Source organism: Pseudonaja textilis, chromosome 2, assembly GCF_049901715.1.
Source record: "Pseudonaja textilis isolate UNSWEBS1 chromosome 2, rPseTex1.2, whole genome shotgun sequence".
Taxonomy (NCBI): Eukaryota; Metazoa; Chordata; class Lepidosauria; order Squamata; family Elapidae; genus Pseudonaja; species Pseudonaja textilis.
This window is the reverse complement of record NC_141991.1, coordinates 123,389,519-123,626,928: the sequence shown is the minus strand read 5'-3', so window position 1 is coordinate 123,626,928 and position 237,410 is coordinate 123,389,519. Positions and strand designations below refer to the sequence as shown.

Below are 237,410 nucleotides of genomic sequence, written 5' to 3'. Positions count from 1 at the left end.
ATAAAATTCAACCATCTCGGCCCACCTCAGAAGAAGTGGTATTTGAATCGGTAAAAAATCACCTCAATCACCTCTGGTTGCTATTACTATTATACCAAGCCATGCCCATAGCCACCCCCTGTTTAGCTGGCTGTGTCTTATAGTTTTAAAAATGGTTTTATAGATTTTTTGTTTTAATCTTTCTTTGGGGTTGCCCAGAGTTGGCTGAAAGATGGATAGCTATATTAATGTTTCCAATGAATAAATATGTAAATCTCTATGTATTGATTTTTTTAAAAGGCAACAAATAGCTCCTTCTGTGGTTGGAAATGATAAATGTTGAAATGGAATCCTCGAGTGATTTTTTTTTCACCTAACGTTTTGAATTATTTCTCAATGATTGCATACCCTGGAGGTATGAACATAGCCAGACAAGTTTGACTGGCTTTCTCGGATCCCTTTCCCAGGAAATGGGCTTGGCTTGACTGCATTGTGAGTTAAAACAGATTTGTAGACTGAGCTGCACAAGTATTTCAGAACAAACTAGACAGTGACAAATGCAGTGCTTGGAGGGCCATTCCTAAGTGGCCAAGATGGGATGCTTGTTTGCGAAAATGGATGGGTGAAGGACCAGGCGTATTCTGTTCCTTTGGTTCGGTCTTATAGAAACATTCTCTTTTCAGTTTTAGCTGGAGTGTCTCGCTGATTGTTTTTTCAGCACCATGGATTTTTTCTCAATGGGCAAGGTAGAGTAATTACAACACAAGTTGCTTTATTTACCTTGAACATAAGCAAGATGATAGCTATCTTAACTCTTGTTGACAATTGCTGTAAGGTTTGCCAGGCAATTTCAGATTCTATTAATGCTTTTTTTTTCCCTTTATGCCCTTTGGCAATGATATTATTTTGCTTTATCTTGTATTACATCTCACAGATAAATACCCGGTTGTGTATTTGCATTTCAGCACTGGATTTCTGTTGTTTTCAATAGTTCATTTGGTGCTGCGCATGTAATTTGGTATGAATAAAACATTTTATTCATTAAAATATATCATTTGTATTTTCACATTTGCTTTTTTATCTACTCAGACCTACTGAAATTTAGAAAGCAACTGCTGGTGCCAACGTGTAGCATAGTTTTATGATGTAATAAATAAATGCGATAGGTTTCTGCTTTTTTTAAAAAAAAAAATTAAACCATGACAATAATTTTGGGATTCTAAGAGAATCAGAACTCTAAGGAACCTGTAATTAAAACTTTCCATCCAAAATATATATGTAATCTATTTCTAATTTATTAAACTGTTTCTAAAAGATCAAAAATATCCCCTCCCCCAAAGCCTGGATTTTCAAACTAGGTACAGTAGCATGATTAAAAAACTGAATAGACAACGGTGAATGGTGTGAAGCGTACAAACCAGTGTCTGAGGAGAACACATCTTTCTCCTTCTGTCCTGGCCACTTTTTACAGAGGCACGACTGAGAATGTTTTAACAAATTGCATCACTGTTTGGTTTGGGGGCAGCAGTGCCTCAGATAGAAAGTCCATACAGAGAGTGGTAAGGACAGCCAAGAAGATTATAGGAAGTTCACTTCCTGTTATTCAGGATACTGCTTACAAGTGCTATGTGCTTGGAATTCAAAGCATTGTTAGAGACCCTGTACATCCTTTTAATGGTCTGTTTCTGTTACTCCAGTGGTGGGATTCATTTTTTGTTTACCACTGGTTCTGAGGGTGTGGCTTGGTGGTCGTGGCAGGGTAAGGATAATGTAAAATCTCCAGTCAGAGCTGGTATTTGCCAATTCTCTGAACTACTCAAAATTTCCGCTACCGATTCTCCAGAACTGGTCAGAACCTGTTGAATACCACCTCTGTGTTGTTCCCATCTGGGAAGAAATTTCAAAGTATTTCTAGCAGGACTACCAGATTCTTAACAGCTTTGTCCCCTAAGCTATCTGTCTGGTAAACTCGTTTTTCTTGCCATAAACATGTATACTAGACTGTGTTGTCTCTGTGTCATACAATATATGTGGGTATACACATAATTTTGTATTTATTTATTTATCTACCTTGTCATGTTTATGTAGTGTAAAATTGGAGGTGGTAGCCCTTGAAGAGCTGTATGCAACAAAATTTCATTTTTATGTATGCCAATTAGTATACATTCAAAGTGACAGTAAAGTTATTCTATTCTAGAAGAGAAGAAGCCAGGAAATGAATAGATTGAGAGAAAAAAAGGAAAGGTGGTGTGTGTGTGTGTGTGTGTGTGTGTGTGTGTGTTTGTATGAAAAATATAGGAAATGAAAAGACATTTCCAAGCATGGTAGCAAGTGGGATCATTTCTATGCAGGCAGTTCTCATTTACCAACTGCAATTGAGACTGGTAACTCTGTTGCTAAGCAACTTGGTTGTAAAGTGAAATATATGATCACGATGGAAGTTGTCTGTTTGGGCTATGTTCGCTAAGCGAATCCCCCATAAACACAACATCATAACTGCAACTTGCAACCTCTTGCCGGCTTCCCCATTCACTTTGCTGGTTGGACGCTGGCTGTGGAGGATGCAGGTAGTGATCCCATGACCCTGGGACACTGCAGTGGCCAAAACTTTGAGGATGGGTCTGGTCTACCTAACGCAGCATTGTCATGACTTTGAATGGTCAATAAGTGAGGTCTACTTGCATTTCTTTTTCAGTTTGGACATTAAACAATCAGAAACGAAACAGTTCCCAAAACAACGCGCTTTCAATTTTAGTGCTGCAGGGGGGAAAATGCTTTCACTGTTGAAATTTCCCCAGGTTAGATTGAGTATTTTCTGCTCTTCCACAAAAAGACAATAGGTCTATATTGTTAACAGAAGGTAAAACACAATGGGTTTGTTTGATTACCCTGAAGCACTGGCTTTGTTTGCTTCTTGTGAAAAACCTGCAATCCCCATCCATTAACATACATTAAACTATGAGCAAGTTAGAGTTTCAAGCCTTAGTCTTTAGTCTCAAGCCCTTTTATAGCATGGCTCCAGAGTATCTGAGGAGCCCTCTCACCCTGATGGCAGTAGCCTGCCTCCAGTCCACCCATCCCCTTGGTTTTTAGCTTTTCTATTTAACTCGCCTAATTTTACCTGCCTTGTATTACCCTTTTTTTCTTTTTATTATATTGTAAGCTATCCAGAGCTACTTTAGCAGAGTTGTGGCATAAAAATTTGATAGATAGATAGACAGACAGACACAGACAGACCGACAGGCAGATAGTCAATCTAGAAGGGTAATTCAATTTTATATAGGCTGCTGGGATTCTTCTCAAACTTTTTAGACATAAGGAAGAAAGAAACTGAATGTTTGTCTTTCTATATCCTGAGTCTCTCTATTTAGTTCCATTATTTATTATTAACTGCTCCATGCTGCCGTTTCATCATCCGGAACCCAATTCTATAGCTACTTCTCATGTTCTCAACTGAAGAAGAGAGACAATGGATCATTGGCCCCATAAATCATCAGTGTATGGGAATAGAGACTTGGGGTGAGACTTCCTTTGTTTACTTTAACTGATCATTCCAGTTTGTTAGAACTATGATTCAACACAAGGACCAAATCCAGAGATAAAGCCACCTTCTAAAGCCTGATTATCTGCATAGACGCAAAGGCCAATGGTGCCTATGTCCAAGCATAGGACAGATAGATTTCAGTCATTTTTAGACATAAGGAAGAAAGAAACTGAATGGTTAAAGATCATTAGAAACTGAATTTTTAAAAATAATTAGAGGTTTAAACTTGCAAGCCAAATGGCCTTGATGACCTCCCTTGAGATTATGCCCAGAATCTCAACCTGTATGAAAAAGATATACCAGACAGATAGATTTTTGAGATTTTGGTATTTGTGCCCACCCAACCTTTACCAGCTGCCCAAATCACATACCTGGGTCTAATCTTTTTCTTCCAAGTCATTATACTCATAAGTGTCAAATATTCAGAGCCAACCTTGCAATTCAAAAGTGAAGCAGCAAATTCTCGGAGTGGGAATACCAAAGATGTTAACAATGTGGGGTGCACAGTGTTATTTGCCACCTCTACCAGGGCAGTAGATAAATTGTGTCTTACTAGAATAAAGTGGCAATCTAGCTCACCCATTGCTCTCATGAATGAGGATGTACGTGCATGTCAATGCACTCTCCCACCGCTTCTGCAGCCCGGTTCCAAAATGCTCAAGGCCCAGTAGTGTACTGCAGCATGGGGTTAGGACCCCATGGCTACAAAAATATTTCATAGCCATGATACTTAAATGGGAGAGGGGGGTAAATTGAACCTGTAATATCAGGTAATACTAAGTCAGAGTGGGCTTCAAGATCACCATATCAGTTCTGAAGCTGACCTGGCTGAAGCCATTTTTTTCCTGCCCTCATAGTTGCCACAAACTTTGAAAGGGGGAAGGGAGAGGAGAAGCAGATAGACCGGCTACCGGTCAAAACAAAACGGGAACCAAGGTCATTCCAACAGATGGCAGAGGAATGACCAAGCAGCCTCCCAGCTACCTTCATTGGACAATGTGATCAGTGACACCTGGAGAGAGAATATTTGCTCTTTTCATTAGGGAAAAACTGCGGGAACCTTTAGAGTTGGTTTTCACTAGCTGTGCCAATATGATGTGTCCATATTTGACACATGTTATTTGAGGAATCTACCTACCTCAGAATTCTGCTTTTGGTGGATGTGTTACTCAGAACCCTGACACACCATGTGTCTGACAGTGCAGAAAGACAGGAGGAGGAAGCCACAAATTTAAATCCCAAGGCTATAAAAGTTATTTGCATCTTCTCACTGTCAGGGGTCAATCAACTCTTCTATTTGGTTTCATCCTTGTCTACTGAAAAAAAAGGAAGCATCTGTCAATCTTCTGTCAAGTCAAATTGAAAAGCTAACAAAGTATTAAGTGTCAGGAGATCTGTGATTCATTGCCAAGCCTTGGATTGGTGTAGTAGGTTATCCTGAACAATATAAAGGCATATGAATAATACTGAATTTTTTTTAAAAAAAAAAACAAAGCACTGATTTTTGAGGTATCTTTTGTTCTTTGTTTTTTTTTCCTGGATTTTTCTTGAAAAAGAAAGACTTTTTAAAATTATAGATAGGTTATCATGGAATAGGCTATCATATAATAATAAAGCAATGGTTTCTCTAATAAGTTAGTATCATTTCATGCATAACTGATACTGAATAACTGTTTCATTATAATTGCTTTCACACCTTAGTGCCTTTTGTATTGTATTATCAGTTTAATTTTCATATCACTTCAGTCAGTGCACACCTTTCCAATTATATCAGTGGAATTGTCCTGTGCTGCAAAATGCTACATAATAATTAAAAGCAATCATTTATAGGAAATAATATAGCAAATTATTTCTCAGATAAGGCTTAGCAAGTTTCTATTATTTTCAAGTATGCAGGAGTTAAGCCCTGCCGTATCCTCTTAAAATATGGAATAGTATAACAAGTTTCTCAAAAATAACATCACCAAAGACCATACCATGGAAAGAAGAGATGAAATATAAACAAAACAGCCTGGAGTCCTATTAATCTACTTGGCTTTAGCTCACATTATCTCATAAGTGGTCTGCAGATGCCTCCTGTGGCAGTTGTCAGTAAGGGAGTTAGAAAGAATTCCAGTCTGCTTTTTCCTATCTTGAAATTGTTATTCAGTGGTAAATTGCTACTACTGCTTCCTTTGACTTAAAAGAGAAAATAAGAGAGCAGCGGTCTCATATACTTCTGTACCAACGGGGAGAATAAAGAATAGCGAAATCCACTTTCCAAAACAAAACTTGAACAAATTACTTTGCCATGGGGTGTAGGCTCAGTACAAAGCAGCATTTGATTTTGCTCCATTTATTCAAATTGCTATTGATGAAGCAGACTAAGGAGAACAACAGCAAACTGGGCTTTTCGGTCTCAAACATAGCCAATTGCATGGCATGGCATTGCCATGCTTTTCTCCCTCCTTCCCTCTTTGCCTGAGCCGAGGAGAAAGTAAAAATGTGTGTTCGAGATACAAAAAGAGCAGGGTTTTTCTTTTGCTTTTTTGGACTCAGTCAATACACATGGATCTGTGTCTGCAGCTGGATTATGCGACTAGCTGCAGACATACATGGATGCAACCCGGGGGGTGGGATTCAAAAATTTTAACAACCAGTTCTGTGGGTGTGGCTTAGTTGGTGGGCATGGCTTGGTGGTCATGTGACTGGGTGGACATGGCTTGGTGGTCATGTGACTGGGTGGGTGTGGCCAACTCAATATCACTCACATCGAGGCACGCATCTCCTCGCCTGGCCTCTCATGACTATGGGGATGCTGCAACAGTCATAAGTGTGAAAAATGGTCATAAGTCACTTTTTTCAGTGCCATTGTAACTTTGAATGGTCACTCCACACAAGCAAAGTACCAGAAAAGGAGGGGGAAAAAACTCCAGAGGCATTCCTGAGACAGGAAACTTAGTTCTGCCAAGAATGTAATAAGGGTTAACGGAGAGACAGTTTGTGTAAGCAACACCAGAATGTTTCCTTCCTGCCTTCCTTACAGGATTAGGCCAGTAATTTCTTCTAACAACCGGTTCTCCGAACTGCTTAGAATGTTAACAACCAGTTCTAGCGAACAGGTGTGAACTGGTAAAATCCCACCCCTGGATGCAACTCCTGTTTTTAACAGTGCTTTGTGTCCTAATTATAAAGTTAAGGACGGCCTTTACAGAGGCTGATAGTGAAGTTTTTCTTTCTATCTCAAACATTTGGGCCATTAGCCTTTTCCTGGCTGGTAGTGGGCCTTGGTCTTCTTCTCTTTCAGGCATGCCAGCATGCCCTCTCTGTTGATTAATGGTGGTCCCTTAGTGCTTTTCATTGCCTCCAGTGGTTGCCATGCATTTTTAGTACAGGTAGCCCTCAAACCATCCCTAAAGTGCTTTTTCAGGAGGTAACTGGGCTTTCTTGCTTTTCTTTGAAGACGTTTCATTTCTCATCCAAGAAAGTGCAGGAATTGACTTTTGTGGGTCAAATCAAATATTATACTAATGAAGTCACCCTACTTATGGGGTAGGGCTCTGACATCAGAAGTTTTAAAACTTCTCCCATGAGACCCTTTTTGGGGGAGACAGGGTGTCCTTTTCCAATGATAGTGGGCCAGTTGGAACCCATTCTCTTCCTGGTACAGTATTCTGACACAACAGAGGAGAAACCTTACATCTCAAAGCCCAGACATAAAAATTAAAGCAGGATCCATGCAAATGGGTGCAGGTTTAAAAGCCTAAACTGACATATTCCAGCTGGAACTGGAATTGGAAAATTCAGTAAGGATGTACAAGAAATAAGAGCCATATATGTTTGTTTCATTTTGCCAGCATTTCCTTGGAACAAATCAGATCAATTATTTTAGGAATAATAATTGGGAAAAATTATTAAAGCATACCCACACTGGTTTATAATACTTAAATTCAAATGTTTTGCACACATCTAAAAACAGGTGTAATATCTTCTTACTGCTTGGCCTCAATAATATTGCACAACACTGATATTTTCAAAGCCAGAACCCATTATCACAGAGTACATTGTGGATACTACTAGAGTACAGTATGAATGGCTGGACCAGATGCTTGCACAGATCAGGTCCCAAGTATCCAAAATGTTTAAGCTGAGAGAAGACACTCCTAGTCTCAACCTCCACATGTCTTTCTGGGAACAATACAACCCCTGCTCAAAAAAACCCTCAGATAGTGAACCCTATTGTCTCTCCAGAACTATCTGTATTCTCGTACTTCCATATCCATATCCATTATCTGTTTCATCTTCAGCTACTGCTATTCCATCAATTACAAAAACAAGTCCAGATTACCTCTTAAAGTAATCCATGACTTCAATGGGAGTTGCAGGGGAAAAACAGAGAGAATTAGATGTCATCAGCTTTTCTGTCAACACAATTACTTGCCTGGTGATTCTTCCCAAAATTTCAGTGTAGTAGTTGAGAATCATTCACATGCCACAAGGTAAAAAGTCCCTCATCCTCAGAGACAGCTTTTTTCAAAAACTACAGGAGTTTTGCTGTAGAGTAGGGGTGTCAAACTCAAGGTCCATGGGCCAGATTTGGCCCACAGGGTGCTTAGATCTGGCCACAGGGCCAACCTGGAAACAGCAAAGGGCCAGCCCATGGTTCCTCTGCCAGCAAAAATGGAGCTTCACCTCCTGAGCTCCATTTTTGCTGGCAGAGGGTTGCAGGAAGGCATCGCAGCGAAAAACGGAGCTTGGAATCCCGTTTTTGCTGGCAGAGTGCTCAGGCCACCACAGGTGCCCCTGACATGAATGACACTGAGCTTGCCACACCCACCCTGGCCACACCCACCCCGCTCCCTCGAGGTCAAACACAACCCTGATGCGGCCCTCAGTGAAATTGAGTTTGACACCCCTGCTCTAGAGTCTGATTCTAGAAAAATGCCACGGTACTAAAAAGACACTGAGAAGTCAAAGAGAATTAAGAGGGTTGCTTTCTCTGCTCCTGAACTAAATATGTATTTTTCTTATTTCATTTTAATATATGTATTAAATTTATATGCCACCCATCTTAGGTGACGCTTCCTCTTCCAGTATGTTTTTCATACTGTAATAATTGGATACTGTTAGGAATGTAAGTCACCTAACAATTAGGTTGGAAAATATATAAACCAGGATAGACATTTTAATACTGTCTCTTTAAGGGAATGCTAAAATTGTAATTGGGTGTGGTTCCTCAAATGGCCATAAGATGGAGCCAGAAACCTGGGTTGTTCTGTCCTGTTGTTGAGAGTGTTGCCTTCCTGCATTTTCCTATTGACTGGTGCTGATCATAGTTATCCTTGGATTTGATGTGAGTCTATTTACTGAACTGTTTTTGATATTGGACTTTGATATTTGGATTATCCCTAGACTGAAAACTGACTGCTTTAACCGTGAATGACTTGGACTGTTTTGTTGAACTTTGCTTAACTGTTTTACTGGAAGTAAAAACCTACATTTTACTATACAGTGTATCTGTGTGCTGGTTGTGTGTTATTCTTTACTACTCTCACTACGTCTCCCTGTGTGCGCTCATTCTCCTAACGGGAAATTACCTCAACAGATACTAACCTGTAAGGTTAATTACCCCTCCCTCTTGAAAATAAATTACCTCCAGCACACTTCAATAACCAGGACGGGCAGAATGTTCATAGGCTTAGGTTGCACAAAATCTGTAAGAGAAATTTGTAACTTTGTAGTTGCTTTCATCTCTGATTCTGTTAGAAATGTGAAGTTCAAAGTGCTACAGTACAACACTGCAATTTTATGTGCAAAAAAATGTACTACAGATTTGTCTCAATGGGTCTTCAAGGGCTTGCTTTGTTTTGTATTAATCGTCAGCATTGGGTGATTATTCAAACTGGAGAAAATGAAGCCCGAAGATCTTCATGTTGGGAATGAAATACATATGAATACAATGAAATGTGCTGCGTTGTTCCAGGTTTTCTACAAAATCTCAGATTTTTACCCATTTCTTTCCTAGGGTGTTCAAATTATTCCATGTACAAAGAAATGTAATTGGGGGAGATTTTTAAAATATGCTGCAACAAGAAATGGACCTACACTCAGGTCATGCCGACATATTGACTTCCAATAAATCCTTTGACATTTCGGGAGTTTGGCTCAAGACTCATGATTTAACTGTGGGTAACTGCCGGAATCCTGACAATGTTTTTTCAATTTTTTTTCCTCAGTAGAATTCCTTTCTTTAAATATTTTAAGAATGCAAAGGAATTAGAGCTCCTCTAATAATTACACAGCTAATCATTTGATAGCATGAACATGAACTGATGCAGCTGCTATTAATCAACAACTTCAGGTTCTTCCCTTTTGCTGAATACACTTTGCTTTCTGAAGGGAAATGGCACACAAGCCGCAATTCACCAGGCATAAACCCCCATGTGCCTGTTGTGGTTTTCCCCTTTTGAAAAGGATTTCCTTACAACGTTGATGTAAATCAGAATGAGGCATGCATTTCTCTAAATCCTTTGGTGAATCCTCTTTCCTTCTGCTGTGAGCAGTGCTAGCTGGTGCATGAGACGACGTCCCCGATGTTTGAGGTAAATTGTTAATAGACTGCATGTTTAAGGAGTGGGAAATTCTCCTGGAGACTTCTAAAGCTCCATAGCAGCGATGATGTTCAGATGCAGTCTATGTCCCCTAGAAGGATAGGAGATAAAATGCCTTGAAAAACCAGACAGTTTTTCTTTGATAGCTTAAACCAGGAGCAGGACATGCTTTTATTTCTTTGAAGACCATACGTTCCCAGTGAAAATCCTTAGGGTGGAATGGGGATTTATTTTTTTAGCAAGCATAATATGCCACCAACCACTAAAGTTTCTCCACTGAGAATTTAAAAAAAAGAACGCCATTAAAACAAGGGCTGTAACAATTCTTCAAATAAAAATTGAAACAAATACAATTAATTAAAATGAGCAATTGATCCAGATAAAACCGTATTCAAATTAAGGGCCCTTTTAAAAGCTGATAAAGATGCATCAGCAAAAGAGATAAAAAAGCTACTTATTAAGAGAAAAAAGAAAACACAGGTTGAGGTCATCTTCCTAGCAGCTTGAGGATGGGTTGAGAACAATATATGTTCTTGCCCTCTTGAAATAGTGCATGGCCTATCCTCCTTCAGGAAACCTCCTTAGATGGTCTCTGTAAATGGGAGGTTCACCTAGAAAGAAACGTGTGGTCAAATAGCCTACACTTAAGGCATGCAGTGCTAATGCTGGACTGAGGCATAAGCTAAACAGGCTACAACTTAGGGCAGGGCTGTCAAACTCACGTCATCACGGCTTTGTCACATGACATATCAGGACTTTTTCCCCTTCGCTAAACTGGTTGGGGACATGGCCAGCATGTGACACATCCAGCCCACAGTCTGCAAGTTTGACAGCCCTGTCTTAGGGCCACGCAAACCTACAGGGCCTCACAACATTTGAGAATATTTGGTTCTGCAAATTAGTTCATTTACTGATTACTGTTCCTAATTACTTATTGTATAAACATGTACCTTAAAATTATTGTTGAATATTTACTAATCCATAAATGCATTAATTGGCAAATAATTTGTATTATTCGCTTTAAATAACCAGCCATTAAATAATTTAAAGACATATACATACATTCAATGTTTTGGTGGTAGGAGATTATTGTTAATAATTCTTAAGGTGATAATTAAAAAGTTAAATGATTACTGGGATTTAAAGAGGAACTAACTAAATGATATATAAGGTATAGGTGTGGCACATTCTAATTGGTAATTGTGAGGGAAACTTTTTTGAAATCTTTGAATTGAGATAGAATTCTTGAAATGATGAAATAAGTATACGTGATGAAATTGCAAACCTGACAGATAAAAGTATAAAGCACAATGAATATAAAGATATGAGAACTATTTAAAGTTAAAAGAAATAGGTTAAGAAATGAATTGAAAATATATAAAATAAGTTTGAGAAAAGTATTTGAGAAAATTAATAGAAAATATGTAAAGTAATGATAAGATATGAAATTAAATGTAAAAGCTGAATATGTAATCAAGGTCATGTTTGTATGGACATGTGAAAACCTGGAATCATGCTGTTCACTAAAAGAAAGATGTTATTGAAATGTGGAAATATAAAATAAAACTTTATTTTAAAAAATGTTTTGGTGGTGACCCTATGTCCTGTTTTGGACTGAACCTTAGACCTAATCTAGGGTAGCTTTTTAACAACATACCTCCAAGCTTCACCTGAAGTTTCTAAGCTATAAAGAAAGTCCCCACACAAGTGTATCTTCATTGTCACATTTGTAATTTATTGCCAGGCTTCCCTTCCACTAGACTGGAAGCAGATTATATACAAGCACAAGTTTTTCAGAACTCTGATTTGTAATATTTATTAGAAAGAGGGTTACAATTATGACCCAAAAAGTCCCTCAAGCATTCTACTTTCAAATTAAAAATGTGTGTGTGTGTGTGTGTGTATACACATACATACATATACATGTACATGTACATGTACATGTACATATACATATACATATACATATACATATACATATACATATACATATACATATACATACATATTTACATACACATTTACAACTTCTGGAGGCAAGTTGCAATGGAGTTGTACTGAAGGCAAGGTAGTCTGCAACTATAGATTGTTTGGGAAATGGCTCCCGGACCTTCTTATTCGTGTGAGAGCCAGCTCTCACGGTTACCAGTGAAACTCATTCTCATATACCCCACAGTGAAACTGATTCTCTTTTGGAAACAAACTGCAGTTGGCCTATTGACCAAAGCTTACTAGGACCAAAGTGCTGCTGGCTATAGTTGCAGTTTGGTAAACAAGATATATGTGTGTCCAGAGCTGCCCCCACATTGCAAAAAGTAAATAAATTGTAATGTAGAACAGGTAGATCTACCTCCTATCTGGAATTTTCAATCCTCACCATAACCACCTGCATCTTTGATTCAATTGCAATTTCTTTTAACATGTTCATTCCATTTCTTGTTGCATCAGCGAAACTGAAAAAGATCCTCAACTATCTTACTCATACCCGAATAGATTAGGAAAGACATGTAAGGATTCTGGGAGGTCTGAGCAGGTGCAAGTTTAAGCAGGTGCCATTTTTCTTTCTTTTTTTTTTTACATGGTAAAATCACCAATAGGTTGAAATGCTGGCCTAATACAGACAACAAAGCAGGATGGACCTAAAAACTACCCGAATTTGCCTTTTCTCAGTTGGCATAAAGATGCTTGAAATATCTTTGCTCATATTTCCTGAGGTTTTGAAAGTTATATAAGACCTGTTCATGATATACAATTATTATGAAAGCACTGTTGGCAATATACATACCATTTTTCAGAGAAGGGAAAACTGAGACATTCAGATCTCTTTTTCCCTGTAGTTTGGGTAAAAAGAGTCTGTAAAACAATATATTTGTGTTTGCCTACATGCCCAATCATATCCTATAATACATGGATATCTTTTCTCTGTGTTTTATTATGCTATTTTTGTATATAGAAGATAAGCAAATATTTTAGGGAAAAGTGGGTGGCTTTGTACTTCACTTTGGGTTGTTTTTTTCGGTAGCATTTAATCCATTTTCTCAAACTATATTTAAGTACAGAAAATTGTACAGAGAGCTGAGTAAAAGCTGTTCAGAGAGCTGAGTAAAAGCTGAAAACCCCACCAAAGCTTGACTCAGGAGGAAATTAATTCTTAACAGAGGAATGGTCATTACGAGTATGCCATGTTTCATATCAGTTTGTGCAGATTTTAGCTCAGCATTAAGACCAGCCTTCCTTATATAATGTTCTCCAGAAGACTTGAAACTCCAACCTCAGAATTTTCAACTAGAATAGAAATACAGAGGAGGGTATGGGAGAGGTGGATCTGTTTGTTGTGATAGTGGTAGAGGTGGTTGTTAATCAGTCTTTCAGCACAAGTGAAATAACTCATGTGCAGAAATTGCATAAATAAAAGCCGAGGAATTTAATCAAGGTATAGTATCCAGCATCTAGTTGGTTTTCTTGAAATGCAATGTGTCAGGCGCTGGGTAATTCATGCAGTTCGAATGAGTATAAAGATTTATTGCAAGCTTAAGTTCTGAACTACAGGTAGTCCTCGATGTACAACCCCAGTTAAGCCCAACATTTCTGTTGTCAAGCGAGACATTTGTTAAGTGAATTTTGCTCCATTTTACGATTTTTCTTGCCACGGCTGTTAAGTGAATCTGGCTTCCTCAATGACTTTCCCTGCCAGGAGGTCACAGAAGGTGATCGCATGACCCCAGGACACTGCAACGGTCATAAATATGAACCAGTTGCCAAGTGTGTGAATTTTGATCACATGACCACGGGGGAATGCTTCAGCATTTGCAAAGTGTTAAAAAGCAGCCATAAGTCACTTTTTTCAATCCCGTTGGAACTTCAAACGGTCATTAAATGAACTGTTGTAAATCGAGGAGTGCCTGTCCTAACAATCAAAGGAAACTAGCAGCAGTTAAGAAGGAATTCAAGATGGGCTGGACTTAGATCTCTTGTGGGCATGCAGGGACTCATGACTAATGATGCATTTTGACCCTTCCCTTGAGCTCAGCCTGGTCATCTCCTACACATAGTTTTAGGCACTTGAGAGAGGACCCTGTAACAGGAAAGAAACTGGGGGCAATATGGAGTATCAGCATGGTCTTCATTAGAAAGCAGTGAGGAATTTGCTCCTGTGCTTTGTTCTGAGAAATTATACTGTTGATGACTAAAAAAAAAAGTGAATATAATAGTTGTTACTGATACCAAAAGAGAAGCAGCTGGGGAAATGAGAATGGTCTGAGCATCTCAGAACCATTGGTATGCTTCTTTTTTTTGGCCTTTATTTTAATTTAGAAACTTGACTATATTCCATTAAAAAATGTTAGAAATCTTTACAAACGAATAATTTCAGTGAGCTGATTATAATAGACCACTAGAAAGAGACAACACCATTTCCCTAACAAAAAGCCCAAGTGGAAAAGTGTGCCTTAAGCTGTGCCAAAGCTGATGGTTGAAAATGAAGATAACTGAAGGGGTGGCTTGATTGTGGCTTTTAGGACACACTCTATGGAAGCGAACATTGGATTTCAAAGAAGCAGGCTAGCAACAGCTTTGATGCTTTTGGATTTTAGTGTTGGAGAAGTAGAATAGAATAGAATAATTGGAAGGGACCTTGGAGGTCTTCTAGTCCAACCCCGTGTTTAGGCAGGAAGCCCTATACCATTTCAGATAAATGGTTGTCCTATCTCTTCTTAAAAACATCCAGCGTTGGAACATCTACAACTTCTGGAGGCAAGTTGTTCAACTGTCAGTAAATTTCTTCTTAGCTCTAGGTTGCTTCTCTCCTTAATTCGTTTCTACCCATTGCTTCTTCTCCTACCCTCAGGTGCTCTGGAGAATAGCTTGACTCCCTCTTCTTTGGGGCAACCTTGAGATATTGGAACGCTACTGTCATATCACCCCTAGTCTTTCTTTTAATTAAACTAAAGGTAAAGGTTCCCCTCGCGCATATGTACTAGTTGTTTCCGGCTCTAGGGGGTGGTGCTCATCTCCACTACAAAGCCGAAGAGCCAGCACTGTCCGAAGACGTCTCTGTGGTCATGTGGCCAGCATGACTAAATGCCAAAAGCGCACAGAATGCTGTTACCTTCCCACCAAAGTGGTCCCTATTTTTCTACTTGCATTTTTACATGCTTTCGAACTGCTAGGTTGGCAGAAGCTGAGACAAATAACGGGAGCTCACTCCTTTACACGGTGCTAGGAATTCGACCTGCCAAACTGATCGACAAGCTTTCTGATCGACAAGCTCAGTGTCTTATCCACTGAGCCACTGCATCCCTTTTCTAATAATTCATACCTAATTCCAGCAACAGTTCTTCATATGTTTTAGCCTCCAGTCCCCTAATCTTCTTGGTTGCTCTTCTCTTCCCTCTTTCTAGAGTCTCAACATCTTTTTTACATCATGGTGACCAAAACTGGATACAGTATTCCAAGTGTGGCCTTATAAAGTGGTATTAACCCTTTATGTGATCTTGATTCTATCTTTATGTGATCTTTATGTGATCATGATTCTTGATTAATGCATCCTAGAACTGTGTTGGCTTTTTTGGCAGCTGCACCACAAGAAGACTCCTGAGAATAAAATGGATAGCCAAGAAAAGAAACAAATCGGTCACAGAAGAAATCAATCCAAAGTTCTCACTCAAGACACAAATCACGAGGCTTCATATTATGTGACAGCCTAGATCTCTTGGGATAAGACGCTGTGAAAGGTAGAAGGAAAGAAAAGGAGAAGACCCCCCTAACCCTAACCAGCAGCGAAATAGATGGAATCAATGACAGGACAATGGGTGCACTATTGGAAGACCTGAAGAACCAGTTGGGCATGGACCCTCTGGAGAAAAATTTATGTGGTTGTTAAAATCAACACTCACTTGATGGCACATGATCTATCAATCAATCAAATTCACGGATGCTTATGTTGTAAACTGACAAAGCACATGTGAGTCCTAAACTATAAAGGTCTTTATACATCATGATACTTTGTGACACGATAAGATCTTCAACTTTGCTTGATAGGAAACTGGTGGCTACTGCAGAACTTTCATAATTTCTATGTGCCCAGTAGAGTCCTTGACTTACACCAATTCATTTAGTGACAGTTCAAAGTTACAACGGCACTGAAAAAAAGTGACTTATGACTGTTTTTCACAGTTACAACCTTTGCAGCATCCCCATGTGATCAAAATTCAAGTGCTTGGCAACCGGTTCATATTTATGACTGTTGCTGTGTCCCAAGGTCATGGGATCCCCTTTTGCAACCTTCTGACAAGCAAAGTCAATGGGGAAGCCAGATTCACTTAACAACAACCAGGTTATTAACTTATCAATGCAGTGATTCACTTTACAACTGTGGCGAGAAAGGTCATAAAATGGGGCAAAATTCACTTAACAAATGTCTCACTTAACAACACAAATTTTTGACTCAATTGTGGTCGTAAGTTGAGGACTATCTGTACTTTGTGGAACAACCAGATCTCATATCAAGTGCATTGAAAAAAGAGCAAAGGTAAAGGTTTCCCCTGTTCTGTCCAGTCATGCTGGGCTCACCTCCGTTTCTTACCCAAGGAAGCCAGCGCTGTCCAAAGATGCTTGTGTGCTCATGCGGCCATCATTTTACTCATTAAAAAAATAAGTTAAAAAGAGGATATATTTTATGTTATTATGCTAAACTAATCCACAAACAAAAGCACAAATACTACAATAGCATTAAACGATTAACGTAGCGCATTAAAGGAGCCACAGTGGCGCAGTGAATGCAGCACTGCAGGCTACTTCTGCTGAGTGACGGTTGCCTGCAATTTGGCAGATCGAATCTCACCAGGCTCAAGATTGACTCAGCCTTCCATCCTTCTGAAGTGGGTAAAATGAGGACTCAGATTGTTGGGGGCAATAGGCTGACGCTGTCAACTGCTTAGAGAGGGCTGTAAAGCACTGTGAAGTCTAAGTGCTATTGCTATTAACATAACTTCAAAATGATAATCATATACATTATGCACATACATATACATTGAAAGAAAAGTAAAGAGAACTCCCAAAATTCTACATTGTTCACGGTTTTTTTTGTCAAATGTAAACAAAAATGTCAAATGTAAACATTGTACATATATCAACAACCCATTGCTGTAAATCAGGAATAAACTTTGCCTGCCATAAGAATTATTCTTATCAATTCCCATACACCCCAAATTCCACATTATTTTTAGTTGTTTTCCAAATCCTTAGGGTTTAGCCAAGAACATATACATCAGTAAAATGCAACGGTTGATCTAAACTCCAGAGTCATGTTAACAAGCCTATAGATATCAGCCCAAATTCAACAATAATAAGAGAAGACTACACCGTGTGGTTTAATGTTCCAGCTCCTGATTTAGATCTCCAGCAGCAGGATGATCATAGCCAACTTTTATTAAATAGTCTAAGTATACCTAAAACAAAATGATCGTTGTTTTAACCTCATCTTAAGATCATAAGAAATTGATTTGATGTTGTTAAATGTAACCTACCATTGATTTACCATGACAGGCTATTTAAACTCATTATTCCAAGGTCAGATAAATCATATCAATTTCATCAGGGTTTTTCCCCCCCAAATTCTTAATAAGAATGGTTACTGGCATAGGAACATCACATAATTCTTCGAGAATTTTTCACCAGCGCTGAGCTTCAGAAGCAAGAATCACATCTGGGTCAAATAAACTAAATGACGGATTCCAAATATTTGGAAGCTAATCTAGAGCCCCTCCCCAATCTCATTCCCTTATTAGAGCGTCTGGCCTGTGGAGTTTCCTTATTTAGCCTGCTTAGCATTTTCAGCAGTCTTAAACTCCACCAGAGGACAGGTCAGGAAAAGAGTTTTGATTCTCCTTTCTTTCAGATCAGGGGGAAAAAATTCACCTCTGAAAAAAAATGGGATCTTCCTCAGCCCCGGGAAAAGAAAACGCCTTTACTGTATTGATCAGGAAGGGATTGGAGTTGAGAGAGATGTATGTATGCATACCTGAGGTGATATTCAGCAGGTTCTGACCCATTCTGGAGAACCAGTAGCGGAAATTTTGAGTAATTGGGAGAACCGGCAAATCCCACCTCTGACTTTCCTTGCCTCCATCTATTCTCTGCCTCCTGAGTCCCAGCTGAATGGGCTGGGTCTTCTTTTGTTGCCCTGCACAGGAGAACCAAGCTGGAAAGCAGGTTAGTAGGGTGGAGAGGGAATGGGACTTTACAGAAACCTTCCCTCAGGAGTGGGGAGGGAATGGAGATTTTACAGTATCCTTCCCCTGCCATGCCCACCAAGCCATGCCACACTCACCAAGCCACATCCACAGAACTGGTAGTGAAAAAATTTGAATCCCACAACTGCTAAAGACATGTGTGCATGTGTGGATATATGACATCCACGCGAATATATAGGGACCTATGCCAGTAGTGGTGTTAGGTTGAAAATCTTTCTCTAGCCTTGTGCTAAATGGTACATCAAATGGTTGAGGGTTACATCACAGTTTCATTCATGCAAATTAGTAACTTTTGACTTATCCTACCCAAGCCATCCATATTTGTAGATCAGAAAGAGTCCTTGTCACAGAAATTAATGTATCATTCTGAATCAGGTTTGACAACCTTTTGGACCTCAGAGACTACCAAATTCATAATTTTAAATCCTGGGGACCACTAATATGAATTTTGACTGACGGTAGCTTACTGACATTGGTGGGAGAGAGAGAGAAAGATCTGATCTAACCTCTCTCTCCCCTCCCCCCCCCTCTCATACACACACACACAAACACACAGAGGCAGGGGTAGGATTCAAATTTCTTAACAACCAGTTCTTGGGGTGTGGCTTGCTGGTCATGTGACTGGCTGAGCATGGCTTGTATGTAAATATTAAAAATATTTACATAAATATTGATTTTTTTTTATTAAAAAAAGAGCAACTTTTACCCTAAATCAGGCAAAGCAGACAGGCAGATTGAGTTGCTTACAGAATCACAGATTCACTTAGAGATCTGTGTTTCTGCCATTGGCTGTCTGAGTCTGTCACATAAAATTTGCTTGCAAGCAAACTCACAAAATTAACTCACAACACACCATGTATGTAAATATTGAATTTTTTATAATAAAAAAAGAGCAACTTTTACCCAAAACCAGGCAAAGCAGGCAGGCAGATTGAGTTGCTCACAGAATCACAGATTCACTTAGAGATCTGTGTTTCTGCCATCAACTATCTGAGTTTGCAACTGAATAATAGAACCTTCAGTCCTAAGGAAGGTTTGGCTCTGCTTAAAAGCAGAGCCGAAGATCTAAAGATTAGCTAGAAAGCAAGAAATCCAACGATTTCCTGATTTCTAGCTAATCTAAGGGCACAGCAGAATGGCTGATGGTCGGGGGAAAAAAAGGAAAAATAGCAACTTAGCAGGCAAGTTTGCCAGGTGAGTGAGTGAGTGAGTAGGCGGGGAGGGTTCCTGCAGGCCATGTGGGCGGTGCAGCCTTGTATGCAGCCTGGATTAATTGCTTTGGGGGGGTGACGTTCCTCTGCGGACCACCAAAATTTTCTCACAGACCACCAGTGGACTGCAGCCCACTGGTTGGTGACCGCTGTTCTGAATCACGCCTTTCCAATAGGGCAGCCTTGTCATGTGATCTTTACGCTAGGGGAAATTGGGGGGAAAAGGTATGTCAATACAAAGTACAAAAGTGTAGGAATGTGCATGACACAGGTTGTCATGATTTCCTGTGGGTTTAGAAAATAGCTAAGTTCTTGGGAGATTAAACTGATCTCAGTTTGAGGAAAAACTGTTGACAAAATTTTGAACAGTTGTCATTGTCTAAAAGTAGTCCACAACTTACAACCAAATTTGAGCCCAGACATTCTATTGCTAAGTGAGGCAATGGTTAAGTGAGTTTTGCCTCATTTTACAACTTTTCTTGCCACGGTAGTTAAGTAAATCACCATAGTTGTTATGTTAGTAGCTTGATTTTTAAATGAATCTTCCCCATTGATTTGGCTTGTCAGCAAGTCGCAAAGGGTGATCACATGACCCTTCAACCTTCATAAACATGAGTCATTTGCCAAGCACCTAAATTTTGATCACGTGACTATAGGGATGTTGTAATGTTCACAAGTGTAAAAAACAGTCCTAAGTCATTTTTTTCAGAGCCATTGTAACTTTGAACAGTCACTAAACCAACTGTTGTAAATCAAGAACTACTTGTATTTGCATTGTTCAACCTAATTTGTGATGTCAATAAGGCACATATGCTATCTCCTTACCAATTTGAAGTTGATTTTAAAAGCTGGCATGGGTTTCACATATTATTTCCACCTCCTTCCCTCTCAATCTCTCCCCGCTCCTTTTGCGCACCCCCCTCAAGAAATAATACCCAGAATGAAAGCCAATTCAGACTTTGTTTCCGAATCTGCTGAGTTGATTTCAGTAATGCAGCCAACTTCAGGGAAAGAGAAAACCTGTTTATACAAGTGGTCTACTTACTTCTATTGCCAAAGTAAGTGGGAGCCCCAGACTCATTCATGCACATTCAACACACCACAGCTCCACTTCCATTTTTAAAAAAATAACAACTATTGGTGTTTTTTCTCTCTCCAAAGGAGTTATGTAGATTTTATGTGACTATATTAGCCACCTTGGATGAGATTGTCATTTGTGTGTGAATCAATTTTCCTTACCTAGCTGTTCCCAGAATATGGGTAAAAAGCATTTTGAAAATATATAAATTCTTCATGTTCACCTAATAGCAATAATTCTTTTCAATCTTTCTAAGTGCCCTTAGCTCAAGTGGTTGGCAAATCATCTGGAATTTTATTTTATTTTATCTTTGGCATCGCAGTTCTATTCAGCACTAACCAGCAAGGTCAAAGGGTTGGGTTTCTGGCCACTGGAATACAAAATACCATGAAGGCATCAGGCCATACTTTCAAAACGAGAGTTAATTTTATTAAATGAAGAGGAACCAAGGTCTTAATCCCCAATCCTATCCTAAATGCTTTCTAATAAATTCTGTTGCCAAGAAACAGTAACCAACCTACTGTCTCTAGGTTTGAGCTTCTGTTCACGCTGACCCATCCAAAACAAAGGAAAGTGTAGTGTGATTCCTATGCCCAGCAAAGTACAGAGAGTGTTCCGGTATTGCAGTAGCCAAGGCACAAATTATCTGTTTCAATTCTCAGGGTGAAGTGATGAAGAATAGCTTGAGAATCAATTGGCTGTTTCTACTCCTCAGTTGGTTTTGACTATGTTGACAGATCAATCCAACCAGATTGAGGCACAGTTATAAACTTAATTTCCCCTTTTTCTTGACCTATGTCGATGGTATTTGTTTTCTCCATGCATAAATATATTAACATCTAGTCATCTAATATGTAAAATGGCAGCAATATCAGTCTCAATAAATTGCACAAATAAGAATCAGGAGCCCTGCATTAGTGAGAGAGTAGAAGGAAGAAACAGAATGATAAAAAGGGTAAATTATTTTGTGTAGGGATAGATTCAGGAGTTCTGTGTATGGTTGTTTGGAGCTCAAAGAAGTCACATTAGATTTTCTAGCTCAGGAAATTTCAAGTGCATCGCTGTAAATAGATTAGATTCCTATAAAGAAATTGTCTCTCATAAGTGAATCATCTTGAGACTGCATGCTGACATCCCCACACACAAAAGGGGAAGAGACTAAAGGTGAAGATGGTAAGTATCAAATGAAGACCCTCACCCAAGAGTTTCATTTCTAAAACCTGCAAATGCCAGGAAGAAATTCCTGCCTCAAGGGCAATGATTTTTTGCTTGACTTTGAGAAAGAAAAATATCCTTCATTCTTCATTTTCTTGGCCTCCAATACAATTTGTGCCTTCTGCACTAGCGGGTCACATGATAGCAGTGTTCCATCTTTGAGAGGCTCTTACAAAGACAAGGGAGTCAAGCTCATTTCCAAAGCTCCAGAAGGCCAGACAAGAAACAATGGTTGGAAACTAACCAAGGAGAGAAGCAACCTAGAACTTAGGGGAAATTTCCTAATGGTGAGCACAATCAACCAATGGAATAGTTTGCCTTCAGAAGTTGTGGGTGCTCAATTATTGGAGGCTTTCAAGAAGAGACTGGGCAGCCATTTGCCTGAAATAGTATAGAGTCTCTTAATCTAGCAGGGGGCTCGACTAAAAGACCTCCAAGGTCCCATCCAACTCTATTATTCTATGTTCTATACAGCAGGGGTGGGCTGATACCAGTTTGCACTGGTTTGCGTGAACAGGTTGTTAATTTTATGGCCAGTTCGGCGAACCAGCAAATCCCACCCCTGGTTGCCCACCACCTGCCCCACCCTTCCTAGGAGTCCCCTCACAGCCCATTTTGGATCGCAGGTAAGTTCAGGCCCCACACAGAGGCTCGGTGGGGGGGTGAAAAATGGGCCATTTTCATCCTCTCGGAGACTTGAGGAAAGCTCTGGAGCCTGGGGAGGGTGAAAACGCCCCCCTCCCCGCAATCCGTTTTTGCAACCAGGATGGTGCAAGAGGCCAACTAGGCCATTCCCACCATGGCCACACCCACCCAACAATCAGGCAGAGAATCAGTTGTTAAATTGTTTGAAGCCAACCCCTGTATACAAATAATGTAAACACAACAATTCCCTCATTATGACTTCAAATCCTGATGACTTCATTGACTCTCCGTATAGTTTTCTCGTTAGTAATGTTTAAGTGGTTTGCTAGTAATATCTTCTGTGATGTTTTTTAATCTCACAGCCTAGCTTATAGCTCTGGAATATCCATATATTTTTTAGAAGCAACTCAGTTAACTAGGTGCTACCACTTGCTGTGTAGGAAGAGGCAAATATGGTTATTGCTCCCATTTATCCTGATTTGTCGGTGTTGGGAAAGTTGTGTAGGAACTCTTTGCAGAAGAAATCATTAGCAAATAGAGTTAGGGTAAGGACAGGATAAGGTAGACATGAAATAGAGAAGGTAAACCTTGTTCAGGTAGTCAGTTTTTATTTCTAATTAAGATATGATAGGAAAATCATTAGAACAAACCAGTTAGTTCACTCTCCAAATTCCTTTATGTTCCTAAGCTGGGGAAACACATAGGTTCTTGCAAAATCAGAATTTTGCATTGCAGCAAGAACTTAAACAAGTACTTAAACTCCCCCAAACCAGATTCCCTTATTTCATTAAGTATGGTAGGTAGACCTCCCTTAACAACAATAAGTGGGGCCAGCAACTCTATTGCTAAACAGAATGGCCATAAACCACAGTATCAAAGCCTATACCGACTTATAATGGCCCTTTGTGACTTCTACAGTTGTTGCAGTTGTGATAGTTGCAGCAGTTTCAGTTGTGATAGTTAAATGAGGCCTGTGCAAGTTGTTAAGCACAACGTTATGTGATCACCATTTGTGACCTCTGCTGGCTTCCCATTGACTTTGCTTGTCACCAGCAATAAAGGCAACAAATGGAATTCATGGCAACAGGATGCTGTGACCATTGTAATTGTAATTGCCAGTTGTCAAGCACTCAAATTGTAATCATTCCACCATAAGGAGCAACAGTGCAACTTTGAGAATGGTTGTAAGTTTATTTGGTGCCATCATAACTTCAAACAGTTATTGAATGAATGGTTATTAACCAAGAAATATCTGTATAGGGTTCTGTCTCCTTCAAGGGTTGATAGAAGACAACTTGCAAACATCTCAGTGGTAAATAATTGAGCTAGCTTTTATTCTCACCAGAACAGGTTTCAGGATGCTCAAAATTTGGAGAGTTCACATATGGTATTCTCATCCATTCCAATCAGATTTCATAATGATTGGCTAGATCATCACTAACGACAAATGGAAGGATTGAAATGTACCTTGTAGTCTTAAAGTGAATTTTTATGAAATTATGTACTGTTGGTATTTGTCACCAGAGAGATTGTCTAGAATGTATAAAAGTACTTTGAATTTATGCTGGAAACATGCACAACGTGAGAGAACATTTTATTATGGTGGATGTGTAAACCCCCCCCCCCCAAAAAAAATGTTTAGATACAGATATATATATACACTAATTCAGAAATTCTTTAAAGATTAATATACCATTAGAGCCAAGGCTTTTCTCTGGAGATTGATGGATAATCAATTAGAAAAAAATGCTGATTTTATATAAGATAACCGTGATGAGAATACTGCATGCACAACAGCGGAAAAGTTCAATCCTAGCCACAATAGAGGAAAGATTAGTGAAGATGATAGAACTTACTGAGATGGCTAAATTGGCTTCCTTGATAAAAGAAAAGACAGTATCTATATTTATAACTAACTGGAAAACCCTTATAGCAGGGGTGGGATTCTACCAGTTCTGTCCGGCTCTGTAGAACCGGTAGCTCTGAAGAGCAGCAGACATAGAACTGGTTTGGCCTACCCACCCACCCTGGCTCTTACCTGACCTTTATTTCCTGCTTTTTCAACCTCAGCTGCTTTGTGTGGCACAGCTCTGGTTGAAAAAGCAGGAAAAAAGTGCTTTTTCAAATGCTATGCACCCCCACACAGCACTGCTCAGCTGTCCAGGTAGCATGCTGATGACGATTCACATGCGCACGCAGCAAATTGTAAATCATTGAATCGGTAGTTACACCGGTCGGATCCCACCCCTGCCTTATAGACATTTTACATGAAATAGGAAAAAAAATACACCAATGACTTGTGTTTTTTATAATTAGGGAAAAAACTAAATAATAGAAAAAGGAAGGGTTTTTTATAACCATAGAGTAAGAGTTAACTTTATAATCATATCTGTATTTGCTGAAAGGAAATTGGAAGTGCCTCTATCTCTTTTTATCTTTTCGTTCTGTAGTTTTTCTTTCTCTGTATTTTCATTATTCTTTGTTTTCTTTATTCTCGATTATTTTCTGTTAGTTTTTATCCTTTCTTTAATCCCTTTAGCAAAATCTATATTAATAAAACCAACTATAAATGACTTCATTGAGTTAAATCTCATATAAATTATTCTTGAATGCTTTCATGATCCTTAGTTCTGTGGACAGTAATCTAATAATTTCTACTTTTGCTTGACAAGCTAACTCCATTTAAATTAGGTTAAAAGGAATAGAATGCTTTCTTGACTATCAGATCACCAGCCTAATCAAGCAAATTGTGAAGCTACTTTTAATTGGATATTTAATAGACTTGGCTAAAATTGTGGTCTAATCCTAGAGTGCTCTCACTTCCATAGATAAAGCACCACTTGGGCACCCCTTGTGACACCGTTATTAGAAATCCTGCAACTTAAGTGATATTCAAAGCATGTTATTTGTCATGTTTAGACTATTAAATAAAACAGCAAAGAATTCAAAGGAGTTGGATTTTCGGTAAGTCTCTCCTGAATTCATCAAAAGCCCTTTTGCCTGCACTCCTACCTGAAGTGGGTTTCCACTCTTGAGACCATCTTCACAGCTTTTTAATTCTCTCCAGCCTAACAGAATGTTGGAAAGAAGTTATATAAAGGGATTCTAAAGTCTGTCCATCCCTCTGTCTGTCAACAAGAGAACCCTAAAAGCAAAGCAGAACTGGACCAAATTTCATGTGGAATGATGGAAGACATTCAGAAATGGATCAGAAATATAGAGAAGAAAAATCTCCATATATCCACCCCTCCAAATAAATTCTCTTATGCATCCAGTGGGGAGGGTAGTTGGACAGTGGATCAGAATGTTGTAGGTCCTCCTATCTAGGCCACTCCCATCCTTCCTCATCATGTGACCCACACTTGACCTATAAAAGGTTAGAAAGGGTTCCTGAAACCATAATGTGAATGCATTTTGTACTCTCTCCTGAATTATGGTGGCCAGAGCACTCTTTCATTGAGGTCTGTCCATATTTCCCTTTTTTGTACATGATCCTTTTTAGTATAGCAGTCTCTTCTCCACTTCTGATGGTATAGACATGACATTTAAATGGATTCACAGCTTAGCTTGAATATCATATCCATCAAAGGTTTCTGATCAAACTGAAATACAGAGTGAGATGCTATAGAATTCCATCCTGACCTTGTAGAATTCGATATTTTTATTGTTCTGGATGAAGAGATAGAGGGCTATGTTTATCAAGTATGCAAGCGGCACAAAAACAGGGTGAACAGAGAACAGAAATAAATCCATTAAAGAAAATGAGCAGAAAATATCAGGATGCAGTTGAAATGAGACAAATGCAAAATTACTGGGGAACCATAAATCTAATAACCAGGTATGGAATGGCAGATATCTGGATTGGGAGCACATATGGAACACTCTGAATATGGGTTAGCATTGTAAAAAATACAAATGCAACATTAGACTAAAACGTGAGAAATAGCAGTTTTATGCTGTGCTGCTCAGAACTCACCTTAAATATTGTATCTACTATAGTTCTGGGCACCACCCTTTATTTAGAACAGGCATGTCCAATCCATGGCCCTTGGGCCACATGTGGCCCTGCGCAACTTGTAATGTGGCCTCACAAGATTGTAAGCTTTGAACGTTACTATGTGGTTTATACACATTAACTATACCTTATATTTTATATCCAGTCGATGACAATTCCTCTTCACTCAATGCAGCCTAGGCAGGCCAAAAGGTTGGGTACCTGCGCTTTAGAAGATGTGGAATACATTAAGATAAGAGCAGTGAAGAGGCTCAAGAAACTAAAAACTATTATGAAATATTAAAGGAATTGGGAAAGCTTAGCCTTGAGGTGGGGGCGGGGAACCTTGAGAAAAAAATGACCAAGGACAGATATTGTAGCCCTTTTCAAATGGTTGAAATAATATCACACCAAAGAATAGCATGACCTGCTCCTTGTGTTCCTGAAGCCCAGGATGAAGGATGATTTTAAATTACAGATTCTCATTTTATAGCGGGGGGGGAGTGGACATCCCAACAATAAATGTAGTTCAACAGAAGAACCAATTATTCAGTGAGATGGTGGTGCTTCTCCTTCATTGTATATATTCAAATGGAGGCTAGATCTTTTGGGGGATGATTTAAGGTAGATTTTTGCACTGAGCAAGGAGTTACAATCAGTGACCCTAAAATGGCTTTTTCCAGCTCTATGATTCTGTGATCAAAGGGTTCCCCTTGCAGTTTTGTATGCTCGAATGAACCTGCTGCCTTGCATGCTGTCGACCCCCTGGGTCCCACCCATTGTAGCATGTTAGACAGCTTCATTTCAGTCTTCCTTTCAACTCGAGGCCCTTTCACATGGAGCTTTGGTGATGTTCTGAGATTGGTACCTTGTTCCTTTGATCCCATGCTATCAATACTGACCAGCTCAGGTGCTTTTCCTTCCGCTCACCTGTAATGTAACTCTAATTGCAGTTGCTGGACCTTCAGAGTTTGGTTTCCCATTGATAAAAAAAAAAGAAACTCCAACTCCTTTCCTCCCCTTCATTTATTCCCCGACCGCTAAGCTGCTACATCGTCTGAGCATCGTGCACTGAGCTTTGTTAGGTAGTTTTTGGGGAGTGGCAAAAAAGATCTGCCTGCGATGCTTAAGGAAGTATTTTGAGCAAGTATCCGAACCTTGGACCGGTAACTTATTATATATTATAATAAGATATGTTAGTGCTGGGGCCTGGTGGCGAAAATGATACCAAAGGTATGAAATGATGGTTTTAAGCACGTATTTCTGTAGGCAAGCAGAAAGCCTAGGACAATGATATAAAAAGTGTGACCAAGATCCTAGCATCCCTATATTGTCCATGATGGTAGGATAATATATATTTGGGCTTTATTATGTTTGTGGGTTTCAAAGAGCAGCATGGAAGCTCAAAGCTTTTCAGTTACTTAATGGGGGAGGGGGCATTCTAACTTTTAAACCCTCCCAATGCTGAAGAAACCCAGGCTTTGGACTTGGCCCTTAAGATGATGGATGTTTTGCAACCCTATCCTAGGGCATTGTGATAAGGAAGACTTCCTTGGCTCAGGAAATGCGTATGTATGGAATGATGGGAATTGTAGTCAAACACACCCAAGGGCTACAGATGGGAATAGATCACTACTGCAGAGTCTTAAACCAAGCACAACCAAATGTGTGCACATTTGGCAAATTTTCCTTCTTGTCTTTTTCTCCTAAGTTCCTTTGCCTCTTGCCGTCATTTTTTTTTTTCTGTTGCCTGACTGGGCCATCTTTTACCTCTGAAACTCAGAGAAATGTTGTAGTGTTTAGCTTTGTGAGGCTTGTTCTTTTAAATGACCATCTCCTCTTTTTATTTAGGAGATCGTAAAGGTGCTTTTTCAAAAGGCAACTGGACTTTGTTTCTCCTTGAAGATGTTTCACTTCTCATCCAAGAAGTTTCTTCAGTTCTGACTGAATGGTGGAGGATAGAAGGATTTATATTCCTTGCAGCTACCTGGTCATTAGCGCTTTTTCTGGGAGTTGCTGAGACCACTTAGAGATTTACCTGTGCCCTTGGGGATCACCTGAATAGTGAAAATGGGTGTGGAAGCTTCTTGGGATTTCTGAAAGGACTGTGTTATAGTGATAGTGACCAGATGGAATGTAAATCCTTCCATCCTCCACCATTCAGCTCAGAACTGAAGAAGCTTCGTGGATGAGAAGCAAAATATCTTCAGGGAAAAACAAAGTCCAGTTGCCTTTTGAAAAAGCACCTTTGGGACAACCATGACCTGGATGATTGAGAATCTCCAAAGGTATTTATGAGATCCAGTGGTGGGATTCAAATGTTTTTACTATCAGTTCTGTGGGCATGGCTTGGTGGGCGTGGCTTGGTGGGCATGGCAGGGGAAGAATACTGTAAAATCCCCATTCCATTCCCACCCCACTAACCTGCTTTCCAGCTTCATTCTCCTGTGCAGGGCAACAAAAGAACACCCAGCCAAACAGCTGGGACTCGGGAGGCAGAGAATAGATGGGGGTGGAGCCAGTCAGAGGTGGGATTTGCCGGTTCTCCGAACTACTCAGAATTTCCACTATCGGTTTTCCAGAACTGGTCAGAACCTGCTGAATACCACTTCTGGTGAGATCCCATGCTTTTAATATTCTCTCAAAATAGTTAGGAATACTCTGCTTTTTACTGAAGTGCTGGGATTCTAATCAATTCATTTTGTTCCATAGAACAAAATAGAGCTTCTGTGTGTCAGTGGCCTATATCCTGCAGTTAATTTCCCCATTTTTGTTAAAGTACAATGTAAAGTCTTCCTTGGAGAAACCCAGCTCCTGTAATGATTATTAAATGATGGCGGCGGGGTGGGATTCTTTAGGTGCCAATTCAGTATCAAAGTACTTGATTAATAAGAATAAGTATCTCTGCAATCCTCGTTTACAAATTCACAATTGCCTCTGCAGATTAAGATTCAAACTGCACCCCTAAAGAGTAATTGAAATCTTATTTCTTATCTCTTCAAGTAACCTGATTTGGGAATCTGATAGAACACATTTATAGGATAAATCCATTTTAGGAAAGGCTGAACATGTGTCATCAAACGTTTCAGAAAATACTGACAATTGTTAGGGTAGAATTGTTTCCTGTTTCATAGGGTCTCGGTCTGTCCCCAATGATTCCCCACAATTGTCATTGTGTATTACGTCTTGAATAACTAAGCTACAAAAAAAAAAGAACAAAAACATGTGAACTTTATAAATTAATGTGGCAGACAATTGAAAATGGCAGGATTGGAAACAAATGTCCTAAAGGCTTTAAATTTTGTTCTGTTGCTAGGTGCTTAAAAGGACTCTTATGGTTGGTTGCAATGAACCAAGAACATATAGCATACCTTATTTCATCACATTTATTTTAGATGTTATAAAACACAAAACAAAAAGGGGTTGCTGCATTTGTAACGTTCTGCACTCTTACAATCCTATTTCGCCTAGAATTATTGTTTTCCCCAAATCTATCATTTTACTCAAGCTCTTCTTTTCTTAATCATATAGTTTTAAGGCAGTGTGGCAGGCACGGTTTGGGGTTTGCGCTACAGCTACAGCGTGAGAGTACCGACACTGATTTCATAACCTTTCCAAAGCTTAATTTAATTAATGCTGACTGGAGGATCTGACTGTCGGGTGATTCTGCAGATGTCCCGGTATGATGGATCCAATGCCTTGTTTTTTGTGGCTGGATTGCAGCCAGCTTTATCAGAACCTTGGCAAATGAGAGATGGGCTTGTGAACTGCTCGACCCACATCCAGGACCCGGACTGGTTTCACTCTTATGGATTTCACATAAAACTAAGTGTTTTTAAATGGCAACTCTAAAGCGTATTTGATCTGTCTGGGTGGCAGTCACTTACAATCCTGTTTTCTCTCTTTTTTTATTCCCTTTCCTTTACTCTGGACAATGATTACTTTTTCTTCTTCTTTCCTACTCGCTTGCTGGGCTGATCAGTTGTGAAAGACAGAGAGTGAGAGAGAAGCAAGAGGATAATTGCATATAGCATCATATAGCCAGGGCTTCCTTGACAACACAAATAAGACTCTTTGATAGCAGGTCTTGGCTACAGTGCTAGGGGAGCACCAACTGTTCAAGAATCCAGTAGTGTTTATTTGGATATTGTCTTGTGTTGCTGCAAAGGGTTTTTTTTCTTCTTCTTCTTCTTTTTCTTTTTCCTTGCTTTGTGTTTTGGAAAAGCTTTCATGCTGGCAGGCTTCAATTCCAGAAATTGCTCATAGCCAATATGCATGTATGCTTGTTTTTAATTAGTCACTCATTGTGGGGAAGAGATCCGGAGTCTCTCTGTCCAGAAGCTTAATCACACTAGAGAAATCAATGTGATCTTACTGAATGAACATCGTGGACTATTAATTTACTTCACTTCAGCTTCATAATACAAAACACTGGTGAGTGATCTTTTATTCTTTCTCATGCATGTCTTCTCATTTACAGCAAGCATAGCTGGGGGAACATGTGGAGGGGGAGAGCAGAGACAAATGGGGCAAATTGATGGAGCTTATAGTAGTAGTATTATATAATGTCCTTCTACCTGTTGTGCATGTATCTTTCAGAGTACCTTGTTCAACCACCACTGATACCCGGTGCTTTCCTGAGTTGCATAGGCTTGGCACATAGCCCTGTGGATTGATGCACGCATCAAATTTAGGAAATTTCCTCCTCTGGGCTGAGTTAGAAAACTATGTAGAAATTACTTGGCATGAGGGAGACAGACTACTTTGCCAACAGTTAGCATTCAGGTTATACTTATCCGGCATATGCCACATCTATGCATTATAAGAAACCTATCCCGACTTCCAAAGGATGTCTGATCAGCATGATGCTTCCAGCATATCTTTTGTGCTGTGGATCATGAGAGTTGATTTGTGCTTAATTGTAGCGAGGGTGAGAAATGCAGCCTGCAGAGAGGGTTGCCTTCTCCTCCTCCTCCTGCCCCCACTTCAGCAGCGTACGTTTCCTGCAATAGTTAAGCTACTGGAATATTTACTACGGTTATCATTCCTTTATTGCCCTAATGTTCCTCATTCTCAAAGGAAGGGACAGGCACCAAAAGAGAGATGGCTAAATGCAGTGAGCATGTCAGCCAACTGAGATGCATGTTTCCCCTGCTGCGTTCCACAGATGTCCCAGCTATCTGACAGTTCCCCCAGCTCTGATTACAGCACTGAATAGCCTGGAAGAGAAGCCCAAGGCATCATTTGGGAGGGTGCCTGCCATCCAGATTGCCAGGTCTCACCTGGGACCCACTCCTGATAGAGCGGATGTCTCCAGAGACGAAAGCCCTCCAGTGCATTGACTCATTGCTCCATCTAGCGTTGACTGTGGTTAGTTTGTGCAGTGAAGTCGTGCCAGGTTTTTTCTTTCCACCAAGCAAGCAGTGAGATCAGGGAAGAAGGTATGTTGCAGGACGAGGTGCTCAGGACACAACCGTATCTGCCGCCGTGAATGTCTTCAGTGTTCCTCGTACCAAAAAAGTCGGGCTCGTGCAGCTAGCAAGCCTGAGAAACGGGAGAAAAATAAAGCAGTCCCATTCCTGCTGGTTGAAATGGTGGGCGGGGGGGAAAGGGATTAGGATGTTCTAAGGAAGGCGAGCGAGGGGAATGTGAGAGAAGGTTGGGAAGCGATCGATGGAGAGGAGATAGAGCAACAAGTAATCCACCGCAAAATGTATCTCAGCATTGGGTTGAGATGCATCTCCTTCTCGAGTTTAAGAGCCGAGCTACACCCAGATGAAAAAGGAAGCATGGACTCCATACCAGACATATGAGTTCCATCACCCCCATGCAGTTGGTTGGATTTTGCTTTGTATACCAGTGATTAGGAAGCATCATTGGCTTCAAAACCACTGTGGAATCATTAGATTTTAGAACGACATTAGATTTTGCATGTCTTTGGAAATTCTCAGTCATGCAGGCCATGGTTGTCCCAAAGGTGCTTTTCCAAAAAAGGCAACTGGACTTTCTTGAGTTTTTTTTTTCCCTTGAAAATATTTAATCCAGCTTCTCATCCAGATGACTGCAAATATAAATTTAGAGGGAGCGCATAAGCACACCAGCGTGCCTACCATCCCTGTCCTACTGTTCCCATTTATTCACACTCAGTTATTATTTATATACTTATACCTGTTTATACTTACATGCTTATATGTTATGTTCATACTTATACTTGTTTTCTCATACATGCTTGACAAACCAAACAAATAAATTCTTTCATTCTCCACCATTCACCCAGAACTAAAGAAGCTTCTTGGATGAGAAGTGAAAGGTTTTCAAGGGGGAAAAAAAACCCAGTTGCCTTTTGGAAAAGCACTTTTGGAATTAGGTTTTACAATGACTACTGTTATACAATTGTGTGTTAAGTGGGCGCCAAATAAATCAGTTAAATACACCCATATCCTCATGCATACCATATTGTTCACTATATAATGGATCCTCTATTACTAAGGTTACCACAAAACTTGGAGGAGCTAGATAGGCACAGCTGACGGCATGGAGATAGAGTGGATGAGAAACTTTCCTTCTTTGAAGTTCTTTAGCAATAGCATTTAGACTTCTATACCGCTTCATAGTGTTTTGCAGCCCCTTCTAAGTGGTTTACAGAGTCAGCCTATGGCCCCCAACAATCTGGGCCCTCATTTTACTGACCTCAGAAGGAGGGAGGGCTGAGTCAACCTTGAGCTGATCAGGATTGAACTGCTGGCAGTGGGAAAAATTAGCCTGCAATACTGCATTCTGACTACTGCACCACCACAACTTTAAGCTTACTTACACTAAGGTCCAAACCTGTATCTGTTTAACTGGTAAAATATCATTTTAAAAAAATCATACCAGTTCCAAAGATTTGCAGAAGATGTTGATGTGCTAAATATTATTTATTTACAGAAATATATATGCCATTTTTGTTTCAAGTGTTGTGATCCAATGAGTCTCATAATAACCTTGCAGCTTCCCAGTATAAGCTTGTGGCTGCTGATTTTCCATGAAGCAAAATATCAGGGAGGGGACAATTCTTACAAATTAGATGTTATTTTTTTCTAGGCAAACCCTACATGACTACACCTCAAAGGCAAGGAAAATCTCTGTCCTATTGCTCTAGGTCAATGTTCACATTTGGAACAGCTTCCATCCAGGAAGTTCAGCTAACTCTGAATGACTCTCATCCATTAGAAAATCTCTTTTTTGGGACAACAGTAGCAAATATCTAGTGAACTCAGATTTCTGTATTTACCGGTAATAAGGGCAACCCATATAATAAACCTCAGCCACCATACAAAGAATGTGATAAGATGTTGAGACAGAGAAAGAGAAAGAGAGATAACCAGATGGTTTCACACCTCTCCATAATATCCTAATATTTCTTTCTTTTGGTTCTTCTACTTTCCTTTGGCTTTCTGTTTTTTTTTTTTTCTCTGATTGTCATAGTCATACCTTTCTACTATTATTCTTTAAATATAAAAAGTGTCGCACATCCTTTGAGACCTTGGCAAATAATCCTGTTTACAGTCAAGAGTGAGGCTACCAAATTAGCTGCTCAAGCATGCATGTTCTCAACGTGATCTTGGGTACTTTCTGCACCCTGCAGATTAAGATGTAACTCAAAGCACTATAACAATCCCATTCAGTCTGACTGATTGTATGAAAGTTAAGCGTATGCACACAGCACCCTTATGTCTTGTATCTCTTGATGAGCGGACACAAAGATCTGAAAAATGTTTTTAAGTATACTTCACCTGAATTCCCCACTTCTGACGTGATTCAGAATCCTGCCTTATATTGTGGTTCTAAAGAAGAATTGGACACATTGAGAAACATTTAAGTGCAGCCATCTATTAACTCACAAGAAACAGTAGAGATTGGGTTGATTTACTGTAAATTGAATGTTTACCTCAACTTATGACCCCAATAGGCACCAGAAAATTGATCATTCAAGCAGTCCAATTGTTGAGTGTGGCATTGCATGACTGTTCCCAATTTTATGAATGGTTGGCGCACTTATTAAGCAAATCACTGCGGTCATTAAGCAAGACATCATGTAAGTGCAAGAATCCCTGCTGGCTTCCCCATTGATTCTGCTTCATTTGCTGGAAAATTTGCAAATGACAATCATGCGACCATGGGATGCTGCAACCATCATAAGTGTGCAGCAGTTGCCAAGCACTCAGTTTTATGATCATGTAATCACAGGGACACGGAGATGTCCACGAGGGCCAATTGTAAGTCATATTTTTCGCATTGTTGTAGCTTTGAACAGTTGCTACGCTAAGCAAGAGCTGTGGGCCTGGGAAGAGCCCTAATTTGTGCACAAGCCTTGAATTGGGGAGTGGACAAGATCAGGAGTTGGACTATCCCCCAACCTGGAGGGTCCAAACACCCAAAGCCACTCAGCTTTGATAGGATTGTTTAGAATCAGTTTGACAGGCTCCATCATCTCAGGTAATTCAGGTACAGCTACGAAATCAATTCCATATACAACCTTAAAAGGGGTATGTCCTGTGCTGCTATGGGTTAGGCGTGGCCAGATTTAGAACTGCGTATAGGCCTAGGTGTGGTGTGGTGTGTCTCATGATAATGGTAATAAAAAGAAAGGGAGCAAACTCAAACCCAACTCTAACCTTGCCTCGCTTTTAGCCTTTCTTGTCAGAGAAGAGTATTTGTTGTTTGCTAAGCTAATCAATAAACCACCATTGCATGACAAAGGAGCTGGAGTTTGTATTCATTTCAGGACAAATCTTCAGTACTCAAGGACTGGCTGAGACAGTTCCTCCTCCCCATCTAAACCATCAGGAGCAAGGAACCCAGAATGGCATGAGTAATTTCTTCATCACTACTCATCTATAGACAGGAATCTTGCCAGACTAAAGCACAATCTGTATAACTATTAGATACAGTTCCTGCCTGCCAAGGATTCCAGGCTGATTTGCCTCTTAGGTCCTTGGGAAAAACTCTCTCCCTCTGGTGACTCTGCACCAGATTCCATCACATAAACCCACATAGCCTCTAGGCACTGGGACAGAATCTCAACAGCTTTACTTGGCTGTCCTGGAGTCAAAAGATAGACTTGGGTATGTTTAGCATACTGACAATCCCAAAGCCCAAATTGGTAGATGACCTCACCCAGCAGTTTCATTGTAATTGTTGAAAAGGAGGGGAGACAGAATAGAATCCTGCAGCATCCGGGCAGGAGTAGTGAGGAAACAATATCTCCCCACCCCACAACACACATACACATTGAAGCTTACTGAAACCAGCTCTTGAGAAAGGAAGAGAACCTTCATAAAACGGTGCCCCCAATTCCTAACCCACAGAATCATCTCAAAAAATGCCGTGGTTGATACTATCAAAACCCACTGAGAGATACAGGAGAACAAGATGGATGCACCACTGCCATCCCAGTTCTGTCATAGGTGATTGGCAAGCATGAATAAAGCTGTCTCAGTACTAAAGTCCAACCTGAAACCTGCCTGAAATGAGGATGATCTGTTTCCTCCAGGATTCTCATTTGGCCTCTTGAGGAGGCAGGGGGTGGACAGCATTGCCTCTTTCAAGGCAGGGGGCACCATCCCCTCTGTCAAGAGAGGTTTGTACCTCAGCATGGACCCAATCATTGGTGATGACCTCCCTGGCCACTTCATGACCCAGAAGAGTCCCAGATCCGATAAATGGGGCCAAGCAGACAACAAAATGAGTCCTGCTGCCCACTTCCTCAAGAGTCACCAGCTCAAACTCATCCCAGAAAATGGGAGCTCTGCCACTGGGCAACAGCCCTTCTTCTAGTCACTTCTGGGTGAGGAATGCCTATAAACTGCCATACTCTAGATATAATTGGAATTAGATAGAGGTGAAAGAATAACATTAAATGTAAATAATGTTACAATTTTCAAACCTCTGAAACCTTCCTTAGGAATTCATTGGACACAGTTGTTAATTCCACATAATGTATGTATTCTAAGTTTCCTTTGCAGGGTGACTGGCTCCAGATGCTCAAGATCATAAAACAGGCTTTCTGTGTTTTAGCAAGAATGTAAACACCGAAGAAAATGCATCTGTTTTCTTTTTTCAGTTAGTCTCCCACTCACCTGTATGGGCATGTTGAACACTTCTGGGTCTTATCAAGCTTGAGCCTAAGATTAACTATTATTATTATTATTATTATTATTATTATTATTATTATTATTATTGTTGTTGTTGTTGTTGTTGTTGTTGTTGTTGTTATTTCCCTATCCACACACAACTTACCTTTTAAGTAGCATTGGAAGTTTTTTTCAGATCTTATTGTAGCTTTATGTGATTTCCATATGTTTTTATGTGATTCAGTAAATAAGTTGTGGGTTAAGAGTTTGATTCCATGATCGGAGGCAACTATCTAGAAAGATAACCATTTATTTGGCAATCTACAGGCAGGTTGCATAAATTAGCTTTCCTAATAAAATATTTTTATCTACAGATGAAACTCGAAAAATTAGAATATCATGCAAAAGTTCATTTATTTCAATAATGCAACTTAAAAGGTGAAACTAATATATGAGATAGACTCATTACATGCAAAGCAAGATAGTTCAAGCAGTGATGTGTCATAATTGAGATGATTGTGGCTTACAGCTCATGAAAACCCCAAATCCACAATCTCAGAAAATTAGAAAATTAGAATATTGTGAAAAGGTTCAATGTTCTAGGCTCAAAGTGTCCCACTCTAATCAGCTAATTAAGCCATAACACCTACAAAGGGTTCCTGAGCCTTTAAATGGTCTCTCAGTCAGGTTCAATAGGAATCACAATCATGGGAAAGACTGCTGACCTGACAGTTGTGTAGAAAACCATTATTGACATTCTCCATAAGGAGGGAAAGCCTCAAAACGTAATTGCAAATGAAAATGGATGTTCCCAAAGTGCTGTATCAAAGCACATTAATAAAAAGTTATGTGGAAGGGGAAAGTGTGGAAGAAAAAGGTGCACAAGCAGCAGAGATGACTGCAGCCGAGAGGATTGTCAGGAAAAGGCCATTCAAAAGTGTTGGGGACTTTCACAAGGAGTGGACTGAGCTGAAGTCAGTGCATCAAGAGCCACCACACACAGACAGATCCTGGATATGGGCTTCAAATGTCATATTCCTCTTGTCAAGCCACTCCTGAACAACAAACAATGTCAGAAGCGTCTTACCTGGGCCAAAGAAAAACAGAACTGGTCTGTTGCTCAGTGGTCCAAAGTCCTCTTTTCTGATGAGAGCAACTTTTGCAACTCATTTGGAAACCAAGGACCCAGAGTCTGGAGGAAGAATGGAGAGGCACACACTGCAAGATGCTTGAAGTCCAGAGTGAAGTTTCCACAGTCTATGTTGATTTGGGGAGCCATGTCATCTGTTGGTGTTGATCCACTGTGCTTCATTAAGTCCAGGGTCAGCACAGCTGTCTACCAGGAGATTTTGGAGCACTTCATGCTTCCTTCCACAGACGAGCTTTATGGGGATGCTGACTTCATTTTCCAGCAGGACTTGGCACCTGCCCACACTGCCAAAAGGACCAAAATCTGGTTCAATGACCATGGGATTACTGTGTTTGAGTGACTAGCAAACTCGCCTGGCCTGAACCCGATAGAGAATTTATGGGGCATTGCCAAGAGAAAGATGAGAGATATGAGACCGAACAATGCAGAAGAGCTGAAGGCCGCTATTGAAGCATCCTGGTCTTCCATAACACCTCAGCAGTGCCACAGGCTGATAGCTTCCATGCCACGTCGCATAGAGGCAGTAATTGCTGCAAAAGGAGCCCAAACCAAGTACTGAGTACATATGCATGCTTATCCTTTTCAGAGGTCCAATATTGTTCTATGTACAATTCTTGTTTTATTGATTGCATGTAATATTCTAATTTTCTGAGATTGTGGATTTGGGGTTTTCATGAGCTGTAAGCCATAATCGTCACAATTATGACAAATCATGGCTTGAACTATCTTGCTTTGCATGTAATGAGTCTATCTCATATATTAGTTTCATCTTTTAAGTTGCATTACTGAAATAAATGATATTCTAATATATTTGCACGATATTCTAATTTTTCGAGTTTCACCTGTAATATAACCACAGGGAGCACATCAATCAAACTTGGTACTCTGGGTGCTATATTTTTCCTCATAATGGATCTCTCCAAGGATGCATGTCTTACACATATTTTTTTTAAACATCAGATCCCCTGTTAGTCATAATCGGGTAGCTGTAATTAGAGGTGCCATAAACGATAATTTATTTCTCCTCGTTATATTGTATTAGTGAAGTAAATGAACTCAGATGACTGAGTATGACTTGAACCCAGTCAGAGCTACCTAACATAAGGTATTTCCTCATATTCAGGCGATACCCTAAGCAGGTGTGAATGTTAAGAAAACACCAAATTGTTTTATAGAAAGCAATGACTATCTAGAGCACAGGTGTCAAACTCGCCACATCATGTTGCCATCACATGACATTTTGTAATGTTTTTCCCATTTGTTGGGGTGGGTGGGTGTGGCCTGTGCATGACACATCTGGCTCACAGGCCGCCAGTTTGACACCCCTGGTCTAGAGTATTGGTAGGAGATGACTCTAAGACAGAAAGAGTGTGGGGACACCTGTTGAAAACAGTTGCCCACAAAAAAAATTAAAAGGTAGAAAAAGAAAAGGAACCTTAAAGTTCATAGAATTGTTAAATGTAAAGAATAGAAGGTATTTGGGAGACCATCAAGGCCAGTGGTTCTCAACCTATGGTCTACCGGGGCGATGCCATCACAGGGGATCCACAAAGGCTTGAAGAAATGTTACAATTTAAATCTTGAGTTACTGTAAGTTTTGGGGATCCGTGGTAACAAAAGGGAGTCTGTGGTGAAGAAAAGGCTGAGAACCACTGATCTAAGCCAGGGGTCTCCAACCTTGGCAACTTTAAGACTTGTGGACTTTAACTCCCAGAATTCCTCAGCCAGCTTTGCTGTCTTAAAGTCGCCAAGATTGGACACCTCTGGCCTAGGCCATCCCCTGTCCAGGACAAGACAGTATGGGTTCCCCAGAAAAGGATCAGTTTTGATTAAATGCCTGTTTTGCAATTTACAAAAAACAAAAAGGAAATGAATTATTTGCCTATCCCAAAGTTATTGCTAAAACTGGAGGCCAACCCAGTGAGACCTGCCAGAAAGAAACATGCTCAGGCTAGAGAACCGAAGCCTTCCTAATCTAACCTAGAGCAATAATGCAGACGGGCTCTTCTACCATGCGGAGTCTGTCTCCAGGTATGTAACATCAAGAAGGCTTTCTGTTCTAATTGGTTCTCACTCTGCTTTATAAGCTGCCAATATCATAATATTGGATCCAAGATCCAGGCTAGTTTCAAAATCACTCTAGTTCTGGAATGTGTACACATCCTGGTCTTCATTTCAGTAAGCCTGACAAAACATTTCCATTCTTTTAGTTCTCATTTGAAAGCTCACTTTCCCTCAATTTTCTTCCTATCAAAAATGCTCAGCCAGCTTTCTGTCACTTGAAACAGACACTCTCACAGAGACCCCCAAAGTCACCTTCAGAATAAAAATAGGAAATGGCAGCAAGCCAGGTTTCTTCTGACTTACGTTCATTTGCCTAGGAAAATTTGTTTACAAATACAAAATTAGGTGACAGAAAACATAATAAGAAGCTAGAGGGGTTAGTGAGAAGCAACCTTGCCTCTAAGTAAAGAATGAGGTGTTTTAACTGGATAGGGCTACTTTGTGGGAATGTCTGTAACATGCCATCTCCAAAAGGAACCCTGCATAAGAACTACATAGTATAGCAGTGGAAAGCCTGATATTTTTTTAAAGGGTGGGTGTGTATTTAATAATACCCTTTGTCAATTATCTACTGCTGATGTTAATGAGGGCTGAATACAACAAGGTTCCATTCTAAGCTTCAAGGTAGATATTATGAAAATTAATATCTATTTTCAAATATGGAAGGATAAGGATTTCTATAGTCTGTCTATCTATCCATCTATCATCTATCAATCATCTATTCTTCTAGCTATCATCTAGCTATCTATTCCTCTGTCTGTCTATCTAACTATCCATCATCTATCTATCCCTCTACCTACCTATTTATCTATCCCTATCAACCTATCTACCTATCTACCCTTTTAATTTATTTAATAAATTTGTAAGGCCACTCATGTCATGCAAAGGGACTCTGGACAGCATCTCTATCTCATGAAGAAAAGATCAGGCAGCTCTTTAAAAGCCAAGAGATAATTGGGGTATTTGGAGACATAACCAAGAGATTTGCCTCTGCTTCTCCTATGTGTTAAGTTGCTGCATCTTAAAAAGTCAAGATAAATTTCCACCTACCTTTTTGTTCTCGCTCCTCCTATCTTTTTCATGTGCCAGGAAGCACTTCTCAGGTTTCTTTCCATTTATAGAAACTGTCACTTGAGTTTAATGAAGCACGTTCTTCAATGAACATACCAATTATTAGCTTGTCTCCTGGCATATGTTAGCCATTTAGAGAATTCTTCTGTTTACAATAGTCCGCTAGCCTCAGAAGCATGCAAGGCTTTAAGCCAATTTAGGCTTCAGACATCTGCCACCACCACTTTTAACAGGTAGAAAGTTGAGAGAGATACCAGACCTTGGGCCTCTGCTGAATTGTATGATCAGTTAGTGAGAAGGGTTCAGTGGGAAGAAAAATGCGATGTCTGGTTATCAAGGCAAGGCTGGGACTTCATTATGGACTGCATCAAAGGCAGGATTAACATTATTCTAAGCGAGCAGTTCATCCTGCACATCCCATTGTTGAATTTCTGAATTAAGTTACACAAAAAACACTCACTGTTACAAAGCGAGCATTGAAATCTGTGTGACTCTTAAGATGCCAATTATACATCAAATGGGTGGATAGTATAGCACAGTGCTTTCTTCAGAGTGATAGAGAACCACGGAGATAAATTTGGAAAAACTGTAACAGCAGTTTTATATGATTTAAGTCCAGATCAGGAAGAATACGGGATTCAAATTAGCTCTGCCTTAGCACTCTGGAACATAAGAGGGAAGGAAGGAAAAATGATAGCAGAAGATTTTATTATGATTTTATTATGATAGTCTGTATTAATAAAGCATAGGTGTACTAGTACTTGTGAAGTCTCTTTCTTGACCTCTTCCCCTTTGAAGAACTGGCCAGGTGTACGCAGGTAACAACCAAATTGCTGTTACACAGGGGAGCTAGAATTTTTATGGTTGTTTCCTAAATATCAACTCCTTATTTTGTGAGTCCCACCACTATCGCTCCTGGTATCATTTTATTAGACTGCCCCCAAGCTGTCAACTTTACAAAAGTGTCCCTACTGCACCAAAAGGTTGCCTGCCTCTAGAGCACAAGACAAATGTGTTCCTTATGTGCAAGCAACAGAAAATATGTGTGTTTATTTTAAAGGTTGAAAAACTTGGTTTTCTTTTTCTGCAAAAATCATTTATGGTGGATTGCTCCTACCTTTTCAAAGAAGCACACTCAGATCAAAGCCAAAGGAAAACTAGAGGGGACAGGCAGTGTCGAGACTAGAAAGAAGCAGGGCACCCTTTAACAGGGTCATGAAAGAAACATTGAAAAAGTCCTAATGCAAGGCTGGCCAATTGCTCTTTCTAGCCCAGGGGTGTCAGACTAGATTCCTTCGAGGACTGGATCAGTATTGTAGTTCTCCTCCACAGTCCAGCCAGGGACAGTGGGGGAGAGATTCCTCCTGCAGCCCACTGATGGCCAAAATGGGGCACGCAGGGACTGTGTGGGCCCTCCCCTGTGCCCCATTTTGGCTGTCAGAGGCACCCTGGGCTAGTCCTTCGTATTTCCAGGCCAGCCCCATGGGCCAGATTTAAGCACCCCGCAGGTCGGATGAGTATGTTTTAGTCAAGGCCCCCAGTGTAAACCAGTTAAAACAGAGTGCCAAAAATGCTTTTGGCACTTCAGATTTTTCTTCCCACTCTCAAGATTAGGCTACTAGCTTTAATAAATAAAAAATAATGGAAAATGAAATTACAGTAACAGAGAAAGCAAAAATATGAATATGGGATGAGATGGTGCTCAGATAAACACGGTACTCCCAAGTTTTAAAAAGACCCCAATCAGCATTAAAAAGAACAAGTGCATCAATCAAGACAAGGAATTTCAAAATTATTTCCATTCCAGAGAAACTGAAAAAAATAATTTGATTTGGGACCGTGAAGGCAGGCTGAAACAGGCAAAAGATTCACCACTGGCATATTTTTTTCTTTTGTTTGCAAAAACAGCTGTTTTCATGTAGAAACTTAGATTTCTAAGATTCTAATATAGGCTATTTCCCATGAACTCACTTGCCAGGTTCAAGAGTGTCCTTGTTCTAACAGCAAAGTTGTCCTGCCTCTTTTGTAGGAACTGCCCTGTGAAAGATGACCCAGCAAATGCAGAGCTTACAACTTTCCCAGACCAAAAAGAATAACCCTCCCTCTTCTCCCAATGCCGCCAAGCGTCTCTACCGGAACCTCTCCGAGAAGCTGAAGGGAAGCCACTCATCCTTTGATGAAGTATATTTCAGAGCCCGAACAGATCGTCTCAGTCTCCGGAAGTCTTCAGTGGTAAGTCTTTGGTATCTCCTGCATACCATTTAATGTCATATCTGTTCTCAGTTCATTCCCGTAGTTCTTACAATTCTCTCCCCAGGGGATGCCATTTAAACAGCTATTGTACAATACAGCTTAAAATTTTAAAATTTATGGGTGAGGATGTTTTAATTAAGATAGATGTATTAAACCTGGCAGAAGTTTACCATATGCACTTATTTTTCTATTTTGTTAAAAGCAAGCAACCCATCAAAATATATAGCTCTGAATTTCTTTGGCATAATCTAATATGACTCAGCCTTTATTGGTCTGGGATCATAAATAAAGAAATAGAGTCTGCTAGCCTCAAAACTGGTCACAGGTTACCTGCTTTTCTTACATATGCTTGGCCCAGTTCAGAAAACCACCCAAATAACCCAATAGAGCAAACATTACCTGCTCCCTCAAGTCCATATGCCAAAGTATAGGAGTGAAGACAACCCCCGCCTCCAAATATGAATTGCAGTAATTCATTAACTGATGAAGATACACCCAGCACAGTTCCCATCTCACAGCACCTACAATGCACAAATGTTTATACCACACTGGTTACTTTGCATCAGCCACAGGAGCATTGTCAGTAGTCTAGCTGGAAATTCAAATCCAGAGGCATCCTTTTAGGCAAAGTTTTGAACTCACCTCTCTCACACACAAATAGCCATTTTTGAACTCATCACCTGAGGAATGGAAGGAGATTCCCAATATCAGCGTCCACCTCTTCCCTAGGCAGGACACTAGCAGAGATTACTTATGGACCCTCTTGAGAAAAAGCTTCAAGGTTCCCCCCAGAGTTTCTGAATTGATTTGGGGGGGTGTGTTGTGTGTAAAGAAGGGATCAATCACTACAATAACAGACTTGATTACAGGATATTGTGGGGCAATTGTCCCTGGCCTACCACATCCATTCTATTTAAATCACATTGTTTGCATAACTTTGCCATACATTATATCATATGGCTTCTGCCTAATGCAGAACTCCTTAGCTAATAATGTACCAGGTTTCTTTATTTATGCCTCATGCTATACTGTCATTTCTTAATGTTATGGCTCTTCCGAGTGACCGTGACTCTGAGACACCCCATTCCCCCTTATTATATAGCCTTTCTCTCAAACACAACTCTTGGTGAAAGCGGCCAAAATTAGCTTCTTTCAGTTTCAAGTAGTGCTTCTATCCCACCCATCACAATAAACCTTGCTGTGTGATTGATCTATAATGCTTTACTCATACTTTTGATAATTGAACGTAGAATAACAGAGCTGAAGGGAATTTGGAGGTCAACTGTGTGTCGTCAGAGACTGATACCTGCTGAGCATATGTTGGCCAGTTGATTTAATTCTGCTGCAGATATGCTGCTTTCCTGTGATCTCTAGGCACTGCCCTTTGGGGCTCTTTTGGCTTGTTTTGCAAAGAGAACAAGATCCTTGGTTTTCACAAAGGCATCTTGTTTGACCTTTGCAAAATGCCATTCAGGCAAAACAGGTCTAACAATCTTCTGAAAATTCAGGGTGATTGGTTATTAAACAGACATTCAGTGGTCTTTTTGTGGAATGTTTCCTTACAAACTATTGAAATAACTGCGCGAAGAGTCACTTTTTCAAGGCGGTATTATATTCTAATACACTTCAGATGAGACACTACCTTGGAAGGTGAGAAAAAAAATTAACTCAATAAGGGTAAAGATACTTCATCCTATTCTGCCATGCATAGAAGGATGGTCATGTCGTTGTAACCCTAACCTGAAGATCACATTAGGGATAGATTATCCTGGAGAAAAATAATCAACCAATCAATGGAATTGTGTACATTGTTCATTTTGTAATCAAAAATTCCAGCTCAACCCTCAACATATTAGATGCAATTAAAAGATATATGTAGACATGCATATATTTGATTTTTATACACAATTTGCTTGCAGAATGTTATTCATATATCTGTTTTCTAAGAATCTGAAGAAAGTAAACCCACTGATTGCACTGAATTTTAATCAGATCCACAAAATATTTTCTCAGCAGCTTCTGCTAATCAATTACATGGATAAAACCGTGCCCTAATTAAAGGTGATAGTAAAGCTGTGGAACAGTGAAATAATCCTTAAATGAAGATCAGAAATGAGATGGGATGTGGGACCACATCAAGAATGCTCTCTCCAACATTCCTTGACCTCCATGCCATCTGTTCCAACCTGAATATCTTGGCAAAGATCTGAAAATCCCTTGGTTCAATGTTCCCAGGAGATTCCTGTGCAACCAGGAACCCAGATGGAATCCACTGTGTAATAGACGGACTACAGAAATGGCAGCAAGGTCTATTCCAGAAGTTCTTCCAACAGATTTGACAGTAGCATATGATGCTCTTGAACCTCAGAGTCTGAGTTGCCCAGGAAGCCAGAGGGCTTGGATGCAACTCTTACTCATGTTGTTGTAGATTAGGGGTGTCAAACTCAATTTCATTCACATCAGTGTTGTGTTTGACTTCAGGAGGCTGGGGTGGGTGTGGCCAGGGTGGGCATAGCCAGCTCGACATCACTTATGTTGGCAGTGCCTGTGGTAGGCGGAGCATTCTGCCAGCAAAAATGGGCTCCGGAGCTCCATTTTCGGCTGCAACAGCCTCCTGTAATGCTCTGCCAGCTTAAATAGATCTCGCACGCAGCCCTGCCAAACTTCATTTTTGCTGGCAGAGGCACCATGGGCCAGTCCTTTGGTGTTTCCAGGGCGGCCCTGTGGGGCAGATCTAAGCACCCTATGGGCTGGATCTGGCCCCTGCATCTTGACTTTGACACCCCTTTTGTAGATACTGAAGCAGCATCCAACTTATATTGTCTAACATTGATTGGTGCCATTATGGGCCGTATTACATAAGACATTCAGCACGTATCATGCAGCAGCATTTGTAATTTTAACTAACATGTGGAAGTAACACAGTGTTTTCCCCTGCTCTGTTACTGCAAAGGAAATGATTCCATTTAATTTGCCCCCATTTTTATCAAAATTCCCCTTTTCCCTTGTGATAGAATTCCAAGTTGTATTGAAAACTGCACTTCAAGACCACATTTCTATCATTTCCAATTAACGCCACATACTTTTGATAAGAACATCATTTTTAAAAACAGAGTGGCATACACAATATACACATTGGGCTTATAATGCTTTATAAGACAAACCGGTCAATGTTCACATTAATTTGAATGCAGCCAAAGTTAATTAAAAGAGAGCATGTTGCTGTATAATTTCAGTATAATAGTGCAGGCAAATATTTGCTGACTAAGTGCCCATTTCTTTTCCTGTGAATTTATAGGCTTTGTGGATATATTTGTGCCTGTTCTGAATTCAGACAATAAAATTAATCCTAAAACTTATCATAAAAGGGATTCACGGAGAAAGCATATGCTTGCCTTATTTATTTATAAGTCTGTTTAATATCCTGCCTCCATTATTTTTACAAATAACTCAGAGCAGCAAACCCCTCAAACACACCCTTTTCCTCCCATTTTCCCCACAACAACAACCCTGTGAGGTGGGTTGGGCTGAGGGAGAGTGATTGGCCCCAAGTCAGCCAGACGGCTATCGTATCTGAGGCAGGACTTGAACTCGCAGCCTCCCACTTTCTAGCTTAGTGCCTTAGCCACTAGACCGAACTGGCTGTCTTTTTAGAAAATTAACTTCTTTGGATCCATTCACACACTCTGTAAACAGTGATAAAATTGTTTTGTACCACATAAGATGGCAGGTGTGAGGGACTCAGAGGAAGGAGGGGGTTCTATTAGAATTCTCTGTGGTGCGTAGTAGTTCGTGCTGGCTTTGAAGTGAGAGGGAGGAAGAGGATTTATTGGATTGCTCATCCGCAGCCTCTAACTAGGTCAGTTCTGCTTTTATCTGCCTTGTTTCAAGTGGAGGGTTTTTTCCCCTCCCCTTAAATAGTTGCTTTTGTGTCAGTTAATTTCTCCAGAGATGCACGTTCTGTGAACTTCACAAACACACCCAACCGGAAGGCTCAAATGTGGCTCTTCGTCACAGTTCTCCAGGCAGCTCTTCCAAGCATTGTGGGAAAGCATATAAATTTGTGGAATAATTTCTTCCTGCCACAAGAACATCTCATGCGGTTTAGTTCTCACCACAGAATAAAGACGAACCATCTTCTTTCCACCCAGGAAAACCCATTGGATATAAGTAATGGCTTTTGGCCACTCTAACCCACATAGGGCATAAAACAAGGGAAAGCCCCTGCAGGGAGCAGAGCCTTTGTGTTCCCCTCTCCTTTAATGAGCCAACCTCAGTTCCCAAAGGGAAAAGTTGCTGTGGGGGTCTAAATCCAACATGAAACAAGCTTGCTCTTGCTTCTGCAATGGGGATTCTCTCTCTGTCTCTCTCTCTCTCTGTGTGTCTCTGTCTCTGTCTCTCTTTCTCTCTCTCTCTCTCTCTCCCCCACCCCTTTGATCTCCCTGCCTTTTCCAGAGGTTGCTCCAATTCTCAGGATCCAGTGCTGTAAATGGGAAAAGGGCTAGGGGGAAGCTGCGCAGTTGCTGGGTCCTATGGCCAGAAGTGTTTCTCCACTTCTCCTTGCCAGAAGCCTTTTGCTCTTTGTAAAATGTTTGTCAAAGCTCAGTGTCATCTCTAGACGAGGTGGGAGATGCACAAATTTGAATGAATTAATGAAGGCAGAAAGGCCAGACATTTATTCTTTGGGCTGAGTAAAGGCGCAGTCACGGTTCTGAGCAAAATGGGCTCTCAGAAAATAGTGCCTCCAGAACTTGCACACCCACAACAAAGAGAAGGGGCGAGCAATTAATGTTCCCAAGGGACCACGTGAGAAACCAGAATTGTTTTGAAGGGCTGAACCAACAACGCTGTGAAGGTGCCTAGGCATACATGCACACACATATGCAAATTGGAAGTTATTTAGGATAGAATAAGCTGGAAGGGACCTTGGAGGTCTTCTAGTCCAGACCCCTGCTCAAGCAGGAGAACCTATACTAATTTAGATAAGTGACTGTCTACCTTAAAAACATCCAGTGATGAAGCACCCACAACTTCTGGTGGCAAGCTGTTCCACTGCTTAATTGTCTTCACTGTTTGGAAGTTTCTCCTTAATCCTAGGTTGCTTCTCTCTTGATTAGTTTCCAAGCAATGTTTCTTGTCCTGCCCTCTGGTGCTTTGGAGAATAATTTGACTGCCTCTTCTTTTTTTTAAAAAAAAAAAGTAATAAAAAGCTTATTAAAAAGTAATAGCAGTTGCCTTCAAAATAAAAGCAACCCACATGGGCTGAACAGGGATAGCCAAAGGCCAGATGTGGCCTGGGAACTGTAAAACAGCCAGATCCAATAAAGAACATGCTAGCGATTTATAACTTATGATAACTTACTTCTCATTACAATTTCTAGCGAACTTCTAATGAAAATCACCGAGGTAAAGAATCAGGTTTTAAGGGGGTAAAGAAGGAGATAATGCCAAGGAAGATAGATCTAGGGTTAAATTTTTCATTTCTGGATGTCATACAAATTTTTCAGTTTCTGGGATCCCATCTCCAAGGCAATGGCAGCATCAATGGTGAAGTGCGAACAAGGGTGAATGCAGCCTGGATGCATTGGTGAGAACTCACCGGTGTGTTATGTGACAGACAAATGGCAACCCGTCTTAAATCTAAGATTTACAAGACAATTATCTGCTCCATTACACTGTATGGCACTGAATGCTGGGCAGCAAGAACAGGGACCAAAAGCTATCTCTATGCCATGGAAATGTGAAAGCTCCATTGGATATTGGGCATCTCCCTTCTTGACCACCTCACAAATTGACACCATTCGATAACATTTTGGTGTGGCACCAATTATAGAGAAGTTTGGAGAAGGCCAACTCCGCTGGTTATGGACATGTCCATAGACCACCATGGCCAAGACTGCCTACCAATTAGAAGTCAATGGCCAGCAACCTCGCGAGCATCCAAAACAGAGATGGCAACACTTCATCTACAAAGATATGCAACCCACGGGCCTGCACCCTGGAGGCACAATTGACCATGCAAAGTGGCATTCAATGATCCAAAAAGCAGACCTTGCACCTGCAGGAAGTCGCTAGGAAGAACAAGAAGATACAAATGCAGTGGTGTCTCTGTACTCTGTGTGCAATTTTTTTTGTTTTTTTACAGATCCTTACTATGAATATGGATAGATGTTCTTTCCTAATTGAATGCTGCCAGGTGGAGAAGTGCATTTGGGGCTGGGTGTTGGGGTTTAATTTCTTTGGATGAATGGGAAAAATATAAATGTGAAGAAGGTACATTGGAAGGTACATCTTGGAAGGTACATTGCAAATGTGCCTATTTATACTAAGTGAAATTTTAAAAAAAGAAACAAGTTGCCATGAAACTAAAAAAAAAGTCTCTAGCAGTGCCCCTCTATACTCTGCATTTAAGGCATTGTTACCTTAAATACAGAGTATTCACTTCCTCCAGATTCTTAGAAAACTGATATATGAATAATATTCTGTATAAGACATCATGTTTTGATCTGCTGCTATCCACTGTTTAGAGATGAAGAACTGTCAAAAAACAGAGGCTCTTGAAACTCCCACTGTCTGGATAACAGAGGAGAAGATATGCTGGTCACCTGATCCAACTTGCAGGGCTCCCTGGTTCTAAAGATGGATACAAAATTTTGGACCATGGGGGTGCTGCAATGGTCAGAATTTTCGGAGGGAGTCATATGTCCCTTTGTTCAGCACTCTTGTAATTTCAGTCACTGAACAAATGTTTGTAAGACCACCTGTAACAGAAAAACACTGATCTTGTTAGATTGGGTAGATCGGTTCCCACAGAGACGCGAGACCAAGTGTACATTCAGCTCTTTATTTCAGTGTTAAGACCTGTACCAGATCTTGGAGCCGCGGCAGCCCTTCATATAGGGATTGCTCGCAGCTTGGTGGCCAATGACAGCACTTTGAATCTCCCGTGATCGGCTCAGCCAATCGCGGTTGATTCTTAGCGCACCAATCACAGCTGTTCAGTCAGTTGCGGTCCGTGTGGACCAATCAGAACTCAGTGTTTGGAGAATGCTAATATAGAACAGATCTCCTGGCTCCAGTTCCTGGAATCTCACCAAAGTAAGGGACCACCAGTAATTTCTTGTAGTACATATGTATCAGACAATCCAATTCTGATTGGAGAAGGCAATCTTGTAAGTATCTCAGCTCCAAGCCATATAGGGCTTTAGAGGCCCAAATCTGAACTTCAACTGCACCCAGAATGAGTACCTGAGACCTGCTTACGATGTATGAAGCTACTTAGCACATGGGCTGCAACATTTTGACTGACATGTCTTTAAAGGCAGGAGGATAATACCACTGTTCCTAATCATGTAGCAACAACTGAAGAAAGAAGCAGGCATCTCACAATATCATTGCAACCTTTTTCAGACCTCCCAATATGCTCAGCTGGATCTTGCTGTTTGCATAATATAGCTCTTGCCCATTTTGTTTTAATAAGAAGAATGCTGCAGGCTAATTATCCCAAAAGGATATCAAAAAGGGAATTTTGTAGGACCCGCCAATTCACCACTTTTGAGCAGTGTTACTGAGATAGATGCCTTTGTAAGCAGAAATCTTATGGGTGATAATATGATTCTATACCTGCTTCTTTCAAGCACTATTGCAAGAAGGTATGTTGATTTACTTCCTGTGGTTGTTGTTTCCCATCTGAGTAAGCTGTCTTTTAAAAAAAGGTCTACTGATTTCTTCTTCTTTTTTTCTGGGCTTAAATACCAAGCTATGTGACATTGGGCTGTGTCAGTCCTTTCCTTCTTCACATATAGTTGTGTTCTGGGTGATATGGAAATATCAGGTCACAGGGACAATTAGTGTGACATAAACGATGTGATGGGTGATGACATCTTTGGATCCCTGATATGGCACTTATTTCTGCATAGTGAGATTTACTGGAAATGGCATATCATGAAATGTATGTTTTTATTCATTGGAATGTGAACTTCAGTTGCAGTGAATCTGTCCAAGGAGATATGGATTTAATTCTCATAACAAAGTATCAGATAATGACAGGAGATTTCTGGACCTGACTTCCTTTCTTGGGATCATCACAATCCTGATTTATCTTTTTAGTTAATGTCATTCTTTTTATTGATGTTTATTTTCGCCAACTAGGATATTAGAAGAAACCTATTAGCGTATATTTTTTATTCAACATTGTTGATTATAAACTCAAATTTTCTGAGATAAAATGTTTTAATGAGTGCTACATATAATTTAATTTCTTTGGATTTTTCCCCCTCCAGTGTAAATTATATTCTTTAATTTATGCTACCACTTTCCTGGGATTAGCTCAGGAATGGAATTGCAGAGAGAGAAACCCTCTTCTGAAAGCCAGTATTTGCTTTAGGGTAAATCCCTGAACTCAGGTAATTTGCATTTCAAAAGCAAAAACAAACAATTCTACATACAAACAAACAACTCTACAGGCAAAGTAGCAGGTAGACTCATATGGAATTGGATTTTAAGTTCCTTTCTCCATTCCCTTCAGTTGAAATCCATTCAACAACAAAATCTCTTAATTAAAAATAAAGCATCATCATCACCAAAAAGGCATTAAGAGTTGTTAACCTAATCCTTTTTCTCCGGTAATATCACACTACTAACTAGAGCATACAAAACATTTGCTAGACCAATATTTGAATACAGCTCATCAGTCTGGAATCTGCATTACATAACGGATATTAATACAGTCGAGAAAGTCCAGAAATATTTCATGAGAAGAGTTCTCCACTCATCTACTCGTAGCAGAAAACCTTATGCCACCAGACTTGAAATTTTAGACCTAGACAACCTAGAACTACGCCACCTTGGGTCCGATCTAAGTATAGTACATAAAATTATCTACTGCAATGTCCTACCTGTCAATGAATATTTCAGCTTCAACCACAAGAATACAAGAGCACACAATAGATACAAACTCAAGGTAAACCGCACCAAACTTGATTGCAGGAAATGCGACTTTAGCAACAGAGTGGTCAATCTCTGGAATACTCTACCTGACTCTGTGGTTTCTTCCCCAAACCCCAAAAACTTTAACTTAGACTGTCTACTATTGACCTCACCCCCTTCCTAAGAGTTCTGTAGGGGCCGTGCATAAGTGCACCAATGTGCCTACTGTCCCTGTCCTATTGTTTCTTTTTTATTCGTATCCATTTCATGTATTCATAACCATGCTTATACTTACACCTCTTATCTAATACTGGCTTGATAAATAAATAGTTAAATAAATAAATAAATAAATAAATAAATAAATAAATAAATAAATAAAATCATTTTTTTAACTGAAAGACTGCCACAATCTGAATCTCAGTCCTAAATTCTCTTCCAATGAAATCTATTCCAAAGTTATTCTACACCAACTTTCCCATTCGAGTAATCTTTCAGATATGTGGGGACCACAACATCCCAAAGGCAATTTGACTTGAAATTCAGAACTGGAGACCCACCACAGCTGAAAGATGTCAGGCTGAAAAAGGGAGAGGGCTGTTCAATTAATTAATTAATACTAACAGGGGTAAATAAATTATGCATATTTTCTTTCATTTGAAATATTTATTTACAGCGATTTTTGGTATTTTTCAAAAACTAGTCAAAATTTAAAATCTCAATAATATGTAAAAAGTATGATACATGATACAAATTGATAGCCATTAATTCAGAATTCACCAAAAGAACATAGGAACTAAACACCTGTTGCTTTTGAAAGTCACTTGAAAATAAAGATGGTCATTTGGAAGCGCTTGGAAGAAAGGCATTGAGGGCGGGCTCTGAAGAGCCCTCAGCAAAATTGGCTGGTTTCCATATCTGTGGTCCTCTGGTGTTCACTTCCAATGAATGTTGTTCTGGGCATTATGGGAACCTTCTAAATGTCACCCTCTCACAGTTGAGGTGCAACTGACCAAACATATAGCACTGTCAGATTCACTCTCTGAAATAAACTATGACTCTGCTGTAATTGGCCCTTACTGTGGCTTTAGAACATGGTGAGAAAGGGAGGGAAGTGAGTGAGTGAGAGAGAGAGTGGCAGGTGTCCATTTCAATCAATCTCAAGTTTCAGAACAGAATTGTGAACAAGGCCTGAGACAACAATTGTCTTAATATTGCCCATGGATAAAGCTGGATTTACTCTTACATCCTCCATTCCCTCTCCCCCCATCCATCAGAAAAAGAGCTTCAAGCATCTTGTTTTGACACATTTCAAGATCTACCTTACACAAAATAGCTAGTTGTCTACTGTGGGAAGAAATATCCATCTGGTTCAGTTCAGTGGTGGGATTCAAAAAGTTTTACCACCAGTTCGGTGGGTGTGGCTTGGTGGGTGCGCTTTGCGTGAACACACATGCCAAGTGCGCACTTTGCGCAGGCACAGAGGCATTTGCGCAGGTGCAGAGGCATTCCAACTCACCTTCTGCAAGCCTGCACTCTCCTGGTTGCTTCAGCAAAGCAGCTGCGCTTCAAAAGCAGAGGATAAAAGTGAGCATGGGAGCCCGGGCAGGCAGGCAGGCCCAACAGCAAAGCGGCAGAGAGAACCGGTTCGGTCTCCATTGCTCATCACCACTGCCGGCTCAGGAGATTACCACCACTGGTTCAGTTCAAACTGAGAGGAAAGCTCTGGAAATAAAATGGAGGCTGGAGGCTGATTAGAAAGAGGGTCATGAAGAGAGGGTCATGAAGAGAGGGCGGGGTTATACCTTCTCTTGGGCTTTGCACTTGAGGTTCCTGTTCCTGTGCAAGAACATGTATTCTATTTGCTGTTGTCAGACTCCCATGGACCATGTAAGGGTCATGTAGGGGTCATAGCTGGCTCTATAGGCAAAGTACAAATCCTAGGTGTTTGTCTGAGCTAAGTTTGGTTGAAGTTTGGACTGGTCTGAGGGTGATGCAATAATTCCTATTGCGGCTTAATGGCTTTTTCCTGTGTTGGATCTTGGGTGATGGCTGCTTCTAATTCTACCATTCTGCCTTTGTTTCAAAATATCCTGTCTTGAATGGATTACCAAATCTGTATTTCTAAAAGCTGGCCTCAGCATCTGCTGGGGCTATTAAGACAATTTTGGAGGTTGCTTTCTGTCTCCAAGAGCATATTTCTCATTTTCTCCTTTAAGGAAATATAATATTCTGCCTTTTTAATATTTCCCAAAAATATTTCATTCTTCTAGGAGGGTTTTTTTTTTGCTAACTTTCAACAATAGTTACTGAAATGTCCATAATCAGGTTTTGCACAATGTTTTTTGTGTAACGTTTTTACAAAATTGATGTAAAAATCCATAAGGCACACCCAGTTATTTCACCAACAGAATTTCCAGTGCTGCGAAGCCATGTTCGAGGCTGTGGAGCAACAGGACCTGGATGCTGTCCAGGTTCTTCTCTACCAATACACACCAGAGGAGCTGGATCTCAACACACCTAACAGTGATGGATTAACAGCTCTGGACATTGCCATCCTGACGAATAATGTTCCCATTGCCAAGATCCTCATGAAAGTTGGTGCAAAGGAGAGCCCACACTGTAAGTATTGCAGAATACTGTACAAACAAAGCTGTACCATACTAAAAAGATTGAATAAATCAAAGGGGAACAGGCACACAGTTCTTTAAAACCACTTGTATTTTCGCTTGTATGTGATCAATCAGCAGAAAGAAGAATCATATTCTTATCTGGATCACAGAGAACTGGTAGATATTCCATTGTTGCCAACTCAAAGGCTAAAGTGTTCAACCCAAATCATTATTCTTAAATGTACTTTCCCAGGACTTCTATGTGCCTATCCCATACATTCTAGTTTGACGGGGTCAGGATTCTTCTTTTTATTCCAGAAATGGTTTTGGAACCATTTTCAATCATGATTCTATTATTGATTTTTTTTTAAATTGAACTATGTTTACAACTACTGTAGCTTTAAATAATTGCTAAAGGAATGGCTTTAAGTCAAGGACTACTTGTATGCCCCTTCATTGTATTCTAACATGTTTTTTGCTTTCATATCCAAAAGCCGTGTATAACTTTACATGCCGTATAATAATTGAGCCTAATGCATATATGCCATAGTGGTATGCAAATCATGGCAAACCAGAGTTAAAAGCAACTGTAGCCTAATATAATTTATAGAGCTGGCCAGTGGGATTTTGTTTTGAACAAATATGAATGGAATACAGTGCTAGTCATAAAATACCTTTTCCCCAATTCTGTAAGAAGAAAGCATATAGACCCTGCTGTTGCGGTTGCAGCCAGCTTTTGGGCTGACAGGAGGACAGAATGGAACAATGGAATAACAAACATAGAAATCATTCATTCATTCCAATGTGACTAGTAAACAAAGACCCCCATGGATATGCCTAGAAAGTTTTTATCTCATTTAGATATCAAGCTTAATACTCTTTTTGTTTTGTTTTTTGTTTTTTTGTCCCCCTGGACATCTTAAGGACATTCATTCAAATCAAAATTTGAATCTGGGATTAATGATTTGAAGGAAGTGATGCTGTGAGATGCTGCAAAGCAGCATCTCCCTACATATTTCAGCTATTTAAAATGCTTGACCTGTAAAAAATTTAATTCACATTGCTCTTTTTTTGTCACACCTCTTCAGACAAAGTATCTTCATGTATGTACTTGATTGGAGAAAGCATTTGATGAACTAAATTATTTTAAGCCACAACTACAGTTATAAAAAAAACAGTTGCAAATCAGCATTCTTGAATAGTAGTTTGTATCACAAGCCAGACTTTCATGTGGCATATGATCATACCAAAAGGTGTTGCTGGGAAAATTTTGATGGATACACGAGCTCTTATATTAATGTGTAAGTTTCACTATCATACTAATGGTGAATAAATCATAGAGATATAGAAACTTTGCAAAGATGGTTTTTGACATACTGCATTAAAAAAAAATAGTAATACATAAGAATTCAAAGATTAGGCAAAAATCCGTTTCAGCAGAATCTTGCTTGGGTGAGGTACACTAACTAAGTGAAGCAATTATTAAATGAGACGTGTCCCATTTTAATCATGCGGTTGTTAAGCAAATCTAGCTTCCTGCATTGGCTTTGCTTATCGGAAGCCAGCTGGGAAGGTCCACAAATAGTGATCACATGATCTTGAGACAGTGCAACTATCATAATAAACATACCAGTTGCCAAGCACCCAAATTCTGATCACATGACCATGGAGATGCTGCAACAGTTGTAAGTTGTCACTTTTTCAGTGTTGTTGTAAGTTGTAAGTTAAGGGGTATCTGTATAGTTGTAATAGTTGAGGGCTATCTGTATGTGAATCTCTACCTACCTACTGTATGTGTCTGTATGGGTATGTGTTTATAGGGGGGGGGTGTCTATACATATATGGTAGGTGTAGGTGTGGCTGTATATATATGTGTGTTTGTATATCTCAGAATATACACTTTTATATATTCCACTTTTATACTTTATTTTATTTATGTATGTATCAAATTTTTGCAACAGCCCATCTCCCATCAATTCAGAGACAGGGAATCCGGGGCACTCTAAATGTGACCAAACTAAAGCTCTCCACTTTGCTTCCAATCTGGCCCTGTTGGGTCAGAGCTGTCTGGGGTTCAGTCGTCACTGGTTTCAGCAAACCTCCTTCCCAGGCAGAAGGAAATCAACAACTAGCAGATGACCTGAATGTGTTTCACTGCAGGTTTGAAAGGAAACTACAGCCACCTATCTCCACAACCCCCATCTCAAACACACCAGCAACAGCCAAGCCTCCTACAACTGGCCCCAATCCATTGGGTTCACAACCTCTGGTGATCACAGAAAAAGAAGTGCAAGATCTATTTCACAAACAAAAGCCAGGAAAAGCACCAGAGCCAGACAAGGTAATTTCTTGCTTAAAACTCTGTGCTGACCAATTGGCCCCCATCTTCACCCAAATCTTCAATAGATCACTAGAGATGTGCTATGTTCCTTCCTGCTTCAAATGCTCTACTATCATCCCAGTGCCAAAGAAGCTCTTCTTTAAGGAACTGAATGACTACAGACCAGTTGTTCTAACATCTGTAGTTATGAAAATCTTTGAAATGCTTGTGCTGTCCCACCTGAAAACCATCACGAATCCGCTGTTAGATCCCATGCAGTTTGCATACCAAGCAAATAGATTGACAGATGATGCTGTTAATATGGCTCTGCACTACATCTTACAACACCTTGAATTTCCAAATACCTACGCAAGGGTCCTCTTTGTAGACTTCAGTTCAACTTTCAATACCATCATTCCAGGCATTCTTCTAAGTAAATTAAACCAACTAGTGGTACCTGAACACACTTGTAAGTGGATAATAAGCTTCCTAACAGACAGGAAGCAGCAGGTGAAGCTAGGCAGAATCACATCTGATACCTGTACAATTAGCACACACACACACCCCAAGGCTGTGTGCTTTCTCCACTTCTCTTCTCCCTATATACCAATGACTGCATCTCAAACGACCCATCTATTAAAATACTGAAATTTGCTGATGACACAACAATGATTGGCCTCATTCAAGACAACAACGAATCTGCATACAGACAGGAAGTTGTACAACTTGCATCGTGGTGTAACCGGAACAATCTGGTACTGAACACACTCAAAACTGTAGAAATGGTGGTAGACTTTAGAAGAAACCCTCCCATACTACCACCTCTTACAATACTAGACAACACAGTATCAACAGTGGAGGCTTTCAAATTTCTAGGTTCTACTATATCACATGACCTAAAATGGACACCTAACATCAAAAACATCATCAAAAAAGCACAACAAAGAATGTTCTTTTTGCACCAACTCAGAAAGCTCAAACTGGCCAAGGAGCTGCTGATACAGTTCTACAGAAGAATTATTGAGTCTGTCATCTGCACCTCTATAACTGTCTGGTTTGGTTCTGCAACCCAACAGGACAGACACAGACTTCAGAGGATAATTAGGACTGGAGAAAAAACAATTACTACCATCCTGCCTTCCATCAAGGACCTGTATACTGCATGAGTCAAAAAGAGGGCTGTGAAAATATTTACAGACCCCTCACGTCCCGGACATAAACTGTTTCAACTCCTACCCTCAAAACGACACTATAGAGCAGTGCACACCAGAATAACTAGACACAAGAACAGTTTTTCCCCGAACGCCATCACTCTGCTAAATAATAAATTCCCTCAACACTGTCCAACTATTTACAAAGTCTGCATTACTATTACTATTAATCTTCTCATCACTCCTTATCACCCATCCCCTCCCACTTGTAACTGTATGACTGTAACTGTGTCGCTTGTATCCTTACGATTTATATTGACGGTTTCCTAGTATGATTTGATTGCTTATTGTACCCTATGACTATTATTAAGTGTTGTACCTTATGATTCTTGATTCTTGACGAATGTATCTTTTCTTTTATATACACTGGGAGCATTTGCACCAAGACAAATTCCTTGTGTGTCCAACCATACTTGGCCAATAAAGAGTTCTATTCTATTCTATATCAGAAGGGGTGCCCCATTGATTCACCACCACCAGATTAATCTGAGATTAGACTTCATTGGCATCTAGAACAGAAGACAGTCCCCAATAAGTTCAATCGCCCATAGGATGCATTTATTTTCAATAGCAACAACACCCCCCCACCCCCGCAAAATACGCAATGACAATTGTAAATAAGCAGATAATCTAGAGCCAAGAAAAGGTTTGAGGCTCATCAGACCAGTGGTGGTATACTACTGGTTTGGCCCAGTTCAGCTGAATCGGTAGTAAAAATAAAAAAAGCCTCTGATCAGCTGAGAGGAGGGGGGAAAAGCCTCCAACAATCAGCTGAGAGGATAAAAGACTGAAAAGTACATGAGAGGATAGGAAAATCACTCCTAGCTTTTAGTTTCTACATCCTCTCAGCTGATTGGCTTGTTGTTGGCTTGGCGTGCATTAGAGGTGTGCATGCACGATCACCCACCAAACCGGTAGCGACTAAGGTAGGATCCCACTACTGCATCAGACCCTAGAGAAGATACCTGAGCTCTTGCTGGAAGATAAGATGGCCATCAACCACATGACTCCTTAGAACCTGCCTTTGGTGCTACACAGATTGCTCTTGATTGACCCTTGTCTAAAACATACCCGAGGAACACCTCACCTGCTTGATGACACCGTCCACTGTTCCCATTCAGGGAACTGTCCCATTCCATTTTTCCCCCTTGTCTGTGTGTTTGCAAAGGGAGAGCAAGTGACTTGGGGAGTCAGTCAACCATGGTTTAAATTGTGGCTCAAATTCTGACATCTTATGTAGAACATAAAACATACAATAATAAAATTGGAAGGGACCTTGGAGATCTTCTAGTCCAGCCCCCTGCTCAAGTAGGATACCCTATACCATTTCAGATAAATGGTGGTCCAGTCTCTTTCTGGAAGCCTCCAGTGATGGACCATCCACAACTTCCAAACGCAAGCTCTTCCATTGGTCGATTGCTCTCACCGTTAGGAAACTTGTGGCTAAGAATACTGTGATGCCAATGGATTTTGCTTGCATCTTGGCAAGTCACATAATGAAACTGTGTCTTCAGGAGCTCCAATTTAGCAAACTCTGCTGTTAATTTAAAGATAGTTAAATTAATAACATTTAGTATGGATCTGCCAGTCTCCATGCTTCAGGAAATCGAAACTTGAGGCTATAATTCCCTGGCATTTTTTTTTCTCAACTGTGCTATGCCTGTATATTCTAGCCTCCTTTCTGTTTTCACCAAGTCTGTAGAATTGGTGCAACTTTTATGGCTCTGTGTCGTGTCCACAACACTTATATTATCATTTAAACTGGCCTCCTTTAACTTTCCAGGGAGATTTTTTTTTACTTTCTCTCTCCTTGGTTACTGTAGCTGTTCAGTCAAGAGTTGTGTCATTTAATATTTATTTGTTTATTTTTCTGTCATGGTTCGTGACTGGAGGAGAAAAAAAAGAATCAGGGGGGACAGGGATTAAAGCACGTGATTGACGGCTAAAGTAACATTCATTAGGCATGACAAATCTGCAGGAAAACACAGCCTTGAGTGTTCTAAGCAGCAGTTTAAAAAAACCGACTGCGCTGATTTTTCATTGACCGTCTGTAAATAAATGCAGACTGATGGCACTGAGGGGCAATCGTAAATTAGTATTCATTTCCTGCCTTTAATGCAAACATGTCTATGAGTGCAGGCTAGACACCCATAGCCACTTCATTTCCATGGCTAAATAATACACTGTGCTGATCACCATTTGCATTTGCTATCTCCATCCATTGGAAATCTGAATAGTATAGAATTCTTTATTGGGCAAGTGTGATTAGACACACAAGGAATTTGTCTTGGTGCATATGCTCTCAATGTACATAAGAAGAAAAGATACATTCATCAAGAATCATAAGGTACAGCACTTAATGATAGTCATAGGGTACAAATAAGCAATCAAATCATACTAGGAAACAGTCAATAGAAACCGTTAGGATACAAACGACACAGTTACAGTCATATAATCATAAGTGGGAGGAGATGGGTGATAGGAAGGATGAGAAGATTAATAGTAATAGTAATGCAGACTTAGTAAATAGTTGAACAGTGTTGAGGGAATTGTTTGTTTAGCACAGTGATGGTGTTCGGGAAAAAACTGTTTTTGGAGAATTTTATAAATGGATCACTGCTGCAAGTGGAGTCCTTCTTCCAAAGCTGATAGCTAAGATGGAATGCAAATAGCTGCACATAAGCTCTTCAAATTAGCATCCACTAGATCAAGGATCTCCAACCTGTGACCCGTGGCCCACTAGTGGGCCATGAGGGGATTGCAATTGAGCCGTAAAAATGGCCGGCATGTGCGCATGCACGTGCTCAAGCAGAACCATTCCCTCTGTCCCCATCACCACCACGCTGGTCCCCAAAGTGGGAAAAGTTGGGGAAATCTGAGCTAGATGCAGAGAGCTAATCCATTATGTGACCATTTGATTTGATTTGATTTGATTTGATTTGATTTGATTTGATTTGATTTGATTTGGTTTGGTTTGGTTTGGTTTGGTTTGGTTTGATTTGATTTGATTTGATTTGATTTGATTTGATTTGATTTTCAGCCAGTGCCAGCAGTTCTCGATATACAATCACATTTCTGTTGCTAGGCAAGGCAGTTGCAAAGTGAGTTGTGCCCCCCCTTATCACTTTTTGCCATAGTTGTTAATTGAATCACTGCAGTTCTTAAGTGAATCATGCAGTCCTTAAGTGACTCTGACTTCTCCCATTGACTTTGCTTGTCGAAAGCCGGCTGGGAAAGTTACAAATGGTGATTCCATGGACCCCAGGACACTGCAACCGTCATAAATACATGCTAGTTGCTAAGCACCACAATTCTGATCATGGGGATGCTGCAACAGAAGGAAATGTGAAAATCGCTCATAAGTCACCTTTTTTTGGTGCTGTTGTAACTTCAAACAGTCACTAAACGAATGGTTGTACCTGTATGGTTAATTTACTGTGTTTTGTGGCTTCACATCTAATGTGAGCCCATTTATTAGGCATATTCAACAGACTACAGTTAAAATAGACCATGGTTTAACATGCTCTGTAAACCTTGCAATTATACAATTAAATGTTTAAGAAGTTGTCTAAGTATTTAAAGTACATTTCTATAAGAAATGAAAGGGTATTTGCATTTACCATAAACTGTTGGTGACAGTGGGGTGCAGTTATAGCTTAAATAACTGCCAAGTGATTCTGCATATACTGTATCTTTTCAAAAGTTTGGTTAATAACTAAATGTCCAGCTTTTGGTGGTTTTGCACAACATAGTAAGTCAAAAATACTGGTTTATAAACACAGTGACTGGTTTCAAGCCAGAACCAAATACTGTAAAACATTGTTTTGCACTGATTGATAACATAGATTCAATCATAAAATCCAGATACATTTATATTAACATAAACAAAGAGGTTGATCATATCATATCACTATTTTGTCAAAACTTTTATACAGCTAAATGAGGAAGAGAAAGAATCTTTGAAAAATTCATACAATTCATTAAAATGCATTTATGACATCAATGTAGTCTTAAAAACCAGTGAAGCTTCAGTGTTACAATTTTACGAAGTAATATATACAGTATATTATATTGTAAAATGTAGAAAATTTAAAATTCTGAATCTAATAAATCTTTAGGGAGATTATATTCAGGTCAAATATATTATAGTAGTCTCTAAATCAGTAATTTGAACAAAGAAGGGTAAGGAAAGGAATTATCTTCATAAAGGTGCTTTCAATGTATTTAATGTGTGAGGTCAATATCTTACAGATGAAATGTATCAACTCAAATAAAGAAAAAAATGGCTTAATATATACTTGGAACAATTTCCACATGAAATTTATGTGCTGTAATCTTGCATATGAACTCAACTATATTTTAATATTTTCCTTAAAACAGTGTGGTTTTTGTTTGTTTTTAAAAATCATTCTATTCAGAAAGCTAAAACGTAGGTGAAATAGTTTGTGCTAAAATGATCACGTGGCTGCTTTTTTTGGTGCAATATTAAAAACAGCCAAGTCCCAAGGAATTGCAGGTAAGCTGTTTAGGGGTGCTGCAGCAACATTGCAGTTTCCTATAAGTCACAACTGCACAATATATCAACATAACAAATGACCAGCCCTTCAAAGGAGGCCAAATCATGAAACAAACACCACAGATTCCAGGAACATTATTAATGTAAGTATAATCACAGAATCTTGAAAGTCTGTCCAAATTTCTCTCTGTCCCATCTAGGCCAAACAAACAAACAAACCAGGCACAGTTATTTTGAGTTTCCTTCTCACACTTGGTCCCAGACTGTACTATACAATCATTACTTCAAGTCTCTTCTTAATGGTTCTTTCATACTTTTCCCAACATCATTTCAAAACTCCTCTAATCAAATTTACTACAGAAACCATATTACTGATGGGTACCAGAACCAAAAAAGAATTGCAGCCAAAGGTCCAGAGATTCATCTCTGAGAAGATGCTCTTATTTGTAGATGCTAAAAGAACCCTTACCAACATAAAAAAAAAAACCCAACTAGTACTTACTGCAAAGTGTTAAAGGTCAACCATATATCTAGAAGACACAAATCCCAATCTTATGTGTCCTACTTTCATCCATATGCAGGTTGTCCTCACCAGTGGTGGGATTCAAACATTTTTACTACCGGTTTTGTGAGCGTGGCTTGGGTTGGTGGCTGTGGCAGGGGAAGGATACTGTAAAATCTCCATTGCCTCCACATCCCACTAACCTGCTTTCCAGCTCCGTTCTGTGCAGGGCAACAAAAGAAGACCCGGCCGATCAGCTGGGACTCAGGAGGCAGAGAACAGATGGGGTTGGTGGGGCCAATCAGAGGTGGTATTTGCCGGTTCTCTGAACTACTCAAAATTTCTGCTACCGGTTTCTCCAGAACTGGCCAGAACCTACTGAATGCCACCTCTGGTCCTCACTTCACGAGTGCCCTGTTTGAAGTTACAGCCATTTTGGAAAAAGTAATTTTACAGCTTGTTCTCACAATGACAATTGTTACAGTGTCTCTGGTAGTCACATGAGTGAGAGTCAGATATGATACAACTATCAGGTGTTTACCACTGTTACAGCATACCATGGTCACAGCAGATGGTCATTTGTGTGCTTTACCCTCAGCTTCCAACAAGCAGAATCAATGGAGAAGCTGGCACTAAAACAGTATTACAAATTGTGGTCCCATGATATTTCACTTAACAACTGTGTTGCACGTAGTCCTGAAACAAAATCTACCCATATTTGAACTGACTGAGAGCCACTTGATTCTCTCTGGAATAGTAGATGGTATCTTTACAGGTTATTGCAAACAGACTGGTTTCCGTCCCTGGGCTTATCCACAGGCTAATACTCTTTAAAGGACCCATATTTCTCATACCCTATATCAGGGGTGTCAAACTCAATTTCATTGAGAGCCACATCAGGGTTGTGTTTGACCTTGGGGAGAGAGGCAGAGTGGACATGGCCAGCTTGATGTCATTCATGTTGGGGGCGCCTGTGGTAGCCCAAGCACTCTGCCAGTAAAAATGGGCTCCCAAGCCCCGTTTTCAGCCGCGACAGCCTTCGTCTGCCAGTGAAAATGGCTGAAAATGGAAGCTGGGAAGCCTGCACGTAGCCCTCCCGAGCTTTGTCTTCCCTGGCAGAGGCAATGTGGGTTGGTCCTTCACTGTTTCTGGGGTGGCCCAACAGGCCAGATCTCAGCACCCCACAAGTCTTGAGTTTGACACGCCTGCCCTACGTACTCTCAAATGTGATTTCATATGTACTCTTCTGTCCTCAAAACTGATTAACTTCCATATTTCCCTTTGAAAAGTTCCAGAACTTAACCCAGTTCCTCTTCCTAGCAGTTGTCAGCATGGAAGACAGATCCGTCCATCTGAGCAGCTTAGTCCAAGAAGCTCAGCAACGGGTGAATGACCTGTCCGCGCAAGTCATGAGTGAAAGTCTTGGCGCAGACAGCTCTGAGAAGGAGAAGCAGCTGAAAGCCTGGGAATGGAGATACCGGCTTTACAAACGCATGAAGTCCACCTTTGAACATTCCAGTAAGAAAGAGCCAAGCGACAAATGCCTGGATGAGTGAAATGGGTGGAACAGAAATAATTCATAAAACAGATTGTGTTTCCAGGGATTCCTCCTCAGTATTTCAGCTGAGCAACTAACCTGTTTGACAAATGGGTTACAGGTAGAACAGCAACCTGCCTGTTCCTAAAATAAGACAAGCGCAGCAGTGGTGGGATTCCAAAAAAATTACTACCAGTTCTGTGGGCGTGGTTTGGTAGGTGTAGCAGGGGAAGGTTACTGCAAAATCCCCATTCCCTCCCCACCCCACTAACCTGCTTTCCAGCTCTGTTCTCCTGTGCAGGGCAACCAAAGAAGACCCAGCCAATCAGCTGGGACTCAGGAGGCAGAGAATAGATGGAAGCGGGGCAAGTCAGAGGTGGTATTTGCCGGTTCTCCGAACTACCCAAAATTTCCAGTTCTCCGGAATTGGTCAGAATCTGCTGAATAGCACCTCTGAGGCTCAGGATGAGAGAAGAATTATTCAGTTGTCTATTCACGGAGATGGACATTTATCATAAAGAAGGTTGACAACTGTTAGACCTTCTTAAGGAACTTGCTTGAAACTGTAGAAGGACGCCTTGCTTTGCAATGTAATAAAATCACTTACAATGCTAATGTCAGAAAATATGAAATCTTTTAACAAATAGTCTGTGTTTTCCATGCAGGAAAGTTTAAACTGCTAAGCCAGTCTAACAAATTCATAAACCTGCATTTAAAACAGCTTATATTTGTTTTTAAAATTTAAAAAATAAATGATATCTAAACATACAGTACAATCAGTCCCTAAATAATTCTAAATATGAATATAAATTAATTAGCGCTTCTATTATTCTATCCCCTTGGCAGAACTGTGTGATTGAGGAAATGTGATGTTCTAAATGATGATATTCTAAATCTTCTACTACACTTATATAAGTACACACCATTAGAAATACTTACACTATATTCTCCCAAATAAACAAAGAGAGCAAGAGAATTCAATGGTGTCAAACAGTCTCATTAGCATAGATGCCTTGTTTTCATTATAAACACAAGCGACTTCAGTAGAAAGCTCACCCTTGTTGCATGGCTTCAACTCATTTCTTCAATGACCCAAAGCAGTGTTTGAAAAGTATTTGTTCCGCATGAAGTATAGTGTTTTTCCTCTGTTCGCAGGAGCCCCTGAGGCACCAACCAACATCTGCCTTATGGTAACAAGCAGCACATCACTCACTGTCACTTTCCAAGAGCCTCATAGCATCAATTCAGCAGTGGTGACAAAATACAAAGGTAATAGATTTGTCTCAATTTCACAAGCTTTCATGAATGTGTGTTAAACGAAATGGGGGCTTTATATCTTTGTTGTAGTTGAAAGTAGTTCCCCAATCTGACTTGGATTAGAGATGAACTATGTTTGATTTATTTTAGTAATGGGAGGACAATCTGACATCTTAAAGCCATGTATGCCTCAAACTTACTTCCTGCCTGCCTCCCTCCCTCCTTCTTCTGTATCTCTCTTCAATGACAGCATCTTTAAGCTCTAACAATGGCCTTGACAATAGTTAAGAAAAGCTAGAAATGACACAGAACCTTCCCTGCCCAATCCTAGGAAAGAGAGGGGAGGGAAGGGAAGGGAAGGAAAGGAAAGGAAAGGAAAGGAAAGGTCATAGCTCTCAGTTTCTCAACAAAACTTAAATGTATTATCAGTCACATTTACCCGAGATAGAACATCTCAATATGATATTGAAATGCAGACACTCACTCCTCAGTTGATGTTTTTCAGGATTCACCACTGAACATTTGTAACACTAAATGCTAGCCCTCCTTTCTATCAGCATGTACAGCTCACAAGTTTTACTTCCCAACATTATTTGGGGAAAATAGTATTTGGACTAAGTATATTTTGTCTTCATTTTGCTCCTGCCATAATTCCCTTTATTCTTCACAAGTCCTTAAAGATTGGCTTCCATTAATTCTCCTTTCAGTTGATACTATCCCAGATGAGGAAAATATTTTAAAAAGCTGAAAGTGGGGCCTATTGCTTAATGAAAGGCACAAGGTGTTGTTATGGGAAAAAGCGGGAGGAAGGATTGCTGTCTATATATTGCTCTGAATTCCTGTATGAAAGGCAGGATATAAATGAACAAATAAATAAGAGCAGGAATATTTGTTTCAGTAGTAACTAAGGATTAGTAGTAACTAAGTAGTTACTTATCTGCTACTTCCTGGTGGTGTTTAGTTTGGGGCTATTGTCCAATTTCACTGAAATCTAGGTTTTTCAGTTTCTAGAGCCATATTCAGTTGTAACCACAAGAGACCCCTAGCCTAAAACTTGAATTTGTTAAATTGTGTGATTGCATGTACAAATTAACTTCCCCCAATCCAGTGCCTTTTAAATGTGTTGCATGGCTTCCTTGCCATTATCTCTCAGTTTCTATTGGCCATGGTGATTGTGAACGGTGGAATCTGGAATCTCTCTATGCAGTATGTGAGGCATTAGCTTGGATGTAGCTGTCACAAATCTTTCTCCAGATGTTATTTTATTTATGTTTTCTTGCTCAAGCTTAGGAATAAACTATACCCACATTTACAGCCTCAAACCCTCACAGCTTCAACCTCAAACTGTGTACCATGGACCTCACCCCATTCCTAAGAGGTTCTTAAAGGGGGCGTGCATAAGCGCATCAGCATGCCTACCGTCCCTTTCTCACTGTCTCAATTTATCTGTATTTATTTCCTTTGTTCATGTTTATATCCACACCTATACTTGTTATCATGTACATGTCTGACAAACAAACAAAACAAAACAAATAAATAAAGTGTACAGATTGCAAACCTCTCCTTCCTTGGGAAGACTCGCTCAAGAAACAGTTTGACAGAGAAGGAATCCATCTCTCAACTGTTGCTTTTCATAGGAATTTTTCTTACAGAAAACTAATAGACCTTGAAGTAATCCAACCTCAGAATAGCTCTTTGAAGTGTTCTAAGCCTGAAACAAAATATATACACTCCAAGGTCTTTGTTTTGAGGTCAGACCAAAATAAGCTATTTTGCTTCAAGCTCGGGATTGGAATGCTTGATTTAGGAACTTGCAGCAGCAGCGAAGGCTCATCCAATCCCTGGTGCTGTGGATTTAAACTGGATGAGGTAACATGTGAAATCTTGACAGGAAGGCAACACTGAAGCTGATGGTGAAGCAGAAAGAGAAGGCTGCATCCAAGAGCAAGACATTGCATATATATATATTTATATTTATATTTATATTTATATTTATAAATTTATATTTATATTTATATATTTATTTAAGGGTAACTTAAGGCTCACTTGGGAAACACTGTCTGGAATGCAGGTAGTGAAAGGGATACAGGTGTCTGTGGAAACATCTCTGCTTCATAGTTTTGGAAATGTTATTGATATTGAAAAATGGAAAGACTACCAATCAGTGGTGGGTTTCAAAAAAATTTCCTACTGGTTCCGTGCGAGTGTGTGCTTTACATGTGTGCAACGTCTGCTGCAAGCCCTGTCTGTAAAACAGCTGACGTGCGGCAATTGTCTGTGCCGCGCGAAGCAGCTAAAGTTGAAAAGCAGAAAATCAAAGTCAGTATAGGGCCAGGGTGGGTGGGAGGGCACAGCAGCTGATCATCGGAGCAAACCAGTTCACTCACAGATGATCCTCGGAGCTACTGGTTCAGTTGAATCGGTCTGAACCGATAGAATACCACCACTGCTACCAATAGAGGGTTGGTTCAATTGGCACTGGTGTGTATGTATATGTGCACATGCTGTGAATATTTCTTTGGTTCTATTGATGTTGACCTTCTAGATGCATTTGAAAATCAAAAAAGCTGCCTTGTTCATGTACGGTGCATGCCCTACATGAGTGCTCTTGGGTTTTGTAGCTTCTCTATTAATGCCATTCATGTGATTCAGAAACAACCATAACCGTTGGTTGCTTTCACTGGGGTTGTGCTTGACAGATGGATGGCAAAATGGTAGCGTGCTAAACTGTAGCTTAATCTTGTTAAATAAGTGGAGTAGCAGTGCCTGCAGAAGAATTGGCTAAGAGGATTTCAAACAGAAAAGAAAACATTAAGAAAATTTCATTGGAATAAGCGTGATGTACAATTTCTGCCTTTCTGGCTGTGTTTGTTTATCTTCAGGCAGTAATGGTACCACTGCATTGGAAAGTTAAAACAATTATCTGTTTTATCTTGTCAAGGTGTTGGCTCAGAATCTCAGGATCTGAAGAGAAAGAAGGAAGAAGTGCTTGATAATAGATTTTAAATTAAACTCAGGGGTTTTGTAAGGATGGAGATGTTCCTGCAAGGATTTGTTTTCATTTTTTTAAAAGTGTTTTTTTTTCTCAATTACTATATTCTTCAAGTTGACTGGCTGCTGGCAAGTATATATCATAAATCACAGAATGTTGAATCATAGGGCTGGAAGGGGCTTCAGAAATCTTCTAGTCCAACTCCCTGTTCAAGGCAGGAGACTTTATATCATCCTGGTCAAATAGTTGTCCAGTCTACTCTTAAAAATATCCAGTGATGGCGCACCCACAACTTAGGGAGGCTAGTTGTCCCATTGATTAATTGTTCTCAATGTCGGGAAATTTATCCTTAGTTCTAGGCTGGGTCACCAACAAGCTTCTACCCATTGCGTTCCCTGGTGTTTGGGAGAATAAGTGAATCCCCTCTTCTCTATGACATCCCGTCAAGTACTGGAAAACAGCTATCATGTCACTCATAATTCTTCTTGTCGACAGGCTAGAACAGGGTTGTCAAACTCAAGGCCTGTACGGCCACCCTGGAAATAGTGAAAGACTGCCCTGCAGTGCCTCTGTCCATGAAAACGGAGCTCGGAAAGCTGTTTGTGGCCCTCCTGAGCTCCCTTTTTGCTAGGGTTTCATTTTGCTAGGGTTGCAGGAGTTCATTTTCGCTGGCAGAGTGCTTGGGCCACCATAGGCACTCCCGATAAGAGTGATAGCCCCTCCCACCCTGGCCACACCTCCACCCACTCCCACCATGGCCAAGCCCACCCCGGCCCCCTGAGGGGGCCTCAACACAACCCTAATGCAGCCCTCAATGAAATTGAGTTTGACATTCTTGGGCTAGAATATATATCTCCCTTAATTGTTCATCGTAGGGTTTAATCTTCAGGTTCCTGATCATCTTCGTTGCTCTGTTCTGCAGGCTTTCTAGGCTCCCAGCATCTTTTCTGAATTGTGGTGACCTGAACTGGATGCAATATTCCAAGTTAAGCTTCACTAGTGCAGTATAAAGTGATACTATCGCTTCTTGTGATCTTGATGCTATCCCTCTGTTGATGCAGCCTAGAATTGCATTGTCTGTTTTGGCCGCTGCACAAATAATAAGTCCACTAAGACACTTATGTCCTTCTCATAGTTACTACTGTTTAGCCAAGTACCAGCCTACTCTAAACCTACACATTTGGTTTTTCCTGCTAAGTGAAGACCTTACATATCTCACCAAAGAACTGCATCTTATTGGATAGGGCCCATTACTCTAGTGTGTCAAGATTCTTCTGAATTGTGAGTCTATATTCTAAAGTCTATTCCCTTCCCCCAGCTTGGTGTTGACTGCAAATTTGAAGAGTTCCCCTTCTACCCCATTTAGACCATTTATGAAGATGTTGAAGAGTACGGGGTCCAAGACAGAACTTTGAAATTGGGAGTCAATTCTGAAACAGCGCATTGTGGCAAATTTGAAGGACGCGCTGTCTCAGATGTTGACACCTTACTGAAGTCCACATTTACTATGGCATGTCCACAACATGTCTCTGATCTTTATCAAAGTAGACAATACAATTGTCTGCCATGATATGCTTTTAACAAACCTTTACTCAGAGGTGGTATTCAACAGGTTCTGACCAGTTCTATAGAACTGGTAGCAGAAATTTTGAGTCATTCGGAGAACCGGCAAATCCCACCTCTCACTGGAGATTTTACAGTATCCTTCCCCTGCCACACCCACCAAGCCACACCCACAGAACCGGTAGTAAAAAAATTTGAATCCCACCACTGCCCTTACTGATGTCTAGTAAAAAGCTTGTTCATTTCTAGGTGCTCACAAATCCACTGCTTGATTATCTTTTCCAAGATTTTCCCAGATATTGATGTCAAGCTAATTGGCCTAAAATTTCCTGGATCTATTTCCCCTCCCCTTTTTTTGTAGAGTAGAACCACTTCAGCTCTTTTCCAGACTTTCCTATTATGCTACAGGAACTTTACATTCAGTGGCTCCAAGATTACTTCTGAATCTGCCAGCGCTTTCAGAATCTTGGGATGTAAATCATCTGGTCCATGTGATTTGTACGTGATTTGAAGGTGGATAGGTATTCTCTTACTAATTCCTTGCCTATTTTGACTTGTCTACCTGTTTATCTCCCTTAGTGCTGCTTTTGATAGGTTGGGCTATTTCTTCCTTTTGCATAAAAACAAATGCAAAGAAAGAACTAAGCAATTCTGCTTTCTCCCTGCTGCCTGTCTCCTTCTTGCCATCTGTTCCCATTAGTGGATCTGTTATTTCCTTCACTTTCTTTCTTGTTCCTTACATATTGAAAGAAAACCCTTTTTAAATAATTTTTGGCATAAGTTGCCAGTCTTAGTTCATTCTGGGCCTTAACTTTCCTGACTCCCTCCTTGCAGATTCAGACTCGCTGGTATTCAGTTTTAGTGTGTACCCCTCTTTCTGTTTTCTTTTTTTTTTTCATTTGACCTTTTAGTCCCTCAGTTCATGAGAGAGCTCTTTTTGCAGCCCTACCAGTCTCCTCAGGTATCTCTGGTATTGTTTTTGCGTGGGCCTTCATTATCTCATTGTTCAGGGCTTGCCAAGCAGGAGTCCTTCTTAATCTCTCTCTCTTGGTTTGTTGAAATCAGCTCTCTTAAAGACTAAGACAGTAGTCTGACTTGGTTCTCTTACTTTATTTTATACTTCATTGGCCAAGTGTGATTGAACACACAAGGAATTTGTCTTGGTGCAAATGCTCTCAGTGTACATAAAAGAAAAGATCCATTCGTCAAGAGTCAAGAATCATAAGGTACAACACTTAATAATAGTCATAGGGTACAATAAACAGTCAAATCATACTAGGAAACAGTCAATAAAATCATTAATAATAATAATACTTTATTGTCATTGTACGAATATACACAGTATACACATACAACGAAGTTCACATAACACCTAGAGACCAGACCCAACACGCACACAAACATGACAATCCCCAAACACACCCCCACCCGCCAAAATTTCCCACCCCCTTAAAAACACACAAGCATCCACACAACAGATCAAGTAACACTGTCCAACAGCTCAATGATGGTGGTCCTTAAGGTCATTGTTAAGTACAATTATAGCTCTGGGATAAAAACTGTTCAGAAAATGTGTGGTCTGAGTTTTAATTGTTCTGTATCTTCTGCCAGAAGGCAAGAGTTCAAAAAGATTGTAAGCAGGATGGGAAGAGTCTCTGAAAATGTTGTACGACTTCGTCAAACAGCGAGATGCAAAGATGTCATCCAGGGCTGGTAGCTGGAGCCTGATGATATAGTGGGCAGTTTTAATAATTCTCTGTAGAGCTTTTTTCCGCTACAGAGCTGTTCCCATACCATGCAAGAATGCCATATGTCAAGACATTCTTAATGGTGTTGTGGTAGTAGGACAGAAGTAGATGCTGAGGTAGATTTATCTTCCTGAACATTCTCAGGAAGTACAGTCTCTTCTGTGCTTTCTTCACAAGCATGTTAGCATTCATAGTCCATGAGAGGTCCTCCGAGATATAAGTTCCCAGAAATTTAAAACCACCAAGTTTTAAGGATACTAGGATACAAGCAGCAAGGTTACAGTCATACAGACAGAAGTGGGAGGAGATGGGTGAAAGGAAGGATGGGAGGATTAATAGTAATGCAGACTTAGTGAATAGTTTGACAGTGTTGAGGGAATTATTTGTTTAGCAGAGTGATGGAGTTCAGGAAAAAATTGTTCTTGTTTCTAGTTCAGAGGTGGTATTCAACAGGTTCTGACCAGTTCTGGAGAACCGGTAGTGGAAATTTTGAGTAGTTCAGAGAACCGGCAAATACCACCTCTGACTGGAGATTTTACATTATCCTTTCTCTGCCATGCCCACCAAGCCACACCCACAGAATTGGTAATAAAAAAATTTAAATCCCACCACTGGTTTAGTTGTTCTGGTGTGCAGTGATGTATAGCATCATTTTCAGGATAAGAGCTGAAACAGTTTATGTCCAGGATGTGAGGGGTCTGTAAATATTTTTACAGCACTCTTTTTGACTCGTGCAGTGTACAGGTCCTCAATGGAAGGCAGGTTGGTAGCAATTGTTTTTTTCTGCAGTCCTGTAGTAACTGCATTATGGTGAATTCAAGTATGACATGATCAATTTCTGCCAAAGTTCCTATAACTTCTACTTCCTCAACATTTCATCTCTATTAGTGAGAATTAAGTCCCATATAGCTGTCCCTCCAGTTCCCTCCTCTACCTTTTATATGATAAAATTGTCAGCTAGGCACATCAAGAACCTGGTTGATCTCCCACTCACTGTAGAGTTTGTTTTATTCCACCTATTCACTTAGTCATGGAGTGAAAGAAAAACACTACTGATTATACAGTTATATAGAATCAACATAAACAGGAGCCATGGTGGCACATTCACAGGAGCCATGGTGGTTAGAATGCAGTATTGCAGTATAATTCAGCTCAGTGGTAGGAGTTTGATCCTCACTGTCTCAAAATGGACTTAACCTTCCATCCTTCAGAAGTCAATAAAATGAGGACCCATTGCTGGGGGCAATGTGCTGATGACATAAACTGCTTAGAGTGGGCTGTAAAGCACTGTAAAGCAGTACATAAGCCTAAGCGCTATTGCTATTGCTATAATACAAAAAATAGGGGGGGGGGGGGAAATAGTATGCACACAAAATCTTATGCCCCACTAGTAATAAGCCAAGTCATGGCTATGTGTCATGGCACACCAGTTAAGAACTACTACTCTAAGGCATGTTTGTGTTTGCACAATATAACTTAAAACCTAAATAAAACCATGCATCTTATTTAAACTCATTGAGAGTGGTAGTATCTATTTTTTTTTCCAAGTCTGGCCTCTAGGCTATGCTGATTAAGGCATTCTGAGATTTAACTCATTCAGAGGGTAGCAGGTTAGGGAAGGCTCTTCTAAATTGCCCAAAAGAAAGATACACAAAGGCCACAATTTAGAGTGTCTAGTTGCCACCTTTAAAGCCAAAACAACCTGCTCATGATTCTTCTTCACTTCATGCAATCCAACTGACTGACATGATTCTGCTGATTTTATAGGCTGGAAGTGATCTGGGAGAGAAGAGCTCTGGTACCATAAGGGTTGGATTACAGAATTAATCTGTCATGCCTTTGTTTTCAGATGATGCCCTCTGATCCACCTCCAATGCAAAAGCTTTCACCACACGAATGCCTATGTAATTTGTGAAAACTGCTAGCAATCACTCTGCAATGATGTTTAGTTCAAAAGTGGCATACAGGTAGTCCTTGACCTAAAATAATTTGTTTAGTGACCATTCAAAGTTACAACTGAAAAAAAAAAGTGACTCATGACCGTTTTTCACACAGTTGCAGCATTCCCGTGTTCATGTGTTCAGAATTTGGATGCCTGGCAACTGGGTCATAGTTATAATGGTTGCAGGCTCCCAGGGGTCACGTGATCCCCTTTTGCAACTTACTGTCAAGCAAAATCAATGGGGAAGCCAGATTCACTTAATAACTGTGTTGTTAACCAGTGGTGGGATTCAATTTTTTTTACTACCAGTTCTGTGGCCATGGCATGGTGGGCATGGCTTGGTGGGTGTGGCAGGGGAAGGATACTGTAAAATCCCCATTCCTTCCCCACCCCACTAACCCGCTTTCCAGCTCTGTTCTCCTGTTTAGAGCAACAAAAGAAGATCCACCCAATCAGCTGGGACTTGGGGGCGGGGCCAGGGGTGGTATTTGCTGGTTCTCTGAACTACTCAAAATTTCCGCTACCGGTTCTCCAGATCTGGTCAGAACCTGCTGAATACCACCTCTGTTGTTAACCGAACACCTTTGGTGATTCTCACAATTGTAGCAATAAAAGTTTTTAAATGGGGCAAAACTCACTTGACAACTGTCTTGCTTAGCAATGGAAATGTTGGGCTCAATTGTGGTCATAAGTCAAGGACTACCTGTACCATATATTCATTTATAAAAGATTGTTTATTATCATATACACATCCCTACAAGTCCCACTATTTTGGACCTGAAAATAAAATATGCATTTATAAAGGAACCATAAATACAAGCCAGAGTGTAATAGACAAATATTCATATAAAATATATAGATTATAATAATTAATAATTTTTTTCACCAATGTACTGAACTTTTAATAGAATGTAGCATCCTAATACTGAATGGATTTAGACTGATTTGCCCATTCCTTGTATTATCCTATTTATTCAGATAGATCATGCCATAAAAGAATAGCCTGATTCTGAGTAAAGTTGCTCCCTTGTGCCATTACATAATAATCATTGATATTAAAAAGGTTTATATTGGTGTTTATTCTTGCTTTCCCCACCCTGACCTCTTTCTTTAGTCTCGGGGGCTTCTGGTTTTCATTCTTCATCTCAAAGTCAGTGTTTTGTCAGGGAAAGTAAGATTTCACAGCTTAAAAGACCCCATGCTGAGGAGAGAATTTCTTTGATCCCCAAGCACCATCTTCAGTAGCTGTGTTTTAACAAGTATATAAGGATTTTCTTAGGCAGGAAAAAATAGCAGGAATACTCAGTGTATTCCTATCAAGAAAGACCTCCATTTTGGAGCATGTTGTTTGAAGTACCTCTGAAAAAGATTTAAAAAATGTTTCATTGCATGGGAAGTTTATACCTACACTGTTATTTGGCAGAGAAGGGGATTTGGTGAAGAAAATATTCTCATTTTGCAGAGGAGGATAGATAGAAGAAATTTAGGTGTAAACATGCAGTTTTCTAAAACCTATAACCATGGAAATCCTAGGCAAAGTTGGTTTTTGTGGGTCTGTTCATCCACCTACTCTATGTATGAACTAACATTAGTATTACACAGTAAGTTATAAGTGCTTCAGATACATTGTCAGTTTGATATATGCTTCCTTTAACTTGAAATGGAGAAAGATGATGTGTTTCCAAGAGAAATAGGCCAATTTTTTTTCTTTACCCAGAAAATAAGTCTCTCAGAATAGGAAAAAAATTAAATGCTTTACACCATTGTTGTTCAACCTTTGGGCTTTCTGAGTTATATTGAGTAAAAAGGAATTGTGTTGGACACATATACAATATATAATATAGTTAATGTATATAAATAATAGGAAGGTACAATAGCTCAGTGGTTAAAGATGCTGAACTTATCAGCTGGAGCTGATAACCTGGGTTTAAGATCTGAGCAGCATGCAATGGGGTGAGCTCCCATTCCTGCCTCAGCTCCTGCCCAACTAACAATTCAAAAACAGGCAAAAGCAAGTAGACTAATAGGTGCCACTTGGTTGAGAAGGTAACAGTGTTCCATGCACCCTTTGACATATAGCCATGCTGGCCACATGACCATGGAAAATGTTTTTGGACAACTCTTCTGAGGCTGCCCTATTAGCTGTCTAGGGCTGCATGTGTCCCATGGTTCATGGGTTGGACACATCTGCTTTATACAGTCATCAGCTTTTGCACAGATTCTATAAAGAAAAATAACTCTAACCCAGTTTAGTTTCAATATTTCTGTTCTGCAAAACTTATTAGGCTTATCCAGATTTACCATTGAAATGATTGTGGAATCTTTGCTTGGTCAGTATCTCATCTCATCATAATTTACAGTGTCTTAAGAAGTTACTCACAGTATCAGCAAGTTTGTCATGGTCTGGCCAATTCATTCTAAGAGAGGGAGGGAGGGAGGAACGGACAGACGGAGGGACAGAGAGAGAGAGAGAATGAGAGAGAGAGAGAGCATAATAGTACTGGATGAGTATGTATGTTGTAGTTGAGAAATGGGAGTGGAACATACAATTTTGGCATACAAACGTTCTGGGAGACCGAGATCATTAAAAGTGCTCTTATTTAAAGATTTTCTTTAGATGATGCAGTTCTTCTCCCCAACCTAATTCTTAAAATTAGATTTGAAGCCTGGAGAAGTTATAAACTTATGAATTTTTTTCCCCAAATGGAATGGTGGGTGAAATTGTACAGAGCTATTTGTCTTAATTTATTAAACCTCACTGGGCCATGTCTTTTTTAAAATTCAGCCTATGTTTCTTGAACTGTGACATAGTGAGGTGATAAGTCAAGCCAATACCCACACTTGGTGCTTATTTTCTATTGGCAAATAAGCTAGAGTTAGCTAAGAGAATGGAATTCCTCCCAAAAGCTTTTCTCCAGAAAATGTTCAATGAGTTGGCAAAGCATAGGATTTTTATACTGTTGACAAGATTCATACTGCACAGATCAACACGGCAGAACAAACCAGAGACTAATCAGAGCGTGCCAGAGAGTATGTTTTATCAGGAGTGCTGAAGAAAAAAACCTATATATTAAGACCTTGTTATTTTCTTTCTGGACACCTTCAAGAGTCTACTACAGGGGTGTCAAACTTGTGTCATCACTTTCCCCCCGCCTTTGCTAAACTGGGCGGGGGCAGGGCCAGCACATGACACAGCCAACCCGCGGGCCATGAGTTTGACATCCCTGGTCTACTAGACCATGCCTTATCATTAGTCCAGAAGTTGTTCAGTTGACATGCATGACAGTGACTTTCCAGTTAGCACTATATATTTTGTTTCTTGAATATTTTGATGATATCCTTTACAAATATATGGCCTGAGAATAGTTTCCTACCCATCCATCTTTCTCTGAGTCACCCTATAATTTTTAATCTGTGAGAACGAGGGAATTTTCAATGTATTTGCATCACTTGTATTGGTTAATTGAAATTAATTTAAATCTCAAATCAGTATACATAGAACCTCTGGTCACGAACGCTTCTGACCACAACCAAATCGGGTTCCAACCAAAAAGTTCACATTTCTTTTTTTGTGGCCGATTTCCCCTTCTGTGCCATTTTCTTTGTAAGTGCCAAATTTTCAAAATTAGGTTTGGTCATGACCAAATTGTGTCATGACCAAAGTTATGGAATGAATTATGGTCATGAAGAGAGGCTCTACTGTATTATTATTGTTGTTGTTTTGCTTTCATCTGTCTGGGCCCTTGTCAGATAGCCATTTATAGATAGAGAGCTGCCCTTATTTTCAGTTTTGCTGCTATTCACATTTAGAGGTAGTTCCTGATTAGTGATTTCTCTGTTTATGCATTCACATCAGCCATAGGGTCTACAGTTGAATGATCTCCATTTGAGAGCTTCACATCTGGCTTCCAACAAGCAAAGTCAGTAGAGATGCTGACAGTAAATTGTAAGTTGTGATGTTAATTGTAAGAGTACAATTAATAATCACGGGTGATTTGCTTAATGACCACAGTGGAACATATGTTGTAAGTCTGGTGTAATCACATGATGTTCCACTTAATGATCACTTCAATAAGTGAGGGAGTGTCTAGTCCATATATATTCCTGTACATTATATATAATTTATCACTTATACCTTTTATGTAGACTGAGAGCTTTTGCACTCAAGACAGATACCGTGTGTATCCAATCGCGCTTGGCCAATAAAGTATTCTAATTCTAATTTTTTATTCAGTTTCACTTATAACATTTTTAAAAAGAAAAACATAGCAAGCCACGATATTGAGAATTAGGCTGCATTTCTTTATAGGCCAGTGTCATTTGCAGGTTTTTCCTGTTGTATGCTATCTGGAGGTGCATTGAATCTTTGTACATGAAAAGCAATTTTCCCCAGTTCAACTATGTCCACTCTCTGTTTGGGAGGAAGTGAGATTGTGCATGTTAGCCCATCTCTTGACATTTCTTTCACAAGCTAGCAATTATCTCTCCATCTATATCTATCTATCTATCTATCTATCTATCTATCTATCTATCTATCTATCTATCTATCTATCTATCTATCTTATTGTCAATTACATTTAGAGCCCACCGCATTTGTACACAGAAAATGTCACCATCAGTCAATGTAAACAATTCAAACCTTGATAGAACTAGATAAGTCTTGGCTTTCATGTAGGGTTTAATGCCATTTATTCCCTGTTGTGTTCTTTCTCAAAAAGTGAAACAGGGAAAGAACAGAACAAGAAACAAATGGCCTACATCTCCCCCCATCAATCTGGCTTCGCTATGTTGGCTAGGGGTAAAAGGAGACATAGTATTAATATATTTGAAGAGAATCAGAGTGGAAGGCTTCTTTAACATACATCTTCATCAAAACTCCTGTACTGTCCTCTACCTCTCAGTCAAGGTCATTGATATAGATAGACTTAAAACAGAAGCTCAACACTGAAATAAAGCATAATAAATGGCTAATCTAAACACACACATCCCAGCAACAAGATCTCTAGAGCTTAATGACAGGGGGGAAACGAGAGCAGCCACTGACTTTTTTGGATTATTAATAAGAGGCTCTGTGTATGAACAATAAACCTGAAGCCCTATTTTAGCTAGAGAACTAAACAAAGTACCTTATGAAATACTGCAAAGGCATAAAAAATAATCAGTCATTGCTCCTGACAAATTTGTTTGTTTTCAGATAAGGAGAAAAGTTCAGCTTTTCTCTAGTGCTTACAGATAGATAAGTCCCCAATTGGGAAACTAATATCTTTGCAACATGGTATATGGAGTTTTAGGAGATGTGCATCTTGAATCTCTGAAATTCAAAGTATACTTTAATACATAGCATTCCCACTGATTTTCCTGTGTAGCAACCCTATGAGAAAGGCTGGTCTAAGTGAGCATGGCTAGTCCAAAGTCACTCAGTAAGTGTCTATGATTGACCATATTGACCATAACTCCCTCCCTAAGCTAATACTTTAATATGGCACCACGTTGGCCTTTAATGGGAGACTATCCCTATTTCTTTTGTAGGAGGCTGGAAGTCTTAATTAAACCAATTTCTTCTTAACATGTAATGAACAACATGTGAAGTCAAAAAATAGGCTAGAATTAGACAAACTGTGGTCCATTGGGTCACTGTTTCAGAAACATCAAATCCCTCAGTGCCTTCAATAATAGCAGAGTTTCTAATATACTTGAAAAGTTCTTAAAATTCAGGATACATTCAGAGATCTATTTGCCTTGAAAATGGGTCTAGGACAACTTTACGTGACCGACTCACTGTGGATGTCTGGGGTGAGATGGACGTGGCAAGTTGTCCCATTCCATTGAAAACAGCCCATGTTGAACTGTGTAGCACAGTCAACCGTCAGCACAGGATGTGTTTTATGACATTTTGTATGTTGTCATATTTTATAAAACTTGCTGAATTTTAATTTCACGGTAATCATGGGTTTTGGACATTGGTTGCATTCTGTAAGTTTTGGAGTATTTGGTTCAAAAACTATAGCCCCATGATACTCTGTTTTGCCAATTTAAAGATTATTGTAATTAGAGGAATGGAATGGAATACCACGAAGAAGAAAGCAAAGCAGATTTCATCCATTTAGACCAAGAGTTTGGAATGTTCTGCATTTCAATTCATGTGCATTCATATAATAAATGTTGTACTAAATTATTGTACAATTTCCAACAGATAGAACTGACAGAAGTGTTTATTCTTTGCCTAGCTACCTATCTTTGTTATCAGTTCTTGCTATATCCAGGCTTCGAGGGGTATCAGATTGGTTTTTATTTGGATATAAGACAGCTATTCTTATGAACAGAATTAAAAATTAGCACTAATTCACAGAGCATTCTTGAAGAGCTACTATAATGACAGCTACTTTTTAATAATGATTTCTGAGGTCTGCTTACAATATTTAAATTCCTGCCATGAGATAATGTAATTTTAAAAAGTCATGACACAATGAAAAAATACACAGACTATTATTTAAGAATAAGATGCAATGTGCAATAATCATCTCTGGTCATCCCAATTATTCTTTGCATTCTTTCATTGTTGCTTTGCTCCTTATGACAGTATTTGTGTGGATTACCCCATCAGATACTCAAGACAAAATTCCATATGGACTAGAGCTGTATAATTTTAGCACCAAATTGTCATTCAGTTGTTATTATGAAAAAACTCATGAATTTATTACAAATGAAGATGAATATAGATACATGTTGCAGGATCCGATCAAGATCAGCCAGTGAGACCAGAGGTTTTGTCTTCTGAGCTTTTGAACTCATGCTGGAGCCCATCCTCAGGGAACTTTTTCCTAGCAAAGTGTGTGCTGTATTTATATGGTGCCTGTTTTATGTGGCTTTTTAGATGTTGATCAGGAGTGCTGATGGTTGGTTTTTAAGTTGTTAACTGTTTGCTTGTGCTGCACAGCCCTCACCTTCTAAATACTTGATAGGCTGGTGTTAAATCAGCACTTGTGTTGATTTGCTAGGGGCGTGTTTCCCAGGCTTCATTCACTCCCCTGGCTGTTTTTGTCCCTGCTCATTCAACAATCTTAGTAGCTACAAAATTGAATGTGTGTGAATTTATCTCTGTTCTCAAGCTGTTTGTGTAATGAAAGTCACTGTCCAGGAGCCCTGTTCTTTATCTGACTAATGAAATCTTCAGTAGCAACAAAGAACTGGTTTTCTTTCTTTTTTTTAATAAAGTTTTATTTGGGTTTTCACACAGACAAGTAAAACATCTTTTTTGAAAATAGCATGGTCCCGGGTTACACTTCTTTATACAGACACAAACTCAATTTCATGCTCATTTTTGTGTTCTGTTCCATATCTTATTACTATTCTGCATTTTCCATATAGTTTTTCCCCTCTTTTAATTTTCTCAATTTTATTTTGATTATCTCATCTCAATTCAAATCATTATATTTATACTTTTGTCTGTTCTATTTCAATTTCATATTATCTTTTCTCATTAGACAAATTTTCTCCTGTAGTTACTAATTGGAGTATGACACCTTTATATCTTTTAATTTTATCCATTCAACTCTTATTTAAACTTTGATATATACCTTAAGGTTATGACATTCAATATAATACATAATGCAGAACTTCCAATCGAATTCTGCTTGGTACATTCTTATAATACACACTATACTCTTTTTAAAAAAGGATTGTAAATATATGTAATTAAAACCCTCATTCCATTCCAATTCAGTTCTGTCATGAATATTCATTAAAGTCTTAACATCTTTAACATTTCTTTTCAATTAAATACCGTATTTCCCCATGTATAAGCACCCCCTTTGTATAAGCCACCCCCCCAATTTTTGGACTGTGAAGTTTTGAAAAAAATATTTTATTAGAGAAACAAGTTATGAAGAAAGAAAATTTACAAAGAAACAAAATTCGACGTCTAGATCTACAACTTCGGTCATGACGCCGAAAGCGGTGCGGGCGTCGCTAGCAATCTACGCATCGGAACGAGAGTAGGAACGAAGCATTCAGGCCGATGCCTAGCGTATGCATTTCTATCGCGTACTCGCACTCGTATCGTCACTTACAATTTTTACAAAAAAGTATAGCATACTGCTGGAAAACTAGTTTATTCCTACTTTATTATTTTATGCATTTTTCACGTATAAAAAGTGTACCTGCTTTGTATATGCCACCCCTCTACTTTTTGGGCTTGAAAATTTTGGAAAAAAGGGGTGGCTTATACATGGGGAAATACGGTATCATACTTCCTTAAAGACATGTATAATCTCCATACTTAATTTTTCCCTTATTTCTCTTCACATATGTTTTATATTCATTTTGTTACATTTATTTATTGACAAGCATTCCACTAAGTTACAATAACTATTTTATCAAACATTTTAATCATACATTGTTTCATATTTTCTGAAATTATTTCTATTTCTAATATAACAATACTGTCTTATGTACCTTTGCAGAATCCCTTTTTCAATTAGATTTTCACCCATTATCTCTAAATAGGCCCTGTTTCTCTATATTTTGTTTCTGTCCTTTATAACTTCTTTTCCTTTCTTTCTTCCCTTCTTCTCCCTCCCCTTTTTACCCCCTTGTCTCTCTACTTCTAATTCTCTCTTCTGCATTTCCCTCTTCTGTTGCTTTCTGATTTTATATTTATTTTTCACTCTATTCTTTTTCTGGGTTGTTTTTCCCAATCTTAAACTTTCCATTCTCTTTCCCCCGCTTTCCTTTTTTCCCCCCCATGGGAGATTACTTGTTCATTAAAGATGGCTTCTTCTTTGTCTCAATCTTCTTGTTCTGCAGGCATTTCTTGTTGTTTTTCATAGTTCCAAATCTCCATTTCCAAGAACTGAAATACGAAGCCAAAAGAACTTCCCCCTTTTTGTGCATCTTCTTTGTACTTTTTAAGTTCCATTTTCAATTCTTCTAAAAGAGGAGCCATTTTAAACACTTTTAAACAACCACCCAATTGATTTTAGTCATTCAAATGCAGTAACCAAGAATCCAGAGATCACCAAATAATCCAAATAGTCCCAAGCTGTTTCTTCTTATTTCTTTTTTCACTTTCTCTTCCTGGGGTTTTACTATTTTGTTGCGATGTTTCAGTTAAGAAGTATCTTTTGAAAGTCTTGTTGAGATTTTGCTGTAAGTTCTTTTTAATTCCAAGCAGTCTCCTCCCTTCCAGATCCTGCCTTTTATTCTTTTTCTCTCCTTTCCTGTTTTCAAAAACTTTTAATTATCCAGAAATTTGTATTATCCCTATGACTTTTTATTTTCAGCATTAAATGCCTATTAATGTCAAAGTGGATTTTTTTTCCAATTCCTTGCTTTAGTCTCTTAGCTGTCAGTATAGGAAGAGGAGAAAAAAAAACCCCAAATCCTTTCCCTTTTCTCTCTCCTTTGCTGTTTAAAATCTTCTTTGGGAACAGTGTTGTTGTTGTTTTTAATAGCTTAAATTCCAGGGTACCTTATTTGTTGCTTTTGCTGTTTGACCTGGTTAACCAAAACTTTCTCTTCTTATCTTCCTCCTGCACATTCTTTTCTGGTCGAGTTCTTCTTTGTGGTGGCCATTTCTGACCACCACTGCAACCGCCTTTGGGAAAGGGAGTAATGGCCAGCTGAGGAGGAGAGATGCAGCTCTCCTCAACCCTGCAGGCAGTCTCCCCCTTCTTCATCATCTCTATGGGGTGGCTTAGCCCCGAAACCAGCTGGCTCGGGGCGCTCCAGTGGCGAGCACAGATTGAAACCGTCCAGAGTCACGGTTTCGGTCTGTCACCGAAGAAGCTCAAACTGGAAGTCCCAAAGAACTGGTTTTCAAGACAGCTGTAGTTGGTTGGGAGAAGAACATTGCTGCTTTAGTATGAGCAAAATCAAGCTCTAAATAAACATAGTGATTTTCTTTTCTACTTCTGATAAGCAAGAGAAGCCGACATAGTGAGGTCATCCCTTTGAGGAGGGCCACCTATCAATCATAAAACAGGATATAGTTTTCATAAGAGATAATTAATATAGCTTAAAAAGAAATACTGTATATCTGACAGACAATCTTATCGACATCTCTAATCCCAAGAAAGTTTTGTGAAAAAGAAAAAAATTGTGAGCACACTACATACAGGCAAAAGATTTTCTTTATTTTAAATACATTATTTTTTTCTTTATCTTTCCTTTGCAAAATTCATCAGCCCGTTCCTTTAAAAATCACACTTGAAAGAGGCTTCTTTTGATATTCTTAGCCTGTAGTCGATATTCTCTTGCACCACTGCATTCATATTACTTTAATTCAAGCTCATTGATTATTGACCCATTGTTGTTTTCAATGAGATTTGACTTAGGGTGGATTCTGAAACACATAGGCATGCCATCATTATTCTTTAAGATTATAATAGAAATAGATTATAATTTTAAAATTATAACATTTTATATTCTTTTACTTCCCTTTTTTTCTCCTCTCCTCTTTGATTTCTAGTCACTTGGCCCAAATTTATTAAAATATATCTAATCCTGATTATTCTTGATGTATTGCTTCCTTTCCTTTCTATCAGATACCTACACTGCACATTTCTATCATGTGCAATGAAATACAAAGAATGGCCTCAAATTGTAGGCTTCCTCCCCCCGCCCCACTCCTCCTCTCCCTAGTACAGGTCTTCCGACAATTCCTTTTGTTTGACATTAAACAACTAGGATGGTCTTCTCCAATTTATGCTGGGACTGTAATGGAGCCTGTCTGTTTTGGCAGTTTGTATATCCAGCTTTGCTTTTAGGTGATTTAATGCAGCAAACATTATAAAGCTCAGAAATATTGTGGTTTACAATGGGAAATGTGAAAGACCATCAAATATAATGACACTTACTGGCACGTTATAATGAATGGCAGCTATGCATAGGGAAAGAGAACCCCTACAAGATGTTTGAATAACGGCCTTTCTTGATGAATGTTTTTCTTTTCCTTTATGTACACTGAGAGCATATGCACCAAAGTCAAATTCCTTGTGTGTCCAACCACACTTGGCCAATAAAGAATTCTATTCTATTCTTTTCTTTCATATTGCTGGCTGGAGATAGTGCTGTAGCTCTTAGTAAGGTCACTGATACTCATGTTGTTAAAGCCCTTCGGGAATGCAAGGTTAAGAGAGAAAAGCTAACATTTATTGAACTTGGATGTATTACTTGTCACAATAGGTTTGAAGAGGGCCAATTCTTGGAACAAGAACTTAGATCTAAATGCCTATAGGAAGCATAATAGAGAACAATTAACCAATGGAACAACTTACCCCCTGAAGTTGTGGTTGCTTCAACACTTGAGATTTTTTCAGAAGAGATTAGACAGTCATTTCACTGAAATGATGTAGGGCAGGGGTCTCAAACTCGCAGCCCGCAGACCCATTGCGGCCCACAGGACGATATCCTGTGGCCCCCACCATGATATGAAAGTATAATATTAGTGCGGCCTGCAGGGGGAATGGACCTCTGAAGGAAGTCCCGCCTGCCGTTCCTCATCGTGGCTTCTTCTCCACCCTGAACTTTAACAAGTCCAAGTACAGGTCCAGACTTACTGATGATCATCTTCAAGCCATACTGAGGGTCTCAAGTGCCTCCTCTCTCAGGCCAAATGTGGCTCAGATATGTGAGAGGAAGCATTGTCATGTCTCTGGCAGCAAAGAGTAAGCTGGAGAAGCCATGTTCTGAGAAACTGTTCATGATCTTCATTCAATGTTTCATTCATGTGTTCAGGACAGTTCATGTATTGGAGAAATCATTAACTGTTGATGACATTTGAGGATATTTTTTTAACAACGTTTTTTGTGGAATCCCTTATGCGGCCCAGCCTCACCCAGACTCTGCCTCCAGCGGCCCCCAGGTAAATTGAGTTTGAGACCCCTGATGTAGGGTTTTCTGCTTGAACAGAGCGTTGGAGAAGAAGACCTCAAGGTCCCTTCCAACTCCATTATTCCGTTAGAAGAAATGTATCACTGCTCTTGGCAAGGATGCAAGAGAAGGTTGAACTTGCTTTACATGAAGGATCTCTCAGAGAAGAGGCCTTCTCAGTGATAATGCTTTATGGAGTTCCTTTCCCATTCCCATTTACGTTTAACTTATGTTTTTTTTTTTAGATGTGGTACCAGGTTTGGGCAGTAGAAATTTGGAGGTTACTAGATGATGGCAGAGAAAACTTGAACCCTGTGCTGATATCTAGTGGTTGTCTGAATTTTTGCAGCCCAAATCTGATAACCCTACATTAGGTATCAAGCAAACATTTTCCAGTCTTTAAATGTTTTGGATTCTACTTCCATCTTTTCCCACTTCCCAGTATCGCTAGCTGAAATGGTAACTATAATTATAAGAGCGGAAGTCCAGCAAATATAATCTATTTTCTTATATTTTACCTGTTAGGTATTGGTTTAATAATTTGATGTGTCAGCTGCAGTTTGTATTCCTGTTTTTACTTGCTAGGCTTACAGTATAATCTCATACGTATCTTAAATATAAATCCCACTGACTGCAACTAGGCTTGTGCGCGGGCCATTGGAGGTTGCATAAGATTGCGTACTTTTTAAAATTAAAAATAGTAAAAAGACTAAGAAAATTGGAAGGCAAAAAATTGCCTTGAAGTGCTTTAACATTTACTCCTAAAGCAATCCAAGCCAATCTGACCTTCCCCTGTTTTGGTTTGTTTTCTAGTGGAATGGAGCTGTTCTGAAGACTTTTCTCCTTTGGCTGGAGAAATCATAATGGAAAACCTTCAGTTTCTGAGATGCACTATTACCGGCCTCACGATGGTAAATGAAAAGTTGCTAATTCAATTTTTTTTTTCCCCAAAATGCTGGGAGAAATCTCTGCTGGAGAAAAGCAGCTGAAAGCCATTTCTCTGGCAAGTCATTGACCCCATTCTGTTTGGCATCCAGCATCCCCAAATCACCAAAGAGTAGGAAAGCCGCATTGCTTTTTGTGTGAGTTGCTATATTAGTGAGGGGAGATCAGAAAAGACTGGATTGAAAGCCGGCAGTGCCATGGATCAGGGGCTAATCTTAGGGCAGATCAAAGGCTTTGAGAGATTCAATCCTGACTCCATGTCTGATGGCTAAAATAACAATTCTGTCTTCACTGCTTCACTGGGGAAACAAAAGTCACTGGATGCACTAACTTGAAAGGGGAGAAGTATGTTTTTATAAAGATTAAAAGTGGGTGGAAGATGGGCAATCCAATGATCTCCTGACAGACAATCTGGTGAGAGTGAACACATTTACCTCCACGGTTGGTCCTTCATCAGCAGCTGAGTATAGATTTGGTTGGTAGTAAAAGAAAGCAAATAGAACAGCATCAATATCAGCAGCAGAAATGAATTTATCAAAAAATAAATCAAGTACATTCTCTGTTTACAAAATGGCTAAATAAACACATGTTTATAATCCCCAAGCCCATATTGTTTACAAATACTTCCAATCAGCATTACATTTAATTTATAACGGGTTTAAACTAGGAAAAATCCCCGGGAGTCAGAATTAGGAGATGAACATTACTGATTTTAAAACTGCTCACAAACTACGAATTTAGATTATATTGATGCTGACTGTACTAAATTTTATTCTGGCATTAATCTTCCAAGTTTGAATCTCTTGTTTTTAAGATGTTCTCAAACATTGGGTTTGTGCCAAATTAGGCTTCTATTTATGCTTTTTGACCAATATTTAATAGAGTAATTGAATAATTCATTAGGACCATTTTTAAGAGATTCAGGTGAACCTTAGAGCAGAGATAACAATGCCCCCCAAGTAGGCTCAATGGCTCTCGGAGAGAGTGCCAACGACCAGATGAGTGCAAAGAAATATGATTCTTCCATTCCCCCACCCCTATCACCATCCAGTCAGAACTGATGGAGCTTCTTGGATGAGAAGCAAAACATCTTCTTCCTCAAGGGAAAAACATAGTCCAATTATCTTTTGAAAAAAGCACCTTTGAGGCAACCATGAACTGGAATGGCTGAGAATCTCCATAGACATTCTGAGAAAAAAGTTTTCAGCTTCAAATCAACAGTTGGACAGCTGCCATATTGTCCTCTTCAAGTAGTCCTCTTCAGATTATTTAGTAACCCAGTCAAATCATTGAGCTTCTTCCTTAGGCCTCAGAGATAACATGAACTTTTGTGAGAGAACTGTGGTAAAGCAGTATCCAAGATGAGTGTTAAATCTTTGAGGGTTCAGTCATTTATATCTCCAAAGTGAGATGCATCGGCAGCTGAGTTTTCAAAACACGCCCCTTGGTTCCAAATCTCTGATGGCCTCTTTCTGGCAATCAGAGATACCAGAGAATCTCATCATATCCTGGTGCCGATTAAGAGAGAAAAATCTAGTTAAAACAAAGTTTGGCAGGTGTTCATCATTCTCTCAAAGAAATGTCTATTTTTCTTTTGAAAATCTACAAGGTGGTTAGGGATCTAGCCTTTATTTTTCTTTTAGCAGTAGAAACGCCTCATCTTGTCATAGCAATCTGGAGTTTTTCACAGAGGCTGCTTCTCCTTTGCAGGACTTTGTGGACTGACTTTTTGTTGTTAAAAGAAAGAGAAAACACAAAGTCCCAGCCATTCTGTACATTTTAAAAAATAAGTCCAATAATTTCCCTGTCTCTAAATGGACCTTGGATGGGTTGAATCATTCATTTATTTAAAGCAGCTGGAATATAACATCAGTCCTGCATAAACAAGATTGGATTTATTCAAAATGATATATCCCTGGTTTGGGTATGAGTCTTGGGGATTTATGATGCTACCCTCTAAATAAGAAAAAAAAGCGCCATTCCCTAATTGTCTTTTTGGCTTAGATTTTAAAATATCAATCAGGAGAATTTTCAAGATTTATTTCTACATTTCTCAATTTCCAAAATATTTTCCCTCTTCAGCTGATCTACTGGTGTTCCCAATGCCCAGCAGTTAAGTATTTAAACAAAGAAAGAACAGTTGATGAGAGAGGTTGTTTTGGGGATGAAAGAAATTTTGACAGGGATAAAGGGCAGGGTGAGTAAATTTCAATTTTTTCTAGACTGACTAGAAAAAAAGAGAGAGATTTGTGAATGGAGAAGGTTTGCTCCAAATCATTACCAAACTTACACATTTTAAATGGAGTAAGAATGGAAGTAAATGCTAATTGCTTTGTTTTTTTAATATGAGGTTTTTCAATTTGCACTTCCCCCAAATTATTACTCCCGACAAACTGAAAAACTTTTTAAAAATTATGTGTTATGTATCATAAGTCCCAAAATGCTTGAGGACAAGGGGACCCAAAAATAAGTATACTTAAGGGAAAATTATATATAGTATATTAGTACTTGCAAATGTGTGTGCTTGTATAAGGAAAAATATATATATTCAAGAATCTGTGAAAATTACAAACTTTTTTTGCTGAGTTTGTATGATAGTAAAAAAAAATATAGAAATAAACTTGTGAAAGGGAAAGTGCAAAATTGAACAATATTAAAATTGAGGTGGTTAATTTTTAGGAATAGGTGAATGTTCTGGCCTAAAGTGCATTGTATGAAATGCATTTTGCATCTAATGTATCCCAAGATGAAAAACCAATACTTAACAGAATCAGAGCAGACAGAAGTGAGATTTTAATCTTTCCTTTTGCTCTTGTGGTTTATAGGCTAAATTCGCTTTCAAAATTGTATTTACCTTAGAAGATGCTCACAGTTTATTTTCCCCCAAAGCCAGTACTGTACTGTTTCTTTCATTTTCCTCAGTAACAGAGCAGAGGAGGAAAAGGTTAAATGTCTTCTCCACAGCTACTTAGAACTCCTCTATTTTTGAATTGCTCTGGTAAGAGGCAAAGGAGGCTGAGGCCAGTAAAAGCAGAGAAAAAAGAAAGCAATATCTCTGTCTTTTCTCAGATTTTTATTCTGGCGTGATCCTCTTCCTCCTCCTTCTCTTTCTTCTTTTCCTCACATTATCCTAGGCCTCATTTGCCAACATGCTAAGTAATCCCAATTGGAGTAGAGATCTGCTCGAGTTGATATCAGGGCACTAATATCTGACATGAAATTGCCCTAAATAACAACAATAAGATGCCTCAAATGCAATGTGTTCCTGTTGAATAATATGAGCTGAAGCTCTGACCAAAATGGCACATCCCAGTATAAATAGCTTTGGGAGGAAAAATGTGTTTTCGTCACTACATTCACCTTTGCCACTGCATAATGATGTGACTTTGGAAAATGTACCTTGGCCATTTATATAAACTTGAAGTTTTGTCTTTTATTTTTCATTTACAGGGACAAAGGTATTATGTCCAAGTGTACGCCTATAACATGAAAGGCTGGGGACAGCCTCAGACTTCCTCACCTTGCTGTGCTTCTCCTTCTAGTAGGTTCAGAGCTTTCAGTGTTGATGTTACACTTATATAACCAGTGTTTGTTCTGTGTGTGTGCATGTGTGTCTTTCTCTCTTTCTCTCCCTTTCTCACTCATTCATTCACTCACTCTCTAGCTCGTAAAAAAATCACCTTGGAAAAAAATAGTAGCAAGGGGGGAAAGTTTAAGGCTACATCTCTACAGGGTTAAATGTCTGATTAAATGCTTTTAGTTAACTCTCTCTGTCTCTCTCTCTCTCTCTCACTCACTCTCACTCTCACTCTCTCTCCCCCCCCCCCCTTCCCTTTCTCTCAAATTAAGGGAAGAACTAGACAGAGAAGCAAGAGGGAATAGAAATGAATGAATATACATATCTGGCAGTTGAATCATGGCAACTGGATTTTTCTTCTTCTTTGGTTTGAAACATTTCACTGCTTATTCAAGTATAATCAATTGCCATGACTCAATTTCCAGGCAACTCTACCTAGATGGCTGAGAACTTTCATCAAGAAATGTATGCAATGTTAAACCAATCCATAATTTTCAGTTCTTCAGAAATGGGTGATCATATTTGGTAGTTGAGAGAAACAAACATAATATTGGCATTAGAAGATGTTTCTCATTCCATTAGGGCCCATGCAAAAGGTGGTGCAAAGGGATTACTGGACAGAGAAGGATTGTTTTCGCTCTGTTGATTAATCTGGGATAGTTTGGGCAGCAAACTTGATATCGTGACAGAGTGAGCAGAAGAGGTGAAGTTTTAATGTGATCCTACAATACCCAGAAAAATACACATTCTGGTGACTCTTATGTATTACCAATCCATTCTTTAAACAGTAATTAGATTCCAATTGTCATTTGAAGAAAAAAAATCAGAATATTACAAAAATGCCTGGAGATATATTTTTGTGCAGTATGTATTTCCTTCCTGACATGCTGCTGTTTATAAATCACAATTCTGATTGTGCCCACCATCTTTTAATCAGGCATTAGAATAATTTCTTATGCCTGAAACTCTAATAAATTGTAGTTGGGAACTGTTGATTCATGATCAATGAGAACAATTTATTTTTGTCATGGATATTCTCTCCAGCATTGCTGCTCACAGTTCCAATTTGTCTGCAAGTACTTTAGTTCAGGACTCTCTAGAGTAGAATCCTGAAGTGATTTCTCTCCACTTCCCATATTGTTTTTCTGGTTTCATATGGTTGGTAGATCATAGTGTATTCTTCATATGTATCTTTTATCAAAGAAAGTCCTGCTTTAGTTTACTTCTCAGTGCCCTATGTGGCATCCTGTAGCTTCAGTGTCCCCACAGACTCTTTCTGGCAATTCAAGAGTGTTTTGATTTTTCTTTCTTGGTTTTTGCTCAGCTGACAAGAAAGTCACATTGCACAAAGAGCAATAAAAGGAGGGAAATTGTGGGAGCGATACATCTTATTACTGAGATAAAAGATATAAATATCTTGCATGTGGGAAGCTACAAATTTTCAGAAGAATAGAAAGCATGATTCTTAGACTTTGGAAAGGATGGTTTATTTTCCCTTCATCTCTTTCTTAGCTTCAACAGAGACACACACACACAGAGCTGAAGGTTTATTATTATTGTTTAACTGGCACCAGAATTGTGCAAAGATGGGAATGCAGAGAATCTAGTAGCTAAAATGGAAGGGCCTGAATGTCTTCTTGTTTTTATAGACAAGCATCCAGTACTGTAATTGTCTAGGTTTTAGAGATGCCAGCAAAATAATCAACAAAACCTGCTGAACTCTAGCATGGCTCATCATTCAGCAACTCTCATCCCAAAGCTTTGTGATGCGAAAATCAGCCTAAAATTTAGCTATTTCTAGATTACCAGATAACCCACTCCCTCCAGGGCTCTTTGGATTTGCAAGCAGATCACTTTCTCAACCACTTCCTTAAAAAGGGAAGTTTGGAGACTGAACAGAAATTGTCCAATTCCAATGAGTTAAGTGATGGTCTCTTGAGGAGAGGGCAGATATCTGACTCTCCAGAGCAGCCAGATGCACTTCCACTTACAAGGAAACACTGAGCAGATTGAGCCAACTACAGGGGTGAGATTCTACCAGTTCGCACCTATTCACTAGAACCGGTTGTTAACATTCTAAGCAGTTTGGAGAACCGGTTGTTAGAAGAAATTACTGGCCTAATCCTGTAAGGAAGGCAGGAAGGAAACATTCTGGTGTTGCTTACAGAAACTGCCTCTCCATTAAACCTTATTACATTCTTGGCAGGACTAGACTTCCTGTCTCAGGAACTTCCCTGGAGTTTTTTTTCCCTCTTTTGCTGGAACTTTGCTTGTGTGAAGTGACCATTCAAAATTACAATGGCACTGAAAAAAGTGACTTATAACCATTTTTCACACTTACGACTGTTGCAGCATCCCCACTGTCTTGAGAGGCCAGGCGAGGAGATGCATGCCTCGATGTGAGTGATATTGAGTTGGCCACACCCAGCCAATAACATGAGCACGAAGCCATGTCCACCCAGTCACATGACCACCAAGCCATGTCCACTACCTAAGCCACGCCCAGAACCGGTTGTTAAAAATTTGAATCCCACCTCTGGCCAACTACATGCCTTGCCCAGTGAGTGTGGGGAAGGGGAAAGCATGTACTGAGATACAGGTAGTCAGAATCACAACTACGGGGATTACATCCGTTGCATCAGGACTAACAGGGTCAAACTCTGTCTGAATCACATTGCTCTGCAAGATGTCTGAATGGAAGCAAACTTCCCCTGAAGCAGAGAAAACCAGAAATTGAATCTTTCTTAAGGTTTGTTCTGGAAAAAAAAAAGATTTATAGAGATATCAGTGTTACAATATTTCTATAAAAAAAGTGTCACATGTTAATTGCCAACTTTGTGATTACAGTACATCCAGGGATGGGCTTCAAAATTTTAGCAAAAGTTCTCTGCCCGGTTGCTGAGTGGGTGGGTGCCTTTTCTGTCACAACTTCTGCCCTATGGCTTCCCCGCAGAGATCCAGATGGCCCCAATGCTATTGGCTTTATGCAATGCATTCTGGCTATTCCCTCAGGTTTTTTCGGGGGGGGGGGGTGTCAACCTCCTGACCCCAAAGATTGAAAGAACAGCTAGATCAAATGAGCTCTATTAGTTAATTTGTTTAGTTTTGATCTCAGAATTAGAATTATCTATAGACCTCATACCTATGTTATGTGACTTGGTTTGGGGGTATTATCTTTAATATTATGCTGCTCATTTGGATTTTAATTCTCTAGTTACTGCCTTGACAGAAGCTATAAATTGTTCAAATAAATAAATGAATAATTAAATAAACAAACAAACAAACAAACAAGCTCAGGCTTCAGTGGAATCAAAAATGTACTGCTGCTAATAACTGTATCAGCTTTTCTGGGCTGGAAAAATTACATTATTGCAATAAAGTGCATGATATGTTAACCAGAGTTGGCAGGGTACATACCATTCAAGTGGGTGTAGAGAAAAAATGTTAATATTGAGATCAAGAGGCAGTGATTTCTTTTTGTAATAAAGATTTTAAGCATGCAATATAATATATGAAAACCACAACTATTCACAGAGCACTGTTGATGAGAAAACAAATATCTTGACACTGCTATGTTAATTAATGTGTCACAAACACTTAACCTTCACTTGATCTGCTAATATATACGAATTCCCTAATGATTTTATATCCTCTGTTAAATGTTCTGATACAAATAAAATGAATGTTCTGATACAGATGCACAAATCAGCCAAATAAAACTTATTAACTCAGTCCAACTCAAAGAAAATGGGTTTCACTTGGTTTGTAAATTATTGCTTGTAAGAGTTATATTTCAATTTTTCCATTGATTTTGAAAGGTTTTATTTGGCCTTAGTTGTTGGTGTGTATGTGGCTATTATATTACAGAAAGGTGATTACACTGAATGTATCTGGCCTGTTAGATGAATTGTTTTGGAACTGGAGCTTGGAAATAGTTGTGTTTGTCAAAGGGTGATGGATTCTGCTCTCAAACTCATACACTAATGTTGGGGAATCCTTTTTATAACAGAGCTGATTTTGGCTTAAAGCTATAATCTAAGTTTAGAAATCTCCATACATGTAAAACTTCCATAATAATCTAGTTGTCATGTATAAAGTCCACGCAGGCATAGGGCTGGGTTATTTGAGAGACAGCCTCTCCATAATTGTCTTTATCCTGCTCCGTTCAGTCTGTTGAGAGAGGCGTACTGTGGTTCCCATCAGTTTAAGGACTATCATTTTCTGGACCTAAAAAGTGTCCTTTGAATTGCAGCTCCTGCCCATTTCCTATCCCCCAAGATTGGATTGGCCCCAAAGCTGGCAGTTTCTCTCTCTCAAATCTTTGAAGCCTTAGTTATATTGCCAAGCATCGGGGTTGGAAAGTTAGTGAGACTCAGTGAGCCTACTGACTTCTGGCAAATTTGCTTTTCTCTTGGTTGCTGTTACGTGCCCAGCATCATCAAAGTGAGAAGGGTGGCCATATAAATTGAATAAATAAAATAAACTGAAAATTGGTGATGTGACTTGGGCAAGTTTTTGGATTCCTACCTTCGGGTTCAAAAGGGCCAAATTCATTACTGAATGCTTACAACAAAGATGCGATTTGAAGCCGGATATGTTTTACATTGAATGCCCAATTGAAATTTATGTCATCTTGGTTAGTAGTTTTGATGGTAATTCAAAAGTCCAGACTAAGTTTACACCTCAAGCTAACAAGACCTCTGCTACAATATTTAGTATTTGGGAACTGGCAAACTAAAGAGGAGCTTCATATGTAACAATGAAGAAGAAGAAAAAGAAAGCAACATTAATCCGTGGAATCAATAATGTGATTCTGGAACAATGGATATTGCCTCATTTAGACTAAATGATCTGTTGCCTAATACATGTTTTCCAACTTGCTGCTTTCCTGATCTATTAGTACTGCAAATTTCAAAATTCTCTAGGCATTTTAATGGATGCTAGCAATGGGGAATTGATGTTCGGTTGGCTCAATTTACAGACTCAAATTGAACAGGGATGTTCAGTTTAGGGCCAAGGATCACTTGCAACCTTCCCAGCCCTTGGAAAAGTTGACAACGATATTTAATTTTTAATATGGAAAAAGGGCTGAAATATTAAAGACGTGGAGAATAAATATATTTAAGTCAAATTCATTTTAGATTTTTTTTTATAGACAAATTTTATTAATTTTCAAAGAGGGTACACAAACAAAACATAAGACATAAGAACATAAAACATCTTTTCTAACAACTACTTAACAAAACAAATAAGACATCTCATTTAAGTACAATATAGTTCTAAATTATCACGTTTCCACACACAATTTAAATGCATCTTATATATTCAACTTCATATCTTATTACTGTTTTCCATCTTCTCACTGTTTCTTCCTTTATTTCTGTTCAATTTTATTCATTAAACTTATACTTTCATGTATTTCATATTACTATATTTCATATTATTACTATTTCATATGTTCTTATCCAACATCATTACTCCTCAATAAACAAACATAGACTAACAAAACACATAACATAAAACATAAAACTTCTTTTTAGAAAGCGGCTTAACCCCGGGTTATAACTTTTTGTACAGACATAAATCAAATTCATGCTCAGCTTATCTACTATTTCATATCTTATTTAAAATTCTATATTTTGCATATATCTTCTCCCCTCTTTTCACTCTCTTAATTCTATTTTATTTATTTAATCTCAATTTAAATCATTACACTTGTATCTTTTGTCTGTTCTTTTTCAATTATCCATTTATCTTTCTCTTTAACACAAACTTTTTCCTGTAGTGACTGGTTGAAGTATGACACCTTTCTATTTTCCCCCCAAATTTAACACTTAAAATAATACATAGTTTCTATTCTGATTCTGCTTAGTACATTCTACATAACATTTTAAAATATAAAACATAATGATCTTATAGTATATTAAAAATAGTGTTCCATAACAAATTAGTTAATTAAACTAATTACACATTAATTACACAATCCCTACAGTATTCTATTAACACATATTTCAAATACAAATACTAAAATACAATCTTGTGTAATTTTGCAGAATCTCTTTTTAGATTATGTTTTACCCTTTATCTCTGAAAAAAAATTGTTTATTAACATCTTGTTTTAAGCCTTTATAACTTCCCTTCACTTTATCCCTTCCTTCCTTGTCAAATCTAACCTTTTTACCCCCCCTCTCAATCTCCAGCTTTTTAGTCTCCCCTCTCTGTTGTATTCCTCTTTTCTGTTGCTTTCTATCATTATATCGATTTTTCACCTTACTTTTCCCTTTCTTGGTTGTTTTTTTAGAACTTAAATTCTTCATTTTCTTCTCCTTTTTACCCTTTTTAAAAATCATATGTCCATTAAAGATGGCTTCTTCTTCATCATCCCAGCCTTTTTCTTGTTGCATTTCCTGGTAAGCAGAAATCGCCATTTCTAAAAAGCAAAGGATAGATCCAAAAGAACCCTTGCCTTCCTCTTCCTCTTCTCTTAGTCTTTCAAATTGCATTTTCAGTTCTTCAACAGATACCATTGTGAAAGAATTTTTTTTTTTAGACAATCCAAATGTTTTCTTAGTCTTTCAAAAGATAGTTAAGGTCCCAAAGTCATCAAGCAATCAAAATCAGCACAATCAGCACAGTCTGTTTCACTTTCTTCTACTTTCTCTTCCTGGGGCAAAATTCAATTACACAATTCCAAGGCATTTTTTGGAAGTTTTATTGTGATTTAATCTCTAATCTTATAAAACTCCAAGCAGTCTCCTTCAACAAACATTAGTATAAATCATTTACCTCTCTTCCTTCCCACTTAAAGCAAAAAGATTTAAAATTTTAAATATCAGTGTTTAGAAATCTAATGTCCCCTTGGCTTCAATTTTGAAAGTTAGTACTTTCTGCTGCCAAAGCGGGTATTTCTGATTTCCATCTGCTGTCTCCGTGGGAAGGAAAGTGAGGAGAGAAAAAACTTTCCCTTTACTTTCCACCGCAGGTTAATGATCTTCTGGGAAACAATATATCACTTAAAAAGCCAAAGTTCCAGGGTATTCAGATGTTAATTGTCGTCCCGGTTCAGCCAAAAGCTTTCTCTGTCTTCACTTCCTCCAGCACATAACTTGTCCGGTTGAGAGGTTCTTTGTGACGGCCATTGCTGACCGTCGCTCCACCACCTTTGGAAAAGGGAGTTAAGCCAGCTGGGAAGGGGGGGTGCGATATCCCCCGACCCCTGCCCGGATCTCCCCTCTCTTCAGCTATCCCTACAGGATAACTATAGCCTCCTAACCTAAGTGGATCGAAGGCACTCCAGCAGCGAGCGCAGCAGGGATCGTGCACAAATGCAAATTCCTGCTGCCTCCGAAGCCTGTCAAACCGGAAGGCCTAAATTCATTTTAGATTTAATGAAATCAATTTTAGTTTGGTCTATTTCAGAGATGCCCAAACTTTTCAGCTCATCGATCCTTTCATGAAGTTTCAGATTGTTCATCCATCCCCCAAACATTTATTATGTGATTAACAATTAAATTAATACTACTTTAACTAATAGTACTATGAATAACGGCAACAACATTGACCTTTTGGATAGCCTCAATAACCCACTTGGGTGGATTCTGGTGACGATGCTCAACAGAACACTCAGAGCTCAAGTATAGGCATACCTCAGAGATATTGGGCATATGATTCCAGACCACCACAATTTATTTATTTATTTGTTTGTTTATTATTACAATAAAATTTGTTTGCCACCCATCTTGCTGCAAGGCAATCCTGCAGAAAATATCATATAATATGAGTCACGTGAATTGTTTGGTTTCCCAGTGCATATAAAAATTATGTTTATAACATGATGCTCTATTAAATGTGCAATAGCATTATAGCTAAAAACAATATACACATCTTAATTAAAAAATACTCTACTGCTAATTTTTTTTTACTAATTATCATCTGAGCCTGCAGCAAGTTGTAATCTTTTTGCCTGTGGAGAATCTTGTAAAAATTGCAATATCTACAAAGCAAAGCTAAACCAAACGCACAGTATATGCCTCTACATACCTTGTTCTGAAGAGGAGCACTTTGAAGGAATCCAGATGATTGGATAACTTATAATTTCAACAACAAATTGAAGTCCCCCACTCACATGGTATTTATAAGCCGTTTCCCAATTTCTCCAAAAATATTATCTGAGTGACAAGCCTATAAAAGATTGTCCTTTTTAGTATTCTGTATGTTTCTTAATTAAATTACTATGTCACTTTTTCACCGGGAGTTCGATACTTAACATTCCTTTCAGCCAATTTATCTTTAAAACCATCTTGACAAATAATTCTGGCTAAGATTGGGATAACTAGTTTCTTCTAAATTAGGAGCTGCCACTTGGCCTCCTGAACTGTTGATTGGCCAGAAAAGGCGCAGAAGCAACATAGTGATGTCATCAAAAAGGGAAGGATGAAAAAAATGGATCTACATTAAATCTGTTTGGGGTTGGACTACTAGGGCAAGAGTATGAGAATGGAAGTGTTTCTTGCATAGACTTCTGCTCTTTCTCCCACTCCTAAAATCTCCCTCAAACATCAAGACGAAGTAAAAATTACACTACTAAAATTGGCCATTTTCTCACTGCATTCCAACAGTATAACCTCTGGGTGATTCAGAGACAATGGAATGACCTGTAACTCACAGGCAATGGGTTGGTCACCTCTTGATGCAGAGGTTGGTTCAAAGTCAATCTGAATACTTCCAGAGCTGAATGTGTGAACTCGAACCTGGCCTCCCCAGTACTAATTTAACACCTTAAACTAGTGTACATCAGATGGGCTTTGTGCTGTCCAGACAGTTTAGAGTTAATGGGATTTGGGATAGTTAGTTAGGATTTGAGAGCTGTCCCCTTAAGGGAATGTGTTCCATACTAGCAGGCTTGTAGACCTGCATTCCTATTGGTCCGGAAGAGCCGGGCCGTGATTAGACGATATAAGCATTCCTGATTGGTTCGTATGGGGTTTGCCGCGATTGGGTAAAACCAAGTGCAGCAAGCCCAAAAGACTGTCATAGGCTGCCTAGCCGCAGCCAGCTCTATAAAAAGGGTTGCCGCGGCTAGGCTTTTTGTCTCAGAATCTGCCTCCTTAATAAAGAGCTTTTGTTCACTACTTGAGCCTCGTCTCTCAATGGGACCCGCCGACCATACTTAACAGAATGCATCATGGTAAATGTAGTTAAGGTATCCTGGGAAATGTAGTCCATGTCATGTGGCCACATCTGTAATCCTGATTGGTCACTAAATTGACCCTTGTTGGGTTGGAGGAGGCTCCCTCACTCTTGCCTGAACACAGCCTCATGGTAGCAGCTCTACCCCCTGCTTCTGTGACTCTGGGGTAGAAAGATTAATATCATTTACACTATGATTTCAACTATGCAAAGAATTGGACATTAGATGCATCTCAACTGTGAGTCACCTTGAGGATACCTAATATAATCCAATAAAAGAAACTTTGTATGGAAGAATTTGTAGAGTTATTCTATCTGTCTTTATATTCAGCAAGTGAATTATAAGGCAGAATAGGCTTTATCCTTGGCAGCTTATTTTTGCCCTCTGACCATGGCAGAGAAAGAGAGGTTTATCTAAAGCAACACACTTCCTTTGTGACTGGGTAGAAAAATTGGGAATTTCCCTGTTCTCAGCTCGTGCTAAAGGGATGCCCCCAAAATATAATTCCAGGAGAGGAAACCCTCTTCTTTAAAGAGAGAGAAAGAAATTTCTTTCAACTTAGAAAGGGACAACAAAGAAAGCTGGCAGGTAGCCATTTGTATTTTATGCCTAGGAATCTGATCAAGGGCAGACATTAAAAACAAGCGCACTGGGCCCTGAGCTCATGTTCTCTCGGGTGCCAGCAGACACGGAATCAGGGCCACCGCTCTTCCCTTTGCTCGACTTTCATTCTCTTTGTTTCTTTTGTTCACCAGACTGGAAAGACTGTGATGGCAGAGAGCCTAAGCACCGGGGACAGATTGAAGCCCTGGAACGTTTGCTGCAGCAGGTTAGAGCGTCTCGTCCAAGCTACAGTTGCCGAGGTAAGAGTAAAATATCTATTGGGCAGGGGCACCAGGCGAGGCCTCTGTGGCGCCTGTAATTTTAGCAGCCTTCTATCTGGGTTATATACCTTCCCATTCATCAGGAAAGGAGAGATATTAATATTGGCCCATCTGGAATCACTTTAGCAGACTATCTCGCTCTGGCTTCTCCAAATTGGCAATATAGCAAACATTTGGGGGGAGGTAAAGCTCAACAGTACAACAAAGTGCTCTCCTCCCTCCTTCTCTAACCCACCCAGCCTCACCTCATCACACCCTATTTTTGCTCTCTCACTCCCTCCCATCTCCCTCTCTCTCTCTGTCTCTCTCTGTTTCTCTCTGTCTCTCTGTGTGTCTCTCTGTGTGTTTCTGTCTCTGTGTGTGTGTGTGTGTGTGTGTCTGTGACTCTCTCTCTCTCTCTCTCTGTGGGTGTCCCTGTGTGTGTGTGTGTCTGTGTCTGTGTCTGTCTGTGTTTGTGTCTGTGTCTGTGTCTGTCTCTCTCTCTCTCTCCCTCTCTCTCTTTCCCTCCCTCCCTCCCTCCCTCATAAATGAAAACCATTCAACGTGTTGAAAGCCTTGCTTGCATGTTTGCAAGAATGGATAACAGAAAATGTTGGAAATGATGCTTTGCTTTAGCCATTTCCTGGACAAATGACAAAATCGCTGCATTTGGCAATCCAGAAAAAACAGTGGTTTTTGTGAATCAGTAAGCACCAAAGTTCATAATCTACACTAGGATTTCTCAACCCTGATATAGATTAAGATGTGTGGACTTCAACTCCCAGAATTCTGCAAGCCAACTGGGGAATTCTGGGAGTTCAATCCACACATCTTAGAGTTGCCAAGATTTGAAACACTGGCCTACACACACAAGCTAACAGGAATTAGTGGGATACAAATACTTCATAGGACTTCTATGATAGGGTTGTGCAGATGTTCAAAAATCCTAGTCATTCAAACACCTACATTGTTAGGACAGTTTTCAGGGAAGGAATAGAAAGGAACTGTGCAAACTTTTACAAAAAAATGTAAAAGGAATGCCTTCCACATTGACTGAAACTTTTCAAAGTTTAACCTGTTTATAGCAGCAGTAAGCCTTTTACAAAAAAAAAAAAGTTTCTTCACTTCTGCAGCAGTTTCTGGAGTTGACCACATGACTACACAGTTTTGCTTCTATATGTCATGGGCATCAGAAGCTTAAATAAAGCTTTGGTCCTCTTGCAGTCCTTTCACAACTTTTGGTGAGGGAAATCTCAATCAGGTGATTATGGGGATGCTATGGCAGTCGTAAATATAAGGTCATAAAAACACCTTTTCAGCACTGTCGTCAGTTTGAGACAAGACAAGAAGCAACAGATGGAAAGTTATCACAGAGAGAACCCACCTAGAACTAAGAAAAATATTTTGTGACAGTAAGAGCAATTAATCAGTGGAACAGCTTGCTTTCAAAAGTTGTGAGTGGTCTTGAGGTTTCTAAGAAGAGATTGGACATCCATTTGTTCAGAATGGTATGGAGTCTTCTCCTTGGGCAGGGGGTTGGACTAGAAGACCTCCAAGGTCTCTTCCAACTTTGTTATTCTGTCCTCTCTAAATAGCATCGTTGCTAACTGAAGGTTATCTCTAAAGAATCAACACAATACAGCTTGTCAAAAGGATGTCAGGCCTTCAGGGTAGGCAGATCATGAAACATTGGAAGAATTGAATTATACCTTAGTAAGATAGGATGCAGGAGCAGAGTTTTGCAAGCTTCCTTGTGCTTTTCCCCCCTCCCTCTTAAATCCCAATAATGTTCTACTTTTCTGTTCCATCTGTTGTGTTCAAGTAGGCTTCACTTATTTTTCTGCCTAATCAATGGTCTGATCAATGAAACAATTTTGTAGATGCTGCCTCCTAGAGCTTATTTGGATTATTACTGATTGGAAACTGAACAATCTCAATATGAATTGTCCCTCTGCGCCATCATAATCTGCAGGTGAATCAAAATTCTTGCAAATTATTGACGCACTATAAATAAATTCCTAGGTTAAGGTCACAGGATAGAAACTTGATTCTTTTGTATGCTGCTATGCAACAGTTCTGACTATCAAAAGTCTGATGTTCCCATTTTTGTAACTATGGTAACATCCATATGAGAAGAACATGCCTTTTGAAAAGGACTGGCAACATTGCCTAAATAAGTGGGTTCTTACCATCATCATCATCGCGTCATCAATAAACAAAATTATTTTTGCTGTCTTGGGAGAAAAGTGCAATATAAATTGACTAAACATTAAATAATAAGGAGAAAATGGTCTGGAAAATGCATTTGGAATGTAGAACAGTGCAGTGTCCAGCTGAGTTATGGCTATTCAAAGTTATGATGGCCACAGAATGGGTGCTTTAGATCCATAAAGCATGGGCCTTTGTAGATGGTTGTGTTCCCCCTTATGGGCATGTGACCACGTGTTGGGCAGGTTAGCTTTACAACTTATCACTGATTTCTGTGATCATCTGTTTGTGATTCACCTTGGTTTTTTGCTGATTTAAGAGCCGTGGTGGCGCAGTGGTTAGAGCGCAGTACCGCAGGCTACTTCTGCTGCTGGCTGCTTGCAATTTGTCAGTTTGAATCTCTCCAGGCTCAAGGTTGACTCAGCCTTCCATCCTTCCAAAGTCAGTAAAATGGGGGCCCAGATTGTTGGGGGCAATATGCTAACTCTGTAAACCACTTAGAGAGGGCTGTAAAGCATTGTGAAGTAGTATATAAGTCTAAGTGCTATTGCTGTTGCTTTTTCCAGCATTTTCTGCCAATTTCCAGTAAAAATACATATTCTACGAAAAATAAATTCCCTGAGGATGGGCTCAAGCATGAGTCCAAAAGCTCAGAAGATTAAACCTCTGGTTTCGGTGACCGACCCAGATTGGATCCCAAAAAAAACCACCCAGTTAAATGAATGGTTTTGCTTAATGATTGCTGCCTTTACTTAATGGCCACATTATTCACTTAATGACCACCATAAAAAAAGCCAGATATTTACTTCCGGTCTTGTGGGTGCCCCAACTTACAACTGTAATTCCAGGGTTAAGTTGAGGATTACCTGTAGCTCCTACGGGTGGATATATGTGGGATAATATACTGTAGACACAGAGTCTGATTTCTGAAACAAAATATAACACCTGGAAGACATGATCTCTCTCACATACAACACAGCACATACACACACACACACATTAAACAAATAGCAGTAGGGCTTGAGAGAGTAATACCTAATAATGGGTCCTTGTTTACTGGTCATCTGTTCATTGACCATTCAAAATTACAACAGCAGCTTACAACCAGTCCTCAAAGATCCAGTTGTTGCAACGCTCCCACAGTCACATTTTCACAATTCAGGTGCTCGCACTTACAATTGCAGGGTTGCAGGGTCCTCCCATGACACCGTTTATAATCTTCTCTGCTGGTTTCCCATGAAGTCAATGGGGAAGCCAGCAGGGAAGGTTTCACATTGCTTTGGTATGTCCCTTATGCCTTCCTATACTTGCACCGTGCCACACCATCCATTCCCTCTCCTTCCTACACTTGTACCACACCGTACACACACACACATGGCCTTCCTGCACTCACACACAGCCTGCATCAGGCCTTCCAAGCCCTCACTCTACACATACAGAGACTCTGCCAGCCCTCCCAGTGCCTTCTCCAGTTTTTCCCAGACCCCTGCAGCAACTCTGTGGCACCCCATGCTCCTTACCTGGGAGTCCTACCACTTCCTAATTAATGACCCATATATCTTGGGGTTAATGATGGCAACTGGGACTGCTGGAATTGTCATCATTAAGTGATGCGGTGATTTGTCATTGCAGTTTACAATCATATTGCTTAAGCATGGCAGTCCTGGTCCCAATTGCAGTTGAAACCTGAGATCTACTAGGTATAGTTTTTTTTTTCCTTCCAGGAGCAGAGGTGCTGTAACCATGAGATGCCACTTGAAAGGGTAATACATGAATCGCCTAAAGGAAGCTTCAAAGATCTTGTAGTATAGGGCAAGCTATTTTTTAAACGCTGCTTAACCCTGTCCTTCCCAGAGTAGAATAAGTGTTCCACACAGAAATGGAAATCCTACACCAGCTTCTTCGCAAGCAGAGAGTGGGGCTCCCTATGTGCCTTAATACTTCTGGGGTGACCAAAGATGGGAGCAGCCCTACCAGCCACCTGCAGAAGGAGCCCTGCATGTTAATTTTTAATAGGACAAAAGGAGGACATTAAAGGGATGGAAAAATAGGATACATTCTGATTTTAATTATTCAAATCAAATTTAGTTTTAATTCTGGTGTTATTTGCTTCCTTGTTTTGGCTCCTCCAGTTTTGTGTGTTTGTGGGTGGGTAGGTGTGTATGTGGGTGAGAGACAGAGAGAGAGAAAGAGCGAGAGAGAGGGCATTTGTGAAAGAGAGAGAAAGAAACAGAGAGAAAGAGGGAGAGAGAAAGAGATCATCAGTACAGGATTCAAAGATACACCTCTGCTCTAATAATATAGATTTGTAGCTGGAGAACATATGCAGGAGAAAATTGTCAACAGAAAGAGATGCTTCATTTAGAGGCTTCCAACTGGAAGTGAATATGCATCCCTCCCTCTTCCTGTCAGATTCTATAGTGGTCTCCAAAGCAAGCTGTGGGGGGAAAATGTTTTAAAATAACCTTGGCATATTTGCAAGAGAGAATTGGTTGATGACAGAAGGCTTAAACATCTCTGTCTCCAGTCACTTTTCTCCAGCAAGCGGCCTTTCATCTCCTGCCTTAAAATAACTTAGATAAAAACTCTGTAGTTCTTCGTCAGTTCTTATGAGCAGGCTTATTTAATTTTAGTAAAATTTAGTAAATAAAATGTAAATATTTAAAATAAATAAATAAATGGGGAGGTGAAAGGATGGATAGATAGAGCTGGGGGGGAGGATTTTCTTATGTAGTTCTGCAGTTAGTGATGGTAGAGCTTTCACTATGGGTTTCTAAGGATTGTTTGTCCTCGGGGGCGGGGGGGGGGGGAATGCTGTATATAGGAATTGTAGTTTTCACCTACACTACAGACAAGGAAGAACCAGAAATCACTAATAGAGAAAGACGCTTCTTTGCCAACATATAATTTCTAAATACAGACAGAAAGTCAAAAGAATAAATCGGATTTAAAGACGGATTTAAATTGGATTTAAATCCAATTCCAGGAATTGGAAAGTTGCAGCTTTCCACCTCCTGGACCGTCCATCTTGCTTGCACTTTGAACTCTTTAAATGCCTTGCTGTAGATGCTTACCATAAGATGTGGCCCCCTGGATATAAGTTATTTTGATGCTATGTCCAACTGAGAAAGTCAAGAACTGCCAAGAGGCAGTTTCCATGCCAGTCAAGTTCTCTTCTACATTTGAAACTAACTTTGAATCTTTTCTCGTTTAAAAGTAGCCAATGGTTAGGGATTTTTGCTTTGGACTATAAGTTACAGACTTACCCATTATCTTCTATATTTAAGCAAAAAGCAATCTTAACAATTTTTCTAGAAACTTCCATTTTGTGTGTTGACTATGCTGTACAAACTGGATTTTTTTGAGGGCCGGATCAGCATTGTACTTCTCTTCTGTGGGCTGGCCCGGGGGGCAGGGGGAGATGGGACAGACGCCTCCTGCAGCACCTTGCTGGCCAAAATGGGGGGGGCGCATGCAGGCCCCAGACACCCCCATTTTGGCTGGCAGAGTGCTGCAGGAGGCTGTCCGGGCCAAAAATGGGGTGTGGGGAGGGCTGTGCACACCCTCCCGTGCTCCATTTTGGCTGCCAGAGGCATGGACCAGATTTAAGTACCCTGTGGGCCAAATCTGGCCCATGGGCCTTAAGTTTGGCACCCCTGCTATACAGATATCTAACAATGTAATGTCATTTAGTGTCTTCTCCAGTTGAATGTTCTTATTTTTCCAGGATAAGAACAAGAGAAATACCTGGATTGCTTTAAATTGTTCTAAATGCAAGATATCTACTTGTTTTCCAGCTATGAAACATTCATTCATGTATCGCTGGTTACCTCCTGGTATATCTTTTTAAATGTATTTAAATGTATTAGTTTTTGTGGCTTTGAATCAGTTTTGCCTCCTGGCAACTGTCTAGAGACATTCAAGTCGCTGCAGTTTTCTTGGAAAGGTTTCAGAGATGGTTTACTATCGTCTGCTTCTTCAGGCTGAGAGAGACTGATGGGTCCAAGATCACCCAGCTGGCTTCATGCCTAAGGTGAAACTAAAATTCATGGTCTTCAAGTTTCTAGCCTCAGCCACTACGCAAATGGCTGTCTTTACATAGATACATAGACAATGCATTGAAGTCTCTCAGTTTCTAGCAGGGGTGGGATTCTACCGGTTCTGACTGGTTCTATAGAACCACTTGTTAATTTTCTAAGCAGTTCGGAGAACCAGTAGTTAGATGCAATCTCCTTTTGTTTTTTTTCACTCTTATTACATTCTTGCCAGTACGCCTAGACTTCCTGTCTCCGGAGTTTCTGGAGCTTGACTTTCTTAAAGGGGAAAGGTTGTTTTAAGAATTTACACTGCTGTTGGGAGGAAATACTTCCCTGGACAATCAGCACTTTGAAGAAATAATTGAATAATGAAGCAGAGCTGTCAGAAAGAAGCTTTTAATGACAGGGAACCAAGATGAGTGACATTCAGCAAGACTTCTTGGCTAGCTAGAAAGATTGACATTCAAACTTGAGTTTACATACCCTTTCTGAGTTTTGGTCTAAAACTGGATTTTGGTGAAGGTTAATTCTGTGCTTGATGACATTTAATCCTATTAACTATTATCCTATCTATATTGATAGAATAATTTTCCCTATTCAGCTTCAACAAGCAACAGCTACTGTTGTGACTTAAGTATTTGTATTGTGCCTCATGGTTTCTTTTTCTATCTGGGGAGGGGTCTTCCTTTACTGCTTTAATACTATCTGGCACTGTCCTTTTGGGGTATATTTCCAAGAAGCAGGATGCAAGCTTGGCACTGATTTTTTTTTACTGCCTTTCTTGGGGGCATGTGACCTTTCCTTAAATCTGGATGATTTCTTAGGATATCTTGTGAGGTGAGTGAGACCAGCTGGTATCTTTAAGTGGTACAAATGGATCTAAGGATTGCTTCTCCTAGGTGTGCTCTTTCTGGAGAGCTTAAATTACCTCTCTGCTAAAGGGTTTCACTTTATGAACAAGAGTTAGCTGCTGATAGTTATCACTGTATTTTAACTATTTTAATTCCTCAAGGTACTCTGGCACCCTGCCTGATTTGTAACTCTGGCTTGCAGGTATTTTTAATCTAATGATTAGTATTTAGGGCAGCTTTTTGCAAGCAAAGAAGCTTTTTGTATTTTTTTTTAATAAAAATTTTATTTGGGTTTTCACAAAACATAATACAAGTAAAATTTCTTTTTTTGAGAATAGCATGGACCCGGGTTATCACTTCTCCATACAGACACAAATTCAATTTCATATTCATCTTTGTGCTCTATTCCATATCACTATTTTAACATTTTCTCAATAATTTTTCCCTTCCCTTAGTTTTCTCAATTTTACTTTTAATTATCTCATTCCTTTCTAAATTCAATTATATATATATATCTTTTTCTAAGTTTCAATACCTTTCTAGTCATCATATTTATACTTTTGTCTGTCCTGTTTCAATTTCATATTTTCTTTTCTCATTAAAATTTTCCCCTGTAGTTACTAATTGGAGTATGGCACCTTTGTATCTTTTAATTTTTATCCATTCAACTCTTATGTAAACTTCAATTTATGCCTTTACAATTATAACATTCAATATAACACATAACTTCCAGTCAAATTCTGCTTGGTACATTCTTAAAATATGCATGAAGTTCTTAAAGAGAAAATATATATATAACAATAATAAATAAAATACTTATTCTATTCCAATTCAGCTCTATCATTAATGTTAGTTATAATCTTCGACATCTTTAACATTCCTTTTCAATAGGATATCATACTTCTAGGAACACTTATAATATTTCCATAATTTTTTCATGTTTCTTTCATATTTTTCATTTAAATTTTTTATAACACATTTACAATAATTAAAATGTTCCCTTCCTTTCTAATTTCATTCTCTCATTCTCTTTATTTCATTTATTTATTAAACATTCCATTCCATTACAATGAGTATTTTATCTATCATTTTAATCACACGTGTTTCATATTTTCAAAGTTCATTTCTATTTCTAATGTAACAATACTATCTTATGTACCCTTGCAGAATCCCCCTTTCAATTAAGTTTTCACCCACTATCTCTGTGTCTTGTACGTTTTCCCTGTTTCTCTATGTCCTGGTTCTGTACTTTATAATTTCTTTTCCTTTCCCTCTTCTCCCTCTTCTTCTCCCTTCCCTTTTTGACCCCTTCTCTCTCTAATTCTGATTCTCTCTTCTGTAATCCTCTCTTCTGTTTCTTCCTAATGTTATAATTACTTTTCAAACTATTCTTTTGGGGGGTTGTTTTTTCAAATCTTAAATTTTTCACTCTCTTCTCCCCCTTTCTTTTCCCCACATAGAAATACTTGGTCATTGAAGATGGCTTCTTCTTTGTCCCACCCTTCTTGTTCTACAGGCATTTCTTGTTGTTTCTCATAGTTCAGGATCTCCATTTCTAAAAATTGAAATATGAAGCCAAAAGAACCTCTTCCTTCATGTGCATCTTATTTCTGTTTTTTAAGTTCCATTGTCAATTCTTCCAAGAATGATACCATTTTAAAAACTTTTAAACAACCACCCAATTAATTTTAGTCCTTTAGATCCAATAGCCAAAAATCCAAAAATCACCAAGTAATCCAAATAATCCAAAACTGTTTCTTCTTGCTTCTTTTTTCCACTTTCTCTTCCTGGGGTTCTCTTATCTTGTTACAAAGTTTCAGTTAAAATGTATCTTTTAGGAATCTTGTTAAAGTTTCACTGTTAATTCCTTTCACTTCCAGGTGGTCTCCTCCCTTTTTCCAGATCCCACCCTTTTGTTTTTTTCCTTCTTTTAAAATTTTTTGAGATTCCAAAAATCTTTATTATTCCTTTGACATTTTATCTTCAGCTTAAATACCTGTTACTGTCAAAGTGGATTTTTGCCGATTTCTTGCTTAAATCTCTTAGTTGTCAATATAGGGAAGAAAAGGAAAAAAAACCAAATCCTTTCCCTTCCCTCTGTCATTCACAGCTTCAAAGTCTTCTTTGGGAACAATGTTGTTCTTTATCATTCAAATTCCAGGGTACCTTGTATTGTTGTTTTTCCAGTTCGACCCGGTCAGCCAAAAACTTTCTCTTCTTATCTTCCTCCTGCACACTCTTTTCTGGTCGAGTTCTTCTTTGGAGTGGCCATTTCTGACCACCGCTGCAACTGCCTTTGGGAAAGGGAGTAATGGCCAGCTGGGGAGGAGAGATGCAGCTCTCCTTGACCCTGCTGGCAGTCTCCTCTCTCTTCACCACCTCTACAGGGTGGCTTAGCCCCAAAACCAGCTGGCTCGGGGCACTCCAGCGGGGAGCACAGATCAAAACTGTGCACAATCGCAGATTTCAGTCTGTCGCTGAAGAAGCTCAAACCGGATCTCCCTAGCTTTTTTGTATTTTTGTACAGGTAATCCTTGACTTACAATAGTTCATTTAGTGACCATTCAAAGTTACAATGGCTGAAAAAAGTGACTTATGACCATTTTTCATATTTTTGATCATTGCAGCATCCCCACTGTCATGAGAGGCTAGGTGAGGAGAAGCACCCCTTGACGTGAGTGATGTTGAGTTGGCCATGACCACCCAGTCACATGAGCACCAAGCCACACCCACCAACTAAGCAATGCCCACAGAAATGTTTTTAAAAATAGAAAAAGAAATGAATTGCATATTAACAGAAAATATATTTGTTGTGATTTGCATTTTCCAAATAATACAACGAAGCAAGAATACATGGGAATGTCTTCAGATGGCCTCACACTGGACCAGGGTTTCTAAATAAGGCACACATGGTTTTGTTTTGTTTTTTCTTTTTCAGTGGTATCATGCTGGACCACTTTTATGATCGTATTTTTCAGAGTTTCCTATGCTTCCTGAGTTGTTTTCCCCTTTAAGGTTTTTCATCCATGAAATCTTTCCTAGGCTTTTGTGTGTTTGTTACAATCAGCTCTTTTGAAGTTAAAGACATTGGTTGGGTTATGTTCTATTGTTTGTGTTTACTTTTTATTGAATTCCAATATGACGTGGTCACTCTTCCCCCAAAGTTCCAGCAACTTCAACTCTCTCTATCACTTTTTCTTTATTAGTGAGAATTAGACCCAGTATAGCTTTTCCACTAGTTCCCTCCTCTACCTTTTGGATGGCAAAGTTGTCAGCTAGGTTGGTTAGGAATCTGTTCAATCTCCCACTTGCTGCAGAGTTCGTCTCCCAGTTGATATTAGCATAGTTAAAGTCTCCCATTATTACTGTGATGTGTTTCCTTCATACATTTGCTAACTGATTAGCAAAATGTTTATTTATTTCTTCTGCTTGGTTGGATAGCCTGTAGTATAATCCTAGAGTAACTTCATTCTTTTTTCCTTTTTTTCCTGAATACTAATAAAGCTAAGTGCATTCCATCTACTTTTGTAAGTGTGCTGCAATTGTGTTTGACCCATCTTCTGTAGTTTTGGTACCAATGAAAGATACATCAAACCCACAGTGCAGGCAAATTCTGTAGTAATTTCCTCTTTATCCACTAGAAATCCTTCTTAATTTCTCTTCTCCTTATCTACTGTGTCAGTTATATTTGTTTTTTATTTAGTGACATAATGAATATTTGTTTTAATGTCACCATTTAACTACTAAACCATTTAACTACTCGGTATGGAACAGATTTATGCCTTGTGTCTTTCCAAAAAAATTTAAATGCTGACTGGTAAGCCATCTTCATTTTTTTACTGTTAGAGGACAACTGTTTAAGATCATACTGTTGGATGACTATACATAATCATCAACATCAGAAAGGCTATGCTTCTCAATTAACCTTTTCGCATTTATACCTAATCACAATACTGTATAAACATGTCTTGGCAACATCTTTCTTCCACCCTGTTCTTACCGAGTTGCTTTCACTTCATTGCTTGCCTTTGAGTGAGAGTATTGAGTCAATGTACCAGGCAATTACATGAAATGTATACATTTCTTTGCTCACTCATTCACCTGTCAAGTTGGAGAAAACAACTCCAAAGCACCAGAAAGCCAGACAAGAAACAATGGATGGAAACTAGTCAAGGAGAGAAGCAACCTAGAACTAAAGAGAAATTTCCTAACAGTGAGAACAATTAACCAGTTAAATGGCTTGCCTTCAGAAGTTGTGGCTGCTCCATCACCGGAGGCTTTTAAGAAGAAACTGGACAAGTTGTATAGGGTGTCCTCCTTGAGCAGGGGGTTGGACTAGAAAACCTCCGAGGTCCCTTTCAACTCTGTTATTCTGAAATCAGATGGCTAGCAACAGAAACAATCAAGGCAAGATAGGCAATGGGAATGGCAAATTGCATGTCGGTATAGTTTCCTGCCAACTCTAGGGTGGTGAGAGAATGCTTCGCAGCAAGGAAAGTTCTCAATCTATGCAAAGGTTCATGTGCGAAAACATGCTGTTGAACTCATGTTTTATTAGTAGGCTTTGCACTGATCCACAGACAACACCATGTTACCCAGAAGTTACAGAAGGTCCACAAAACTCCTAGACCTTCATTTAAAAATGGGTTAATGACATTAATAGGATTGTAGCATTCTCGCGTGAAATCTCATATGAGAAAATCTCACACGTGACTATTGGGAAAGAGGTGATCATTGAAATCTAATGTGATTTAAGAATTTAAACTTATTTTGTTTGAACTAGCAGGGCTGTTTTTATTTTCTTATGTTAAGTATTTTGCAGGGTTTTTTTTTTATAGCTTTATAGCTCACTCACCTAATCATTTATTGATGCTGCTTTGCCTTTGGATACAGCTTTGCTGTCATACAATTAGTATCACACTATGTTATTTATTAGCTAATTAAATGGTAGGCTTTTCAATGTTTCTTCCTGTGGATCTCAAATTATTTTTTAATCCCACTCGAGTATTTCTGGCTCCTGTTTATTCAAGATTATATAAACAAAGCCTAACGTCAGGGTGGGAATAGCTGTGGCAATGCTCATGTTTTGGTTCTTTAATAATGGCCATTAAGATCCTCATGGAGTGAAGCCAAATCATTTGATTAACCAAGTGGTGTACTTTCCCTCTATAAATGCACCCTGTGTTACAGCAAAAAAAAAATATCCCACTCTGCAATTTTATCAATAGAATAAATATTGATATAATTGGATCATATTTTTTCCATAGCACATTATAAAAAGGGAGAGGGGAGAGAGAGAGAAAAAAAAGGAAGGAAGGAAGATATAAATAAATATACTGTATATATTAATTTTTTATTATAATACTGAAATCTAATAGCAATAGCACGTAGACTTATATACTGCTTCACAGTGCTTTACAGCCCTCTCTAAGCAGTTTACAAAGACAGCATATTGCCCCCAATGATCTGGGTCCTCATTTTACTGACCTCGGAAGGATGGAATACAAAATAAACTTTAAAAAAGAATACAAAGTAGGAGACAAATGCAAGGAAAAAAGACTAGAAAGAGAAAAGCAAGGATACTACTTTTGTAGGGACAATAAAGAGAAAAGAAATATAGACAGAAATTACTTCCAACCTGCATCACAACAGATATACATAAATTTAGAGCCTCTTCACTCCCTCCAACGTTACAAATATTTATCTCTTCTTCTCATATCCCTTGTGTATCTCTTGTGCATAAATAAATCCATAAAGCATCATCTTCTCAATCCTGGTGCAGATGGGAAGTCTATAAAGGGTTCCCAGATGTAAGAATTTATCTTTTTTTTAACCTTAATCAAATAAAGTATGTGTATATTTCTTCCTTTTACTTCTAACAGTCATAATTTTAGTTCATTCAAATATTGTTGTACACTTTGATTTCTCTTCATTTTTCTTTATCCCATTACACAAAGTTCTTCAAGCCTTGAATAGCTCTTTTGTATCCAGTAGGAAAAAATTATCAGGGTCACTCTCTTGGTTTGTCATTTATATTTCCTCTCTAAAGTTTAAGGCCTCAGCCAGTTTCTTTGGTAGGTCCATAAACATTATTTTTCTAATTCATTCTCTTTATCAGTTGTAAATCCACTTTTGATGACATCTCTATCTTGTCAGCTAATTTTTTTTTTCTACATGTGTCGTTTCTTCAATAGCTTTCTCTGGACATAGTGTCTTTGGAGACATCATTACTAACACTGTTGATACTGTGGCTACTCTTTTCTGATTCTATTCTTCAAAAGTCTCATTCAATATTTTCATACTTAAAATGTTTTACATTTTGCAGATGTAGGTAAATCTTTACCTAAAAACTTCAGTCCCCTCTAGTGTCCAGTTTTTTAAATATAAAATTTCATATCTTTGTTTTTTCTTATAAACACTAGAAAAGAATCTATTAAAATCTTATTGAACTTTTTGTTCTTTATTTCAACCTTTTAAACTTTTTTTAAGCTTATGATTATTATTTTTTCCATTCAGGATTAAAGGCAGACTTACCCAGCATTTTCAAACATGACAGTCCAAAGATCTTAGAAATAGTTAATAAGCAATTTCTAAAAAAAGATTAAAAAGTGAGTTTTGCAAACTTAATGTTTGTTAAAATTATCTTCCATGGATGCAAGCAAAACGACTGATCCCATCACTTCCCAGATCTAAAAACCCATGGAAAACCCCTGTCTTGAAGTTTTCTCTTGAGCAGTGGTCGCCAACCAGTGGGCCAGGGACCACTGGTGGTCCGTGAAAATTTTTTGGTGGTCCACAGAGAAATGTCACCCGCAAAGCAATTAATCCAGGCTACATGGGAACACAAGGCTGTGCCACCCACATTGCTTGTGGGAACACAAGGTTTGCGTCGCTTGCATTGCAAACAACACAAGGTAGTGGGGGGGGGAAGGGCAGAGGGGGGGAACTTGCCCCACTCACTCCACATGCCTCACCTGGCCACCAGGCTGCTTCTTTCCTCTTCTTTCTTCTTCTGCTTTTGGCTGCATGCAAGGAAAGCAGCAAAACTCTTTCTTTCTCTTCCCCAATCTCTGCCAGAAATGAGTCTTTGGGACCCTGCAAGGCCTGCTGCTCCAAGAGGCTGCACCAGTGCAACAAATCTCACAAAGACTCACTTCTGGCAGAGTTGGGGGAGAGAAAGGAAGATTTCTGCTGCTTCTGCTGCTTTCTTTGCATGAAGCCAAAAGTCTCTCTCTCTCTCTCTCTCCCTGAGAACAGAGCTGGAGATGATAAAGAATCATCGATCAGTAGGAAAACGGGGTGGGGAATTTTCCTGCAGATTTTTTGGGGGATTTTCTCAGGGTCTCTGTTCCGCAGGATTTAAAATTATGAGTTTGGTGGTACCTGAGGTCCAAAAAGTTGGTGACCCCTGCTCTTGAGGAACAACTGTCCAAAGAACATGTGGGCGATCTCCCGTTTTCTCCTTATCTGGAGAGGTTCCTTATCTGGAAATGGTCTACTACCTTCTTTCTTGGTCTTTGCCCAAGTCATTAGCTCTGCTTTCACAAAGCTGTCTTCAATTCACCACAGCTCCCCTGGAAGTCCAAGGAAGGAGATTCCTGATTGGAAGCTTCCTCCTAAGTCTTTCCTCAATGTCCTGAAGTTAATAGACTCAACTATCACTTGTCTCCCAGGTGAAAATAAGCATAAAAAAACTTGCCAGGATACCAAATTTTATTCTAATCTCCTTCCACAAAATACAAAATAATAATACATGTTTTGATTGTTCAGATTTTGAGCAAATAAATCTGCATTTAAACTTAGGAGTGGCTCCTCCTGTATTCTTTGGCACCATTTTACATCTTTATATATTCCAGATCCAGGTTTCTACAGAATCTTGTTCAGCTGCATCTTTCTCTTGTCACCTAGAGTCAAAAAGGGAATAGTGAGCCAGATTGTAGTGATGAGAGTAAGCCTAGCAGCCGCCTCAAATTTAATCAGAATATTTGTGCAGATGTTGTTTTGTCAGTTGAAACAGCTGTTGGAGTAAATTAAAAAAAGTTTAATTGTCTACTTATTTTTTTCTTAACAAAGGAGAGTGGGAACAAGCAAGAACTACAGGGACAGAGGGAATTCTAGTCTTTTAAACTGTGGTTAGTCATTAATGATTTCTGCTAGGGTGAGACTGCTATAAATTCCCAATGTTTTGGAACTTGACATGAATGGCTTTAGAGAAAAAAATGCTCTGATCTGCCTAAGCCTATCCATGTCCTCTGTCTTCCATGAGTTTAAAAGACTCCTGCACTACTTTGCATATTTTATTTTTATAAATGTTGTTAGAGGTTTAAAAGGGAACATAACATTAGCACAAACTAATACAGAACAAAGAAAACAAAGAAAGAGAAAGAATTGGTGGGGAGGTGGAAACTAAAACGCAGAAAGAAACAGTAAAAAGGAATAGAAAGAAAAAAGCTTCCAATTTTGCAGCAAACGTGATTAGAATATTATCTTATTCTATAAAACACTTCCTTTTTTCTGTTATCCTTTTTTATAATCATCAAAACTCACAAATCCTAAATGCATTTTTTCTGCTTCATGCAAAAAGTCTCTAAGGGGTTTCCAGTCAGCCATAAATGCAGATATTGCACCATATTTCAGACTGTTTTTTTCAGTAGGCAAATTTTTTATAGAACATGTTTTCTGGGAATCCTAAATTGTGGCCTGAATATCTTTATATTTTTATTTCTATTCAGTAACAGTTAAGCCACAGCGAGTTCTGCTTTTATTAAAGCTGTAGGGTAGATGTTTGTAGTGAGAAACATAAATTATGGTGGGATTTATTCCAATTATTGTCTTAAACCAAAATCTCCCCTCAAAGCTATGTTGTGGGAAATTGTCCTCTTTCTGGATTACCTTTTATGCTTTCTGTCAGTTTCCTTCTTTTCCTTACTTTAAAGACCATACTTCAGAATAAAAAAACATACATTAGGAATATACAGGTAGTCCTCAACTTACAACAGTTCATTTTCAATATTGGCAAATATCTGTAGCTCAGGTGTAGGATGAGGGTGAAGGTTGTTCTCTGAGCTTGTGAGTTGGTTTCCAAACATTTCACTACCAGGCTAGGTAACATCTACAGCAGAGTTTAGGGGGTGACAATGCCAGTGTCAGTGTTCTTCTGTTTATAAGGGCCTCATGTGGTCAGTAGGTCTTGTGATGGGTCAGGTGTGGGTGTGTCAAGTGAGGATCCTGTGATGGGACTCGTGAGGGGTCAGAAGTGTGTCATCAGTGAGAATCTTGTGATGGGGAGGTTACATCAAGTGAGGGTCATTGGGAAAGAAAATAATGGAATGTGTAGAAATGAGTAAATTGACATTTGCTATTAGAAAGCAAGAAGAAATTTATTTTATCAGAGAAATAAAATACTATTTATTTATTTATTTGGTTTGTCACTTGCTTACAAGAAAATAGGTATAAGTAAAAGGATAGTTATGAATACATGGATGCATATAAAAAAAGAAAAGAAAAGAAACAATAGGACAGGGACGGTAGGCACGCTGGTGCGCTTATGCACACCCCCTACAGACCTCTTAGGAATGGGGTGAGGTCAATAGTGGATAGTTTGAGGTTAAAGGAGTGGGGGTTTTTTACCAAATTTTTTTGGTAAAAAAATTTGAATCCCACCACTGGTTTGCGGATCCTGGTTTTTAATTGTCATGATATGCGTCCCATGAAGAATTACAAGAGTTGATTAAGTGACTGTTCAAAATTACAACAGCACTGAAAAAAATGAGTTAAGAGCATTTTTCACACCTATGACCACTGCAGTCTCCCCAGGGTCACATGATCAAAATTCAGATGCTTGGTAACTGGTTCATATTTATGACGGTCGCAGTGTCCTGGGGTCATGTGATCACCTTCTAACAAGCAAAATCAGTGAGGAAGCCAGAATCACTTAACAACCATGTCATGAACTTAACAACTGTGGTTCATTTAACAACTGTGGCAAGAAAGGTCATAAAACGAGGCAAAATTCACTTAAAAATTCACTTGCTCAGCAACAGAAATTTTGGGCTCAATTGTGGTCATAACACGTGGACTACCTGTACATAAATGTATAGCTTTATTATTTCCACTATCACCTCTATAAAAATACATCCAATGCTCAGAGTTGTGCCAATTTCCTTTTGTTTTCTTTCCTTAAACACTTCAGATAATGTTAAATTGCAGAATGCCGGTCGCAAGCAGTCTGTCTCCAGAAGCCTAAAGCATCTCTTCCATTCTTCAAACAAGTTTGTGAAGACTTTGAAAAGGTTTGTTTGATTTAATAGAATCACAGTTTTATATTTGAAACTGCCAGAAGTCTCTTTCTCTTACATAATCTGCATTCTGTACTCTGAAATTGTTTAGTATTTTGGAAAACAGTTGAGACGGTAACCACAGCAGGATTTGGAAAAAATGTGCTAAGATATATTAGAATCTTTACTCAAATTTCAGCTTTCATTTCTATTGCAGTTCGTGTCTCTTCAGTATAACAGAGAACAGATAATCAGAGTTGGAAGGGACCTTGTAGGTCAAAAATCTCTTAGCTGTAAAGACGATCATTAATTCAATACAGTACAATTTTCCCCCAAAACAAAGGGTAAAGAAGAGAAAACTCCATGCACACAGACCTAAATCCTGGCTAATACCCAGCTTCTGACCTTATCAATGTAAGCTTGCCAATTCTAAAACCACTGTTGGATATTCCTCTCCCATTCAATTAATATATGCATGCAACACTTGTAAATATGCATGTGTTATGGCTGGCTGGATATGTATATCTGCCAAAAACAGATTCCAAAATATGGCCAGGCCAGGAGAAGTTGATGATGCTTCAAAGTGTTCCCCAAAAGTGATATGTGTACATCCAAAAAAAAATTGTTCTTAGATCTAGATTTCTGCACAGCCTAGTAAGTCCCTGTAAAGGGAAAGAAATGAAAGGATGAACTGGATGCAGAGAAGATAAAAGGAACAGAGTAGGATAGGTAGGGATGGAAAGGAAGAAGGAAAGGGGAAGGGGAAAGGGAAGAGAGGGGAAGGGAGAGGAGAAGAGAGGAAAGGAAAGGAAAGGAAAGGAAAGGAAAGATTATCTGGGTGTGACAAAGAGGATTAAATTTAGCAGACAAGGAACCCCCTTCTAAACAGCAGCCAGTCTTCAGAGTAATTTTCAAAAGCATCCATGCTTTCTGGTGACACTGTTCAGATTTATTTGTTTGTTTATTTATTTATTTATTTATCTGATTTGTCAATCGCTTACAAGATAATAGGTATAAGTATAAACATGAGTAGGAATACAGGAAATAGGTATGAATAAATGGGGACAATAGGACCGGGACGGTAGGCACGATGGTGCACTTATGCACGCCCCTTACAGACCTCTTAGGAATGGGGTGAGGTCAATAGTGGAGTTTGAGGTTAAAGGGGTGGGGGTTTGAGGATTTAACAACAGAGTCAGGTAGTGCATTCCAGGTATTGACCACTCTGTTGCTGAAGTCATACTTTCTGCAATTGAGTTTGAAGCAGTTTACATTGAGTTTGTATCTATTGTGTGCTCTTGTATTGTTGTGGTTGAAGTTGAAGTAGTCATTGACTGGTAGGACATTGTAGCAGATAATTTTGTATACTACGCTTAAGTCCAACCATAGGCGGCGTAGTTCAAGGTTGTCCAAGCCCAAAATCTCAAGCCTGTTGCGAGCAGAGGAGTGTAGTACTCTTCTTGTGAGATACTTCTGGACTCGCTCAGTTGTATTAATGTCTGATATACAGTGTGATTCCAGACTGATGAGCTGCATTCGAGTATTGGTCTAGCAAAAGTTTTGTATGTTCTAGTTAGCAATTCAATATTTCTGGAGGAGAAGCTTCATAGGATTAGATTTACAACTCTTAATGCCTTTTTGGCAATGCTGTTACAGTGAGCTCTGGCACTTAGGTCATTTGATATGAGTACTCCAAGGTCCTTGACAGAGTGAGAATCATCAATGAGGTCATATCCATCTAGTTTGTATTTGGTGTACTGATTTTTTTTACCAATGTGTAGGACAGAGCATTTGTTGGTCAAGATTTGGAGTTGCCAATTGTTTGACCATTCAGACACATAATCTAGGTTGCTTAGAAGCATTGTCGGTGGTGTTGAATAGTTTTACATCATCCACGAAGAGGATGCAGTTGCTTATAAGGTGATCACAAAGGTCATTTATATAGAGTTTAAAGAGTGTAAGTCCTAGAATGCTGCCTTGTTATTTTGCCTGATCCTTTGTTTCAACAGCTTCTTTGTCCTTACCAGCAACGTAAGACCCTATAATTTCACAGGTAACAATTTGTTTCCTTGATAAATTCAGGGAGCTTCTGAGTCTGGATAAAACTGCATGCATGAAAAAGTAAAGATAACCTTGGGTCCAACTTAACACTTGGTGGCTACCAGGACACATCCATGCTGTTTTCTCAGTAACAATATGAGAGTGATTTGCCACGGCCTCCTTCCAAGATGCTTTTTGAACTTCCTAGTCCAATTGACCGCCCCGATAATCTCCCCTCCAAGTACTAACTAGGCTCACCCTGCTGAGCTTCTGAGCTCAGACAAAGCCAGCCACCCGCTAAGACCAATCAAAGGCATGCTTACCAGGAATAACTGCCTTTGAATACAATCTGCATAGGATTGTACCGCATGTACAATCTAGAAAGAAAGGGGGAAAATGCAGGCTATCTCTGCTATCTAATTTCTCACTGTGAAGCCAATTTGTCCCTATTTTTTACCATTTGGGCCAGTAGTTATTTAGATGGTAGACAATTATAGTAATTTTCCTCAACTGATGTCTTCCAGAGAGGTTGGGTGTCAGTTCCCATGCTGGCTGGGACGCTTACACGAATTGTTCTAGTATGTGGAGAGCCCCAGGATAAGCAAGGCTGACTTTACCTTCTAATAAAGGATGAATTGTATGTCAGGGGAGTAGAAAAGTTGGAGCCATCTCTCCATTCCTTTCTGGCCCTTTTCCTGCTCTCCTGTATGGACATGGGATGGATTGAAAACTACAGAAGAGGCAGAGAAAGGAATTTCTAGTGAAGCCGATTTTTGTGTGTGTTCTCTCTAGAATATTGTCCTAGTCTCAGGAATGAGAAGAGTTAATTATCCTGTAAACAAGTTCATGACATGAAAGCAAAGTTTGTTAAATGGATCACTTATATGAATTAGGGCGCTTTCATAATATATCTGACTTTCCCCCTCCTCGAATCAATTAGGCCAGTGTTCCTCAACCTTGGCGCCTTTAAGGTGGTTGGGCTTCAATTCTCAGAATTCCCCAGCCAGCTTTGCTAGATGGGGAATTCTGGGAATTGAAGTCCACCCATCTTAAAGGTGCCAAGGTTGGGAAGCAATGAATTAATCTGTTACACAAACATAACCATTTGGACACATTGTGTGCATGCAGATTATTGGTTTATGAAGTCAGATCCAAATTTGCTTTAAACATACATTAGTGAACCTTTTTAAATAACTCCTGATTTAGCAAATCTGAAGCTGACATTTTGGATTGTCTCCTGTCCCAAGGTAATTTACCTAATCTTCTGAATCTCAAAACTTTGGTCCTGGACAATATCTTCTTTCATCACTGGCAGTGTTCTTTTTGTCTTCTTTGTATTTTGTATTTCTTTCCAAAGAGAGGCTCTGGTGGTCATTCAATTAGCATAAGCAAATCTGCTGATTAATCTATATAACTGGTTATAAATATAAATGTTTTAAAGGGTTGGATTGTGTGTAAGCAATGAATACAATAGTGCTGGACCAGATGATGGGCTATTATACAGAACAAAATCCAGAATAACCTTATTGATTCATGGGGTTGTTATGTTAGATCATCTTGCTATAAATAGCAATGTATAGTACCATTTAGAGTTTTTACACTGGTGTTCCAGGTAAACCACAGAAGGGCATCATAGGAGTCTTAAATATTAAATTCCACAATGGAAAAATTGGAAATGTGAGACAAATATTCATCAAAACCACCATAAGAAGTCTTAAGTGTGGTTTTGGACACACTGAATCAAAGTAGTTCAACAATAAGGCCTAACAGATTGGATAGCACCTAGGAAGAACTGAGATTGTATACTCCAAACTACTGTATATTCCTAGAATCTTCTGCAATGCAGAAGTTTCTATATTAGACCCCCTGCAGCCTCCACTTCCATTAGATAAATAAATTTATGGAAATTGTTACCTGGAAGCAGGAATTTAAAAAATAAGAATTCAAAAGAAAGAGTTATAATAAAAGAAAATTGAACCCAGCAGGTCTGTTTCGCTCAACTTTCATTTATTTCAAAACAAAAGATGCAACAAATGAATGGCTTTTATTAGTTCCATTTTTCCATTATTTCCCAATTATTTGCAACCCTGTAATATATATATTTTTTTGCTGAGAGCGCTGGACTTGATTTTAAGTTGCCAGTTCCTATATTCCTGTATTCTTTTCCCATAACAACTGCATTTCTGATAGCAGTCAGGTTTTTTTAAAACAATCTGAAGCAACATGCAAGATTTTCTGGAGAAACAAAATTATGGGTGCTAGAAAACAACTGGAAACATATTACTGTTGCCATTGTAATAAAATAATTTAAAAGTAGAAAAAGATAGGTATTCATATTAATGGAAGTAATAAAAATTAATGCAATAACTGACTCATATTTAATTTAAAATATTTTAAAATGGAAAAAAAATAAACTTAAGGGGATATTTTACTTAAGAAAATGACTACCATAAGAAGATAGTTTTTTTTTTTTTCCACATTGGATTAATAAAAAGCAAACTCTGCAAGCTGAACTTAACTTCTGGTAACTTTACAAGTACATCCATATACTATAGTTTTCTTGACAACAAAACCAGTGGTTTGCTGTTGCTTTTTTCAGCTTAGTCTACAACAGTCTTTTTTAAACTTGACAACTTGAAGATGTGCGGTCTTCAACTCTCAGAACTCCCCAGCCAGCTTAGGTATTGAAGTCCATACCTCTTAAAGTTGATGAGATTGGGAAATAATGGTCTACTACATATTCGGGACTCTTAAAAGTCTTCCATCCAAATATTCCCCAGACTTTATTCTTTTAAGTCCAAACTAGGCTAGTTAGCTCTCAGAATCTGATGCTCCATGTTGATATGTCATTTTTCCAAATCCAAATATTTTGTTACTACTTGTCCAAATATAATTCAGATGAAAATTACACGGTGAGTAGCTTTGCCCATACATTTATGGAGTTATTCTGCAGATTTGCTAGTGGTTAACATTATCACATTTCTGGGAAATTCTCCTTCTTGGGGGCAATGAGTTGAATTCTATTGTTTCAATCATGTGCTAGGACATCTTGCTTTGCAGAAAAACAAATCACTGTCTTTTTTGAGCTAGACACCTAATGGTTCTCTCTTTCATTCTTCTCATTTATTCTACTGCAGAGGGCTTTATTTAGCTGTGATATTTTATTACAAAGACAACATGTTAGTAACCAATGAAGATCACATACCAATAGTGGAAATTGATGATTCTCATGCCAGTTCTATCATGCAAGATTTTCTCTGGTTCACAAAGGTAAGTCAGAACTGGCCATTTACCAAAAACAAAAAAACAAAAAAACCCACCCACATTTCAGGTAGTAAATTGCAAGGATGTACTAACCCCAGTGCAGCCTTAAGTTCTTCTTTTCTTTCCATGAAATGAAAGGAATTCTACCTTTAAACCAGTGAATTAAGTAGTGATGTTGCATCTCGTTTAACCTGAGGGTGTAGAAGAGGATGGGGAGAAGCTACCATTTAAAAGAGGAGAATTTAGGGTTTCTGTGCTGAGAACCAGAGGAAGATCTTGAACTCCTGAGGATGGTTCCAAGGGTAACTGTTACATCTATTTGCCAGGAAAGGATGCATGCTGCAAAACTTGTTTCCAACTAAAGGATAGGATAAAAGCAGGTTAGAAGCAAACCCATCCTTCCTTGGTGTTATAGCATATGTATCTAGGTAAGAACAATTTTCATCTGAGTTTCATAATGTATCAGTAATGGACTCTTGTTTGTATCAACACTATTTTTCTATATCTATTTCTAGAAATTAGTATTAAAATCTGTATGCTGCCTGGCTCCCAATAACTAGAGGCAGTTCACAAGTAAGAACTTTTTAAAAAGAAATACAATAAGAGAGAAAAATAAAAGAATAAAGATGACAAGAACCAGACAGGAACAAAAAACACACAATCCAAGGGGGACTCACTCACTTTTGCCAAAGGCTTGGGCAAAAGGCCAAGAATTCAAGTCTCTTAGAAGCACTAGCAGGGTGAGGGCCACTCAGATTTTGGGAGGGCCTCATTCAAGAGTTCAGGTGATGTTGAAGAGAAGGTGAGCTTCAGGAGACAGATGGCATTGTTTAATTGAAGAAACCCAGAGCGCACCAAGAGTGCATTGTCTGGGAAGCGACTGTATGAGATACATGTCCCTCAGGAACCAGGTCCTAGACCATGATGACTTTATAGGTAACAACCAGTTGCCCTGGAAAGAAAAAGGGGCAACTAATGCAGCTCACAAAACATTGTGGATGAGTTGAAGCTTCTGGGTAGTGTTCAAGGGCAGCCCCTTGGACAGTCTGTTACAGTAGTCAAGCCACGAGGAGGTAACCAGGGCATGAATGACTCTCTGAAGAGCTTTCTGACCTAGGAAAAGGGGCAACTGGCATAACAGATGAAGATATGGAAATGCCTTCTTGCCCGCAGCTAGCCCTCACTCATTGAACATTAGCAGTGAGTCCAGGAAGACCCCCAAATTGTGTCCTACACTTGAAGGAGGTGCAACCCCATCCAAGATCAGAGATGGAATATCCCCAAATCCCCAGGGTATGGGGTTTAGAATGGGAAAGATAATAGTTATATTATCTATATCATAATAGTTACATTATGGGACAATAGTTTTAAAAAACCTGTTGGGTTAAAGAACATCCTTTTGAAGAGGGGTAGGAGAAGGACTACCTCCTCTGTCAAAGAGACCAACACCAGCGCATGGGTCCAACTGCAGAAGGCATCCTTGGCCACATTTATGACCCAGATCCAAAAAACAGGGGATTTGCTCCTAGCAGAGTGGATCCTATCCACTTCCTCAGGAGCCACTGGCTCTAAATCATTCCAGATCATACCCAATCTTGTTTATTTCTTGACCCTACAAACCTGCTTTAATTAATCCAGGATTTAAATAAATCCAGGGAAGTCCCTTTCTTCCCATTAATTTGTAAGAGTACAAAATGGATCTTGGAATTCGTAAACTACTAATGCCGATAAGTATTGGCATTGGAATTAACTGAAGTCTGATTGGAAGGGAAGATCCTTAAGAACGCTCAGGATGTTTAACACAAGTCAAGGGATGCGGATGCAAAAGTACATCCTTCCTTCTCTCCATATTTTCTTTACTGATCATTTTGATAGAACGGCACACAGGTGTATTAACAGAGATAAATGATATGCATGCCAATTAGATGCAATGGAACTCTGCTCATTTAATAATTTCTTGTCAACACACTGCCACCCACAGAATCGTGGCATGAACAGCAGCTACATTTTGGGAAGATAACGTTCATTCATCCTTCCTGCCTTTTTCTCTCCTGCCTACCCCATCTCCTGTCCCCTGTATTTTGCAGCTGTCTTGTATGTGGGATGAGATCAGATGGCTGAGGCAGAACATGTCTGTCTCTATGTCCTCCTCCACAGCACTCCAAGCTAGGCAGAAAATGCTGTCTGCAGCAGCCCAGTTACAGGTGAGTGGAAGCATCCGCTTTCCGTGGCATATCTCGGCAAGGGTAGGGTCTCCAAGGGAATCAGCTGCCAGCTGTCCCCTGCTTTAGCACTTCCTTCTGGCCTGGCCTCAAGGGGAGAATTATATGCTGCAGGGCAGGAAAGCAGCAGCACAGTCTGAGAGCCCAGACAGAGCTAACAGGCCATCAATAAACTTGCAAAATGGGAAGAAGTCAGAGAGAGCAGAATTAAATATGACACGGTAAATAAATAGTCGCCTGCCCAGGAGGATAATCTGAAAAGGCAAATAAGCTGTTCAGTCACATCGCTGGTGGAGATGCTTGATTATAATGTTGGCAGCATTCAAGGCAGCAAATCCAGGCCAGCATCAAACAAAAAAAGCATCCTAAATCATTAATCAGGTGACAAGATAATGATCCCTGGGGCACCTGCTCATTTTTATCCCCTTGGAGGATATCCCCTTCCACTTATGGAGGAATTTCAGACAAAATATCTTTTCTACCCCGATATGCCAAGATATCTTCTCTATCAATTTTTCTCCTAGTGCCTCATCCTTAACGCTAAGGTGTGTTTGCAGATTCATACCTATACGTGCCTCCTAACCTGCCAGGCAGATTCCAGAGCCAAACGCCTCATCCTAAATGTGCTCTCCATTGTGTGTGTGTGTGTGTGAAAAATAAACTCCCCAGAAACCTGGTTCTAAATTTCACATGCTTCTTGGTAACATAGACGTGGACATGTCTAGCTGCAAAAACAGGTCTGACTTACAAGCCTTGTGTTCTTTGCATTCCTGCCCTCCTGGGGGGAGGGAGGGAGGGAGGGAGAGAGAGAACGAGAGCACTAATCAAGTTCTTGCAATCTCCAAGTGATTAAAATAAATAAATAAAAATAAAATTAAGTCTATCTGACTCTAAGCAAATCTGTATACAGGCAGCAAAAGAGCTGAGGGCCTATAAGGATACAGAACGCCTACTGTGTGCCTTGGACAGGGATGCCTAAAGCTAAAATAGCTACTTAAAGCCACTTCTAAATGGCAGCCAGTGTGCCTGGCTGTTCTGAGTGCTTTGGTTATAAACAATCTTAATAATGCTGCTCAGAGGTAAATAGTGGCTGCTAAGTGCAGATAGAGTCAGCTCAGGGTGGCTTTATCTATCAAATGAGAATGTCATTAAGGTTAATGTACAGCCCCTCTGCTTTCATAATGAACAATGTGCCACATTGTCAATTCAGCTTTGCCTTTTAAATCACTCCTCCTGCCCCCCATTACTTGCATACTGTAGGCCTTTTGAAAGCTCCCAGAGTCATGAGCATATTTAAAATGCTAGGGATTTTTCTTTGAGACATCTGGACATCTCTTCAGGAGACAAACACTGGTCCTCAGCCCTAGGTGAGTTATCCAAGAGTACGAAAAAGCTAAACTAGATCTAATCAAAGAGTCCATTTTAGAAAATCTTGATCCTAATGCTGGGAGCAGTCATGTTTTTTCAGGAGTTGGCCTGAATGTTCTGCCATGAAATTGTTCCGGCACAAACCACAAAGATGCTGAGATAATGCTAAATATGGTAACTGTTGTTGCAAAAAAAATCTGTATCCAATGTCCAATATCAAAAAAAGCAAACATAAATTATATATGCTCCAGGTGGACTGCCATGGGTATCTCAGAGAACAATCAGAAAGGGCACCAATTTTCCTTCCAAGATGATTCTGTCTCATTGCCTTTTATTAAGTGTTCATCATTCTGTTGTAATGCTGCTGAGCTCTGCAGGAATGCATTTTGACCTAGAAATTATACATAGTCTAATAGTTTTCTGAAATACAGATATTTCTCTCTTGTATACATTTGTAGTTGATATTATACTTGGCATCAGTCAACTCCCAGTTTTGTAGCTTTCAAAGTCAGCCATAATGCTTATGCCCTTCAAAATGAGGATTGTAGGGGGGGGGGGAGGGAGGGGGAGGGAGGGGGGGGAGAGAGAGAGAGAGAGAGAATCTGCAGATAAACAGCTCCATCAGTGCTTGTGATCTCAAGTCCTGCATTGTCAATATATGTATGGCAACTAATTCAGAGGCTAACAGGTGAACCAAGCTTATAGAACTGGAAGACTCTTCCCAAGTCTAGAGTCCTCCAGGTGTGCTAGGACAGGAACTCGCATAATATGTGACCAGCATGGACATTCTAGGAATTTCCATCACATTGGAGGTCAACATGATGGGAAATATTGGTATAAACCATACGTCCATATTCTACCCAGCTGTCCTAACAGAAATGTTCCTACATCTCACTGAGGGGCACAGAAGGCATTTCAAATTTCAAAGAATCACCATGTTGGATTAATTTTCTTTGCTGTAAAGAAAATGCTCAAGTTCCCATCTGTTAGAAGAGATTGAAACCTATGGATGTGGTCCAATTCCATTAAAGCTCCCTGGGAACATTGTCATTATAAGATTTTATAGTCTTATGCAGGCCCTCTTATGAAATTCCTGCCTTGTGTCAATTGATTAACAGCAATAGAGCTATATTGAATGTTTCCATCATTTTCTATTTAATGCCATAGAAAAGAATCCAACTCAGTGATAGAAATCCATACTGTCTCACAGAAGGTACCAGACTCCAGTTAAAAACATCTCAACTAGGGGAAGCATTAGGAATCTGCCCCAAGCACTGCTGCTACTTATCAGAGCAGGTAATGCTGAGCTAAATGGAGCAGTGACTAGATTCAGTACAAGGTAGTACAATAAAATTATTATTTTACCAGTGCATCTCAGTGCTCCATCCAACACATTCTATTTTGTTAATAAATGCTTAATTCTGTTGATATAAAGATAGTGCAGACACCATCAATTTGGAATGAACAGAACTGTTGGGTCTCCCTCATTGTGATAATTGTGACTCTGACTTGTGATTTATCACCCTGTTGAAACATGAAAGGCTCAACATTAAACTAATGATCATTTGAAGGGCTTAGCTGGTTACACTGTTTTTATTTCTGTGAACAGCTGTTGAACGCTTATTCTGCTATTCGAAAATGTGCATTATGACCTGTGAAAACGAGTCAATAATTGTGTGTTTTGTGGCCTTCAACTGTTCCCTCTTCAACCACAGAACCTGTTAGGTACACACAACCTGGGCCAAGTCTATTATGAACCAATCAAAGACCGTCATGGCAATGTTATCATAGTGACAATCAGAGAAGTGGAGAGCCTCTATTCCTTTTTTAATGGCAAATGGATGCAGATATCTAAGCTACAAAGCCAGAGGAAATCCCTTTCGACACCAGAGGAGCCAACTGCATTAGACATCTTGCTTATCACAATCCAGGTAACCCTCTTTTTCTCCAAATTTCAACAAATAAGCAAAAATTCCCTCTGATAAGCTTGCAACTTACCAGGCACTTTGTGCTACATATTCAAAGGACATATTTGTTGACTTGTTCCAATTTGTCCCTTAGTCAGGAGGTGTGGATACTGGAAGTCGGTTCAGTTAAACATGCAGGATTAGCTAATCTTCATTTATTTATTGATTGGTTGATTATGGATTCCCAGCCCAAAAGACTGTCCCCATCCTGCATCCAAACCAAGTTAATCATGCATAGTTCTCTCTAAATTTGAAAGCATGAAATGAAATCCTTATGAGAGCCAGCCTGGTATCATGATTAGTCATTGAGTTGAAGTAGGAAATACCAGTGCAAGTCCACCCTTACCCATGAAAGCTCAATGAGGCCAGATACTCTCTCTCCAAGCCCAGCCTATTTCTTAGTGGGGAAAATAAGAAGTGGAAGCATAATATATGCTGCTTTGAGGAAGAAGGATCTACATCTAATCAACAAACCAATTAAATTACTTAGAAATCTGTTTAAAATATTTAAATTTTTAAAATGATTAAAAAATACAACCAAACAGTAATCAAGACAATAAAATTAAGGTCACTCAAAAGACAATGAATGTCAGGAAACTAAATAAAACTAGTCCTGCTTTGAAAATTGTCCCATCCACCAGTTTTTAAGGGCACCAGCAACTGAGGAAAGTTTTTCACCTGTGAAAAATGTGGGGAATGTTTTTCACCTGTGGTACCAAAATGTGTAGGGCATCTTACCCAGAAAAAAAATGACAAATTTTGTCAGCCTCAGCATAATTGGTTTATAAATACTCCATCTCAAAGTCAAGAAGACCCTCAAAATTTAAAGTATTTTCAGAAACAATTTGAGGTTGTTTTGAGGCTCTTTATATGTCCGCATTGCTGAGATGTGGCATCTGACCTGAGCAAGGATTGGTGGAGCAAGTTTAAAGCAGGGCTGTCAAATTTGCAGCCCACAGGCCCAGGTGCATCATGCACTGGCCACGCCCACGCCTGGTTTAGCAAAGGGGGAAAAAGTTGTGATATGTCACCATGACTATGCGAGCTTGACACCCCTGTTTTAGAACTACTAAACCATGATAAGATAGACGAAGCCCAGCACTTGAATGACTCCATCCTATTGGGACCAGAGTTGGATCTGAGGTTGTGTGCCCAAAGAAGAAAAACAGAAGGAAGTGACCTCAAATTAGCAGTATGTTAAACAAAAAATAAGCAATGATAGGCAGAGAGAAACCATTTTTTTTAACTTGCCATCCACACTCCCACTGTCTCCTTGTGGTCAGTCAGTCTCTAGGTGCCCCTGGAATTACACCTTTGACACACTGACCAGCAGTTAAGGGATACTGCAAATTTTCTCCTCCACCTGGAGAAAAAAAATACCAATAATTTTTGGATTTTAGAACCTGAGCAGGGGAAGCCTCTGTGTCCCTTTTTGCTGAGAAGAGACCAATGACAGCTTTGGGAAGCACAGCCACTCCTGTCGCATACCATGTTTAGTACCTTAAGCTTATTCTGACAGCTGCTGACACCTTTAATTTTCTCCCTCCACTCCCTATTCTGTCTTTTGAAATCCCTTGGCAAAATCTGCCAAATTCATTTTCAGGTTACATTCTGAGGCAACAAGAATGCTATAATCTTTTTTCTTAGGAGGAAAAAAAAAAGGAACAGTTAGAAAATCATGTGAACTCTTTTTTTCTCCAGATCACAAACATTTATCTATTAAGAACGTTTATTTATTTATTGCTTGTTTGTTTAATAAATTTATATAGCTGCCCAAGTGACACACAATGACTCCATATCCCTTCCCTGCAGCTCCTTGGTCTCAAGAGACCTCTCCATATTCACACCAGATTTTTTTTTTTTAAAAAATGGTTTAATTCCAATACTGTTTCCCTGTTCATTTTCTTTCCATTTTAAATGCTTGAACCCATCTCTCAATAGAGAATATTAGCAAAGAAACAAAAGGTAGGACCTCATAATCATGGCTTTCAGACTCTGATAAATAAGCTAAATTATTATTTAAAATGTTTTCACCATCCATTTAGAACAAGTTAGGATTAGGAATATTTCCAGTTCCAAATGCAGGGCTAAAAGAAGGTAAGGAGTTCTTTCTGAATACCTTGGCAAATTCCTTCTGCTGTTGCAGTTGAATCGCTGCTGGAAAACTGTCACTGGATTTATTTAGTCTACCAATGAACATACAAATAGGGAATTGGGGTCATGTATCTGATACCCACATATTGAAGTCACTTTCTGCACAGTAGCTTCTACCCATACCTCCCTCCCTAGGCTCCAATTGAGAGCCAGTTTGGAATAGTGGTTAAGACATCAGGCTAGAAACCAGGAGACTGTGAGTTCTAGTCCTGTCTTAGGCCTGAAAGCAGACTGGGTGACTTTGGACCAGTCACTCTTGCCCGGCTCTGGGAAGCAGGCAAAGGCAAACCATTTCAGAAAAACTTTGGCAAGAAAACTACAGGGATTTATCTAGGCAGTCTTCAAGAATTGAACATGACTGAATGAAAGAAGAAAAATGTTCCAATTATAAGTTGGAAGGATTACTTCCATAAATTCCAAGGAAAGTGGGGCCATTAAATGCCTACTTTGTAACAAAAGCTTTTTTTCTTTCTTTTTTGTAATCATGGAGTAAGAGATAACTGTAATTATTTTTGTATTTACTGCAAAGGAAATCAGAAGCTTTATTCTATTTTTAATCATTTCTTTCTGCAGTTTTCTCTCTCTTTTTCTCTTTATTCTGTATTAGTTTGTGTTACTTTATATTTTTCTCTGTAAAAACTTTTAATAAAATGTATGGATAAAAGGAACAGAGCACAGGGTTTGGAAAACAAAGTAGTACTTCTGCTTCTGCTGCTACTATTACTACGACTACTACTAATATCATTAATAGTCTGATGAGCCATAATAATAATAAATGTGACAATACCTTTAACACCCATCAAACAACATCTTTGGATGTTAGGAAGGATTTGATAGGTGGATAAAAATGGCAAATGGCTGACTGAGCAACAAACCATAATAATAAATAAAACATAGTATTGCCCACTACTTGGTGAGTCCTTCCTTCATTTTTTATATGGAAGAAAAGACAAAAAAAATGAACCTCTTTCTCCCCACCCCCTTTTTTTTTTTTCCAACAGGACACACTTTCCTATCACAGAAGGAGCCAACAACGTCTGGCTCCAGGCCTCTATTTGGGCTACTTAAAACTCTGCAGTTCTGTCGATCAGATCAAAGTGCTTGTGCTACAAAAGCTGCCCAACATTCTGTGTCATGTTAAAATCCGAGACAATTTCAATGTGTCCAAGTAAGTAGAAGAAAAATCTCCCAATCATGCTGATTAGAATTTGCTTCTGAGTTGATGTGGTCTGGATTCCCTTATTCATTCACTGTGAATTTGCTTTCCCATTGGAATGGTGATCTCTGAAAACATTTTTCATCATTAGGAATATTAGGGCATATGCCAAGATTTCTTATCCTCGTCTGTCATTTATCTACACAGTTTGCAGCAATCAGCCAGACTAATGCAACCTGACAAATAAGGAAAGAAATGGCCAACTCTATATCCCAAGAGTAAGATCCAGGGATACAGTTCCTACTTGCTTTCACTCAGGGACTAATAAAATAATAATTAATAATAATAAAAAAATAATAGAATAATAAAAGTGGGTGTGCATAAGGGCACCAATGTGCCTACCGTCCCTATCCTATTGTTTCTTTTTATTTTTCTTATATGTATCCATTTCATGTATTCATAACTATGTTTATACTTATACCTGTTACCTTATAATCGCTTGACAAAATAAATAAATAGCCCCTTCACTGTAAATCCAGTTGAATGGGTACTTATCAAAGATAGGCCAGACTTGAAGAAATGTTGGGTTTACTTGTTTTGCCTACCTAAAGCCCAAGTCTTCCAATGGCACGTACACCTTGACCAAGGCAACATCACAGTGTTGTACCTTAAACTCTACCCCTTTCAAGTGCTAGGCAACATCACGATAAATGTAGAAAATGGATGGTACTTGCATCACTCCCCTTGCCCTCCTACTATAGATGCTTCCGTCCACCATTACACAAAAGTACACATACTCCAACAATCCCCTTGTTTCAGCTTGATGCTTTCAATCTTAAGGAAAAAAATTAAAACCCAGGCTGGCTACCCCCAATGAAGAAACTAAATGACTTAATGAGAAAATTGAGGGTCCCCCCGCCCACCTGAAACCCCTAGGAATGTGCATTAAAATTTTTAGAAATATGGAACAGCCTGCATGTCAAAGAAAGTCTTCAGCTTGGTATGCACACGCAGAATAAAATCAGAAAGTTGGCCCTTTTTTAACCACAAATAATTGGGCTTGTTACAAGTTTAGAAAGTTTTACTATTTGAGAACAAAAAAAACCAACAAAGCCCAAACGTACATTCAGTAAATTCTTCCTTGTGCAATGAACTTTTGTTATATTTCTAATTTTAACTCCACTCCCTATACAGAGAGGAATGGGAATGGATCCAAAGACTTTCTGGCTCAGAATCCATGGAAAATATGGATCATTCTGCAGATGGTCCAACTCGACTGTTTTTTGAGCTCCAAATGGCAATGAGAGCTCTTCTTAAACAGATCAATCTACCTCTACAACAGGTATTATTTATTTATTAAATTTATTTGCCACCTATCTTGTCATGGGGCTATGCAATGTGACTCTCCTCATCTATTTCATTTCAAGTACTTAAACTTACAGGTGGAAAAAATATCAGTAATATTTGCATGTCGTATGTATTTGTGCATATGTGCATGCATTTGTATGCATGTATATTGATCAACAACATGGAACCTGAGCTGATTCAGTATCAAACTTGATTTGTGTGCATTTTGCTACCAACTAGGGAAAGATGGAGTTGTATTAAGCTTGCCTCAGGACAGATTAATGAAAGCTGTGTTATAATTCATAGCCTCATTGCCTTTGCAAGCTTTCAAAAATGATGCTTTCAACTACAGTGAGTTCATGGTGAAACCTTGTATAAAACTTAATTTAAGTCAAGATAGTAATCAGTGCCATAAAACAAATGGCCAGCTGTAAGTGGCAATAGAGCTTGCTCTTATATACCTCTGAAAGTGTGTGAAATATGATTTGAGTTGGAGATTGAAATGATCTATATGTGTATATATGAAAGAGCATTCCTGAGAGCAGGAATTTCACCTGGGCAAGATTAGTGAAGCACGTTTTATGACTGTAGCAGAAAAGTGATTTATTTAGACGGAATAAATGATACAGATCGGCAATGCCTAACACTTAGCCAATCACATCTCCTGGGAAGAGTGTCCAAGAGCACGTGCGCTGGATGGGTGTCCGTGGGAAGAAGGAGGGAAGGAAGTGACCTTAGACTAGCAATCTCTTAAACAAGAAGTGTGTGAACTGAGAAATAGAATGGGAACATAGGGTAAATCTTTAACTCTCTGTCGGCACCCTGCTAATCTTGTGGCCAGCAGGTCATGAAGTGGTGAAGGGTCATTGCCATTGGTTTTGTACCTTCAAAAATTGGGTGAGATGTTGGATGAGCACCAGTATATAGTGAAACAAGTGGATGAGTGCTTCTCATATGTCCAGGTACCAAGCCTTTACTCCAAGGTGTATCTCACAGTGCTGTGTTAAAAATATGTTGTTCTACAACTGAGCTGTCACCAATGCCTTTGCCATACAATCAGATTCAACTCACAAGAGCATCACTTGGCCCTCCAAATGCAATTGTCTTGGGTTGTGATCTGTTGTTGAACTCTGCGTAGTTTCTTGAAATGATTCTGATAAAGATAGTTCCTTTGGTTAGTCTTCTATTTAATCAGTCCTATTTTTTTTCACTGTGTTTCTTGCCTTCCTTTACTAGAGATTGGAGATCATTTGCATTTTCAGCCTTCAGTGTAGTATTATCAGCATAGCACAAGGTATTCCACCTGTTTATTCCAGTAATATAATCAATTTTATTTCAGGCAACAATCCAATATATGGGTATCGTTCTGATTGTTGGAAGACTGTAAGCCATGAAATCACTGACACTGGATTGACATAAATTAATCAAGTTGTTCTCCTGCTTCATTTTAGTGTTCTAGGCCATAAAACTCAATTATTATTTTGCTCCTTAATACTTCCAACTTTGGCACTCCAGCCCAACAACAACACGCACATCTTGCTTACAAGGTCTGTGAGTTCAAAATGAACATCAAGTTCATCAAACTCCTGTTCTTCTGGATCAGTGGTTGGATAATCTGGAGAAAATTAGGTAGCACACTGGCTAGGGAATAGTGGGAATTGAAGTTCATACAACTTTAAGTTGCTGCATAACCAGTCCCGAAGGGTAATTTTTTTCCTTTTCTTCTTTTCTTTTTCTTTAATGCAAAGCTACTTTGTATAAACTCATTTATTATGGCTACACAAAGATGACTAAGGATATAGAGAACTCCAAGCTATGTTCCATTCCAATTTAAATAATTTAAATAAGCATAAGTGCACCAATGTGCCTACCGTCCCTGTCCTATTGTTTCTTTTTTATTCGTATCCATTTCATGTATTCATAACCATGCTTATACTTATACCTGTTATCTAATACTTGCTTGACAAATTAATTAATTAATTAATTAATTAATTTAAAAAATTCGCCCATGGGGCATATTGTGTTGAGTGGAGGTGGAATCTGGCCTGATTCTGTAGGCCTTTAAAAAAGTTAAAGCTAAATTGATAAATGAGGGAGATTTGGGTTGAATCATTGTAGGCAGCAATACCTCAACTTTAAGAGTTAGAATTTCTTACCAGCCAGTACTGGACATCTGCTTCTGAAATATTTGTACAGCATTCATCCAATTTTGAAATAAGCCGTGTTTCTTCCCTTTTTCTAGAAAGATCGCATCCTGTAATGGGAGCAATGTTTTAGGGAAGAGTAGACCAGGGTAGATATAATCCATAATTCAGTTTGGGGTAAAAAAAATAGAATCCTTAATTTAAAAAAATACACTGTCATTTTACTTCCATGTTTTTCTCTAGTGCAGCTTGTTAATTTTGAGAGGGGGGGTTGTTTTCGTATTGTCCTAATTTGTGGCAGGCTGATACAAGAGCAAGGGAACAGAGAAAACAACCTCCAGAATTTTACCCAGGGTTTTTTTTTTTTTTTTAAATACAGTTCTGAATATTTGAACCAAATTGATTTTCATGTTTCCACATAAATGAAAACATCGCAAAGATCATGGAGTGGCTTTTATGGTTAATAAGTACCATGGATGTTAATTTGGGGGTGAGAGGCTGGGGTTGTCTCCATATATGTATGTTTGAACGTGGAACATTAGAGCACAAAACCTTTTCTGAAGCAGGATTAAGAAAAGCACACCTCAATGTATACGTGCATGTGTGTTATACACGTATGTTTGCATGCCTTCACCCACATCCAAATGCCTATGTTTTATAGACATGCCTATCTGGTACTGTAGATGTTGTGAGAGTTTAATGTTTTATATCATTGTGAGGGAGGGGTGTTGCTATAAATGCCATGTTATAACTTTCTCCTTCCCTCGCCCACCCCCTCTTTCTTTTCTGTGCGTGTCCCTCTGTAGGCTAAGCTGTTCCGTCTGTATACACAGGAGGTGTTGGAACTGGGTCACAATGTTTCCTTTCTTCTCCTTCTCCCTGCCTCAGACGACGTCTGCACTGCCCCAGGACAGAACAACCCTTACACCCTGCACACAGGATTCCTTAACCTCCCTCTTCAGATGTTTGAGCTCGGTATACTACCTTGGTTCTCCTAGAAATGTTATAACCCACTTGCCTTACAATAAAATCACAAAGTTGCATCTGTTTCCTCCCATCCAGTCTCTGCCTCCCCTTCCTCAGCAGAGAGTCAATAAATCATGTGATTTCTTGGCAACCTCACTTTTTCTCTCTGACTCCAGATAAGAGAGAGAGAGAGAGAGACCCGCTAATTGGGTTACATGGGCTACTCATCATTCCCAGCCTGAAAAAGCTGGACAGATATCACACAACAAACAAACCTTGAGTGTAGTAAAGCATGCAGAATCAGGCCAGTAGTGATATGCTATTGGTTCGGACCGGTTCGGCATAATTGGTAGTAAAAAAAAAAAGGCTCCGAGGATCAGCTGAGAGGATAAAGAAGAGAAAAGCGCAGAATCGGCCCTCCCACCTGCCCCTGTGCTTTTCTCTTCTTTATCCTCTCAGTTGATTGGTGCTGCAGGCCTCAGCTGGTGTGGGGAAAGCTGTGCGCATACGTTAGATGCCCGCCCATGCACGTGTGATCACCGAACCGGTAGTAGAACAGGTAGGATCCCACGGCTGAGTCAGGCCATTCTGAAATGGGTTAATCAGCAAAGCAACGTAGGTCAGTCTGGCCTAGCGGTGATTTCGATGTTCTTCATAATTGCCGCTATTTGCCTACCCAGACCAGTTGGAGTTCAGACAAATACATCCATTATGTACGCATTGGTCATTTTATATAGAAGAGAAAGCATTTCTGTGACAAATGTTGCTAATTAGGAGTCATTCTGGAGGAGAACAGTGGTTTTTTGAAAAAACCCATTTCATTTGTTTGGAAGAATAGCTGCCTTGATTACCAGCGCTGTGGAACAGCAGGGGAAAGAGGCTGCTTCCTCCATATCCAGATTCCCAGATGCAACCAGAAAAGTTAAGAAACTGAACTAGATCGACTTTGATTCCATTGGGTCAGGCAGGGACTGTAATTTTGAGAGCATCTGATGAGCACACTCACAAAGTTATTTGCTTATTCCCAATCTGCTGGCAAGAACTGTGGTGACACGGTGGTTAGAATGCAGTATTGCAGGCTTACTCTGCTGACTGCCAGGAGTTCGATCCTCACTGGCTCAATGTTGACTCAGCCTTCCATCCTTCTGAGGTCGGTAAAATGTGGACCCAGATTGTTGAGGGCAATACACTGACTCTTAAACGGCTTAGAGAGGGCTGTAAAGCCACTACGAAACACTCATTAACCAAGAAGGCAAACTAGCCCTAGGGATGTTACCCTTATTGTAAGGCATGATTGTCAACACTTGTGTTGCTAGATGTCCCTTCAGTGTATTGCAGCATTCTGTTTAATTCTTAAATTAAATAATGTTTTGGTAAAGGCTTGGAGTTTGATAGACTGCCGATAAATATCCCTGTTGTTCACGGCTCCATGCTGCCCATTCCCACAATAAAATATTACTTGTAGGATTCAAAGCAAATGGTTCCCAGCTGGTACTCTCCAGATGCCTTGGAACTACAATTCACAGTTTTCCCTACCAACAGGGCCAAGTATCTGGTGTTCAACTTGGCATTAAAGGATTGGCTTTGGCCATGGAGGCTTTGCGTTTTCCTTATTCTTTTTTGTAAAACCCAAGAAGTCCCTAGAGGTGCTCCTAAAGTTTGGTAGCAAAATGCAGAGCTTCCTAGAAAGGGAAAACCTTTTTTTTTTTCATATTTTTCATGGGGAAAAAGAAGGAAAGTAGGTGCACCAAGCTCAGCTCCAGAGATGCCACCCTCATCCTCAGTAGCCATTTAAGTGCACTCCAAGCTACTGTTCAAAAAAGTAAATCCAGAAATCGTGATGTTTCCAGTGGGATTAGAAGCACATTTGATATCCGCTATAGCTCTGCGCAGACAGCAGAGGTAGTAAAAGCAGTTTGACGTAAACATTAAGAATTGCCGCTGCTCTTCTCATTTGTCTCAATGCAGTGAATTTATAATGGAGGAGTCATAAGCACTCCGGGGAGAATTCTACTAACAGCTCAATTTTACTTTCCAAACAAAAAGGAACTGATCTCATGCCCTCAAGCAGAGGCCATTTTCTGATTTATTGCACATTTTCCCCCAGTGCCTATAAAATAGCTGTGATTCACCTCCCAAATATTGGAAACTTCCACTCCCTATTAGTTGGTGGCTACTGGATTTTTAACTGTGAAACCACAGATGACTCTGCTAAAGTTAACATTTGTTACCCCAACATTATAGGCCACAGTAAAGGAAATGCAGCTCAGAAGCTAAAACAGCAGTTGTCCTTTTGCTAAAGTGCCACCTGTGTAGGGTAAGCTGTGAGTCTTCCAAGATGCTCAGAGAGTCCTTTAGAAATTAGCCCCATTGGAAGATGACGAAAAATGTCAGTACTGCTTCTTTTTTTCATTTTTTTCAAACATGACTGAAAAATATATTGGCATGACCAAAGAGGGATATAGGGCTTGGGAAGATCCTAAAATATATATCTAGGTTAAAAACAACCCCAAGGGTTTTCAAGCAATTAAAAAGAGATTGTGACATTTATTCGCAGGTATAACTTTGTCAAGCCTTTAAAACAAAAAACAAAAAAACTGCTTAACAGGGAAATTAAAATTCTATTAAGAAGATTACTAAAATGTTTCAAGTATTCAGTGCTGATATCACCCACTGAATATGCACTGTGACTAGTTATTAGCACTAGGCTACTACCCATGTTAGGTTAGAGCAGGGGTGTCAAACTTGATTTCATTGAGGGATGGATCCAGTGGTGGGATTCAAAAAAAATTATTACTGGTTCTGTGGACATGGCTTGGTGGGTGTGGCATGGCTTGGAGGGTGCGGTTTGGTGGGCGTGGCGGGGGAAGGATACTGCAAAATCTCCATTCCCTCCCAACTCCTGGGGGGAAGATTACCACCGGTTCTCCGAACTACTTAAAATTCCCACTACCTGTTCTCTAGAACTAGTCAGAACCTGCTGAATACCACCTCTGCCAGTATCAGGGTTGACCTTGGGGAGCCAGGATGAGTGTGGCCAGGGTGGGCGTGACATCACTTGTGTCAGGGACACCTGTGGTGGCCCAAGTGCTCTGCCAATAAAAATGGGCTCCCAACCTCTGTTTTCAGCTGCTATGGCCTCCTGCAACTCTCTGCCAGTGAAAATGGAACTCCAGAGGGCTGCCTGCGTCCCTCCTGAGCTCTGTTTTCACTGGCAGAGGCACCACAGGCTGGTCCTTCCCTGTTTCCAGGGCACCCCACAGGCCATATCTAAGCACCCCAAGGGCTGGATCCGGCCCGCAGACCTTGTGTTTGACACCCCAGGGATAGAGGCAGGACCCTAAGAATCTATTGCAGTTTTCCTATTACTGCGACTTCCCTTGTATTTTTGACACTGCTGATTGGGAGTGGGTTGCCAAGATTTTCAGGAGGATTCTTTAATAATTGTTTCTGGAGATGCTGGACATTCAACGTGGGATGTTTTGAAGCAAAATATGGGCTGAGCCTAAACAAACAGCATAATCCATCAAAGGCTAACCCTTTGTTCAATTGAGAGCTTTGTTGAGAAGATGGCTCTGTTAAAAACACATTAGCACATTTAGATCAGCTTACCTAAACCATCATGACATTGAGAAACTTTTTGCAGAAACTTCCCTAGCTGTACTCAGAGCATGACAGCAACACCTGTCTGAAACTTCTTAAAGCAGCCTAATCTTTTCCTTGGATCCTGCAGCACCTGCAAAAGACAATGGCCTGTTTCTGGGAAAGCTGCTTAATAAGCTGTGTAGAGATGCTGCTGACTTTGTGCTCCTGTGTGCACCAAGGACCTTTTGGGAGATTAAATCCAATGTGGCAAAAGCCTTTTCCTTATACTATTTGTTTCCATTGCACGTGAATAAATGTTCAGTATTAACCCACAGTGGTTATAGTTTGTGTAAGAAGAAGCCAGTGTGTGTAGACCTGAGAAAGCTGTGATGAAACACACATAACTGCCTATAGGATGTCCTTCATGATTGCCAGTACTAATTGTTCAGAACCGAAAGCGATCATAGAGTGAGGGGGTGATCCAAGTTTAGCTCTGCAGTATCCCTTTCTATTGTGGAGATAGAAATAATGCTTGATGGAGTTTCTCTGATCGACATATTATCACACCAAAGATGTAGAGCTGGCAACGTGCTTTTTATAAATGCAGCATAAACAGAAATGCAAACTTGTACCCCTTCATTTTTTGTTATTGCTGTTGTATTTTCTTTTTCAGTTTTATGGGTGGGGGAGGAGAGAAGCACCATGATTGACCAGAACTGAAAATCCATATTCAGAAAGATATACACAATTAGGTAAGGTGATATTTTTTATTGGGCCAGTATCTGTAGATGTAATGAAAGTTTGTGCATTTACAAATTGCATGGGATTCTTTATCAGGCAGAACATAGAGGGTAGTGTTCTTCAATAACTCTTCACAAATCTGAGTCACATCTCAATCCATATTCTTCATTAACCTGGTATTCTCCAGATGTACTGGCTGGGAATTATGAGAGTTTATTCTAACACATCTGGATGACACCAAAGAGGGAAGAACATTCTCTATCATGATCTAAACTGATAGTGTTCCAAGGGCAAGCTGTTCCATTGGTTGATTATTCTAACTGTCAGAAAGCTTCTTATTTCTAGGTTAAATCTCTCCTTGTTCAGTTTCGATCCATTATTCCTTGTCTGGCCTACAGGTGCTTTAGAAAATAGCTTGACCCCTTCCTCTCTATGGCAGCCCCTCAAATATTCGAAGACTGCTATCATGTCTCCCCTGGTCCTTCTCTTCACTAGACTAGACAAGCCCAGTTTCTGCAACCGTTCATTGTATGTTTTAGTCTCCAGTCCCCTAATCAGAATGTATGTCATTGAGGGGTAGGAGAAGAAAGCTACAACTTTCAAATTCAAAAGAAATATAGTACCACTAAACTTTCAGCTTGTAAAATACAGAGATCAGGGTTTGCCAGAGCATCTGTTTCAGAAATATGAAGCATTTGGTGAGTATATTAGTATCTCTGCGAGTGGATTGGAAGGTTCATAGTTCATAGATAGAACACCTATTTTTAGTGCAGAAGGTCTTGGGTTCAATTCCTTGCAATCCACATTAAACAATAACAACATGGGATTAGTTACCTGTTAATTGGACAGACCTTCTACTTATTTCCTGCTGTAGGCAAGATTGAAAGCATGGAGAAGTGGACAAAGAATTTGATATGGTCTATGACAGTATCCAATGTTCTTTTCCTGATCCATTATATAGCTGAACTCCAATTCTTTCATAACACATTTATACATCTTGGTCTTTTCTTATGTATAAGGACTTGATGAATTTGTAATGAGGTAATTGCTACCCTGAGTGGGCTGAGATCTTAATTATCACTACCTCTTGTGTGTCTTATTGAGACAGAAAAATGTTATGGCCCGGCATCTTCATCTGTAGGAAATTCTTGTAGATAGATATGAACCTCTACTTCACTAGAGGAGCAAAAATGATGTAAGTGTACTGAGTATAGGAAGCTATGATTTTCAGATGGATTAGAACTTCCATTATCCATGGATGCGGACTATGTTAACCATAATAAAACATGGGAGGCCTGTTTAGCAATGTTGCTGTTGAGTTAGTTGTGTAGTGTAGCCCAAGGAGTCAAGTATAATTTAGAAAGGAAATTTAATTTGATATACAACTGAGGCAAAACAGTTATTCATTGGCATAAACTCATCAATGATGAGCTTATGCTAACATCAACACAACTTTGTACATTTTACTCAAACAATGCATGAATAATCCTTGGTCATTTTTCAGACTATGACATATAGCGTTTGAAGCAGAAAGCTTTATCTGGCTTTCCATACCTAATGAACTCCTATGTCCAAGCTTGTGTGTTTCATTCTGCCTGATTGAGATTTCTATGTACATTTGAAGCTTGCATACTCTTTACATCAACAGGAAACTATCCAATAGAAAAAAATCACTCTGACCTTTCCTAAGTACTCAATAGATAGAGCACGGGTGTCAAACTCAATCACGTCACAGGCCAGATCGCGACATATCACGATGTGTCATGGCATTTTTTTGCCTTTGTGGAGATGGGGTGGGCGTGGCCTGTATGTGACATATTTGGCCGGTGGGCCGCCAGTTTGACAGGCCTGAGATAGAGCATGTGTGGCAAAAGCTTTTAAATGTGGTAAGGTGCAGAGATGCTTAGAGGGGCATTGGCAATGCTGAGCGATGCAGTTGAGACCAAGCAGAACAACATATCGGACAATGATGAGGAATCACTTTGTAAAATTTCAGGGCAGCTCTTCACTACACCCAAAATATAACAATAAATACAGCCAGATATGTAAGTGAGATATATGACCGCTATCTTTTTAGTCTACTAATCTAATTTAATACCTGTGGTAGTCTCTGATCCACAAAAGCTTAAGCCATGTAAATCTGTTTGATGTTAAGGCCCTACACGATGCTTTTGTGTTTTCACTGTAACAGTAAAAACCCTTTTGTAGTTTTAGCTCTTCACATAATTCTTGTTTTTTAGGGAATAATGTAAGCTATGGCAATTGATCTTGATTAAGCTCCTTCAAAAGGTAAGTCTTCCCCCCCCCCCTTTAATACACTTACTTCTGTGCTTTGTTGTCTCCACAGTTCATTTCTGCAGTTACAAGGAAAAATTTATTAGTCTCTATTGCCGCCTTTCCGCTGTCATAGAGCTAGATTTTCTGAGCACCCAGCAGTCCCTAAGGGAAGCCATTTCAGACAGTGAAGTTGCTGCTGCTAAACTAAGACACCAACAAGTCCTAGATCACATACAGGTAACCATCTGTTTTCTCAACTAGTCAGGGTTAATTTGTGGCGGGGGTGGTGTTTGGGCACCAAAGCAGAGAATAGTTGGGTGAGGCAAGGCATAAAGAGGTGACTGTTAAAATATAACTTAAGTTTTATGAAGTTTTTATTCCACTTTTGCTCTCCCATCTTGTTCAATTTGCTTACTTTATGAGTGAATCTCAGGGATGAAATCATATGATTGAAGTGTAATTAAAAAAAGTCTGTCAGTTGGGGTGATACAGGTAGTCCTTGAGTTACAACAGGTTGCTTAGAAACCATTCAAAGTTACAAGAGCCCTCCCCCGTCTCAAGTTACTTACAACCTGCTTCCAAAGTTTGGGTGGCTGAGGCCATAACCTGTGTTCATATTATTATATTTCGGGCATACAACACTTCTTCATTTATGGCTCTTTGCAGTGTCTTGCAATCACATGTCCACAGTTTACAACAACTTTGCCGAAAAACAACGTTTACTTCTGGGTTTTTGTGGGGTTTTTTGCAAAAATACACTTGATAGCAAACAATGGGTTCACTTAACAACCATGGTGATCTGCCTAATAACTACCACAAGCAAAGTATAAAATCGCACCAATCACATGACAACCTGTGTTACAGCTTTCACAACTTACAATCATTATGTACTTATAGCACGTGACAACAAAAAGGTTAGCCATCACTGTCCTAGAGAAATCTATCAGTGGTCGCTATGAGTCAACCTCAGTTTGATGACATCAAATCAATCCATTTTTTTAAATATAATTTATATTGGCAGATTTCTCTAGTCACTCCTGATGGTTTCAAGTAATCTTAAATTTGAATCCAGGATGCAATCCATTTCTTTTCTGTGATATTACTGTCACATTATTTACATTCTGTAAATAAATAATTAACTCTATTAAATAGGCCTTGCTTTAAAATTCTGAAACAAATGCCTTCTTTTCCACACCACTTAATATACAAAGTTTTTAACCATGTTTAAATTTACTTGCTTTAATCTCATTTTACCCATATCTCACCTGTTCACTAATTCTCTCCATCCAGATAGGTCATTTCAGAGGTTATCTATTCCCCCAACTTTTAACTCTATCTTCCCAGCAGCTTCATTACCCCATAAAGAGATTTCATTTTATGCCCATCGTTGCACTGATTACTTGTTCCTTCTTGGTGCTTTAGTGAGTACAGTGTGGTTTAAGAGAGAGATGTAAATAATTGTTGGCAATTTTTTCATTTCTATATTTTTAAAAACAAACTGCAGTCAAAACTTGATAAATGAAGACAACGAAACCTTGTACATATGCCAGAAAAATAGAAGACATAAATTATTATATACATTCACACACTGTTAATTGTTTTAAAACTTAAAAAAAAAACATACCAAATGCTAAAGATTCTAACAAGTGAGGAGGTCTGTTCTGCTCCTGACAAACATTTCATAGAGAAGACAGAAACTTATGTCCCAGATTGCATGATTGTTTATGATTGATGAAAATGTGGCCATTTTTTAAACCACCATGTTTGTACCAAATTACTGTGACAGCATATTGGACCTGTCAGGTTCCTTCTCAAATGAAAACCAGCTGTATTCCATCTACTGGCAACAGAAAAGGGGGGAAAGAAACACTAATTCACTCCACCACATACCACAATCTTCAGCCGCAACCGCAAAACCACAAGAACATTTGTATGATTCTAGATCTAAGTCAGTCACTATACAATCCAAACACTGTAAAGAATCAAGGAGTCCATAAACGGTGTTCAGAAACGGGAACTGGTGAGAAATTAGACAGTAAAAATTATATACAGGCAATGAATACGTTGTAGCAAACTAGGCTATTGAATTGTGAGAAAAGAACTTTTTTCAGGATTGACTAAGATAAAATCAATATCTGAATTTAAAAGTAAATCTTTATTTAAATGTGTGCAGTATTATATGTCAGGCACTCTTAAAGACATAGTCAGAATCATGTAGTTGTACTTTTGTTCTGTTATTTCCATCAAAATAGACTGGATCACATGAGAGGTAAAGATTTATTTGGTTGTTTATTCGTTGAGAAAATTTATATGGCTGCCCGTGACTCTGGATGGCAAATAAGCTAATTTACAAAAGAAAAAACACGTATTAAAGAACCCACAAAATTTTTAAAAATCCAAACAGAAAAGCATGGCACCATGTAACAAACTTGGAAAATATTGTGAATACTGTTCCAATCAATAGTTGTTCAAAGATTTTCAAGAATTATAGCAATGTTCCATTATTTATTTACAAATTTGAGTTTTGCTTTCCATGTTTTCTCTCCTAAGTTTTGGTTTAGAGGATTTTGATTAATTTTCCTATTTCATTTATAAGCAATATTAATGTACCTTTAGAAAGCAGATCATAAGGGGTTATGAATATCACTGAACTTGTAACATACTGGAACATTGCCACGTGTGTGTGGTGATATCCTCTCATACGTTTTAACATCCCCCCACAACACCTTTGGGAGATGCCCACATGAAATAGCTGTGTCTCCATCTGTCAAGGCACAGCTTAGTATGTACCTATGGACACTAGATCACAGGTGACAATGTGCACTTCTTCCTTGTTTTTAAGGAATTGTGCCAGACCTTGATGGTAATTGCCAGGAAATGTATATAATATGCTTGACTATATGCTGAGGATATCATTATATGCAGAGGATATAATTAATACCTTAAATCTTGTCCAGGATCTGAGAATCATTTTTAGTTACTTAGTTAGTTATTTTGAAGATTTTGCATAGAATAAAAAACAAATCTAAAGAAAAAGAAAAAACACAAGAGGTGCCAGAAAATAAAGAGAAGAAAAAACAAAGTTATGAAACATAATTACTTCTGACCCTTTTTTCAACAGATATTTAGAAAGACCTATTGTCTCTCCAAAAAAACTCAGAAAGTCAGAACTCATAGAAATTTGGGGGTTGCTCTGGTTTCCTATCTAGGCCAAAAATATTCATGCAAATAAAATGCAAATACCGTGGGAATTGGAAGGAGAAGGTACAGTGCAAAAAATCTAGAGTGCATGAAAAGGCAGTTCACCTTGAAGATCATTATCAAATTCTACTAGGATTATCTTTCTCTTGCAGTTAACAGAAATCAATTAAAGTTGTCAAAATAAGATTTGCTTGTGAAACTATGTCTGTATTACTTCCTCATGCAGCAAATTGATGAGATCTGGCGTGAAATGAGGTGGATCAATGAAGCATTGCAGTATGCACGGTACAGACCAACAAACTCAGGCTTGCCTCTCGTGAAAATTCTGGATCTGTCAGAGGAACCCCTGCAGAAGAAAATAAGCTCAACATCCTCCCATCTTGACTGTCTTCCATCCCCACCTCCTTCCCCAGAGATGGAGATGCCAAGAAGAAAAGCTGGTAAGGGGAAAATATTGTTGTCTCTTTCATCAAGGGACAAGGCTTTCCACAGTTCTGATTCAGTAGGACTTAGTCACCACTGTAAGCTAGGGCTGCCTAAAGAACTCAAAGTGGCTGTGTTACATTTCCCACTGGATTTGGCATCTCTATAATAGGTCTCCACTCCAGACATATTCAGTCAAATCAACCAGGGAAGCATAATCCATCCATCCATCCATCTATCTATCTATCTATCTATCTATCTATCTATCTATCTATCTATCTATCTATCTATCTATCTATCTATCTATCTATCTATCTATGATGGCACAGTGGTTAGAATGCAGTACTGCAGGCTACTTCTGCTGATTACCGGCTGCCAGCAGTTTTGCAGTTCGGGTCTCCCCTGCTCAAGGTTGACTCAGCCTTCCATCTTTCCGAAGTCGGTAAAATGAGGACCCAGATTATTGGGGGCGATATGCTGACTCTGTAAACCACTTAGAGAGGGCTGTAAAGCACTGTGAAGTGATATTGCTATTGCTACCGTGTTTCCCTGAAAATACTACCTACTCCAAAAGTAAGTTCTAGCTTCATTTTTACATATGTGCCCAACATAAGCCCGACCCCCCAAAATAAGCCCTAATTAAGACCCTACCCACTCTAGGGTGCACAGGTAAAAATTAAGCTAAGGTGGGGATGGGGGGCTGGTGCTGCCCTACTACTTACCTTCGGACAGTTGCAGCCAGGCCTTGTACACCTTGGCCCATTTCTTCTGCAGCCGGCAAGGCTTTCCTGAAGGCCTCTGTAGCTGATAACAGAGCTCCCAATCGATCTGGAGGCCTTCAGTAAAGCCTTTCTGGTCTTGCCAGCCAAAGAAGTTCCTGAAGGCCTCCAGGGGCAATGCGTGCAAATGAGGTGAGTCAGTGGATGACATCCCCCCCCCCCAAATAATAAGACCTGGTGCCTTTTTTGGTGGCAAAAATATAAGACAGGGTCTTATTTGGGGGGGGGAAGGGGACAATTTATATCTCAGTGGCTCAAAGTTGACTCATCCTTCTATCCTTCCATAGTTGGTAAAATGAGGACGCAAATTTTGGGGGCGATATACTGACTCTATCAACCACTTGGAATACTGTGAAGCAGCATATAAGTTTAAGTGTTCTTCCCTTCTCTAATTTGGCATCATTCACAACCTTGGTTCCTAAATTCCCCCGTCAATGTGATTAAGCTACAACTTAGCATAAGCACAACTCATATGCTATATTCTAATCAGTATTAAAACTGTTCTGCTTGAGCATCTCTGGGTATGTCACATCTTATTCAACCCTTGAAAATGTTTTCACGCTGCACCACAAATCTCCTCTGCGTTGCCACACAATGAGCTAACCAGTGCTACTTTTGCTGACCAGTGGTACATAATCATCCAATGATTGCCTTTTTTCTCAGTCATTATCCCTCTGTGTGTGTGTGTGTGTGTGTGTGTGTGTGTGTTTGTAGGTTTTAATGACTAGAGCTGATACGCTGCTCAATAGGCCCATTAACATGAACACAAAAGCTCAGCTTAGTTTAAATAAATATCATCTTCCTGATATTGGAAACATAACTCAGAAGCTAAAATATTAACCTATTTGATCTGGACTTGTTTTGTTATTCTTGCATTCAGAGATGACATCCACAGAATTATTAACATGTCTCTGGATCAATCCTTGTATGTTAAAGATGTTCTTCACTCCTGGGACTTGATCAAAATATGAAGAATTATGCATTGGGGAGGCATGGGAGTTGCCTAAAGGAATTATTATACAATACGGGAATGCAAAATATGTAATACCTAGACTTGTAACAATGGATAATAATAACAACAACAACCATATGGCACTGTTACATTAGCCAGGAGACTACAAGGCTATGATAGAGTTTGTCTTTAGAACAGCTTGGCTTCAGAAATTATCACTGGAGGTTTTTAAGAAGAGACTGGACAGTCACTTGTCTGAGATTGTATAGGTTCTCCTGCTTGAGCAGGGGGTTGGACTAGAAGACTTCCAAGGTCCTATTCTATTCTATTCTATTCTATTCTATTCTATTCTATTCTATTCTATTCTATTCTATTCTAGAGCAGCTGTTTGGCTGCCTGGTTACCAGCTGTCAGATACACTCTTGCGCACTTCCCGTGATGTGCCACAAGAGGGTGAGCTGACTTTGCACCAGACAGAAAAACAAGCAACTCTTTGTGTAGTTTCATCCTAGGCTTCCTCCATTCCTCGGAGCCGCCTTGTAAACATATGCCATAACCATTTGACTGCCTGCACAGAGCACCAACCCATCTCTCTGCCAAGTGGTACCTATTTACCTACTCGCACAGAACAATGCTTTTGAACTGTAAGGTCAGCAGAAGTTGAGGCAAATTACGGGAGCACACCATCCTGCCACGCAGTGCTAAGATTCAAACCACTAGAGCAAAGACCATCTCCAGTGTCATTAAGCCACTGAGCAATTGCTCTTCACATGATTTTAAAAATGTAATAATAACAAGGAATAAAATGGTAAAAAATATGTATGTTAGCCTTCCCCAACCAGTGCCCTCCATATATATTGGATAACAACTATCCTTTCTATCTTGAAAAGGACCAGACAGAGGAACACAAGTGTCAATTATCACTGTCCTGCTAAGCACAAGGTGGGGGTTAATGTTCCATTGAACTCAGTCGCCCACAGTACAAAAATTCCAATTCTTCTACCTCCTTCCATTCTGACCAATTTGTCCTGGCAGAATATATACAGTATATCCTGTATCCATCCAGCATACAACTCCAGAAACACACTATATCCATACACAATACTCTTCACTTCCCCACCCCAGTAGATAGTTCAGGTAACAAATTGATATGAATTATTTCCCATGTCATACAGACTGAAAACTCAGATCTGTACATAAATACATAGTCTCTTTCACAAACACCTAGCATCAGAATAAATCTACTGTAGGAAGCCCATGCAGCTGATGTTTGCATTCTGAGATTGAAGGCTTGTTTTTATTTTGGTTTGGTTTGGGAGCTTTTATCGGCGCTTGCCTGGTCTCTCCGTTTTGTGTTGGGAACAGATGAGTGGCAACACGTACCAGCCATGGGACTTTCCAAAGAATCCAAGCTCCTGTGGCTGGCAAAAATCCCAAAAGGTTAGATCAGCTGTCTAGAGCCAGGCAGTCCAGAAAATGCAGGAAAGAACAAGCAACAAGCAACACTAAGCCATAGTTTTAATCATGGTTTGTTGAATAAGCCATACCAACTAGATTCACCCATAAAACTAAGCTCCAGACCACAATTTATAAAACAAAACAGTTGGATTTAGTCATCCTATTAAGCCAAAATTAAATAAACTATATTCTGATTTAGGACAATATGTGAACAAAGTTCAATGTTTATAGAAGAGAAGACTGAGCTATCAGAGCTCCATAACAGGCTCAGTTAAAGAGCCTTAGAAAGGGCTTCACCCCCCAAAAAGGGGAGAGGCTGAATAAGACTTTTATTCAGAAGTGTAGACTATTCCTGGGTAGATTTTTTTTCAGAAGAAGCTCCTTTTGTTATGTCTTCAATGGAGCCTTCTGTATTTAATGGGCAAGTAATTCTAGAGACCAGCATGCTTAGCTTTCTTCTCAAAAAACAAAAGGGTCCAGATATATCTGAGCAAGCAGTGTAAAGTTATCTCGTCAAAGGATCATGATCCCACCAACCCCATCCTAATCAACACCAGTACTTTTAGTAATACTAAAATACTAAAAAATACTCCATATCCTCTACCAAAGAGAAACATCAGAAATAGTCCTTAAGTTCTCCTCTTCATATTTGTAGAAATGTATTCAGTAACAACGGCAGTGCAGTGGCTCGGCAGTTAAGAAGTAAGACATCAGCTGAATTCATGTATCATACTAAGCCAAGATTGTTAGTTGGAAGGATGGCAGCCCAGATTTGAGACCTGAGTGCTGTGTGATGGAGTAAGCTCCCATCCTTGCCTCAGCTCCTGTCCACCTAAGCAGTTCAAAAGCATGTTGATGTGAATAGATAAATAGGTACCATTATGATGGGAAGGTAACAGCACTTCGTCATGCTGCCACATAACTTCGGAAATGTCTTTGGATAGCACTCAATGGCCTTGAAACAGAGGTGAGCACTGCCTCCTATAGTCGACAACAACTAGCGGAGTAAAATCCATAGGGACTCCTTTACTCAGTAACAAAGAAACCTATTTCAGGTTCATTTTGCTGTAAAGGGTAGTTAGGCACACAGTTAAGACATGCGGTCTGTTCAGGATTAATCCTTTCTATTCTCGTTGCAGATTCCCAGCCATATTCCGATGAAGAAGGTTGCTCAGAGGTGTTCCTCCCAACTGACAGTGACTATGATTCCAGTGATGCTTTGAGTCCACGAGAACTGGATTTGGTTTATTCATCCTCCCAGGATATCTCCCATCAGGCTGTGAGTTGTTTGAGTGGTAGTGCCCCAGATGTCCTTCAAGTCCATGACATCAAACGGTGCTTGACTCCGAAACAAAACCCAAGAGGGAGCAGTGTCTTAGAGGCAGAGGTTGATCAGTCTACAGAGAATATGCAGAGCCTGTCAATTGGAAGGCTTTCACCCAAAAACCCAGAAAAGAATTCCAGCTCAAAGCAATCTTTGAGTTTTCTAGGGAAGAAAAAACATGGGAAACATCAGCACTACAATTATTTCAGCCGACACCATCGCTGGCTCCGTGTACACAGCGAAACCCAGTCTATCTCTCTTTCTGAAGGCCTCTACACTCCCCATCTCACACAAGCCATGGACTACTCTCAAGAGCCCACTCCTGGTGAGCAGATCAGCATTTCTATCGATTGTCCCCGCAGTACTTTCTTACCTCATGCTTCAAGTCTCCCAGAAGAAGGGAAAGACAAATACCAGGAACTGAGGCCAAACATCCGCAGAATATATGTTGAGCCTTACAAGACCACATTATCCAGTGAAGGTAGCAACCAGTCTGGAGATCACACAGATTTGCACAGCCCTTTGGGTCAAGGCAGGATTGCAGATCAATCTTTTTCTAACATCCCTGAAGTGTTCAGTAGTGATCTTTAAGAGATCAAGTTGCTCAGTAGCCCTGCTCCTCTGCCCTGCCTTTAAAATACGATCACACTTACCACAAATGGAAGACTAATTCTTCAAAACAAACTTTGCATTCAGAAGTCCCACTTCATGTCTTTACCGAATGGAGAGCAGACTTTCAGCATAGTTTTCTAAGAAAAGACATTGGAGGGCGGTGGAATTAACTTTTGCATATATGCTTACTTGCACTACAACTTCTAAAGTTAGGTGGCCAATTCCTGACTCTTTATTTGGTACTTAACAAAGCAGAAAAAAATGTTATCTTTTTCACATGAAAAAGAAATTTTCAGGAAACTTAAATGTTTCACTATGGAATTTTCCCATCCTAAATAGTCAGTTTTGTCCCTCGTTTATTGAGTAGTGTTCATGGCCCCAGGAGCTGATTTTTTTAAAAAAAAAAATTCTCTGAGCATCACTGACTTTATTGTGTTTCACCAGACTGGGCAACACAACATCAGTAAGGACAAATGTGGATATTTCACAGCAGCTGCTCGGAAAAAATAATGTTGCTTTTGAAGAATAACACGATGCCAGTGGTGTGGCCAAAAAGGTCTCTGCAAACAAATTTGAAGATTATCTGATTTTACCCTTTTCCCTCCATTGAAACCTTTTGTGGGAAAGATCACTGAAAAGGATCTTTTCCTTGATCCTGAAGTTTTACTCGGAGACAAAAAAAATCCCACTGTTTGGTTTTTCTTTTGTAGTTTTCATAACTACAAGCGTTTGAGCAGTTTTGCTCCTACAGCATTTTTCAGTTATACCATTTGAATGGGAGAAGTATTTCACGGTATAGCTACCCTAAATCATTAAATCAAACCAATTTCTTTCTTCAAGATCATTTTTGCACTTTTTGGGTTGACAATTCCCAACATTCTTCAGCTGGAAACCCAGCTAAGTGACATAAACAGTTTTTGAGACAGGAAGTAAAACAGACTTTTGGAAAGAAGTTTTTCACCTTATCCTTTTATATTTCGGCTGTTTGATCAATGGGATTTGATAGTTCACCCTACCAAAAACGTGGAATGAGCACATAAATTTGTGGGCAGATTCAGTAGTGGCATGGTTTACTGATTAGCCATTTTGAAGAGGTGATCCCCCAATTACAGTTTATCTTTCTTGTTTCTGGTGAAATCTACTGATCTCAATATTTTGAATGAATGAAAGTATACCACTGGGACTTGAATCCCCTTTAATTTATACAATTCCTCAGTATGCATATAGGATCTCATCTCCAGGTGGCTCAGGTGGCCAGGTGATGGGAAGTTAGACTTGTGAAGACTGCCTTGAATCACTTCTTAAAGGGAAATGTATCATGGGGCTCATCAATGTATGTTATAGGACCCAGAAAGGCAATGGTACTATTAAACAATTTTGCTGTTAAGGGTATAGGCCATTCTGGGTAAGTTTAATTGATAACAAAATGAAAGTTTTACTCAAGTTAATGTGGCCATCATCAAGTCACTGTGGCCATCATCAAGTCAATATGGCCATCATCAAGTCAATATGGCCAACATCAAGTCAATGTGGCCATCATCAAGTCAATGTGGCCATCATCAAGTCAATGTGGCCATCATCAAATCAATGCGGCCATCATCAAAATGTTTTTGCACAGAATTTAAAGTATCTACTTGCACTATTCACAAGAGCATGGGTATCTTTGTAGTTCTCTGCCTACTGGGAAAGCAGAAGGAACCAAGCATGCTTACAAGTCATTCAGTCAAGACCCCAACCTTATCAGGAAACACTCAGATCCTGGAGCCATTTGAATGCACTAAATCACCTCTACAGAAGTTGTTGACTGCACTGATGTGTACAGAAAAACTGGTCATCTCTTGCGTATGCAGAGGTGAATACTTGCAGCATGCTACCAATTTTAAGGGGAAAATGCCAGGTTTTCTGTGTTACTATCAAGACTTGCAGCTAGCTAGTGTCTGCTCAATTACAGGAAATCTGTCCCCCCTACACACATACAAAAAAAACAACAGCACTCAGTTTTCTGCTGGATTAGTTACCCACATCTTCATTAATGCTTAGAAACTACAGTGAGCATGCAGAAAGTTATGTCTACTTCTTGGTTGAAGTGTAAATATTTTTTTCCCAGTGGAGCCAATGAAAATTTGAAATGCTGTGAAGAGAAATGAGGGTTCCATATGTATGGGTGTACATAAATACATACATGCATACAGGGAAGGGAATGTTTTATTCCCAAAATGAATACCAAGAGTCTTTAAATATTAATGCTTTGAAAAGATATATGCATCTTTCTATTCTAAATCTTACATACGTGCTCACCAAAATGATGTATTCAGTTGCTGGTCAACTCTTTAAATGCTTGGCTCATGACTGTTATGGGATGTAGATAGATGGCATAGATATGTAGATGATTTTGTACATACAGGGGTTTATATAAATGTAGATATAGCTAAAGATAGATTATATAGATATGCTGCCTTATGGAAAGGTTTCTGGTATATTTGAAAAAAAACGTACAATTCAGAGTTTCTTCAGGAGGAATTTATTTTTGCCATCAACAAGAACAACAACGCCCCCCTCCACACAAACATATACATACCCAGACTAAGCACTTTTTTATTATTTGTATCTATTTCCTGCAGCAAATGATCTGGATTCTTCTTTCACCCATTGCAATCTCACCTAACATCATTCTCCTGATGTTACTATCCTACAATTTTTTTAAAAAAATCCCTTCAATTAGTAAAACAGTCAGAAACTTAGTGCCACAGTTACGATCCCCCTGTTTTCTTCAGTACAGTTGATGACAAAAGCAAAATGCTCCACAGTATGCATACAGTAGAAATGTGTCGCAGTTCTGGCCCATTTTGAGTTTTTTTTTAAAATAAAGTTTTATTTGAGTTTTCACACACACAAAATACAAGTAAAACATCTTTTTTGAAAATAGCTTGGTCCCGGGTTACACTTCTTTCTACACACACAAACTCAATTTCATGCTTATTGTTGTGTTCTGTTCCATATCTTATTACTATTCTGCATTTTCTATATAGTTTTTCCCCTCTTAATTTTCTCAATTTTATTTTGATTATCTCAATTCAAATCATTATATTTATACTTTTGTCTGTTCTGTTTCAATTTCATATTATCTTTTCTCATTAGACAAATTTTCTCCTGTAGTTACTAATTGGAGTATGACACCTTTATATCTTTTAATTTTATCCATTCAACTTTTATTTAAACTTCGATATATACCTTAAGGTTATGACATTCAATATAATCCATAATACATAACTTCCAATCAAATTCTGCTTGGTACATTCTTATAATACACACTATATTTTTTTAAAAAGGGATTGTAAATATATGTAATTAAAACCCTCATTCCATTCCAATTCAGTTCTATCATTAATATTCATTAAAGTCTTAACATCTTTAACATTTCTTTTCAATTAAATATCATACTTCCTTAAAGACACATATAATTTCCATACTTAATTTTTCCCTTATTTCTCTTCACATATGTTTTATATTCATTTTGTTACATTTATTTATTGACAAGCATTCCACTAAGTTACAATAACTATTTTATCAAACATTTTAATCATACATTGTTTCATATTTTCTGAAATTATTTCTATTTCTAATATAACAATACTGTCTTATGTACCTTTGCAGAATCCCTTTTTCAATTAGATTTTCACCCATTATCTCTAAATAGGCCCTGTTTCTCTATATTTTGTTTCTGTCCTTTATAACTTCTTTTCCTTTCTTTCTTCCCTCTCATCTTATCCCTCCCCTTTTTACCCCCTTGTCTCTCTACTTCTAATTCTCCTGCATTTCCCTCTTCTGTTGCTTTCTGATTTTATACTTACTTTTCACTCTATTCTTTTTCTGGGTTGTTTTTCCCAATCTTAAACTTTCCATTCTCTTTCCCCCCTTTCCTTTTTTTCCCCCACCTGAGACTACTTGTTCATTAAAGAAGGCTTCTTCTTTGTCCCAATCTTCTTGTTCTGCAGGCATTTCTTGTTGTTTTTCATAGTTCCAAATCTCCATTTCTAAGAACTGAAATACAAAGCCAAAAGAACCTCCCCCTTCTTGTGCATCTTCTTTGTACTTTTTAAGTTCCATTTTCAATTCTTCTAAAAGTGGAGCCATTTTAAACACTTTTAAACAACCACCCGATTGATTTTAGTCATTCAAATGCAGTAAGCAAGAATCCAGAGATCACCAAATAATCCAAATAGTCCCAAGCTGTTTCTTCTTATTTCTTTTTTCACTTTCTCTTCCTGGGGTTTTACTATTTTATTATCCCTTTGACTTTTTATTTTCAGCATTAAATGCCTATTAATGTCAAAGTGGATTTTTTTTCCAATTCCTTGCTTAAGTCTCTTAGCTGTCAGTATAGGAAGAGGAGAAAAAAAATCCAAATCCTTTTTCTTTTCTCTCTTCTTTGCTGCTTAGAAATCTTCTTTGGGAACAGTGTTATTTTTATTTTTTTTAATAGTTTAAATTCCAGGGTACCTTATTTGTTGCTCTTGCTGTTTGACCCGGTCAACCGAAACCTTCTCTTCTTATCTTCCTCCTGCACATTCTTTTCCAGTTGAGTTCTTCTTTGTGGTGGCCATTTCTGACTAACGCTGCAACCGCCTTCGGGAAAGGGAGTAATGGCCAGCTGAGGAGGAGAGATGCGGCTCTCCTCAACCCTGCAGGCAATCTTCCCCTTCTTCACCACCTCTATGGGGTGGCTTAGCCCTGAAACCAGCCGGCTTGGGGCGCTCCAGTGGTGAGCACAGATCAAAACCGCCCATTTTGAGTTTTATTCTCTATTTTTCCTTACATTTCCTCAAATCCAAGAAGAGGAGATAATTGAGGGTGAAAAAGAAAAATCTATCTCGCACTTACCAAGAGAGATGGGCAGACATGGTTACTGAGCCACTTTGGGGGGGGGGGTTGTTCCTATTTTTTAAAATATCTGGAAAATAACTGGGATGAAATCCTAAACTAGCTATTCCAGAATAATTCCTCTGAAGCCAGGCACCATGGTGGTATATTTGGGTAGCAAAGAAGCTATCTAAAGGAAGAAACCAGGTAATATTTCCCAATTTTTACTCTCTTGTCTGAAAGTTTAGCCACTAGACAGAATAATGCCCACTCTTCTCCCTTGGGGGGAGGGGGAAGCATCTTAGGAAAGAAAAAAATGTAAATGAGATTTGTAAGACATTAAAAGTAGGATTAGCTTGATCACAAAAACAGCCAGAATGGCTATCTGCAATGGCAATATTTTGAAAATTGCCACTAAACCAGCATGAAATCCAAAAAATGCACCCCCAGTCCTTTGCAATGTCTCAAGAAGGAATGCTAGGGCACAACCTTTGGTTTTGTGTGTGTGTGTGTGTGTGTGTGTGTGTGTGTGTGTGTGCGCGCGCGCACGCTCGCGTGCGTGCAGCAACTTGGGAGGCATTTGTCTATATAAAGCAATTTGGCCATTGATTGCTTGTCCTTGTTCTGATTCTTATTGTAATTGTTGCTGTTCATGCAACTGAGTGTATGTTAAAACTTTCAATTGTACATTAAATGCACAATTTTGTGTGCTTTAAATTTCTGTACATACATGGATGCACAATACTATAAATACTGTGTGTTAATTGTCTTTGGGGAATTTTGCCTCCCAAATAGTATTTTCATGTATATGTCTCTTTTAAAAAATGTTTAAAATACTGCTGTATTTTGGGTGCCTCTCCACGTCTGTGTTTTGAAAAGGGGACTGACACAGAATATTAAAGGAATCTAATTTTCGACATATATTTTTGATAACTTGAAATATACAAAATACTCTTTTAATGGAAAATTTGATTAGCCTAAAAAATACTAAATCTATTTGAGTGAATGGTATTCATAGCCATGAATTATTTTAGTTTTTAATTAGAGGATGATTTTGTGTACAATAAGGTAATTGAAATTTAAAAAAAACATAAAAGTATTTTTTTAATTGCATTTTCAGTTGATTTTACTCTCCAATTTTAGAGTCAGGTCATTTGTTCAGTTCCATACCAATTTGCTTTTGGTCCATGCTTTTGGAATTGAGCTAGATGTTACCATATATACATGTGCTACCTTTCCCCATTACAACGGATTCTAGCATTCTTTGCAAATCGACTGATTCCAAAACATTTTTACGCCAAGCCAAAGAAAAGTAGTAATTGGCGTGGCCTCAAAAGAAGCTGAGCATTTATTAATTGCTTTTGCTGTGTCAGTGAATTATGGGATTCTCCCCAAGGAGAACTAAATGTTTCAGGAAGCAGATTATTATGTAGAATTTTATGAGCTACCCACATTTATCCTACAAAATACCCTTAAAGGCCTCTGTTGTTCCAGTTCTATTTTTATTTTGTTTATTACATTTGTTTGCCATACACCTCACCACGAGGCTTCCCACAAGCAGAGTAAATGGGGTATTAGCTTAACAAAAGCACTTAACAATTACAGTGATTCACTTAACAGCCGTGGCAAAAAAAGGTCATGTGATTGACTCATTTAACAACTGCCTTGTTTAGTGACAGAAATATGGATCCCTATTGTGATCGTAAGTCAAGGACTACCTGTATGGATTTCAGCTGGTTTACCCTGAATTTCAGTTGCATGATCATTTTACAAATTGTTTGATGAGTGGTGACAACATGCCCAGGGGTGGGCTGCTACCAGTTCACCCGGGTTTAGTTAAGTTTAGTTTACTTTATTGTGATTGCACCTCGTAGAACTGGGTGAACCAGTTGTTAATTTATGGCTGGTTTGGCGAAATAGCAAATCCCACCCCTGGCTGGCCCCGCCCACCCTGCCCTGCCCCTCCCAGGAATCCACACAGCCCATTTTGGATCACAGGTAAGTGCGGGGCCCGCACAGAGGCTCAGGGAGGGCAAAAAATAGGCCTCCCAGAGGCTCTGAGAAACAGGCCTGTTTCCAGCCTCCAGAGCCCAGGGAGGCCGTTTTCGCCCTCCCGGAGGCTCAAGGAAAGCCCAGGGAGGATGACAACCCCACCCGGCCCATTTTTGCTCCCGGCCCAGGGTGGTGCAGGAGGCAAACTAGGTCACGTCCACTGTGGCCATGCCCACCCAGCAACCGGGCAGAGAACTGGTTGCTAAATTTTTTGAAGCCCACCCCTGAACATGCCCTACTGTCATTGCAGCTGCTCAGAAAACACACTCAGCACAACCCCACATGACACAGTGGCATAAATTAGCAGTTTTACCACCCCCATCGCTGATTATACATTTCTGGATGCCTTCCTCCATCTGTATTTTCATACTTCATGCAGGATCATAAAAGGATAGGGTTTGGGGTTTTTTTTTTGTAACTCAACCTCATCTGGTTCAAACATGTAATGTAAAAATAAAGCCCTCATGTATTCTACTGAATTCGTTAGGAGAAAAGAGATTCTCCAGGATATTGCTTGAAAAAAGAGCCATAACGTTGAGAGAATGGGAAAGACTCAGAAAATCATAGTTGGGTAGAGATGACAATATCCTCACTTTGAGAGGTGAAAATTTTGAAGAAGAAAAGGTAGGATATGAAGTGGTGAAAAGCAAAGGCAGAAAAATCTGGAGAGACTTGGCACAAAGTTGTGGCCGTTCGCTTTCTTATCGTCTGCCGTTAAGTTGTTTGATTACTAGTTCTCACTCCTTTTCCATAAGTTTGACGATGTTGTCAACCATGCAAGAAAATAGTACTATATGTAATATAGTCTCCACAGAGAACTGCGACAATAGTTGTATGCTTCGTGATCAGCCGAGTGCTGATTGAGCGCCATCCGCAGTCCTCGGTCACAGACAGGGAGATTCAGGGGAGCTATATGGAAGAACAGTGAGCCATGAAATGAAATTGGCGCATCTACATAATGTTGCTTCCTCTTCCTTTCCAAACTGAGCCTTTTGCACGTCGGTATATATGGTAACAGATTTTCTACTAAAGTCACTTTGCAGCACTCTAAGAAATGTACTCTGTAGGCTTCAAACCACCACTGAGAACATTTCAAATTCATTAGTCTGATTCAATAACCACAGACAGGGTTGTACAAAAAATAAAGCAGCCGAGGAGGTTCACACGAAAGCCAAAAGTGTTCTACTATCAATGTGTCCTTCCTTTTTCGGGTTTCCAAAGATGACAGTTTCATTGCATGTACCAACCTAAGGAAACAAACCATGTAAACGCTCTCAGTTGTCACGTCAAGGTGACATACATGACACCATCCCCTCCAAAGCCATGCCACTCAAAGAAAACCTAGTATGTGTGCATGTGTCTTTTATGGAATTGGGGCATTTCTGCATGGACCACAATGTATGCTCTGGGATTTGCTTGGTTGGTTGTCTATGCTTACCAGAGTTCCTCTTTGCACCTGACAGAATCAAGGTGAGCATTTACAGTTTCTGTAAAACGCGTTCCAAATAGTCACGCCTCGTTGTAAAGGAAGGACTGTGTGTCGTTTTTATAACTGCCTCTCGTCTTGTACACCAAAATGTTTTAAAACCAAGCAGAGAAATAATAATAATAATAATAATAAAGCAGCTGTGCAACGGACCAGCTTCTTAACAGCATGTTTGTGACTTGCTCTTCTGATAGCAGCAACAGTTTGCATTTTTTTTCTTCTGTTTTCTTATTCAGATGTGTTGTCCTTTCCCACGTAAAATGTCGCTTTTCCTTAACAAATCTTTATTTTTCATTTTGACTTCAAATAAAAGAATACAATTTTAAAAAAGCTGTCAAAAGGAGCTTTGTATTGTTTTAATTGTGCTTGATTTGTATTTGTATTTGCTTTCTGGAGGTCTGGGGTTTCAGTAATTCACTGCTGCAACTCCCATTTTGACTTTCCTGACTCCCCTGTGGAGGTCAGGCCTGAAAGAAAAGGAGGCTGCCGTACGGCCTGTCTGTCTCTCCAATTGAGGCCTAATGGCAGTTTCCTACTGTACTCTTGCCTGCTCCCAGGCCATGCTCCATTCCCCATCTAATACAGTGGTCCTTGACTTACAACTAGTCCCTTAATTACGACACACACACACACACACACACACACACACACACACACACACACACAAGGTACTTAGATCCTGGTTCCAAAGTTCCAAAGACCCCTCCCCCTCTGCTGGTCATGTGACATTTCAGACACTTGGCCACCTGCCCACATTTACAACTGTTTGCAGTGTCTTGTGGTTACATGACCGCAATTTACATTTTTGCCCCCCAAAATGAAGTTTATTTCTGGTTTTCAGCAAAAACATCCCATAGCGAACAACCAGTTTGCTTAGTGTCCGTGATTCATTTAATCACCATGCAAAGAAGAAAAAGTAAAACTGGATCAGTCACCTACTTTATACCCGCTGTGATTTATGACCATTAACATATCTTCACATCAACAAGGCTATCAGTGTGGAACTCTCCCCGCCCCCAAAATAATTTTGAACTCTACCATTTGTTGGAGAAAGTCATTCTCTTTAACTACAAAAAGAAATGGCACAAAACAAATCAATTATCGTGGCCGTAACCGTAAGAAGAGAAGGAAGAATGTCTAAGAGCATCTCATTCATCCATTAGACAAGAGGCCTTCCTTCGGATGGGTAATTTGCTCCTGCTGTAGTTCGGCATATCAATTTCTGAATGTTTTAACAAAATCAGAGAAATGTGTTTTCTTTCTCACTCTTGCTCCCTTCTCCTGCCAATAAAATAACATGTAGACAGAAGAGGAAGCTTTTACCGCATTTATTTAATCTCTCCCTTCGACACGTAATCTGTAAAATAGATTTAATTCCTAAGAGACTGGAATATTCTCAGACTTCATGCACGATCCATAAGGTTTTTCACAATCATCCATAGAGGGTGTGCATAAAAGTCTATCACAGATGAGATTAACCAGTGGTGAGATTCAATGTTTTTTTTTACTACTGGTTCTGTGGGCGTGGATTGGTGGACATGGCAGGGGAGGGATACTGTAAAATCTCCAGTCAGGGGTGGGATTTGACAGTTTTCTAAACCACTCAAAATTTCTGCTACCGGTTCTCCAGAATGGATCAGAACCTGCTGAATACCACCTCTGAGACTAACCCAGATAAGGTATAATGTGTCATATGTAAGACTATTTTTAAGGAGGTGTTTCCTGTCTTCTGTGTGATGTCCTTCAGTTTTTTGAAAATGTGCCATATTCCATTCCCAGTCATCATCTCTTCCTTCAGATCTATAAAGCATTCCCTCCTGCTGTTCATCCAAGTTACTAATAAAAATATTGAATATTAGTAGGAGGCCGAGGTAACCAAATGTTACAATGCCCAACTGAATATCTCCAGTTTTATGAGCATCTACTCATATCTACTACTTGAATATGGTCTTTGACCTCCTATGTGTACATTTAATTCTCATTCCATTCAGCTTCCATTTAAGGAGCTTGCTACTCAGAATATCAACACACACAAATATTTATATACACCAGCTGGGTGACCTAGGGCTAGTCTCTCTCTCTCAGTCAAGCTCACCTCACAAGCTTGTTGTTGGGGGAAAAAAAGAAGGAAGGTGCGTTAGATATGTTCGTCACCTTATTTGTAAAAGCAATAAAGGCAGGATGTAAATAAATTCATTTATAGCTCATTCAAATTGTTGTCAAGCATGATTTTCATGGGAGGGTTCTCCTTTTGAAATTTATATCTGATCATAATGACATGCATTGTCATAAATTATATAAAGTTGGTGTTTTTATGAAAAAAAAATAGACACACAAGGTGTGAGATTATAATAGCAAGTTTTATCTAGCAAAGTACAAATAAGCACCCTGATGAATTGCAGGATATTCAGTAGGGAGAATCTGATTCAAAATCCAGAAGACGTTTATCTCCTTTGTTGGGGAAGAAGAACGTGGCTCATGGAAATGCAAGAGGAAATGCAATATATTTAGTCCCCCAAAATGATATTTTCTTTTTTCTCTTTTCCATGTTGGCCTTGCAAGTGCTAATACAAGGGGTCCATGACTTACGACAGTTTGTTTAGTGATATTACAAAGTTACAATAGCACTGAAGAAAGTAGCTTCTTGGTCATGCGATCGCTCTTTATGATCTTCTGACAAGCAAAGTCAATGGTGAAGCCAGATTCACTTAACAACCATGTTATTAATTTAACAACTGCAGTGATTCACTATACAACAGTGTCAGAAATGTCATAAAATGGGGCAAAACTCACTTAACAAATGTCTCATTTAGCAACAGAAATTTTGGACTCAATTATGGTTGTAAGTCAAGGATTACCTTTCAGTTTAATATGCCCAAATAAATGCAAGCGTGATCATTGTAAGGCAGGGGTGTCAAACTCACGTCATCACGGTGGCATCACGTGACCTATCAGGATTTTTTCCCCCTTCGCTAAACCAGGCGTGGCCTTGGTCAGCACATGACGCATTCGGCCCATGGGCCGGGAGTTTGACACCCCTACCTTAAGGGCATATTCATGTTTAAGTTTAAGCCACTTTATTAGTAATAATGCAGTAACAAAAACATTAGTTTTATCTTATTTTGAAACTACACAGAAAAGGACTGGTATATTAACCCTTAGCAATAGATTGACATAATGTGCATAGAACAAGAGAAGCTGGAAATAGTTACAGTAAGCAAAGTAAGAAGTGAAGATGGAAGGGTAATGAAAGGACCAGCTTGGATGAGCATTGCTGGAAATCCAGGAGTTGCCCTAGCAATGGGCACAATCATGAAAGACAGTGACTCAGATAGTCTCAATCTGGTAGCTGAGAATTCTACTGGTGTATAGCCCAGTTCAACAGGAGGGAAATAGGTTGGGCTTTTGACCTCCATGAGAACATAAATAAACAGAAAGTGGCTTGGATGTCCCAAAGGTCTTTTTTCAAGAGGCAACTGGACTTTCTAGTTTTTCTTTGAAGACGTTTCACTCAGTGGTGGGATTCAAAAAATTTTACGACCGGTTCTGTGGACATGGCTTGGTGGGTGTGGCAGGGGAAGGATACTGTAAAATCTCCAGTCAGAGGTGGGATTTGCCTGTTCTCTGAACGACTCAAAATTTCTGCTACCGGTTCTCCAGAACTGGTCAGAACCTGCTGAATACCACCTCTGGCTTCACTTCTCATCTGAGAAGCTTCTTCAGTTCTGACTGGATGGTGGGGAATGGAAGGATTTATACTCCTTGCCGACAGCAGGTCATTTGCATCCTTTTAGAGAGTCTTTGAGGCTACCTGGAGGTCTATCTGTCTCTTCAGGGTCACCTGAGTGGTGAAAATAGGCATGGAGCCTTCTTGGAATTGTTGAAAGGACTGTGTTGTAGACTGGAGATGACATTGTACCCCTCCCTCTCTGTTGAGAGAGGGCTATTCAATTTTGACATAGACGGCCTCTTTGATCCCTCTTTCAAACTAGCAGTCCTCTCTGTCCAAAATGTGGATGTTGCTGTCTTCAAAAGAGTGGTCTTTGTTTTTTAAATGCAGATCGACTGCTGAATCTTGTCCTGATGAGTTTGATCTCAGTTTGTGGTTTGGATGATTTGCAACAGTCTGTCTCACAACATTTCCGACTCTTAAGAGCAGCAGCAAGTAAAAACTGTATTTCCCAACTTTAGCCATTTTAAAACATGTGGACTTCAACTCCCAGAGCCCCAGGTAGCAAGTTGAAGTCCACATATCTTAAAATAGCTAAGATTGGGGAATATTAGCATAAAGGAAAGGAAACTGGTGGCCCTTTGTGCAAATACTTCCTAGTCCTAATGTCAATATGCCCTACCTGTAAACTGGAAACGTGCATTTTGCTTGCTTTTCACCAGGTCTTTGTGTTCCTCTGTTAACTGGTGTGTTAAGAGTTTTTTGTTAGAATCTCTAATGGTGGTAGATTGACAATACTTTATAAAGTTTTGCATTCAGTACTGTAGCTAATTGGCTCCAGCCAAGCTCTTTTTAAACTCATTCTTGATACCACCAACACTCAGTACCTGTTTCTATTTCTTTACAATTAGGGAAGCAGTGAAGAAAGGTCTACAACCTAACCTATGGCCTAAAGCAGGGTTTCTCAACCTCAGCAACTTTAAGAGATGTGGATTTTAATTCCCAGAAGCAGTCTGGGGAATTCTGGGAGTTGAAATGCATACTCTTGAAATGCATACCTCTTCAAACTTGTTCTAAACCAGGTGTCTCCAAACTGGGCAACTTTAAGACTTGTGGACTCCAACTCCCAAAATTCCACAGCCAGCCACAATTTTTAAAATTGCAGTTTGGAGACTACTATTCTACAGCATATTCAGTGCTTTCTCCTCTAACTACATATAAGGGGGGAGGGGGGAAGGGCAAGGAACAATTTCTCTCTTCTGGGAAAACCTTGGGAAAATTAACCTAGATGGACATCTGTTAGATTTTCATGAAACTCAAAGCTAGAATTCACTTTTGCAATCACTATTCTGAAAGAGTTCAAGAAATGAAAGGTAGTCATTAACGATATGGAGCATCTGGCAAGCTTGTTATGTTCTTGAATGGATAGAAGAGAAGGCTTGGAAGAAATCCAGAACCCTTAAACACTTGGAAGCTTAAATAAACTATTCACACAACTTCTACAGTCACATGGGATTATGTTCCTGAGCATAATCGCTATGGATATTCATTTAATTCCTCTGAATTTTTTAATGTCACCTTTCAGAGGGAAAACAAACAAACAAACAAACAAGCAACCCTCTCATGACAAATCATAACCAATATCATGGCAATATCTCAAAAGAATAAAAAGAAATTGCAGTTTAAATTAAAGGAGCATTTAAAACACCCTTGTTCAGTTCAGCAACTGCAGAGAACACAAAGATTTTCCCATAACTTAAAAACTAATTTGGCATCTTTAATTAAAATTCTAATGATAATGACAACAACAAATATGTGTCCTTAAGGTCTATTTCAAAGTAAATAAATATATACTAAAGGAAAGAGCTACATATATTTGATGGCATCCCCAGAGAAGTTCACCGTTTTCTGCCTAAATTTCTGATGGCAAAATCAACTTGTTTGATCAGGGACAAAATAAGTATTTTTTTATAAAAGACTTGAAGCTTTTTTTATGGACATTTTGCCGAAAATTGGAAAAAAAAATGATTTCTGGATTTGCTGATTAAAAGAGTTGAATATGAGATGGGGGAATTGTGTGATAGAATCTTAAAAACATGAGGAGAGATAATTTGATTTGTAACTGCTGTAATCAGAAGTAAAAAAAATTTTTTGCCTTGATTTGTATTATTTCTCATTTTTCTTATATGTTTTTTCCTTAATTTTGTTTTAAGGATGTTATTAAACATACTTTATCTTTTACTCGTGTAAAAATCATCCCTAAAATAAACATACAGTTACAGGCCAAGTTTGTAACAGACATATAGAAAGGATACCCTTCCCTAGTTTTTTCAGCTATAAAGGTAATGGAGGACAACTCTATTTGCCAGATACTGCTAATGCAATCTTGCAATAAAGCAGAATTAGTTCGCCTGGGTGTGCTTGCTCTCTTGACTCCCTCACAAGGTTGACTCTGTATCTTCCTAAGCTGCTTTTTTCCTGTATCACTCAAAAATCCTAAGGGCAAGTTAACCAGCTCAACCCTGATCTTAATTAATTGAGCTGGCAGCTGCTACCTGCAATTGACAAGCCTAGTCAACTTCACACGGAAGGCTTTTGTTTGCCCCTAAGCTGCTGGTGGCTGGCAACCAGGAATGTGCTAGGCAAACAGCCAGGGCTAGCACATGCTTTTCAGTGTGCATTTCTCATGGTCTATCTCCTTACTCTATTCCAACCTTTCCTCTCCAGTGTATGTAAATGCAAACATTAATTCTCTTCTTGCTAGTTATTCCAGCTCCCAGATGAGCATTACAAAGGGCAGGAAGTGAAGGAAAAGGGCTATAAATTAACCCCTTTATCCAGCTTCCTCGTGAGTTGAGTTCCAGAAACCTTCCCTGTCATTTGGGCTCACCTGGCTATTTGGGGTTGTTTCTTTCTGACATTGTAAAGCAGGGGTGACACCTCAAGGCCCAGGGTCCAGATCCAGCTGCAGAGTGCTTAGATCTGGCCCAAGGGCTGCCCTAGAAACAGCAAAGGACCAGCATGCAGTGCCTCTGCCAGAAAAAATGGAGCTCAGGAGGGCTGCCTGCAGCCCTCCTGAGCTATGTTTTCAATGGCAAGGGGCTGCAGGAAGCCATCACACCCAAAAATGGAGCTTGGGAGCCCATTTTCACTGGCAGACCATTTGGGCCATCACAGGTGCCATCACACACTCTGGCCATGTCCACCTTCTTCCCGAGGTCAAACACAACCCTGATGCAGTCCTCAATGAAATTGAGTTTGACACCCCTGCTGTAAAGCAAAGGAAACTGCAGTAAAACCATAAGCACAGCCACAATCATGTGATATTTCACTTATTGACCACAACTTGCTTGATGATCAAGTTATCGGTCTTACTTGAGATCACTAAATGAGGATTATGTTAATAAAAATATCCCACTCTGTTTATTATCATCTATATTCAAAGTAGAGACCAACTGATACATGAGATACAGAGAAGATACGATCCATATTGAATTTAATGGGTCTTAGAAAGATGGCTTGAAGTGATCGTATCAAATAAATGACTTCAATTGATTAAATGTTGCTTCACTAATTCATTCACTAGAAGTTCTCTTTAATTGCCATGTGAGAGCTGCTTTATTGTATATCCAGCAACCAATTTACGTACCAGCACTGGAGCTCTTAAAGTAACCTTTTAATGAATTTTCTTCTATTTTCTTTTTGTTTCTCCAATTCTTTCTTCCCAGCATGGCCACAAGAGGCATCTGCATTTTCTTCTGGGTAACAACTTAATAATAGGTGTTGTGTGTGTACATGGGTGCCAAGACTTTCTCTTCAGGGAGCAGGGAATGTGGATATGTGTTGCCAATGTGTGTTGCCATGTCTATATGTTTTGTCCTCAAGAGCTAATCAGAGAATGCAGATGTGTGTATGTTTGTGCATATATCCTTTATATCAAGGGGAACAGTCAAGGGTTGAAGATAATTGTTGTCCATGTACATGTATGTTAACATAGACACACATACCTTCCTATGGGGACTAGTCAGGGAGTGTAGATACACTCTATGCGTGAGGGTTTAATTAGGGTGGATACCTATTTGTTACTTGTGAGTTTGGATGAGATGTTGTGCTTGCCATCTTTTAGATTGTGACACATATACAACAACAAGACAAATGCCTCCTCTCTTCAACCTTAATGACCAACCCAAGTTTCGTACTTTCCTACAAAAAAAGAAAAGGTGTCGCTTCAGCTTGTAAATAAAAATGTCTTTTGGTGTCATATCCAAAGGGCAGCTTATTTAGAAATGTGTATCTAAAAAAATGCAAAGTTCTTTAACTTAGGTTGGAAGGAGAGTGGAAGATAAGTAGAGGAGGACTAGAGAATATAAATGAGTTTGCAAATAAACTAAGTAAATTCTCTGCATCTTCACTGCTGAGGATGCATGGCAGATATATTTGTGTCTCATCTGACCTCTGCTGAATCATGGTGGGGAGAGATGCTAGCCCAATCCTTACTGACAAACGGAAAATAAACATTATCACCAAAGCTGGATGACATCCATCTTGAAGCCCTTAAATAGTACTGATCTTCCAACATAAATTACACCCCATCCCCCAGACCAACTTCTCTACCATAAGACAGGCTAAAAATGGGCAAACATTTGTTTTTCAAAGAGCTGAGATAGGTGTGGAGAATCAAACCAATCACCATCCATAAATGATAATTAAAACCTATGTGTGTTTTTTCTGAGTAAATTGCTGGGATACTTTTGAAATTATAAAGTGGGTACAAGGAAGAAGAAAATTCATTCCAGATTTTTTGTAACATAATGCCTGCTCATCTTTTAGATTTGAGAGGGGCAACAAACACAAGGAACAATCTGGTTAACCCTGCTACAAAAATGCCTAAGCAAGTTGGCATGGTAGATTGGGCAGAGAAGGGACAGAAAGTAGGAACAAGCTCTTCTTGGCATGGATTATCCTCCCTGCCTGGGGCAGTGAGCATTATTCTGGATCGTGAGAAGGACACTGTAGTCCTCACCATATATTTTTAGGTGGTCCAAACAAAAGGGGGCAGCAAAAGATCATCCAAAGCTGGAGGAGCGGATCTTGAAATGATAAATACGGTGCCGTGAATACTCGCAGACATCCTGACCAGGGAAAATAAAAGAAGAGATGATCCTGATGTCCTATACATGATGAAGGGATTAGATTGGCCAGGAGAGGTGGTGGCAGCAGAGACACATGTCTCGGTAGAAATGAAACCCCAGAGTTTGGCTGCTGTGGAAAAAGCAAAGGACACATTGAGGATGATCTAAAACTTTTAAAACTGCCAGAGTTTGTGAAGCTTTGCTACGACACTCTTACTCTATCCAAAGTTCATTGAGCCAAGATAGCATTAAGAATGGCTCTCGTTCTCTTCTTTTCTTCCTCCTACCTGGCTCTCTGTTCTTTCTTTAGCCTCTTTTTTGAACATTATTTTATTATACTTCTTTTTCTTGTGATGAAATATAAATATTAAGACCCTGAAACCGCCAAACTACTTATTTCTCAAGAGAGGCTCTCAACCGATCTCAAAGCCTACTTTGAAAGTTGCCAACTGGTTTGATTACACGCTTCACATCCATGGTGGGGGGACGGGGAGGGATACCTCCTTTTGTGGGGGGAAAAAGGAAGATGTAAACTGCTTTTTAAAATGCAATGAAGCAATGAGTTTGGAAAATATTGGGTGTGGCAATTATTTTTCTTTTTTTAAAAAAAAGAGGGAAACTTGGACGCTTCTTCATTTTTAAAATTTAGTTGTATTGTTCCTTCTTCCAAAACTTACAATGAGCTTGGAAAATTATTATCCAGCATTTCTGCAAATGAAAGCTCAACCCCGCCAGCCAGCTAATGAATCAACCATAAAAACTGCCTCCTTGGTAGATCTTCAAAGGCCTCTGGAAGGAAAACAAATAGCGTGGTTCCCCCTTTAGAGACAGCAGGCTAAACCTGAGCGCCATCCTTTGCGAGGCCACATGGGGAGAAGAGAACATCGATTAGCTGGTGGGAGCAATTGGGGAGGGGAGAGAAAGGGAGGGGTACCCACACGGCAATGTTAGGGTTGACTTTGTTTGAAAGCAGCATAAATCCTTTCTCTCTCTCTCATTCTAACACACACAAAAAAAACCCAAGTGCCAAATCACAATTTGAAATGAGATAAAATCTTCTTTTGCAAAAATTAATACCGTGGATTCATTAAAAAACAAAAAGCACGCATGTAGCGTACCTAAATGCCAGTAGTAAAGCAATGGGACACTTATGGTGTCAATAAATGACAAACTGATTATTGTTAAATGTAGGCAGGAGGATAATGACAGCCTTCATTTACATATGAATATCACGCCGTTGATAGAGCTCGGGAATGGCTGCTCTTTTCCTCCAGCAGTTGTCAGAATCTTTTTTCTCTCTCTCTTTCAGTTATTAAATTCATCCCATCCTTGGGTAATGTGGGTTCACCTTCGTGGGTGGCTACAACATTTATGTGCCTGACAGATGAAAGAAGCTTGGATCTCCACTGTTATGGGACTTTGAGGTTCAGTGATTACCTTGCTTTGAAAACCAGTGGTGAGGATGAAAATTTGGAAGGCCACTTTAAAGTCCAGATTCAGTCGTCTTATAGAAATGTCTCACTTTGGAATTGCAATTACAGGTAGTCCTCGGCTTGCGACCACAACTGAGTCCCCAATTTATGTTGCTAAGTGAAACCTTTAAGTGAGTTTTGACCCATTTTATGACCTTTCTTGCCACAGTTGTTAAGTGAATTGCTGCAGTTGTTATGTTAGTAACACAGTTGCAAAGTGAATCTGCCTTCCCTATTGACTTTGTCAGAAGGTCACAAAAGGGGACCCTGCAACCGCCATAAATATGAGTCAGTTGCCAAGCGTCTGAATTCTGATCACATAGCCATGGGGATGCTGCAACGATTGTAAGTGTGAAAAATGCCATAGTAATTTTGACCAGTCACTAAATGAGTGCATTTGCACCAAGACAAATTCCTTGTGTGTCCAATCACCCTTGGCCAATAAAGAATTCTATTCTATTCTATTCTATTCTATTCTATTCTATTCTATTCTATTCTATCCTATCCTATCCTATTCTAGTCTAGTCTAGTCTAGTCTAGTCTAGTCTAGTCCATTCCATTCTATTCCATGAATGGTTGTAAAGCGAGGACCCCCTGTATTTTGTTGTTGGATCATACTATGATTTTGTTTACTGCAAAATGCTCTGTTGCATTTGGAGGGATTTTCCTGACTATTCTGTTGAGCAGGGACCCTGGATCCCTGCCCTGGACTCCCACCCCGATGACAACACAGGTTCTGTGTGATAAAATCAAGACAGAATAGTGCCAGAAACAGGATGTTGGATGGACCTGTTGTCTTAGGTATCAAGATTTGTCTTCACTCATGGGCTCCATATCTTCTCACCTCAGTTGACCCTAAGACAAAGGTTTTCCACTGAGGTTACCAAGCCATGCCATTAGAGTGATCAGAAACCAGAGGTTTTGTTGGGGAATCCACTGCTTTTAGCAATGTCTTCCCCAAATGATTTCAACAACAGCACCCATTTCTACCTCTTATCCAGGACTGTCAAACTCCCAGCTCGCAGGCCTCATGCGTCATACGCTGGCCATGCCCACACCTGGTTTAGCAAAGGGGGGGGGGGAAGTCCTGATATGTCACATGACGCTACTGTGACGACGTGAGTTTGACACCCCTGCTCTTCAGTCCTAATTCTAGAGATTTGGGGAGTTTTACAATTGATCTTATAATAAATATTCAAGTTTTACAGCAATGCCTTACAGCAGGGATGTCCACCTTGGCAGGTTGAAGACCTGAGGATTTCAACTTCCAGAATTTTCCAGTCAGCCATGCTGCCTGAGGAATTCTGGGGGTTGAAGTCCACAAGTCTTAAACTTGCCAAGGTTGGATATCCCTGCCTAGAGAAGGACTCTAATAATCTAAACATAACTACTGAATTCAGTAATACCCAATCATTAGTTTGTCTTTTATCAGTTATGGATGAACACAATATGCTAAATTTATGTATTTGTTTGTTTTTTAGTTTTTCCCATTTCTTAGCTATCTATCTCCCTCAGATTTAAATTTAAAGCCAGCAACTTCTCTAATGACTAATTTGGCATGTTGTATAAAAAACAATCAAAATGCAAAATGGTTTGATGTGTTCAGTTCTTCCCATTTTTACTTGAAATTCCTGTCTAAATGGAAATAATTAATTGGGTTTTTCAGCTGACAAACTCAAGCTAGGAGGCAGTCAATTCAGGTCAGCAATGGCTATGTTGACATTCAAGTCTTAAGTCCTAATATATGTCACTAGACTAGACTATTTTCTTTTACTTTTTCTATTAGGCGCTACTATGGTTTATACCCCTTCTAACAAAACTAAGCTACCTTTAAAATCCTTCACATATTTTCCCTCCGCACAACTTCAGAGCTTTTGAATGGGGCTGTGAAAAATGTCACCCCAGCTCTATGTTAAAAGCATTCATTTTTAACTGATTTTGTTTGAATGGTTTCAATTATTGTGGGTTAGGGTTAGGGTTAATTTAATCTTATTGCCTCCTATATTGTATTGTCCACATTTCAAGCTGGCGCTTTATTTTTCCATACACTAAATAAATAAATAAAATTATTGTGATATTGTTTGCTGTCATACAGAGTCAAAATGGCTTAAGATGGATGGCTCTCGAAATTGAATCAACAAGCAAATAAAATGATCACTATGTATGAAGAATAGCATTTATACTTAAGCATAAAAGTACTATCAATATGGACCCAAATTACTCCCTTTTAAAAAAAAGTGGGTACCTGTGTAGAACATAGTTCAACAACCTATGACAGGAAACAAGAGCTTCCTGATTTGTAGACTCTTATATAAATACAAATTTTATTAAAGTTTTACAAAACACATAACAGAATAACGGAGTTGGAAGGGACCTTAGAGGTCTTCTAGTCCAATCCCCTGCTCAGGCAGGAAATGCTGTACTATTTCAGACAAATAGTTGTCCAGTCTCTTCTTAAAAGCTGCACTGGTGGAACACCCATAACTTCTGGAGGCAAGTTATTCCACTGATTGTTTCAACTCCCAGCAAATATCTCCTCAGTTCTAGGTTGTTTCTCTCCTTGATTAGTTTCCACCCATTGCTTCTTGTTCTGCCCTCAGGTGTTTTGGAGAATAGCTTGACTCCCTCTTCTTTGTGGCAGCCCCTGAGATATTGGAACACTGCTCTCATGTCACCCCTAGTCCTTCTTTTCATTAAACTCGACATACCCAATTGCAGCAATTGTTCTTTATATATATTTAGCCTCCAGTCCCCTAAACTTCTTTGATGCTCTTCTCTGCACTCTTTCTAGAGTCTCAATACTCTGTTAATACCATGGCAACCAAAACTGAATGCAGTATTCCAAGTGTGGCCTTACCAAGGCATTATAAAATGGTATTAACATTTCACGTACTCTTGATTCGAACCCTCTGTTAATGCAGCCTGGGACTGTGTTGACTTTTTGGGTAGGTGCAGCACATTGCTGGCTCATATTTAAGTGATTGTCCACTGGGACTCCAAGATACCTCTCACAGTTACTACTATTGTATCAACACAAACTAATAAAGAACAGAAGCAAGCAAGTAGGAAGAAAAGCAAAAGTGCAGAAAGAATAAAGCAATACAAAGAAGCTTCCGATTTCATTGACAGAAAATGAGAACGCATTTACAAAAGTCTTTAGCATTTTTTTTAAAAAAAAACCTCACTTTTTCCTACCGGTATTATCCTTTTTTTTCCCCTGATCACCAAAACCACCAGTGCATTTTTTTTCCTGTTTCGTGCAAAAAGTTTACAAGAGGTTTCCAGTTGATCATAAATATTGTGGGTTTTTTTCTCTAATAAAAGAGGTTAATGAATATTTGGCCATTTGAACAAGCAGCCTGTGGTGAGATAAAATATTATCCCTTTTTAATATTTGCCTTGTAGCAAATGGATGGTTTATCTGCTTAGCCCTGGTCACCTCATGTCTGTTGACTATACCTTCTTGTCTACAGAGGCTGGGAAAGAAGGCGTGAGTGAGTCTTTCAATCTTTGCAGTGCAAGATCTCTAGTTATCTTTCACCAGTGGTGCTTCTGAATGTCAGTTTGTTCCCTTCCAAAAGTTCTTTCTGCTGGTCATACAGGTATATATTTGCCAATGGCCTCCTTGGTTCATTTTGCCTATGTGGTTTCTCAAATATGTCTGGGGTGGGAAGATCTGCGCTCAATAGCATGGCCTCTTTCAAAGGTCTCTCCCTGCCAGAACCTTGTCAGCCTCTGGCTTTCACAAAAGCTCAGGAGAGCCTCATGGCCAGCAGTCCTGCTTGGCCGCCCTCCGAGCCCAGGATGTAAACTGTGTGCTGATTGTCAGGGCTACTCACCTGGTCTAACCCAGCTCATCAACAGCCCACTGTCAAATGGGACCTTAAGATGGAAGCTGCTGAAGTATCTATCCAGGGCATAGCCAGCCAAGCTTACCGGCATAGGCATATTTTCGTTAAAGAAATAGGCACTGTCTGTGGCTGAAGGGTCTGAGCTGAAATCAACATCAACATCAACACTGCAAGGACACAATATTTTCTCTCCTGATTACAACATGCTCATTTAGTTTGGAATTCCTCGGCTGCCTGAAGACTACAGGCCAGTGGCAGAGTTGTCTGTGTGCCAAAGCAAAGAGAAAGCACAGTGTGTGTACTCCTGCTCTGCTAGAAAGCAAAGGAGTTGTTTGGAGGCGATGTTTGCAGGAGACACATTCGAGGTAGCTCACCCAACCTGAAAGGCAAAGATCAACCATGTACTATGACAAAAGTAGCCAAGGGCCATCGATATCAGGAACAACAAAGACCTGTGAAAATGACCTAAGGCAACACAGGGATTTAGGATTGGTTTTGGAAGAGAAGGCACATGTGTTAGTTAGCATAGGTGTTTGAACTTCCATTCCCAAGATTTTTAAAAAAATCTTAGAAATGCTCAGGAACACAAAGAAATGTTGACATTCTCCTGGCTTGACAAACCTTCAAACAAGCATGTCTCCAAAAGTTAAGTAGTAAAAAATCAAAGTGTTGTGTTATAAAAATACTGTCTTACATTGCTTTGCCATCAACGGTTTCTATTATTAGATTTTTCTTCTTTTATCATTTCCCATCTTACATATTTTCTCTCAGAATTCTGGCTGGCTCTATCTCTCTGTCACAAACATACTCAAGATCTGATCCAGCACAAGCTTAACAGAATATTATAATTTTCAAGCCAGGACATAAATGACGGTGAACATCAAGTGTTCGTTTCTTCTTATTCTGTTTCATGTACCAAAGAAGGAGATTGAAAAAGCTTATTCCTGTCTAATTTCTACCTTCCCTGCTGCCAACTTGAAATGCTATATCCACCTCTTCTTGAGTTGGCAGATAATTATATCAACATGTTATTGTCCTGATTGGGATCTCTTTCTACCTGGGTTGCCTCTGTTCCCAGTCAGTGCAGACATGCCAGAGACCTGTCAATCAGACTATTGTAAAACACAAGTTTAGTGTTCTTTCAGAAATATGCTAAAGCCGCATTTATAAAACAGGTCTCAAAGTTGTGTGACTGCTGCCGAAGGTATTGTCAGGCATTTTGTGGGTGAATATCTCTATGGAACAAAGGGGAGAGGGTCTCTGTTAGCCAGATCATACATGGCCTTTTTGGAGGACACGTCCTTGGTGAGGATGGGGAAGAAGCAGGGAGGATGGGAAAGAACTGGGGCCAGAGACACCCGGCAGTCCTACTGTTGGAGATTCCAATATTTCAGACACCACTAACTTCACTATTGCTTGGACAAACCCAGCAAGTTCTCAGGCCCCCTGGCCACATCCTCTGACAGTCTCTCAGAGGTTAAGTTCCCCTAGTCCTAGGTAGAAGCACCTAAAGATGATTCAGGAGCAGAGAGCTGAACTTCATCAATCTCAGAGGCTAATGGAAAGAGAGGGGAGCATTAAGAGAAGAGCAAATTCTGCAGTGCCTTTATGACGTGTCTCAATTGTGCACTTGACAGAAGCTCAGACTGGCTTAATTTATCATATACCCTTCTGGGGAAAAGTGCTCAGAACGTATTTTCTAAATTCAGATGTGACCCCAAGTGTTTTGGACCCTGGATTTTGTTTCACTTTGCCTCTTACCTCCCCTCTGGATTTGTCATCTGGTTGACTGTTTATTGGTTTCAATCCATGCTTGCCCTGTTTGGCCATGAACATAGGATAGCCTCAAGGCCAGGGGTGTCCAACTTTGGCAACTTTAAGACTTGTGGACTTTAACTCCCAGAATTCTCCAGACAGCATGGCTGGCTAGGGAATTCTGGGAATTGAAGTCCACAGGTATTAAAAATTGCCAGAGTTGGACTCCCCTGCTCAAGGCCTAGGAAAATACTTTTTCACAGGCTGCTTATTCTCTACTAACTGTGAAACAGCCTGAGCTCACTTATCTCTGGCTATGGTAGATTTATAGCCTGCTAATTTACATTCTAACAGTCAGGCAAACCTGCCCAAAAACCCCAGGCCAAATTCACTACAGAAGTCAGAATCCAGCAACTCCAGAAAATTCACCCCCTCTTAAATCTCTGAATTACAGCAGGTAAAAAAAATCAAATAAATAAACAAAAGGCTTGATAGTTAGTTTTCCTGAAGCTCATGTTGAGCTTCTTAATTAATCTTTTCCAGAAACCCCCACTTTCACCTTCCAAAGCCCCCAAATTTATTTCTCAATTGACAAACTTCAAAACTCCTGACAAAAACTGAGGTTTACCAAAAACACTAAATTCAGCATGTTGTACCGCTGGGCTAGCCCCTCTTTTTATAGCCATAAATAATTCCCTGCATTTTCCCGAAGATTACCTTGTCTCTATCTTTCCCCCAAAATGTAGAAAAGGTGATTAAAAAAAGGTTGCAAACTATCAGCCAATTAAGTCTTGTACCCACGAGCACCAATTATATGCCAGGTATTACAATCTCTTGGATTAGAACTCCTTTGAGAACTTACTGCACCCTCTCTAATTCATTGGAGTATAAGGAGGAGGAGGAATTGCCCAATCACATGTGTAAGTTTCTATTATTGCAACCAAATTCAATAAAAATGGTTTTAGCCTTCCTCTGGAGTCAGTTGCCTGGCCTGGTCCACCTAATGTTTCCAACAACCATGACAAAAGTCAGGTTGGCCAACCTAGTGGTGCTCAGTTGTATGTCAAATAGTCAGACAAGTAAATGGACCAAGAGTCAAGCAGGGGAAAGATAGTATAGCTCCAACATCAAAAAAATATATAGTGATAAGCGAAGCAATGCCAAGTCTTCATGGATGGGGACATTATTTAATTGAATAACTGAAAGCTTATGAAGGCTTGAAGGTATTACTCAACAAACAAGGCCAAATGTCTCTCTGTTGATCACCACTGAATTGCGTTGCTCTGGTTGGGCTCACTCAGGACAGTGCAGAGACATGGTCAGATTTCAGCTTCCCCTGGGATCAGGTAATTTATACCAAGGCTGTCAAACTCACGACCTGCACACCGGATACTCACGCACTGGCCACGCCAATTCCTGGTTTAGCGAAGGGGGGGAAGTCGTGATATGTCACATGACGCTGCTGTGATGAGTTTGATACCCCTGGTTTATACCTACCTGGAAGGTTAGGCTCTAGCAACAAAAGTCACCTCCACCATTGAGGGGAGGAAGAAAGAGGCTGTGTTCTCTCAAAAAATATTCTCTGCGGCATTTTTCAGTTTTTAAAAAGCTAAGACAAGATCTCTGCATGATAATCTCACAAACAAAGGTGTTCTGTGGCTACTGTCAGCCACTCAAGATAAAATTAAAGAGAAAGCATCAGTATCCCTGGAATTTGTCCTTGAGGCTGAGATAAAGAGACTGTGTAGGCCCTATGACTTCAAGGGCCTATTAACCAGGGCAACAACATCCAAACTAAAAGAACTTGCCCAGTACAATTCTGACCACAGAGAGTAGCACAAGGTTTTTTTCAAAAGTCTCAGAAGCAAAGAGTCTGCCTAAATTATCACTGATATAAAAGTTTTTATACAGCCTGATTTCATACCTGCCAGTTGAATGCAGTGTTTTACAGATGGAATCCATGCGGATGGGACCCTGAAGGCCAACAGTAGTAAAAAGGGAAAGGAGAGAAGTTGGAAGACCATTAAAAGAAAAATAAAAGCAGCCATGAAATCAGCAGGCATAAGCTGCTGTGTCACCTCCGGATGTGTTGCGTACTTGAAATTTCCCTCTAACATATACCAGCATGTCTTAAGCTTCTTCTGTCAGGACCTCCTCCTATTTTAAAAATTATGGAGGACCTCAAAAGAGCATTTGTTTGAATAGATGGTTTTTATCAATATTTGCCAAACTACGCATCAAAGTTGATCAAGCCGCAGAATATTTATTGGTTGAATCATGTATAAATAAAGTGAAACCTATTAGATACCAATATAAATAAAATATTTTTTCATGAGCCCACCCTATATTGTTAACAAAAACAAGAATGAAAAGAGTGTCAACGTTTTCCATTTTTATTAAACTAATTTATATAGCCACCGAACTCTCACATAGTCACTCTTCCATACATGGCAAATAACTTCAGTTTTGTGGACCTTTGAGAGAAAGAGAGAGAGAGAGAGAGAGATATGGGGGAACCCCAGGAGAACACACTTTAAGAAACAGTGACTTAAGCCAACTTTCCTAAGATACAGACATTGTAGAGGTTGCAGTCTCATCTAGAGACTGTCTGAGTGGCAAAGGTTAAATTAAGACAATCATTTGATAGAGTTAGCAACTTGATAAATCCAGACTATCAAGCCTCTGTTTGTTCAACTGATACCACTCACGGTCTGCCTGGCTGTCTTCCAGTTGTCCTTGGCCTCCCTCAAATTACATTGGTTAGATTATGAGGCAGCAATCAACTTCTCAAAAGTACGATTTAAAGAAGCTGAATCCACCTTTAAGAAGAGAAAGAATAAGTTGATCAGTTTTAAAGCAGAAGCACTATACAAACAGCAGTCATACAAAATATAGGAATAAGTCTACTTTGTTCCTATATTTTGCATTACTGATATTTGTACAGTGCTTCTTTTTTATGGCTGATCAATTTATAGAATAGAGAGAGAGAAAAAATAATGGGATATGGGATAGCAATACACAGAGTACACAACTTTACCTCTTAGTTCCCTAAAGGTCTGAAGAACACCTTGGCTGAAAAAAACTACCAGGCAGAATAAGGGCCTTTCCCCCAGTATACTGAATTAAAGAGCTATCCACCCCATTTTTGAGTCAGGAGTGGCAGCCCTTAGCAGAGGTAATTCATGTCCTCCTTACTTCCTGGCAGCATTGCTACAATGTGCTCCACTTGTGCTTGCCCTTGTAGATGACAGAAAGGGTAGTCTTTCAGCTACATGGAGTCATAAGCTATAGGCAATAACTCACATCTTGAATTGTGCCCGGAATCAGGCCTATAGTCAATGCAGTGCCTGCAACATTATTGTTATATTACTAAAACCGCTTTCATCTACTGATAGGCAGGCTGAAATTTCTAAGTCATCTACAAGCCATAAATTACTACAGCTAAGGGCTGCCACTCTTGCACCACCCATAGGTGGGCAAGATCCATCCGGTCACAGATTCTACTACTCTTCTAGCGGTAGTTGTCCATCCAGGAGGATCCTCTAAGATGCAGACCTTCTCCTTCAAGAGTATAGCAATTAATCCAGAGCTACTGAAGGAGCCGGCAGAGGATCCAAAGTCTTCTAACTCACACAGCAAGCTTGTTTTGCTGAAATTATGCTTCCTGGATTTTTTTTCCAGCTCATCTAGATCCTGACAAACTCCAGACACCAAGACAGAATGTCTACTGCAACTTTAGCTGAAGGAATATATCTATGCATAGTTACCTCTACATACTGACTACCTCCCAACACAGTGCTCAGCAGTTAAGCTGCTGGGCTTGTCGGCTGGAAAGCCAGCAGCCTAGGTTTGAGACACAAACACACACTCCCGAGCATTGCATAAGAGTGAGTGCCCATCTTCACCTAGCTCCTGCCCACCTAGCAGTTCGAAACCATGCAAATGTGAGTAGATAAATAGGTACCACTTAGTGAGGATAAAACAGTGCCCCACAACATCATGTTAGCCACATAACTGTGGAAACATCTTTGGACAGCACTGTCTCCTGGCCTTGAATCAGACATGAGCGTCACAGCAATGACTAGTGGAGTAAATCTGCAGGGATTCATTTCCTTTCCCCAGTAATGGCAAGTAGATGTTAAAGAACATGGGGGAGAAAATAATGAATGACACCCCTCCCCAAAGAATGGCCACAAGCCTGAACATTTCTCCTTCACTCATATCAGCTGAAATTGCTCACTCAGAAAAAACAGGCCTCTAACTCATACAAGCAGCATGAGTAAGTAACATTAATAACTTATTGTTGGGCTAATGACATTATTCTGATAGCAAATGATCGTATTTTCAATGCAATGAAATGAGGAATGATCGCCCTGTGGTTAAATAGAAACGGGGACATGGTCTAAGCCAGCAAAGATGCCGCCCAAAATGTTAGCAGGAATGAACAGCAATATGTTACAGCACAGGTATTTTTTTCCTCTGATCAACTATGCACATTTTGCTTACAGAATGTTCCATTTTCCATCCAGAGGATCAGTATGGCTGATCCAAAACTTGGCATGCTCATTTTAAAGCAGGGTTTCTGTCAATGTCAATCAAGGGGAACTATGTGAATTAATGATACACAGAACTGACTCCAGGCAATTCAGAAATTTTGCCAATCCATATCAGTGTCCCTCAAACCAGAGAAACCACTCTGTGGCATATTGTAAAGTATGAACATTGTCATTGTGAGTTAAGCGTCATTCTAGCCAACATATCACGAGCTTCTTTAAGGAAATAGATTGTCATGAGCGTTATGCTGAATCCCATCATCTTCTTGAACAGACCAGATTTTTAATCTGGAAACACGTACCTTGCTAAGATCTTAGCTTGATAGTTAGAAGACTTTTGTCATCACAAATTCAGACATTCAAAGCATATATCTGGATGGCAACTGTCTGTGAAAGAAACTGACAATTCATGCCCAGACATGGCAGAAATGGGTAATGAGATTTATTTACCAGAAGACAATTTTCTTTCATTTTGGTTCTGCCCAATAGAACTGGAGGAATAGATGTAAAGGCTGCAAAGTCACAACCCGACAATCTCCCGCTTTTTCAAGCACTGTATCGTTCTGTGCCTCTTTACTGTCCCACAAGTACCTTCCATGGAGAGGCAAGAGTCAGATCTGAGCCCATGATTAACAGACTTTAAATGTTGGTTCATTTTCCAAGTTGGAGCCTCCTTTCAGAGAAGGAAGATAACTGTGTCCAGCCATCCACATGAGAAAAATATGTTGATAGAAATAGCAATAGCACTTAGACTTATATATTTATATAATAGTACCTAGACTTATGGCAATCAGCAGTCAGCAGAAGTAGCCTGCATGCTAACCACTGCGTCACCATGGCTCTAATCCACTGTTAATACAGGTAGTCCTCAATTTATGAGCATAATTTATGTTGCTCAGTGAGACATTTGTTAAGTGAGTTTTACCTCACATTTATGACTGTTCTTGTCACCTTTATTAAGGGAATCACACTGCAGTTGTTAAGTTAATAACCCAGTTGTTAAATGAATCTGGCTTCCCCATTGTCAAAAGGTCACAAAAGATGTTCACAGGATCCCGGGACATGCAACCGCCATAAATATGAACCAGTTGCCAAACATTCAAATTTTGGGCAAGTGACCATGGTGCTGCTACTTCACGATCACACGTAAGTTGGTTGTTGTTTTTTTTCAGTGATGTTGTAACTTCAGTCACTAAAGGAACTGTTGTAAATCGAGGACTACTGTATTTTTAAAACAAAGCCCTCCAGCCGATTTTCTCTGGGTATCCCATGGTGGGGCCCTTGCCACCAAGTTTGCTGTTCAGAAAGATGCGGGCTAGAGAGCCTTCCCAAGGGGAGCCTTTCATTAGAAATTGGGCTTCTGCAGCTTCCCCGAGTGCAGAAAGCTATCCGCCACCTTTGGCTTGGCGTCCGCCCTCAGCGCGCCTCACGAAGGCATCCTCCGAGGCAGGCGCGCGTTATTCCAGCAGCCTCGAATCCCCATTTGGCGCGCCCGCCTGTTCGATCAGCCCCTTCCATTGTTCGTCCGCCGTTTCTGGCCGAAACCATCGCCCCCACCCCACGACCTCACCCCCACCGCCAACGCTGCCTCGGCGGGGAGACGAGGGTCGGCTCTCCCGCTCCGGCAATTGAGCTCCCACCGAGGTGTCTGCTAATTGACTCCTTTCATTGCGGCGGGGCGAGGCGCGTCGGGCGGCGAGGCGGTTCCGCCGATTTGGCACGATCGCCCTCCCGCCCTCCCCGTTTGAAAGCGGGAGCCGAGAGGCAGGGGGCGCGGGCGATTATTCCCAGGGGCGGGCGAGGAGGGGGAAGGGGAGGGGAGGGCCCGTCGAGCGGATCCCCGTGGCTCGGCTCCAAACTGAAATATTGTCCTCCGTCTGCAGGACGTAAACACAGAGGCAAGCCTCCGATGCTGGCGCCAACTTAGGCGAGGGGAATGTGAATGGAAAAGGGAGATGGCGGGGCTGGGGGGCGGGGGGTGAAGTGAAAGGCGGGAATAGGATAGGATAGGATAGGGTAGGGTAGGATAGAATAGAATAGAATAGAATAGAATAGAATAGAATAGAATAGAATAGAATAGAATACTGTTGAAATTTAAAAAGAAACTTCACTCCCTCCCCTTCCCCGCAGCCCACATTTTTCGTCATTTCTTTCTGGTGACTTCGGGAACTCCGTAAATAATCTGGGGATTTTATATAAATAGACCCAGATTAGTTAACAGAAAGATCTACGAAAGAGCACCTAATGGCAGGACGCTTGAATGGGTGTGGGGGTGTGTGGGGGGGGGGGGTGTGGGCTTCTCTGGCAAGAAGCTCTTAAAGAAGCACTTTTCCCCACAACAACAACCCAGTGAGGTGGGTTGTGCTGAATGGTAAAAAAAAAAGTGTTCTCACGAATGAAGGCGTGTCTCGGGATAATTTTGAAGGATCCGATCTGGGTCCCTATAGAATAGCCCAAAGCATACATTCTGATAGAGAGAAGTTCCCTCAGGATGGGTTCCAGCACCAGTCCAAAAGCTCAGAAAACTAAACCTCTGGTCCTAGTGACCAACCAGATTGGATCCTGCAAAAAGGTATCCTGGCTGTAATAAAACACTTTAATATTGTTGCTAAGAAAACTGAAGGTTAGCCAGGAGAAATCAAGCTCAATCAGAAAACCATTTTTACCTTTCTAAAAATTGGAACAGTACACTGGAGGAGGATTTCATTGCCCAGTTGCTCATATGCACAAAAGTATACCTTAAAGATCAAGATTGTTAAAAGAATACAAAGTTTATTTGATCAAAGTAAAAAGAGACACGTTATTATCTCTCAGACTTTTGCTGACATCAGGCCTAACTGAGGAGGCTTTAAGGATTTGTTTATAGATAAGAAGTGAGATATGAGACAAAGAGATCATTTGTATTTTAAGAGAAGGTGATAAGTTACTACAATTGTCTATACTTGTGCTGTCAATTATATATTTTCTTTACAATATTCCTTTCTATTTTCTATTTTTCCCTTTTTTGCTTTTTCTATTTTCTTTCTTAGCCAATATTAGTTTCTATCTTTTTTATTGTAACAATTAATAAAATTATTATTTTTAAAAAAATACCTGTACCTGTCTTGCTTTCTGCTCAGATCTTTCTACCGATGTGTGGAAAATGGGGGACAGGCACCGTTTCTCAAATAAACCAGATTATTCTGACTATGATCTAAAGACAGATAAATTCCACGCATATTTATTTCATGGAAAGCCTGGTTGAATTCAGTGGGGCCTGTTGTGAGATGAGCATGCATAAAAATGCCATCTTAAGTACTTTGTGTCTCTTGCGTTGGAACTGAATGGTTTTAAGATCAAAGGAACTGACGAACCAAACCAGTGAGTTACATCTGCTGTTAGTGAGCTGTAAGCTATGCAATGGATATAATAAGATGGAGTTTGAGATTTAGAAAATGAAGAAAGAGGAATGAAATCCAATACCAAGAAACAAATTAGCAAAAGGGAATAGGTAGATAGCTTGATTGGTGAATCTGTCTAGCTTTATTCTAAAGCCGTCTAAGTTGGTGGCCATCATGATTCCTTATGGCAAATTCAACAAGTAAATATGTCATGTAAGGAAGTACTTTTTAAAATGGATTTGATATTTAAAGGTTGCCCCAGGACAATGCATGAAAAATGCATTTCAATGTATACACATATTGAACCCATACAGAAAGTCCTCAACTTACAACCACAAATGAGCCCAAAGTTTCCATTGCTAAGCAAGACTCATTAAGTGAGTTTTGCCCCATTTTATGACTTTACTTGCCACATTTAAGTGAATCACTTAAGTTAGTAACATGGTTGTTAAGCGAATCTGGCTTCCACATTGACTTTGCTTGTCAGAGGGTCGCAAAAGGGGATCACATGACCCTGGGACACTGCAACCATCATAGATACATACCAGCGTCTAAATTTTTATCTTTTTTTATCCATGGGGATGCTGCAATAGTCTTAAATGTGAAAAACAGCCATCAGTCGCTTTTTACATTGCCATTGTAACGTCAAATGTCCTTAAATGGTTGTAAGTCAAGGACTACTTGTCTAATGGTAGAAACTATGAAAATCCAAACTCAAAGTATCAATACATGCAACACCTGGAGAACATTAGATGAGTTCAATCCCAGTGAAGGGTTCAACAGACCAATGCATTAAATAAAATTGCTCCCAATAAAATCTTAGCCAATCTTTGGTCGTAATCAGGGCGGGTCTCAGGTTGCAACATCAAACCTTCCTCTCCACCCTTTCGTGTTGAAATCACGATCCAGCTTTCAATCAATGTGGATCCAGTACAAGGAATCTGAGGGGGCACCAACTTCTTTGCTTCAAGTAAAAAAATTCCTTCAGTCCATTGAAAATCCCATTGGGATTATTTTGGAGAAACATCCCATCCCTGTCCTGGGGTCTAAAGCTATAGAATGGAGTGCAAAAAATCTAAATTGCAGCAAAGGGATAAATAAAACTCTAGCTGTTTGTTGCCAGGTAGCAGTCATTCAGAATTTTGCAGCCCCACTAAAGAACTGAGACAATAGCTTGAAGCATGAGTAAGAGGAAGAAGTATCAGGGCTCGGCAATAAAAGGTAGCAGCCAGGGTCCAAAGTTGATTAGGGATATGAGCAGCTAAAAACTGAATTGATTAACTTGGAGGAATTAACAGAATAACAGCTAGAAGGGACCTTAAAGGTCTTCTAATCCAACCCCCTTGCTCAGGAGAGACCCTATATACCATTTCAGACAAATTGTTGTCTAAACTCTTCTTAAAAGCTTCCAGTGATAAAGAACCCACAACTTCTGAAGGCAAGCTGTTCCACTGGTTGATTGTTCTCACTGTAAGGACATTTTCTTCAGTTCTAGGTTGCTTCTCTCCTGGATTAGCTTCCATACGTTGCTTCTTGTCTTTCCTTCTGTTCCTTTGGAAAATAGGTTGACTCCCTGTTTTTTATGGCAGCCCCTCAAATATTGGAACTCTGCTATCATGTCAGCCCTAGTTGTTCTTTTCATTAGACTAGTCCTACCCAATTCCTGTAAGTGTTCTTCATATGTTTTGGCTTCCAGCCCCTAATCATCTTTGTTGCTCTTCTCTGCACACTTTCCAGAGTCTCTACAACCTTTTATATTGTGGTGACCAAAATTGGATGCACCATGAGTTATTAATAGAGAATTGGAGAATCATAGAGGCAATGGCTGACAATGCATATGGTGCTGCTTTGGGGGTGGCAGATCTCTTGAACCTTTAAAAACATGTGCTTCTCTGACTAACTCCACTTCTTTGAGCAATCATGGCTAACCCATAATCATGCAAGCTTAAATGGTATGAGTCATGGGTTATCTTTACAAAGAACTGAAACTCAGGCGCTATGATACATATCATCGGTGTGTTTTCCTGTTTTCATTGTATTGTATTGCATGGTATGGTTTTTATTCTTGGGTTGCTAAACCTCTCAGAGTTTGGTTTAAGATGAGCAGACATATAAATGAAATCAATATAGGCCTACAGAGTTGCCCAATCCTACGGCTGGACTGATTGTTGTACATTTAATGGAGGATGTGCACAAAAAGAAATGGGAAAAGTAGAGATTGTAAGCCTGCAGCCCAAGGATGTGTGCCTTTTTAAAAACTCAAGATGTAATCCTGGAAATAAAGTTAAAAGCAAGTTGAGGAGGGTTGTGGGGAAGGAAGGCTTGCTTTCCCTTTAGATGGATGCAAAGAGGCCCGATCAAGAGATCTGGTTTACTACAGTCATGCTTCATTATGGGGAACAAGAGAAGGGAGGGGGTGCCCAGTCCTCCTGTGACCAGGAGTGGAAAGCTCTTTAGGCCAAATATCTCCACTACCAGGAGTTCTCAATACAAATCCAGAGGGAAAATGGCAGAATGCCAAAATTCCTCATTGATTGACAGCATCTCTCAGAACTCCTATTCTTAAAGATTTCTTTCATCCCACCTTTATTGTTTTATAAATAACTCAAAGTGGTAAATATACCTAGTATTCCTTCTTCCTCCTATTTTCACAACAACAACAATCCTGTGAATGGGTTGGGCTGAGTGAGACGGACTGACCCAAAGCCACCCAGCCAGCTTTTGGGCCTAAGGCAAAACTAGAACTCTTCGTCTCCTGGTTTCTAGCCTAGTGCTTTAACCATCATTAGACCAAACTGATTCTTTATCCATCTATTAGTGAGGAACCAAACAGGAAGCAGGAAAAGTTATCTCAATATACGCCAGATTTATTTCGCTTTCCACACAATTAAATTCTCACTCTTCTTTATCAAGGCAAGAGGAACAATCGGGGACCGAATTTTTTTAAAAAACTAAGATGGTGGGAAAATGTTGATGACAGGAAAAAGTTCTAGTTAGAAGTTTGCTTTGAATCCCTGCATATTCATTTAGGATTCTGGCCTTGCACTGCATCTCCACTTTAGTCTCCTAGCAACTTCTTAGTATTACATATCTGAGAAACAAATTCAAAAAATTAGCCTTCTATAAAATCAGGCTGAGCAGATGATATTTTCTTTATCAAGAGTTTGTACATGTATTCATTAATGGGATAAAAGTAATTAACGGTGTTCCTGTAAGTAAAGTAATTGAGAAGGAAAAATGGAAAGATTTGTCTGTTCCATTCTCACTTCCAGATGGGTAAAGGATTAGGATACATAAGTTGTACGCAGGAAACATACCTGGAACCTCAATTTCCAGCCAGAAGTGTCAAGAAGAGGCAAGGAGACTATTTTACCTTAATTTAAAGATGTGACAACCCTAAATTGGCATTGCTCCTAATTTGTAGATTTGGAATTCCATTTCCGCGGCTTCTAGAAACCATGGTTGTTGAAAACCAGCAGCAAGCTTTCCTGCCATTTTGTGAAAGGCATTCACAAGAACTATAACATCATACATATCACAGAAGTCAGCTCTGTGAGTCTGATATAGCTGGTATGGTACAGTGATTAGGAGGACTATAGATGGGGACACGCTGGTTTAAATTCAGCCTCAGGCCTAGGAGTCTTTGAAGGACACTGCACCAATCACTTCACTTAGTCCAACCTACTTCACTAAGTTCTTTTTGAGAAAAAAAAAAGTGAGCTAAGTACTTGTATGATCACTTGGACTACTTCAGGAATGGTTGGTAATAATAGTAATAAATTAAATCGAAACTGGCAGGCATCTTGCTCATATGCCTGATACAACAGTCTAATTTTACAAACAAAAAACAAAAACTACACTCTGATTGGAAGTGCTTAAATTTTTAAACATTATCTTAATAATTCTTGGGTCCTTGGTTAGGACCTGAAGCATTGAGTTTCCAGCAGTCTTAGACTCTGGATCTAACTGTAAATTACCCACACATGATAAGTCGTAACAATAGTAATAGGTGCCTTGGGTACCACCCCAAAACAACTGGAGCAGTACTTGAACACCATCGGCATTGACAAAATCAGTATCAGTCAATTGCAAAAGAAAGCTTTACTTTGAACAGCTTACATCCTGCGATGATAGCAATAGCAATAGTACTTAGACTTATATACCACTTGACAGTGCTTTACACTCCTCTCTAACCAGTTGACAGAGTCAGCATATTGTTCCCAACAATCTGGGTCTTCATTTTACCGATCTCGAAAGGATGGAAGGCTGAGTCAACCTTGAACCTGGTAAGATTCGAATTGCCAAATTGCAGTCAGCTGGGAGTCAGCAGAAGTAGCCTGCAGTACAATATTCTAACCACTGCGCCACCATGGCTCTGATTATACCTTTTAGTACCATTAAACAATAACATCTGCCTATCTCAGGTCTTTGGGAAAGACTTGATAGGTGGATAAAAATGCAAATAAAGTCTTAATAGCTGGCTGACTGTGTGAATAATAATTCCATCTAAGTAACTAATTTTTAATTATACAGAACATTAGTCTATATCTTCGGTATTGTCCTTTCAAATAACAAAAGCAATATTTTATCTGATTGGATGTTAGCAAATATATTTCAGATGAACTCCGGGGCAACCTATGGCTGGTCATTACTACAAGCAGTGAACTGTTTCTTTAGCAGCCTTTGGGAGATGTGATTTGGGAGCCAGGCACCTTCCCTGGTGCCTTTTTACACTGGAGATGAGGTCTACCAAAACTGAGCTGCAAAAGTGCAGGGAACCTCTACATGGCAGCAAAGAGTTTGATATATTTTTGCTGCCATCTAGTGGTTGGAGGTTGTACAGCGGGTCTACATCCCTATTTCAAGAAATCAATTCACCAAGAAGGATCAGTCTTTCTCTCCCATCAGTCCGTATCAGTAAAAACTTTGTAGGCTGGTAACTTTTGAAGTGTTTATAGCTTTCTGCTTCCTCTGGGTATTTAAATATAACCAGAGTGTTTCCAGATTGTGGAATCTGGAAACTTGGTTAACTAAGGGTTAAATATAGTGGAATTGATAGTACAATCTATAGATAGTCTGCCTCCTTTAACAATATCAGCCCTATAACCAAGCTGGGAAGTCTATTGTTTTACTAGACAAAGCAAGTTAAACTGTTCCTATCTCCTTTGCCTCCTTGAGAATAAACAAAATGAATATAGAAAGTAGTTTAATTAGTGTAAATCTGGGGCAGCTGCTTTACATAAGCAGAACTATTACATATTCCCATCAAGCTATTTGAATGGTTCAGCCTATTTTTTGTCATGGTAATTCAAGATCCTTAAATGGACTCCAGAAGATTGTGGAGGACAGGAAGGCCTGGCGGAACATTGTCCATGGGGTCGCGATGGGTCGGACACGACTTTGCAACTAACAGCAACAACAAATCCAAGATCTCTCCAGGTAGAATTACAAGGGTTATTCTCCTAAGAAACAGGCAGCATCTAAAATATCCTAGCTCAATTTCCTGTAGAAAGTCTCTGATCCTTTCAGGATTTAGCCCCTGGTCTCAGATCTTGCTGTGCCGAGTCTCATAAAGGAGACTCATAAAGCAATTGTTGCTGAGAAGGATCATTAGGCTGAAAATTGAGTCAAACCTTCACACACACACACACACACACACACACACACACACACAATGCAGCTAAAGGGGAGCGGGATGTCTAGGGAAGAGAAAGAGAACAAGAAAGGTTTCGCTTAGTTATCCCCTCATGGATTTTATGATGAAACTTTAACAAAAAAAAACTTTTAAAAGTTAGACTTAGAAGGCCAGTGAGATGGTGTGAGGGAAACACCATTTTTAGCATTGTAAGTTGGATGAGACTTTAATATTATTTATGATGTGGGATCAGTCCTAGGCTGCATTAACAGAGAGATAGAATCAAGATCACTGAAGTGCTAGTACCACTTTACAATGATGCGGTAAGACCACACTTGGAATACTGCGTCTAGTTTTGGTCACCACAATGTAAAAAAAGATGTAGAGACTCTGGAAAGAGTGCAGAAAAAAAGCAGCAGAGATTATTACGAGCCTGGAGGCTAAAACATATGAAGTATGGTTGCAGGAACTAGATATGTCTATCTAATGAAAAAAAGAATTGGGGGTGACAAGATAGCAGACAATTTTCAATAGGACGTCCACTCACTCTTCTGTGGGACAGCCTTGCATATATTTGAGAGCTTTATCGCATCTCTTCTGCAGGTTAAACACACACAGATTCTACGTACTTCCTCAGACTCAGTTTCCAGAGTCTTTGTTATTCTTAGTCGTCTTCTTTTGAACTTGCTCCAATTTATCAGGGTCCTTTTGAAACTGTGAGGCCTAGCAGTGGTGTATTAACCAATAAGCAGACTAAGCACGTGCTTAGGGCACCAGGCCCAAAGGGGATACCACAAAGTTGAGAAAGAAAGAAAAACCAATGAAGATTTGTAAAAAATCTTGTTATGTACAAGGGAGGGGGGGCACCAAGATTTCTCAGTGCTTAGGGCACCAGTGAGCCTTAATCCACCACTGAGGCCTAGAACAAGACACAGTACTCCAAACACAGTACTCCTTGCCTCTTGATCTGAACTCTGTATTCAGAGTAATGACATTGCCCAACACAGGTATCCTCACAACATAGGCAATGCTCAATCTATGACTGTAAGGGAGCCTGCCCATTATGGTTGCAAGCAGTGATGGTCGTTAAGTGAGATCACCTCGCTTAACGACTCCCATCTGCTTTCCCTGATGCAGCCATTAAATTAACTGCGTGCATCATTAAGTGGAGTGCGGGGTGCCTCAGGAGTGGTGGAGGGGTAGCTTTTGGGGGGAATGGCACTGTAAGCTTGAGCAGTGCTAACTGACCGGTTGTAAATCAAGGACTACCTGTAGTGTTTATCTTTCTAGCTTCCTCACTGCTTTGAGGAACAAGAACATCTTAGAACTCTTGCTGGTGAAAAGATCCAACAACCGGATCTGATGGATCTTCCTGGGAAATTAAAACAAAAACCAAAAACTTCACATTGCTATTGGTGTTCAACTTATGGCTGATAAGGACATTCAAATCATTTTCCATGGATTTCCAAGGAGATCTCCTGTATTCCATACCTGTGCTATATATTCTGCTAACCCAAATGCAAAATTATCCATTCCTCTCTATTAAATTCCAGAAGAACTGAATTGCTTGGAGACTTTGCCCAGTCTGGATATCAAGATGACAGCTGTCAAGACAAGTAGCTTCCTGGCTCCTCCTCCCCCATGTTATTAAACAAAAGTGTGAAATGGCCTTAAAAGCACTCTTGTGTCGGAAATGACATTTCATACCAAACACTGCAAAAAGCCACATGGTTTGTTTGTTTATAGACGTTGCATATGTTGGCTGTTTTATGCATGAAATCTATTTGCATGGTGTGCTGCCTAAGTTCTGCAATTTGCATAATAAAATTAAATTCAAAATCTCTTAATTGCCAACATGCTGTCATCTGTTCTTTCCGTTCATATTTCCCTCCAAACAAACAAACTAAAAGAAGACCAAAAACAACCCCCACCCCAATATTCATGGGTGAATCTGATCTTAACCAGATCTGCCCATCCAAAAATATAGTTCAATAGGTAACAGGCAGGATAGTTGCAAAAAAGAAGGAATTGAGGTCTGTAATGAATCTTTTTCCTCTCACAGGAGATAAAAATCTTTTTGGCTCCTGGGCTAATGTTTGTATCCAGAGTTGGATCAGAGACTGATCAGTGACTCAGAAAAATACCAACCATCAATTTTCCTGCCCAAACTGGGTGAGATTGTCTTGGAGATGTGTAGTGCTAGAGCACTCTGAGTGAGGATTTTGATATTCATGTGGGCTTTTGGAATATCTTGTTATGTGGAAATGATTTGTCCTTATAACAAATGGTAGTTGAAAAATGCACCACCCAAAATGTAGTTTGCACCAACTTTATTCCCGATACTGAGATATCAACATGCTAAGAACCAGCTAATGAAGATATATATGCTCCATATATGACACATCATGTCATTGATTCATAGTACAAGATCTGAACAATATCTTAAGCACTCTGATGTTCTTCTTCACTTTGCCCCTCTAACACTATTCTAATCTTAGCACTTTAATTTTATACTCATTCAGTCATTTCTGACAACAATAGGACATGGAAACATGCAAATAAAAGTACTTTTCCCCTAACTTTCTTTTTATTTTATTTTATTTCCTGGCCAAGCACAGTGAGCTGTGTCCAAAGAAATACTAACATGCTGGATTTATTGCAGAAGATAGTATGGAAAAAGACACAGACAGACTGAGGTGGCTAAATCCAGTGCCATGATATATTGAGCCAAATGTGAGAGGTATAAATACTTCACCATTGACACCACCTCTCCCTTTAAAAAGGGAGACAAATACTCTCAACACTCTTGTCTCGGGCTGGCTTGCTGAAGGCGCCCTCATAAAAACTTAAGATAAACAGTTTATCAAGAGATGAATGTTCCACTGCAGTTTTGAAGACAAAGCTCTCCGCCTTTCAGAAAGAAATGGGTGGGGCGGGGGGAAGGAGGGGAACATCACCAAAACTAGTTCCTGGTTGGTACGATAGGAATGGTTGCCTCAAGAATGAGTCAGATAGTCCTCGAAAAGAGAAATTTAAAAATGCTGCCCCATTTTCTCTAGTATATTCAAGGAAACAGGTATACATGCAGAAGTCAACTCCGTGTGTGTGTGTGTGTGTGTGTGTGTGTGTGATATATATATGTGTATATATATATATATGTGTGTGTGTGTGTGTGTGTATATATATATATATATATATACATATATATATATATATATATACATACATATACATATACATATATATACACACATACATACATACATACATACATACATACATACATATATATTGGGGGGAGAGAGGCTTTTATTGCACACCACTTTGAGATATTTTAAATGGCAAGCAGTATACATGTCAAATAAAGCCTCCTATTATTCCATGTTACCCCAGTCAGCACCTAATCCTTGGAAAAGGTGCCAGGAATTAGGCTATCTCTTTTTCTTTATTATTTTAATAGAGGAAGGTCTAACAAATGTTAAGCAAAGGGAAAGCCCTGGCTGATCTCCTGTGCTTGGGGCAGCAAGGAGAGTTTTCCAGGGCTGTCTCCACTTTACCTCATGAAGAAGTGAATGGCATTCATTTATTTATAAGGGAAAAAGTAAAGCGGAGGCTTCTGCATCACCAGCATAGGGAACATAGATTTGCATATACTTTGCATGTGGGTGCTTCTTCTCTCCCCCTCCTCCACTGCAAATATCAGGATTTATGGCCCATGGTCACATTTTACAATGCTTTTGCCTAAATCCAGCATTTACTTCCAGCTTTTGGCAAAAGTGCGCCCATAGCGAACCATCGGTTTGCTTAATGACCGCTGCAAGAAAAGTTTGTAAAATTAGATCGGTCACATGAGTAACCCAATTTACGACCCTCACGAGTTATGATGGTGATCCATTACAACTGTAACTCAAGGCCTTCACTTCAGTGGAAGTGGCTTCTGTGTGCATTTGGAAATCACTTTGAATTAGTGAAGTGAAGTGACCCTGCTATCCACCTTGCTGGAAGCGTGATGTCATAGTGAGATTGTCTAATGTTTCTTGAATCCTGATCACACCTTTGCAAAGACCTGCACAGCCTGTCCTTTGGGGCTGTACAATCTAAGAGAGGAACCTATACTTGAATCATTATGCAAAGGTAAAAAATTTCCCTGTCCAGTCATGTGCTCATCTCTGTTTTTTAGCTGAGGGAGCCAGCGCTGTACAAAGACACTTCTGTGGTCATGTGGCCAGTATGACTATACGTTGAGGTGCACAGAATGCTGTTACCATTCCCTCCAAATTGGTACCTATTTATCTACTTACATTTGCATGATTTTGAAATGGTAAGTGGGCAGGAACTGGGGCAGAAACCAGAGCTCATCCCATCACACGGTACTTGGGTTTCGAAACTGCCGATCTTCCAGTCAACAAGCCCAGTGTCTTAACCACGGCTGCCTGCACAGTCCCAATTCCTTTCCATTGAATTGTGTGGATATGCTGTATGTGTATGGACCTACTTATACACAGAGAGAGAGCTCTGATCAAGGTCTCTTGTGACTTCAAGGGCTGATCTGTGGCATTTTCTTGACATCAACAGAGATGTAGTTTGCCACTGCCTTTTTCCAGGAAGGTTTCCTAGCTCTGGGAATTTCTGGTAGTGGTCTCCAGATAACCAAGTCCAGTTCTGATTATCTTTTTGCATAATCAAACCAAGCCTTGTATGACATCTACACAAACAAACAAAGAACAATTGTTAATAATAATAATTTATAACGCATAATATAGCACTATAGTATTTCTGCCACAAAGATGGCTGCTGGACATTTCTGCCCAACCATACTGCATTTTAGATCCTTACTCTTGATAATACTGTAAGAGTAAAGAACTCTTTATAGTTCCTGAATTTTTAAATATTGAACACATGGTTACCCTAAGACAATGGCTTTGAAAGCTATGTAGAGCCTTGGGAACTGACTTGGCAGGATGAAGCAATATTACTCAAATTTATTGGCTGATAAGGCAGAAAGGGGCCTGTAAAATATCCCCCATTAACTCCATACATACAAGGTCAAGCCAAACATTTTAACCATTAACTTAAGGAAGGTATCTATAATGTCCTGAAGCAGAATAGGTTTCTGTAGCACCTGCACATGTACATACTGTGTAGCAAAGACCCCGGCCTCTCAAATACAGGTAGTCCTCAACTTATGACCAGTTACTTCGTTCAAAATCAAACTTGATCTAAAAAAGGTGTCTTACAACTTAGATTCAAAGTTCTGATGGTCAGATGGCCGAACCCTGGGTGCTCAGCAACATGGATGCATTTACGACCGTTTGCAGTGTCCTGTGGTCAACTGACCACATTTTACAATGGCTTTGCCAAAAAGATCAACAACCCAGCACTTACTTCTGGTTTTCAGCAAAGCCACACCCACAGCAAACCATTGGTTCACTTAATGGCCACAATGTTTGCAAAAAAGGTAGTACATGACCAACCTGTGTTACAAACAGTGGTGGAATTCAATTTTTTTTACTACCAGTTCTGTGGGTGGGCGTGGCAGGGGGAGGATATTATAAAATCTCGAGTCAGAGGTGGTATTAGCCAGTTCTCCGAACTACTCAAAATTTTTGCTACCAGTTCTCCAGAACTGGTCAGAACCTGCTGAATACCACCCCTGGTTACAACCATTATGACATATGACCTTACTGAGGGGGTTCCATTACGGTCTTATATTGAGGATTATCTGTAGAGAGATATGGAGAATTATAAAATGCCCAGGTCATGTAGATATACAACAGGCAGAGATGCCATTTATCCATAGCGTTGCCATAAATCCCTCTTGAAGGTGGGCCTTCTAGCCAGTAGCAAGTCACAAGCTACAAATGGCTGAAAGCTGTCCCTGGGAACTACATTTTCCTATTTCCAAAGCCTGTCATTCCATGCTATTCCATCCCAACTAAGAGGAAAACGAGCAAGATCTAAGAATGATTGGGGAGGACAAGTGATGTCATGCACGTCATGTTGTTTTAACTGCAGCTTATGCTAAATGTCTATGACAACATCTACTTTAATCTGGGGGTGGAAAGTGTTCTTGTCATTTTGACATTTTCATCTTTGTTGTCAGGCCCCTGTTGGAATCTGACTCAAAGGAAGGCGAACAGCTGACAGGGGGTAGGAGTGTGGCTCCATTGGCTGTGGAAGAAACTGGGGAAGGGCAAACTCTGGCTGGGCAGAGCAGGGAAGAGGTAGAAAAAGGGAGAGGGGATTCAGAGGAAGATCCAGGCCCACCCCCTCTTCATCCTAGGGCATGCAGGGAGGAGCGAAGAAGAGAGCAATGTGAGTTGCGTGGCTTACGGGGAAGGAAAGGGCCCTGATTCCCTTCATTAGCTGCAGCTGGGAACACAATGTTTAAAAAGGGAAGCTGCATGCGGCAAGCTGTTGGGAGCAAATGTGACTTATCTATGTTTCTGGAGTCTTCTCAACTGTGTGAGTTTTGCTGTGCTTTCAAGTTTGAAATTCCTGCTCCTTCCCTGTCAAACTAATTACTTCAGTTTGGTTTGTTTGGATTTTAAGTTACAATTAGTGTGTACCTTGTTTTGGACTGAATTTTCTACGGTCAAAGGCTGTTCCTGGGAGTTTTTCTCCAGCCCGAAGATAACCTGGACGCTGGGGGAAAAGTTGGAAATAATAAAGGGACTCATTACTTATCTGACCGTGTTGCCTTTGTGCCATGCTCCGGGTCATCACATTTGTTGTGAAAAAGGCTTTCATCTTGGGAATAGAGTCTTCTTCACAACATCCCTGGATGGATTCTTGGCCCAAAACATGGAATCAAAGCTTTAGATGGTAGTCTAGCAGTCTTCCCTTTTGGCTAGAGCAGGAGTCTTGAAACTTGGCACCTTTAAAACATGTGGACTTCAACTCCCAGAATTCTTCAGTCAGCACAGCTAGCTGAGGAATTCTGGGAGTTGAAGTCCCTAAATCTTAAAGTTGCTAAGTTTCCAGATCCCTTGGGCAAGAGCATCAGTAGAATTCTAGCTAATGGAGTTGTATTTGTTTTTGTAGTCTTAAGCATTTGTTAGGCTCTGCTCTTGTCATTTAAAACAGCTTCTGACCCTGGTTCCCCTGGTCGCATGGATGCATCTGTCCAGGGCTGGGCTGCTGGGGGTTCACAGGGGTTCAGGAGAGCCCCTAGCTAAGATTCTGCAGAGTTCGGAGAACCCCCAAATCCCACTCTTGGCTGGCCCCGTCCACCCCACCCCGTCCCTCCCAGGAGTCCCCACGCGGCCTGTTTTGGATGCAGGTAAGTGCAGGGCGTGCACAGAGGCTTGGGGAGGCTGAAAAACAGGCCTCCCAGAAGTTCAGGAAGGCCAGAAACAGGCCCGTTTCCAGCTTCCAGAGCACCTCCAGAGCCCAGGGAAGCCATTTTCGCCCTCCTGGAGGCTGGAGGAAAGGGTCCAGAGCCCAGGGAGGGAAAAAAGGCCCCTTCCCCACCACAGTGCAGGAGGCCGACTAGGCCATGCCCACCGTGGCCGCGCCCACCCAGCAAACTGGCAGAGAACTCGTTGCTAAAATTTTTGAAGCCCACCCCTGCACCTGTCTTCTCAGAACTTCTCAACCCTAAGCATTTCACCTGGAGGCTTGTTTTCAAAATGATAATTTTTTTATAAATCATTTATCACCGCCTTTAGGTTTCCTGCTCAACTTCTCCCATTTTTGCCAAAAACGCTTGGCCTTGGGTTGGCACCCAGGAACCACATTTTAAAAAGCAGTGGGTGGAATCAGAACAACTAAACGCAATCTCATTCATCTCATTTTTATTTACATTTAACCTTAATTAAAGGTAAATGTCCTGTCACAGACTTAATATTTTTCCCTTCTGTCGCATGAACATTTATAATTTGGTTCCTGGAGGCTACACCCCAAGAGTTTGGGAAACACATTCTACTGTCTACATTCCAAGGTTCACCTCATTCTGTAAAACAATCCTGTAACTGGGAGAGCTGATACTCCCTATTGCTTACTCACCAATTATACAATGACCTCTCTTCTGACATCTAGAAATTAGGACTTCCTATTTGGAAGCAAACATCTCTTCTGCAGAGCTGGCTTCTACTTGTTGCATCTCAGCACTATGTAGACTTCTGTCCCAGGATGCTTCTGTTGCTGTGGTTTTTAAATTACAATCAAAAGATGTTGATGCTCAGTACATAGAAGTATTTCACATAGGGACATGTTTAACTCTTGACTCCTTGCCAGCCAAGACTCTAGTTGTCAGATTGTATGTCTGAAAGCAAGCCAACAAGCGGACCACTTCTGTTTCGTGTGATATTAACAAAAACATCTATGCTAGGACTGATTTTCCCAGAGAACTGGCTGGAGAAAGCATACCTATGTTCAGATAATAGCCAAGGAAGCAAATATAAGGGTGACAGATACTGTCAGAGATAGCCATAGCCACATATATTGGTACATTTTTATCCACATGTCAGCTCCCTCTCAAAGACTTCTGAGCATAGCCCATCAGCCTGAGGACTGTGTAATTTCAGACTTAAAATAGGAAAGAGACATGTATTCTTTTGAGGTATATCTATGACATGTCGCAGTGCATGTAATAGTACCTCCCCAAATTGTATCATCCTGCCCCTTTAAATCTGGCAGAGCAGACATCTGCAGACACCGTCTGCCAGGGACTTACATTTGGTAGGCCCTACACAGTGGGCCTTCCCTGCCATGGTGCTCATTTTAGGGAACATTCTCTCCCCACACCCCAAATTTAGGTTAGTTCCATCCCTCTTAATGTTCTGGAAGTCCCTCAAGACCTGGTTATGTCCCCAGTCTTTGGAATCTTTAGAAAACTATATATATATTTCAATGGCTTCCCTACTACGGATATATTCTTTCGCAGGCTAGGATTTACATACTTAGTTTTAATTAACTTTTCTTTTTTCTTTAATGTGTATAATAAGTGTGTCTGTGTGTGTGTGTGTGTGTATTGTGTTCACAATATATATATATATATATAGTGTTCGTCTGTACACTATACAGAAGCCTGATGATGGCAGATGAGATTCTGCCAAAAGGTTGCTACAACTTTAAAAGTACAACTATAATGATGTGGGAAAATACCTGAACAAAGCTGAATACCATACATATAAATACCCGCAAAAACTCAAGAAAACGTGTGTGTGTGTAGGTCTAGGTGTGTTCAGGTCTTTTCCCATGTAAGATTAAGAGTATCTTGGCGACGTTTCAGCGAGATCCCACTCGCCATCCTCAGGCTGGTGCTTTCAGCTTCGTGCCAGTGCAAGCAGTGTGTGATCGGAGCTGCCGTCTCTCTATAAATGCTGGTGGTGATGTTCTTCAGTAGCAGAACAACAAAACTCACAAGGCCATCACACAGCCCATTATACCAACATCAACTCCATCAACCAACCAAGAGGCAGCAGCGCAGCCAACCAGCCCAGCACTCCAGCCCCCAACACCAACACGAAGCCGAAAGCACAAGCCTGAGGATGGCGAGTGGGACCTCACCGAAATGTTGCCAAGATACTCTTAATCTTACACAGAAAAAGACCCGAACATACCTAGACCTACATACCTGTACCCGTGAAAATAAACACACACACACACACACACACACACACACACATATACACGTTTTCTCAAGTTTTCATGGGTACTTACATGTATGGCATTCAGCTTTTGTTCGGGTATTTTCCCACGTCATTGTAGTTGTATGAACACAGATGAACACTATACAGAAGCCTGATGATGGCAGATGAGATTCTGCCGAAACGTTGCTACAACTTTAAAAGCACAACTACAATGACGTGGGAAAATACCCGAACAAAGCTGAATGCTATATATATATACATATATACATAGATAGATAGATAGATAGATAGATAGATAGATAGATAGACATATATATACACATACATACATACATACATACATACATACATACATACATACATATATATATTGTACTCCAAAAAGTCACTTCTTGTGAGATGGGCAGCTACATACATTTGATAAGCAAGCAAACATACTCCATTCCAAAGACTGAATGTGCTTTTCACACACAGGCTTGCTGTTGGGCATGAGGCAAGCACATTTCTTTCAACATTTGATAGGCTGAGAATGTGTGGGAGGAAATGAGCTGAGACAAATGGGGAAATCTGGGAAGAAGCAACTTTGAATACTGCCAGGTTTTTTCGGGGGTGGGGGGTGGTGGTTGAAGCATAAACTATCCCCATGGCTTAGAGAGGTTGCTTCTGCTGGGATGCAAAATGCAGAAAGAAACAAACACAATCACCTTGGCCAACGCAGTGAAATAAAGTGATGGATGCAGCTATCTGTGGCACAGTGAACTGGAGATACTTGTCTACTGCTTCCTTTCTCCATAGCAACAAACCTGTTTAATATCATTTTCATGATTTATTAAGAAACCTATCATAGCCATATTGATATGTGGATAAGTATCAGACAATTGTAAGATCTACCCTAAAAATACCAGCAGTCAAATTAACAGAGGCTTATCAGTAGCAAGGCTCACAAAAAGGTAGGTGAAAGTTGCTAAATAATCAGTGATCGAGGATCCTGAGTATATACACAATGAGACACACTTGACTGTTTACTTATGAACCCTTGGAGTAAGCGAATGTTTGCTAGACTGAGGTAAATAGCGCATGAGGCCTCATTCTACCTCTGTTTTATTGATTCTGCAGCATAAACACTCATAAAAATGATGGTTCTTTAGTAAACAAAGCAAGATGACAGGAATGTTAAGGTTATTCTTTTCATTTGAAATGAGGCATTTGTAAAAAATACCCCGGCCTTTCATTTTGTCAATAGGAGCTAAACATTTTGAGCCCCTGGATAATCTGCTTAAAATATCACGCAATACTCCCATCAAAATCCTCAAAGTTCAACTTTCAGAGTCAATATTGACCTTTTGAGATCTTCCACTAATCTTTAAACACTTGGGTTGTCCTTTTTATATTTTTTTTGTAACTTGCGCTTTCTATCCTGCAGCATCTTCATCCGAATACAAGAGTTCACCAACTCTCTTCTACGGTATCATTAAGTAATAAGGAACTAATTACTAGTAGTGAGTTTTATCATGTTCTCTTAACCAATACTGATGGTGCTGACGGTCTGCTTTTCTAAGCAGTCCTGTTCCACGTGCCCGCCCCTCCCCAATACCAGGCAGCTATTTTAGAAGCAAAAAATAATAAATACATATAAACTTAATATATAGTTTGGCCTTGAGCTCTAACTTTTTAACAGCTGAACAGCTATTTTGACTGTTATGGATTTTAGAAGCCAACTCAGTGTAGCTATGTCTGAAGAAAACTCCTATTTATTACCTGATCTACTACTGTACTTATGCAGAGTTATATTTCTATATACATATAATATCCCATAACATATAATATCCCATAACTCTGCACTGGCGACAGGAAGGGTATCCGGCCAGTAAACACTCAGCTCCATTCAGTTGCCCAGACTCCACCCCACAAGGAATTATGAGGTCATTTTTTAAAAGAGGATGGTAGGTACATAATATCCCATAACAATTTTGCAGGACAACGTGAAGATCGAAGAAGTAATAGAGAAACAATTCCTATTTCCGACACTACCTCTAGTACTACTTTGTGAAACACAGCATTTCATTTTCACTAGAAAAATCCAGCTCAAATCAGAAGTAACCATTAAGATAAAATGTGAAGAAACCCACATTAAAAAAAAACCCTCATCATCCACAGAAAATCTCAGACATCGTTTTAAGGAGGCCTGCCTATAGCTTATTATTTGGAAAATGATAGCAGACGGATGTGAATGGCAAAGATCCAAATGGAAAAGAGATGAAGTTTGGGTGAATATGTTTTTGAGTCAGTCTTGATTCCTGGCAACTACCTGGACAAGTCCCTGCAGTTTACTTGGCAAAATTTCAGAAGTGGTTGCCATTGCCTGCTTCCTAGGGCTGAAGGAGAGGGACTGGCCCAAGGTCACCCAGCTGGCTTTGGGCCTAAGGCAAGATTAGAACTCAGTTTCTAGTCTGGTGTCTTAAATCAGTGGCCCCACAACCTTGGGGGCACAGAGGACCGGTTCCATGGAGAGAGGGTTTTCTACGGACTGGATGGGACGTGGTTTCGTGTGCTGCCTGCATCCCATAGATGGGGTTTCACTTATTTGTGCGAACCAGTTTCTGGCATATTGTGGACCGGTGACAGTCCATGGCCTGGGGGTTGGGGACCTGTCTTAAATCATTGCACCAATCTGGCTCTCAAGGCCAAGATTACAGACACCCAAATATTCTTTCCTGCATATGAACTTGCAGGAAGTTTGTACTATTACTTATATTGTACATAAAATAACAGAATATCTTAACAATATAAAAAGCAGCATTTTGCCTTACTCTTATTCTCAGATTGCATTAGTCTCTTTGTCAGGTTTATTTCGGTGCATGGGCTTTTCAACTGATATCGTGTACTAGGTGCATATATACATTTATTTATATGCACTTTTCTTATCCGTGCATTTAATTTGGGTGCATACATTTCAAAATTATTTTTCACTTGAATGACTGGGAAGGCAATGGAACTATCACCCCAGACCTAGTTTGACCATATCAAATGTAACTTAGATATTTTTAAATATTTCTCGATACACAAAACTGTCTGTGTTAAAATAATAATAATAATCAGATCAAGTAATTGCATGTGTAGAGAGACAAGAAATGATGACTGTGTAGACCAGGGATCCTCAAAACTTCGGGTCGTGGACCAGCACTGATTCAAAGCCTGCCAGGAACCGGTCCACACAAGTGAGTGAAGCCCATCCATGCAGACATGGGATCCAGGCAGTGCATGAAACCATACCCCACTGGTCCACAGAAAAACCACCCTCCATGGAACCAGTCCCTGGTGCCCAGAAGGTTAGAGGCCAATGGTATAGACTGGAACTTCTGATGTAACAGAGGCTTTGCATTTTAACCTGGAGCATCTTAATTTTAGACTAGAACATCTAGATAAGTCAAGCCAAATTCACTGGTCTGTGGATGCCTCCTGTCATCCTTAACCTGCCCTAATCTTTGCTACTCCTTTTGTTATCTCATGTCACACCCAAGTGGGCTCTGCACTGTTGTACACTTATAGCACACATCAGAGTAAAGGGCTCATCTGGTTTTGGTGGCACCTTGCCAGGATCATCTCCAATTGGCACAGCGATTGTCTTGCTTTTTCTTGCAATTATTTCAGACACGCTATTCATCAACACCTACATCAGGCTGGACAGGGCTCCAACTGAAGCAATGCAGGGTTAAGACTGATGCAATGAGAAAAGCACGTGGCGCATCCCTCCTCAGCCCCTGCATATGGGTTGATGCATCTGGACATAAGGTTGGTTAGGTGTGGGGAGCTCTGTATCTGTGTCTATGCAGTAATTAGTTTCTCTGCCTATCCACCTAACAAGCATCTGCAGATTAGGTGAGAAATGAAATGGTCCTGAAGGACACCTGTGGGGTCCTCCCATCTCTTGTGCATGGTGCTGCTGAAGAATATGGTATCCACCATGAATTCTAGCCACTTGCTATGCATGTGCAGGGTGGCTGACCACTTGCTCAGACTGAGGAAGGTGCTTTGGATAAGCAGCTAAACATTTCAGACTAACTTCCAGAAAACTCTACCTGGATGGCCAAGAATCTTTACTGACACAGTAATTAGAAAGTTTGCATAAACTGGCTAAGCACAACCCTAGTGTTGCATTTGATAATTAGGGGGTCCTGACAAAAGAAATTGGTATCCGTACCAAGAGCTTGGTATGACTGTCTCACCGTGTGTTCAACGCACAGCAAGGTAATTGTTCATCCAAAGTACCATTTGTTTAAAAGGGGGGAGGCTAACACTGTAGTATGATCTGGCAAAACAAGACTGAGCAGCAGGCACAGTACAACACTGGGATCCTACCTGTTCCACTATCGGTTCGATGATCGTGCGTGTGTTCCTAATGCGTCGCACCTAATGTGCACACGCAGCTTTCCCCACACCAGATGAGGCCTGCAGCACCAAACACCTGAGAGGATAAACAAGAGAAAAGTGCAGGGGAAGGTGGGAGGGCCGATGCAGGCTTTTTTCCTTCTTCTCAGCTGATCGTGGGAGGCTTTTTCTTTTTACTACCGGTTCAGCTGAACTGGTCTGAACCGGTAATATATCACCACTGGCACAGTGTTCAGGTTCTGGAGAGGAAGCAATCCAGAACCATAGCACAGCTGGAATAGGACACTAGATCCCTACCTAGAACACATTAAGGCAAGGTGCCTCCCCTTTGGGCACTAGTGTGCCTCATGTTGACTTCATGGAGTAGTCTGAACCATAAGGCAGAAAACACCATTTCAGTAGCAGAACATCTGGCTGATGTCACAATACAGGTCACAGCATACAGAGCAGGACTATCAGTGTAAGGAAACTGCAGGTATGCCCTTTGGAAGCAACCATCTCCTTATTTTCAAAACCTGTCAAACTCATCAGGGCCAGAGTTAATTCTTGCAAACTTAAATGTCACAAAAGCAAACTCCTTACACCTGGGAGAAGGCCTTGGTGATGCTGTTTCCTGCTTGGGAACTGTCCAACACAAAAATTCTTCTTTCCTTTCCTTTTTTCGATAAGAGCGTATGCTTGGAGGAAAATCTCTCATTTTCAGAAAAATACAATCTCTGCATCTCTGCATATGTATCTCGATTGCTTCTCAATTTTTAGAAAGAACTTGATCATGTTTGGCTGAATTGGTCAGCCCAAAATATCTCTAAGGTGGTTTAATGCACATTACTAACTTTTGCATATCTGCAACAAGACCCACCCTGTTGTAGAAATTCCCATATTCTATTAAGGCTGAACATTTGGAATTGCTCAAGCTTTTCTGGAACAAAACTGGATATTTCCCCCTTTTTCCTAGCCTTTTTCAAAATGTGCTTTAAACTCTTGGCATTTGAAATATTATTGGTAGTAAGTCACCCTACTAGCAAGAAGAAAGATAATAACGGGGTCTGGCCCAAACTGTCTTTCAATCTGAGAAAATGGGGAATTTAATTAAATACGTTTTAGCAGAAAATAACAATTTTTCCTATCTGTCTCCAGAGGGTTATGAACACCACATCAGATGTTATAATCCCACTCTATCCTATTCACAGGTAATTACCCTGAAGGAAAATGATCCTCTCCAACATCCTCCATCAGCTTTGTAGCTGGATCTGAACTTGAACTTACCTTCTAAAATCAACAGTATATTTTAGATCAACCCTCCACAATTTTGGCAGCCGTCAAATAGTAAGTAGACCACAAATCCCAGAATTCTAAGTAAGGGCCAGATTGGTATGGAATGTGGATAGTTTACATTCATACATCCAGAGGGCATCCAGATTAGGACAGATTGCTTTCCATGCATTTATTGATATGTTTACATGATGCCATGCATTTGCAACTATAAGTGATCAGATCCGTGCTCCGAAGAAAATCAAATTTTAAATCCCTTACATGGCATACTTGGAAGGAAAATCTTGGGAGACCTGGAAGGAAAAAGAGGAATGATAAACAGTCAAAAATATGATATATTATTCTTTCGCTTATGTGGATTTAAGTTCAGTTACAGGCCTTATAGGGGTATGGCATGAAAAATCAAAAAGTTGATTCAAAAGCCTTGCAGAAAAGTTTGATTTTTTTGAACAGGGATTTTGAAAGAATCGAGAATCAAGATGTTTTTTACAGTCATCCCAATCCATAGAAAGTCAGGTAGCAAATGTGGCTACCTGATTTTATTTCATTATGCACAACGACCTCTTGTGCATCAGTTGCAATCATTTCTGGAACTAAGTGTTTTGATCGCACGTCAAATGCATTTGACATTGCATGGAGCTGACCATAAGGACAATTTAGAAGCTGGTTTAACATGTGTTGGCCCTGATATAGAGCCTCAGTGGTGCAGTGGTTTGAGTGCAGTACTGCAAACTACTTCTGCTGACAGCCAGCTGCCTGCAATTTGGCAGATCAAATCCCACCAGGCTCAAGCCTGGCTCAGCCTTCCATTCTTCTGAGACAGGTAAAATGAGGACCAGATTGTGGGGGGCAATAGGCTGACTCTGTAAACTGCTTAGAGAGGGCTGTAAAGCGGTATATAAGTCTACTATTGCTATATATTCACTGCACATGCATATGCCTCACAGCTGTTTTTCGGCCGGTTTGAGGCCTTTTTCAATCTCCCAAAGGCTTGAGGAAGGCTTCTGCGGGCTTTGCAGGCTGAAAACTAGCCCCATTTTGTCACTTCAGAAAAACAGGAAGTGACAAAATGGGGCTAGTTTTCGGCCTGCAAAGCCCGCAGAAGCCTTCCTCAAGCCTTTGGGAGATTGAAAAAGGCCTCAAACCGGCTGAAAAACAGCTGTGAGGCACGTGCATGTGCAGTGAGATAAGTTTGCCTGTAGCTTGCGTGCCGCCACAGATGGCTCTGCATGCCACAGGCTCACCATCACGGACTTAGAGCATCAAGATTTTTTAAAGCAATTCCCTCTATTTGAGTTTTTAACGTCCCGTTTAAAACTAAGCTTGATTTAGCAAAGGTATCGTGAAATTATTCATATTTTTTTTGCCACATTGGGACTACTCAGAGTTGTGTTTTTAAATGGACAGCCATACACATCCTTTGTATGAGTGAATGAACGAATGGTCAATCTTGTGTGGACTTCACATGTATATCATGCACTTTCCTTGGAAAGGGTGAGCTATTGCATACTTCCTTGATGTAGATTTCTTTGAAGTTCCCAGCTGAACCGATAGATCTGGGATTTCTGCATGTGACCTATCCAAGCACTAACCAGGCCTGACCCTGCTTAATTTTACAAAATCAGCTAGGTGCTGTCACCTGCTGTCTACAAATGCTTTTCCTAACAGCAATGTTCTTAGAGCTGTTTGAAAGCACAATCGGGATGGGGTGATCTGAATACACAGGAGTAGGTACTTGAGTCCTTCAGTTCTGGGTTTCCTGCAGATGGCATTTCCTTGGTGGTTGGGCCCTCAGTACTGTCTCCGATCTCAGAGGGTGGCAGGTTTAACCTACAGAAAACAGCTGGAGAGATACAGTCCCTGGGCCAAATAGGAATTTCAATATGAAATTGCACCTGGGCCAGAATGAAGTGTTAGCTAATGCAATTCTTGTAAGTAGAGTTGTTGCATGAGTGACCCGCACTGTGCCATAAATACATAGCAATAGCAGACTTATATACCGCTTTACAGCCCTCTCTAAGCAGTTTACAGAGTCAGCCTATTGCCCCCAACAATCTGGTCCTCATTTTACCCGTCTCAGAAGGATGGAAGGCTGAGCCAGGCTTGAGCCTGGTGGGATTCGATCTGCCAAATTGCAGGCAGCTGGCTGTCAGCAGAAGTAGTTTGCAGTACTGCACTCAAACCACTGCACCACTGAGGCTCTATATCAGGGCCAACACATGTTAAACCAGCTTCTAAATTGTCCTTATAGTCAGCTCCATGCAATGTCAAATGCATTTGACGTGCGATCAAAACACTTAGTTCCAGAAATGATTGCAACTGATGCACAAGAGGTCATTGTGCATAATGAAATAAAATCAGGTAGCTCACTGCACATGCATATGCCTCACAGCTGTTTTTCAGCCGGTTTGAGGCCTTTTTCAATCTCCCAAAGGTTTGAGGAAGGCTTCTGCAGGCTTTGCAGGCTGAAAACTAGCCCCGTTTTGTCACTTCCTGTTTTTCTGAAGTGACGAAATGGGGCTAGTTTTCGGCCTGCAAAGCCCGCAGAAGCCTTCCTCAAGCCTTTGGGAGACCGAAAAGGCCTCAAACCAGCTGAAAATCAGCTGTGCGGTGCAGTGCAGGTAAAGGGGCAGCGGGGTGGGTAGGGATTGCATGCGCATAGGGGGCGTGGGACACCTGCATTGCCTTCTGGGTGCTGGCATGCAAGCGCCAGCATGCAAATGCGCACACACAATTTTTGGCACAGGAGCTCAAAAAGGTTAGCCACCACTGCTTTAAGTGGCACTATCTTGCCACAATGTTCAGGAAACAATGTTGTCTTCGGTTCGCAATTCTTTTACTTTTTTCTGTTGTGTCGCGCCCGCGAGGAAACAGCAGAGAGGGATGAGAGTTCAAGCGGCGGCCAGCAGAGGGCGGGCTCCCCCCCCTCTCTTCCCCCCGCCCCCGTCCCTTGACTTAGCATTAGCCAGCAATTTCACGCTTGGAGAAAGGAGGCGTTTGCCGAGCCCTCCTTGAGCTAGAAGCCAACTAGAATTACATCACGGGCTCAAGCGTGGAGCCGCGCAAATAAATGCAGCGGGGACCAGGGTAATCCTAGTTGGGGGTGGGGGGAGAGAAAGGGCACGAGGTGAGCGTGTTTGGGCGGCCAAAGTAAAAAGAGGGCGTGAGCGGCTAAAGAGAAGCCAGTCCCGGACGATGCACACGAAGCGGTGGGTTTGCAAGGTTGCACAGGCTTGCTGCTGTCCGCTGGAGCCGTATAAAAGCTGGCCGTAAGGCCGCCTTCTAATTCATAACCCAGCGCAGCTAGGAGGGTGCCCGCTGGAGCAGTGGCCAAGCCACCTCGGATAGTCCGGAGAAGCAACTGAAGAGGCTCCTGCAAAAAAAAGAGAGCATCCCCCTTCCCAGCCGCGCTTGGAGCTCGCCACGGAAAAAGAGGCTGCCCCCTTCTTCCCCACCTCTGGCCGGAGCAACCGACTGAGCGATTTGCCTCCAGGTCTTCGGGAGTAGCAGATCGTCTTTGCTCCCCCCCCACCCCGCAACACACACACACACACACGAGTTTCCTCTTTTAAGGAGAAGTGCCTGAAATGAGCGAGTCGGAGGTTTCCATAGTGATGGAACAGAAAGTGCAGGAAATTTAAAGACGCTGGATCCTCGCGCAGCAGACTAACTGGTGCCAAGGTGCGTGGCGGCGGCGGCGGCGGCGGCTGTTGCAAAACTGCAAAGAGACCGGAGCCGAATGGAAGTTTGGCGAGAGGTTCTCCTCCTGACTGACGCGACGCGCAACCCCCCGCAATCCGGAGGCAGAACAATTGCACGGGGCACCCCAGGCTTCTGAGTTTCTGCACGGGGCTGCCGACTTTCACGATCAGTATTACTTACTTCTGAACGGTGCGGGGTTTTTTCTTTTCTGCTGTTGCCTGCTCACCCGAACCCGAGGAAAAGGCGTTTGGGCAAGGAGGGGCAGCCGCTGAAGGCAAGCGGCAGGGGAAGACCCTCGTCTCCTGCCCTTCCTTGCTTGGATAACCCCTCAACCTTCTCTTCTCCGGCCGATGCCTCTACTCAGGCCCGCTTCTGGGTGAACCCTATCCCCTTTCCTTTCCCCCCTCCATCCATCCATCCATCCCTCTCCCTCTCTCCGAGCATGGATCATCTTCAGTGGGTGGTGAGGCTTTACGCGTTGGCGGTTCTCCTAGGTTTCCGCCTGGACCAGGGCGCTTGCCAGCACTACCTCCACATCCGACCGGCCCCCAGCGACAACTTGCCCCTGGTGGATCTAATCGAGCACCCGGACCCTATTTTCGATCCCAAGGAGAAGGACCTGAACGACACGTTGCTGAGGACCCTGCTGGGTACCCACTTCGACCCAAGCTTCATGGCCGTCTCCTTGGCTGAGGACCGTCTCGGCGGGGACGACCTAGCCCAGCTGGACCTGCTGCTGCGGCAGAGACCCTCCGGAGCGATGCCCAGCGAGATCAAAGGGCTGGAGTTTTACGACGGGGGGCTCCAGGCTAGCAAGAAGCACCGGCTGAGCAAGAAACTCCGTCGGAAGCTGCAGCTCTGGCTGTGGTCGCACACTTTCTGCCCGGTCCTCTACACGTGGAACGACCTCGGCAGCCGCTTCTGGCCCCGCTACGTAAAGGTGGGCAGCTGTTTCAGCAAGCGTTCTTGCTCCGTCCCGGAAGGCATGCTTTGCAAGCCGGCCAAATCCGCGCATCTGACCATTTTGCGGTGGAGGTGCCAGCGCCGCGGGGGGCAGCGTTGCACGTGGATCCCCATCCAGTACCCGATCATTTCCGAGTGCAAATGCTCTTGCTAAGGCGGGCGAGAGTTGGGGGGGGGAGCCACGCGTGCCCTCCGCTCCGGTCAACGTCCCGTAGAAAAACAGCGGGCCTCTTTTTCTCGCCGAACCATCCCGGGTCTCGAAGCCGGGCTTTTTTGGTTGACTTCAAGACGCTACGAAGCGGAAAAAGGAGATAGAGCGACATTGGCCTCTCCCCGTTGAAAAAGTTGCACCGCTCCGGGTTGTGTGCAAGACAGGCAACTTTTGGTGTTGTTGTTGTGTTAAAGACGAGCGCGCGTCACGAAAGACGTGGGAGAGTCTTTGCGCTCACCGGACCCCCTTGCCCTCGCCCTGCCAGACCACCCAAACGCCTCCAGGTCAGTGTTAACACCGCGAACTCTTCTCGCCTGCTGTACTTTTCTGAGCAGATTCCCTCGGATCCTCGCAGATTGGACGTTTTCTCCACCCACCTCCCTGCCTTTAATTTATATGCCAGAAAAGAAGCGTTGGGAGGATTTCACAACAAACGCTCCTCAAACCTTGGGGGGGGGGGTTGTGTTTTTTTGTTTGCAAAGGCTTTTTATTTTTTAAAGAAAAGAGGACTTTAACATAAAAACGTTTTTATTATATCAATGGAAATATTTTCCATTATTTGGGGAGGGTGGGGAAGTTTTCGCGGGATTCGCGCTGTGAATTTTTTTTTTTTTTTACGGACTTCCGAGATGATGACTATGATTAAGACACGTTGTTGTTACTATGATGTACATAGCGGGTTTGGTGTTGCTCGTTTTTGTTTTTCTTGGAACGTCTTTCATCTTCTGTACACGGAAGAGAGTTTGCTATTTATTCTTTATATTCAATTCCCTTGTAGTCGAAAGTTCAGCTCAAAATTAAAATCAACCACTAAAAGATCAAACCCTCCTTGGATTCTGTGGGGCGCGGTTGGGGGGGGGAGAGGGGGGGGACGCTGGCCGGAGCCGCGGAGGCGGCGTGCGGAGACTCGGGGCGGCTTGAAAGGGCAAGACACCCCCCCACCTCTTTTTTTTTTCTCGCTCCAGCAGCGCCACCTTCCTTGGAAGCAAGTCCCGCCGGGTCGGATCGGCGCGACTCCCTTCCCCAGCCAAGCCGCCCTGAGAAGAACTCTTTGGAAGGCGCGCTGCTTGCTTGCTTATTTGCTTGCTGGCTTCGCCGCCGCCGCCGCCGCCGCCCTGCATTTGGCCGCCGCCCCCTTGGGAAGGCTCGGGGCAGACGCCTTCGGAGAGACGGAGGCGGGCCCCAGGCGGGGAGGAGAGGGAGGGGCCGGTGGTTGCCGCTTTGACATCTCATTTAACCAGGAGCCACGTGTCTCTGACACCTACCCTTGTGGCCGAGGCCCGCTGAAACTCGAGCCCCGGCGGCGCGTTCTTTGGCTCTCGCTGCAGACAGTCGCCTATCCCGGGCACGGCCGAGCCAGCGCCCCTCTGCGCTTCTCCGCCCCTTTTCTCTTCAACTCTTCTCCTTCGGGAAGGGAAGCGATCGGCCGGCGTGAAATCGGAGCGCGCCTTCCCTATTTTGTCTCCCTTCCTTTCTCCTCTTCTCCCAACCCCAAACTCCCTCCCTCCCCCCACCCTTTTTTTTTTCTTTGCCCCAGTAAAGATGAGGCTTTTCTCCCTCCCTCCCAGCAATACAAACTGGGAGCTGTTGACCACAACGTGTGCCAAATGATCTGAGAATAGCCGCCTCCTCCAGCCTAGCTGGGTTACCTGTAAGCTGTTCTAGCTTACTCTGAACAACACTGCAAGATGGTAGCAGGTTTGGCTTTGCGTTGGGGAAGGAGGGAAGAAGCACCTGTTTTCACAGCTCCGGAGGTCTCCTGCCGTCCACTGGAGCCTGAAAAGCAAGAGAGAGGCTCTGACCAACCTTCCTGGTCAACCAAGGATGAACTGAGTCAGAAAACTCATTTTTCTGACTCTTGGGGGGAGGGGGGGAAACACAGTTTTCTGCAAACAAAATTTCCTCCTTCGCTTTTAGTCATCACAGAGCCTGGTGCTGTTGGTACTTCTTTTTCAAACCAAAATAATGGGTACCTCACAGTGTGAATGCTCCAGGTAATGTCATGCAGGATGCTTAAGAAAGCTCTTTTTACACATTTCACCAATTGAGGTGGTGCCTACTACCCCTGAGGTGCTTAGGTTCAGCCAAGTACAGAAGTGGTTTTAGAATGGCTTCTGAAACAGATGCGGGGCAGTCAGAAATCCAGCTGTTTACATGAAGGTCTAGCCCATGAATGTCCAACCTTTTGGCATTAACTGAAGAGGAATTGTCTTGGCCCGCATATAAAAAAATATTGTTAATGTAGATAAAATACACAATAATGTTAAAAGTTTATGATCTGCTGAGGCTTCATTACTAGTTTCCTGGGACTGCATGCAGCCCATGGGCCCTGGGTTGGGCCCTCCTGCTCTGCTCTATTACTTGACATAAAGCACACACATCTTTTCTTGTAGCATTCAGAGAGGTGACAGTAAACCATTCCATAAGTGGAGATGTTTGAAATTGGGAGATTGCGTGGCTAGCATCTTTGTCTCCAGGAGCTGAGCCTAGTGGTTTTAGGGCTAACAGACTAAAAGGTACAAAACATGTAACATTCTACTTAAGTGTAGAAAAAGTCCAGGCTCTGTCTACAAAACAGGATCTTTTGGATGCTGTAATTTATTCCTACAGATTCTTTGCTTATGGATCAACTCTGCTTTTCCTTTCTTTATCTTTGGTACCCATCACTTTCTACAGCAGTGATTCTCAGCCTTGGCAACTTTAAGAAGGGTAGACTTCCATTCCCAGAATTCCCCTGGCAGCATGCTGCATGAAGAATTCTGGAAGTTGAAGTCCACCCTTTTTAAAGCTACCAAAATTGAGAAGCGCCGGTCTATAATTTTCCTTTCTACAGTTGGGATCTTTCTAGATCCCCCTTTCTTTCGAGAAAATGGTTAGGGGTATCTCTCCTGCACCCTTACTTATTAAGTATTGGCTCCAAGGAGGAAGAAAAATCTAGTTCCATGTTAAGGCCCCCTTTGTGGGACAAACACATTTTGGAGTATGTGTATTTACTTGTTTCCCCAAGTTGAGTTCACTTAGTTTAGCGTGGGAATAACTCCCAGCAGTAGCAGCAGCAGCAGCAGAAATCCTTAGCACACTGATTAAAAACCTTCCAAGAACTTAACTCTGAAGTAAGAGAAATAAAAATGGCCCTGTGGATCAGTTTAAAATACTGTAATACTTAGGATCACCTGAGCCATACAGGGTAATCTTAGGTAAAATTCTTCATCTGGTCAGATCTCAAACATTAACATCAAAGCAACATGCTTTAATGAGACAACTTCCTGTAACCGATTAACCTAAGCTGATGACTACAAAGCCTCATGCTTCTAATTCAGGGAAACATGTCAACAGTTTGCTTCCTTAGAACAAGTTGTCTCAAAGCCACACCCCCAAACGGGCCTTCCAATCCTGAGCCTGCCATCAGCTGGGTGTTGATGGTGGGTGGGTGGCTGGAAGATAAAGGGGAAGTTTGGTGTTAACATTTAAATGTTCTCTGTCTCTTCTCTTTACACACATACATACCCATGGTGCAACCTTGAGTCACTGACTGGTCTATTTTAATTCTAGACTCTTGAACTCCTATTTGGAGGGCAGAAATGAATTATTTTTTAAAAAAATCAATCTACTTCTCAATCTCTTCCAGGTCCAATAATTGGAGCTCCCATTGATGAGTGGTTTAAATATCAAGTGTCATTGTGCCAAATAAATCAGCTGTCTTAGATTAGTTAAGAAAGAGCTTCATATTTTAATGATGTTCATAGAATACATCTGACCAGTCAAAGACCTAATTGTGATAGCTCATCCTCAGCTTCATTGATTTTTAATTTATTTTGTGGAGGAGTTGGGATGACTTTTGTGTTGGGTTAAAGCAATTTCATTAGTTTATGATCCACTATATTGTGTGAATTCAGATACTGGGCTAATTCAGTAGCCAGCTTAAAGTGTGTGGTAAGGGCATAGCCAATGTTTTCAAAGGGAGGAGCAGCTCATGTCTGAATTGTTGTCTAAGCAAGATGTTACAAGATGCGTTTCTGTCTCTAGAGCTCATCTATGTGATACAGATGAAAATATGAGGCCTACAATGCAAGGATAGGCAAGTTGTTATTCTGCACATGCACACATACACACACCCCATTATGTTTTCTAATGTAATTCCCATAATTCCTGACCTCAAATTATACTTACTAGTCAGGAAAGGTCTAATAATTTGGGCAAAGTTGTATTGTGGGCTATGTTCATTCTGTCCAGTTGTTCAACATACTTGCACCTTTCAAGCTCCTAATTTCTCTGAAAGTTGAACTTCTAAATTTTACTTCTAAATAGACATCGGGATGATTAAATTATAATTGGTTGATTTTAGATTGTAGAAGTATCTCAATATGAGTTTGGCAACACATTGTTGTTTATCCCTCTCATGTATCTTACCTGGTGTTGACAGAATATACTAAGCACACATTTTCATTAAAAACAAACTGTAAATCAGGATTACAATAATCAGGGACTAGGACTTTGGCACAGCAAATCAATTCTATGCTACTTACTGTAGAATACCCATAAATCACAACATCTCTCTCACACACAGTCTTGCTGATGTGTGTCTGTGTGTGTGTATATATATGTGTGTGTGTGTGTGTATGTATGTATGTATATATATATATATATATATATATATATATATATATACACACACACATACATACATACATACACACACACATACATCATACATACATACATACATACATACATACATATATATATGTAAGGTATTCAGCTTTGTTTGTGTGTTTCGTCTGATGAACCCTATACAGAAGCCTGATGATGACAAATGAGATTCTGCCGAATATTACTACAACTTTAAAAGCACAACTACAATCACGTGGGAAAATACCCGAACAAAGCTGAATATCATACATGTAAGTACCCGCGAAAACTTAAGAAAATATATACATGCATACATACACTCTATGATCATCCAGGTTTTGGAATAAAATTCAGAAAAAGTGGCACCTTAAAAAAAGTGACCTTATAGTTTGGTGAATTTAGATAGAGACAAAATTGGTATGTGAGCATTGGCCTGTATTAAACAAACTTTTTAAAATTTTGTGAAAATCTATTGCTAATGATATTAAGCATAGGCCTCCCTCCTGGAATCCAAGCCTCTTCCTTTAAAATGTTCTGATATTGAGGCATCCTCTGCCTCCTTTCCTTTCCCTTTTTTTACTGCACTTTTCCTTCCCAAAAAAGGGGGGAGAGGAGGGAAGGGGGGGTCTACGTACCTTGACTGTTGCGGGTATTCATTAACTTCATGAACAGGAACAAGGGGCACTATTACTCATATAAAGCACCCTTCCCCCAAGACTATCTAAAGGTTCATTGTAAAAGGATTAACAGTTAAAGACCTTCATCTTATGATTCTTTCATTTAATCTGAGTGGCGCCTGAAAGACATGCTGGATGGATGATCATGTTCAGAATATTTTTCATGTCAGATACCTCAGGATTTTAGGCAGGGGTAAAGGGGTGTGATTTGCATCTTAGAAAACCTTTAGGGGGTGATGGGGGGTGTAATCATTGATTTTTTCAAGAAGGAAAGAGAAAGATCTGTATAAAGATAAAAGACACAGAGTGGAAATAAATACACTCTGTATCTATTTCTGATCAAAATATTATTTCCCCTTACCTCCCAAAAGTCTACAAATATTCTTCTCCCTCACCCCCAAAAGTCTACAAGCCTTATTTGTCCAAAAACTAGTAACTTCACTTTAAATATTTTGGTCTTCAAGGAAATGTTCAATATAGTCTGATGTGTGTTATCAAAACATCCATCTTTGCCCAATATATTGCTTTGTAAAATGACAAAAGGGTATGTGAAAACCAAAGGAGACAAAGCAGAAGGTATGAAAGAATATAACTACATATTAAATTATTTAACCTTCCTCCATAAATGTGCTAGACTACATCTCCCAGCAGACTCAGCAAACGTAACTAATACTTAGGGAGCGATTGAGTGATTTGCTAAAGATCCAGAAGGACTTATGTTGGGAAAGGTATAGGTTTGGAGAAGGTGGGCACATATGTTTTGGGGAGAATCACGCTCATCATTGAGGCCTGTTTCTTCTCCATAGAATTCTTCTGGCTGCAAGTTTAAGGGAACCACTGTAAAAAGGTGAGATTTTACCAGAGAAATGTGTATATTTTTCTTTCATGCACACCCATAGTATGGAATGGTGATGCTGTACTAAGTCTTCTAGATAAAGAAGATGGGGAACAAGCTGTCCTGTTGTAGATGTTATTTTTCTAAACAAAATAAAATGGAAAGAAAATAAATACTGAAAAGCAGTACATGTACTTCATATGGCTGGACCCTTTCATGGAATATCTAATTCCAAATCTTTATCATAAAGTGCATCAGATTGCTCAAGAGATCTAACAATTGAAAATGGGACATGAAAAAAGAACATGTTATTTGGTTTGACCCACAGGATGTCTCTTATGTTGTTATGTCTTATTAACATATTTCTTTTGACAATTTTTTTTTTGTAAACTTTATGAATGGGATGAGTTCTCAGATACTCATCTCTCTTTCCATGACCTTGAATGGCTTGAATAAGATGCTTTTGCACCGCCATTGTGTGCATATTTGTGGTATGGGTTTGTTCAGCTTGCTTTTTTGCAGGCGAGTCTACATAGCAACAACAACAACAATAAAACTACATCCTTTCCAATCAACAATATGCATTTGCAGGAGGGTAAAGGGTGTGGAGAAATATGTTCATGGCTCATCAATGAATATGCTATGCAAAGGGCTGGCAGAGAATAGTGGTGAGCCACTGAAATTTCCCCTCAGGCATAGAATTACTTCAGATAAACAACGAATGTCTTTAGATGGTTCAGCATCTTTGGGTGCCAAGGTGTTTTCTTAGAAAATGCAGGAAGTGAGCAAGCATAATTCTCACCCAAGCTACTCTACAAATTTTGGAAGTTAGGGAGAGTTGAAGTTATACATTTGCCATTTTTCTGCAAGAACAGGGTAGAGTTGCTATTCTTCCTTTCTCATTTTGGACTTTCACAGAGTGAAGCAGAAAGAGACTTAACCCCTGGTCTGCTTCTCCTGAGGGAATAGGGGAAATATCAAAGCAATGATGCTTTTCCTGTTGGACCAACATGAATAACTCATGAGCCTTAGTCATGCCTCATCAAGTTCAATACATTGTATGTGCCTAGCTATTACTTCTGAGTTGCAGCTGAAGTGTGGTCAGTTCACACCCCTATAGCAAGGGCTAGAATTGGGCAGAGCATTACCTTCTATGATTTACTTGCGGAATTCATTGAAGTGAGTATTAGATCTCAACAGCTACACTGGTAGACTAAAAGAAAAGCACTCAGACTATTGAAAGCCAATTTTAAAAAGTATCATGTTTATTCAATTTAGCCTTATCTCATAAGTCCTGAGAAAATAAGATTTTTCAAAATGTAAAATAGTTTACTCGATTAGAAACTGGCAATTATTAGAAGCGATTTTTCAATAAAAATAAAAATACATCTTCCAGAATAAGCTCAGCCCTCCGCTTGGATATTTTTTTTTTTTTTCAAAGAAACAGCTTCTCAGTTCCTAAACACCCTGAATGAAACCTTTGGGGCAAGCCCCAGGTGGAAATTTGGCATCCAAATGGCATAACCAAGGCTTTCTTGGTTGAGTCCAAAGGCTGAGAAGGAAACTGTTGTCTGTAATGTATGTTGACCAGGACAATTTGTTTAGAGCTTGAATTGTGTTGGGAAACTTTTGCAAAATCTGCTTCGGTGCTGCCCTGCCATACAAAGAATGCGGTAGAGATTGTCATATAAGAGTTTGATTTAAAAAGGAAGCATTTCAGCTCAGGCTTTTGGCACCATTTTTTTTTCCTACCTAAAGTTGAGGTCGCTACCATGACATTATCCTGAATCTGTAAATCCAGCGCTTGTCAAGGAAGCCAAAGCAAAGTTGCATTGGCGGGGCAGCACAACAGCCTCCTGCTAGGCTTTGCTGGGCTAGAAATAGATGCAAAACATCAGGCCCCGGTATGCCCTTGAGTTGTCTCACCACCACTTCCAAGCCCAGCGATGTCCAATGGAAACTAGCAACATGCAGAGACTGCCAGGATCAGATTAGCTTCACTCCTGCTTTCAAAATTAAGTTGGAAGGCAAGACTTTCATCACACACCTTTTCCCTACCAGTCAGGCAGGGGAAAGGAGGGTAGACCTGAATAGGAAAGCAAAGAGTGAAACTAGAACTTCGGTCTATTCCTGGCCCCAAGATCTCCCATCATGAAACTGCTAGAGCTGAGCAGGATCACCAGCCCCTTATTAGGATGCAATGCACAACAGGACAAAAGGATGTGGGGAAAACTTGTCTACTAAAAACAAGATCCCCACGCTAAGTTACTGTTCACCATCATTATGCCAATAGAAGAGTAACGAGGGCAGACTTTTGACCGATCCAATAACGAGTCTTCTCGCTGGTGGGGGAAGATACTATAATTCTCTGGAAGGGTTCCTGTCAGTTTCAGTTTGACATACCAGGAAAAGCAGTTGGAACAACTGACAGTTACCCGATAACTGTACTTGCATGTTTTTTTTTAAAAAAAGACATACACATTCCATAACAATAAAGTGGTTTTGAAAGGGAAGGAATTTCAAAAGCAGTTTGGAGATCGGATACAGGCAATCCACGACTTACAATCAGCTGAAGTTACAATGGCACTGAAAAAACAACAACCCTGACTTCTGACTGTTTTTCACACTTATGACCATTGCAATAACCCCGTGGTCACGTAATCAAAATTCAGATACTTGGTAACTGGCTGGTGTTAATTGATGGCTGCAGTGTCCTGGGGGCATGTGATCATCTTTTGCGCCTTTTGCAAAGTCGATCTGGAAAGCCAGACTCATTTAACAACTGATTTACTAATGTAACAACTGCAAGTGATTCACTAAGTAACTTGGCAAGAAAGGTAAAATGGGTCAAAACTCACTTAACAAATATTAACAAATGTCTCACTTAGCAATGAATTTTGGGATCAATTGTGGTCCTAGGCCGAGGAATACCTTTACGTACACCTTTACGGTTAAAATGAAGGGATTATACAGCACACACCAACATTTTGAATGTATTCGATGTCATCCTTTGAGTACAAACTTCATTATGCAAAGGAGGACTATTATCTGTTGAAATAGGGTTGGAGTAAAGGGACGCGGTGGCTCAGTAGCTGAGCTTGCCGATCAGAAAGTTTGGCGGTTCAAATCCCTAGCACCGCGTAATGGAGTGAGCTCCCATTAATTGTCCCAGCTTCTGCCAATCTAGCGGTTTGGAAGCATGTAAAAAATGCAAGTAGAAAAATAAGGATCACTTTGGTGGGAAAGTAACAGTGTTCTGCGCACCTTTGACGTTTAGTCATGCTGACCACATGACCACCATGGAGACGTCTTCAGACAGTGCTGGCTCTTCGGTTTTGTAAAGAGATGAGCACCAGTCCCTAGAGCCGGAAACAACTAGCATGTATGTGTGAGGGGAACCTTTACCTTTTACCTTTAGAAATCAGTGGCTGAAAAATTTACTTCAGAATAACGAGTCCCTTCAAGGTTACAACTTATGGATGCCCTGGCTCACTTTATTTAATGAAATAGACTCAGACCTTAGGTTAATATTGGATGGGGATGCCTCAGAAATCTTCCTAATGGTAGGCTATTGAGAAGTCCAAGAGCTGCCCAGGATAATGGCAAGTCGCTTCTGTAACGTGGCCGACAAAGTTGTACGGTTGCATTCATGTACTGATCGGAAGCTGAATCTCATTTCAGAACATCTTTATTTTTACTCCCGTTTAAAGATTAACGAGGTTCTATCCCACTTAGCTTTTCACAATAAGCCAGAGACTAAAAGCAATGGAATTTGAAAGGCCTTTTTAAATGCTTGACAGAAGGAACTAGCATCCGCACTGACATTGGGGCCTGGCATTCTGACAAGACTGCTCTCCAACATGTGGTTGAAATGGAGGAGGCTGGGGGAAGACTCTTACATTGGTGATGACAGTAAACCTGAAGTTATAGTCTACAATCTCCCAGGCCTTTCTCTGGGACCCTGTGCCTGCTATTTGGGTGAACTGTGGTTCTAAATTAAACAGCTCTAGGGTTTTACTGAAATGGGGCAAGAGATAACCTGGGCACGAAAGGCAGGGCTGCCAAGGACGTCTAATTAAATCACTTGATATAATTAGGCTTAGCAGATAACGAAGGATGTCTTCGAAGATCTAACATGAATTTGACTTCCTTGTCTCTTGAGTGTCAATGTTTAGAAGGTTATTGATCCCCCAAACAACACTGTGACTTCAGGGTCCATTGAACTGAACTCCAGTAGAACTAAGTTTTTATTTCCTTCAGGATCACTAATCTAGAAGAATACTAGACTGTGCAGAAATGAATAGGTTAACACTAGCAATCCAAGAGAAAGAACAAACTGAATATTATACGCAGTCTCTTGGCTGAGGCTTTGTGCTTCATGAGCTAGAATCCATATGCTAGCCAGATAATAGCAAAGACAGGGCTAGGAGGGTGAACAGAATCATGTTTAGGCCCACACACACACACACACACACACTTGCCACAACTACCTCCACTTTTAATAAAGCACCTGTGTGTGTCAAAAACCCATTTCCCTGAACCCTTACGCTTAGTAGGGAGTTGCCAAGCTTTACTCTGCTTGCTATTTCCCTGTGTGTAGGCACACACAGCAGCAGGGAAGATAAAATAGGAACTGATTAGACCTTCAAATCCACAATGCTGTTAAATGAGAAGAGATATTTTTTTGTGGGGGGAACAGAGGAATGGAGATGGCCCAGGACTACTGGTTTCCAAAGGATGATATAAAGAGCTTTTCACCTCTAGGCTGCTGGCTTCATTCCAGCAGAGGCAGTTAAGAGAAAGCCACCAACATCCCATGCCTGCTCACTGGGCTGGACAAAGTGAGTTGTAAGCCTCAGTATGAGTCCAACTAGACAAGGATCTGCATCACAAAGGCAACACATTCATCAACGTGCTTGTTGTCAGCTTCAGAAGAACAGCCAGAGATAAAAGGGGGGGCAAGAATGGAAAGGGGGGGGGAAATGGTTTTGCCACCCTTTCAGGGACCCCTGGCGGACAAGTCAATGCCCACGTGGAAGCCGGGCAGCAGGACGGGAAGCCAGGAGGCGCCAGGTCTCAAGAGGCTGAAGTGCCCCAGCTGTTGAGCCAAGTATGTTTCTTCCTTTGGGCCAACCCTTGGCAATCGTCAGGGAATGAGCCAAAGACTTTATTTTAAGTCAGAGCTGCTGGTAACTGGTATTATCTTCTTTTCAGCCACTTCATTTATTCATCAGCTCAGCCCAGCCAAAAATAATCTCAAACGGTGTTATTATAAACTTGGTGAAAATGCCTCCCATCCTTTTAATTGGTGTTTTAGCATTGTAAAATGCTGTCAGATTCTTTCTACGCTGTGGTGATTCTGCCTGTAGAATGACGGAGAAGAAATTTCAGGCGTGGACAAGAAAATCCCCAAATCTTCATTCTGAGATAACTGCGGGAATAACATATAATACTTACATAACAATCTGGGCATAGCTAAAGCACCTTGCCTTACGGCAGAGCACCAAGCATCAATATTTGTTTTGGAGCCCAATTCAGAGATTTGGAAATCTGAAGCCTCAAAATCAGTTAAAATGGGAAGCTCTCATTACACATAACACATAACACATTTGCACTTTTTGATAAAATAGAATGCTACTGGTGCCTGTTGTGGCGTAGGCTGAGAGGATAGTCCTGCCAAGGATTCAGGACTAACTCTTTTATATTCAGATGCTTTTGGGAGTGTGTGTGTGGGGGGAGAAGTATCCATATTTTCATCGTTTGATCACAAAATTTGAAATCAAGCTAACTGCCTCCTGTCTGTGGATGACTCCTGCCAAATTTTAGATAGGTACATTGAAGTTTCTGTTCAAAGGACTTCAAATTCAGGCTAGGGAATGCCTCTTAAGATAAATCTATAGAGGATCTGTTGGTCTGAAAGGACATCATTCTTCTTGAAAGTAGGGTAAAGAATATGGTGCAGGTAGTCCTCGACTGACCTGCCTACTTAGCAGTTCAAAAGCATGCAGATGCAAGTAGATTAATGGGTACCACTTCAGTGGGAAGATAACAGTGTTCCATGTACCTTTGGCATATAGCTATGCTGGCCACATGACCATGGAAATTGTCTTCAGACAACACTGGCTCCCTCAGCCAAGAAATAGAGATGAGTACTACGCCCAAGAGTCAGACGTGATTGGACAGGAAATCTTTACCTTTTTACTCCTCAACTTATAACTAGAGGTGGGCTGCTGGGGGTTCACAGGAGTTCGGGAGAGCCCCTAGCTAAGATTCTGTGCAGTTTGGAGAAACCCCAAATCCCACTCCAGGCTGGCCCCGCATACCCCTCCCTGCCCCTCCCAGGAGTCCCCATGCGGCCCATTTTGGATGCAGGTAAGTGCAGGGCGCGCACGGAGGCTCGGGGAGGGTGAAAAACAGATCTCCTGGAAGTTCAGGAAGGCCAGAAATGGGCCCGTTTCGGGCTTCCAGGGAGCCTCTGCAGCCTGGGGAGGCTCTTTTCACTCTCCCGACGGCTTGAGGAAAGCCTCCGAAGTCCGGGGGGGGCAAAAATGTCCCCCCCCCATAGTGCAGGAGGCCAACTAGGCCATGCCCACCATGGCCACACCCACCCAGCAACCGGGCAGAGAACCCTTTGCTAAAATTTTTGAAACCCACCCCTGCTTATAACCATTCATTTAGCGATTGATCAAATTTACCATGGCCCTGAAAAAAAGTGACTTATCACTGGTCCTCTTATGACTGTCTCAGCATCCCCACACTCACATGATCGGAATCCCAGTGTAGGGCAAGCAGCATTTATTTATGATGGTTGCAGCATCTCGGGGTAAGGTGAAACAAAACAAACAACATGTTTTAAAAGTTGTGATGTGTATGTAGTTACTTAACCATCTAAATTAAAGTAACCAAAATATATTCACAATCTCCAAGGCATGTCACAATTTTCGAGCACCCCCCTCCCTTACGTTTAGAAATTGAAAGATGAAAAATTTGACACGCCCTAAATTGTGATAGCCATTTGCAACCTATCCAGTTGGCTTTCAGGAAGCATAGTCGGGGGGGGGGGAGGAACACCAGATTCACTGAATGTCCATGTGATTCATTGAACAACTGCAATAATTCATATAACAATCAGGGCAAAAAAGTCATTAATCAGGTGAGACTCACTTAACGACCATCTTGCTTAGCAATGGAGATTCTGCTCCCAGCTGTGGTTGTAAGTTGAGGACTTACCTACATCAAGGTCTAGCTGAGGGGAAGAAATGGACATGCGTTGCTCAGGAAGATGAGGATCAGTCTTAATTCATCCCAAAATCAAGAGAACCAGCCTCAAGTTGGACAGAGGTCAAAGTCCCACTGAGTTTTAAGAAGAATAGATATTTGTCAACTTAAAGCCAGTGGACATTTGAAGAGTACTTCTTGGGTAGAAATTACAGCTTATTCAGCAGCTTACATCTCAATAGGTATCTTTTTCTCAAGGGCTTTCAGGTAACATCTGGAGCAGGAGTCTCCAACCTTGGCAACTTTAACACTTGTGGCCTTCAACTCCCAGAGCTCCTCAGCCAGCTTTGCTTTGCTAGCTGAGGAACTCTGGGAGTTGAAGTCCACAAATCTTACAAGTTGCCAAGGTTGGAGATCCCTTATCTGGAGAATGTATGATCCCAGTAGCTCAAACTTTGTAACCCCAAACAAGGCACAGGAACCAGTTTCCTTTCTAGGTTCTGGCCTTATTACACTCTTCAGTCGGCCTAAAGAAATATATATATATGTATATATCTTGCAAACTCAAGGAGTTTGATCCTTGATCTGAATTTTCTTTAGGAACCTGTCTTTGCCCATTGCTTTTCCTGCTTTTCTGAATCTTACACCTAATTTGGGAGAACTGTTTATTGACACTGCTATTATTGATTTAATGTCTCCATGACATGACTACAACTCAACTGTCGGGTTTCTCGGGCAGCTGACTCAAACATAAAGTCATCCTTTTCCCCAGGGACAAATCACAGGCTTCTTAACAAGATTTATTGAAGTGGAAAGGTGAGAGCCACAAGAATTTCAATAATGGAATTTATTTCCTATTTAGAACCAATTTTGTCTCTTAAGGTAACAGGGTAGAGCCAGGGTAGAGAATTAGCAAGAAGGAGGGTCTTGAAATAATAATGCAAGCTATAAAACCATCTGCAGAACCCTTATTGAAAGAGGTGGAAAGGCAGGAAGTTCATCTTGGGTTGACTCTCCAGCAGATTGGACTGTCCTCCAGAGAATTAAATTATGCTGCTGCAGAGTGGCAGGTTCCAGAGATGAATAAACTTATTTCTTGGGTGATATTGGCATTCTATTATAAAATCCCCTGTCCAGGAATCTCCTAAGCAAAATTAAACAATGAAATTAAGCTATCCAAGGCTTGAATAGCGGGGGCGGAAAAGGATGCTTCATACTTGCTGGGCAATGTTATTAAATTTTGGTTAATCATTCTAGCCTGATAATATCTTGTCAGAATAAGCAGAAGGGAGCCCTTCTGAGATTATCCACTCCAGCCAGCACAGAGATCTTGATGTACTAAAAGGTGATTTCACTGTGTGCTTCATGATGGTGAATTTTGAGTTTGTGGGGAGTGGATCGTCATCCCAATCCAGCCGCAGAGGAGACCAAGAATATAAGTGCTAAGACTATGGAGTTGGTAACAAAATGTATAGTATTTAGGAATGGAGAAAGGACCCAATTTCTATCCAGGCTGAGGAATGACAAGGGAAAACTCTTCCTTCCTTCCTTCCTTCCTTCCTTCCTTCCTTCCTTCCTTCCTTCCTTCCTTCCTTCCTTCCTTCCTTCCTTCCTTCCTTCCTTCCTTTCCTTCCTTCCTTCCTTTCCTTCCTTCCTTCCTCCTCTTTGATAAAAAAAAATGTAATATTTCTGGAAATACCAAAGCAATAGAGGAAAAATGTGTCTCCTCCCCAACTTTGGGGAAAATGTGAATAAACGTGTGCCACATTTATTTATAGCACTTTTATAAATATAAAGTCACTAGGTACTGACTATTATGTGAATTGTGTATAACTTGGTTTACACATAAAAGTATGTTAGATGTATATCTGACTTTACTTGAAATGTTCGCCCAATTGTTGCTGAACTCTAAGGAACATACCATCTCTTCATTTTTGCCTTTTTAGGAAAGATAGGACAGAAAAAGACAATGAAAACAGGGGAAAAAAGTCAACATTGGCATAAAATAAATTTTTTTACGAATAATATATATATTGTCTCAGGACAAGGAAACATTTGTTTCAAAATAGAGCCAGACTGGTATAATGACTGAAGTCTAGGGTAGAAATAGAAAACCATGAGTTCAACTCCTGCCTTAGACATTAAGCCAGCTGTCCCAGATTTTGGGACAGTCCTGCTCTTTCAGCCAAATCTTACAAGACTGTTGTGCGAAAAACAGAATGCAGAAAGATTAGGTCTGTAGCTGCCTTGAGGTCAACAAAAGATAAAGACGGAATAAAAATTCAATCAAAACAGGTTAACTCTTGTTTTAGGAACCTTTTGGATCCTAAGCAGGTCATTCTAATGTTCAACTAATGTTAAACAGTGGTCATAAGGATCCTTCCTCTCAAATCAGTTGTCTTGGTGGGACAACTGATGAGAACCATCCTCTGTTTGTTTAATATAAACATTTACCAACATCCATATATAAATTTATTTTTATTTATTTATTTGTATCCCGCCATTATTATTTTTACAAATAACTCAAGGCAGCGAGCATACCCAACACACCTTCCTTCTCCTAGCGGTATTTTCTCCACAACAGCAACCCTGTGAGGTAGGTTGGGCTGACAGAGAGCAATTAGCCCAAAGTCTCACAGATGGCTTTCATGCCTGAGGCAAGGCCAAAACTCACAATCTCCTGGTTTTTAGCCTGGTACTTTAATCGTTAGACCAAGCTGGCTCTCCATTTCTTCATTAATGCAGCCTAAGGAAGTTGAGATTCTTAAAAAGAAAACAAAAATAGTAGTAGGAAAGGGCTTTGAGTCTTAGCTCTGAAAAAGCAACATTTTAATCCTCACCTAATTTACAATCTGAATTAAGGCGCCATTCTTTTTCCCCCCTCCTAACTTGGCTGCATTTAAGTAAGGAACGACAGGTGCAACCATGATTTTCTCTAAATGGTTACTAGTTAAATCTAGCTGCAAAGGAAGGAGAGCCTAGCAAATCTCACGATTTCTTTCATTAACCAAGTAATGCAGTACTTGAGATTTTTGAAGTCGAATTGTGAGAGAAAGTCAGGCTGACAGATTCCCCCATTCCTATAAACAGCTTGGGTGTCCCAAGGATGATTGTTTAAAGCTAACCAGGAACAGCTGAGTGTTGGCTGTATATATGTTAAACAATCCCCCACCCCACCCCACCCACTCGCTCCTTTGGCCATTAAAAGCGTGGCGTGTGGCACATAAATGAAACACGTTCAGAGCTTATGGAAGCTTTCTTTCAGCAAAGGAAACAATAACGGAGCTGCCTTGTTTAATCCTCCTCCTCTAACAAAGCCAAGGCTTTGAGGCAGACTCATTCTTATCAGGCTCTTCCAAGCCACCTTTGTGCGAAACAAGATGCTGCAGTTGAAGAGAGATTGTTTTTCCTTTCTTATGCATTGCCAAATGGCAAGAAAAAAATAAAATAAAACCTAATGAAGTGTTGCAAGTTCAGCCCCATGTTACATGGGTCCAAGCTATTCCAAATAAAAGCCCCTCTCATAAGCCCCTAGCAAGCCTAGGCAGAGCTGCTTTTCCCTGCCTTCCTTTAAGCCAGCATCAAGTACGGGTAGTCCTCAAAACCACAAGGGAGCCCAGAATTTCCATTGCAAAGCAAATTAAGTGAGTTTTGCCCCCTGTTCTACAACCCTTTTTTTTTTGCCACAGTTGTTAATCGCTGCAGTTGTTAAGTTAGTAACATGGTTATAAATAGGTGATTCTGGCTTCCCCGTTGACTTTGCTTGTCAGAAGGTCGCAAAAGGTGGTTGCATGACCCCTGGGACACTGCAACCGCCATAAATACCAGTCAGTTGCCAAGCGTCCAAATTTTTGGTCAAGTGGCCATGGGGATGCTTCAATGGTCAGAAGCTTGAAAAACGGTGGTAAGTCACTTTTTTCCATGCCCTTGTAACTTTGAATTATGATTAAATGAACGCTTGTGGGGCAAGGGCTGCCTGTGCTATGGGGTTTTCCCAATGTTTTTGATTGCAAATTCCATTATCCCTGGCTTGCAAGAGGATTGCCTTGCTTCGAGGCTGCGTTCATGAGCATGTTACACTAAGAGCTACCATGAGAATCTACATGGACTTTATGGGCCTCCTTAAATCAACCTCCCCACAATTTGTGTGTTGTTGACCCTCCCAGAGAGCAGCAAGCAGGAGTAAATATGATTTGAGAACCTAAAAACTCTCATGCTGTGTCACACTTCAAAAGTCCTCTTAGTCCCAATTAAGGAGAAAAAGCAAACCAAATATTATATGGTATGGGACCTATTCTATCAATGGTTAAAGAATAAAAACAGAAGTTAGAAATAGGGAAACAAAATAGATGATGTGTTAAAAGAGATAAGTTAATCTGATGACTAATATGTTGAATACTATTTTAATATTGCATAATCAATTAGTATAACTAATATATGGATATTATTATGTTAAATATTGTAGAATATGTAATGGAGGATCTTGTAATTTTGATTATTGTTTAACAAAGATGTTTGTACCCAGACAACACACTGTTCAACTGAAGATGAAATGATTGTATTAAAAATAAAAAACTTTATTAATTAATTAAAATTAATTAATTAAAATGATTGTATTAAAAATAAAAAACTTGGCAACTTTAAGATTTGTGGACTTCAACTCCAAGAATTTGGGAGTTGAAGTCCACAGGTCTTAAAATTGCCAACTTTGAGGACTCCTGCTATAGACAAACCACGTGTTCGCCACTTTTGAAGGCACTTGTCCTTTCCACCTGGAGCTCCACAATAGCTGGTATTCGGTGGCTAGCAGTATAGCAATTTGAGGTCTCAGATAGCCCTGGGGTAAAAAGGGCCTACATCTATAACTCGATGGGTAAGACCAGACAGGTATATAGGAATGATATTAGGAGACAGGAGGAAGAGCTATAGATTAGACAAGGGCCATGCAAAAGATATCTCAGTCCATAAAAATAGAGGAGACATACGCAATGCTTCAGAAGGCCCCCTGCCTAGTTTTCTGAAGAGAAATTCCTTCAGACTTGCAAGATCCTGGTCATGTAACCTTATAATGAATATTGTAGTGGTAGTTGTTATGTTTCTTGTCTGGATGATCTCAAAGAGATTACAAGGCCCTTTCATCATTTTAGATCATAATAGAAAATAGTGGGCTAACATAATCTAGAGAAAAGTATTTCATCAACACCACATGAGCACTGTTAGATAGTTTGCAACAGGCAGGTAGCTCCAAAGTCCTCAGTAAGAAGATGAATTTGTAGGCCCCTATCCAGGACAAGGCTTGGCCTATTGAAATGACAGTTGTTTAGACCCATGGATTGAGCACAGAGACCCACTTCATTAATTTCCCCATTTCCTTTAAGTTGTTCCTGGCTTATGCCCATGAAATTGATGAGAGAGATTGCCTCCGTACCTGAATTAGGTTTTGTTAATGTGCTGAACTATATTCTGCAGAGCTACAGTATGCCTAGGGAGGGATGGGACACATCCTTGTCACATGAGATGTTCCCCTCATTTATAATCAATAATTCTATTTGCCAAGCATGCCCTTGCAGGGTTTTTTTTTTCCAAAATCAACAATTTAATTCATTAAAAAATGCCCTAAGTTTCTGTGCCAGCATTAATGTCTTACCAAGATGCTCACACACAATAACCAGAAGATACTATCAATGTTAACCATGAGGAAACATTGGAGATGGAATCGTTCATATGTATATGTGAGTTTGAGTGAGTCAACACACACACACACACGGACACAGACATGGACACGGACACACGGACACATACCGTATTTAAATAGAGCCATTCTTACAAGTTACTCTAAGTTGCTGAATTTAGAAATCAGTGGCTCCATTAATTACTCCAGGTTTTATTTCTCCCCTTACAAATAAACAAACAAACATGTGTCTGAATTTTGGCACAGAGCAGTAGAACCAATTAGAGATCTATTACACAGTATCAGAAACAAGCTGGCTTTTAAACAAGGTGAACACACCGTGACTCTCGTGATGAACACAGAATGCAAACATTTCTTAATTGCTGGCAAGTTTCAGTTTGAACCATGAGTGAGTCCTTTCTCAGGGAGAAAGAGAGGCGGTCAACAGTTCTCACCACAGATTCTCGGCTGGAGATAGATAATATAAGCTGTGTATCGTTGGAATGGGAGTACGACAAACAGAGTCTATTCTTTTACACTGAGATCTCTGCTTAGGCCAAGACAGATTGAACGTGACGATAGATGAGGATTAGAAGTGGCAGGACAGAGGTATTATTGCTAGGGACAGGACTACCTCCATGCAAATAGAATTTGCAAATGTTCATTTTAATTCGATATTTGAAGAACTGGAAAGAATGTTGAGCTTCTAACTGAAGCTAAGACTCTGCAGCAAATACTGCCTTGAATTATCTTTATGACAGTGATTACACTGTATCTTAAGCAATGGACTAAAGCTCCAGAAGAGGTATTTGTAGTAAAGGAAAAATGATTAAGGTTCCCATTATATAGAATGTCAAATACAAGGCCTCCTTAGTGAATGTTGGCCTATTTGGCCCTAAAGGTTAGGAAGAGATGCTAGTTTTTTTTTTTTTCCAGAGCATTCCACAAACCAAGGAACTCAGTTCAAGGTATAAAAAGTCTGTCTTAATGGACCTTTAATGTGCAACTAGACAACCCATGCCCTGTTGGATCAATATTTCAGAGATATTTCCTTACCTATACAGAGAAACAGAAAGACCATAGCTGGGCAAAAATTCAGTGGGAGCAGGAGACACTTCTGACTTCTTGCCAACTTCCGCACTGAGTTTTCTTGTGGAAAGCTGATAGGAAGCATCAGAAATCCTCCCTCTTTCCCTCCCTCGAATTCCAGCAGGCTTCCCCATTTACTTTTCTATGGGAACCTTGCAGGGACAACGTCAGTGAGAAAGCCAGCAAGTATGTAGCTGCTAATGGGTGGGGAAGAGAGTGAGGAAGCTATGGGGGAGGGATGAGGAATGCTGCTTAGGGTACACAAAAGGCACCACATGGATTGAGCAGGGTATGGAGGTGTGTGTCATATGGGTAGATTAGGGCATGCGCTGTAGGGGGAGTAGTGCAGTCAAGAAGGGTGCCTGGGGGTCACAGATATGTGTATAAAATGCTTCACAAGGCAAGTAGGGGCCATGAGGGGGCAGCCTCAGTCAAGAAGAATGCATGGGGTTTGCAGGGGTGTGTGAGAAGTGCCTGACTGGTCATGGACTGTTAGATGGATAATACAATCAGGGAAAATTTATGAAACCTCCAAAAAACTTGGACATAGCAAATGGACATCATTTTTCTTTCCTTCTAATTGTCTTTTATCAGAGTGGGAAGTAATCTGTTTAGGGAGAAAGACTCAAAATTGAACCACCGCTTGCTAAATTTGGGGATGTTCTATTACACGTTGTATCCCTCAAATTCATTAAGTGTGTTTCTATAGCAACCATGAATATTATTCATCTCTCTTGATTCACTCCCCTCCCATAGCTAAGCGGGAGCTGCTGTAGTGTTTACTCTTATGCTGTGCCCTATTCCAAGTTTCTGGTCCCAGTAACAAGACAGAAATTGTTCATCCTGATATTAAGGAACGGGTTCTGGATACGAGTGTGTTATCTATTTTTGAAAAGGTTTTTTAGGTTCTGAAACTGAGACGATGAACCTGTATGTTTCTATATGTTTATTTAATGATAAGCTTAAGGATCAAATTAATTTTATACAGATACCAAATAGACATTATACAGATTTTTCGTGGTTTTGGGTTTTTGGGGGGGTTATGTTTATCACCATAACATTCTTTTCTCTGCCTGTAACCGTTATACTTTATGTGTACAGGTAGTCCACTCTTAATTACCACAACAGGGACTGGCCATTCTGTTCTTAAGTGACATGCTTATTAAGTGAGACATTATGTGTCAGCTAACACTGCAGTAACATAATTACAATGTAAACCGCGTATTTGCAATTTTACTGCTGGCTTCTCTGTAATATCTGCTTATCAGGAGCCAGCTGTGAAGTGTGCAAATGGCAATCATGTGACCATGAGACACTGTGATGGATATAAACATCCACCAATTGCAAAGCATACAAATTTTGATCACATGACCACAGGGATGCTGCAATGGTCATAAATGTGAGAACCTGTGGTAAAATTACTTTTTCGGCATCATCATAATTTTGAACAATCACTAAACAGGGCAGCCATTGAGCAATTACAGGTAGTCCTCATCTTATAACAGTTTATTTAGTGACTGTTCAAAGTTACAAAGGCATTGAAAAAAGTGACCTATGACCAGGGGTGGGTTTCTATCGGTTCTGTCTACCTCTGTAGAACCAATAGCTCTGAAGAGCAGCAGACATAGAACCTGTTCTATGTCTGCTGATGTTTTTGCCCACCTGGGCTCTTACCTGATCTTTATTTCCTGCTTTTTCAACTTCAGCTGCCACACGAGGCACAGCTGCAGTTTAAAAAGCAGGAAAAAAGTCCTTTTTCAAAGGCTGCTTCTCTGCACACAGCGTGCTGCTGACGATTTATAGGCGTGCGCGCAGCCTGATGACGATTTACAGGCACATGCGCAGTGTGCAAGGAAGCACATCATAAATCACCGAACCTCATAAATCACCGGATCGAGAGTTAACCCTGTCGGATCCCACCCCTGCCTATTACCAGTTTAAATAGACAAGAATCGTATCCAGTTGCATGTGGAGCATGTTCCATTTAGAGCAGGGATGTCAAACTCAAGGCCCAGGGGCCAGAACTGGTCTGTGGGGTGCTTAGATCTGGCCCATAGGACCACCCTAGAAAGAGCAAAAGACTAACCTGCGGTGCCTCTGGAGCTTGAGAGGGCTGTAGGCGGCCCTCTGGAGCTGCATTTTCTCTGGCGGAGGGTTGCAGGAGGCCATCACAGCCAAAAATGGAGTTTGGGAGCACGTTTGTGCTGTCAGAGCACTCGGGCCATGACAGGTGCCTCTGACACGAGTGATGTCGAGCTGGCCACACTCCCTCCCACTCCCCCCAAGGTCAAACAGAACCCTGATGTGGCCCTCAATAAAATCAAGTTTGACAGTCCTGATTTTTTTCAACAATAATAGCAAGAAAGAAAAAAGGAACAACCAATATTTTGCAAAAAGTTTTTAAAAAACGCAACAGGACACAGCTGAACTCAAACCTATGACACTTCATCAAAGGAGGATCACAGCAAAAAGTGGACATTCCCCACAGAGGTACAACTTTCCTGGATGGTTGTCTAATAAATACAGTTTTTAACCCCGCACATGAAGACTTTGGCATAACACTTTAGGTTAAGAATACCAGACCTGGACAGTAAAACTTCCTTCAACCTCAAAAAAGTGGAAAAGGATGGAGAAAACCCAAATTTCATTGAACTCTTTGTGAAATATTTATCATCTGGCATATGAACTTCTTCAGGGTGGGGTGGCAGAATATATTACAAATTCTCATGCTCCTACCAAATTTTGTACACAATTTCTGCTCTGACATTTTGCATGGTTTTGTTTACTGCTTTAGAGCCAAAGCCTCATTTTTATGAATATTGAAACTATTGAGAATTTGATAGACTCTGGTGAATAGTTAATGTAAAGGCTGCATTTGTCAGAAAATGGAAACAAGTCTTTTTCTCAACTGTTGCTTACCAGTATATTTATAATGTTTCTTTTCCTCACTTTTCATGTTGCTCCTCAATTATAGTTCCCTTATTGCCACCCCATTACAGTACTGTATCATAAGGTTAATTAATCATTATGGACCTTGATGAGTTTCTATATAGAGAGAGAGAGTGAGTGAAAGATTATCAGAGATGATAGAGATATATTTGATGATGGATGCTATATATCTTAATCTTCTGTTCTGTAACTGAATGCTGACCTGCATCTTCCTTTCAGGAGAATATGCAGTCTGAATTAGCAAAGAGTGCTGAAGACTGAATTGTTAACCAAGTGTGAGATTTTGTACATTTAATACAAGAGGCTATCCTTGGACCAAGTGGCAAAATAGTCCACACTGGTCTTGTAACCAAGTTAGAATCATATGAATATGGATTTTGGATTATACTGCATAATGGGTAAACTATTCATTGGGGAGGAAAAGGAATTGTTTATAAAAACACAAAATATAAAGGTTGGAAGGAAGGAATGGTCCAGTCCTTGGCCTAATGCTGAAATCCTCTATAGATAGTCCGCAACTTACGACCACAATTGATCCCAAAATTTATGTTGCTAAGCAAGATATTTAAGTGAATTGTGCCCCCTTTTACAACCTTTCTTGCCACAGTTGTTAAGTGAATCACTGTAGTTGTTAAATTAGTAACAAGGTTGTTAAGTGAATCTGGCTTCTCCATTGGCTTGTCAGAAGGTCGCAAAAGGGGATTGAATGACTGCAACCGTCATAAATTATGAATCAGTTGCCAAGCGTCTGAATTTTGATCACATGACCATGAGGATACTGCAATGGCCATAAGTGTGGAACAACGGTCATGTCACTTTTTTCAGTGCCATAACTTCAAACGGTCACTAAATGAACTGTTGCAAATCAATGACTACTGATACGGCAACATCTTGGACAGAGAGCATTCAATCTGATTCAACATCTCCAGTAAGAGAATCAGCCACTTGCTCTTTATATGTACTTTAGTATTATAACTGACATTCTTAATTAAAATTTTATATTGTCAAATTTATAATAATAAAATCTAATAAAAACTAAATTTGAAGTAAAAAAGAAAAAAGTAATAAAAACTGTAAGGAAAAAGAAGGCAAAAAGAGAGAGAATAATATAATAAAGAGACATGCAATATATAAAGAAGTGATTTCCAACTTTCATCCCAACAAGTTTAAACAAATTTAGCAAATCTTCACCACCCACCCCTGTAAGTTTACAGACATTTATCTCTTCCTCTTATATCCCATCTCTTATTTATAAACAAATCCATAAACATCATCTTTTCAGTCCTGGGCTCAGGAAACAGTTTATAAAGGGGTTGCCAGGATTAATGTATTTTATTTTAACTTTGATCAAGTAAACAAACTTTATATTCATTTTACTTAAATTTTAGTGCTGTAGGATTTGATTTCTCCAAATTTCTCCTTTATCCCATTTCACAAAGTTATTATTCAAGGCTTTAACAAGTCTCTCTTGTAAATGCAGTAGGAAAAATTATCCAGCTCAGTCTCCTGCTTTGTCATTTGTGTTTCCTTTTAACATTTTAAAACTTCTGTTTCTTTTATAGATCCCATGAAAGAGTCTTTTCTACATCATTTTCTTGGTTTTCAGTTGTAAATGCACTTTTGATGCCATCTCTATCTTGTCAGATAAAATTTGTTCTGACATTTCTTCAATAACATCTTTTAGACATAGTTTATTCATTGAAGCAGACAGCATTTCTGACATTGATATTATGACTATTTTCTGATTCCATTCTATGAAAATCCCTTTCAGAGTTTTTGTCATAACCATCTTGTAGGCCTACCTATATATATTGTGTATATATATTTGTTTTCGTAGATTTTCATGGTAATATATATGTATGTATGTATGTATGTATGTTATTCAGCTTTGTTCGGGTATTTTCCCAAGTCATTGTAGTTGTGCTTTTAAAGTTGTAGCAATGTTTCGGCAGAATCTCATCTGCCATCATCAGGCTTCTGTATAGTGTTCATCTGTGAGTCAGACTTTCACAGCCATTTCTGTTTTAAATTTGGTGCTAGCCTACTGCTGTACCAGAATGGTTTTTTCTTCATCCTGATTGGTTGGAAGTCTTGGTCTGTGTTTATTGGTCTTGGAGTTTGCTGTGTTCTGCTTGATTGGTGTTTCTAATATCTTCTGTCTGTTTTGTGGCTTTTTTTGTCTTGATTGGCTGGCAACATTGTGTTCCTGTATTGGAGGCTTTTAGTGCAGCTTGGCTCCGAGTAAATGGACGGCTATCATTTATTAGGAAGCTAGGTTTCATCTGGGTGCCTGGTTGGGGTGTGTTTGAGCTGGAGGTATCGGGGGGGATCTGTTTGTGCCCAGGTGTTTGCCTGGCTTGTGGTGTGGAGATTTTTTTGTTTGTGAGTGCAGGCTTCCAAATAATTGACAGTCTGGTGGAATCATCTCTTCTATATATATATGTATATGTGTGTGTATGTATGTATATATATATATATATATATATATATATATATATATATATATATTATGGCATTCGCTTTGCTCGGGTATTTTCCACGTCATAGTAGTTGTGCTTTTAAGTTGTAGCGACGTTTCAGCAGAATCTCATCTGCCATCATCAGGCTTATGATGGCAGATGAGATTCTGCTGAAACATCGCTACAACTTTAAAAGCACAACTACTATGACGGGAAAATACCCGAGCAAAGCCGAATGCCATACATGTAAGTACCGCAAAACTTAAGAATGAATATATATATATATATATATATATATATATATATATATATATATGGATCTTTGGTTGTTCGGGTTTTCTCCCGCGTAAGATTCAAGTATCTAGGCAACGTTTCAATGAAGTCTCATTCATCATCTTCAGGCTTCTGTCTCCGGCTCTGTGCTTCTCAGAGTAATGTGAGATTGCAGCTGCTTCCTCCTTTTAACTGCCAGTGGGGGTGGGACTTGATTGGGTGGGGGCTTGGCTGTGTTCTGATCTGAATCTTACGCGGGAGAAAACCCGAACAACCAAAGATCCACATACAAATACCCAGAACCTCAGAAAACAAATATATATATATATATATATATATATATATATATATATATATATATATAGAGTGTGTGTGTGTGTGTGTATTCAGCTTTGTTCTGAACAAAGCTGAATACTATACATGTAAGTACCCACAAAAAATTAAGAAAACACATATATAAATATATATAATTAAAATCTAATTAAAATCTAATTAAAATCTTTAGTTCCCTCCAGTGTCCAGTTTTGAAATCTTGAAATTATTTATGTTGCATCTAATAAAAACCAAAGCAGGATCTATTGCCCATAAGAAGCTGTTTGTACTTATTTTATAATTACTTCCAAAATCTTGTTGTAAAACTTTCAATATACCCATTTTATCTGGACTAGTAATCCATCTATAAAATCAAAAACTTATTTAGCATTTTACTGTTTGTTTCAGTCTTTAAATTCTTATAATTCACATTTCCTTTCATTTAGGTTTAAAGATAGAGTCACCCAGCATTTTCAAACTTGTCCTTCTGAAGTCTCTAATAACTTAGAAATAGCTAATGAGCAATTTCTGAAAGTGATTAGGATGTCAGGTTTGTAAATTTAAAAGTCTCCACCATGGTTGTGAGCAAAGTGACTGATCCTGTCATCTCCCAGTGCTCAAACTCACAGAAAATTGCTGTCGTGTGGTTTGATTGTGAGGTACTCCTCACAATCAAACATTTGCTCCATCCAGAGCAAATGTGAGCACTCCCCATCCCCTCCCTATCTGGAAAGGTTTCAAGGAACTGATCCATTTATTGGTTTCTTGGATTTTGCCATGGTCATCAGCTCTACTTTCATACTACATCTTTAGCTTACCACATCTCCTCCCAAAGATTTGACTGTCCTCTTCTAGAATCAACCACTACCTGAGGCTGTCTACTCCATTGTGAATAACTCTTCTGTTCAGGAATTGTTTCCTGATGCCCCACTAAATTCTACTATTCGGTTCACCTTCACCAGCACAAGGAGGTCAGGTGTCTACAAAGCCTTACTTGAATCAAATCTGAAACTGAAAACAACGTCCACCTGACCAACAATGAAATATTTGCTGATAAAGAACGCTTATTAAACTAGAGTACATATGATAGAATCCATGAAGATGTTTCCTACAGAGAGAAAGGCACAGAATAGTAGAACTAACCTCCTACAGTTGTCATTACTGTGGAGTCAGCGTGGATTAGGGCCATAGGAATGGTTATTTTGATGGGAGGCCAACACACATTGGTATAGCC

General features: G+C 40.0%; 2 protein-coding genes across 2 annotated transcripts; both read left to right on the top strand.

Annotated features, from left to right (window-relative positions):
- Nucleotides 1-30,684: 30,684 nt before the first annotated feature.
- On the top strand, nucleotides 30,685-157,862 carry ANKFN1 (ankyrin repeat and fibronectin type III domain containing 1). Its single transcript, XM_087925146.1, has 18 exons — nucleotides 30,685-30,942; nucleotides 42,938-43,140; nucleotides 54,498-54,708; nucleotides 64,571-64,765; nucleotides 65,940-66,053; nucleotides 86,971-87,068; nucleotides 90,553-90,643; nucleotides 100,625-100,732; nucleotides 118,021-118,120; nucleotides 123,283-123,415; nucleotides 125,497-125,613; nucleotides 128,715-128,930; nucleotides 132,122-132,288; nucleotides 133,471-133,618; nucleotides 136,574-136,742; nucleotides 143,407-143,573; nucleotides 146,764-146,977; nucleotides 151,289-157,862. The coding sequence occupies exons 2-18, from the start codon at nucleotides 42,955-42,957 to the stop codon at nucleotides 152,062-152,064; spliced, it is 3,210 nt and encodes a 1,069-aa protein (XP_087781272.1). The 5' UTR covers nucleotides 30,685-30,942; nucleotides 42,938-42,954; the 3' UTR covers nucleotides 152,065-157,862.
- A 50,455-nt stretch (nucleotides 157,863-208,317) lies between these two features.
- Nucleotides 208,318-210,897, top strand: NOG (noggin). Its single transcript, XM_087925145.1, has one exon. It carries the CDS (start codon nucleotides 209,333-209,335, stop codon nucleotides 210,005-210,007), a length of 675 nt encoding a protein of 224 aa, XP_087781271.1. The 5' UTR covers nucleotides 208,318-209,332; the 3' UTR covers nucleotides 210,008-210,897.
- The last annotated feature ends 26,513 nt before the right edge of the window (nucleotides 210,898-237,410 follow it).

Coding starts and splice junctions, on each gene's coding strand:
- ANKFN1 (XM_087925146.1), top strand. CDS start 42,955: ATGACCCAGCAAATGCAGAGCTTACAACTTTCCCAGACCAAAAAGAAT. Junction 87,069..90,552: donor CTATTACCGGCCTCACGATG/GTAAATGAAAAG, acceptor TTTCATTTACAG/GGACAAAGGTATTATGTCCA. Junction 118,121..123,282: donor TTTGTGAAGACTTTGAAAAG/GTTTGTTTGATT, acceptor ATTCTACTGCAG/AGGGCTTTATTTAGCTGTGA.
- NOG (XM_087925145.1), top strand. CDS start 209,333: ATGGATCATCTTCAGTGGGTGGTGAGGCTTTACGCGTTGGCGGTTCTC.